The 212,530-nt window shown below is 47.7% G+C and overlaps 86 protein-coding genes across 92 annotated transcripts; 42 read left to right on the plus strand and 44 right to left on the minus strand.

Moving 5' to 3' along the window:
• Positions 1–7,963: 7,963 nt before the first annotated feature.
• Positions 7,964–10,559, plus strand: E1B28_005952 (uncharacterized protein; the record flags this gene model as incomplete). The annotated part of the gene is made up of 5 exons (XM_043150555.1): positions 7,964–8,037; positions 8,089–8,153; positions 8,204–8,402; positions 8,459–9,859; positions 9,912–10,559. The coding sequence occupies exons 1-5, from the start codon at positions 7,996–7,998 to the stop codon at positions 10,557–10,559; spliced, it is 2,355 nt and encodes a 784-aa protein (XP_043011643.1). The 5' UTR covers positions 7,964–7,995.
• A 361-nt stretch (positions 10,560–10,920) lies between these two features.
• Positions 10,921–13,954, minus strand: E1B28_005953 (uncharacterized protein; the record flags this gene model as incomplete). The annotated part of the gene is made up of 2 exons (XM_043150556.1): positions 10,921–13,380; positions 13,433–13,954. 2 exons carry the CDS (start codon positions 13,952–13,954, stop codon positions 10,921–10,923), a joined length of 2,982 nt encoding a protein of 993 aa, XP_043011644.1.
• A 364-nt stretch (positions 13,955–14,318) lies between these two features.
• Positions 14,319–15,336, plus strand: E1B28_005954 (uncharacterized protein). The gene is made up of 4 exons (XM_043150557.1): positions 14,319–14,598; positions 14,652–14,848; positions 14,908–15,102; positions 15,162–15,336. The coding sequence occupies exons 1-4, from the start codon at positions 14,333–14,335 to the stop codon at positions 15,227–15,229; spliced, it is 726 nt and encodes a 241-aa protein (XP_043011645.1). The 5' UTR covers positions 14,319–14,332; the 3' UTR covers positions 15,230–15,336.
• Positions 15,337–15,398: 62 nt separating this feature from the next.
• Positions 15,399–16,428, minus strand: E1B28_005955 (uncharacterized protein; the record flags this gene model as incomplete). The annotated part of the gene is made up of 4 exons (XM_043150558.1): positions 15,399–15,725; positions 15,835–15,980; positions 16,044–16,148; positions 16,203–16,428. The coding sequence occupies 4 exons, from the start codon at positions 16,426–16,428 to the stop codon at positions 15,399–15,401; spliced, it is 804 nt and encodes a 267-aa protein (XP_043011646.1).
• A 476-nt stretch (positions 16,429–16,904) lies between these two features.
• On the minus strand, positions 16,905–19,870 carry E1B28_005956 (uncharacterized protein; the record flags this gene model as incomplete). Its single annotated transcript, XM_043150559.1, has 5 exons — positions 16,905–17,881; positions 17,957–18,572; positions 18,626–19,593; positions 19,650–19,688; positions 19,753–19,870. The coding sequence occupies 5 exons, from the start codon at positions 19,868–19,870 to the stop codon at positions 16,905–16,907; spliced, it is 2,718 nt and encodes a 905-aa protein (XP_043011647.1).
• A 1,366-nt stretch (positions 19,871–21,236) lies between these two features.
• On the minus strand, positions 21,237–22,071 carry E1B28_005957 (uncharacterized protein; the record flags this gene model as incomplete). Its single annotated transcript, XM_043150560.1, has 6 exons — positions 21,237–21,270; positions 21,323–21,582; positions 21,640–21,724; positions 21,781–21,818; positions 21,875–21,942; positions 22,002–22,071. The coding sequence occupies 6 exons, from the start codon at positions 22,069–22,071 to the stop codon at positions 21,237–21,239; spliced, it is 555 nt and encodes a 184-aa protein (XP_043011648.1).
• A 468-nt stretch (positions 22,072–22,539) lies between these two features.
• E1B28_005958 (uncharacterized protein) lies at positions 22,540–25,473 on the minus strand (the record flags this gene model as incomplete). The annotated part of the gene is made up of 10 exons (XM_043150561.1): positions 22,540–22,758; positions 22,811–23,229; positions 23,281–23,705; positions 23,768–24,003; positions 24,053–24,607; positions 24,653–24,798; positions 24,847–24,940; positions 25,001–25,182; positions 25,241–25,334; positions 25,393–25,473. The coding sequence occupies 10 exons, from the start codon at positions 25,471–25,473 to the stop codon at positions 22,540–22,542; spliced, it is 2,451 nt and encodes an 816-aa protein (XP_043011649.1).
• A 75-nt stretch (positions 25,474–25,548) lies between these two features.
• E1B28_005959 (uncharacterized protein) lies at positions 25,549–27,670 on the plus strand. Its single transcript, XM_043150562.1, has 9 exons — positions 25,549–25,690; positions 25,758–25,965; positions 26,028–26,402; positions 26,460–26,483; positions 26,541–26,749; positions 26,806–26,958; positions 27,009–27,068; positions 27,119–27,257; positions 27,314–27,670. The coding sequence occupies exons 2-9, from the start codon at positions 25,786–25,788 to the stop codon at positions 27,470–27,472; spliced, it is 1,299 nt and encodes a 432-aa protein (XP_043011650.1). The 5' UTR covers positions 25,549–25,690; positions 25,758–25,785; the 3' UTR covers positions 27,473–27,670.
• A 2,060-nt stretch (positions 27,671–29,730) lies between these two features.
• Positions 29,731–30,881, minus strand: E1B28_005960 (uncharacterized protein; the record flags this gene model as incomplete). Its single annotated transcript, XM_043150563.1, has 2 exons — positions 29,731–30,718; positions 30,769–30,881. The coding sequence occupies 2 exons, from the start codon at positions 30,879–30,881 to the stop codon at positions 29,731–29,733; spliced, it is 1,101 nt and encodes a 366-aa protein (XP_043011651.1).
• A 249-nt stretch (positions 30,882–31,130) lies between these two features.
• E1B28_005961 (uncharacterized protein) lies at positions 31,131–32,018 on the minus strand (the record flags this gene model as incomplete). The annotated part of the gene is made up of 7 exons (XM_043150564.1): positions 31,131–31,285; positions 31,345–31,419; positions 31,465–31,530; positions 31,586–31,677; positions 31,732–31,792; positions 31,848–31,919; positions 31,976–32,018. 7 exons carry the CDS (start codon positions 32,016–32,018, stop codon positions 31,131–31,133), a joined length of 564 nt encoding a protein of 187 aa, XP_043011652.1.
• A 114-nt stretch (positions 32,019–32,132) lies between these two features.
• Positions 32,133–36,110, plus strand: E1B28_005962 (uncharacterized protein). Of its 2 annotated transcripts, XM_043150566.1 has the most exons (19): positions 32,133–32,244; positions 32,304–32,342; positions 32,405–32,744; positions 32,814–32,896; positions 32,953–33,058; positions 33,118–33,153; positions 33,208–33,343; positions 33,393–34,102; positions 34,150–34,235; positions 34,292–34,375; positions 34,492–34,546; positions 34,615–34,631; positions 34,691–34,768; positions 34,827–34,935; positions 34,988–35,083; positions 35,137–35,202; positions 35,260–35,555; positions 35,608–35,718; positions 35,774–36,110. In XM_043150566.1, the coding sequence occupies exons 3-19, from the start codon at positions 32,492–32,494 to the stop codon at positions 36,062–36,064; spliced, it is 2,613 nt and encodes an 870-aa protein (XP_043011654.1). In that variant the 5' UTR covers positions 32,133–32,244; positions 32,304–32,342; positions 32,405–32,491; the 3' UTR covers positions 36,065–36,110. The 2 variants fall into 2 exon arrangements, with proteins under 2 accessions (XP_043011654.1, XP_043011653.1); XM_043150565.1 differs by adding an exon at positions 34,423–34,428 and having other exon boundaries at positions 32,187–32,342; positions 34,292–34,369; positions 35,608–36,110.
• A 119-nt stretch (positions 36,111–36,229) lies between these two features.
• On the plus strand, positions 36,230–37,301 carry E1B28_005963 (uncharacterized protein; the record flags this gene model as incomplete). Its single annotated transcript, XM_043150567.1, has 5 exons — positions 36,230–36,539; positions 36,600–36,766; positions 36,822–37,000; positions 37,050–37,152; positions 37,206–37,301. 5 exons carry the CDS (start codon positions 36,230–36,232, stop codon positions 37,299–37,301), a joined length of 855 nt encoding a protein of 284 aa, XP_043011655.1.
• Positions 37,302–37,442: 141 nt separating this feature from the next.
• Positions 37,443–38,336, minus strand: E1B28_005964 (uncharacterized protein; the record flags this gene model as incomplete). Its single annotated transcript, XM_043150568.1, has 1 exon — positions 37,443–38,336. One exon carries the CDS (start codon positions 38,334–38,336, stop codon positions 37,443–37,445), a length of 894 nt encoding a protein of 297 aa, XP_043011656.1.
• A 70-nt stretch (positions 38,337–38,406) lies between these two features.
• On the plus strand, positions 38,407–42,757 carry E1B28_005965 (uncharacterized protein). 2 transcript variants are annotated; one of them, XM_043150569.1, is made up of 6 exons: positions 38,407–39,025; positions 39,080–39,404; positions 39,458–39,626; positions 39,692–40,987; positions 41,038–41,493; positions 41,550–42,757. In XM_043150569.1, the coding sequence occupies exons 3-6, from the start codon at positions 39,548–39,550 to the stop codon at positions 42,593–42,595; spliced, it is 2,877 nt and encodes a 958-aa protein (XP_043011657.1). In that variant the 5' UTR covers positions 38,407–39,025; positions 39,080–39,404; positions 39,458–39,547; the 3' UTR covers positions 42,596–42,757. The 2 variants fall into 2 exon arrangements, with proteins under 2 accessions (XP_043011657.1, XP_043011658.1); XM_043150570.1 differs by having other exon boundaries at positions 39,080–39,178; positions 39,234–39,404; positions 41,038–42,757.
• A 1,169-nt stretch (positions 42,758–43,926) lies between these two features.
• E1B28_005966 (uncharacterized protein) lies at positions 43,927–46,027 on the minus strand. The gene is made up of 8 exons (XM_043150571.1): positions 45,897–46,027; positions 45,663–45,841; positions 45,600–45,611; positions 45,134–45,543; positions 44,721–45,081; positions 44,497–44,672; positions 44,081–44,445; positions 43,927–44,007 (listed from the first exon to the last, which is right to left on the minus strand). Exons 2-7 carry the CDS (start codon positions 45,832–45,834, stop codon positions 44,290–44,292), a joined length of 1,287 nt encoding a protein of 428 aa, XP_043011659.1. The 5' UTR covers positions 45,835–45,841; positions 45,897–46,027; the 3' UTR covers positions 43,927–44,007; positions 44,081–44,289.
• Positions 46,028–47,210: 1,183 nt separating this feature from the next.
• Positions 47,211–50,038, minus strand: E1B28_005967 (uncharacterized protein). The gene is made up of 13 exons (XM_043160742.1): positions 49,544–50,038; positions 49,454–49,488; positions 49,370–49,393; positions 48,996–49,314; positions 48,805–48,941; positions 48,686–48,751; positions 48,293–48,632; positions 48,105–48,241; positions 47,945–48,044; positions 47,868–47,890; positions 47,735–47,811; positions 47,519–47,670; positions 47,211–47,459 (listed from the first exon to the last, which is right to left on the minus strand). The coding sequence occupies exons 1-13, from the start codon at positions 49,755–49,757 to the stop codon at positions 47,278–47,280; spliced, it is 1,806 nt and encodes a 601-aa protein (XP_043011660.1). The 5' UTR covers positions 49,758–50,038; the 3' UTR covers positions 47,211–47,277.
• Positions 50,039–50,091: 53 nt separating this feature from the next.
• Positions 50,092–52,133, plus strand: E1B28_005968 (uncharacterized protein; the record flags this gene model as incomplete). The annotated part of the gene is made up of 6 exons (XM_043150572.1): positions 50,092–50,586; positions 50,645–50,865; positions 50,914–50,983; positions 51,038–51,249; positions 51,302–51,366; positions 51,413–52,133. The coding sequence occupies exons 1-6, from the start codon at positions 50,130–50,132 to the stop codon at positions 52,131–52,133; spliced, it is 1,746 nt and encodes a 581-aa protein (XP_043011661.1). The 5' UTR covers positions 50,092–50,129.
• A 68-nt stretch (positions 52,134–52,201) lies between these two features.
• Positions 52,202–53,482, minus strand: E1B28_005969 (uncharacterized protein). The gene is made up of 5 exons (XM_043150573.1): positions 53,314–53,482; positions 52,987–53,261; positions 52,763–52,935; positions 52,607–52,708; positions 52,202–52,554 (listed from the first exon to the last, which is right to left on the minus strand). The coding sequence occupies exons 1-5, from the start codon at positions 53,371–53,373 to the stop codon at positions 52,328–52,330; spliced, it is 837 nt and encodes a 278-aa protein (XP_043011662.1). The 5' UTR covers positions 53,374–53,482; the 3' UTR covers positions 52,202–52,327.
• Positions 53,483–54,170: 688 nt separating this feature from the next.
• Positions 54,171–54,808, minus strand: E1B28_005970 (uncharacterized protein). The gene is made up of 3 exons (XM_043150574.1): positions 54,681–54,808; positions 54,524–54,630; positions 54,171–54,461 (listed from the first exon to the last, which is right to left on the minus strand). Exons 1-3 carry the CDS (start codon positions 54,764–54,766, stop codon positions 54,376–54,378), a joined length of 279 nt encoding a protein of 92 aa, XP_043011663.1. The 5' UTR covers positions 54,767–54,808; the 3' UTR covers positions 54,171–54,375.
• Positions 54,809–54,836: 28 nt separating this feature from the next.
• Positions 54,837–56,755, plus strand: E1B28_005971 (uncharacterized protein). The gene is made up of 3 exons (XM_043150575.1): positions 54,837–54,988; positions 55,047–55,917; positions 55,977–56,755. Exons 1-3 carry the CDS (start codon positions 54,870–54,872, stop codon positions 56,211–56,213), a joined length of 1,227 nt encoding a protein of 408 aa, XP_043011664.1. The 5' UTR covers positions 54,837–54,869; the 3' UTR covers positions 56,214–56,755.
• Positions 56,756–57,860: 1,105 nt separating this feature from the next.
• Positions 57,861–59,163, minus strand: E1B28_005972 (uncharacterized protein). Its single transcript, XM_043150576.1, has 5 exons — positions 59,113–59,163; positions 59,002–59,059; positions 58,929–58,950; positions 58,341–58,876; positions 57,861–58,283 (listed from the first exon to the last, which is right to left on the minus strand). Exons 1-5 carry the CDS (start codon positions 59,135–59,137, stop codon positions 57,965–57,967), a joined length of 960 nt encoding a protein of 319 aa, XP_043011665.1. The 5' UTR covers positions 59,138–59,163; the 3' UTR covers positions 57,861–57,964.
• An 18-nt stretch (positions 59,164–59,181) lies between these two features.
• On the plus strand, positions 59,182–61,107 carry E1B28_005973 (uncharacterized protein). 2 transcript variants are annotated; one of them, XM_043150577.1, is made up of 5 exons: positions 59,182–59,261; positions 59,319–59,399; positions 59,453–60,686; positions 60,751–60,807; positions 60,866–61,107. In XM_043150577.1, exons 2-5 carry the CDS (start codon positions 59,325–59,327, stop codon positions 60,922–60,924), a joined length of 1,425 nt encoding a protein of 474 aa, XP_043011666.1. In that variant the 5' UTR covers positions 59,182–59,261; positions 59,319–59,324; the 3' UTR covers positions 60,925–61,107. The 2 variants fall into 2 exon arrangements, with proteins under 2 accessions (XP_043011666.1, XP_043011667.1); XM_043150578.1 differs by having other exon boundaries at positions 59,453–60,807.
• Positions 61,108–61,112: 5 nt separating this feature from the next.
• Positions 61,113–62,685, minus strand: E1B28_005974 (uncharacterized protein; the record flags this gene model as incomplete). The annotated part of the gene is made up of 8 exons (XM_043150579.1): positions 61,113–61,199; positions 61,250–61,282; positions 61,342–61,697; positions 61,750–61,998; positions 62,055–62,176; positions 62,230–62,253; positions 62,317–62,346; positions 62,402–62,685. The coding sequence occupies 8 exons, from the start codon at positions 62,683–62,685 to the stop codon at positions 61,113–61,115; spliced, it is 1,185 nt and encodes a 394-aa protein (XP_043011668.1).
• A 179-nt stretch (positions 62,686–62,864) lies between these two features.
• E1B28_005975 (uncharacterized protein) lies at positions 62,865–64,496 on the minus strand (the record flags this gene model as incomplete). Its single annotated transcript, XM_043150580.1, has 7 exons — positions 62,865–62,954; positions 63,008–63,040; positions 63,098–63,453; positions 63,512–63,676; positions 63,727–63,810; positions 63,868–63,989; positions 64,198–64,496. The coding sequence occupies 7 exons, from the start codon at positions 64,494–64,496 to the stop codon at positions 62,865–62,867; spliced, it is 1,149 nt and encodes a 382-aa protein (XP_043011669.1).
• Positions 64,497–64,649: 153 nt separating this feature from the next.
• Positions 64,650–65,849, plus strand: CMD1 (calmodulin). Its single transcript, XM_043150581.1, has 9 exons — positions 64,650–64,686; positions 64,746–64,752; positions 64,818–64,829; positions 64,891–64,923; positions 64,976–65,248; positions 65,309–65,389; positions 65,448–65,458; positions 65,515–65,749; positions 65,832–65,849. The coding sequence occupies exons 1-8, from the start codon at positions 64,672–64,674 to the stop codon at positions 65,530–65,532; spliced, it is 450 nt and encodes a 149-aa protein (XP_043011670.1). The 5' UTR covers positions 64,650–64,671; the 3' UTR covers positions 65,533–65,749; positions 65,832–65,849.
• A 17-nt stretch (positions 65,850–65,866) lies between these two features.
• On the plus strand, positions 65,867–66,235 carry E1B28_005977 (uncharacterized protein; the record flags this gene model as incomplete). Its single annotated transcript, XM_043150582.1, has 3 exons — positions 65,867–65,959; positions 66,016–66,129; positions 66,185–66,235. The coding sequence occupies 3 exons, from the start codon at positions 65,867–65,869 to the stop codon at positions 66,233–66,235; spliced, it is 258 nt and encodes an 85-aa protein (XP_043011671.1).
• Positions 66,236–66,836: 601 nt separating this feature from the next.
• E1B28_005978 (uncharacterized protein) lies at positions 66,837–67,906 on the plus strand (the record flags this gene model as incomplete). The annotated part of the gene is made up of 6 exons (XM_043150583.1): positions 66,837–66,951; positions 67,006–67,235; positions 67,293–67,504; positions 67,569–67,677; positions 67,732–67,823; positions 67,879–67,906. 6 exons carry the CDS (start codon positions 66,837–66,839, stop codon positions 67,904–67,906), a joined length of 786 nt encoding a protein of 261 aa, XP_043011672.1.
• A 374-nt stretch (positions 67,907–68,280) lies between these two features.
• On the plus strand, positions 68,281–70,066 carry E1B28_005979 (uncharacterized protein). The gene is made up of 3 exons (XM_043150584.1): positions 68,281–68,626; positions 68,685–68,772; positions 68,822–70,066. The coding sequence occupies exons 1-3, from the start codon at positions 68,315–68,317 to the stop codon at positions 69,823–69,825; spliced, it is 1,404 nt and encodes a 467-aa protein (XP_043011673.1). The 5' UTR covers positions 68,281–68,314; the 3' UTR covers positions 69,826–70,066.
• A 152-nt stretch (positions 70,067–70,218) lies between these two features.
• On the minus strand, positions 70,219–72,668 carry E1B28_005980 (uncharacterized protein). Its single transcript, XM_043150585.1, has 10 exons — positions 72,412–72,668; positions 72,272–72,358; positions 71,919–72,216; positions 71,818–71,860; positions 71,603–71,757; positions 71,362–71,551; positions 71,160–71,298; positions 71,034–71,103; positions 70,730–70,966; positions 70,219–70,668 (listed from the first exon to the last, which is right to left on the minus strand). Exons 1-10 carry the CDS (start codon positions 72,654–72,656, stop codon positions 70,357–70,359), a joined length of 1,776 nt encoding a protein of 591 aa, XP_043011674.1. The 5' UTR covers positions 72,657–72,668; the 3' UTR covers positions 70,219–70,356.
• A 97-nt stretch (positions 72,669–72,765) lies between these two features.
• Positions 72,766–74,471, plus strand: E1B28_005981 (uncharacterized protein). 2 transcript variants are annotated; one of them, XM_043150586.1, is made up of 7 exons: positions 72,766–72,975; positions 73,027–73,122; positions 73,178–73,373; positions 73,443–74,009; positions 74,063–74,141; positions 74,196–74,286; positions 74,341–74,471. In XM_043150586.1, the coding sequence occupies exons 1-7, from the start codon at positions 72,863–72,865 to the stop codon at positions 74,456–74,458; spliced, it is 1,260 nt and encodes a 419-aa protein (XP_043011675.1). In that variant the 5' UTR covers positions 72,766–72,862; the 3' UTR covers positions 74,459–74,471. The 2 variants fall into 2 exon arrangements, with proteins under 2 accessions (XP_043011675.1, XP_043011676.1); XM_043150587.1 differs by having other exon boundaries at positions 73,027–73,067; positions 73,128–73,373.
• Positions 74,472–74,742: 271 nt separating this feature from the next.
• Positions 74,743–76,618, minus strand: E1B28_005982 (uncharacterized protein; the record flags this gene model as incomplete). The annotated part of the gene is made up of 4 exons (XM_043150588.1): positions 76,471–76,618; positions 76,103–76,418; positions 75,373–76,051; positions 74,743–75,318 (listed from the first exon to the last, which is right to left on the minus strand). The coding sequence occupies exons 1-4, from the start codon at positions 76,580–76,582 to the stop codon at positions 74,743–74,745; spliced, it is 1,683 nt and encodes a 560-aa protein (XP_043011677.1). The 5' UTR covers positions 76,583–76,618.
• A 1,666-nt stretch (positions 76,619–78,284) lies between these two features.
• Positions 78,285–79,248, minus strand: E1B28_005983 (uncharacterized protein). Its single transcript, XM_043150589.1, has 4 exons — positions 78,993–79,248; positions 78,749–78,930; positions 78,614–78,696; positions 78,285–78,553 (listed from the first exon to the last, which is right to left on the minus strand). Exons 1-4 carry the CDS (start codon positions 79,057–79,059, stop codon positions 78,463–78,465), a joined length of 423 nt encoding a protein of 140 aa, XP_043011678.1. The 5' UTR covers positions 79,060–79,248; the 3' UTR covers positions 78,285–78,462.
• Positions 79,249–79,320: 72 nt separating this feature from the next.
• On the plus strand, positions 79,321–80,122 carry E1B28_005984 (uncharacterized protein). Its single transcript, XM_043150590.1, has 5 exons — positions 79,321–79,404; positions 79,463–79,483; positions 79,552–79,795; positions 79,848–79,924; positions 79,976–80,122. Exons 1-5 carry the CDS (start codon positions 79,402–79,404, stop codon positions 80,006–80,008), a joined length of 378 nt encoding a protein of 125 aa, XP_043011679.1. The 5' UTR covers positions 79,321–79,401; the 3' UTR covers positions 80,009–80,122.
• Positions 80,123–80,401: 279 nt separating this feature from the next.
• E1B28_005985 (uncharacterized protein) lies at positions 80,402–80,882 on the minus strand (the record flags this gene model as incomplete). Its single annotated transcript, XM_043150591.1, has 3 exons — positions 80,402–80,467; positions 80,528–80,662; positions 80,712–80,882. The coding sequence occupies 3 exons, from the start codon at positions 80,880–80,882 to the stop codon at positions 80,402–80,404; spliced, it is 372 nt and encodes a 123-aa protein (XP_043011680.1).
• A 252-nt stretch (positions 80,883–81,134) lies between these two features.
• On the minus strand, positions 81,135–85,341 carry E1B28_005986 (uncharacterized protein; the record flags this gene model as incomplete). The annotated part of the gene is made up of 4 exons (XM_043150592.1): positions 81,135–84,412; positions 84,464–84,601; positions 84,652–85,140; positions 85,194–85,341. 4 exons carry the CDS (start codon positions 85,339–85,341, stop codon positions 81,135–81,137), a joined length of 4,053 nt encoding a protein of 1,350 aa, XP_043011681.1.
• Positions 85,342–85,512: 171 nt separating this feature from the next.
• On the plus strand, positions 85,513–87,080 carry E1B28_005987 (uncharacterized protein). Its single transcript, XM_043150593.1, has 6 exons — positions 85,513–86,041; positions 86,100–86,189; positions 86,243–86,310; positions 86,360–86,480; positions 86,526–86,777; positions 86,837–87,080. The coding sequence occupies exons 1-6, from the start codon at positions 85,562–85,564 to the stop codon at positions 86,984–86,986; spliced, it is 1,161 nt and encodes a 386-aa protein (XP_043011682.1). The 5' UTR covers positions 85,513–85,561; the 3' UTR covers positions 86,987–87,080.
• Positions 87,081–87,208: 128 nt separating this feature from the next.
• E1B28_005988 (uncharacterized protein) lies at positions 87,209–94,502 on the plus strand. The gene is made up of 9 exons (XM_043150594.1): positions 87,209–87,527; positions 87,589–87,714; positions 87,768–88,496; positions 88,551–88,867; positions 88,930–89,110; positions 89,164–89,349; positions 89,402–91,861; positions 91,911–94,322; positions 94,382–94,502. Exons 1-9 carry the CDS (start codon positions 87,264–87,266, stop codon positions 94,412–94,414), a joined length of 6,708 nt encoding a protein of 2,235 aa, XP_043011683.1. The 5' UTR covers positions 87,209–87,263; the 3' UTR covers positions 94,415–94,502.
• Positions 94,503–94,547: 45 nt separating this feature from the next.
• On the minus strand, positions 94,548–96,272 carry E1B28_005989 (uncharacterized protein; the record flags this gene model as incomplete). The annotated part of the gene is made up of 6 exons (XM_043150595.1): positions 96,142–96,272; positions 95,472–96,083; positions 95,329–95,418; positions 95,209–95,276; positions 95,021–95,141; positions 94,548–94,955 (listed from the first exon to the last, which is right to left on the minus strand). The coding sequence occupies exons 2-6, from the start codon at positions 95,955–95,957 to the stop codon at positions 94,548–94,550; spliced, it is 1,173 nt and encodes a 390-aa protein (XP_043011684.1). The 5' UTR covers positions 95,958–96,083; positions 96,142–96,272.
• A 911-nt stretch (positions 96,273–97,183) lies between these two features.
• On the plus strand, positions 97,184–97,918 carry E1B28_005990 (uncharacterized protein; the record flags this gene model as incomplete). The annotated part of the gene is made up of 1 exon (XM_043150596.1): positions 97,184–97,918. One exon carries the CDS (start codon positions 97,184–97,186, stop codon positions 97,916–97,918), a length of 735 nt encoding a protein of 244 aa, XP_043011685.1.
• A 46-nt stretch (positions 97,919–97,964) lies between these two features.
• E1B28_005991 (uncharacterized protein) lies at positions 97,965–98,546 on the plus strand (the record flags this gene model as incomplete). The annotated part of the gene is made up of 2 exons (XM_043150597.1): positions 97,965–98,469; positions 98,524–98,546. The coding sequence occupies 2 exons, from the start codon at positions 97,965–97,967 to the stop codon at positions 98,544–98,546; spliced, it is 528 nt and encodes a 175-aa protein (XP_043011686.1).
• Positions 98,547–99,035: 489 nt separating this feature from the next.
• On the plus strand, positions 99,036–101,752 carry E1B28_005992 (uncharacterized protein; the record flags this gene model as incomplete). Its single annotated transcript, XM_043150598.1, has 5 exons — positions 99,036–100,459; positions 100,526–100,622; positions 100,693–101,016; positions 101,076–101,241; positions 101,298–101,752. The coding sequence occupies 5 exons, from the start codon at positions 99,036–99,038 to the stop codon at positions 101,750–101,752; spliced, it is 2,466 nt and encodes an 821-aa protein (XP_043011687.1).
• An 854-nt stretch (positions 101,753–102,606) lies between these two features.
• E1B28_005993 (uncharacterized protein) lies at positions 102,607–104,073 on the plus strand (the record flags this gene model as incomplete). The annotated part of the gene is made up of 4 exons (XM_043150599.1): positions 102,607–102,679; positions 102,734–103,489; positions 103,555–103,582; positions 103,642–104,073. The coding sequence occupies exons 2-4, from the start codon at positions 102,768–102,770 to the stop codon at positions 104,071–104,073; spliced, it is 1,182 nt and encodes a 393-aa protein (XP_043011688.1). The 5' UTR covers positions 102,607–102,679; positions 102,734–102,767.
• Positions 104,074–104,142: 69 nt separating this feature from the next.
• Positions 104,143–106,017, minus strand: E1B28_005994 (uncharacterized protein). The gene is made up of 4 exons (XM_043150600.1): positions 105,728–106,017; positions 105,057–105,668; positions 104,511–105,006; positions 104,143–104,453 (listed from the first exon to the last, which is right to left on the minus strand). Exons 1-4 carry the CDS (start codon positions 105,935–105,937, stop codon positions 104,230–104,232), a joined length of 1,542 nt encoding a protein of 513 aa, XP_043011689.1. The 5' UTR covers positions 105,938–106,017; the 3' UTR covers positions 104,143–104,229.
• A 32-nt stretch (positions 106,018–106,049) lies between these two features.
• Positions 106,050–107,453, plus strand: E1B28_005995 (uncharacterized protein). Its single transcript, XM_043150601.1, has 4 exons — positions 106,050–106,306; positions 106,358–106,489; positions 106,539–106,842; positions 106,901–107,453. Exons 1-4 carry the CDS (start codon positions 106,091–106,093, stop codon positions 107,122–107,124), a joined length of 876 nt encoding a protein of 291 aa, XP_043011690.1. The 5' UTR covers positions 106,050–106,090; the 3' UTR covers positions 107,125–107,453.
• A 163-nt stretch (positions 107,454–107,616) lies between these two features.
• E1B28_005996 (uncharacterized protein) lies at positions 107,617–109,944 on the plus strand. Its single transcript, XM_043150602.1, has 2 exons — positions 107,617–108,562; positions 108,632–109,944. Exons 1-2 carry the CDS (start codon positions 107,869–107,871, stop codon positions 109,585–109,587), a joined length of 1,650 nt encoding a protein of 549 aa, XP_043011691.1. The 5' UTR covers positions 107,617–107,868; the 3' UTR covers positions 109,588–109,944.
• A 101-nt stretch (positions 109,945–110,045) lies between these two features.
• E1B28_005997 (uncharacterized protein) lies at positions 110,046–111,812 on the plus strand. The gene is made up of 7 exons (XM_043150603.1): positions 110,046–110,245; positions 110,297–110,357; positions 110,414–110,726; positions 110,784–110,916; positions 110,975–111,184; positions 111,233–111,338; positions 111,391–111,812. The coding sequence occupies exons 1-7, from the start codon at positions 110,135–110,137 to the stop codon at positions 111,444–111,446; spliced, it is 990 nt and encodes a 329-aa protein (XP_043011692.1). The 5' UTR covers positions 110,046–110,134; the 3' UTR covers positions 111,447–111,812.
• A 5-nt stretch (positions 111,813–111,817) lies between these two features.
• Positions 111,818–114,422, minus strand: E1B28_005998 (uncharacterized protein; the record flags this gene model as incomplete). The annotated part of the gene is made up of 8 exons (XM_043150604.1): positions 114,197–114,422; positions 114,099–114,138; positions 113,410–114,046; positions 113,325–113,361; positions 112,924–113,261; positions 112,569–112,875; positions 112,395–112,506; positions 111,818–112,335 (listed from the first exon to the last, which is right to left on the minus strand). The coding sequence occupies exons 5-8, from the start codon at positions 113,157–113,159 to the stop codon at positions 111,818–111,820; spliced, it is 1,173 nt and encodes a 390-aa protein (XP_043011693.1). The 5' UTR covers positions 113,160–113,261; positions 113,325–113,361; positions 113,410–114,046; positions 114,099–114,138; positions 114,197–114,422.
• Positions 114,423–115,014: 592 nt separating this feature from the next.
• E1B28_005999 (uncharacterized protein) lies at positions 115,015–116,247 on the minus strand (the record flags this gene model as incomplete). Its single annotated transcript, XM_043150605.1, has 6 exons — positions 115,015–115,617; positions 115,675–115,711; positions 115,765–115,829; positions 115,881–115,909; positions 115,961–116,030; positions 116,086–116,247. 6 exons carry the CDS (start codon positions 116,245–116,247, stop codon positions 115,015–115,017), a joined length of 966 nt encoding a protein of 321 aa, XP_043011694.1.
• A 600-nt stretch (positions 116,248–116,847) lies between these two features.
• On the minus strand, positions 116,848–117,739 carry E1B28_006000 (uncharacterized protein; the record flags this gene model as incomplete). Its single annotated transcript, XM_043150606.1, has 5 exons — positions 116,848–117,176; positions 117,232–117,350; positions 117,426–117,432; positions 117,488–117,566; positions 117,620–117,739. The coding sequence occupies 5 exons, from the start codon at positions 117,737–117,739 to the stop codon at positions 116,848–116,850; spliced, it is 654 nt and encodes a 217-aa protein (XP_043011695.1).
• Positions 117,740–117,888: 149 nt separating this feature from the next.
• E1B28_006001 (uncharacterized protein) lies at positions 117,889–118,579 on the minus strand (the record flags this gene model as incomplete). The annotated part of the gene is made up of 3 exons (XM_043150607.1): positions 117,889–118,188; positions 118,253–118,333; positions 118,388–118,579. 3 exons carry the CDS (start codon positions 118,577–118,579, stop codon positions 117,991–117,993), a joined length of 471 nt encoding a protein of 156 aa, XP_043011696.1. The 3' UTR covers positions 117,889–117,990.
• A 118-nt stretch (positions 118,580–118,697) lies between these two features.
• E1B28_006002 (uncharacterized protein) lies at positions 118,698–121,350 on the plus strand (the record flags this gene model as incomplete). Its single annotated transcript, XM_043150608.1, has 5 exons — positions 118,698–119,075; positions 119,132–119,338; positions 119,387–120,131; positions 120,186–120,430; positions 120,484–121,350. The coding sequence occupies 5 exons, from the start codon at positions 118,698–118,700 to the stop codon at positions 121,348–121,350; spliced, it is 2,442 nt and encodes an 813-aa protein (XP_043011697.1).
• A 259-nt stretch (positions 121,351–121,609) lies between these two features.
• Positions 121,610–122,739, plus strand: SYB1 (SNAP receptor, synaptobrevin). The gene is made up of 7 exons (XM_043150609.1): positions 121,610–121,658; positions 121,727–121,745; positions 121,824–122,011; positions 122,157–122,212; positions 122,264–122,271; positions 122,342–122,357; positions 122,412–122,739. Coding segments are annotated over exons 2-7 (354 nt in total). The 5' UTR covers positions 121,610–121,658; positions 121,727–121,743; the 3' UTR covers positions 122,496–122,739.
• On the minus strand, positions 122,740–127,723 carry E1B28_006004 (putative NRPS-like protein biosynthetic cluster). The gene is made up of 21 exons (XM_043150610.1): positions 127,351–127,723; positions 126,962–127,297; positions 126,840–126,908; positions 126,723–126,782; positions 126,631–126,662; positions 126,433–126,564; positions 126,328–126,381; positions 126,192–126,274; positions 126,099–126,133; positions 126,013–126,047; positions 125,894–125,959; positions 125,675–125,833; positions 125,598–125,616; positions 125,397–125,547; positions 125,021–125,344; positions 124,656–124,969; positions 124,333–124,599; positions 124,123–124,266; positions 123,994–124,064; positions 123,748–123,933; positions 122,740–123,691 (listed from the first exon to the last, which is right to left on the minus strand). Exons 1-21 carry the CDS (start codon positions 127,622–127,624, stop codon positions 123,041–123,043), a joined length of 3,462 nt encoding a protein of 1,153 aa, XP_043011699.1. The 5' UTR covers positions 127,625–127,723; the 3' UTR covers positions 122,740–123,040.
• Positions 127,724–127,808: 85 nt separating this feature from the next.
• On the minus strand, positions 127,809–128,747 carry E1B28_006005 (uncharacterized protein). Its single transcript, XM_043150611.1, has 4 exons — positions 128,510–128,747; positions 128,370–128,447; positions 128,027–128,320; positions 127,809–127,975 (listed from the first exon to the last, which is right to left on the minus strand). The coding sequence occupies exons 1-4, from the start codon at positions 128,510–128,512 to the stop codon at positions 127,898–127,900; spliced, it is 453 nt and encodes a 150-aa protein (XP_043011700.1). The 5' UTR covers positions 128,513–128,747; the 3' UTR covers positions 127,809–127,897.
• A 1,398-nt stretch (positions 128,748–130,145) lies between these two features.
• Positions 130,146–131,724, minus strand: E1B28_006006 (uncharacterized protein). The gene is made up of 4 exons (XM_043150612.1): positions 131,506–131,724; positions 131,082–131,451; positions 130,976–131,019; positions 130,146–130,919 (listed from the first exon to the last, which is right to left on the minus strand). The coding sequence occupies exons 1-4, from the start codon at positions 131,623–131,625 to the stop codon at positions 130,821–130,823; spliced, it is 633 nt and encodes a 210-aa protein (XP_043011701.1). The 5' UTR covers positions 131,626–131,724; the 3' UTR covers positions 130,146–130,820.
• Positions 131,725–132,590: 866 nt separating this feature from the next.
• Positions 132,591–134,942, plus strand: E1B28_006007 (uncharacterized protein). Of its 2 annotated transcripts, XM_043150613.1 has the most exons (13): positions 132,591–132,746; positions 132,796–132,828; positions 132,889–132,947; positions 133,005–133,074; positions 133,126–133,295; positions 133,352–133,409; positions 133,471–133,585; positions 133,638–133,899; positions 133,953–134,304; positions 134,357–134,380; positions 134,428–134,496; positions 134,552–134,698; positions 134,749–134,942. In XM_043150613.1, exons 1-13 carry the CDS (start codon positions 132,695–132,697, stop codon positions 134,823–134,825), a joined length of 1,488 nt encoding a protein of 495 aa, XP_043011702.1. In that variant the 5' UTR covers positions 132,591–132,694; the 3' UTR covers positions 134,826–134,942. The 2 variants fall into 2 exon arrangements, with proteins under 2 accessions (XP_043011702.1, XP_043011703.1); XM_043150614.1 differs by having other exon boundaries at positions 132,591–132,947; positions 133,005–133,019; positions 133,091–133,295; positions 134,552–134,942.
• Positions 134,943–135,305: 363 nt separating this feature from the next.
• Positions 135,306–136,698, plus strand: E1B28_006008 (uncharacterized protein; the record flags this gene model as incomplete). Its single annotated transcript, XM_043150615.1, has 5 exons — positions 135,306–135,469; positions 135,523–135,673; positions 135,728–135,889; positions 135,946–136,057; positions 136,109–136,698. The coding sequence occupies 5 exons, from the start codon at positions 135,306–135,308 to the stop codon at positions 136,696–136,698; spliced, it is 1,179 nt and encodes a 392-aa protein (XP_043011704.1).
• A 126-nt stretch (positions 136,699–136,824) lies between these two features.
• On the minus strand, positions 136,825–138,256 carry E1B28_006009 (uncharacterized protein; the record flags this gene model as incomplete). The annotated part of the gene is made up of 4 exons (XM_043150616.1): positions 137,942–138,256; positions 137,707–137,888; positions 137,433–137,655; positions 136,825–137,372 (listed from the first exon to the last, which is right to left on the minus strand). The coding sequence occupies exons 1-4, from the start codon at positions 138,228–138,230 to the stop codon at positions 136,825–136,827; spliced, it is 1,242 nt and encodes a 413-aa protein (XP_043011705.1). The 5' UTR covers positions 138,231–138,256.
• An 88-nt stretch (positions 138,257–138,344) lies between these two features.
• On the plus strand, positions 138,345–139,796 carry E1B28_006010 (uncharacterized protein; the record flags this gene model as incomplete). Its single annotated transcript, XM_043150617.1, has 6 exons — positions 138,345–138,541; positions 138,598–138,802; positions 138,855–138,943; positions 139,003–139,255; positions 139,313–139,698; positions 139,752–139,796. The coding sequence occupies exons 1-6, from the start codon at positions 138,419–138,421 to the stop codon at positions 139,794–139,796; spliced, it is 1,101 nt and encodes a 366-aa protein (XP_043011706.1). The 5' UTR covers positions 138,345–138,418.
• A 183-nt stretch (positions 139,797–139,979) lies between these two features.
• On the plus strand, positions 139,980–143,702 carry MTR4_2 (ATP-dependent RNA helicase mtr4; the record flags this gene model as incomplete). The annotated part of the gene is made up of 10 exons (XM_043150618.1): positions 139,980–140,288; positions 140,341–140,595; positions 140,652–140,765; positions 140,830–141,274; positions 141,324–142,025; positions 142,087–142,328; positions 142,396–142,779; positions 142,835–143,200; positions 143,258–143,458; positions 143,520–143,702. 10 exons carry the CDS (start codon positions 139,980–139,982, stop codon positions 143,700–143,702), a joined length of 3,201 nt encoding a protein of 1,066 aa, XP_043011707.1.
• A 282-nt stretch (positions 143,703–143,984) lies between these two features.
• E1B28_006012 (uncharacterized protein) lies at positions 143,985–145,151 on the minus strand (the record flags this gene model as incomplete). Its single annotated transcript, XM_043150619.1, has 2 exons — positions 143,985–144,821; positions 144,930–145,151. The coding sequence occupies 2 exons, from the start codon at positions 145,149–145,151 to the stop codon at positions 144,501–144,503; spliced, it is 543 nt and encodes a 180-aa protein (XP_043011708.1). The 3' UTR covers positions 143,985–144,500.
• Positions 145,152–145,244: 93 nt separating this feature from the next.
• On the minus strand, positions 145,245–146,427 carry E1B28_006013 (uncharacterized protein; the record flags this gene model as incomplete). The annotated part of the gene is made up of 2 exons (XM_043150620.1): positions 145,245–145,697; positions 145,754–146,427. The coding sequence occupies 2 exons, from the start codon at positions 146,425–146,427 to the stop codon at positions 145,523–145,525; spliced, it is 849 nt and encodes a 282-aa protein (XP_043011709.1). The 3' UTR covers positions 145,245–145,522.
• A 115-nt stretch (positions 146,428–146,542) lies between these two features.
• On the plus strand, positions 146,543–147,278 carry E1B28_006014 (uncharacterized protein; the record flags this gene model as incomplete). Its single annotated transcript, XM_043150621.1, has 2 exons — positions 146,543–147,050; positions 147,101–147,278. The coding sequence occupies 2 exons, from the start codon at positions 146,543–146,545 to the stop codon at positions 147,223–147,225; spliced, it is 633 nt and encodes a 210-aa protein (XP_043011710.1). The 3' UTR covers positions 147,226–147,278.
• Positions 147,279–152,219: 4,941 nt separating this feature from the next.
• E1B28_006015 (uncharacterized protein) lies at positions 152,220–153,800 on the plus strand (the record flags this gene model as incomplete). Its single annotated transcript, XM_043150622.1, has 5 exons — positions 152,220–152,304; positions 152,363–152,778; positions 152,829–152,992; positions 153,065–153,068; positions 153,150–153,800. 5 exons carry the CDS (start codon positions 152,220–152,222, stop codon positions 153,798–153,800), a joined length of 1,320 nt encoding a protein of 439 aa, XP_043011711.1.
• Positions 153,801–154,710: 910 nt separating this feature from the next.
• On the plus strand, positions 154,711–155,175 carry E1B28_006016 (uncharacterized protein; the record flags this gene model as incomplete). Its single annotated transcript, XM_043150623.1, has 3 exons — positions 154,711–154,776; positions 154,830–154,914; positions 154,997–155,175. 3 exons carry the CDS (start codon positions 154,711–154,713, stop codon positions 155,173–155,175), a joined length of 330 nt encoding a protein of 109 aa, XP_043011712.1.
• A 56-nt stretch (positions 155,176–155,231) lies between these two features.
• E1B28_006017 (uncharacterized protein) lies at positions 155,232–155,861 on the plus strand (the record flags this gene model as incomplete). Its single annotated transcript, XM_043150624.1, has 2 exons — positions 155,232–155,393; positions 155,457–155,861. The coding sequence occupies 2 exons, from the start codon at positions 155,232–155,234 to the stop codon at positions 155,859–155,861; spliced, it is 567 nt and encodes a 188-aa protein (XP_043011713.1).
• Positions 155,862–156,031: 170 nt separating this feature from the next.
• On the minus strand, positions 156,032–162,345 carry E1B28_006018 (uncharacterized protein). The gene is made up of 37 exons (XM_043150625.1): positions 162,139–162,345; positions 161,995–162,071; positions 161,646–161,936; positions 161,429–161,593; positions 161,363–161,376; positions 161,284–161,305; positions 161,196–161,230; positions 161,007–161,140; positions 160,923–160,944; positions 160,834–160,866; positions 160,753–160,782; positions 160,593–160,700; positions 160,431–160,537; positions 160,313–160,379; positions 160,184–160,252; positions 159,726–160,130; positions 159,512–159,666; positions 159,358–159,458; positions 159,298–159,308; positions 159,008–159,244; positions 158,689–158,959; positions 158,549–158,638; positions 158,443–158,488; positions 158,288–158,382; positions 158,157–158,227; positions 157,904–158,093; positions 157,803–157,846; positions 157,552–157,756; positions 157,486–157,500; positions 157,194–157,426; positions 157,107–157,134; positions 157,010–157,040; positions 156,819–156,956; positions 156,623–156,756; positions 156,487–156,566; positions 156,309–156,423; positions 156,032–156,233 (listed from the first exon to the last, which is right to left on the minus strand). The coding sequence occupies exons 1-37, from the start codon at positions 162,213–162,215 to the stop codon at positions 156,061–156,063; spliced, it is 4,119 nt and encodes a 1,372-aa protein (XP_043011714.1). The 5' UTR covers positions 162,216–162,345; the 3' UTR covers positions 156,032–156,060.
• A 99-nt stretch (positions 162,346–162,444) lies between these two features.
• Positions 162,445–163,644, plus strand: E1B28_006019 (uncharacterized protein). The gene is made up of 6 exons (XM_043150626.1): positions 162,445–162,618; positions 162,675–162,798; positions 162,850–162,893; positions 162,944–163,142; positions 163,195–163,382; positions 163,435–163,644. The coding sequence occupies exons 1-6, from the start codon at positions 162,507–162,509 to the stop codon at positions 163,521–163,523; spliced, it is 756 nt and encodes a 251-aa protein (XP_043011715.1). The 5' UTR covers positions 162,445–162,506; the 3' UTR covers positions 163,524–163,644.
• Positions 163,645–163,733: 89 nt separating this feature from the next.
• On the plus strand, positions 163,734–166,763 carry E1B28_006020 (uncharacterized protein). The gene is made up of 6 exons (XM_043150627.1): positions 163,734–163,913; positions 163,977–164,001; positions 164,063–164,148; positions 164,203–164,363; positions 164,419–164,600; positions 164,666–166,763. The coding sequence occupies exons 1-6, from the start codon at positions 163,823–163,825 to the stop codon at positions 166,452–166,454; spliced, it is 2,334 nt and encodes a 777-aa protein (XP_043011716.1). The 5' UTR covers positions 163,734–163,822; the 3' UTR covers positions 166,455–166,763.
• A 271-nt stretch (positions 166,764–167,034) lies between these two features.
• On the plus strand, positions 167,035–168,317 carry E1B28_006021 (uncharacterized protein). The gene is made up of 7 exons (XM_043150628.1): positions 167,035–167,077; positions 167,135–167,207; positions 167,271–167,310; positions 167,364–167,456; positions 167,514–167,553; positions 167,604–167,948; positions 168,009–168,317. Exons 1-7 carry the CDS (start codon positions 167,069–167,071, stop codon positions 168,075–168,077), a joined length of 669 nt encoding a protein of 222 aa, XP_043011717.1. The 5' UTR covers positions 167,035–167,068; the 3' UTR covers positions 168,078–168,317.
• Positions 168,318–168,589: 272 nt separating this feature from the next.
• E1B28_006022 (uncharacterized protein) lies at positions 168,590–171,867 on the minus strand. 2 transcript variants are annotated; one of them, XM_043150630.1, is made up of 8 exons: positions 171,668–171,867; positions 171,413–171,607; positions 171,127–171,348; positions 170,984–171,071; positions 170,691–170,925; positions 170,396–170,643; positions 170,331–170,334; positions 168,590–170,278 (listed from the first exon to the last, which is right to left on the minus strand). In XM_043150630.1, the coding sequence occupies exons 3-8, from the start codon at positions 171,164–171,166 to the stop codon at positions 168,902–168,904; spliced, it is 1,992 nt and encodes a 663-aa protein (XP_043011719.1). In that variant the 5' UTR covers positions 171,167–171,348; positions 171,413–171,607; positions 171,668–171,867; the 3' UTR covers positions 168,590–168,901. The 2 variants fall into 2 exon arrangements, with proteins under 2 accessions (XP_043011719.1, XP_043011718.1); XM_043150629.1 differs by having other exon boundaries at positions 170,984–171,607.
• Positions 171,868–171,920: 53 nt separating this feature from the next.
• On the plus strand, positions 171,921–172,626 carry E1B28_006023 (uncharacterized protein). Its single transcript, XM_043150631.1, has 4 exons — positions 171,921–171,978; positions 172,030–172,109; positions 172,169–172,285; positions 172,335–172,626. The coding sequence occupies exons 1-4, from the start codon at positions 171,976–171,978 to the stop codon at positions 172,429–172,431; spliced, it is 297 nt and encodes a 98-aa protein (XP_043011720.1). The 5' UTR covers positions 171,921–171,975; the 3' UTR covers positions 172,432–172,626.
• A 690-nt stretch (positions 172,627–173,316) lies between these two features.
• E1B28_006024 (uncharacterized protein) lies at positions 173,317–174,423 on the minus strand (the record flags this gene model as incomplete). Its single annotated transcript, XM_043150632.1, has 2 exons — positions 173,317–173,525; positions 173,586–174,423. The coding sequence occupies 2 exons, from the start codon at positions 174,421–174,423 to the stop codon at positions 173,317–173,319; spliced, it is 1,047 nt and encodes a 348-aa protein (XP_043011721.1).
• A 265-nt stretch (positions 174,424–174,688) lies between these two features.
• On the minus strand, positions 174,689–175,955 carry E1B28_006025 (uncharacterized protein; the record flags this gene model as incomplete). The annotated part of the gene is made up of 4 exons (XM_043150633.1): positions 174,689–175,226; positions 175,283–175,464; positions 175,519–175,786; positions 175,840–175,955. The coding sequence occupies 4 exons, from the start codon at positions 175,953–175,955 to the stop codon at positions 174,689–174,691; spliced, it is 1,104 nt and encodes a 367-aa protein (XP_043011722.1).
• Positions 175,956–178,285: 2,330 nt separating this feature from the next.
• On the minus strand, positions 178,286–179,541 carry E1B28_006026 (uncharacterized protein; the record flags this gene model as incomplete). Its single annotated transcript, XM_043150634.1, has 7 exons — positions 178,286–178,390; positions 178,448–178,705; positions 178,760–178,830; positions 178,886–179,159; positions 179,218–179,229; positions 179,284–179,376; positions 179,434–179,541. 7 exons carry the CDS (start codon positions 179,539–179,541, stop codon positions 178,286–178,288), a joined length of 921 nt encoding a protein of 306 aa, XP_043011723.1.
• Positions 179,542–181,138: 1,597 nt separating this feature from the next.
• On the minus strand, positions 181,139–181,635 carry E1B28_006027 (uncharacterized protein; the record flags this gene model as incomplete). Its single annotated transcript, XM_043150635.1, has 4 exons — positions 181,139–181,171; positions 181,231–181,304; positions 181,370–181,429; positions 181,491–181,635. The coding sequence occupies 4 exons, from the start codon at positions 181,633–181,635 to the stop codon at positions 181,139–181,141; spliced, it is 312 nt and encodes a 103-aa protein (XP_043011724.1).
• Positions 181,636–181,912: 277 nt separating this feature from the next.
• Positions 181,913–183,932, minus strand: LPD1 (dihydrolipoamide dehydrogenase precursor; the record flags this gene model as incomplete). The annotated part of the gene is made up of 7 exons (XM_043150636.1): positions 181,913–181,978; positions 182,036–182,245; positions 182,305–182,447; positions 182,505–182,703; positions 182,760–183,352; positions 183,521–183,848; positions 183,903–183,932. 7 exons carry the CDS (start codon positions 183,930–183,932, stop codon positions 181,913–181,915), a joined length of 1,569 nt encoding a protein of 522 aa, XP_043011725.1.
• A 264-nt stretch (positions 183,933–184,196) lies between these two features.
• On the plus strand, positions 184,197–188,565 carry E1B28_006029 (uncharacterized protein). The gene is made up of 13 exons (XM_043160743.1): positions 184,197–184,286; positions 184,339–185,322; positions 185,377–185,771; positions 185,823–185,842; positions 185,908–186,056; positions 186,107–186,503; positions 186,557–186,587; positions 186,643–186,926; positions 186,984–187,092; positions 187,146–187,176; positions 187,227–187,745; positions 187,807–188,105; positions 188,154–188,565. The coding sequence occupies exons 2-13, from the start codon at positions 184,417–184,419 to the stop codon at positions 188,272–188,274; spliced, it is 3,261 nt and encodes a 1,086-aa protein (XP_043011726.1). The 5' UTR covers positions 184,197–184,286; positions 184,339–184,416; the 3' UTR covers positions 188,275–188,565.
• A 34-nt stretch (positions 188,566–188,599) lies between these two features.
• E1B28_006030 (uncharacterized protein) lies at positions 188,600–191,891 on the minus strand (the record flags this gene model as incomplete). Its single annotated transcript, XM_043150637.1, has 3 exons — positions 188,600–189,511; positions 189,562–189,669; positions 189,723–191,891. 3 exons carry the CDS (start codon positions 191,889–191,891, stop codon positions 188,600–188,602), a joined length of 3,189 nt encoding a protein of 1,062 aa, XP_043011727.1.
• On the plus strand, positions 191,798–192,928 carry E1B28_006031 (uncharacterized protein). The gene is made up of 3 exons (XM_043150638.1): positions 191,798–192,066; positions 192,116–192,213; positions 192,269–192,928. The coding sequence occupies exons 1-3, from the start codon at positions 191,857–191,859 to the stop codon at positions 192,714–192,716; spliced, it is 756 nt and encodes a 251-aa protein (XP_043011728.1). The 5' UTR covers positions 191,798–191,856; the 3' UTR covers positions 192,717–192,928.
• Positions 192,929–194,537: 1,609 nt separating this feature from the next.
• On the minus strand, positions 194,538–196,554 carry E1B28_006032 (uncharacterized protein). The gene is made up of 4 exons (XM_043150639.1): positions 196,330–196,554; positions 196,234–196,275; positions 196,048–196,177; positions 194,538–195,996 (listed from the first exon to the last, which is right to left on the minus strand). The coding sequence occupies exons 1-4, from the start codon at positions 196,454–196,456 to the stop codon at positions 194,820–194,822; spliced, it is 1,476 nt and encodes a 491-aa protein (XP_043011729.1). The 5' UTR covers positions 196,457–196,554; the 3' UTR covers positions 194,538–194,819.
• Positions 196,555–197,061: 507 nt separating this feature from the next.
• On the plus strand, positions 197,062–200,306 carry E1B28_006033 (uncharacterized protein). The gene is made up of 5 exons (XM_043150640.1): positions 197,062–197,389; positions 197,441–198,226; positions 198,288–198,355; positions 198,403–198,506; positions 198,559–200,306. Exons 1-5 carry the CDS (start codon positions 197,141–197,143, stop codon positions 200,229–200,231), a joined length of 2,880 nt encoding a protein of 959 aa, XP_043011730.1. The 5' UTR covers positions 197,062–197,140; the 3' UTR covers positions 200,232–200,306.
• Positions 199,941–201,285, minus strand: E1B28_006034 (uncharacterized protein). Its single transcript, XM_043150641.1, has 2 exons — positions 200,846–201,285; positions 199,941–200,787 (listed from the first exon to the last, which is right to left on the minus strand). Exons 1-2 carry the CDS (start codon positions 201,126–201,128, stop codon positions 200,393–200,395), a joined length of 678 nt encoding a protein of 225 aa, XP_043011731.1. The 5' UTR covers positions 201,129–201,285; the 3' UTR covers positions 199,941–200,392.
• Positions 201,286–201,503: 218 nt separating this feature from the next.
• Positions 201,504–205,085, plus strand: E1B28_006035 (uncharacterized protein). The gene is made up of 14 exons (XM_043150642.1): positions 201,504–201,840; positions 201,912–202,332; positions 202,387–202,416; positions 202,470–202,556; positions 202,609–202,703; positions 202,756–203,012; positions 203,066–203,158; positions 203,217–203,353; positions 203,410–203,491; positions 203,553–203,818; positions 203,872–203,991; positions 204,045–204,154; positions 204,208–204,767; positions 204,836–205,085. The coding sequence occupies exons 1-14, from the start codon at positions 201,560–201,562 to the stop codon at positions 204,973–204,975; spliced, it is 2,679 nt and encodes an 892-aa protein (XP_043011732.1). The 5' UTR covers positions 201,504–201,559; the 3' UTR covers positions 204,976–205,085.
• Positions 205,086–205,475: 390 nt separating this feature from the next.
• E1B28_006036 (uncharacterized protein) lies at positions 205,476–209,486 on the minus strand. Its single transcript, XM_043150643.1, has 20 exons — positions 209,233–209,486; positions 209,004–209,169; positions 208,759–208,951; positions 208,578–208,707; positions 208,042–208,515; positions 207,940–207,982; positions 207,827–207,887; positions 207,576–207,769; positions 207,286–207,525; positions 207,188–207,223; positions 207,069–207,134; positions 206,983–207,012; positions 206,565–206,923; positions 206,462–206,512; positions 206,394–206,407; positions 206,263–206,326; positions 206,164–206,205; positions 205,937–206,111; positions 205,773–205,878; positions 205,476–205,722 (listed from the first exon to the last, which is right to left on the minus strand). The coding sequence occupies exons 3-20, from the start codon at positions 208,761–208,763 to the stop codon at positions 205,605–205,607; spliced, it is 2,208 nt and encodes a 735-aa protein (XP_043011733.1). The 5' UTR covers positions 208,764–208,951; positions 209,004–209,169; positions 209,233–209,486; the 3' UTR covers positions 205,476–205,604.
• A 247-nt stretch (positions 209,487–209,733) lies between these two features.
• Positions 209,734–212,218, minus strand: E1B28_006037 (uncharacterized protein). The gene is made up of 16 exons (XM_043150644.1): positions 212,068–212,218; positions 211,998–212,011; positions 211,747–211,947; positions 211,590–211,693; positions 211,471–211,521; positions 211,393–211,408; positions 211,323–211,334; positions 211,235–211,264; positions 211,150–211,181; positions 210,860–211,096; positions 210,788–210,807; positions 210,689–210,736; positions 210,465–210,633; positions 210,104–210,406; positions 209,952–210,046; positions 209,734–209,888 (listed from the first exon to the last, which is right to left on the minus strand). Exons 1-16 carry the CDS (start codon positions 212,184–212,186, stop codon positions 209,840–209,842), a joined length of 1,500 nt encoding a protein of 499 aa, XP_043011734.1. The 5' UTR covers positions 212,187–212,218; the 3' UTR covers positions 209,734–209,839.
• Positions 212,219–212,530: the final 312 nt, after the last annotated feature.

Consider the following 212,530-nt stretch of genomic DNA (forward strand, 5'->3'; position numbering starts at 1 on the left):
AAATATGTCCAGTTTTCAGATTTTTATTCGCCCCAAAGATGGATGGGAAGGAGCCTGTATTATTGGGTGAGCTTCAGTAAGGGCTCTGAAAGGACAGTGGCACTGCCACTGAGCATGCATGCAAGTACCCATGCCTTGTGGCATGGTGCTTAAATGTTGTGAATTACTACTTTGTCATGTTTTCAGAGTATTTTACACCTAGCATTTGCCTAGCATGCCCCAAAAAATTAATTTGAGCCACTCACTGCCATAAGAAAAGGCCTTGAGATTTTAGAAATGTCAGTCTCAGATTATTACAGATTATTGACCAGTAGAAGTTCCAAAATACAGCTTTAGCTTAATCAAGTTTGAGCCTGGATTTCATTACTGCACATCCTCTAACAATGCATATGTTTTTCAACTAACCAACAGTCCAGGGGGTATGCATTAAAGGAGGTTATCTGTACCACTGTGTAGAAGACAATGAATGAACTACATAGCAAAAAAAAAACAAGTTTAAAACAACTCACCCTCAGACATACAGGAACATATAGATGAAGGTATTGAAATATACAGTAAGGAAATAGGATCTGAAATACTGGAAAACAGGCTGATCCTGAATAGATGAGCTTGTTGAGGAACAGGTTTGATATGGCACACGCCGTACATCCATTCTCGATTGATCAATTGCTGCACCTTCTGTTTCTTTCTATGTCCCACATGGTACTTATCTCTATTTCATATTCCATTTATTCATTTATACTTTCACTATACGTTCGGTGCCCTCAGTCATTCATTCACGTCTGAGGTAGTGTTATTGTCAGCGTGTTTGGTTCGGTTTGGCGTGGTTTGTACCAGTTTGGGCTTTGATGGGTCGGCAGGAACCATTTAGGGACACGGTTCAGGCCGAAAACCTGACCCAAACCGGTTAAACTGCGGTTCCTGAGTAAATTGTCCCCAGAAAAATATATTAAACTTTTTGACGACTTTTTGTGATAGTGATAGCAAATGGCATCACTTTGATGTGACAGTGATGATGCTCTGATGTGACATTTCTTGTGACTAATAGGTACAAGTGACCCACTGGGTCGCATGGTTCGAAAACAGGGTTTCTCGGGCCGAAACCGTTCTATATTTGGGTTTTTTGGCAAACCGTTTATGGAACCATTTCGGCAATTCAGTTTGCAGTTTGGTTTCAAACCAGTGCTAGCCCAGACTGATGAGAACACGAGTATGAGGGAAGCCAGCCTTATGCACAGGCTTCCCACATTGTTCACATATGCGTGTAGAAGGGGGTGGGTCGAAGCCATAGCCAAATAAGACCCAAACAAAGCCCGCAAGTTGTGCCAGCTGTCTTTGGGGCTTAACAAAAAAATAAGGTTCATAAATTTCACAAATTACATCATCCATCAAAATTGTTCGGCAAATTCCCTTGAACACAAATATGTCCAGTTCTCAGATTTTTGTTCGCCCCAAAGACGGATGTATAGGAGGGAACGATATCGGAACCTAGCGAGACGATGCCAATACATGAGCTCCTCAATCAAACACTGATGAATGTGAAAGTGTCTATTCTATACCTAGCGAGACGATGCCAATATGTGAGCTAGGTAGTAAATCAATAGAAGGAACATAATGAGTAAAGAGAATTGTACCTCCTCAATCAAACACTGATGAACGTGAAAGAGTGAGGAGTGCGAGAAGCAAATGTGTGTATATAAGGATCAACAGAGTCACATGACATAAAGTACCACCAACACACCCCCATTGTATGAACAGAGTAAAGAACGATAAGGAAAATCAATGATATAAACAGTGAAAAAAAAAAAAAAAAAAATCAAGTCGGGACAAGGCCAAGAGCAGATTTGTGGTAGCCATGCAAAGTACGGGCGAGAGGCTTCCTAAAGATGTCGGCAATCTGTTTGGAAGTATGAATCCATGATAACAAAAAAGAACCAGACTGAATGTGTGAACGGATAAAGTGAAATTTGATATCGATGTGTTTAGACTGGCTAGATGTCGAAAAACCTTCTGCAATACGCATGGATGCCTGATTATCGGAACGTATAATAAATGGCAACAGCATTGGACATCCCACAAGATCGGTATATGACTTCATCCAGAGCAAATGGCGAATAGCATGGGTAAGTGCGATGTACTCCGCTTCAGTCGATGAAATTGATATTGATTTCTGTTTCGCGCTTGACCAGGAGACCAGTTCACCATCTAGAAATATAGTGTAGCCTGATATAGATCGTCAATCTCGCTCGTCGGAGGCCCAATCAGCATCCGTGTAAGCCACGTCCTGTAAGTCCAAAACCGATGGAGACGATACATCACTCACCCCCATATTGAAGTGCAAGATCACGGGTACCAGCGAGATAGCGTAGAACACCCTTTGCAGCCACCGCATGTTCCCTAGTCGGGTTAGAACAATATTGCAATAAGGCCATGACCGCATATGATATATCTGGTCTGGTCATGATAGCTAGCCATAGAAGAGAACCAACCAAGATAGTAGGCCTTCAACGCAACATCATCTTTTGGGACTTCGGCATTTGTGGGCACAACAGGAAGAGAGTGAAGCTTGTGGTGTAACAGCATGACGATAGGGTCAACCTCCGACATCCCGAATGAATCAAATAGTTCTGCGAGATAAACAGATTGTGACAGCCAGAGCAGGTGAGCAGAACGATCTCGGGTAATTCGGAGACTAACGAACATTGAAGCGGGTCCATTGTCAACAATGCGGTACTTTTCCCCGATCCGTGCGATCAACCAATCATAGATGCCCTGGGTGTTATGCGAATTTAGACCATCATCAACATGAAGAAGACATTTCAAATGATGTTCGGAATGGGGATGTTCGAGTGGGACACCAGGTAACTCCTCAGTAGACCAACGGCCAACAAACGAGCACAGATCCACAGGACAAGCCACCATACCCAGCGAGACAAGAAAACCTGACACCTCACGATACCATTCATAGGCGGATTGTTTCAGACCATACAACGCTTTCCGAAGTCAGAAGACATGGCCAGAATGACTCTGATCCTCCCAACCCGGGATCTGATGCACGTAAACTTCTTGTTCAAGCAGGGCATTTAGAAACGCGGTCTTGAAGTCAAAGGTTGAAAGGTGATAGTTCTCAACAGCAGCCTCAGCGCAAGTTATACGAATAGTATCGGTTTTCACAACAGGAGCTTCAGTACGTCCATAGTCTTCAGGTTTCTGATTGTAACCTTGAACCACCAGTCGTGCCTTTTCCAAGCTAACCGTGCCATCAGGATTATGCTTGAAGTCGAACACCCACTTGAGGCGAAGAGGAGTCCATCCATGTGGTGCACCCCCATCAACGTCTTCGAACACCCCCATGGAAACCAGACTGTTAATTTCCCGTAGCATAGCCTCCTTCCATCACTGCGAATCCGACCACTCCAGAGCCTCCCGTAATGTTGCAGGTGGTTTCAAGAGATCATAGTCCTTCTTCCAGATAGATTTCCAAGGAGGGAGAGAGGGTTCATCAGGTAAAAATAACGTGGCAAAAAATTCAGGTGCAACATCACCAATCAACTCAGTAGGAATATCATCAAGAATAGAATCCGCCATAGCTATCGCAGCCGCACCCATAGCCATGTCCTTAGAAGCTTCCCCCCTCCAATTTTGTAATGCTGAACGCCACTCTTCTCTCAGACACACCCCATCTTCCCATTCCTTTCCAGCCTCGGTCAAATTCCTCGCTCTGGAAGACCTCTGTAAATCTGGTTCAGGTCGGTCAACAGGGATATCCGATTGAGGATGTTGATCCGGAGGTAGAGCACAGTCATCATCAACAACCTCGATTGGAATTGATGGCGGAACGGTAATAGATGGATGATCGAGCAGGATAATATCAGCATCATCAGTGATAGCTGGTATCAGCAGTTAAACTGATTGTCGAGCCGTGCCCAAATGTCCAAATCGACCCTCGTTAAATTTTATATCCCTGCTGAACTGGTACTTGCCATTCTTATCACAGATACGCCAACCCACACTACCCTCACGATATCCAACAAATAGTTTGAACTTCCAGGGGAATCATGAACCAGCATTGGCACCCCCATGTTCGTAGACCCGATAGGTCCAGTTTCGTGCCAAACAGAGCCTTGTAGGGTGTGGTGTCAACAGGAAGGGTCTTTGTCGGTACTCGATTCAAAATGTATACTGCAGTAAGCACTGCATCCTCCCAGAACTGAAGCGGGAGGCCGGAGTCAGCAAGGAGAACTTGGACCATTTCTTCCACAGTACGAATATACCGTTCTGCTTTACTGTTCTGTTGATGGGCATATGGAGCAGTCACCTCATGTACAACACCTCAATCCGCTAGCCAGTCAGATAGTGAGCGTTCCAAGAATTCCTTTCCATTGTCATGTCTAATGGAAAGGACCTGCCAGTCGTGTTTTCGCGAACGATCGAGTGACTCTAGTCGAACAATGGTATCTTTGACATGTTGAGATGCAACATTCTTCCTATTCAGTGGAAGAAGTGAGCCCCAATTGGTGTAGTCATCTAGTATGATGTGAAAATAGCGAGCACCCAATGGAGAACGCACGGGGAAATCTCCACACATATCCATGTGAAGCAATTTTAGTGGTCTATCTGCTCGGTTCTGATTATGCTCGAAAGGATGATGGACACCTTTACCCTCAATACAAGGTGCACACATCCCCTTCATATGCTTCCCATTCCACTTAAGGCCCATAACATAGTTGCCTCCGAGTAGTAAGCAAACACGCCATTCGCCAATGTGGCCCAAACGGCGATGAACCATATCACTGTCATCTATAGTTTTTACGAACGTAAAACATGCGATATTCGAAAAACCATCGGAACATGGCAGTTGATGAAGGGAGGAACTATCAAGGAACCGTCCACGGAGGAAGAATAATCGATGTTTCCAATCAACTGACCATGAGGAGCGTTGGCCAGTTGAGGAAATAAAGGTAGGTGGTAGCATAATCCAGCTGATATCTTCATCTAGGACAATCGCCAGACCGCTCTTGATCAGTGCGCTGGCACAAAACAAATTGAATGGTGCACCCGGTGCATATAGACAATCATGTAGTCATATATGCACTACGGAATCCCCACCCTCAATCAGCACTTCAAAAACACAGATACCACTTCCCTGTGTGGTAACTGTTTCCCCACCCGCAGTGGTCAGTACGGTCTCCAAAGATTCATCGTACGAGACAAAGCAAGAACGGTCGTTTATAACATGACGCGTACATGCAGTGTCAAGTACCGCAGAAAACTGTTGAACCATTGATTCGTACTCCGAAGGGTTTGTATTCCGAAGCCTAATTAACAGATGAATATCATCGGTAGAACATCCAACAGGAACGGGTAAGTCCTTCTCATGTATCACACATGCCGCATAAGCCTGAATTTCTTTAATTTCAGAAGTGGCTACAGCAGCTACATGTGGGCGAACAGGCTTGGTATTATTAGGAACAGCAGAGGCATTGCGAGGTTGTAAATTTGATTGTGGAATCAATGCAGGAGTAACCGAAGTAGTATTCAGATGAGAGGGTGTGGACCTGGCCGCCGTCAAAATCCATAAACAGTGGCGACAATCTGCAAGTGTTCAACCAATACCACCGCACCCATCACAAACTGGGCAACCTTTCGTCAGCGGATGAGTCTGTTGAACTTTATTTTAGGTGGAGTCTGAGATTGTTGGAGTACGGAGGCGTTCATTTACAACCGTGGTCATCACCAATCGAGCCATCTGTTCAAACATAGTGTTTGAGCAGGCAACAGAATTGGCAGCAGTAAGGATATCTCAATGAACCTGCCCAAAAACGTGATTATTCGGTAAGCCGTTTGCAAAATGTCGAAGAACGTCTGGCCAGTCCACTATATTCGTCTGGCAGAGAACACCAGTCTGGGTCCTGTAGTGGGAGACATAGGACTCAACCTCCGAGATAGAAGAAGCCAATGTTCGAAAGAGTTTATCTTTCATGGCCATTGCTCCCAAAGCTGTCCCAACACCCCAATTCACGTGGATATGCTCATATAATTCACGGGCAGTCATAATTCTCCCTTTCGTGAGAGGACCAGGTAGGCACATTCGGATCTCTGTAGAGACGTGGCAAGTTAGGATTTGCCAAACTGCATGGTCGTTTTCTCTCCAGTTGTCATACTTGACATGTTCCAACTCCGAAGACATAGGACCTGGTACAGGTGGTGGATCCACGGGTGAATTATAAACGTTACATGGAACCCCATCAGGTGGAGGTTTACAGATATGTCCATTAAGTTGTAGGTGAGTAATCGGGGAAATGACCTGTTGGTCCCAGGTAAGCACATTTTTCGCCGTCAAGAGGTCCATCTTTTTAATCTCCACGATAGTGTTCGATACAGCTGATACCGAGACCTTCGCCAGGGTGTACAACGACCTGTGATGAACTGTAGGCAATTGCAGGTTCAGAGGCACAACCGTTATATGTGTAGGAGATTCGTCCAGAGGATATTGACAAGGAAACATCATGTTCATAGTCTCATTCATACCCGGGAGTCGTTCTGTAGGTAAAGGTGGTGGAAAACGTACACTAGTCAAATTATTAGAAGTACCAAGATCAGTCAAATGTTGTGTGCGCGGCATAAACAGATTAAAGCGAGAGACACGAAAAGGATTATAAGAACTAGTTTGTGGAATATATGCATGCAAAAAGGGATTATTAATACGAGCTGGTGTGGAAGAAGAGTGTGTAATGGGAACTTGTGAATCATTATTCTGAGGCAAAGGTACAGAATGAGAAGAAGAAAAATGCTGCGGCAGAAAAGTAGACTGAAATTCATTTAAACGAGCATGATATCTATCAAAATGAGAGACATTTGGATGATAAACAATGTGATCGTCATAAGCAGAGTGCAATGGGAGAGGATAACTATTAATGGAAGGAAAAGTGGAGGAATGAACGTCCGGGTATGAAGTTGAGCTAGCAAACTGGGCATTCCAACCGCCTCCTTGGGTGGATACAGATGGAAGAACATGAGGTTGAGTAATGGTATCATGTTGTTGTTGCACAGGTGCCAACTGTGGTGTGGGGAATGCCTGTGAATGAAATGCGTGGCGATGGGCTCAATTTGGGGAAATCGGTAAAGGAATGTCATTTGGAGGCTGATTGCTTTGATCAAAAAACTCCATTTGAAAAAAAAATCGAGGCATTATCTCCGTCGATCTGGTTGAATCAATGCAATCACTGATCCAGGTGATAATGAAAATAGTTCCACGACTCTAAGTGGATTTTAAAAAAAATGTTTGTGGATGTTCGTAAGATCTCGAAAACTGTTCTCCAAGGCTTAAAAGTGGCCCATAACCTATAGGAGGGAACGATATCGGAACCTAGCGAGATGATGCCAATATGTGAGCTCCTCAATCAAACACTGATGAACGTGAAAGAGTCTATTCTATACCTAGTGAGACGATGCCAATACGTGAGCTAGGTAGTAAATCAATAAAAGGAACATAATGAGTAAAGAGAATCGTACCTCCTCAATCAAACACTGATGAACGTGAAAGAGTGAGGAGTGCGAGAAGCAAATGTGTGTATATAAGGATCAACAGAGTCACATGACGTAAAGTACCACCAACAGGATGGGAAGGAGCCTGCCAATAATAATAATAATAGGTAGACCAGAATAGTAAATTTGGAAGTCTGGTTACAAAAATGTAGACAGAAATGGACGAAAAATAGCTACCCGATCCCGATGTCGACAGAAACGGTCCGGAGGTATGGACACAGATATGGGTATTTGGGGGGGTCGCCGGATCGGACCTATAACCGTATATGCCCCCTCCTGGCAGACCATAACTTGAGTGTAGAGAGAATCCTGTAGGGTGAGTTACGGTATGAGGATGAAGGCGATAGAATGCTCCAGAACGTCGGAGAAGGATCGATGAAAATTACACAGCCACATGTAAATCTTTGAAAAGTGTAACAATTCCATCGCTCCCTATACAACACAACCATGGCCGTCGTTGGAATAGATTTTGGTACTCTAGCAAGCAAAGTACGTGGTCTTCTACTTTTTTCAACACAAACACTGATCATCTTTCTTCAGATCGGTGTCGCAAGACATCGTGGAATCGATATCATCACTAACGAGGTTTCCAATCGTGCTACACCGTGCGTGGTCGTTTCGGTTTCCTTATTTCTCTACTAATGACCGGCTCTAGATCGCTTATTGGATTTGGTCCAAAACAGAGGGCCATCGGAGAAGCAGCAAAAACTCAAGAAACCTCCAACTTTAAAAACACCATCGGTTCTCTCAAGCGACTAGTAGGACGCACATTGAACGATCCTGACGTACAGGAAATAGAGAAGAAGTTTATCAACGCCGCCTTAATCGATTCAAACGGAACTGTTGGAGTGGAGGTGCGTTTTTTTCTTTCCTTCCCCCCTCATCTCAAATTTTTCAATGATTGTCCTAGGTCATGTTCCTTGGCGAGACGCAAAGATTTTCCGCCACCCAGCTAGTCGCTATGTATCTGAACAAACTACGCGACATCGCAGCCAAGGAACTCAAGACTGGAGTTTCCGACGTCGTCATCGCTGTCCCAGGATGGTTTACTGATATACAACGGAGGGCGATCTTGGATGCCGCATCCATCGCCGGGCTCAATGTTCTTCGCCTCATAAACGATACCACCGCTGCCGCTCTTGGTTACGGCATTACCAAATCCGATCTTCCCGAGCAAGAAAATCCCAGACACGTTGTCTTCGTCGATGTCGGCCAGTCTTCCATGTCTGTTTCCGTGGTCGCTTTCTCCAAAGGGCAGCTCGTTGTCAAGAGTACCGCCTATGACCGCCACCTGGGAGGTCGAGACATTGATTACGCTCTCTTGCGCCATTTTGCGGAAGAGTTCAAAGCCAAGTACAAGATCGATGTCAACTCCAGTCCCAAAGCTATCTTTCGTCTGGCTGCAAGCTGCGAGCGCCTCAAAAAGGTTCTCTCTGCTAATGCTGAAGCCTCACTCAATGTTGAATCCGTCATGAACGACGTTGATGCCTCTTCCAAACTCACCCGTGAACAGCTGGAGGGACTTATCGCTGAGACACTCTCTCGCATCACGGCACCAATAGAGCGGGCCATTGCTGATTCTGGGCTTTCCATCGACGAAATTGAAGCTGTCGAGCTTATCGGTGGTTCAACTCGCGTCCCTGCTGTGAAAGCACGTATTCAATCTGTTTTCCCCAATAAAACACTTTCCTTCACTCTCAACCAAGACGAAGCTGTCGCTCGTGGTGCAACATTCTCTTGCGCCATGCTTTCCCCCGTCTTCCGTGTGCGCGACTTTCATGTGAGCGACGTCACTCACTATCCTATAAAAGTTCATTGGACTCCAACCCCGACTGATCCGGAAGAAGATACTGAACTCATTGTTTTCGGTTCTGGAAATCCCATCCCATCGACCAAAATCCTTTCCTTCTACCGAAAGGAGCCGTTCGAGATTGAAGCCGCTTACGCAGAGCCATCTCAACTTCCCGGCGGTATAAATCCATGGGTAGGCAAATTTACCGCCAAGGACGTTCCGCTCGAAGCGAACGGCGATGCTACGTGCGTGAAGCTGAAGACACGGCTAAACGCTCATGGTATTATGTCGTTTGAGAATGCTTATATTGAGCACATTGAAGAGAAGGAGGACACCCAGGCGATGGATGTCGAGGGCCAGGACGGAGCTCCTGCTCCCCCAAAGAAAAAGAAGGTGGTGAAGAAAGTTGATATTAAGTTCGTCGCAAGTCACTCGTCCCTGGACAGGTCGGTCATCGAAACGCTGAAAGAACAAGAGAATCAGATGAGCGCGAATGATAAACTTGTCATGGACACTGAGGTATGTTTTCGTTAAACGCACGTGGTCTCTATTCCAATCATACATTTTTCAGGATCGTAAAAATGCTCTTGAGGAGTATATTTACGACACTCGATCAAAACTCGATGAACGTTACGCGCCATTCGTTGTACCGGACGAAAAATCCAAACTACTCACCGCCCTCCAAGAAAGTGAAGATTGGCTTTACTCCACGGAGGGTGAAGATGCTATCAAGTCTGCATACGTTTCTCGTCTCGATACTCTCAAAGCCCTTGGCGATCCTATCACTTTCCGCTGGCGAGAGAGCGAGGAACGTGCAAAAGCCATCAGCCAACTGCGGGAGACTCTTAATAGTTATATGGCTTCGGCGACCTCCAACGAAGAAAAGTTTAACCACATAGACGTGAAGGACAAGCAAGCCGTGGTCGAGAAGGTGGCCACTGTTCAGAAGTGGCTTGAAGATCAAATTGTGAGGCAAACGGAGAAACCGAAACACGTTGATCCGGTTCTGACCACTTCCGAGATTGGCAAGAAGAGAGATGAAGTGATTTACTTTGCCACACCCATCCTGACCAAGCCCAAACCCAAACCTCCCGTCGTGCCTACCTCTGGGACGAATACACCCAGGACTGATACTCCCAATCCCGAGCAGGCCAAACCTGAAGGTAAGGCTGCAGAAGGTCAAAAGGTCAACGGCCCTCCAGAAATGGATGTAGATTAGATTGTTATTGTACACGATGTTGGATATGATACATGCTACTTGTAGTGTAATGATGGATTTCGATGGAGCTGCACTACAAGTTGCCGCCCATGTATAGAGTTTTCTCTCTCGTACACATAAGTGAGCATGCCATCTGAGTAGGACGCTCTAGACGAGTACAAGCGAATCGACAAAGAAGGTGTAAATGGTTTTAGACGGGAACATGAAAATAACGAGAGATTGAGAGAAGATGGTGCTTAGATGTCAAATAAGGAGTGCACTCCCCACTAGTACTATTCACAAATGAACTGTGTGGACAAAGATGTTAGCCACCTTTGCGGGATAGCGACAAAGTTAAAACATACCCAAAGCACAAGGTCTTTTAACGCGGCTGAGGAGGGGGCACATACCTTCTATCGTCTCTAGGATCAGGACGGTAATTGCTTGTATAACCACCGACGCTCCTCGCTGGACTCCTTGGTCTGTCATAAGATCCTGGATATTCGGGGCGTCTATACTCCGCTCTTTCCCCTGACGGTATAGGCCTTGAGTCATAATCAGGTGGATATCTGCCTGACACCGACAACGAAGTACTTTCTCTTGGTCTAGAGTATATCCCTGGACCACTAGGATATGAGTCATCCCGGGGCCGCTTCAGAGGAGGCCTGTCATCCAAAGTAGGATTCGCCGATCTTTTGGGGCTTGGGCTTCTCTGTCGGATACGAGCGGATGCCGCCAAAGCAACAGCAGACTGAGGGTGGCCGTGTGGGTTGGGAGTTCCCAAGTCGTACCTCGGTCTGTCATAGTACGAGCGACTGTCATAGCTGGGACGAGGATCACGGGTGGGAGATCTTGCTGGAGGGTATATATTTAATTGCGCTGATCGCCTACTATCGTGCTCGTCGCGAGTTTCCCATCCGAGTGCACTGCGAGAGGGCGGAGGAAGTAATGACGATGACGACGGCTGGGGTTCTCGTTCATAGCGCTCTCTATCAAGTGGAGGGTAAGCGGGCCGTGACGACTTCCAGTATACATCTTCCTCAGCTGTGGACCAGTCTTTCCTCCGGTCTCCATCACGACTATATTCATAAGGGGGATTGGGAGGATAGTCCCTAGGAGCTGGAGGTGGAGGTGGCATGCGCCGGTCACGATCATCGTAGGGTGTAGGAGGCTGATTAGGTGGAGACGGATACGTTCTTCCAACTGCATTAGAGAGGGGTCTTGGACGGTCCCGAGGCGAGTAACGTCCGTTGTACCGGTCTGAATACCTTGAATCCAAATCCATCCTCTCCCGATCCCTATCTTGGTCCAGATAGGTCTTTTCGTCAGGCATGTAACCATTCGTTCCAGGTGGAGGAACAGTACCAGAGTGCCTCTCCCTTGAAGGTTCCCTCAGTGGTACAGGCCTGTAATTATCATGTCGTCCATTGCTACGACCTTGAACGCTGGTGGCGGGTGAACTACCCCTCGCCACGGCAGACACAGAGCTAGACTTCACGTGGGAATTAAGGGACCCATTTCCACTTTCCCTGACCACAGAATCAGTGCGAGATGGATATCTACTGGAAGTGTTCACAGGCGTATCTGGAGATGTAGGTGCGTTGCTGTTGAAGTCGCGACTGAGCGATCGTCCACGTTCGTCAGGCGTAGGAGGTGCTAGTCCTGCTGAATTGGATGCAGGCATCCGCGGTGGGCCAGCAGCTTGTTCGGGACCGCTAAGGGTTCTGTCCCGGAGGTCACGACAGGTGGGTCGTTTCAAAGCATCAGAGCCAGTGACATTGGTATTTACACCACCGGGGCCCTGAGAAATTCTTTGTTCGAGAGTGGGTTGACGCCCTGGGGCCGAAGCAACAGAATTGGCGGAATTGTGTAGACTGCCAGATTGTTGAGACTGGGCTGGCCCTCCTCTCATGGAAGGCTGGCTTAGGCGTTCTTTCAGGGTTGGTACGCGAGTACTCATCCGTTCTTCGAGAGTGGGTGCACGAAGTTCCTCTGCAGCAGCCTGCAGTTGCGGAGACGGTATCGAAGGAGGTCTAGCAGTTCGATCTTCAACACTATTTCTGTGAGCAGGTCCTGAAGATAACACGGTCGTAGAGGACGAAGATAATGGATGCATCTGAGATGGGCTGCTGGTCACACGGGCGTCGGTAAGGGGAACTCTTGTATCAAAGGAAGGTCCATGATGATGATCTACGTACTCCCTGCGATCGTGGTTGCGGTCATCTGGTCGCTGATGTGGATAAAAATCACGTTCTCTGTCCTCCAGCCTCGAAGAGAAACGAACACTTTCGTCCAGAGGGCGCGGGTTGAGCCTGTCTCGTTCGTCTCGATGCCGTTCTTCCTCGTTTGGGTCATACCTGCGAAGCGAGTATGAGTCCAGTTCGTGTCGTCGAGCATCAGATAGTCTCCGTTCATCTTTGCCATAGCGTAAGTCGGAGTTGGACCGGTCACGGTCCCAGACCTCTCGCTCCCTCACTCTATCGTGCTCTCTTGGATCATGATATCGACCACGGCTGCCAGTAGAAGGAGGAATGGAACCATTGGATGGTGGTAATGTCACTGAGTCTTGTTGCATTAACTCCGTGGCACAAAAGTCGTCGGGATATGGTCTTTCGGCACCAGACCTTGGTTCGAAGTTATCATCAGGACGAGATATTCGGGCGGATAATGGGGCGGTGTCGTCCACGCTCGACTCCTGAATAGGCTCGTCGCCTAGAGTTTCATGTGAGTTCAGAGGTTTGACTTCGGCAGGATAATTTGAAGCCTTGAAACCAGAGAAGGCCGAACCAGAACCGGCAGATGGGCGAGTCTGAGATGCTTGCTCGTCCAAGATCTGAGAAGCCTGTCAGGGACGTTAGCGAGTGGAACTTGTCCTGAAGGTCACAGTGGCATACGCTGCTATAAGCGGCAGTGCCTGAGACTGCCTTACGCATCGAATCCTTGCTTTGGAGACGAGGGGGCCGAGTTGCAGCGTCGTCAGTAGAACCTGAAACCAATTGCGGTATTTGCTGACCAGAATCGATATCACCTAAGTAAAGCTGTGCCAATGCGATAGGATTTGGGACGGTGGTGTAGAGTTCATGTTGACCATTTTTTATTATTTGCTTGAGATTTTCAAGTTTCTCGAGGTCGGTTTCCCCTGGAGGAAGAGTGACATGGCTCTGGGTCATGTACTGGGCTTGCTTAGGTATGTTAGCCGGGAGATTATTGAAAGCAAAACCTGCGGAGATTGCGGGATTGAACGTATGAGGCATTGTGGTAGGAGTGAGGTCTTCGTTTTTGCTGTGGTTTGTAGAGAAGACGGTATCTGAATCACCTGTGAGAGTAGTGACTGTGCGTTCGCGGTGTTGATGAGGATTCCGCCCCTTGCGCTGTTTCTTGTTTTGCCGTGCTGACATGGGCGCCTTGTTTGTCATAACTCAGCCAAGCAATAGACTATCCAGCCAAAATCCTTGTGCGCACCTGTCCCCCTGGGTATAAATTTCCTTCCTCAAGTCCTTCAAAGCAGCGACTTTCTCTCTGGGAATCGTTTCAGTTGGTCGACGGAGACGGGTTGCCTTTGCGGTGCGTGGGCTTCAATGATCACATAAGCCGTACCCAGCTTGTGCTGCATGCATGTCGGTCGTTGTCAGTATGGACGTAGCTTGTCGATTGCTCATGAAGAGCTCGTTCCTTATAAAAAGGCAGGATTTGAGCTTTTATGCACATATGCAAAATGATGTAAAGCAGCGCCGTATTGAGTACAAGTCGGAAATAATAAACAAGCCACGACTTTCACCAACTCAAACTTGACCATGTCGCTAGCAAAGCTAACGTCAGTGTCCACACAAACTCTTTCACTACTTTTAGAACGGCAAAGAGGGCCATTTATCCCGGTGTCGAATGAAGATACAAACGAGAGCCCCTTGCACCTACCCCAAATCACGCGAAACATGGAACAACTCCGCAAGGGAATCCTTGAAATGGAGGAGAAGGAGGGTCGGAGTGAAGCCTCAAAGCTACTTCGAAGTCAGTACGATAGAATGAGAAGCATGCTTCCTGGTGTGGATGGCATTGAAAGGCGCGATTCTGTTCCGTATCCCCCCACACACTGACTGCAACAGTCCTTCGCAGTTTGGAGGCACCCGAAACCAGGACTGCACTGACATCACTAACATCTCCATCTACTTCATCTCTGGCGCCTTTACCACCCACTCCACCCCCGAAGAATGATAGATCCGACAGTGGTTTCATGCCGTACACAGACGACCCAGAAGCAAGATACGAGGATCCCGCATCCGTATTACAGACTCAACGCCAGATGATGGATGGTTCGTCACGATTTAGCGTATTTTTACTCTTTGTCTTTGGTTTCTAATGATATTCAAAGAGCAAGACCTACACCTCGACCGTCTCTCCAGCTCAATTAGTCGCCAGCATCATCTCTCGTTGCAAATCAATGATGAGCTGGACGTTCATACCGGATTACTCGAGGAACTCGACACAGAACTCGATAGAACAGAGGGAAGTCTGAGCAGTGCGCGAAGGAGATTAGATAGGGTTGCGCAAGGCGCGCGCAACAACGGTGAGCTCTGCATAATAGATTTTTTGGTCTCTCTCCACTCAACTGATCATTCATTCAAGGCTCTACTGTGACAATTGCAGTCCTAATATTACTCCTACTCATTCTCATCATCGTCTTCAAGACGTGAATTGCAAACTCGTCCAAGCTGTCTATTGCATTCATGCGTCGTACTATTTTACTTTCACGCCGAATTATAATTGCAACTATTTGACAAACTACTTGTCAGCTTTCATCCCGCGAAGTAAGATAGGGAGTATCAGCGCTTCAGCCCCAGCGTCTATGTTAATTGCAAGCAACTACTCTCCAAGAATCCTCCACACGGTACGTACAACTATATGACCATCATTTCTCCAATCCTTTCTCCTAGTTACGTCGTCCCTCGTGGCATCATCTACCACGCCCATCGCATGCCTTGCCTTCAATATTTCCGTGACGATGGGCTCAGTGAACTCGGGGTGGCCTTGCACAGTTAAAATTTGGATTTGTGTGGTGTCATGAGACGTCGGCGATTCCGAATCGAAGAACCGTACCATTCCTTGATTCATTGTGGTATCTGTGGATGCAAGGAGATGGAATTGGGATGGGATACAGGGAACGTAATCTCTGTGCATTTGTTGGATATTCTGTATATGAGGGTCAAATTTACGTAAAGGAAACCGAGAAAGAAAAACCCCGCCCAACTAAAGCTTGGGCAAACAAAATCGCCTTAATGCGGAGTGATCTCTCACTTACCAGCTCGTCGTCTTCCACATCGAATACTTCTTTTCCCAGCTGAGTTAGCTTTATGGGGGTCGGTCCAATCTCCCATCTGGCACCCGGTGTACGCTCGCATGTTCCACCAAGAGCCATGGCAATAATTTGGTGACCAAAACATACACCTTATGTACATCAGTAGGCCCGCAGTGAGAACAGCACTCCCATGATCCAAGTGTCAAACGCACCGATCAGCTTCAGTTGAGGATTTGGATTCGTTGACAGATCACCAAAACGTGCGATGTAAGAGACCAGCTTGGTTATCCAAGGAACATCGGAGTATGCACTTGCAGCTGTCATATCAAGAATCGTAAATTGCGGGTTTTGACTCAGAGACAGATACTCACCAGATCCAGTGAGCATAATCGCATCGTATTCCTTCAGTTTTGAATCGGTGGGATATTCCATCTTGTTCACGACATCATAGGGATCCAGAAGATACTCAGAGTCGGCGGGTCGTGTCTGATGGAGAAGAGCTTGAAAGATCCTAGTATAATCTCCATGGGTGGACAGAACTGAGGGAATTGGGGTGTCGCAAAGGAAAAGCGCTATCCTGACGACCCTAGGAGTCATGATCCTATAGCCTGAACTTTAGTCAGCCACATACACTGACAGTCTCGCAAAGCAAAGCACTATGTAAGAGAAGAGATTATTTGCGTCCAGGTGTTATACGTAGTTACACGAGTATTTCATGGCATCAAGATGGTCTACGTTGTGTGTTCTTTGCGGGAGGGTTTGGGGAGGGCAAATGAAGACCGCGAGCCTGCAGACTGCACATCAAAATCAACGGTAGTAGGATACCCATTCACGTATCGTGATTGTGTTGCAACGTGAAATGGGAGCGAGTCGGTGAGAGATGTAACGAAAGCTGGAATGTTGTTCTACTGAGTTCGCATACTCGCAAACGGGGCGACAAAAGAAAACAAGAAGTAGGTTACAATGGTAGCTAGCAGGAGAGAAGCGAGTAGCCTCATCTAGTACCAATCCCAAATGTGTCAAATGATTGAACACAGGTTTAGCCTAAGGATAAGTAAGTGGTTGAAGCTTTGTCACGTTGCTGATCCAGATTGTCGAAGCTCAACAGGAGGTGTGGAAGGGGGCGAGGAGGGTGCTTTGTCGACCGAAACTTCATGTGTGCGTCGAGTGGTCTTCGCTGGTTGAACACTTCCCCAGTTCGATAACGATGGAAATGTAAATTCCAGGATGGAATCAGCGGGTAGATTTCCTGCTTCTTTGGCAACCTTCTCGCTCTCCTTCATCATCTCCACCCCAGCTTCATCCAATCGTTCACGCTCCGATCTTCCCTCCGATATACGACTCGCGGACCCCATTCTTATAGCCTCTGGACGCTTCAAAATTGCATCAGCGAGCATGCCATTCAACGGATCGCCTTCGTCATCGTATGAAGGCCCTTCGTCCCCGTTACTCAAACCGCTTCCATAGCACGTGTTCGGGAGCCCGTACATCCTGTGACCTGAGGATGGTATCAGACCGTCACCAACTTCCCGATCACCGTCACTGATGGCTGCCGTGTAATATTCTGAGAAACGAGATGGAGGCTGGGCTGATTGTACGAAAGAGCCTTTAGTCCTCCCTCTACTGCTGTCCCTGACTTGCTCCATGCTCAAACCCAACATCTCCAAAGGACTGTAATTCTGGGGTGTCATGGGAGGTAATGATTCGGATATAAGAGTTTTGGAAAGTTGGTCACTCCGTGGGGAGTGATGAGACCTAGACCTCGACGATGGAGTTGAAGGTAGTGATGAGGACGGCGAAGATGAACAGTCCGACGGGTCTCCCTTACACAGCGTCAAGGAGCTTACATCAAAAGTTGTGGGAGATGGGGCCCGGGAAGTGATAGATTGGAAAGTGTCAGATGACCTTGGAATTGATATTTCTCCGGTATTATTGAGGGTCGTGTTGTGCAATACTTCGCCTCCTTCGTCCTTGGTGGAAACCCGGTCCCTCTTGTCCTTGAGGTTTGCGCTACCCTTCGCTTTGCTCTGTGCCTTACTGATCCCACTTCCTGGCTCGAAAAACGGGGTCGCGTGAGCGGGAGCTAACGGCACTGTGGGACAGATAGACCCATGGAACAACGGACCTGGATTATATTCAACTGGATTGAAGTTCAAGAGACTGTTAGCTGTCGTAGCCGCATAGCCTAAGGGAGGAAACACAAAAGACGATTGTGGAGGTACAGGGGAATTAAGCGAGTTGGGTGCGGATGCAGGAGAAAGAGGTTGTACTTGTGGTAAACCTGAGCTGAAGGGAATGTTGATGGAAGACTGTCGAGCTGGACTCTCTTGGGTGAATACCGACCCCCCTGGTTCCATCGTATACGAGTTCGCGTATGCTTGGAGGTGCGTATGTGAACGGGAAGACGGAAGTGTAGAGACTGTCCCGGAAGGAGATGGTAAAGACGTTATAAGCGTGGTAGATACTGGAGTCGGGTGAGACTGATCGTTCGTGGGATTTCCTAAGCTGGGCGGCTGAGATGTTTCGGAATTAGTTGATAATGGATGCTGCTCAGTTGAACTAAGGCCTGAAATCGACATTGGAATTGAGGGGGTTGCAGCACTGGGGCTATGTATTGGATGTATCTGATTGGGATATGAACCTAGAGGCTGGTGTAGTTGTTGCCCAGGTGCTTGCATGGTGGCGACGAAAGAGGCGTAGGAATGGAGCTGATGAGAAAGGTAGTTCATATGAGCGTGATACTGGAATAGAGTATGAATGATCAATGTTGCATGTTAAATTACCCATGACTAACCTCGCTTTCCCTGCTCTTAGCAAGCTGAGCTTCCCATTTTAATCTTTCGATCTCCTGACGTGTTTTCTCTTCACGCAAACGTGCTGCTTCCAGAGCGCCACGAAGAGAAGCCAGTTGAGTTTGTGTAGATAGTGGTGGCAGTTGTGGCTGACCTAAATCAGCTGGGGTGGATGTAGCCCCATGGGTAGAGGAAGATGCTGCAGGTGCCTGAGAATCTCCGACCCAGTTGGTATTCCGAGCAAGCGACTTGTTTCTCTTTCGCCCACGTTTCAGGCTCGTCGGAGGAGGGTCGTTACCCCTCCTTGGGTCAGTTGCACCATCTTCCGTAGATTCGTTATCGTGGGCAGATTCTGCAACATGTGTCGATGCGGGTATTGAAGATGGACCTTCCCCTCTATCCATGCCATACCTAATAGATGGGAGAGGAAGAGAGCGTGAGGGTGACAATGAAGGTGGTGTCTTGATATGACGGGGCTGTGTTGAATGACTGTGTCTAGCTTTAATGATTGAATAATTCGGTTCCTCGTCGTGGTGCGTGTTTGTAGCGGAAAAACCGGAGAAATCTGTTAAGTTAGTGACGGACAATGTCGTGGGAGGAACCGGTGATTGAGAGAAATCGTTCATTTGAGGTGAGGACGAAGACATAATCCTACTCGGTGATGCATCTTCAAGTTCGTGCTCGTGTTCAGTCTCAACTCGAGACGAGATAGATTTGAAGGAAGATACAGAGGCATCTCGGTAGTCATGATCTGAGGAAGGATCGAAATCACGCGAAGGAGAATAAGAAGGGTGTCGCGGAGCAGGTGAGGTAGCATGGAGGGAGATTGATTCAATGAGCTTGTTTAGTTCTTTAGCTTTCTTTCCACCTTTCATCAGTTCCTTTATAGGATCCTTTCCTCGTCGACGACGTTCTTTTGTCCGGATAGGCTTCACGTTCCCAGCTTCATTCTCTGTAGCACCAGCGTTACCTGCAGGGAATGAATTCAGACTAGGTCATCAGCGGGTAAGAGGCTGTAATCCTGACAATTTTCATCGGACTTGAACGATTCTGCGCGTGTATAATCTGCAAGGAAGAAGTTACGCATCAGGACACATGAATACTGGCAACGAGGGGTAGCGCAACAGACCGTGCTTATGATGATTACGCCAAAGAACTGTTGAAGCAGCAAGAACGAGAGTGGCGACGGTGATGGCGACGATGACAGGGGGTTTCTGGGTTGCAGGATCGTCGCGACCGTGATTCATGGCAGTGAGTTCGTGGAGGACCCGTCAAGATGACGGTCTGAAGTTAATGGACACCAGGCACGCATCCTTTGCCTTTTTGAACATTCCACCACGCTTGGTAGGCACGTGGTCACTACCGTTTTGGGTAACTAATTTCAACAAGCTGATAACAAGCTGATATGTTCCATCCATTGCAATACTCCTGTAACTTGTTGTCGTCTCTTATGCCAGCAATGGACATAACTTCGGTTTCTAGTAGGCCTTGACTGGCAGAATCATTCCGAACATCATTGGGCTCTCCTCGGTGGCAGCTGGGCTTTCCTAGTGGTTTCTTGTTCCTCCTTTTTGACTAGATTTTTCCGGGTCAACAAATAATACGCGAGGTATGCCCCTAGTATACCACGCTTTTACTCCGCGCGAACCAGTTATAGACCTCCCAACTGATGATGATTTGGACCGCACGTACGAACCCGTCCCGGCTCTTCTCATGCACATGGGCGATCTGAAGTCGATGGGAAAGTGAGGCATTGTGTTTTTCACATCTAGATCTCGCAATGGTAGAGCGGTATGAAAGGGAGCATTCTAATACGAATCACAATCCATTTATTCCTACCACAAGGTTTCAAGAAAAACATTTGTCCTATAACACCACCTACCACCGTCCACGATTCTGATTAATTGCAATTGAGTGTACTCAATACAATACTGTAGGGGTGTTTATGGAGAGTTGAAGGAAGTTATTCTGATTGATTGCAGTCGAGTGTACTCAATACACTACTGTAGGGGTGTTTATGGAGAGTTGAAGGAATCTTCCTTCGGGACTAATATTTCAACGGCCCGAATGAAGGGCGTCACACTATACTCCTTGGTCCTCAATTTCTACATTCGTGCATGTATTACTTTGCATAAATTGGAAACCGCTATGCACTTATGATAGATAGCGACCAAGATTACGAATGGAGTAGATGCGGAAGGAGGTTGGCAAAGTATCGGGATTGGGCTGAGCACATCCTCCAAGGGATTCTAGACGTGAGCGAGCACTCAAATACTTTTACCTGACGGAATGACGGATTGCAGAGGATGACCGGAAGTATTGACCATGTAGTGCGGCGTCGGTATTGGGATCTTCATTGAAACAAGAGGATAGTTACGCCGTGTATTCAATTCGGCCTGCCACTAGTTCGTTCATCTTTTGTGTACAGATGGCACTCAATTACACGGGAACCTCCTCGATGGTGTTAAGTATAAGCATACTTGAGGAATCAAATCATTATCATACATCCTTAATATTGACATGTCCTTACAATGCATGAAAACTTCAAATAAGATGAATATGTTCAATTCCGTCAGGTGAGAACTGGACAAGTTGGGATGATCAGGAAAGTCCCTATGTTTCGTTCTTCTGGGCAGCCAGCATTCGCCTAGAATCTCCGTCAGTCCTTGGATAAGGGTGAGCAAGACGTATAAACTTACTGTCTTGCAGCTAATATCATTTTGGCCTTTCTTTCTTTCAAACTAGCCTCCCTCTTCTCTGGCGTATCCTCCCAAACCGACCGCCCACCAATCTCCGAATCCGGAATCGGCTCTGTGTTTGCGTCCACAAGATGTTGTAGGTCAAAGCGTTCAATGAGATTCTCCTTTGCTTTGAGAAGGACCGGGGCATTATTGGTGTTTGCGGGAGAACGAGGACGTGTGGGTTCTCGGGAATAAAGCTGGTAATACGATGGGGGTGGCTGCGTAGCCCTGTATCTTAGTTTGGGAGTTCATAGACTCGGGGGCGGGAAACGTACTGCATCCAAGTATCCCCGTTCCAGTATTCTGTTCGTCGTAAGTTCAACGCTGCCTGTTCGTAGAAGGTCGTAGCGAATGTTGTCTCTAATATGAAAAGAAATAATCAGAATCTCCCAATGAGCAGGAACGATACACCTTACAATGGGATATCTGGGAACATGTTTGAAATTGTATCTAGCTGGACAAGGTCGACATGTCGGTGAAAGGTCAAGACAAGCGGTAATTGTTGCCTACCATCTCTTGTGATACATTTTTCGGTCTGAAACCAAGGGTGTCTGCTGCAGTACGATCTGTGTTGCTCCCTGAGAGGTTTTTGTGATAAGTTCGTTTTGGACCAGAGATCGCATTATATACGACGTGCCCGAAGTTGCCCACCGAAATATGAATATGATGACAACAAAAGCAACTATGACGTTGATGATTTCCGCCATGTGTTTATGAAGCGATGATGAAGCTAGAGAGAAAGTCTTTGAGGCAAGAACACAGAACTCGGGAGGTAAGGTTAGCGTATTATATAAGCAACTATTTATTACGTTGGGCTACCGTCAGTCTGTATATCCGTATACCACAAGATATTACAAGGAACTGAACGTCCCCATTTCTCTGTAGATACCGTCGAATCATCTCTACTAGTAACACTTCCCAATGGTCTACCAGTGACGGTCACTGGCCCACGCCACACACAAGGGACCCTGCCGCCGATAGTCACTGGCCATGGTGCGCATTATGTATGATTCATGATTCATCACTGAAACTCTGGTAATAGAGCCCCCGCGTTCTTTTTCCTGCAATGAAATCAAGACGAGTTTTTCACGCTACTGAGGCGCACAACCAGCGGAAGAAGCGAGATATTCTCGCTGGAGGCGTAGTACTGCACGCAGTTTAGATAAACTCGAAACCTACAGAAAGTGTAAGTGAGACGTTTCTTCGCAAAGAGATATCCGTAGCCACCAGTGGTCGAAATTTGTCTCGAATTTGCTGAGGAAATCCCATCTCTTCTTCATATCAGGATCTTGGTCGGGGGCGCCTATGACCGCCAGAGCTGAGTTGGCCGATTTATTGAATGAAGATGTGTACAGCGCGAAGGTCGAACAAGTCACGATCAACTTTGAATATGCCTGTACATCGTGAGAAATCCAGTGAACAACAAATTACAGCTGACGACGTCACCTCAAGTAACTTCCGGCTCGTCAACATACACTCTTTCAAGCAAGTGTCCAAAAAGTCTACGTGATCCCTCAGTAACTGATCAACGGTTGTGACTTTGTCCAACTTTGCCTCCAAAGTCCTCCAGTTCGGTTCAAGGACTTCGGACGTCGCAAAGGAGAGTATTTGCTGCACAAACGACAGCATCTTCGCGCGGAGCAAAAACACCCTCAGTCGCCATTTGTTGAAATCTGTGTGAACATCAACTAACTTTCTCCAGGATCCAGCTTTCTGCTCAATCCACATAGTCGCAAGAGATTGCTCTACATGCTTGAGATGAAGAAGGAAGCGGAAAAGAAACTGGTAACGAAGGATTGTTTTTCGGGAAATGACTAGTGACAGTGGGAACTTCACATTATAGTCCAGTGTCAGAGAATCGATAGCTATGGAGAAGCTATCAAGATCGTACTAGACGTGAGATCGAGAACTCTCACCTAAAACCGGTTTTTTGTCATCCTTCCCTTTCTCTTTTTTCGGATCCTCTTGTATATGTACGGGATTCGTTTCATCGACATTCTCCATGCCTTTGACGTTTATTATCTTGAGCAGCCATTCGTAAAGGCCACTACTCGCCATGGTCACCTTCAGGTCGTCTCTAAACGTGATGTCTTCCCCGTGCGAGTCAGTGTTGAGAGTGAGGTCCAGTAGACTCTGGAGTTTTATAATCGATACAGACTTTGCGGACTTGCGCAATTCGCCATAGGAAAGGTCCAGGAAGTGCGTGAGGAAGAATGACTGGGAAAGGAAGAAATAACGCTTCAAAGATCGCAATCTTGGAATTAACTGCTGATCCTTGAGAAGAAGCTGCAGAAGTGTTTGATTTGCGTGCGTGTACGCATCTTGTAGAAATAAATAGAACCTTCGAAAAACAGGCTGGAGTCAGACGAGGACAGGGTCAGTAGGGATGCAAATAGTATTGACCTTTCGTCGTCCATGGAAGATTTGTCGTCGCCCACAGAACTCCTTTCTCGATTGATATCGATTCCGCACTCTCTTATGACATTCAGGTACTTCCCTGCCAGTAAGATTTTATGCTTCCAGGACTCTAGAAGAGGAGGTATACATGCACCACCTGGTAACCGACCTCCAACGGCTCTTCGCGGTGGAATGCCTGCCTGGTGCCTTTTAGAATTCGAGGAGGTAGAGCCGTCCCTTAGCTTTGAACTGCGATTCAGGAACCTGTAGAAAACGTTGACATGTACATACCGTGTAACGTCTTTCCCAGTACTCATCAGTGTAATCCAGCTCCAAAATCCCCCTATTAATGAACTTGCTCTCCTTCACCAACAGTTCTTCATAAGGATCCACCAATCTCCCGGTGGTAACCCAACCTTTAAGCATGTTAACATAAGGTGTTCCGGCATCTCTTAACAATTGCCCATAAAGCATATTTGCGGTGGGATCTCCAGACATGCTGAGCTTCCTCTCGTAAATGATCGCAAGGACTTCCCCGCCTTTCACTTTGATTCCACTATCCCCTGTCAGACGACCGTTCCTGTCCGCTAAGACAGCTTTGAGCTTGGATTTGCCGATGCCTAGCGCCTCATTCCTGGCTTCCTCCTCTGCATCGAAACTGCTCTCGCTCTCCGAGGACGAGTCCTCTTCGGGGGGATTATCTGCAGAACCAAGTTCGAGAACGAGGCTGTATATCAGTGATAGTGTGTGAACGGTAGGATGTACGTAAAACCAAAGTCTTTGCAGAGAGAACTGGGGGAAAGTGTTGAAAGCATGCTCGAGTTGGGACAGAAGAGTTTGATAATCCTGTGGAGGAATCAACAGCCGCATATTCAACAAAGTTGGGTTTACCTTGAGCATGCCACGTATCGATGCGCAGAGTGCGTGGTTCACAAGACCAAAGTCCAGGTGGCTGCGCTGTTCAATGAAAGATGATATAGCGGTGTAGTACGTTCCGAGAGGCAGCACTCTTTCAACCAGATCACACAGAGAAGGGTCTGTGAAGTGTAAGTGAGATGTTGTCGAGATAAAGGAAACGTGCATACCGAGATGCTGCGAAACCACAAATCGTACTCCACGCAACGGGTCAGTCTCCAACGAATAGTTTGGATGAAAAGTGATGTAGTTCCCCTCGATTCCCTACGATGGAGAGCAGTATTAATATGCTGGTGCAGGGGCCGGCAGTTTAGCCGCACACACCATGAGCACGTATAATAAATCTTCCAAGACCATCGCCTCTTGGATATCGAGCGGAACATGTTCAACAGATTCCTGTTTCGCCTTTCCCTTCGCTTTGGGCCTCGCAGTCCCAGAGATTACGCGTGAATTGAGAGGGGCTTTGACAAACGACGTTTCGGCTATAAAGGATGGTTCGTCTCTCGCTAAAAAAATAAAGAATGCAGATGTAGATCGCGATGCACTAGGATCCTGAAGACGTACTATCTCGATTCGAGCGCACAATATGGTCTTTTACATCCGAACCCTGATCATGTTCTGCACCTGGAGCTTTATGTTCCCAGGTAGCTCCCGGATTCTAGACGTTGCCCGATTGGTAATATTCTTGGTGGGGAAGAAAAAGATTGGACGCGTGCCTTAACTTGATGCTGTTGGCGATGGTTGGCCTTTGACCTTCTTGATGACGAGGCAACATGGCTGGGTGTATACGATTCCATGAATGATGCAGGCTGAGGTAGCACTGTCCTAAGGACTTGTCCAATCATGTGATGGGACGTCACGCCATGCTTCTGGCCATTCAAAGACTGAAGCGAGGACGAGAAGTACTAGTATTCCATACACCATATATATCTTGCCTACTACTCAAGGACGGTTCGTCGTCAACAGCAGCCGCTGGTTGGTCTGGCGCTGGGTAGTTGCGACTCGGAGTCATTTGTGCGTCTATTCATATGGTAGACGTAAAGTAACCTGCTGATGACAGCCCTTCTCCACATCCTCACAGTGGGAATCCGTCCCTCATTGCCTCATAAATGGAAGGCCGTTCTGTTGAAAAACAACCCTTAGAGAGCAAATCAGCGGAATCTGTCAACATGTTGAACCTACGATTGCTTACCGTTGCAGGCGTTATAGCATACTTTGGCGTTCGATACGTTCAAGGTCAAGTTCGAACAGACCTTGCACAGAGTTTGCAGATGATTCCCCAGGCTGTGGTGAGTCACCAATATCATGGCAAGAAGAAACTCTTTCTCAACGTCGTACAACGGAGCTCTAGTTCGTCGAACCTCGTTCCTTTGCTGTGATGGGAGAAAATGCCACCTTCCGAATGGATGCTTTCAATAACAATACCTTCTTCAACCCAACTTCCACACCGTCTCCGTTCTTCCAAGTTTTGGATCGATCTTTTCTCTCCGTTCTGGGAGAAAATGCCACCATACATGCAATTGCCAGGAATGACACGTTCGCCTTTGCCCATGAAGCCCCGATTTACAACCCTGCAACGGACGAGGTTTTCTTTGGTAGCAATGATGGCGGTGCATTGGGAATGAGTGATCTCAACCATAGCAATGTAGTCAGCAAAATCAGCATGGCCGCGGTGGAAAAAGCATTGGCAGAGAATGCATCTGATGTTAATATCCCTATCACTACTGTGGGTACTTCACGGCAACCCTCAGGATTCAAGCGGTTAACATTACCTGTTTTTCAGCTCGATCTGCCTGCGTCAATTCAAGTGCGTGTCTGTCTTACCCAGTCAGTTTATAGACGTAAAACTCATAGTGCCTGCCAGATGACAAACGGTGGCACCGGACCATTCAAGTCCTCCTTAGTTCTTATCACTTCCGGAAGAGGTCCCAGACCTCCGTCGATTGCTTTGGTCAATCCGCTCCCACCAAACAACGTCACCGTTCTCCTGGACAATTACTATGGTCGCCAATTCAATTCACTCAATGACATCAAAGTACATCCAAATGGAAAACTATTTTTCACTGACGTGACGTCCGTGTCATATTCGAATTGGGTGTGAATCTACTCATGCGTGAGGCCATATCTAGATACGGATTCCTCAATGAGTTTCGCCCTGCACCCCTGATGCCGAACCAGGTGTATCGGTTTGACCCCGATACCGGTGTGGTGCGTGTGGTTGCCGATGGATTTGACAAATGCAATGGCATCGCTTTCACCGCAGACGGAAATACTGCCTATATGTGGGTGATTATTCTTATAGTAGCTGCCTCACTCACTGGTCCTGACGTAGAACAGACACCGGATCGACTTCTGGCAAGTTTGGAAATAACCAAACCGCGCCCTCCACCATGTATGTCGCTGTCCATATTCTTCTGTGATCTTTACTTATCACGATTATAGTTACGCATTTGACGTCGACCCCAAAACCAACGCTTTCAAAAACCGCCGTGTCCTCGCTTACATCGACGCTGGTGTTCCTGATGGCATTCAAGTTGACACTGAGGGAAATGTCTACAGCGGAACCGGTGACGGGGTACAAGTAAGCCATGATGTAACTTAGACTAAGATCACTAATTTTATGGACAACATTCACAGGTGTGGAATCCCTCGGGTGACTTGTTAGGAAAGTTTTTCGTCGGTACAACGTCTGCTAACATGGTATTCGCTGGAGATGGTCGACTCGTCATACTCGCCGAAACAAAGATTTTCTTGGCCAAAATTGCCGCAAAGGGCTTTCCTTTAGGAGGTCATTGATACGACGAGAGTTCCGCAGTTCCTTTGTAGTTTCCCACCAGTTTTCACCTGCCGCTTTACTAGCCGGCCTATTCCTGATGTGCTCGCTTTGCTCCTCGTCAAACACTTATACAAATAATCACATCTCCCAGAAAAACCATCTCGCTGATGGAACTGCTTGATTATTATGCAACAGAATAAGGAATATCATTCAACATACCTTATAGGGATTATCCAGGAGCGAGAATTCTCGCAATGTGTGGAGACTACACCTTAGAAAACTTTATTGTAGCCACACACCCTCAGTTTTGGCGGACACGTGCTACTTTCACACACATCCCACCAGCGAAAAATGCTTAAGTCGTGCCGCTCAGTCATTATCAAGGGACTTGCGTGTATGTAGACACGAAGTATATATCAGAATTTGTGATTATTTCATTTTCATGACTTTAGACTGTATTAAAATGATACCGTCAGAGTAAAAACTTCAAATTTCCAGGTATATTCCCCACAAACACTCTCCAAACCACCCTCTGTCACCTAAGCCTCCTAATACATAGATATGTCAAAAGGTCTCACCCAAAACTTTGTTTTAATGGTATATGTCATATCCCACACAAAACTAAGAATTTAAAGAGGAGTTTCAACAAGATTTATCTATAAGTATACTACATGTCAGGAACACCAACCTGAGGGCTGACTCCCAAGTGCAGTGGTGAGGGATGACATATTCACCATAAAACAAAGTTTCAGGTGAGTCATTTGGGCATATCTATGTACTAGGAGACTTAAGTACCAGAGGGTGGTTTGGAGAGTGTTTGTGGGGACTATACCTGGAAATTTGAAGTTTTTACTCTGACGGTATCATTTTAATACAGTCTAAAGTCATGAAAATGAAAATAATCACAAATTCTGATATATACTTCGTGTCCACATACACGCAAGTCCCTTGGTAATGACTGAACGGCGCGACTTGTGCGTTTTTCGCTGGTGGGAGGCGTGTGAAAGTAGCACGTGTCCGCCAAAACTGAGCTCGAAATAATTTTTCGCTTTTCTGGTGTGTTTGTGGCTACAATAGGGTACGTCAAAGTGTTTAATTGAGATTTAATTCAACTTTGATTCGATTTTATCATCTCGAATTAAACCCGAATCAAGCGTGAATTTTTTTCGAATCAACTTTGACACCCCGCTGATTCAAGGTTGATTCAAGGCTTGATTCAGCACGTTCGATTCGGGCCGCCTGCCACTTGCCTGTCGGATCTTAAATTTTATCAGAGCATGTGATTACTCTTGGCGCCGATTGAACGCCGATACTGATCGATGTGTTGAATTGCGAAGTCCGAAAGGCAAGCGGCAGGCGGCCCGAATCGAACGTGCTGAATCAAGCCTTGAATCAACCTTGAATCAGCGGGGTGTCAAAGTTGATTCGAAAAAATTCACGCTTGATTCGAGTTTAATTCGAGATGATAAAATCGAATCAAAGTTGAATTAAATCTCAATTAAACACCAATTCTTCTACTTTGACGTACCCTAATGAAAACTTTCCACCCCGAGTCACCACCCGACCATTGTTCAGGACTCAGGAGGTGCAAAAAAATTCCCCGGAACGTAAAAGTCAACTGAGTTTATCTGCTTAGAACGTGCAACCTCCAGTGACCGCCGCCGCCAGTTTTTCGGTGCTTTCAGTTATATGCATAGTACTTCCTTATGCATGGATTCGTGTGCCGTGTGGCTTCAACGAGACTTGATTGAATTTCAAGCAAATGACACCACCATAGACTCTAACCAAATGATCTCGTCTGTACTGGTTGAAAAGCTGTGTTCGCGAGGATAGTAGGCTTTGGTAGCTTTATAGGAACCCGATGACTTATGAGCAACCACGAATGTCTCTTTTAGGCCCAAACTGTCATTACTGTTACATATAGGACGTACAATATTGTTGAGGCGTCGAAGAAATAACTCGAAACTGCCCAGCCAAAGGTATGATCCGTTGTCCAACTTGTTGGGATGAACTTCACATTGTACGCAAGAAAGTTCGGGATTTCCCCAGCAATCACTTCATGAATTCTCTTGGGGTGGCTTTCACGTCTAGCAGAGTCGATTTCCTTCTGATGTAGAGCTGGGGTACGTGACCTGGTCATTGTTGACAATGGACCTGGTAAGGTTTTGGAGGATATGTCAGTCGGTCGGAATCCGAATCTTGCAAAATGTTCACTGCAGGTGAAGAAGAAACCAAAAGGAAAACTTGGAAGTAATAGACTATACACTCATACGAAAGATCAGTAGCATGGCGCATCCTTGAGGGTCACCACAGCTTCCCGTAATGCTTCTATCGCCCATGCCCATTTCCCTTCTAATCCAACACAACCACCAATGCGTTCCTTCAAAACTACCAATGCCAAAAAGACGGTATACCACAGTCTCTTTGTTTTCTGTCGGGAAAACACGACGAGTTCGTGTCCACCCCCTGCCAGATAACCTTCTCTCAAGGCCTCAGTGGGCCCGGGAGGAAGAAAGAGCGATTCCAAGAGCGGGTCTCCCCAGAAAGCATGAGGAAGATTAGGCAGTATAGCGACAATGGTCGGAGGATCGGGCGACCCAATAGGAGGAAGAGTGACATAAACGTCGTCCTCGGATCCTGTGAACCAAACCAAGGAGGGTGCTTCGACGTCGTCGAAGAGATAAAACGCGATGGCTCTCGAAAGGTAACGTCGGATATCCTCGTATGGTAAATCAAGTGATTTGTATTCTGCATGAGATTGGATCTGGTGAAGAAGAGACTCGATTAATAAACTGAAAGTTTCCTGCCAGCTGTAGGAAGGATTGGTAGGCTCCAATGTAAGAGGAAGACCGAACCATTCATTCAATACTCCGGAATGAAGCTGGCCAAGCATTTGTCCCAAAGTTAGGTCAATGAGAGCGTTATGCTGTGGAGAAAGAATTTTCTTCTTCCTAGCGGATGAAAGAGAAATAATGGATAGTGACGTTATAGGACGGGGGGTTGTAAGCAGATAGGGATAAGGAATCGCGGACAAAGATGTATCCAGCGTTGGATAATCAAAAGGAAGAGACGTGAACTTCTTAACTAAAGAAATGAGCTTGGCGTAGATCTGGAGAGTGTTTGAATGGTATGTGGTTTCGGTGACATTGGGCTCGGTCGAAGCGAATGGTGCAGCAGATGCAGCTATGAGAAAAGCTGAATACGTGGTAGGCAATTCTTTCGAGAACGACAGATCAATAATATACGTGCGATGAGCCTGCGTGTAACTGGAGAATTTTCAAGTCACTGAGAAACAGGTTTAAGAGCAATACTTCACCTTAATGAGTCACTCGTCAACTCGGTGACCTTGATAGCATTCGAGTATGGTGCAGTGGGATAGGCTTTATTGAACGCTTTCTGCACTTGTTCCAGCGTGATTTCGATGGGCATGTACGGTAATCGAGATGAGGGGTTGCGTTGAGATCAATCAAGCGTGACGATATCAGTATTCTGGTATTCACACATGTTGATATTTTTTATTGAACAAGCTTCGAGCCTGATTAAGACCTGTACCGGAGAGAGGAGAGTACAAGAAATGGTCGGGTATACAAAGAACTAGTACAACTAGTACCGGAAACCCAGGGAAGAGAAGGAATCAGTTGCTGGGTAACTTCCGGAGTGGAATAAAGCATAAATCCACTAATACTTCTCCGTGGACCAATGTTGAGGATTGAAGCCGAAACCACTCTCCTCAGTAGGGTTGAAACGAGAAAGGGGCATCTTAAAAATATGTTTGTGGCCACGCGCATTCTGGAGTATCGTATAGCGAGCAATAATGGCAGTGATGAGCGAAACTAAGGTGGAGAACTTATATCAAAAACCGGAATCCAGGGCAAGTAAGGAGCGAACGTACAGGTCAACCACTCAACCCATACGAAAGCTTTCAACGCCTGCAAATCTTTGCACCATGTTCTGATGTCGGAATATTCTGTACAAGTTGAGAATGTGCATGGGTAGGGAACGGACGGATTACCTTGGGGGATGGCTCCGCATTGAAATGGTACATCACGCCAGCGAGAGGTAGAGAACGCGTTGAAAGCTGCAAGTCAATAGTTAAAATAGGTATCGTCAAAAGATTAAAGACAAAGTTATACCCAGCCAAAGGATGGACATGACTGCGAATATTCCGATTTCAATCTGCGCCCGTCCAATGTAGGAGTTTGATGAAGTCAGATCGAAAGCAAGCCTACAGGGATGACATCTTTTAGCACCAAGTTCGGATGTGAATATAGCTTCCTACATGGTGCAGAGAAGGACCAGGGTGACGATAGAGAGAGCAAAGGGAAACAAATCCGCAACAACTGGATACGGTTAATATGAGTGTTGATCTCGGCTGGAAAAGAGATTCAAACTCACAAAAGAACTCCTGAAATTGATTTATTCGAGAAGAAAGGGCCAGCACGAGTATGTTTATGAGAAGAAGAAACACTGCAAGACATATCGTCAGTTGTATTAGTTGTTCGCAAACCTATAATATGACATACCATGAGCTGCTATCTTTTTCTTGCCCACCGAAGAGAAGGCCATAATGAAGATAAGTTAGGAACGAGCGAATCCAGATGTTGTTGTTACAAAGAGAAAACGAAAGAAAGAGCGCAACTGTGATTTTCAACCATCCATCACCAAGCAGCAACCACCATCATGACACCCGCGAGCCTCCGGGCCGTGTATTCCCTACTTCGGAATCTCTTCGGGATTTGCTTTTGCCGTTCACAAATCCAGTAATGAATCTGGGAATATGTCAGTCTAATTGGTACGTTTCTTCCGTTATGGTGTACCTCTCCGCAAGTAGCGTAGTCAGAAACTTCAAAGACAGTGACCGCTCCAGAAGTGACTCGGTCTATGTACCAGGTCAGAACGTTCTCCTGACTGGTACAATGCGGTTCCCACTCAGATTTTTCCATGTGCAACAGGCTGGCGTGTGCATGCTACAAAATCTCAGGCCTCTCAGAGTTGTACCTTATCACCGGACATACTGGTTATAAACTTAGTTACTCAGGATGGCAGGGGGACTACCCTCCCTGCTCGACTCTTTCTCAAGTGCAAGGGATCTCTCGGCACTTGTTCATCTCTTCTGGTTCAAGACCATGCATTTTCTGCTGGAAGCAGCGGTCACGTTCGGAATACTCATGAGATCAACCTCCTGGGCGGCACCTCCTGGATTTCCACCATCCGGGAATGGACTGTGGTACAGAACACCATCAGCAAATTGGTCCAAGACGTATCTTCCTGTAGGTAACGGCTACCTGGCAGGTAAGCGGCGGTTTGCAATGTTTGCACCAAATTGGCAATTTACAGCTAACACGCCTCGTTTCTGCCTAGCCATGTCTTCGGGCGGTACGTCAGTGGAACTGACGCAATTAAACATCGAATCTCTATGGACCGGTGGACCCTTTTTTGATCCTGTATGTGTCTATCTCTTTACATCACTTGACAGTGGACCTCACGGAGCTGCGGATAGTCTTACAACGGAGGTAACAAACAACCCGGTGAAGCTCCCGAGACTGCAGATGCTCTGAAACGATACCAACATTCCATCTTTTCCAGCTCTATTGGAGAAACGAACGGCGAGTCCGTACTCTCTCCGGTTGGATTGACGAGCTCATCATTGGCCTTGGACGACCAGACGTATCTTCCTTGATGACAGACGCAGGAGCATATGGTATGTGACCATCAGTGGGGATATTCCCGTCTGAATCGTCTACATCTCGTTTAGGCTCATATGCTGGCGCTGGTTACCTAGTCTCTACCGTACAATCAACCGGAGAGCAAACCGATTTTTTCCGATGGCTAGATCTCGACGAAGGAGTCGCGCGCGCTACGTGGACGGAGTCTGGTACAACCTTCATACGGTATGCATGTCATAACACAGGTCGAGTTCTCCACTCAAGTGTTCTCTAGCGAAACATTCTGTTCACATCCCAAGCAAGCATGTGTGCAGCACATCGCAACTACTAGGCGTTCTACTTTACCGAATATCACTCATTCGTTCTCTTCTCGTCTCCAACCTGACCTTCCTACTTTTAATGTGACTTGCATGGATTCCGCCACTCTGATGGTTCGTGGTCGCATAGGAGGTTCGTTTGGAATGCAATATGAGCTACTTGGGCGGGTTCATTCCTCTGGCGGCTCCATCAATTGCTCCCCTTCTTCCTCCCTGGATAGCCCTTCGTTCCCGAATGCCACCATCATCATCTCTGGGGCTTCTGAGGCGTGGATAACTTGGGTCGGGGGAACGGAGTTTTCGCAAGATGCTGGCAACGTGGGGCATTCATTTTCCTTTCGTGGACCAGACCCACACGACGACCTCGTTGGTCTCCTACCGGTGGCCACTTTAATTTACGGACAGGTATTTTCTGAACACGTTCAAGATTTCAAAGCGGTTCTTTGGGATAAATTCTCCCTCTCTCTGGGCCAAACCCCTCAGTTGGAAATCCCCACAGACCAGATCAGGGCAGCATACACTTTAGATGAGGGAAATCCATATCTAGAGTGGCTAACTTTCAACTATGGGAGGTATATGCTCGCGAGTAGTGCTCGAGGCAAGTTGCCGACAAATTTGCAGGGGAAATGGGCCTCTGGAACAGGAAATCCATGGGGATCTGACTACCGTGAGGGTTTATGTCTACTTCCGGTTACATTGATTCGATATTCGCAGATTCCAACATCAATATTCAAATGAACTACTGGAGTGCGGAGATGAGCAATCTTGACGTTACCAAGTCGTTGTTTGACTATTTTGAGGTTACATCCCTGTTCATTCTCCAGTCCCTGTTTCTTGTTGACACAATTGTCTTCAGACAAATTGGGTTCCTAGAGGCTCAGAAACAGCACACCTGATATATAATATTTCCCGGGGATGGGTCGTGCATAATGAGGTGAAGGCGTTTCGTACACGAAAACTCCCTCAGGTCACTGACAGAACGCTCAGATGAATGTCAGTTTCAAACACTCGACAACTCGTCTGTTTCGCAATATTCCACCCCTGACATCTCCCTAGATTTTCGGGCACACTGGTATGAAGCTCGGCGATGCGATGTGGGCAAACTACCCCGGTGAGTTTGGACTTATGTCAGTTCTGTTTCCACGTTCCATCTCACCGGCCTCACTGCCTAAACACTAGAGGCCAACGTTTGGATGGTCAGTAATGGTTCGAAAACCTCACGAGATTGAAATGTCCTCATCCACACTAATTTGAGATGATGCATGTCTGGGACCACTTTGACTATACTAACGACGTGGCCTGGTGGAAAACACAGGGATGGCCTTTGATCAAAGTATAGCCAACAAATTACTTTCGTCCCAAGAGAAGCTCTGATCACAAAAATCTCCCAGGGCGCCGCAAGCTTCCATCTGGACCGATTGATTCCTGATTTGCATTTCAATGATTCCACTCTGGTCGTCAATCCCTGCAACTCCCCCGAACAACCTCCCATCACACTTGGTGAACTGTACTCCCACTACTGACGGTATCTTCCGTATTGACGTCTTTCAAGGATGCGCGCATGCTCAACAGTTGGTTTGGGAGATGTTGAATGCGGTTGAGAAAGGATTTGAAGCTTCGGGAGATCAGGATACTGCCTTTCTGAACGGTAAAATGTTTCGCTGCGGGAAGCAGAGCGTTTGTGTCTAATTCCAGCTTCAGAGGTGCGCTTCAAGCGGGCACGGATGGACAAGGGAATCCGGATCGGTTCATGGGGTCAGCTTCAAGGTGATATCGCTCTTTCTCGGTGTTTCTCTTGTCCATAATCTGAGGCGTTTTAAACAGAATGGAAAGTAGATAAAGACATGATGAACGATACCCACCGTCATATTTCCCATCTCATTGGCCTTTATCCCGGTTACGCCATCACCTCTTACGACGAAGCGGAACAGGGCGGTGTGAAGGTCAATCAAAACGACGTTACTTACACCAAGGAACAAGTGATCGATGCAGCTCGGACGAGTCTCATACATCGAGGAGACGGGAGAGGCCCAGATGCAGATTCGGGATGGGAGAAAACTCTCAGGGCTGCTGCTTGGGCACAACTACAAGATCCCGTTCGATTCTACCATGAATTGACTGTGAGTCCGGTCGCTGTTATCTCGTGCAGCTACAGTAACCATCCGTCAATAGTTTTCATTATCCGAGAATTTCGGTCCGAACTTGTTCAGCCTGTATAACCCATTCGACCCCGATCCCATCTTCCAGATCGATGCTAACCTAGGATTCCCAGGTGCTGTGTTGGTCTGTTTCTAGTCTTCTTTCATTTTGTTCTGTCTGATAACAGTGTTCCTCCTAGAATGGCATACTACAAGCCCCGGACGTGAGCTCCTTAGGCAAGGTCCTAAAGGTTTTCATCTTGCCTGCTCTCCCTAAGCAATGGGGTAAAGGAGAGCTCCGGGGTGCGCGTGTGCGTGGTGGGATCACCGTAAATATCTCTTGGTCAGACGGTAAACCAACCAAGGTGGATTTGGAAGTGAGCAAATCACCCATCTCCACCTCACGACCTGTCCAGATCGTGTACAATGGGAAAATAGTCGGCTCTTTTACCTCTACCCCTGGCTTCAAACTTACAGTTATTCGCTTTTAAATTACACATTTCAAGTCGAATGAGAAACATACTTTAAATTTGTTCATATCACTGTGCAGTGCGTGACGATTTGAGAACGGGCTGCATAAAACAATGACAAATACTAAACCTGTCGCGTCTGGTCTGACAGGGACTCTCGTACCCCTGAACCTATAGTCTACCTCCATGTTCGCATCCCTACGCCTCGGCCTGGCAGCCAGGCTAATTCGTTCCCCCTTATCTTTCGCGTTGTTGCGTGTGGGGCCCCTCGGCACCCCCATTACTCTCGCGCGTCGGACGTTCTTGACCTCTGTTCATGTCAACAATCTCGCCGGAAGTAAAGCAGCAGAGAAAACGGGAAAGAAAGACAAGAAACTAACTAAGAAACCAGCTCGCCAATCTGCAGTCGCGAAGAAGACGAAGAAATCCACGAAACGAGCAGTTGCAAAGAAGAAGCCTGTCAAAAGTAAACCCAAGCAAGAGGAGGGTCCAAAGAGTCTGTATTGGTCCATCTCCGACTACATACTACCTAATTTCCGATTTTTACCGCTTCTAGTTGACAAGAAACTGCTTAAACCCCCCAAACGGCCTGCCTCTGCCTACGTTAAGTGGCATGCGGAGCATGTGAGACACAATGTGAAGCCCAAGTCCTTGCACGAATTGGCTGCAGCTACCCGTGAAATTGCTGCCATATGGCATGAACTTCCTGGTGATGTCAAAGAGGTATGTCCGTTGCACACCTCTCACTATGCCGCTATAGCTCACAAATAACATTCAGGGGTATCAGCGGCGACGCAAAGAAGAATTCTCAGCATGGCAAAAGGAGTATGAGCGATGGTATAATGGTTTGACCCGTGAGCAGTTAAAGGCAGCGGAAAAACTCAACAAGAAGAAACGCACATTTAGTCTTCACAGACCAGCAGAGCAACCTAAACGCCCGCCAACCTCATACATTCAGTAAGGCTGTTGAACTTCCGGTACAATCAGTACTGAGACCTTGATTCAGATTCTATATGGATTTCATGAGAGACCATCCTGGACCTCTCAAATTTGAATTGAGTAAAGAGGCCGCAAAGGCATGGAAAGCCCTTCCCGAGCCTACTAGAGACGTCAGTACATATCTATTAACCCCGTCACCCTGACATCGATGTCCGATATCTAGGAATACAAACAACGCTATGCTAGAGCACTTGAACAACACCACAAGAACTTGGAGACTTATAAACGACAATTCCCATCGAACGCCGGTGCGGTCTGAAAGATTCCTTGTAATAAACAGAAAGATCATTTCCTCCTCGATATCCGTCATGATGAGGCATCCCTTCTTTATTAATAACCTGAAGCCCTTTCTCGTCCATGTGTATATACCGAATTACAATATCGTTAGACCAACCCCGCTTCATATACCACCACGTGCTACCGGCGGAGTTGGAGCAGAATCCTGACCATCTACGAGATGACCTTCTACTTCATCCTCGTCACTTCCGTCTTCCCCACTCGCGCTTTCAATATCCACATCACCATCTGTTTGTATCGGGTCACCAGCTGGAGCGGGATGAGCACTACCTGCAGTAAACCGGGGGTCCCAATCCAATTCCTCTGGCTCCTCCATTTCTACTGCAACTCTCGGCTTCCAGTCAAATTTGTCCCTCAAAAGGGCGACAGCACGTATGGCGCGTTCTGCGCGGCGATCGTGATCACCGCGAATTTCAGCACATTCACCCAAGACGTCCTCGTACTCCGGTTTCTTCTGTGTCTGTGGGTTACGACCGAATAGTGGTTGTGGTGGTATATTAGAACAACTAGACAAGACGCCGAGGGATCCCCTTGTCGTCATATGTTCCGAAAGTCTTTTAACGGTCGCGTTCTCCATATTTAACACGTCGATTGTCTGCTGATTCCTCAACAAGGGAATAATCTGGCTGTCCAACTGTGCATCTGACATGGGTAGATGAGGATGTAACGCGATCTTCTCGTAGGGACTTGAATCAAGAGCACTTGCGGTTTTCCCGGAGAAAGCGGCGGTTTGTGATTGCTGTTGTATGCCAGGAAGAGCAGAAGAGAGTGAAGTAGAGAGATTATGAGTCTGACTTAGCAGGACATTGTATTTTGAGAGTAAGTCTGGCCACGCGTGCATCATTGCCGGATGCACATCGATGGTACGCTGTAAAGATTGGATACTCTCAATGATTTGGTTTGCTTTGAATCTGAGCGACTCGAGTTGAGCAAGCGGGAGAGTAGTGGGGTCAAAAGGGAGAATAACTTGAGAATCTGGAGTTGAAGTGGCCTGCATTACAATTGATGTTGAGGTTGTAGCGAGCTCAAAGCGAGCTCATGAGTTGCGGTAAGCGCAAACTTCCCACGCCAAAACTAGCACTCACTCATGGACCGTACATGTCAAGCCCAGCTCCTCAGTCCTGAATCTCGAGGAATTGAGGATGAACCAGGTTTTGTTGGGATCCTTTACGATATCTTCTACGAAAAAACACGGTGGACTTGCGCCCGTCTCACATAACCTTCGATGTCCTTGACCGATGGGGACAATGTAATGACACACGCATACCTCAGGAAGGGACGGCCAACTGGAAGGACCCAGAATGGAATCAATTGGTCATATCGCCCAAATCCCGGTCATATAAAGCCCATTTTCCGCTCCAATATTTCTGCAGTGCTCTTTCTTTCCCTTTTCCATCCTCCTGGTCTGAGTTCACTCTCGAAATGAGGCTTTCAATAAGTCTCGTATCCACGTTCCTTGTCATTTTATCGTCCCTCGCTTTCCTGCCTACCACTGTATTCGGCATCCATCATCGATACGCGAAGAAATCACAAAACGCCATTGTTACTGCTCGTCAACATCATCTACAGCCAGTTACTCGCGACCTGATCGACCTTTGTATCAATCTTCGCGTCGTTTTTGACCAGCTTCCACTTGATCTCAAGAGTATCATTGCTGGTAATGTCGACGTTTGTTTGTGTCTCAAGGTGAGCGTGTCGTGGAACAGTCTCTCTACATTGCCTATAATAAGTGTCCCCAAGGACCTCGACGTCTTCCTGAACGCGAAAGTTGAAGATCTCGATGTTCTCGGCGTTCTCAGACTCAACATACCCGTTTTGAGAGTCTTTCTGGACAACTTGGTTGGACATGTTACTGTCTGTTATTTGCCCTCGTTATAACTACAGCTCCATATAGCTTCGCACATCGGGAAAGAAGTGTACTCTACCCCCTCACGCTCATTTCGTCTGTACCAACTCAGATCCTTGCCACGTCAAATGCGATCCTGGGTTCATTCGAGATGGAGATCAATGTGTCTGTTCCAAACCCAAAAAGTTGTGCAAAGGTCAATGTCTTGCCTCACCGAATGTGGGTAAACTCTTTTCCAACGCATATATGTGGTCCTTTGACACGATTCTCAGTCTTGTGACCCCTCCGCTACCCCTCGTCCTCTCCATTCACGTCGGAGTGAGATAGTCACCCTCGAGGAAGCTCAGCGATACTGCGGTAGCATGGAGGTTTGCGGTGTACCATCTGCAAAATCAGGGAATGCCTTTGAGTGTATTGACACAACGAGCAACACCGACAGTTGTGGGTTCTAATTTCTTATGTCATTCAAAATCGTCGTTGACCAGTGCTTTGATTCCTTTGTCTAGGTGGTGGTTGTGTCTACCCTAACCCTTGGGCAGTTACCTCCTCCGGCAAAGATTGTACATCGCCCAAGGCTCTCAAGGTTACCTGTAGGGCTAGTCGCTGTGTCGTCGATCTATGTCAAGAGGGCTTCGAGCCTAATGGTCCCCGGGAAGCTTGCGTTCCAACCAGTCTGAAAAGACACGCTTTTCGACGTGCGAGTGTTTCCGTACCCACAACGATTGACCTCGGGCACAATAACGGTGTCACTACCGATCTCGGCTCCAATTTCAACGGCAAGTTGAACGAGGTAGGAGAACGTCCCGCCACTTCCATGATGAATCCTATAGGTTCGATGTTGGCCGGTGACGGCTCTTTATCGTGCCTGTTTTCCCCACCACATATTCCTGATGATCCTCCAAGTACGCTTTCCGGTCTTCTTGTTCTCTTCGGTAATATTTCTGCGATTGCAAGAACCGTCGGCGACTTTGGTGAGCTTTTGGGCATTGAGTGTAACTGCCATAACCCGGCCGCATCACATCCTTCCGCACCACTGCTCAAATCCGTCGTCGATCTCGTCCTCAGGGTCAACATCAATCTCAACCTTCTCACAAACCCCGCTGATATTGATACCGTCGCGGATCTTCTCAACCAAATCCTAAAGGCCTCCCTCAGATGTTTAGAACTATCCCATCTAGAGTATGCCTTACGTGGCATACTCTCGCAGTTGGAGGGTCAGGTTTACCAATTGCTGAAAGGCATTAAACTCGTTCCAGAAGGCATCTCTAACTGTGACTGCGAGACGGACTTGGTTTCTAGTCTGAGGACTGGTTCGGGACTAAAGAAGAGATCAGCATTAAGGCGAGGCGTCGCATGTGCTGAGGCAGATGAAACCGCTTCATTTAGTCTCCTGAAAACAAAACGGTCCCTAATCAGTCTTGACCTCACACCCCTCGTCCCCGATGGAGACGGTATCCTTGACGCAGGTGCTATACTCGACCATCTCAACTATTTCTCGGAGCCTGGATTCGGAGACACCTCTGCACCGGTCGATATTGACCTCAACTGCTTGGGACTCAATGGTGTCAACGATGAGGTCATTGCTGACCTTGGAAATGGCATGAACAAACCTTTGAACGAGGTGTTGGCTGTACTCGCTCCGTTCGTTCACCCAGGAGAGCTTCATCCTTGCATCAAACCTAAACCCTGCAATGGATCTGCATCTGGCTCAGAATCTGACTCGGACTCTGGTTCTCACGGTCCACCTCCAAGCAAAACCTCGTCGGAACTAGGATCCTCAAAAGGAAATCCTGAATCATCTAGTGAGTGTTTGTTTTCGCTTCCTAAAGTGATACTAAAACGTTTATTGCAGGATTGTGTCCTCCGGGTTCGACTCTCAAAGGAGATTTCACAGCCCCCGTCGACGTAGATCTTTCCTGTCTTGGACTGAATGGTGTCAATGGAGAAGCCATTGTCAACTTAGGAACAGGACTCAACAAGCCACTGAATGAGGTGTTAGATATCTTGTCGCCAATGTTGCATCCGGCCAACGTCCATCCTTGCATTAAGCCTACACCTTGTTACGGTGGAGGCGGATCTGCATCCGAACCCAAAAGTTCTCCTGGAACTCCTTCCATCCCTGGAACGCCTTCAGGCGGTACTCTACCACCCCAGAGCGAAGGCGAACATAGGCCCGGATCTGGCTCTGGATGCAGCTCAGCCTCCCTGTTAACATCCGTACCGACCGCCTCTCCGCCTACCGGTGGTTCAGCGTCAGACAGTACTTCACCACCAACTGGTTCGTCTGGCAGCGATCCGGAATCAAGCGGTGAGTTATCCATACCCTGCTCTTTAACCACAACCAACATACTCGATAAATTACAGGATCATGTACTTCCGATGATGATCCAACCGCTGCAGTGGATATTGACCTTGATTGCCTGAGGATCAACGGTATCAATGGAGAGATCATTGCTAATCTAGGAAGCGGCCTGAACAGACCTCTGAATGAAGTGTTAGATGTCCTGTCACCAGTCGTCCATCCTTGCATCAAACCTGAGCCTTGCCATGGTAGAGGATCTGCATCCGCACCTATAACCTCCCCAGCCATTCCTTCCACCTCTGAAAGCTCTTCCGGTAAATCCACGGCCAGTACACAAGCGCCCCACAGCGGACGCGGACATGAGTCTTGGTCTGGCTCTCAACCCAGCTCTCCCTGCCTCTCGAGTTCTGTACCGGCTGCCTCTCGGCCTCCTTCCACGGTGCCGGTCACTACTCCTGCCCCTTCGAAAACTGGTTTCCCGAGCGGGAAAGGTGGCTCTACTTGTCAGAAGTGCTTGGGAAGTTCTACCTCGGGGGACTGGTCTCATGCTGTTGGCATTGACCTCAACTGCATTGGCATCAATACTGTCGTGACGGTTGACCTAGGGCCTCAGGTTAACAAGTTGCTAAACGGCCTTCTGGATGACACCCTGAATCCCATAGTCCACGCTGTTCCCTCTCTCAGATCCGAGTTCGTAAATGCTGAGGTCCTGAAGACCACACTAAACGAGTCTGTCGGGGTCGTTTCATCAATGACTGATGCAGCGAAGGTGTTCTACGAGACATGCGGCTGTAAGGACATACCCGGTTCGAAAGCACTTCTCACTATCGCGGTTACGGCTAAGCTCAAAACGTCGCTGGACAAATTGCAAGTCAATTCTACTGTTGAAAGCGCTAGCGCTGCGTTGAACGCTGCTCATGGTGTCTTGGCTGCCGCAAAGTCGTGTGAAACGCTACCGGGGCTGGAAGTGCACTTGGCAATGCTGATTGGGAATTGTCAGGAATTGATACCCAGATTGGAGAGGTTGTTGGACGGTCTGGCCACTTGCGACTGTGGGAAAGAGTTATCGGCTACCCCAAGACTGATAAAGAAGCGACGGGGTTATTGAAACACGGTGGGTTGAATTCGTGTTCATTTCGTTTGGTTTTACTCTCTTGGGTCGCGTTTGTCGATTCGCTTTCGGTAGTTTTCGGTTTATTCTGTACATACAGTATACTTTCATAATTTAGCTACGATGCACTTTCCATTGGCGCCATTGAACGACAGCTCCTTCCTTCCCTTTCTCTCTAGTCTCGACACCTCCGAAACATCTTCCTAGCCCGCGATGTGTTCCAGTTCCAGCTAGAGCGACTTGAAAACATTTGACAGTGTTAGAATGGAGTCGGCTCTTAGAGGGAACTGTACAATCTCAGTAGTCCTTCAAGCTTCAACCTCTCCGTTAACGCTGACAGTTTGATACGCTCAACTATGAAGATGTCGCATCGAAAAGACGTACATCCGGTGGCTATTTGAGAAAACAGCTTTCAGCAGTCTCCCATATATAAAGATTTCCGTGCTGTCATGTAGTAAGAAGATAGGCCATTCCAGTTATCATGAATGTTGCTTATTTCCGTGATATCCTAGCAACTTGCCCCCTTGAACGAATAACTCACCTACCTCCCTACTAGCAATACCTCCATCATTCACTCTCACCACGACCTGTCGGGATTATTTAAGGAAATTAAATGAGAATCAATCATTCCCAACCCAGCTCTCACAGTACTCACCGCCATCCCTTCGAAAGTTGTATCGCCACGAATTATGCCCTAAGCGACTGATACTCACCATAGCCCCAGCCAAAGACGGGCGTTCGTGAATGATTTCAGCAGTCCACTGGTCCGAGACCGTTCTCAGGCTCAGGGATGCTCTGGATGCGATACCGCACAGAGAATATGTCTTCAGGGCGGGATTCTGTTACTGCTATCATGGCTGGCCAAGTGAACCCTGAAGGTACACAAAAAATCAAAATCAAGTGTGCCTTAACAACACCGCCTGTGAGGGAACAATCCTGAGTAACACGGACGTCAAACGTTTTTGCCGGGATCAGACTGGACATAAGGCGCATAGCAGTGGCTCGTTTGATACCACTCAAGGCTCTGCAAAAAAACTTTCGAAATGGAAAGCTGGAGCCAGTAGTAGTAATGTCATCTGTGAGCAGAAGTTCGGAACAAAAAACGTATGATCAACTTACACTTGTATGATAAAATGCAACTGAGGAAGGACTCAAAGGGACTTGCCATGTGATCAGGTGAACACACGGCTTCTGCAACAAACATTGGGCATCGTTTTGATCCAAGAAGTACCCAATACATCCGAAATGACCTTGGTGAACGACAGAATGTGGAATATTACTAAAGGATCGCCGGGGTGGCGGAAACGCTCGAGTACGCAGGGAAATGCGAGGCTTGAAGGAAAACTGGGTATTCGGCGAGAATATTTGGAACACGGTAACACACAAGCTCATATGAGCACGGTCATTCCCTGTAAGAACATTCTATCATGATTCTGAAACCATCACGGGTATGGGACAAGGCTGCACCGACTACCAACATACTTCTTTGTTGTGTCGTTATCATTTCCGCTCCGTGGTGACCATGTCCAGGATTTGCGCTGGAGAATTTGAATGTGAATGGTCGTCGGAATCCGAAAGGTGACATTATAATGGCATAGTGGGCACGTCGTAAGTGCGTACATTGCGTCCCCGTAAATAATATCTATCTATCTATGAAGATAGGGAAGGTAACTTGTGATTAAGGGCATGGATTACACGTACTTCGTAACTACTTTGGATGCAATCTCCGACTCCAAAGAGGAAACACGCCGCTCGGTAATGTACAAACGTTGTGACTCCGGGGTGGCGTGTTCGGCGACGCTCTCTACACCACCGGCGAGCACACCGACCCGCATCATCGAAAGGCGCTGAAAGAGAAGGTAAGAAAGATCGAGTCAAAGTGCACAGAAGCAACATACGTTATGCGCTGCATTTGAATGAGAATAGTAGCCTCCGAAAAACGAGGCCGTCATATCTAAGCCCGAATTCTTGGTAAGAAGCCGAGGGCCCCCGGGGTGCTCCTCGACAAATGATGAGACATCATGAATGAAACCAGACACGAGGATCAGCGTGCGAGATGTAGATTCTTCCTGGACTTTACCGCCTGTCAGCGCATTCGTTATGATTTGTTACGAGGACTTACAGGTCTCCCAAGTCACTACTGGTAGCTTTTCCGGGGGTGTAGGCCATTGGACCAAATCCTGCACCTGCTTCAAAGTTTTGAGCTTCATTGCTAGGGCACCCTTAACTATCTCATTGCTCGGAAACACGCGGAGGTTATTAGCGAGACCCAAGAAGGAGCATATCGCGATGAACCACTTCGTAGGGTCATATTGGTACCACAAAAAGGCATTCCGATAATCCATGGGGAATTGGTGGTGAAAATTGTGGTATCCCTCACCCATCGTTAGAATTGCGGAAAGGAAATGGTCGCGGGGGGAGTGTCTATCATCATACGGAGAATCTCCGAGATAGTGAGCTATGGAGTTGATGCAAAACGAGCTCTAATCACGACGGGTTCGATAAATTTTGAGCGCATGAAACTAGAACACCTACGTGATGAGCCACAGTCAGACGCATGACAGCTGCGAAATAGAATCCACCGGACCAATCTCTCCATAGCAAACCGGGTATTATGGAAGGAACCACAAATCCAAAGAGAAGGGCGAGTGGAAAATACCATCTGTGCTGGAATTGTATGAGGGAATCCCTACGGAGGTCTGAGATATCTGCCGACCCTTTACGCAAAGTTGTTTTGAAGATGATCCATCCGAAATGAGTCCATAGAAGACCGCGACTAGAGTTATAGGGATCGCGATCTGTGTCCGTGTGGCGATGGTGCGAACGGTGCGCGTGAGACCACCAGTAGCAAGAACCTTGGACTGCACTTGTCCCGCCTGCCATTAGCAGCAATTGAAGGGGAAGAGACGCGTTGTACGCCCGATGTGACCAAAGTCTATGATAGCCTGAATCAAAACATCAGGACTGCGTTAGGTCCGCACTTGGGTAAGACGGATCGCACCGGCTGTGATACCTGAGTAACGGTTCAGTATTCGTGAGCTGATATATAGGAGTTGCTACGCACCCAACATAGTGAAAGCATAGTAAAAGATCGCAAACCAAACGGTTTGACGACGTGCTGGTTGCAGGAGTAGCCCTACAAGCGATATACACGGTGTGGTCGCCAATACCGCGACATTGAACCACCTCACCCCAAGAATTTCAGGAAAATTCTTGGGGAATCTCAGAGAAGGCATTACGAGTCTGAATGAAGAGCAGGTGAGTATTTCATTCGCGAGAAAGAGTGGGGGGATGCTACACGGTGGAGGCCTGGAGCAGCTTGGAAATGGTTCGACCAAGGCGTGATGTTGCGCGAGAGAAAAAGGAGATGGTACCGAGAACAAGCCCTGGGTCTGCATATAAATAAGCAAATCTGCGAGAAGAAACAAATGAAACAAATTACCAAATTACCATGATGTTTTGGAATGTACACTAAGTAAAGCATGTCGCCGCCTGATCCGATGGATGGCCCCTGCCGATCGTCTGTTGTTGGAGGAGACAGATGTGTACGTAAGATTCTGAAAGAGATTCTCGTAGCACATTCACGGTACTATATGAATCTACGATATATAAGAGATAAGCGTGCGTGGGACCTTCTGCATTATCGCGGATATGGTTCTATTGTACTGTCGGGGCGGCGTCGATCGCGGTATCTTCTCGCTGGCTGACAATGGTACCAGGTCTAATCTAATCTGTTAATCTAATCTAATGATCTGTCCCTCGGGTGGCCTACAAGATCCGAGACGTGGTCTATGACAGAAATATGTAAAACAGATGTGCGGCTGAAACAGATGGCCTTTGTCTACTCAGTTTACAATTGTACTCTTTATTGCACATGATCGTCGATCGAAATGCAAGACGAAGGACATGAACGTTAAATCTTTTGTTGTGGTCTCCAAGGGGGGCCTAAGTACCGAAGCAACGAAGGTATTGTCAATTTTTTCAACTCACGCAATGAAGTGGTGCCAAGTCCAATTCGTCCAACAGTGGGTCTCTACTAGTACTCTTCGTTTCCAGGCGTTGGGCCAGAAGGACGACTTGGCTAATTGCTGCTTCATTCCCGTCATCGTATGGCTCTCGTTTCTCGAGAGCTTCCAGCAAGAATCGCTGCAAATTTCTTTTCTGGCGTTCAACGTTCAACCTCCAAATCAAACCGGCGATTTCTGTCTCTATCGATGTTTTTGTGAGTTAACGTAGGCCGAAGCGTAAGCTTGCACACCTGAGGCGTACCAGTATCGCGGACACGACCCCAATAAAGGTGTACCCGTTTGCCTGTCTTGTTCAGTAGTCGTCCAAGAGCCTTTCCTTCATTTCGTTCTTTCATACAAGCTATGTAACTGGATCCACGCTGCGCCAATGATCGATTGATGCCCCATCGCGAGGCGCTCTACAAGTAATCTGACCGTTAAGACAAAGCGTAGATCACGATTGTCTAGCAGAAATTTTTCAGAGGCTTGACGGTGAAATCGAAGTTCTGCGATAGCGGTCGACCAGTAGATCGAGTGCCGGTAGGCTCGCAACTCGCTTGTGCAAGTAAATTAACGCAGAACCGAGAGGGTACTCTGCTACTTATGTGCTTAAGGTGCAACTGATATTGATAGACATATTACATTTCGGTCGTTATAAATCTGAAAATTGGTTTATGCCTTTTCTGAATGCTTCTGTGGGTCTTCTGCTGCCAAATGCCCCTCAGCCAAGTTGTTTAACTCGTCTTCCGCCTTGTCAAGCTTTCTGGTGGAGATGAAGAACCCGATCGCTGCGACGAAGGAAAGGCAAGCAACAACCGTGTAATTCCAGATCAGCCGTGGGTCTTCCACAAGGGCTAAAATCGAGGTCGTGATTAGAGGCGACATCCCGCCAGAGAAGGAATAAAACTCGTACGAATAAATGCCTCCGAGAGGGCGGACCCTATTGCGTTAGTAAAGAGATAAATAGCCATGACGAGGGAACGCATATTCTTCGGAGCCTTGGTGAAAGCGTACTCCAAACCCGTGATATTCGCAAAAATCTCACTGAGAGAGATGAGCACGTATCTGGGAGAAGACGTATCGTGAGAAGACGTATAAAGCAGCTTCCCAGATTTCAACAGTAACATACGATCCAGTTTGGCTCCAGACATTAAGCGGTGAAGGATTATCTTTGCAGCTATTCGCAAAATAACCACATGGGTTGGTCTATGAGAAAACCATGGTCAACGATCGAGCAGCGGTCAAGCAAAATATGTGTAAACCTGGTAGATATAATATTGAAGAACTGTAATGACATAAATCTTAGTTGTTTGCTACTTCTCAACGGCTGAGAGCTCACCTGCAGCCCAAATCATGGCTGATGTACCGCAAAGAAAACCGCAAGTAATTCGCCTCAAGGCGGAGAACTTGATGCCCGCTTTGCGCATAGCAGGATATACCTGGACAATGCAGAGTAATCATGAGCAAAGAAATATCCGGTTTCCTAAGAGGTAACGCACTAAGAGATCCAATATCGGAATGATTATGATGAGTGCAAAAGGATTCAAGTTCGACAAAACATCATTGGGTACGCCATGAGTAGACATTGTAGCTGCCTGAGATGTCAGATTGTTGTTGATTTGTCCGTAAGTGAGCCCTAGTAAGTTGTAAGTCACTTCACTGCACGATACCAGCGCTAAGCACTCACAGTAAAGAGGGTACCAGACGAAGACACCACATGCTTTCACCCCGCGTCGGACTTCTTCGACCCAAATGTCATCGAAGGTCATCCAAGCAGGTTTTTGACCGACCTGCTTGCTTGGCTTTGCTTGCTCCCAAAAGTCGGGAGCTTTGAAGTTCTTGTACAAGCGAATCGGATTGAGACTCCAGCGTCCCTTTGCGGCCAAACCGAACAGACGAAGGGCAGTTGCTAGAACGGATCCGGTAGGAGGAGAGCGAACATAATGTTTTCTCCTCACAAATAACACCAAAGGACACATGAGGAAGACACAGGTGGGAAGTGTGAATGCGAGCCAAAAACCGACAAACTGAACAGGAATGGACGTTGGTGTGCCAACATCCGGATACTGCATAAACTCACCTTCTCGGCATAAGTCATGGCAATTTGGCCGATAAGAGATCCAATATTTGTGAACAAGTAGAAGTACTGAAGACTTGGTGAGTTCCTTGCAAAGACGGGGTTCACATGTTACTCCTTACCATGTATACTCGAGTTATGGTATGCGCTGGATCGACGATAACACGCTCGCCAGTGTCGAGAGTGACCACGAATAGTTTGGTTCGCTTATACTGCTCAGCGATGAGGGGGGAGACATTGGATTTGAAGAGACCAGTCCCTGAAATACCTGTGTGAGATTCACTTGATCTGCTTCGACACTCTTTTCGCTTACCGAGTCCAGTAACAACCATTCCAACTGCGAAACACCCGATTGCACCACTTTTCTCGACAACCCCAGGAACCGATGAGATAATGATAATGATATGGCCGAGCATGGCAATTGCGAGGCCTAAATATATCGTATTGAAACGACCAAGATGTGTGTCCGCAATATAGCCTCCCAATAATGGGGTAACATAAGCCCAGAACGAATAAAAAGTCGTGAGGCCGGTGGAAGCTTGTTGACCTTTTCCAAGAGCACCTGATTGGCCATTTAGACCACCAGCACCTGTGCGTGAGCCATCGGGTAGAGGCCACTGAATAAAGTTGGTCTGCAATGAAATCGTCGTAAAAATAACGCTGAGGCAGACCGAATGCAGGACGCACAAAGACAACAGAGGTGCCATAGTACTGTCAAAACATCTAGTCAGGTTTACTGATCGACAAAGCCAGATATGTAGATAAGCTTACCGAAAATCGTTCCGCCATTTCAACAAGGGCAATGACTAAAGATTCAACGTCTGACGGTTACGAAGCACAATTAGGTGTAGAAGAACTCACGGTACGAATTCCATGGTACACTGTCGGCAACCCGTCTCAAGGTAAGTCTCTCCTCATCCGTAGGAAATTCGAGGCCGTCGTGAATACCGTCGAGCTCCGGTTCATCCGCAGACGAGGACGATAACGGGGAGTTGGAATTATCCTTCTTTATCTCTGCTTCATCATGAAGGGATGCCTCATGTACAGCAGCAAACTCAGTCCGATCTGTAGCCATTTTCCAGCAGGACCAAGTAATCGGGACCAAAAGCTTGGAAGAGACTTGGAGGGCTTGGGTACAGTCAAGGCCTAGTCAAGAGAGAGTCAAGAGCGGGGGTCAAGACTTGAGTTACGTTGGGTGGAGCTAAACGGCTTTTCATACTCAGGTTCTCTCCTTTTCTGGACCGCACCGTATGGAGGACTTAGACCGATAAATTGAATACTCGTTTCCCGTTTCCATGTGATGCCAATATCGCAAGTTGAACTGATAGTACAAGCTCCACGGGAAGTCGCGTGGACGGCGGGAGTAGGTAAGTACTAGTGTAAGTTTCATCAGCGCGGGCGGTTAATAATAGTGACCACGCCGGCACGTGACAATTCGTTTCGTTGCATGTCCAGTCGATTTCCAACTATACGACTCTGTAGACCTCTGTTTCTCACCGCTCGACATATTCAAACTTTTCGTCACCCAGTTTATGGCCGCGGTCCTTTTCACTGGCTCCCAATGACTCCCCCAAGCCCAAAAATAGGTCAAGTTCGGCCTCCACCTGAAAGCGACCAGGAATCTTTGTACCCTGGAAAACGACCGAGAACAGAGAAAGAGAAAACATCATCTAAATCCTCTCAAAAGACTCACAAGCTTGTCAAGAAGAGTGAGAAGAGATTGAAAAAGCAACGTGAACATCAACCGGAACTGTGTTCGCCTGAACACGTTCAGTGGCTAGATATCGTCAATCTACTTGGGGAAGATGTCGTCAACGACGCGATCGAAGAGGGCAAAGAGTTTCAGTCGCCGTTTGCTTTTCACGAGGTGGTGGAGTTGGAGGTGAAAGCAATATGTTCCAACGGTACGCCCCTGTTGATTATTAAATACAACGACAGGGAATCATATTCTGTCTTGGGTAGGCGATGGATTGGCACAATCAGACACCGTTCACGCACCACCATGGGTTGTCGTTGTCCCTTTTTCTCTCCCGGGAGAACGCGTTCGCGTGAAGATCTTCAAGAACAACCGAATGCATTCTGTCGCCGACTTCATTGAAATCCTTCGGCCCAATACTGAATTGCGAGACGATAGCAGAGTGCAGTGCCGTTATTTCTCCAAATGCGGTGGCTGTCAGTATCAAGTAGATACATTTACTTCAACGACCTACAACCTGCTAAAGGGGAACTAGATGCTATCGTACGAAAGGCAACTCGAGTTCAAACGTAATGTGGTGGCGAAGGCGTATAAGAACTACTCTAGTTTGTTATCCCTTCGTGATTTATTTGATCATTACTCATACCACTTATTGACAGCCCTTATAGAATGCCAAATCCCACCGATACAGCCCACCATACCTTCACCTTTGCAATATGGGTATCGGACAAAGATTACTCCCCATTTCCAAGCTCCTCCCTCCAGACTCGACCGCGAAGTTTTGAAGAAAGAAGTAGTTGACGGAAGAGTACCGGACTGGTTGAAAATCGGTTTCAATCTCCAAGGTCAAAACAAGGTTCTCGATATTGAGGTTCGCCATGGAAACACCGATTATCTACTCTTCTTGCTTAATGTTCTTGTAGGAGTGTCCCATCGCTACGCCTGTTTTGAATGAGGCCCTCCCAAGCGTCAGGCAAAATATCTACGAGTAAGCATAATCTGTTTCTCACTCACTTCTTCCTGACAAATCCCAGGACAATACATACATACAAGAAGGGCGCTACCCTTCTTCTCAGAGAGTCGCTTGATGCAACTGGAAAGACTGACCACAAAAAGTGCATCACTTCAAATCACGCCTCTGTCAGGGAAACAGTCGGAGATTTCACATTTGAATACCTTGCCAGCTCCTTTTTTCAAAACAACAACAGCGTTCTGTCCTCTCTGACGACTTACGTCCGTGATACCGTATTCTCCCTCTATCCTCCCGACGATTCCTCACGTCCGACACACCTAATTGATACATATTGCGGGTCGGGCTTGTTTGCTATCACGCTCTCTCCTTATTTTTCCTCAATCGCAGGCATCGAAATCTCGGGGGACTCCATTCTCTACGCGAATCATAATGCACGGATAAATAATATTCCTCCCGAGAAGATATCCTTCAGGAAAGGCGATGCGTCGGATATTTTTCAGACCGTCTCCGATTTCCCTCCGGAGAAGACGGTCATGGTCATCGACCCACCGCGAAAAGGATGTGACGATGCATTCATTCAGCAGCTTCTGAACTTCCGGTGCCAACTTGTTGCATATGTTAGCTGTAATGTTCATACTCAAGCTCGGGACGTGGGCAAAATTCTCAAGGCTACGCAGGGTGAAGGAACGGGGAGGAGATATGTGTTGGAATCTTTGAGCGGGTTTGACCTGTTCCCTCAGACGGCCCATGTTGAGTCGGTGGCTATCATGAGGCTCGTCTAAAGTCTTTTCACCTCTACAGTCTCTATACATCTACAATAAGTACTGCATAAACCTATCTCTAATAGTGTACGTGCAATGCTACTAATCACTTCTTAATGACCATGGTTCGATTGTTGAAGACAGGGCTATACCACGCAGCGACACTCTCCCCTCGAGGTGCAACATGCATGAGATGCACCAGAACTCGCGAATTGTCACGCCAACTCGATGGTCTCCTTATGCTTGAACTTACGACCTGCACGATCTGCTGACCGAAACCTAAACTGGTTGCCATACAACTCAAATTCCATGTGCGGGACATCCGACACGGAAGTGTCAGTTATAGTCGGCACAGGGAAGGCATTATTGGGTTTATGTGTGGGAGGTAAAGTTGAGTATACTGGCACTGCAAAAACAAAAATGGAGTTCTGTTTCGGTATCACTGCAGAAGTCATGTTAGGGTGAGATATTGGAATCCACGGATTACACTCAACGCTTTACTTCATCACGACGAGTGACAACTCGTATGGCATTCTCCGATTCGTGGATGACAATACCGGAGATTCCGATGAGTGAAGGACATTTACTTTGGCGAACTATTGAGCTACATATAAGTACTCAGGGATGAAAGAGCGAAGGATCGGTTTTACCTGTCATGAGTGAACCATGGAAGTCGGCCTTTACCAGTTTTGCGTGCATGCCCGCCGTACTAGGGACGTCCTTGATGTTGGGTGGCCGGTTTGAGGGACCTTCTTGTGGCAGTCCCAGTAGCTCAGACATGTATCCCATCCACAACTGGTGTAGTGGAAGAAACAACTTGAATCTAGTGGTCCTGAAGTCAAAGACCCCGCCAATGTTACAGTTGTAAACTTACTTGGCCTGACTGTCATCCAGTTTCCACACACCTTTCTTCTTTGCCTCCCTTCGACCCATGATCCCCACCTTCTTCTGCTTGTAAGCCGTCCTCCGTTGACGCTTTTTTTCCCGATCCTTTCTGATGTGACTTCCTCGCACAGGGTTTTCGAGTAGTATCCTCCGCTCATGAACCCGGCTTGCGTATATTTCACTCGGGTCGGAGGCTTGAGTCACTGATGACTGCACGAAGGTTGGTACGAATGGTTGCGCGGTGGTAAGTTTGAGACGTTGACCCTGGTTGAAGTCTTTGAGTAATCTAACGACCTGCTGTGAGCAAACACCGTACCGTCATGTCAAAGCAGCTTTTATATATCGCAAGGGTGACATTGGACGAGCTAGATGCCATGATGATTGATAAGATGAAGGTGTAAAGATGTTTATAAATCCCTTCTCAAACGATTTGGCTAGTGCACCCGCGATTAGGTCCCACGAGTTTTTAGCAAAGCATATTAGCATGAGACGTGTCGAACCTTTTTAGCGTAGCATATTAGCATTGCTAATTAGCCACTAATTAGCAAAAAAAATTGAGGGAGAAATTTTCATCAAATTAGGCCTTTTTTGGCTCTACGCCCGTCGCCGACTCTATGCTGCTATAATCTATGGTACAAATGACATCCAATGGGAATAGCATCCTCCATGGTGATTTATTGTCCCATCCTTCCCATTCATCACCGATAGACCAGGAAAAGAGAAGAGGATGGAGGGTCTCCATTTCCGAGTATAATGGGAGGGCATTTGGTAGGTTACTCATTAGAACTTTAGCCGGTGGAGGTCTTTTGCCTTCTCGACTTCCATTTGTTGAGCTTGAACACAAGAAAGTACCAGCAAAGGCCGAGAGACGCGTTCTGAACGCGACAGGATTTAACACTGCCACTCACACGTGACACTTTCACGCCACATGGAATTGAAAGTGTGAGCAAATTTTCTCAAAACTGCTTAAAGAATGTTTGTACATCTAAAGGAGCGCTGTGAACCCTAATTAGCAATAAGTAACCTAATTAGCGTCAAATATTTGAGGGTTCTAGGGATACTGCTAATTAGCATTGCTAATAACTTTGACCTAATCGCGGGTGCACTAGATTTGGCACCTTTTGGCACACGGTCCGAGACGAGCCGACCCCTCTTCAAAAGAGTACACAAGCATCTCGCAAGCATCCTTAATTCTACGATACGATTGTTCATTCAAACATCATTCAATCGTAATTTCCCAACCCACGCTCATTGGTCGTTCCAATTCCTGCCAAGTTCTAATACTAAGACACGAAGACGGAGATGTAATCCGTGCAATCCGTCAACGTTTCAACTGTCGTTCGAGTGGAAGAGAAATTTGTGATTTTCCAAAAGAAGGCTATGCCCCTAGTAATTGTAGGACCTTGGACTCCACCTCAGTCGACGTGAGGTTGTCTAGCTCGACGTACTTCTCAACTCCGCGTTCTGGAGGGGACGGAATGTGTCAGGGCTTGAAGTGAACCCGAAGTTTACAAAACTTCGCGTACCAAACCGAGCGAAGACTCGCGCAGGGGTCCCATTTGCCTCTCGAATAAGAATAGGGAGATCTGCGTTGTGGTCTTTAATAGTTGGGTATCTGTTCAGAATGAATTGCCTAAATTTCCGGTCAGCCCATTGCTATTAGGAAAAGAAAGTGAAGTAGACCTTGTTCCGGCAGATGCTTGCCCCGTCTGAGAACAGAGTATTCTAATCTCTCGCAACGCTGGAGAAAAGGCTCTAGCGAAGGACATGATGAGATGAAACCGAGATGAAGGCAGGAGGATGGCGTGACTTGATATATTACATAATCCGTTCCCTTCTGTTCGTTGAACCCAGACTTTTCCCCTCACCGCCATGGACGACGAGCAGCGACAGAACGATGACTGGGCCAACAACCGAAACAACCGACTTCCCTCCTTCACTGAAGTTCTGTCCAGGAAAACCCGGCCACCGGTCGATCTTTTCATGTTTTAGTGGGTGTCTGAAACGCTCCTCGCCTATGTGATTGACTAACCAAGTTATTCTGTATAGTCTGTTTCTACAGAGAGAAGGCGCTGAGGATATCCTTGACTTCTGGCTAGATGTACAGCAGCATGAAAATCTCTGCCGTGCGTATTTTAAGGACGTTAGAAAATCCGGTCGCACCATCAAGGAGGATTGGCCCCAATATTGGGATTACGCTCGTCGCCGTGGCTCAATCTATGGTACTGTCGTCGGTCTACATCCTCAAGATGCCCTTGCAACGAAGAGAAGCACCGCGAGTACAGGAGACATGCTCAGCGAACAGGATAAGCGAAACCTTGCATCTCCAGAGGAGAAAGGTCGCTCAACTTCGCCACGGCCTGTGATGTCCGAGCAAACTCACATTGACTCGACCTCACCGATCAATGACCCGTTTGCGCGTTCTACGACACCTTTCTCGTTGTCAGGACGCACTCCAACCCTTTTCAATAAACGCGCATCACGCGCACCAACAGTCATCCCACGATCTTCAGCAATCACGCGTCTAGATTTAATTGCTTCTGCAGAACGAATCTACTACCGCTACCTCTCTCCTGCAGGTCAAGCGGTCAATTCTGAGGAAAATCACGAAATATACCTCCCTCCCTCTCTTCGTATACATTCTTTTCCTTTGAGCTCTTCGTCGGAACCCAAGACCCAAACCGAGCACGCGATTATGGCCCAGATCCCTGACATGTTCCATGCTCAGAAGGAGTATTGTTTCCGTGCCATGGAGCAGGATGCCTTCCCTCGCTTCTTACGAGCCAAGGCCTTTGGGAATCTCACCCCAGTTTCATCTCTTGTGAGACTCATACTGGGATTGATAGTACTCTGGATTGGGCTTGCCGTAGCCTTTTCACTGGTATTCCTCGACGTTCAACCTAAATCTAAACGATTTTTTGTAAGCGAGTTTTTTTTATTCATCAGGTCTAGAAGCTTATCTACAATTACGTTCAAAAGCTTTTCCTTCCGTTCACTGTCGCCATCCTATTCCTTATTTCACACCAGTACGAACTCGACCCCATCTTAGTCTTTCTCAGACAGTCCGAGACAACACCGTTCCGGACGCTCACTATCCGAGAGCCATATGTCAAGAAGCTCTTACTTGGTCGTGCAATATGGGTATCAGTACTGGTAGCAGCCTTTGTGACAGCATTGACTATGTTGTTCTGGGCCGTGCCTGGGCATAGACTATAACAAATTTCACTTGGGTCTTTCCATAACGATTCTACATGACCTCTTTCTTATCGTCACTATATTAGTTATTTCCGAAGTTTTCTCCTTGGTTCCTGTATTGATTATCTCTTACCGTGTTATCGTGTTGCATGGTCCATTATTGATCCGCTCCTCGTTCCTCCTCCACTTTTAGGATACCCTCAGTCTACTACTATGAACCACCCCTAACTTGACACTCTTTTATCCCTCTCGCCTATTATTCTTGATTTCTTCATGCTGACGTTGGCATTGTAGTTCTTCTATCTCTGCAACCAATCAGCTCGTCTCCGGTGCCGGAAACAACAGCCTCGGGTGTGGTCTGTCAGATTGGTGACTTTGGTGGCAAGGTACGCCCGTGCCCATCTGGACTTTCGGGCGTTCTACTATGTGTATTCTTCCCGGGGAATCGAGTACAATACAACGCTTAGATCAACTATTTATTACACCAATGCTCTGGTTCGCGACGGGGTGTGGTAGAGTAACGATTCAATAAATTCTTGCCTTCGGTAATGTCCATATTCTGATTCGAGTGGACCTATCTGGCCGTACGTCCTCGTCTTCAGAGAATATTTTGCACCAAAGGTCGCCAGATTTTTGAATAATCCAATTGATGAAGGTTGGGATTCTGCCCACGCAAACACAATGACCACCTCATTAACTTCTTACGACACTGGCAAAGAAAAACGTGAATTTGGACCACGCATTGCTGGACCAGGAGCTACAGGACGATAAGGACGAGCACCACCCCCGCCGTGGAAGGTCTTCCACACGCTATCAGACGAAGAACGGCGAGTCGACGTTTCTAGTGTTTCCGGGGATGCTTCAGAGAAGAAAATCAGTCAAAGAAAGAACCTCTTTGACTTGAATGATAATGAAAGCGCTACGGTACCTGCGAATCCGACATATCCTCCCAATACTCTTGTACCGCAATAGAGGATAATACAAACGACCGGCTACAAGGGAATGAATATAAGGGTGCAGACTCCAGAGACACCAACCAAAGAGACAAGGACAGGTGTACCAGCTATGGCGGTTGTATATAGATTAGTACTAGGGAAAATGAGGATAACGGCGGGGAGGGTTGGATAGCACGGGGTTCCTCTTCGATAACTGAATCGTCCACCACTGATCGAGTTATCGGAGCAAAGGGATTGTCGATTGTAGAAGAACGTATTAGCAGTCACCATGACTCGGACGAGCATGACAGCAAGGTAGTCCACTCGTTTCAGAACTCGAGGATGTGCCATAGAATAATGTTTCTAGCTGAGGCGAACATTCCAAGTGACAGCCCAGTCAAAACGTAACGCTTAAATTATTCACCCACAACAAAATGAAGAATGCCCGTATGAAGAGTGGGGCAAAAGCGTGCAAGTTCGGTGGGGGTATTCTCGCCCTTCCAATTAAGCGGTATTCCTGACATACTGCAGCTGGGGCCTACTGTCCTGGGAAGATACATCTTTCCTTGAAGGATGCTGCATATACCGGAAATGGTACAGCAGCCATCAACAAGCAGGTGCGCAGTGTGCGCCATTAACGGAATACCAACGAATGGTATCATTGTCAGTCACCTCTACATTTTCGATACTCGCCAATACAGCCAATCGAAGTAGTAGAGAAAGATGATGGATGGCTGACCAATGTTAATGAGGTCTCGGGGCTTGAGGAGATGTACTAAAATCGACCGATTTGACGCATCACTTGATTGTTGTGACAGACAGGGTGAATAAGTACATTCACATCTCAACGTCCAAGAAGTACTCGGGCAGTATGTATGCGAGCTTCTTTCTATCATCTGGGTTTTGCTTTGAGGAAGGCGGCATGGAGAGCTTCATTGTCCCGACCTCCTCCAAAAGTATATTAGAGTTCCTTCCGTCGCCACCAGTGCTGCCTTTATCGCTCAGGGCCTGATGAAGATCCTCCAAGATCGTAGCGGCGACATGGCGAGACGTGTCTGCATTTGCGTTCAAGGTCTTAAACACCTCGGTGGCGGTCACTGCTTCCGAACCAGGACGCCAAGAATCATAATCTGTAGCGGTTGCAATGAGAGCATAGCTTGACGAGAAGAATCAATACGAAGCGAGAAAAAGAGCTTTTGTCGAATCTGCATACCTTAGTTCAGCCTCTCTTGCCAATTTTGCTTCAGGTAGTACGCTCATATTGATGATGTCGGCTCCCCATTGACGGTACATCAAGCTTTCGGCACGGGTGGAAAACTGAGGACCTTCCATGCAAACAACGCACTTTTCTGTGAACAGCTTGACGCCGCGACCCTCACTGTCCAGCGCTTTCCGGATTTTATCCTCCAGCCACTTCACTAATCTGTTGCTGAAAGGGTCACCAAATGCAGCATGGGCAACGATGGTTGTCTCTTCAAAGAAAGAAACGGGGCGAACACCCTTTGTGCGATCAATGATTTGATCGGGTAAGACGAATGATCCTGGAGCAATCTCTTCTCGTAGGGAACCGACCGCAGAGAATGCAAGGATTGCACGAACACCAACCGATTTAAGTGCGGCGATGTTAGCACGAGCAGGAATATTGGATGGGTGCAAAGTGTGGTTGTGTCCGTGTCTGGCTAGAAATGCGATCTTCGTCCCAGATGGAAGGGAAAAGATGGTTAACGGGGAGCTTGGAAGGCCCCATGGCTGTTAATACGAATGTAAAAAGAAGTTGAGCTATTAGAGAGGCAGCTTGTACCGTTTCGGGATTAACGGTCTTTCTGATCGATGTTAACAAACAAGCTGCATCCCGTTCAGTAGAGCGTTCTTACACGAAAGTAAGATTGTCTAAGTGGTATAATCCACTTCCACCAATCACACCAACTGATACTGAAAGAGAGTTAATATAATCCGGAGACAAATGAAAGGAATTGAATCTTTACCGTTATCATGATCACCTCCAGACATAGTTGACGAGTTGACGAGAAGGTTTGTAAGGCGTGGGAACGGCTGATGGACTCTGCATGATGGACCGCCTGCAGTACGACAATCGGACTCTGTGCACCTTGTATATCAAGGACCATTGACCAAAGTAGGTCCTCGCAGTTGCTCTTCACTTACATCTCTAAAAACATGTCGTTTTCTCTAGGGTCCTATGGCTCTTACTCCCCATGCGTCAGACTTGGAAGATGACTTGAAACGGATGATTACGATCGTGTTCTGGTACAGTGTCAGTGAACAATCACCCTATATTGCTAAAACTAATCGAACTTTGATATGCAGCCCGACACCGAGCCACTTCGCCTTCAACAAATAGCTCCTCAATTTCCTCTCTTTCAGCTTTCACGATTGACGTCTCTGGTAGCAGACTTGGGGTTAACTGAAAATTCATATCTTGACACCTACAATCATCAGTTCGGAAGTTGGGAGCAGCACACTATTTCGACAATCCGAATCGTCGAGAGGAATCAGAGGCTGTTGTATCGTATACGGAGAAACTTATTGAATGGCCTTCGTGAAGATGAATGTCTAACTTTGGACGAAGAAATTGAAATGCAACCTGCACCAACTTCTCCTTCCAGCAAACGCCCAGCCTCAGACGGTGAACAAGTATCTCCACCTTCAAAAAAACGGCCCACACCTGGTGCTCAGTTCTTGGGAACGAGTGCATCTCATCCCTCTCATTCTTCATCCGGCACGCTTGTCAAGGACGGGAGTGCTGTATTACCATTATCTCCCGCACCTTTGTCGATTTTTCCCAAGTCATCAGAGAACGGGGAAGGATACGTCCCTTCGACATATCAACACCAAAGCTTTTTCAGTGCCCCAGAGACACCTGAGACAGTCACACTCCCTATGCATCTCCTCAACCCTCCCTCTGAACCGGCTCCTATTCCTTATCATCCACATCCACCGCTCAGGCGTTGGCCAAATGACTACACCGTTGCCCAACTTTCTCAAGGATTCCTTGCGCTGGAGGCACTCTCTTCACATTCGCACGTGACGGTAATCACCTCTGACGGCGAAAGGGTTAGCGTCGCTACCCCGAACATGTCTCAAAAAGCTGCCTTTGAACGGGTATTCCGGACACGTTATGTAAAGTCAACAGTATGTCGCCATCGTAGTGTCTGGAAAAGAGCTCCCCGTGAGATACGCGATGAGTTTGAGAGCTATGGAGATGACGAGCGTGGTTCATGGGGAGAATTTGTACGACGGGTGGAGGGTAAACCTCCGGGAAAATCTGCTCTTTCCCAGCAGCAGCAGCAAATTCAGTTTCCTCATCCCCACGCCCAAGTTGGTTCTCAGATCATCCATCCAAGTATAGCACACACTGGGCAAACGTTGAATCTGCCACCAGGACCACCGGTCCCTCCAATGACGATTCCTAACCAGGAGAATTTAATCTTCCACTCTCCGGACATCAATATGATGGGCACCTTAACCCAGCAGGCGCAGCAGGCACCACCCAGAGAAAATAGTGGTGCAGATGGAGATCTTCGTAAGGATAACAGCCAAGGTCTGATTTTCTGTGAACGAGTTGATTTCGCCGTTTTCTGAAGACATCTTGCCATTTACGCCAGGCAGTATGAGCCCAGACCACAATACGCCTTCCCATCAATCCCCGAGGGGGCCATCTGGTTTGTGTCTTTCATAATCCTTCAAATAAGGATGTGGATAATTGACCTCCAAACATAGCTCCGATGATCTTTGGACAGCCTCTCTCAGTATCTCGCTCTTCCGGTGGTGTACGATGATTTGTCAATGTCAATAACTCCCTGTATGTTACGAAGGACGCGACGCGAGTCTTAGGGGATTGTCTCCTCACATTACCATCATCTTCATTTCGAGCATCTGCCTCGTTGTACTTCATTTTATATCGTATTATTTCCCTGTGAAGCTGATATCAAAATATGAACTGTCAATTCGCTACACAAATACTTCCTTATAACCTCTCTATCTCAAGGCTCGCAAGTAGAAACGCAGCTAGTCCCTTTAGGTCGTTCACGTCCACTGCCTGGCTGACATAGTACTGCAACGCAATCATGAACAGATAATCCTTTCTCTCTTGATCTAACTCACGTTGAAATCCCCCGCCTGATCCAAACTTCCGACCTGTCGCCACAAATGTTCAGTATTCCCTTTTATTGAAGAATGAAAGAAAGAAAACTCACAACAACAGTATTCTGCCAATCAAACGTTCCATCGCTTGTGGGTTTGACCCAATTTGCGGTAACATAATCGTATGCCTTCCTCGCAGCACTCACAATCGAACCATCAGAGTCATTAACGTACCCAAGCCTAACCGCTTTCAGCAGGGAATAGATAAACATGGATGTTCCGCTGCTTTCGAAATAGTTTCGCGCGCGGCCTGGCTGAGTAATGACGAGCCACCAAACACCAGTCGTCGGGTGTGCTGCATCCCGGACACGGGGAGCAAGTGTTTTGAGAATATTCAAAATCGTTGCATGTCCTGGATCAGATGTTGGGATGATCTCAAGTACGTCCACGAGTGCCATCATGTACCAGCCTACGAGTGGGAGTAGGATTAAATTATTTCAGCGCGGGATGCACCGTCTCACCAAGAGCTCGATCCCATACTTCAGGACTATGTCCCCGATCCGGGGAAGCCCACACCGTCGTATGTGAAAAGTCATAGCCATGATACAACAGTCCAAAGCTGTTCGGTGCCGTCTCATTTTGTAGAGTATTCTTGAACATGAGCTGGAATTGTCGTGTGATATCAGACCATGCTGTGGCGTTGTTGGATTGAAAGTCGGTAGTGTATTGAGCATAGAATATTTCTCCCATGTAAATGCCGTCGAGCCAACCTGATGAACCTCATCAGTTGGATTTATTGAGCAGAGGTCATAGAGCGTGTAATAACCCTGGTTGAAATATCTCAGCTTATGCCAGAATTGCCCCTCAGCCGTTCGGGGGTGGGAATTGAGCTGACTTCGGAAGACATCTGCTGCTGCTTTGTACTTTGTTTGCTTCGTCTGTTTGTACCTATGATTGTGTTGTTAATTTAAGGTTTCGCGCTGTAGTGAGACTGAACCTACAAGTAAAGGAACGTCGGCCCAACGCTATTGGATATTCAAGAAATATTGCTGAGCTAGACCTCGGTGTATGCAAGCATGAGACGTTACCGCAATGGATCCAAAACATAATCAGTCAACCTAAGGTCCCGAAAATCGTCGACGTTTTTGAGGAACCATGAAGAAGCAAACGCACGTGTAACTCCCATGGGGTGTCCCATCAGCGGTTACAACGTTGTCGACCCCACTTTGGATATAGTCAAAGTACGTGCGGTTCCCAGTTCGTTCGAAAAGTAACCTGAGTCCCCATTGCAATTCACCATGTTCGTACGAGATAATCGCAGCCCCTTGAGCTGTCAGACCATTGCCTTGCTTCCGAGCAATCGCAGAATCTGCTGCCCAGACAGCATAGGACTGAGGCCGTGCAGTTACGAATCCTATTTGGATGGCAAATAAGATGATAAGCAGGGGCCTGAGCATGGTTGGATGCCAGAACTAGGTGTGCGACATGCTTTTTATATGGTCCAAGAAGCTATTTTCAGACCACGGCCCGCTCAGAAACTGCAAGTGACTAGGAACCGAACGGTCCGTCGTAGAACTTTCCAAATTCTCACCGAAAATGGGTGACCATACGATACGAATTCAACATGTGCAGAACGTTACTTCAATAATTCGTATTCGAGACTTGCAAGGACGAAGGCCGCGATTCCCTTGAGATCATTCACCTTCTTGTTGACACTAATGTAATACTGTGGGAGGATCAACAAGACAGCAGCGGAACCGAGGCCAGGACGAGACGAACCTCAAAAGTGCCGTTTCCGCTCAAGCTGCCGACCTGTAGATGTTTGGAATGGTCAGGCAAGGATTAATTTTCTCACTTCCCGATACACACCTCAACCGTGTTCAGCCAATCCATAGTACCGTCACTTTTCTCGGAGACCCAATGCGATGTCATGTATTCGTACGCTTTCATTGCCGTAGTAACAATGGTCCCATCGGAATCCTTGATATATCCCAACCGAACACCCTTCAGCAGTGAATAGACAAACATGGCAGATCCACTGCTTTCAAAGTAGTTTCCACTCCTGCCAGGTTGCGTCATGACAAGCCACCAGACACCAGACTCGGAATCTGCTGCGTCTCGAAATCGAGGGGCTAGAGTCCCGAGAATCTTCAGGATGGTGGCATACGTTTCACTGGAAGCTGGGATGAATTCGAGGACGTCAACCAATGACATCATATACCATCCTGTTCGATTGCTTAAGAATCGCAATAATCATCAAAGCGATGAAAAGGGAAAATTGACCTAGAGCCCTATCCCAAACTTCCGGGGAGTGTCCACGATCTGGTGAGGCCCACACAGCAGTGTGTGAATAGTCGTAGCCGTGATAAAGCAAACCGAGGTAGTGCTCGGAGCCTGCGGTCTGCAAGGTATTGTCGTAGATGAGCTTAAACTGCTTTTCAATATCGACTAGACTAAACACATTATATCAGGAAAAAGAAGGACGCGGAGTTGCTCACCCCAAGCACTAGAATTAGAGGATTGGAATGCCTTCGTGTACTGAGCATAGAAGACGTCGCCCATGTAAATCCCATCGAGCCAACCTTGAAAACGCTTCAGTAATATTAAAAGAAATAAGGGAAACGCGGTGATCAGCTAACCTTGGTTGACATAAACCTGCTTGTGCCAGAATTGGCCTTGCCCGGTGCGCGGTTGTAGGTCCAATTGACGACGAAACATGTCTGCGGCGGTTTTCCATTTGACTTGGTTGGTTCGCTCGTACCTTGAGGTAGCTTAAGCCGGGAACAAGGCAGCAGTAGTAAGATTGACTGACAGGTATAAAAAGGTTGATCCAACTCTAGAAAAATCATTTAGGTACAAGGAATGTCGAGGTGAAAACCATAGACTTGCCTTAATGGATCGAGCTGGAAGTCGGAAAACCTTGTTTCCAGTCATTAGAGATAGCGAATACACGGAAAGGAAAGACAAACTTGTAACTCGATGGAAGCGAGCCGTTAGCTGATACAATGGTGTTCGAGGCCTTCAAGAGATGGTTGTAATATTTCTGATTGCCTGTTTTCTCAAAAAGTTGATGTAGGCCTAGTTGAAATTCGCCATCATCATAAATGACTTTGGGGTTTCCACCAGAGTCAAGACCTGTGCTCTGTCCACGAGCAATGGCAGAATCTGCAGCCCATTGGGCGTAAGATGCTGGCCTAGCGGCACTGACTTGGCCACGAATATCGAGGAGTTGAGCCAGCAAGTAGAGCTGGAAGAGTCGTGCAAGCATTTGAGCGATTAGGTCCTGGCGTTTGGTGACCAGTTTACCAGAAGTAATGCCGCAGCAAAGATTTGCCCCGGGCCGCTAAGGCGTTGTGGTCTCGGCGATTGCCGACCGACGAGATGATCACAGGTGACCACTTCCCAGGTACTGTTTCTTCCACCCACAACTCTATATACACAAAATGGCCGACCAACTTGTGAGTCATTATCTTCTGTGCTTGTCAACTCGCTAACTTTCATGATCTCTGCTCATCAGTCTGAAGGTCTGTGTGTAAAGTCTCAGTCGACTTTCAAAGCAGCTCACGCCCGTTGACTATTCGTTGTATAGAGCAAATTTCTGGTAGGATCATTCGTATGACACTGGACTGTTTTCTCAACACCTATCTGTCCTCGAAATCCAGAATTCAAAGAGGCTTTCTCCTTATTCGACAAGGGTACTCACCAGTCCGTTTCCACGCTTGCACACTCGCTCACACTCTTCCTCAGATGGCGATGGTACGATAACAACCAGGGAGCTTGGAACTGTCATGCGGTCGCTGGGCCAAAATCCCACGGAAGCTGAGCTTCAAGATATGATCAACGAAGTGGACGCCGATGGCAATGGCACGATCGATTTCCCCGAGTTTCTTACCATGATGGCTCGCAAGATGCGAGACACTGACAGCGAGGAAGAGATAAAGGAGGCGTTCAAGGTGTTCGATAAGGACGGGAATGGCTACATTTCTGCTGCTGAATTGAGACACGTCATGACCAATCTCGGTGAGTTCCTCATCATATAGCCCCCGGTTGTTGCACCATTGACTGGCTGTTTATTCTCAGGAGAAAAGCTGTCTGATACGGAGGTCGACGAAATGATTCGGGAAGCTGATGTCGATGGTGACGGTCAAATCAATTATGAAGGTACGTCTATTCGCTCCATTCCTCCGCATAATCGACCCATTTATCATTTATTCTGCAGAGTTCGTCAAGGTACATTCCAACATGCACTGTTTTCCTGATCTTTGACCTGAACATGAATCTTCCAGATGATGCTGTCGAAGTAAGCTAGAATGCATCCTTCACCCGTTCCGATGGTCTAAGCTTGGACTGTCGTTGAAAGATAATGTAATCAGTACTATAACATGTTCGCTTCGCCATCATACTTGTGCCGTGTTGGATCAGACCGCCGATGTGCAAAGTCATTGTCCCGCAAGTCAAGTCCTTATCGTGATGGCCATTGAGCGATCCCGATCCATTGCCGGGCCCGGCTGAATGAAGTTGGTGAGTCTTCGCCTTGTTCACGGCTTTCGGCTCGCATGACATCATACTCACGTCACATACACCGCAATACTTGTATTTAAAGACTGTCAATGGAACTGCTTGTCTTCACTACCCATCATGTCCAACATCCTCAACAAGGTCAAAGACAAGGTCTCTCACTCTGACAACAACAATTCAGAACCTACTTATTCCATCCAACCTCACCCGAATGTCTGTCGTCCATTTATTCTTTCAGCTGCTGTCAACTAATCTTTATCTTTCGACAGCCCAACGATTCAGCCAATCACACCTTCACTGGAAATGATCCCATCGCCGCACACCACGCGAAGGGCCCCCATATTCCTAGTAAAGAAATACGTGATAATTTGGAGAAGCCCTTGGTGAATCTCATTCTTGTTCTGCCATGCACGACCAACTCATCAATTTCACCCTTAGAATCGCGAAGAACTCCGAGCTCGACAGGAAGAGCTCAACCGCGGTAACTGAAGGACGTTACTCTCGATGGCGCCATCGACTTCTTGCTTCAAATGGTTTTACGATACTCGTGAATGTAATAGCTCATCCTAATCTGTTCATGGAATCTGTACTATTATGTTGCGCCCTGAATTCGATGTAATGTCTTACTGTGCTTACTAGCCCATCATACAAATCTCAATTGACTAATAACTTGAGCTTGATCCATCAAATCCCCGAGAAGAGTAAACCTCATGCTCCGGGGAGTTTGGATCAACTCAAAAGTCGTACTCCATCTTATTCCACGTGCATCTGGTGACACCCTCGTTAGTGAACTCATAGGACTGCTGACCATCGCTCAGTCGATCTTTTCTGGAAGCGGACCGCCGGTGAAAACAGGGAATTTTCTTGGAATCCTCTAGCATTTTTTGCACCGCAAAATGGCATATCCTTGGCCTCGGTTTCTGCTGAATATTGAGTTCACACAATCTATCAACGAACGCATGAGCAACCATAATTTCAAACTTGGGCCTAAATTTCGGAAACACTTCGATTATAACTTCGACCACGTACACTTTATAAGGTGAATGGAAGTCCTGGGTCTTCTGTACTAGCTCTGCTCTTGTTCACGAGAATGCTCTTGCTCTTCAAATCTGTCGCTCTTATCACTCTACTTCCTTTTATCTATGCTGCACCGGTGACTGAGAATGGCCTTGTAAAGAGACAAATCGATACCTCCCAACACTGCGGTATGCCGAGAACTCCTTGCTTGTTCGAAATTATTGATTCTCCTGCAATTGTAGGCCAATGGGACACTGTCGTCGCCGGTCAATATACCCTCTACCTCGACCAATGGGGCATGGGGAACGCTCAGTCCGGGCAAAGTTGCGCCAACTTAATTTCCCTGAGCGGAACGACCATTTCTTGGAAGAACACCTGGAACTGGGTTGGAGGAAATGGTGTCAAAAGCTACACTAACGTCAACTTGAACAACGGTCTCAACAAGCAGCTGAGCGCCATCAAGAGCATCCCTGTGATTATCGTCGAGATTCCAATGACTGTGAACGCGCAATGACGTCCTTCCTTTCAGGCTTCATGGAAGTGGTCGCAGAGCACTTCGGGAACCATAGTTGCCAACGTCGCTTTCGACCTGTTCACCTCTTCGTCGTCAGGAGGATCGAACCAGAATGAAATCATGATTTGGCTTGCCAATTATAACGCTGGTCCCATCTCCTATAATTACAATGCTGATGGAACGCCCAAGGCCGTGGCGACAAATATCAGCCTAGCCGGTCAAACTTGGTAATGCATCGATATTTTTTTTTTGAATGATGGTTAGGTGCTAAAGAAAATCTTTCTCTGAAAGGAACCTCTACATCGGCTCCAACGGCGCTCAAACCGTTTACTCCTTCCTCCCGGCCAGCAGTGGCACAAGGATTACCAGCTTTAGCGGTGACCTCAACCTTTTCCTCAAGGTTTGGAGATTTGATTCATTTGCGACATTGAGTTTTTGACGAAAAAATTTCCAGTACTCTTCTTCACAAGGCTTGAGTGCATCGCAGTACATCACCACTGTTCAGTCTGGCACTGAGGCGACCTCGGGATCTGCAGTGTTAACATCGTGAGTAGACTCGTGAATCTTTTTACTATACGGTCTTACTGACCTCTCTGTCCAGTTCTGCCTACAGCGTTGTCATCAATTGAGAAATTGGTAGATAAATTACGGAGAATGCAAGATGGCCAATGAGAATTTAAAAAATTGATGGAATCTTGTGCTCGACCCTCGATGAAGTCAGGTATCGTATTGAACTGCAGTATCGCGGATAAGTAGCGCGGTCTGCGTGGCACCATTTCGGAACACTTCTGCGCGAACCGTCCGCATTGCCAACAAATGGCCCTCTACGACCGCTTGAAAGCTGCTATGAGGGTACATGTATGAGCTTGTCCGGTTTAATGACAGTTAGCATTATTTCGCCAATTCGTGAAGCGCCATGCAACAACAGTTTTATCGCGGGAGTTTGGGGAGCAGAGTTCAGTCAGCCGGTTCGGCACCACTGCCGGCGTCGCGATCGCAGTCACTCCAGCCTTCGACCAATACCAGTACGAACTAGCATGCCATCTCAATCAACTCTAAGTCCCGAAGACAAAACCAAGGTCAAGTCGGCGATTCCTGTCTCTCCTACAACAAACAAAATATTCTCTGCTTCTCTCGCTCGAATCTATTACGCACATCCGAAACCCGATGAGTGGTCATACGCTGGGCTACAGGGGGCCCTGGCATTCGTCAGGGATAACAAGAATGGATGCTGCGCCTTCAAACTGGTCGATTTGAGTGGTACAAGAGGTGTTATATGGGAACATGAACTATACAAAGACATGGAATATAACGCAGATAGGGCATATTTTCACTCGTTTGCTGGGGATGTGGGTTCTATTCTCAAACTATTGATATCCTTAATCTGAATACATAGAATCTATACAGGAATGTATGATCGGCTTTGTGTTTGCTGATGAAGGGGAAGCTAAAGCATTTTGGAAGAAGGTCCTTGCAAAGAAAGACGCGAAAGCGGGTGAGTCACCTCCGTTAACCTCCATTCAAGTTTTCCAATCCTCCAACAGGGAAGACTACGGAGAAAAAGAAGAAGAAAACTGCAAGCAAAGGTGGAAAAATTGACAAATCGATGATCTCTGGACCCACTACTGGATCCTTTATCCATGTCGCACACATGGGCTATGACGCCGAATCAGGCTTCACATCCAAAGGTGTCGATCCTTCATGGACCGCATTACTCGGTCAACTGGAGAACTCCGGAATAGACAAGGAACTTATTGCGCAAGAGATGGACTTCATTAAAGACTTCGTGCGGACGCAACAGTCAGCCCCACCAGTCAAAGAAAAGAAAGTTAAACCACCCCCACCACCGTCCAGAAAGACGCATAATATGAGCAATAGTATCTCATCTTCAACTCCTGCTTCGCCTCCACCACCGCCATCCCGCAATTCACGTCCACCCCAACCGCCACCACAACCACCACAACCACCGTCACGAACAGTCCCTTCGACTCCTCCCCCTCCCGAGATTCCGTCCCGTCCACCAGCCAAAGCAATCCCAATCCCTCCTCCGCCACCTTCACGACCTGGCAATGCTCCCCCTCCCAGGCCCGAAACATCTACACCTGTTCCGCCCCCGCCCCCTCCATCTCAGTCAGGAGCGGCCCCCCCTCCACCTCCACCACCTCCACCACCACCACCACCGCTACATTCTCCAGCCTCTGGGGATGGGATTCCACCACCACCACCACCACCAGCCCCTCCTGGATCCACCGGAGGTCATTCTACGAGTTTGCCAGCGCCGCAGGCTGGCAGGACTGATCTCCTTGCCTCTATTCAAGGAAAGGGGATCCATTCTCTCAAGAAAACAGATCCCAGCAGTCCATCGCCTGGCGGTAATGGTACCGGCACTGTTGCTGCCGCCGCTGCCGTTGGAGGTGCAGCCGTTGGAGCAGGAGCAGCGGCCGGAGGGAGTGATTTGGCGAGTGCACTCGCAGATGCGTTGCTCGCAAGAAATAAGAATATGGGAGACGATAGCGATGACGATGATGATGACGACGATTGGGATTGAGATTTGTTCGCCCCTACCTCCTCTCACTTCCCGGTTTTCATTCTAGATTATACCTATTCTAGCGGAATCCATCGTGCGGCCACTGGGTCCATATATATATCTATATATATATCTACAATCATTACGCGCTTGACACAGCGGGCAGATACCTTACCTGCACTGGGTGAAGAATAGCGTAACGCAGGTGTTTTATGTCGTTAACATTTTGACAAATTTCATTATAATTTTAACGTAATCTCCAAATTTTGCATAAAGTTTGCATAAATGTTTTTGAAATAACTCCCGCATGTTACGCTATTTCGCACCTTGTGTGGGCTTGTATTCACATCCAGTGTCTTTTAAACGGGTTTTCAGAATGCCGTATCTCACTTTGCATCGATTCACATGAGACGTGCAGTTCAAAAAGATCAACAAAATCAGATTCCACGAGAGTACGTAGACGATTTAAGGTTAGAGCCGGGAGATCGTCTCGGACGTAGAAATACAAACGAAAGATCCCGCTGATATCGCGATTGATATTAAAAACCGTCATCAGAAGGATGCCTGTGCAGCTGCTCTTTCTGCAAAGGAACCCCTGGGCTCCCAAGCTTGAGTATGTGGGACAGCGGCAGGCATTCCACCGTCCGGTAATCCCCAGCCACCTCCACCTGGCGTTTCCACCAGAAGCCTGTCTCCCTTTCCCATCCAAACTGTAGCTTTGCCCCCAATGTTTATTTCTCGTACGGGACCAGTAGACTCATCTTCCAGGTCCCCGTCTTCTTCTCGAAGGCGTTTCATCCAAGTATTACGGCCAAAACCACCAGGTCCGCCTCCATTCATGCCGTATGGCTGCCTGGTTCGACGCTGTAAATGCGCCAGAATATTAGCGGGGCCATGCGGCGTCGAGAAGTAAAGAAAGACTTGCCTCAGATAATATCGATACTTGCATTGGTTCGAGAAACTCGATTTCACGCCTGACACCTTCACCTCCGTTCCATTTACCGACACCTGCTGAATTGGAACGAAGGCCAAATTGATGCAGAATCACAGGGTAACGACGCTCAAGGATTTCCACGTCACCGATACGAGTATTTGTGATATGCGTGTGGACGCCATCAGTGCCGTGCCAATTTGGGCCTGCGCCAGAACCGCCTGCAATAGTCTATTGTGTAGGAAGACCGTCCGAAGTCGACAATCGCGTCATGCAGGAGAGAGAAGTGGGTCCATACCTCATAATAGCCCCATCCAGCCGCCACTCTCCCATCCTTATCCTTGCCACCTGCGCCAAAAGTAAGATTGCTTAAATAGACACATGTCAGTGATTTGTCAGGCAGAAGTGGAAGATTGATATTCACTTGGTACACCCTTGACTGGCAGCACAGGCTTGGAAAGCTTTCAGCACGACGTCCACAATACGTTGCGACGTTAGTACATTGCCTCCACAGACGGCAGCTCTCCGAGACGGTGACAGGAAGGACTTCTTAGGAATTCTAACTGAACGATTGGTCAAATGTGTCAACGCGGCAAGAAGTCACCAAAAAATGAAATGGTACCAACTATCTAAGGGAACCAGACATCCAGCATTTAAAGGAATATCCATGTCCAACATGGACCTCATGCAATAAATGACTGCCGAATGTACCACGGAGATAGGCGCATTCAGATTTCCACGAACTTCATATCCAGTTCCTTCGAAGTCCATGACCGCCGATCCTTTGTCTTCATCGATTTCGACTTTGAGTTGTATCTGGTACGCCGGTTTGAGAACATTCGGTTCACAGCAGTTTGATCGACTCACGGGAGATCCGTCGTCCAGATAATCAATAGCAGAGAGTACATTTGTGCCGGCTCGTTTGGCAACATCCCGTAGAAGGTTCCGTACGCACATCTCTGCGTTAGCTCGGATGTGATACATGTACTCTTGAACAGTTTCCAGGCCATAATCATCCACGACTGATCGCTCGAAACTTAGTCCTCTGGTTCAATGGGATAGATCGGCCGAATTTCACGTACTCGCGTGTATGAGCTGGATCCCCTTGTGGTTTGCGGCAATTTGCTGATTTGGAATCTCACGTCAGAACTGTCTGTGGGTAATATGTTCAACGAATAGATACCGCTTTCAAATCACTCTCCACATCTCTGAAATTCCGACAACCAGAGCTTCCAGGATATTGACTGGGTTTGTCGATCATATATTCTATCAGGCCGTCTCGATCAAAGACACCTTCGTTGACGATCTTGAAACTGATTATCTCCGCGCCTTCCTCGAAGAGAGTGACGGATGTTGGGGGCATTGAACCGGGAAGAATCCCGCCGATATCAGCATGGTGACCGCGGGATGCAGTAAAGAAGATGATTTGTTTGGTATTAGAGTCGAAAACGGGAGAAATTATTGTGATGTCTGGAAGGTGACTTTGAAAAGGTAGGTTGATATTATGGTCGGTAGAAATAAAACCATACAGCTCACGAGCCACCAGCGTGCGGAGAGTTCGTCATCAAAACATCTCCTTCTTTCAGGTCCTTTCCGTATAGCTTCATTTGATACTTGACAGCACTAAAAAAGTACACTTATTAACACATAACAAAGGCAAGGAACTTGAGTCATACAAACTCATCGATCCCAGATGTATTGGGATGAAAGGTGCATTGGCGACCAGATCTCCGTCCGGAGCAAAAAGAGCACAAGAGAAGTCGAGTCTCTCCTTGATGTTCGTACTGATTGAGGTCTGCTGTAAGGATCTACCCATCGCTTCAGCGACGCTCATGAAACGATTGGCAAATAACGTAAGAAGGATGGGATCGGGTCCCTTTCCGGAGGGAGTTGACGATGTCCCATGCTGTACTGCAGCCATGATAGAAGGAAGTTAAGTTTCGATGACGCCAAATTAAACAGAGTCAGAGCCTCAGCGGGCCGGGATGATACTCCGTGCCGGCAACCGGAAGAGACCTCAAGAAAAAGCTGTTGAAGCTCTACCATGTTCTTCTCTACATCTTGACCACTGGAACGCAAATTACAAACCTCGTAGCTCTGAATATAGTACCAGCGACTCATTAAATCATGTCTGAATCACTCGCAGATTATCTAGTGTCTCAACAACACCTCCTACAAGAAGCTTCTGAAGCCCTCCCTCACCAGTTTTCCAAGTGTACTTATTCACTTGGTCATATCAGGTTCGCTCAAAAGTTCTCCACACGATGCGAGCCATCCTTATCTCTTTTCAGGCAAGCGGTTTATCTCTGCGAAACCTGTCCAGAGTCCCGAGGTATTTGCTCTGCTTGTTCAATTGCCTGTCATACGGATCATGAACAAACTGAATTGTAAGTGATAAGTACTCGCAATAACACAATTCTTGGGAATACTACAGAACACTAGATTTCCCAAACGGAACTTTCGTTGCGATTGCCCGACCGAGGGGACCACTCACCCATGTTCTTTACACAACAACTTGGAACCTGTGAACACGGAGAATCTCTACGGACAGAACTTTCAGGCGCTCTTCTGTCGGTGTCAAAGGCCATACGATGCCCAAACCGAACGAGAAACTATGATACAGTGCCTTGCGTGCGAAGTGAGGGGATTCTTTACTCATTGATACATTTTATTATTTTTACAATATTTGAACTGATATATCGATCAGGATTGGTTTCATGAATCCTGCTGTAATCTCAGGGATCGACCCGCTCCTCGCGAGCAAACCCCAGAAGAAAATGACCAATATCAGGTCAATGAGAACGAGAACGAAACCCGCTCGGAAGCATCGTCCTCAGGGCTACCGCCACCTCTCCTTGAGGCCTCCGACTATGATGCATTTATATGTGGCTCATGTGTCTCGAAAAACTCTGTCTTGCAGCGTTATGCAGGGTCTGCGGGTTGCCTAATCGTTACACGAGACAGTTCATCAAGTCCTTGGAAATTGTATCCGGAGAAGGATGCGGTCGACAACCTTTCTCGGTCGGAAAATACCAATTGTTCTCAGAAAAGGCGGAGTTCTCCAACTGGTTTCAGTGAGCGTAATGCAAAACGACAGCGTGTATCCCCGTCCTCGTCCTCGTCCTCGTCGGAACCATGTCTTGCCCCCTCCTCTTCTCACCAGAGCGATAAGATCTACACGGGAATAAGGGATAGTGAGCACTTGGCTACCTTGGGCACTGGGGACATCTTCTTAACCGAGGGTTTTCGAGATCGTTGGTGTCAGTGTTCTACGGTGAGAAAATCCAGTGTGTACTTGATCCTCGGACTAGAACACCACGTTCTCAGTGTCTTCCATTGCTCAAAGCCAACCGATACCTACTGGAAGAGGAGGATACGTATGAACCCCCCTCAGACCCTGACTCGGGTAAACAATATCTCTTCATCTTGCTCAGGAAGATTACTGACCATGTGAGTAAAGGCTTGTCGTTGGAGGAGTTGGGAATGAGAGCGCTCTCTCGCCTTCCCAGAGACCGTGCAATCGACGGTATTCATGCATTCAACGCAATGCGGTGTGTTTCATGTTGGTGCCAAATTTGGCGTTCTCATGATCATATCATTTCCAGGGAGGATCTCGTCCAGTTTTTACGTCCGTTTGCGCAAGATGGAAAAGTTGTCAGCGACTCTGACGTCAAGACTTTCTTCGAAACGCTCATGGAAAGGCACAGAGGTCAGAATACATAGTTGGTTGAAGGTTAAACTCGGACGAATGAGTGGTTCTAGGCCTCCTGGCAAATCATCATATTCCACTCGATGCAAGGTCCATCGATCGATTCCTTGTAGACCTCCCGAGAGTTACCATGAATGAATGGAATACGGTAACATAAACATACAGTTACATAGATCTTTACGACGACTATTTGAACTGATTCTAGGGGTATATTTCGATACATGTTAAGTTCTGGTTTCTCGCAACGTCCAGCAAATTGACAACTGGTAGGGACTCAGTCAAAAGCGGTACCGTAACATTACAGCCTTGCTTGGTAGTGGGTCGGGGAGGAAGTCTGCGCATTCCCCGTATAGGTTGGCAGGGAGGAGGCGTACGTTTTCCATGTTGTATCGGATATGATAGGAGCGGAGACATAATCCTCAATCTGCAGGTCCTGCAAATAAGAGTCCAGGCGCGGTAACGCACGCGATACGGCGGCATCCTCGCGCCGTCTTTGGTCCATACGCGTTAACCCTGCTTGTTCAGAATACCAGGCGGGGTCTTGGCGAATGACAGAACATTCGTAAATATCGAGGATGGTCTGAGGTAATTTCTCCTCAACTCCGGCGGCGTAAGCCATCGCATGACCAATGGATTCAATAACTTGCTGCGATTGGGGAAGGATAAGACAATTGAAAGAATCACTTCGATGGTCGTCCAGCGAACAAAGGAGTTGCTTATTCTCGTTCAGCAGCGACCAAGCATGCCGAGCTAGGAGGGAGCTATCCGAATGAGGTAGAGGTACCGCATACCTCTCGAGCAACAATTCTGAGAAAAGTCGGATGCAGAGCGTCAAAATGTCTCCTTCTGCGATAATCACGCCTTTCCCGTCATTCTGGAGGGGATGCACACGTCAATATCGGTCAGCTTGAGATACCAACCAGCTTACCTCAATTCGTGCCATGTAATTGTGTTCAAAGGTCCCCTGTGCACCGCATCGCTCGGCAACCTCTGGTACCGACCGTTGGAAGTGGCGACAGACGGTAGCTTTCACGATGACTGACATGGCATGCCTGACACGGTGGTCGGTGGTCCCGTCCATGGCATAACGTATCGCACGGGGATACCATTTGTCCATAATCATGGAAACAGCCGTGGCGTTGAGTATTGGCCACTGTTGAGTGCGGAAAGCGATGATTGCGGTGGGCTGATTCTTCGTTCCAATTATAGACCGATGCATGGAGTACTTGCCGCCAATAAACGCAGCTGCCTTCATAGCAGAGATCCACGGACCTGGTACTGCTAAAGTGCCTAGCTGTATTCTCCATATCTCGGCCCACCATGCTTCGAGAGGTCGTTCAGGAACGGTGAGAACGCTGATATCCGATGCTACGAGTGCCGTGGGAGGGAGATGGACTTGATGAAAGCGCGTCAAGGAAAAGTCCAAAGGGTTCGTTCCGCTCCGCGTGGGCAGGCGACTGGAAATGACTCCACGGTACATCTCACGTTCGTTGCAAATGGGTACGATGAAAAACCTAGAACCATGATCCCGGCCGTTTACTATCATTCGCGCCATGACCAATGCGACCTTGGGAATGCCAAAGGCTGGGGTTGATGCGGGCATAAACCTGTAAAGATGATTAGGCACGGCTGGTTGGATTGGTAAGAGATGAACTGACTTTGTTGCTTCCTCACGAGGGGTATTCAAAATGAAACCGTTGTCAGTCTTCACGGCTGTCGTCTCGATGTTGAAAGCATCGAGACCGTGGCCACGTTCCGTAAGTAGGTAGATCCCGACGGTGTCAAATCTCAGCAAGCTGTCAATCAATGGGCGTAGATCGGGGCGCTTGTGTAGGTGACGGGACAATGTCCCGATAGTAAGACCGACGTGGGCAGCGAGTATGGTGAACATTGCGATATCGAGACAGCAAATGGGATCGGTCATCATGGCCCAAAACCTTGGGGAGCACAACTCGACGTCGGAGGGGGTCAGTGCTGCAAAAGGGATGTGAGTTTGTTGGAGATTAGTGATTGAGGAAGAACCGACCATAGCTGCGCAAGACGAGACGGGCGCGACGATAGGAGAGCGCGACGCTTTCATCCTTGGAGAGAAACTCGTTTCGTATCTGAAAGAGAGGGTGTTTGGGAAGCGCCTGCATCGTGCTGGATTGCAGGGTTTCCTGGGCATGGCTTTTAAACTGTGCAGAGAGGTCTTGTGTCGATGCTGAGCATTACGCAATGCTGAAAACTGTTTCCAGAAGTACGCAGTGAAAATGGCTGCTTGCCGCCTCACTCGGACCACGTGCCGTCCAGCACATGGAGTTGAATTGTGCCGCGGAGTTCTAATCTGATCAAGATCAACACCAACCCGGAAATTACGGCTTCGATGACCAGGAGCTGGGAGGAGCATTGTTGTCGGTGTATCCTGGGCCTCTCAGCTTATTCAAGTCGTGGGCGACTCTGTGTGGCGCTTTGCAACAACCCGTCGCATCCCTGAGAAAACGGAGAGTGGGAGTGCAAGGGAGTGCCTAGCCAATAGAGTAAAAGGTCCGATATCGACCGGTGTCTTTCCCAGTGGGCTTTGAATGGGCCAGGAGGTTCTCGAGTCCTGTCATTCGCTCGTCGGAAGTAGAGAACCTGGAGGAAACGTGAGACAGACGAAAAATACGGAGACACGCGTTTTCGTACATCGTCCACAAGGTCCTGTGTGTCCCAACAGCTCGTTCTCGTACGTATCATTGGCAGGAGTCATCTGAATGGTCAGCACAATCATTGTAGCAAGCATCTGAGATACTACTCCAGTATGATGACAGACAAAATGATCTGTGCTATATTCTGACTGCCGGGCCGCGCCATAACGTGAGCTTGTTCGGTGTCCGAAATTTCCCCCTGCATTAGTGTCGTTTTTCCCAGAGCCAAAAAAAGCTTCAACTCACAGTGGGTCTGTGATGGCCGGATATTTGCCAACTCCTTTCCTATCCAATGGTTTTCTCTATATTTGCAGTGTCCGCCGAACTCGGTGGAGCAACCTAATGGGTCTCCACGTACATCTCATGGCCAACTAGCTTCAGGGCTCAGCACATTTTCCTAGGCCTGTAGGTACCCTACAGGAAGTACCTGGGGCACGTAAACTGTGGGCTCTGAATAGGGCTGCTCAATTCTCAAATTGACCGTCGCTAAATTGACCGTTCACGACCATCTTGGCTACGATTTCAAGCTCAGACAGGGCGGACGGTCAATTTTAGAATTGAGTAGCCCTAATGGACATTGTCAATGAACCAACCATTTTCATCCTGGGCCGATTATCACCCACCCTACATGAATAGATGGTGTAGGAGCATCTTCATATGCTGTCGCGTGGGAAAGGTTCACAACTGGGAATCAATCCACGAAATTGATATACAGATGAATCTCCTATAATGCATACCCCTTGGTTGGGTCCAAAACGTATGCATTTTTAGAGAGTATGCATTTCTAGAATATTTTTTATATCACTTTTAGGGTCACTGTAATGGGTTCAAAAGAGCTTAAACTGTATTGTAGACCTTCTATTAGTAGAAAAAGACTATTTTCGAACAAAATAATGTGTGGTCTCTGTGCAGTCTGAGATTGGAAAGCCTCCAGACGTGTTTTATGGCCAAAAGATGAAAGTAATCCAAAACTCTGATTTTTGGGGGCATGTTGGGTGTAAATGGTACTGTAGAGACAAATTTACGAATGATTTACTCTATGGTAACTATACACACTAAGGGGGGTATGCATTTTTGGAGGTGAATTTAGCCCATAAGGATCGGTTTTTGAGCCAAAAATGTATGCATTATGCGAAATCAGAAAGGTATGCAATTTCACCCGCAAACCGAGTCGGTGAAGCCGAAAATCAATGCATTTTTGGAAAGTATGCATTATCGGACATATGCATTATAGGGGATTCATCTGTATCACACTCTTTTTTCCGGTTCTGATTACGATAATTCGAAACGGTCCGTCGACATGATTCCGTGCTACAGTATCGGTGTTTCCAGGCATTGGGCCCAAGAAATCAGAGTACCAACGCAGCAACACCGGCACCGATTAAGCCAGCGATGATGTTGACTGCTGAAGCCGAAGCCCCATTAGCAGATTTTTGGGACCTATGGTGATGTTCTTTTTTTTGAGTTCCCGCAATTGGAAAAACGTAGGGTGATACATACGTGGGGGTGGGAGATGCACTCGAGTTAGATACATTAGAGGTCCCAGTCGCGGCCGAACTTGCAGGAAGGGAAACAGAAACACCCTAGATTCTCATCAGTCGCATCTTTTACGGGTTTGAATGTGGGAAAATGTACCGCTCCGGCACAAAGCATTTGGGCAGCAGAGAGAGCAGTCGAGACGTCGCTGCTGGGACACTTCGCCTGAACACATTGGAAGGTGGAATTGACGAAGGTTGGATCCTTGCACAAGCACGCAGTGTCAGTTGTACCGCCGCATCCACTAGTATCGGCGGATGTGATGCATTGCAAAGCACAAGCTGATCAGGAGGAAAAAGTCAGCCAAAGTTGTGAGGACAGTCAGAAGTATTGCGCCACGAACAAGGTAAGCTTTGAGCCGAGGTAAAAGAGACCACAGTGAGCAGAGAAAGAACGACGGAGAAGTACATGTTCGTAGTCAAGGAGAGTTGTCAGTCGCGGTTTACGCGTACTTACAGAGTTTGTTTCTGTTTGCAAGCACAGATAGCCTATTAATATCCAGTCTATCTCAGTAAGAGATATGTAAAAGAGGCTCCAGAAAGTTTGAGGAAATCTATGGCCTGAGACTTTAGGCCATCTTACTCAGGGCGCATGCGCAGTAATTCAAGTTGCACATGTACAGTGTGTTGGTGTCAACAAGCTTCATTAGCAATATCGGAGTTCTAATTCTCAGACTCCGCAGAGCTACCCAGAACCTTATTTTTGTTTACACGACAGAACTAGAGTTATCGACATCGACATCCTCAAGACCCATGGTACGTGCACAAATCATTAACTGTCTTGCAGCCCCTTCAACTTGTATTTCTCTACCAGGCTCCCGTGCAGAAAAAGAAGGTCTGCTTTATCTTCCTCAATCAACCTTTGAAAGAAAAACTGAAGTGGTCGTTATTCCTTTTGAAAAGACTGGCGGTAAAACTCGTTCCGCCCTTAAGGACGTTGTCACTAGGGAATACACAATACACCTGCACAAAAGAGTGCATGGTCGTTCGTTCAAGAAGAGAGCTCCTTGGGCCGTAAAATCCGTTGTTCAGTTCGCTCAGAAAACCATGGGTACATCAGATGTCAGAATCGACCCGAAGCTGAACCAGGCACTTTGGGCTCGAGGTGTGAAGTCTGTTCCACACCGGCTAAGGATCAAGCTTGAGAGTGCGTCTCATTCTATTATAGATTGACAGTTCATATCTTACTGACGACTCAGGAAAACGGAATGACGATGAGGGTGCGAAGGAAAAACTTTACACGTATGCTTCACACTTAGAGGTATCTTCCTTCAAGGTGCGTACTCTCTTACATCCTGTACAACTGTGTTGACTTGGTACTGTTCAGGGGTTGCAAACTGTGGTCGCAGACGCCGAGTAATATTCCTGTTCCGCCTCTTCGCATGTCAGTCATATGCAAAATCTTGTCTCTTGCTGTTTCCTCTACATGTATATGAATATGACCACCACCCTGCAATCTACGAAAAGCGTGGTAGATGTTGATCTTACGGCGGACTCAGAGGTGTACTGTCAGTATAGAGTCGCATTCAAGCCTAGGCAACACACTCCGCGGTTGCACCCTTCCACAACCATGGGGTAGGGGCTGTCAAGGCTCCTCAACGATTCGAACCATTTCCCGCCGCTGAGGCCTCACGGCTTGGAATTATCAGATGTGGGGTGGCTTAATTTTGAACTGCATCTCAAAAGCTCCAGACTTGCCCACGATGTGCGGTGATTGGAGTCTGAATGACATTCATGTACGCAAGACGCCCGTTTACACAGTCGCTGCCTGCTCCTTATCTTTCTTTTCGTCCTCGCCCGGTGTTGCAAAAGGATCAACCTTCGTTTGAAAAAGACATCAACCAAAGGAACGACGGTTGAAGGAGTGGCAGTGACTCACACCGTCGTCTTCGTCTCGCTCTCTTCGCTTCAATTCACCCGTTCTTCTATCATGACCTTGCTGGACGAGGTCCGGATGGCGAGTGACTTTTCCCTTGATCTCCTCCTTGACTCCAGTCACTTTGTCGGTGAAAGTCTATTGAGGAGAGTTAGCAAGTATCAACCTGGAGTGGGAGTAAGCTTACAGGTCCCTGGCGATAGTTTGGACCATAACCGACTGCCCCAGCATGGAGTTGCGGGGGATAGGAGGTATCATCGGGGGTTGAGGCCGAGGGACTCTGGTCGTTGGACTCTGTGTTTACTTGTGTGTTCTCGCCGATGGCAGAGGGGTGGACAGGATCTTCTGAGGGTGACATTGCTAGTTGGTATTGACACTTGGATTAACCGCTTTTTATACGCGAGCTGTTAGTAGTGACATCATACCAGACTCCAACAGACTCCAACAGACTAATAATAAAACTATACTACACTATGGAGCTTAAAAAGAGAAACAGCAACGAAACCGGGTACACAACAGTCGACTGCTTTAATTAACATCAGAAAGGAACGTTAATGGTAGCTATGTTTGTTATAGATGCAGAAAGAGTCCATCTTCATTTCTATATTTCTTATTCTTCCTCTTCATCTTCGTCTTCCTCCTGAATAGGATGCTTGAATGCAGGGCCCGAACGTCCCGCCGGAAGCTGCCTTCTTCCTCCCCTTGTTTCTAGTTCATAAGGTTCTGTGGCTCCCTGCGAAATACGTTCAACCGGGCTGTGTCCGCTTTTCTTCGTTTCTGACCGCTTGCTTCCTCCACCACTTCCAGTTCGCCTGCTAACAGGTGGATTGATGATTGGTATAGACTCGAGCGGCTTCGACACCTTGCTATTCTTCGTCGATGAAGCTGACAGTGTCAGATTCAACTGCCCTAAGCCGCCTGCGTAAGGAATGTCATCATCCTCATCAACCCAATCACTCTCATCCCCCAAATTCAAGCTCTGCCTCCCCGAAAACACATCTCTGATCGAGCTTCCCTCCACAGGCGATACCGCCAACACCTCCACCGGTAGATGTGCTGTCCGTGTTTGCCATCCCGGTGGCTCCAATCCCCAGGACTTCTTCCAGCTCGATTTCCCAAGCGAGCTGTACCCAGTCAACGGACTTGAGAAAGGTGCTCCACGCTTGTGAGCAACAAACGTGCTTGTCGCATCTCTGTTGTGTTTTCTAGGTGTGCTCATTTCGTCCGAGGACCTTCTCGATTTATACGGAGATGCTGTCCGCTGGCCCTCATAGTCCGAATTCTCAATGAACGAAGTAGGTCTTGAGGATGCCGGTGAGTGATGTACCGAAGACGTAGTGGAGTTGGATCGACCGTGCTGTATCGCCTTCGGACCTTGCCTAACCACTCTTGTCGAAGAGCCTGAGCCCCCCCGCCTATGATACCTGATTGGTGACGCTGCCCGATTGAGTGATTGCGACCGCGAGAGAGATCCTGTAGAGCTCGCGGACGGGCTCTTCCGATGCCTAGGCTGCATGGACAAGCTCCTGATACTTGACGGCCTTGACGAGTATTCTCCTCTCTCAGAATTAGGCGTATAACTTCCCATCGACCTCCTAGGTACTTGCGGCGAGTCCGTAAGAACTACCATTTGCGCTGATGCGACTGAAGATCGTCGCGAATTAACACTACTAGATCTTCTCGACGAAATCGACGGTCGGTGCCGTCTTCTGCCGCCACGAATACCTCCAGAAGACCTTGAGCCACTCATTCGCCTATTTGGTGGAGCAACGTTCTCGGACCCATTCCCGGTCGTTCGGTTCACATTGTTGCCACTGACCCGGGATGCCTTTCCAAACGACAGGGAAGGTATGTGATTGCCCTCCTTTCTCTTTCCTTTCCGATCCTCCTGGAACCATAATCTAAAGGTAGACAACAGATTGGCGCGATTTCTACCCGAGTTAGAGCCGGTCGAACCCTTGCCACCATCGCCGGAACCTTCGGTGAGATTGGGCTGAGAAACAGAAGTGAAAATATCACCGCTGCTTTCAATAGCAGGTGAATTGGAGGGCGTAAGAGCTGTCCGCTTTACGTAGTGTGGTTGAGGCTGTGTTTGCGATTGTGTACTATGGCCGCCCAACGACTCGCTGGATTCAGCCAAGACCCACGGTGACCCCATGACGGGAGGTTGAGGGTCTATGAGGGGTGGAGGAGTCGAAGGCCCTCTAGACGCCCTCAAAGGAGGAGATTTGGTGAGTTTATGTCCACCAGAGGAAGAACTTCCATGAGAAGAACGTGGCGGGGGTGGTAAATCATCCCCACCGGCCTTGCGCTCTCGCTCGCGATCAATTTCTTTGGACCTCTCCCTTTCTTTCTCCTTTTCCTCCTTAACCGCCTCGCTCGATTTCTTCCTAACCAAACCTGCAGCTTCGAGCGCAGTTGTAGCTCGTTGCATGATGCTTACACTTCCTGACCTGTTCTTCCTGCCTTTGCCGCCGACGCCTGTTGCCGTAAATCCACTGCCGGTCGCAGTCGGGGTGCTGGGATGCGAACGGGCGGCGGATGAATCACTACTCAACACCGCTGCTGATGACGATGGTGTGAGCATGGGAGAGCCGGCTTGATTCGTTGGAGGCGTGGTTGCTCGAGGAGGGGGGAAAGTAGGCGTCGCAGGAACGACAGCTAATGACGGAGCGGCACTTCCATCCTTCTGGAAATTCAATGGTGCAGGAGTGGAAGAAAACGATTTTTCAGGAACAGGTGGGGGAGGTGGCAAAGTTGGAGTGATCGGGAGGTCCGCTTGAACGGCCGCATTCTGAGTATATTTCTTGTGATGTCGGTGTTTATGATGGTGAGGGTGCGTATCTTTCTCCTTCCCCTTTGTCTTACCATCATGTGATGTCTCGAGGATAGAAGGAGAAGGGGGAGACTTTTGAATGAACGCATCGGCCTTCCTTTCTCCCTTAGAAAGGACATCCTCCCCACTCAGCATCTTCTTCTCAGTCTTCCTCTTTAACATCCACCATACCGCACCAGAAGAATCACAAGCATTATTGAGAACTGAGTAAACGATCTGTCCCAAGTCGAAACCCAGTGCGTTCATGATATTCAATAACTCCCTCTCTAAAGGGGTCGAAAATATGATGGGGGAAGGGGTGTTGAGTAGAGACACAAAATCCATGTCCCTGTCACGTTGATTGGACGCCGGAAGATTAGAGTGAGCGATTTTGCTATTATGGGCATTACTATTGATAACGGGGGTGGTAGATTTGGTAAGGTCTCCTGGAAGAATTGGCGGAGAGTCATAATCGGGGTCGGGGTCTGACATAGTCGATGACACTGAGCGGCGTTTCGTACGTGCGGGAGTGCGGAGGGTGTGTACAGGCGGTGCTAGGCTTCGAGAGTCTGAAGAATTCGTGCGGCGGCGACGGAGCGATAAAGCGCTAGCATCGTCTTCTGTCTCTCCCGTCTCTTCCTCTTCGGCTATTTCTGAACGGATGATTTTGTTCAATTCGGTTGTCGGTAATTTATTGTCGAGGCCTCTGGGCTCTTTTCGAAGGGTCGTTTCGCTGGGGTTCGGGTGCATAGTGGGCGCAGCTTCCATGCCGGGTTTATCTGGGATTTCAAATGGATCATTGGAAGACATGGCGGGGGTAGTTGGGGCGGAAGAACCCAATCTACTGGATTCAAGGGAAGATAGCTCTGAGCTTGCCGCAGATGGATTAGAAACATTTGAAGGGGATGATCCACGGTCATGGGGTGATGTAGGTAGCGATGACTTGCGTGGGGGTCTATCGATGATGTTTGCTGCCTTCCGTGCGCTGAACCAAGGATGTGCTAGAATTTGGGAGATGGATAGTCTCCTCGACGGGCTTTTCACGAGGATCCCCTTGATTAGGTCACGCACATCTATATCTCATGTTAGAATGGACAAAAAGGGGATGTGCGTAGCCCTCGCACCATTTGAAAGCCAGACTGGGTCTTCGAATTCGCCTCCTATGACCTTCTCCCGCATGACCGCTTCGTCATCGTCGTCAAATGGCAACATCCCCGTCAACAGACAGTACAAGATAACACCCAATGACCAGACATCCACCTCTGAGACATTATGAGTATCAACAGATTACAGAACCTAATTCCATGCTCACCAGGACCCAGATATCGTTCACATTGCAACATTTCTGGAGCGGCGTACCCTGTAGTCCCGCAAAATGTTTCCATCAATGTGCCACGTTCATATTCTCTGGTGAATCCAAAATCTCCGAGTTTGACCCGACAACGTTCATCCAACAGGACATTCTCCAACTTGAGATCGCGATGGACGATTCCCTTCTCGTGAAGATAAGCAACAGCCAGACAAAGTTGCCCAAACAAGAAGCGAGTTTCGTCCTCGGTGAGACGGCCTTTTTCTGCAAGATAATCAAAAAGCTCTCCACCGGAACAAAGCTCGGTGACGATCCATATTGACTTTTCCGTAGCTATTACTTCATACATTTGAGTGATGTGAGGATGGTGCAGTTGACGATGATGGTGAATTTCACGAGTGAGGGATGCTGATAATTCTTTCGGAATTTGTTTGATAGCCACACGGGTTGAAGTGAGACGATGAGTGCCCATTCGCACTGTTCCGTATGCACCTAAGTTAAGGTGATATTTGGATCTACATCCAGAACTAAGGTACGACGCTTACCTTCTCCAATTACCCTACCAAGTGTATAATTACCGATGACTCTTAACTTGCTAGAAGAGAGTTCTTTGCCGAGTTCATTATAAGCGTTGGCGAGTTGAGCTTTCTGGTTCTGAGATATGGAGCTTGAGTGTTTGTGGGCGTTAGACATGGGGCATATAATCAAAGAAGTAGAATAGAAAAAAGGAAGGGACAGAGGCTGGGCCGCAAAAGGGATGAGAGTAGTAGACACAAGAATTAAGCAAGAAGAGACCGTCGTTGCCAGACTCCCGAAATCGGATACAATTAATCAAACACAAACCAGGTGGCGTGCGAATTTGACGCTTTACGGACCGTATACTTCAATACTCAGAGCAGTTCCTGCCAAACATATGGTCTTCTCATTACCGAAACGGCTATTTTCATGTTCTTCACTTCTGCGAAACCGAGCTATTATATATACCTCTAATGGGCCGGTAACTCAAGCTCTCAGTATCATCACGTATCAACCACTCCCACCACCACCACCGAACACGATCAACATCAAGTTCATTCTTGCGCCCATTAATCCTGCAGACCTCAATACTATTGAAGGAGTCTACCCCTCCAAGCCCTCGTTATCCTCAAACTTGTCTTCTTCTGGAAAAGGTAGTAAGGATGAGCCCGTGTTCGTTGCAGGTAATGAAGGTTTGGCCGAGGTGGTCGATGTTGGGGAGGGGGTCAGCGGATTAGAGAAAGGGACATGGGTGGTGATGGATAAACCGCAAGTGGGAACTTGGGCAACGTCTAGGAATGTTGGGGTGAAAGATGTCATTAGACTACCATTTGGAAAGCTCAACGGACTGAGCGAAGCTCATGGTGCAACAATGACGGTAATGCTCTTGCGATTGACTATGCCCTTAAGCTTTTCTTACTCTTTTAAATCTTTAGGTAAACCCCACAACCGCTTATAACATGCTAGACAGCTTTATACAACTTTCCGAGGGCGATTGGATCATCCAAAACGGTGCGAATAGCGCGGTTTGTCCTTTTAACGCCTTCTCGAAAACCCTTCGCTAATTCGCGAGTTCTAGGTTGGCAAACTTGTCATACAGATAGCAAAAATAAGAGGCCTCAAAACCATCAACTTCGTACGTTCACGGTCAGTATTTACCCTTCGTACCACGGCTATACTCAAGGAGGTGTTATAGTGACAATCTCTCTGAACTTGTGAAAGAGCTCGAAAAGCTGGGCGCCACCAAGGTCTTGACCTACGACGACTTGTACGATAAATCTATACGTGGAAAGGTCAAGGAATGGACGGGCGGAAAGGTACCTCCCCGACTTTCATCATTGCTCCTCTCTAACTCCGTATAGGACATCCGCCTTGCCCTCAATTGCGTAGGTGGAGAACCTGCCGCAGCCATAGCAAAGCTCTTAGGATCTAATGCACACCTCGTCTCGTATGGAGCGATGTCCAAAAAGCCATTGTCACTCCCGACGTCATTATTCATTTTTAAGAACTTGACATCTCACGGTTTCTGGCAAACGAGATGGAGCAAAGAAAATTCAAGGCATAAGAAAGCGGCCCTAATCGGAACACTGGCTGAGTGGATGACACAGGGGAAGGTGAGTGTTTCGTCTAACTCCAGAAATGGTCTATTTCTGAAGCGATTCTCAAATCACAGCTGAAGGCTCCAGATCACGAAAATTTGACCATCTTCAGGCATGATTCGGATGAGGAAGCTACGCAGAAAGTAAGAGAGACCTTGAGACGAGTTGCAGAGGGGAAGGTTGGCAAGAAGGTACTGTTTAAACTAGAGGATGTTAATGCCTAAATTACTGAGTCGCCATGACCATGTCCTTTCTTGAGCTTGCTGAGACTGGAAAAGTTCCAGTTTACCCGAATTCAGGTTATCTCATTCGATTTGTACAATGTTATTATTCTTAGGGTTCAAATCCTTCTATGGACTCCGTAGGATACCGAAAGCCCCGACGTACTGTTGAAGACGTGGATTTGAGCATGGTCGAGCCTGGTCATGTGAAGCGTGACAGTACGCGACTTCTCACTCTTCTTATACTCAACCTAGACCCTTATCCTGAGCTTCTCATGCTATGGCTCGAGGACGTGGTTCATTCGGATTATCGGCGGTTCGTGGAGGAAACACAAGGTTTCGCGGTGGATTTCGTGGACGCGGTGGTCGTGGACGAGGAGGATTCTCCAAAAGAAGTGATGGGCTCAGACGCGAAGAGGATGGGACACATCTCGCTGAAAGATTTGAGAGGGTCAAACTGAATGACGAAATTGACGAAAAACTTGGCTTTCCAGGCGTGCAAGAAGGCGTGGTACGAGAAGGGTGGTTGGTTAATATGCACCCGGTGAGTCTCAGCGAATTTGTCGCTGCCATGATTCTCAAATATCTTGCGACACGTTTCACAGACAACAATAAAAGACCCAGACTGGCCTGGGGGTAAATCAGCAGTAGAATACTATTTTATTCAAGATGACGGTTCCATGTTCAAGTCTGCCTTCGTGTATGAGCCGTACTTCCAGATCGCGTGCAAAGTATGCTTCCGGATCTTTCTCAATCCCTAAAACAACTGATTTATCTCTTGCAGCCAGGCATGGAGAACATCATTGAAGAGTGGCTGAATAAAAAGTATGAAAGTCTCATCGTCCGCATTTCTCGGGAAAGGAAGGAAGACCTCAAACTACCTAACCATCTCATGGGCCATCGCCGTCTCTATCTTCAACTATGCTTCCGGAATATCACCGATCTGCTCACGGTGCGTCGCGATATAATGCCTCTCGCACTTGCGAACAGTGCCAAGCGGAATGCAGTGGACGCCTATGCAGAAGTAGTGAACGCAACGAGCGGTGCGGCGAGTATGGATATATCTATTGACGATGAATCATTATGGTCGGGAATGAGGACGGCAGTTTCAGCTCATACAGTAGCCTCACGCGAGGACCCTCGCGAAGGAATCGTCGACATCCGGGAGTACGATGTCCCGTATTATCTACGAGTCGCTATCGACAACGACATTCGGGTGGGGCTCTGGTATGCAGTGACTTTCACTGCTGGGCAACCAACGTTCAGGCACCTTCCAGATCGTGTTAAGCGTGCTGACCCCGTTGTGATGGCGTTCGACATTGAAACCACCAAGGCTCCTCTCAAATTTCCTGATCAATCCATTGACCAGGTTATGATGATCTCGTACATGGTTGACGGACAAGGCTACCTCGTTACCAATCGGGAGATAGTTAGCGAGGATATAGAGGACTTCGAATATACACCAAAGGAGGGTTACGAAGGCCCATTTATGATCTTCAATGAACCTGATGAGGTTTGTTCGTTCCTAACCTTCTTTTCTGCACATTCCTGAACGAATCTCTCCAAGGCCGCAACCATAAAACGATTCTTCACCCATATCCAAGAGGTCAAACCGACCGTTATTGCGACGTTCAACGGAGATTTCTTTGATTTCCCTTTCCTGGACGCACGCGCGAAGGTCAATGGGATCGATATGTTTTTTGAGACAGGATTCTCGATAGATTCTGAAGATGAATACAAATCCCGAACATGCGTTCATATGGACTGCTTCCGCTGGGTGAAGCGAGATTCGTATCTTCCTCAAGGGAGTCAAGGTTTGAAGGCGGTCACTACCGCGAAGCTAGGATATAACCCCATCGAACTTGATCCTGAGCTCATGACACCGTGAGTACAGGTTATATATATCATTGGCTTCCTCTTGATACTGACCCTTGTGAATTGTGCAGGTATGCGATGGAGCAACCTCAAGTTCTTGCACAGTATTCCGTTTCCGATGCTGTTGCTACGTACTATCTCTACATGAAATATGTCCACCCGTTCATATTTTCCCTCTGCAACATCATCCCTCTCAATCCCGATGAGGTTCTCCGGAAGGGAAGTGGAACGCTTTGCGAGACGTTGTTAATGGTGAGACTTCCTTGCCTTATTATGATAGGTTTGAATGGACGTAGAGTCTCCAGGTGGAAGCCTACAAAGGTCATATCATCATGCCCAATAAGCATGAGGAAGAGCATGGCAATTTCTATGATGGCCATCTCTTGGCCTCGGAAACCTACGTGGGAGGACATGTTGAGGCCCTGGAAGCTGGTGTCTTCAGGAGTGATATTCCTACGGACTTCAAGATAACTCCATCAGCGGTTGAGAAGGTGAGAATTCCGGTCTTTATATTTGTATCTCGAACTAACTATTTGCAAAAAGTTGATCGGTGACTTGGATGCCGCATTAACCTTCTGTATCGTCGAAGAGTCCAAAGCGTCTTTGGACGATGTCACCAACTACGACCAAGTCAAGTCGGATATCCGGGCTGCTCTTGAGACACTACGCGACAACCCGAAACGAACCGACAACCCGCTTATTTATCATCTCGATGTCGCTGCTATGTATCCCAACATCATGTTATCGAATCGTCTGCAGCCTGACTCGATGGTCGACGAGTCTGTCTGTGCAGTCTGTGACTACAATCGCCCAGGTAAAACTTGCGATCGACGATTGGAATGGGCCTGGAGAGGAGAATTCTTCCCAGCTCATCGTGACGAGTATAATATGATTCGACACGCTTTGAATCAAGAGTCTTTCCCGCCGAAACGGCCTGGCGGTCCAGAACGACGATATACCGACCTCACACCTGCTGAACAGACGGCGTTGATGCACAAACGACTGGGTGACTATTCTCGGAAGGTTTACAAAAAGACGAAAGACACGAAAGTGGAGAGAAGGGAGTCGATTGTATGCCAACGGGAGAATCCCTTCTATGTCGATACTGTGCGCCGTTTTCGTGACCGCAGATACGAGTACAAGGGCCTACTCAAGACTTGGAAGAAAAACTTGGATAACGTGGTCAGCGAAGGTCGCTCAATAGCGGAAATTGACGAAGCCAAGAAGATGGTTGTCATCTACGACTCGCTTCAGCTTGCACACAAATGTATTCTCAACTCCTTTTATGGATACGTGATGCGAAAGGGCGCTCGCTGGCATTCGATGGAGATGGCAGGGATCACCTGTCTGACTGGTGCTACTATCATCCAGATGGCACGGGCACTCGTTGAGCAAATCGGCCGTCCCCTTGAGTTGGACACAGATGGCATATGGTGCATGCTCCCTGGAATATTTCCGGAGAACTACAAGTTCGAGCTTAGGAATGGCAAGGCTATTGGATTTTCCTACCCTTGCACAATGCTCAATCACCTCGTCCACGACCAGTTCACCAATCATCAATACCATGATCTTGATCCTGAAACACGCCTTTACGAAGTCCACAGTGAGAATTCAATTTTCTTCGAGCTCGATGGCCCATACAAAGCCATGATTCTGCCTTCATCAAAAGAGGAAGACAAACTGTTGAAGAAACGTTATGCCGTCTTCAATGATGACGGTTCTCTAGCCGAATTGAAAGGTTTTGAGGTGAAGCGTCGGGGCGAGCTGCAGCTCATCAAGATCTTTCAGTCGCAACTATTCGAGAAGTTCCTTCTCGGAACCACGACAGAGGAGTGTTATGCTGCTGTTGCAGAAGTGGCTGATCAGTGGCTCGATGTACTGTTTAGTAAAGCCATTGACCTTTCGGATGAGGAGCTTGTCGATCTCATCGCTGAAAATCGAAGCATGTCAAAAACATTGGCGGAATATGGAGGACAGAAATCGACATCGATAAGCACGGCTCGGCGTCTGGCTGAGTTTCTCGGAAACCAAATGGTCAAGGACAAAGGTCTCGCATGCAAATTCATTATTTCAGCGCGACCGATTGGTGCTCCTGTTACTGAGCGCGCAGTTCCTGTTGCGATATTTTCTGCTGAAGAGAGCATCAAGCGAAGCTATCTCCGGAAATGGCTGAAGGACAACAGTCTTGTTGACTTTGATCTCCGGTCTATCTTGGATTGGCAGTACTACATAGAGCGTCTTGGCTCAGTCATCCAAAAACTGATTACCATCCCCGCTGCGATGCAGAAGGTTGCGAACCCTGTACCTCGAATCCACCATCCCGACTGGTTACACAGGCGTGTTGCCAACGCCGTGGACAAATTCAAGCAAAACAAACTAACAGACTTTTTCAAACCCGCTGGCATGCTAGATGGCTCTGAAGACCATATCCATGATATCGAAGATGACACTGGTACTTCCCATTTGCCTAGAGTTCGACTCGCACCGCTTGAGCGAAAGTTTATTCGCCAATCAACGCCAGAACCAGAAGAGGATGAGGCCCTTACGAAACCTCCCCCGGATCCATACATCAATTACTCTGCATGGATCAAAGCCATGAGACCGCGATGGAGATTAAGGCAGCAGGGCGAACGCACGTCAGCGGTTGTACCTGCTATGTTTAACAATGTGAAAGTCCGCACCAATAAGAGGTGGGATATCGTCCAGCTTCGCCCTAGCAGCACTCCAGGTCGCTATATCCTATGGTTATCCGTGGATTCCGAATTGATACCTGTTCCCTTACGTATCCCAAGGGAGTTCTACATCCACATGCGTCAACCAAAGGAAAGCATGTTTCGACCGGAATTCTATTCCTTTGAGCAAGTTTCCCGCAGTCTGCCTCGGGAGCTACCTTGCTTAAACTTGTACAAAATTACGGTTCGCGAAGACATCTATCAAGAGATGCGAGAACATTTCATTGACCTCGCTAGCGATCCAAATGTTGACGGAGTGTTCGAATTACAGGTGCGCGTCGACTTCCCACTTTATCTGTCAGATCCTCATCGTTCTCCAGATACCACTGGTTGTTCGGGCGCTTATGAAACTCGGGCGCACTTGTGAAACTCGGGATATCACGATGTCTCTAAATCGGGCGCAGAACGTCGGTTTTGATTTACGACAACTTGATAGCCCAATGACATCCGCAACCCCACGCCAGTATCTCAGTGGTGGCAAGGGCGGGCACTACGTTTTCTTGTATCATGCGTTTTCGGCGGCCTCACCGCTCCACGTGTTTGCCCTTTTTTTCCCAACTGGGGCAGTCAAGCTTCACATCGTTGATCCCAACACTCGAAGGCAACCTATACCTCGCCTCTCGGAGACTTACATTGATTTGCGAAATCACCAACAGCAGAGTTACGGAAAAAGTCGAAGTATTAACTACCCCGAATCGCGAGAATTCAATACCACATATCACTCTACGGAAACGACAGCTTTGAAGGCTGTATCTCGAGAACTGGGTTTACACGAAAACAAATCCTGTACCGTTGTCCTTTCTTCTAGCAAAGACGACTCCTATTTCGATATCCATCTACCCAAGCTTGCCAATTTCCCTGTCCTCTCATTGTCGAAAGCAAAATCAGCCCATACCTTAGATGTTTTTCCGTGGCAGTCACACGTAGCACGAAAAATGCTTGCCCGCTATCTCTCGCTTGGGTCATGGCTGGATAGGTTGCATGCGCTAGCCGAATACTTCGATATCCCCATTGGACATATAGAAGGCGACCAACCTCTGTTGACATCTGATATCACATTTGCCCGCCGACTTGTCCAACAGGATATGGTATTATGGTGGTCCCCCAGCGATCGCCCCGATTTAGGTGGACTCGAGGATGACAGGCGTCACATGGAAGATCTCCCTAACACTGAATTTGTGGTACCCGGGGTGTATCCCAACGTCTGCCTTGAAATAACGATTCGAAATCTAGCCGTTAATTCCGTGATTCATTCAGTGGTAGTGAATGAGTTGGAAGGAAGTGGCGGAACTACGGCATTTGACTCCGTCTCAAAGACAATCAATGAGTATGCAGACGGAGGGGGACAACGTGATCTCACACTTGGAGAATCAAACGTTTCCTCGCATACATTCAGTATCCTGAAGAACATGGTCAAGACATGGCTTCTGGACCGGATTCAGAGTAATGAACAAAGTCCGGCCACCCTGTCGATTGATCACTTCTGGCGTTGGGTTAGTTCGAGTACCTCTAACATGTACGACACCAGCATCCACCGGTTTGTCCATGCCCTCATGCGCAAAACGTTTATTCAACTGCTTGCCGAGTTCAAACGCTTAGGATCTCAAGTCATTTATGGGGACTTGAGCAAGATATTGCTCGCTACGTCCAAACCGCCAGGCACTGCACATGCTTATGCGACCTACATCAACACCGCTGTCACCTCACACGAATTGTTCCAGCATGTGTATCTACGCACAGAGCGATTCTATGATTACTTGGTCTTTATGGACCAAGCGAATATGGGCGGAATTTTATGTGAGGATCCGCTTGCACTCGAGCCGCCTAATGAACTGTCTGTTGAAATGCATTGGAACATTTCCGAGTTCCTTCCTCCAGCAACCCAGAAATACTTCCATTCCGTGGTGCAATACTTCATCGTCGAACTTTTCCTCCTCCGTCAAAAAGCCAACGAGACTGTGAGGTTACCTCTACGAGCGCTTGGAAACGTGGGTCTCCCTGAAGCTACACAGCAGGATCTACATCAAAAGAGCGAAATGGACACTATAAGAGAGTTTATCTCGCGTAAGCTTACACGCAAGATGCTCAAGACTGTCGGAAACATTGTTGACCGCCATCGGGAAGCTACGATGATGAACGACTCGGAAGATTTACATGGCGAATTCGAGTTCCCTGTGCTTCCAGGTTCACACCTTCACTTAACAAGCCCTCCTTTGGAGTTTGTGAAGTTTACCTGCGCTGTTTTCCACTTGGCCACCGAGTATCAGGTTGAGGTTGGTCTCCTTAAGCGGAATGCTTTGGACTTCGTCGGAGTCCGAGAATTTGCAGACGCGGCCAAGTTCCGTAACCCATGTGAGCCACTGAAACTAGCCAATGTCCCCTGCAAGAATTGCGACGCTCTCAAGGACTTTGATTTTTGTCGTGATTCGGACCTTTTCCCTGTGAGCTCTCTGGATGGCCACAGGGCCAGATGGACTTGTTCGAGCTGCTCAGGAGAGTACGACCGCGTCGCTATCGAGATGACTTTGATAGGGATGGTGTATAATCTGGAGCGGACATTTGCACAACAGGACCTGCGATGTGCCAAATGTAAGCAAGTGAGGTCGGATAACGTGTCGAGATGGTGCCATTGCTCAGGAGCGTATCAGTTGACTTTGAGTAAGGCAGATGTTAAGAGAAGGCTTAAAACAATTGTCAATGTGGCTATCGTACATGGATTAGGGCGATTGAAGGTGTGCACTCTCTTTGCTAACCTACTTCCCGTTTCACTGATTGCTGCTACCATTGTTAGGATTGCGCCCAGGCCATGCTGGCAGACTGGTAACAACTCATTCGCATCAGATACCCTGTTTTACGTTAGCAACTACTATTTGGAGTTGAAGGAACTTGTAAATCGTATATCAAGAATTCAATAGCAACTTGCATAAAACAATCGGAGTAATCTACATTGTAACTCGCTATTGGCTCCACTTGAGTAGAATCTTGGACACTTTTCCTTCTATTACTTTTTTAAACAGATCCTTGATTTTCTTTGTAGCTGCCTCGTCTGATTCATCGTCTGCTATACGGACAATCTCGTGCATTGGTTCCTTGAGATTTGAATTATTGGAACCAGGCAGGTCGAGCATCATCTTGGCTAACTCTCCTACCAGTGCTTCGAGATCCGCTTTAGGATGAGTGCCGTTCCATCTGGCTTGTGAGAACCCGTGCGCTGTGAGGTTGTTGAACACGAGAAGAGATGTCGGAAGGAGAAGAGGTTGCTTCGACATGGCACCGTACGAGACGAGGTGAGCATTCGGACCCAGTAGCCTTGTCATAGAAGCTGTGGTTGGTCCGCTGACGCAGTTGAGAGCCAAGCGGATGTCCTAGAATACGCGGAGGAGTATAAACAACACAAACATTACTCGCGAACAAGCGGTGGGAGAAATACCTTCCCTCGGGTCCACTCTTGGACTCGATTGCGAAGAGATGTTTCTTGCAGATCATCATAGGTCAGAACTTTAGTTGCACCCAGTTTTTGGAGTCGCTGTGAAAGAGCTTCGAGGTCATCCCTGCAATTGCAAAATGTAAGTGAGTCGTGAAGGCACAATCGACGAAAAGCAAAGCAAAGATCAGCACCTTTGCCTCACAAAGTTGATGGTATTCAGTTTCCTGTATTTAGCGACTTGTATGACCATTTGGCCCACCTATATCACTACATCGTTCGAAAGCGAGTCGAACACAGAACGAGAGACAGACTGCACTGTTTGCCCCATTCTGAATGACCCAATGACCCTCTTGAAGATCGGCATATTCTTTCAGGATATTATATGCTGTCGGCGGATTTATCTACTACCAAACAAGAATGAAGTAAATGTTCTAAAGGCAGACGCACAACACACCGTTATCATAGCACCATTCACTTCGCTCAGTCCATCCTTCGCTGTCAAGGGTAGTTTGATGAGATCGGTAGCCAGAACGTTCCTCCTCTTGATCCACGTAGGAACTCGATGATCATACATGACCACCCAGTCACCTTCCATAAATCCAGAGACACCCTCTCCCACGGCAACCACCTTTGCTAAACCCTCTTTTCCACCCACAAATATGGGGCCGTGGCTAGAGAGAAGAGCCGGTTCTGACTTTGGGCTAACTGGATACGAGCCCTCTATGGTATTGAGGTCAACTGGGTTGATCGGAGCAAGCATAAATTCGATGGTCAAGGTATTTGGGGCTGGGAGAGATGGTGGGTCGCGAAACGTGAGGACTCGAAGAACATCGTGCGGAGATCCATGCTGCGAATAGATTATAGCTCGATTTAATGCCTCTGGGACAACGGTTGTATGAAAAAGGCGGCTTGAAGAAATTCTGCAGGTATTCGCCCACATTCTGACGATGCAGTTGAACCTTTAGATGAATTCCGGATAGTGCGGCCGCTGCATCACACAGCTGTCAGCAATCCGCTGCCACTTTCAGCTGTGTTCGTATTCAACTTTCGATTCCAAGGTTCCTTACTTCCAGAAATCTAGTACTTTGTAAAATGGCCTATGTAAATGTTGCAAGTGTATGTACCTTGTAACAAACGACCGTTGGGAAGTTCAACCCTCACGGACTCGCGAGAACTTATGAGAGACCCTATCTGGACGACGGCACTACGAGCCGCAGCGGCTGAAAGTGTTTTCGGATATCTAGGCGGAAACGATAACGTGAAAATAGAAAAAGGAGTCGCGTGAACTGCAGTACTCCGGATTCCTCAAATCATGTTATCGTTGAGAAGCGGCCATCGAGAACGGGCATTAACCAAACCAATGAAATATAGTCCTCACATCGACGGGAGCAAACCACAATGCATCGGAATCGAAACTCACGTCACTAGTCACACATTTTCACTTTCTCACCGCAACGTCCACCATGCAACCACGCACCAGGATCTAACCTGCAGGAACGCTCACAACCCTTGCCAACTGCATCTGATTCATGCTCACAGATATTTCCCTTTGGTTTTCGGCGGTGCAAACGCGTACTCGATGCCCGGGAACACGTAGCACTCAACGCCGCAATACCTTGGCAAATTCTGCAGCATGAGTCGTCTGCTTCTAGGTGCCCATGCGCCTGACGTTTGAAATTGACAATTTCTTCACAAACAAGATGTCGATCCGTTCGTTTATTGTCACCTACAACAAGTTATCGTTGAAGTTAGTTCGGGAGGGAGACCAGCCCCTGGATGAAACCTTAGCCCCTCTCTGAACCTGGCTCAGTTACAGCCTACGCGACAAAACACTACGCGAAATCGGGAAGCAGCCTGGAGCCCTGCGATGTGGATACGCGTTCGCGTCAACTGGCACCCTGGAATGAAGTCGAAACTACACATCGTGCAAGATTGCTCTGTAGGTGACTTGCAGATCTCAAAAAAAGATTTCTTTTTCTAAGCAACGAAAGCCAGATGCTACGACAGTGTTACATACGGCTGAAAACGTCACCACCGTCAGGAGACTTTCTCCCATTCGTTCATTACACGCTGTATAAAGTTGTGGGCTGAAAGTAAGTCTTGGTCGCAATTATTTTGTGTCCACCGCTTACTTTGTCTCTCGGTCCAGTCCTTTCACTTCTTTCCATGACTGGAACCATCAACGTCGATATTTCGACCGTCCATCTAGTTTTCCGCCGTGAAGATTGGGTTGGAAAAAATCTGAAATGGAATGATGAGATACCTCTTTGTGTTCGTGAGGCTCGAGACTGCGACCGCCGACCACCTCGAGGTTTTATGGAGGACCTTGTTCCTCCCCGGTCCTCGACAGTTTCGCAGATCCTTATTCGCGGAACTACCTATGCAGCCAGCTACCCCCTCTTTCAGGATTCGGAAACACGTTCAAGTTACCGTAATCTTCAACCCACCCTTCCCAAAATAATGGACGCTCCCGACTACCTCCTTCAACGGTTTCTCCTTGCATGTCAGCCGCATAGCATGCAGCTGACATCCTCATTCAACGACGCCTGGTTATCGGGGTGTCGCAGTATCTGTCTCTCAGGAGACCCAACATACCGTGTGCCTATTTGGTGCGAGACGGTGGTTCGAGAATTGACGGCATTTACAAAAGTGTATGGGCAATGGAACGACGCCATGGATTGGCTTTTCAACGTGCCGAACACTTTTGGCTCGGAATCCCTCATCGACGACTCACGCCTTGTCTCGACTTGGCTCCCTTCCAATTCTCGGTTGCTGGGTTTTAGCAAATCTATCCACCTGACCAGCCTTGACCTTACCCTTCTTCTCTCTGATGAATGGCTTAATGATGAGTTGATCAACGCCGGGTTCAGAATACATTTTGCATCAGCTGGGAGGCCATAATCGTTGTCGGATCGCCAACTGTCTTCACATACCTTCTCTTAGAAACATGAAGCTTAGAGATGCCAAATACTGTGTGCGAAATGCTTCTGTTCTGGATGCTCTGGTCGCAAACGAAGAGCTTGATAACCTTTATCTCCCCTTGCACATCAATGGAAATCATTGGACGCTGTTAGAGCTAAACCTGTCAGACCACACCATTAGCTATGCCGACTCCTTGACCCCCTCGACAGCTCGCCCACCCAATGACGTTGTCAAAATTCTTTGTTGGTGGCTAGATGGCTTGGGCATTCGGAAACCCCAACCTGCCGTGGTAGCACCTGCATTTTCCGTCGCTAGACAGCAGGATAGTTTCTCCTGCGGCGTTATAGTGTTGAGCACCTTGGCTCAAATTCTTCTTGGTCGTGCCGCCTGGGCCCCAGATTATGCCTCTGACCATCGCATGGAATGGTTTACATGCCTCGCAGAACACGGTCATCGGTTGCAGACCCTTGAGATGGATGAGGATGAAGAAGACATGGAGAACCCTGCAGGATGTGGAAGCTGGGTCTTGTGTAAGCGATAACTCTCTGAGTATAACAAGCTCTAGACAGTTGATTTGTGTCAAGCCTTTCCCAGATATTGCTGTTGATAAACAGTTTGTCAACGTCAACGGCAGTAATAACAATGTGGTGGACATGGACATTGATCAGATCGACTCGGTGTTGCTTTATCCACCGGAAACTGTATTTCAAGGTATACCTCCAAGTCCTTTCAACCCCCAAATGCCCCAGTCGTTTGATGGCCCGTCAACCACCTCCACCGTATTTCCCTCCAAAAAGCGGAAACGATATACAGTCAACAATGATTCTGACTGTTCAGATACCGAGGACTGGTATGAGAGGTTTTCTGATACTGAGAGTCCTCGTCCGCCTCGGAAGAAGGGATCTGCTACATCTGATTGTCGTGGATATGAGTATCAAAAGGTACTCTGTAGGCGTGCTGAACAGGATCCCGAGTTCAAAGCAAATCAGATACGTCTAACGGGTTTCCAAAGATCAAGGCAATTGATTCATTTGCCGAGTTCAATCCTAGGAAACTTTTGGAGGTTCGGTGCTCGACGTGCGGCACAACGGTGGTGATGAAGTCTCTTTATAGTGTGTCCTCCTTCGCATCCCACCGGCGCGGAAGGAAATGCACCGCCAAACGTTCAAATGGAGAACGTTCCTTGTCACTTTTCGAGGTGTGGTTCAAACGGGCGGAGAAGTCTACAAAACAAATTTCAGCTGATCATGTATCTGTCTCCATCCCTTGTCCCGGTCTTGACCGACAGCTCAATCCCCGAATTGATCGATACCTATACCGTTCTTCTGCGACGGGTGGTGGAGCAGCCTCTCGACAAACGCTTGCCTTTAGTCTGTTCCCAGAGCAGTTTCCACCTGGTGCCGAATTTCGATGGGAGATGCTAGCTCAGCGTCAACGGCGAGCAGTTCTTAGGCAAGAGGAAGTGCAGCATGTATGGAAGAATAGTCGTGCCGTTGGTGCTGTCTATGCAGTCAGATGTACGAACACGGTGTTGTGCGTTGCTGGTGCAGATCTGGAACCCTGTCAACCGTGTCAAGACCTTTTCCACAATCATTTATTCCAAACACAGCTCAATTCTCGCAGCCCCATATTCAAACGTGATGTTGACAACGCAGACAATCAGGATGACCATGCAGCAGCACGACTGTTTTCAGCGCAAGCCCTTGACTTTCAGATGGTACACTATCCAGACCATAAAGGATGTTCAATCTATCTATTTGTCTGCGGGGATATGATTGACGCCTGGCAAAATCGTAACATCACCCATCTTGAACGTGCCCAAATGGCTCTCCGAGCTCGCTTTTTCTTTATGGCATGGCGAACTCACATCGCCAGCCACCCCGATCACTCAACCAATGTCCACTTCATTTCTAGGCAGTCCTATAACATTTTCCTAACGCTCTGTGACTCATTATTGAAGCTTATTGTCGTGTATCGCCGATGGTACCCAACCTATCCACTGCTCCCATGGCTTCATTCAACAGAACCATGTGAGCACGTATTTGGTATTCTGCGGCAGCTGAAAAAAGATTTCACATATGTCGACCTTCTTTACCTCCAGCCCAAGCTTCACGTTCTTCTTCTCGGTGATTTTAGCAACCTCACAGCCGAGGAGAAAGCAAAGCAAACATCAGCTGGCTATCACCATACGTACTTCCGAGCCGATGACCTCGACCTCTTGAATCTTCTCGAGTATCCAGACGACACAGCATCATCAAAAGCATCTGAAGCCGCCTTTGAAGAGGCGAAAGTGCTTCTTAATGCAACTGGCATTGATGCTACAACAATGCTTGCAGACTACAAGCCGCCGCCACCACCCTTGTCCAAACCCAAGGTGAAGCCTTCACCTCGACCGGAAACCCTCCATACAATTATGGCAATGTTCCAGGCTGCAACCTTTTCTACGTCAAAGGAGGAGGAAAACATTGGTGCCTTTGAGATGGCACTAGCAGCAGAGAGTGTTGACAAGTCTCTTATCACGTACGTCGTAAATTTAGTAATTTTTTGTCCACTCTGGAACTAACCTCATTCGGCCTTTCCCAATAGTCAAGATCTCCCGGAGATGACTGATGCTGACTTCAAAATCATCTGCGAGTACATCAAAGAAAGTGAACATCCCCAGTTTGTTTCTAGCAGGTCCAGCGTAAGTTTTATGCTTTGTACTAAGTACTCGCTTCGAGTTTTTGTCAGAACTAACCTGTTTTAATTCTTAGCCGTCGTACAAACCCAATCCAGTTCCTTATGCAGAGAACAAGGTTCTCAACCGGGAGGCAATGGTTGAACACCGTATCCAACACCAAACCAGGGAGGCCGAAGAAGGCCTTCGTCAACTTGGACGAGAGTGGTTGGCACCACCTCAGGAGGAAACACTATCGGTTAACCTCCGGCGTCGCTTGAAACTACTCGCATCAGACAAACTCTCTCGTGCTACTGCGGGGATCGGAAGACAAGTTCGTCATACAGGAACCTTTACAACTGCGTCAGAGGCACCTGCAGCGCAATCTAATAAAGAGGTCTCTCGTGAGGTTGCTGCACAGGTAAGAAGTGATACATAACTCAAATCTTACTGTTTTGTTGACTGTGCATTGCTTTGCAGAAATTTCTTCAACACCGTCGAGAAATATTTGCTTGTGTTCTCAAGATTCACGAAGGCATTCAAGATGTGGATATCACTGAGATACAACCCCTTCGTAATGGCCATTTTATCCTGGCCTTGAAGAATCAGACACAGAAGGAGCAACCTCAACTTGTTCTGGGTGAAGGTATGTCATCACCGTTGATTCTGGTGCTGCACAACTTATTGAGCAGACTTTACTAGTCATCGCGATGTACTCAAAAGGGAACTACAAAGGTGCTCGCCATGAAGATGTGTCTGAAGTTAAAAATGTCGGGGTGCTATCTTACATTTACGTTCGCACATATACGCTCCTTGGCCACAATACGTTTACCACCATGTCCTGTCCTCAGCTGAACTCAGAAACATTCCTTCAGATCCCCAGGACGCATCTCCTCCTTTCACTGGCATCATTTTCGATCAACAAACAACCACTTGCAACTAGCGAATTCAGTATAATCATACTCGACTCTGCGGCGACTGCTCTGCACACTCAGCACTCTCGCTCAATCATTGGAATCGGTCAAGCCGTTCAACACCTTGTCCGTGCCGGACGCAGCAGAGGAAGCGGAGTAGCCTTAGCGTCAGCTACACGTTCTGTGCTAGTTGAAGCAGATGGGCAGGCTGGTGCCGAGGACTCGGACGCCTCGCAAGAGTAACATACCTTACGAGTTTGGCTCTGAAGACAGAGGGCGAGTCAGATTACTATTCTGGGTAGGGATATGCAACACGTCTGAGATCCATTTACACACACCACATACCGTCTTAAAAATTTGACCAGGACAGTGTATTAGTGCTCAAATTGTTGACCTGAATTTAGCTGAATTTTAGGAGACTTGTACGAAGTCTCGGAGAGTGTCCGAGGGTGGAACGAGAAGTGCAAAACTTTTTGTCACGTATCGTCACGTCCGGCAAGACATTCTGCACAGCCAAGCCTCGCCGTCGCCTACCGGTCGATTGGGACTTTTGGGACTCGTTTTGCTTATTTTACACTACCTTTCACTCCCCCGTCTCTACAAACTTGTATTTAGCCTTATCAGTGTTGTTTACATCTTGCTATGTCTTGATATTTCTACTCTACAACAAGAATTACACTGTTCCTGGCTTGTCACGCCATGATCACCACAGACACTTCACTGTATTTTAATTGTCTTATTGGATCCTGTGTATTCCGGTGGCCACAACTGTACATACAAGCTCGTATGTACTCTAAGAAGCTTGTAAAAAAATTGTTGAGCCCACAAAACGACGGGAACACTCTGTTTTATGAAATGTTACATATCCCGGTGCTTTACACATCGAAACCCAAAATGGTAGCTCGTTTGTTTCAAATTTTCTACAATATCGTACCCTTAAGATACGAGGTTGTATCGGTTATGTACATAAAATGGACCAAAAATCACCTACCCGATCCAAATGTACCAAATACCTGCCTAAATCGACCCAAAAGTATGTACCAAAAATGGCCCAAAATGGGGGTCAACGGATCGGACATACTACCCAATGTGCCCCCCTCCTCACTTACTGAGGTTGTTGTTCGGACCCAGGTTTCATTCGAGCGTTCCAATTCCAAGCTCTCAAATCAAGTATGTAATACAAACTCCGCCAATTGACAACCTTCGAATTCTAGAACTGAAAAGCCAGCTATTCCCTCAGTTCAATGTGACACGCAGAATGGACCCACCTCTCCCTCTGCTACTATCATACTTTGTGTTCTTTTCTGTCTACTGGCTCTCTCTCACTCAACCAAAACGCTCGCTGTCCCGCCAATTATCTTTTCTTCTCCAAGTCTGCACCGCTTATCCAATTTTCTGCTCTAACTTGACCACTGGAAATTCGGTTATCGATTACACGCTTGGTTCTTTCGTATTTAGCTTTCTGCTAAACGCTTTCGCATGGTCCTTCTTGACCGACGTGCCAGTACCAAAGCGGACCTCCATAAATCCAAACACCACCGAGTCGGAAACCCGTACTTATGAACTTTCCCTTGAACAAGCTGCACGACTGGTAATTTCACCACGTGGGATTGGTTGGTCTCATGAACCTACCCTAGCCCTTCCACCTCGTCCGAACGCCTTAGTATCACGTTCCCATTTCATATTGAGGCAATTGGGAATGGCATTAATGAACCTACTCATTCTCGACCTGGTCTACGCCTGCATGTGGAACGTGCCCTGTTTCCACATAGGTGGCCCAACGATCGGGGATGCCTCCTATGGATTATTGGGAAGATGTCGAAACATCCTGCTTTTTGCCATATCTGCCATCGCCTCAATGACTACCGCGTATCATTTCATATCAGCATTTTGCCTCGCTATACAAATTTCCGAACCACAAAATTGTCCTTCATTCTACGGAGATTTCACCAAGGCGTACACGCTCCGTGGGTTTTGGGGGTAAGCAACGCTGAATGAACCTTGTTTTACTTTTACCACATTCATATTCATCGTCCTTTTAACAGCCGCTCTTGGCACCAACTACTGCGTCCTGTGAGGAACACCGATCTTACTTCTGCCCTTCTCGACCATTGACCTCTTCCCTTCCGCAGATTATCATGCCATACATACGTTTTCTAGCCGCCGATATATTTCATTTCCCGAGAGGTACAAAGTGTTACGAAGTGACCATGCTCTATGCCGGATTTCTTCTGACCGGGGTCATGCACCAAGTCGGAGACTTGATGATGCATCGCAATATCTCCGCTGGAGGAAGCATCGTCTTCTTTCCGTTGCAGGCCTTTGGGATCACTCTTGAATCAATTGTGATTGGTTGTCTACCGAAGGCGACTCCTGGTTGGGTGAGAACGGCAGTCGGATATGTATGGGTGCTCTCTTGGTTCACTTGGTGTGCACCGATATATGTGGATCCACTCCTCCAGGGTGGTCTACTGGATAATGGACCTCGTTTCAGTTTGACCTCGGGACTACTGAAGGGCGAGTGGGTGCCTCAACCCGCGACCTATTCGACTAAAATCTTTTAATCTCAAAAGGGAAGGGTTCCCGAGTTGCATTTTTCCTGTTGAAAAGCAGAAGGACGAAGGAATTCCTAAACACGTAGAAACATTTCACTTGTTATTCATAGAATATAGTACTAGTACATTTGGATTTCTGTCCGTTTGTGATACCTCACCTTCGTATCAAAACTGCTGTAAGAACTGCTGAACGACTCTCCACCAGTCTTCCGTTTTATCGACCATCGGAAGATGTCCAGCGCCTTCAATTAACTCGAGTTCAACTCGACCTCCCTTCTGTTTCCAAGTGTTCTGAAGGTTAGCCATTCCCTCCGCGACCTTTCCATTTCCGTCCAGCGATCCCGCAACTAACAGCGTAGGGACGGTACTAGCAAGTATAGGACTGGGGCCTATCAAACAGCAAATAAAACATTAACAAAAGTAAAAGCCAGACTCGCAAATCGTACCTTCAAATAAATCAAACTCCATCAATGCATTCGCCCCCAGCTTAAATCCGTCCAAAGTCGTTTTCATCATCATTTGCTCCATAATAACCTCGCTCCGCGTCCTTCGATGTCCGATACCTTCTTCCTTTCTTCCAGGAGCACAAGGACTTGGATCAGGAAACCACCTCCCAACAGTAGCCCACCCCAACTCCCGCATATTCTTTCCAATACCTTCATCATCGACACCACCCCGCGAAGCTAGCTCAATTCGTTCGGTCCAAGCTTGTTTGTTTCCTGTAGGTGTCCGTGCGGATGTATCACATGCAACCACTGACCGAGCTAGGTTGGGATGGGAAGCACCAAAAGCAAGGGCCGTAGCTCCACCTTGAGAAACTCCAATAACACTATGGATAGGAGTAGGAATCTTAAGATAGTCAAGTACGTGTGAGATGTCACTCGCGAGTATGGGGATCGTGCTTGGGGCGGAGGTGCTAGCCGTTGAAGAACCGTGTCCACGCTATTTTCGAAGGAGGTTAGGAATTAATCATCTTCAAAGATATCACGAACCTGATCGTGTAAGAGAATATTAAACGTCCTATACCTTCCCAGAAGTAACTTGTTTCCTTCCCCTTCCTGAGGTTGCAATAAGTATGGAAGTGCCCAATCCCACATGCCAACATTAGTGAGTAATGAATTGCAACAGACGATCCATGGCGCATCGGGATGCGTAATGTATGTTACGACGTATGTGTGCCCGTCCCCACTAGCGAGAGGAACCTTGTATTCACTACGATCTGCGGGCCATGGCACGGCATTATCTGACATTGCCGCTACGTCAAGAGAGACCAAAAAGCGGGAAACCATGTTATAAGTGGCCGTAATAGCAGCTGCCTCTACCAGAAGATCTTGGACATCATCTTCGGAAGTAGCGCTTGCACGAAGGGCATCCTTCAATGCCTGTGTAACGCTCGGAGGGACTTGCACCGATTGCGTGCTATGATGAGCGAAAGCTAGAGCGGCAGATTGTAGTGGTGACAGAGTGGTGTTCAAGCTGGGAGGCAAGTACAAGGTATCCCGAATGACGTATAACTGTGAAGTGGTCAGGCCGTGATCACGACCGACATGCTCGTGGTGAATCCATTCAAATGCTGCTCCGTTGATTGCTGCTACTCGAAGTATCTGTACGTGAGCGGATATTGAATCGAAAAGAATAAAACTCTAGGCTACAGAGGACATACCATGAGCTCCCTAACATCATCTGAAAGCTTTCCCTGCGTTCTGATTGCTCCCAGAAGAGAATTCCATCCATCTGCAACTGGGGGAACATGCAAAAGTGCTCCGTCGAGAGGTGTGAGCCCACGAGCACCGCGACGTTCGCGTATACGATCTGCAATAGGTGATGTGTTTGGAGCGGGGAAACGACCTGGGATGAGGCGGGAGGATGGCATATCCGTAGCTGTTTCCCAACTTCCACTCTGATCATGAGAGTGGAATTCCCGGCAACGATCAGCCGACTAGTGCACTTTCTGACAAACGGAATTTTGGCGCCTGTACAGTCTGCACCGTACGTGTCAACCGCGTCCGCTCCGTTCTCAACAGTCATGACAGCCACAGCTCTCGCAATCGCGTTGCGTCCAGTAGCAGATCAGTTTACGTTCCTAACCACCACCAAGGTTCATTCAACGCTGTTTCCGTACCCATGGGCATCAACATTACACGCAGCGAGGATTTCGCTCATGTATCAAGGTAATATGAAAAAAGCTGGTCAGGAAAAGGCTATCGGATGGAAAGCATACCTCGTAGGATATCTAGTCATGGTTAGTTCGACATTTGCATCTATCTGATAACAAGTTCACATTCACTTCTAGTCCTGGGGTGGAATGCTAATTTCCCATTTTTTGCTTAATCTCCCGCCTCCTCCTTTATACTCCATACATCCCTACATAAATTACTTGGGTGTACATCTTCTCCTTACACTCGCTGTTTCCTCCTATCCAACGGTAAGCCTCTGAATGGTCGCCAATCGGCTGTTACTCACTGATTGACCAGATCCTTTCCCCACAAAACCTCCCAATCTACGACCTTGTTCTGTTCCCTCTTGACGCCGTTCTCCGTGTTAACGCCATTACATCTTCCCTTACTGTACTATCCTCAAACGTGTCTGTAAATCCGGTGCTTGTTAACTCTCCGCTCTTCCATCTCATCATTGGTGCTGTCGCATCCGCCGGAGGCGGTGTATCAGCAGGAACCTTCTCTCTGTGGACATCTCAATGGGCTTTCTCTACTCCAGTATTTCTAAGATCTACTGCAGGATGGATAGCTACACTGGATTTGTGGGGGGGAAGTGTCGTCGGTACGTTGTGTTACTTGCTAACTGTTGTATAGGGACTGCACTTAAATTCTGCCCTTAGCTCTCGTATATGGCCTATCAACCTCACATCCCGCTTTTGAGAGTTTGCGTCTATCTTTTACCGTTATTCCTCCACTTTCACCACTTGGAGCCAAGGCCTTGTGTACGATCGTACTTGGGGGTTTGTTTGGGTACCGGGTGGTGACTGCCATACCCGCTTCTGCACCCCAAAAGGTCGAAGGATTAAAGGAAGATCGGGACAAAGGTAAGGCGAAGACACAGTGATATGGTGATTCTTCCGGTATCGTTCACTCGCGAGTCCAAAGAGTGTGTAATCACGAATTACTTACCTGGAACTCTGACGACTTTCCGGTCACATCGCGTTCCGCATCATTAGTTGAGAATGGCAAATGGCAGCGGCGTCTGTGCGCGACTCCTGATCATGAGACTGCGCCCAGGGCGTAGGAACCTTGAGCTTGTGCCTGATTTCACGACATGTGCTGCAATTTTCCGGCTGCTGACTGATTATATTTTCCGAAAACCGAAGAATCCGAGGCTTAAGAACGTTTTGAAAAGTTGGGGCAGGGCAAAAGCAGTGAAGACAGGTCATAAAAAGGTGTTGAGTGTTGAATTGTATTATATTCAATTTAACAGCCTTGGTGGCACGGACCATTCGGCTCCTTGGGCGCTGAGCGCTTCTTGCCGAATCTGAGTCAGAAAGTTGCACAGCCTCATTCGCGATATGAGTCAAATCTAGGCCGCGACGCTTTGCTGTCTCTTGTTCTTTTTCCCCCAACCACCACCCTTCGAGGTTCCTTCGACGACCGCCACAGAGTTGTCGGATCCTTCGAAGAGAGTCGTATCAGCCTTTGTGAGTTCATTTTCTGCTTTCAATAACCTATCTACGTCTACCGGTCGATTTGAGTCGTCGGTCTTTTGCTTTTGTTTTTGTTTTTTCGTTGTTCCTACCTACGTCTTGCGAGTGTAGAGCCGCGAATTCTGCCATATACTTGCAAAGAACAAGTAATCATGACTCGAACGAGTTCGTCGTCCTCTGAATCCGCAACCGAGATCGAGTCATCTTATCTTCCTGGATCGGCCCATGGCAGCCCGTATCTCTCGCCGCTTTCACCCTCGTCGTCTAGTGCATCACCGCTAACTTCCTATTCAAACAATGACAGAGAGCACAGTCATCACCGGCTGCACACGTTGCCGCCCCTAGAAACTTCACAAAGTCGACTTTCAGTCCCCGCCATTTTTAACCAACAGTATTACAACAACAACACCCACCATAGCCAAGATGTTCCCCGACCGCACGTGAATAGCTCGGCTATTTCTCATTCGTCTACGGCAACTCGTCATGGACCTTCGTCGAACAACCCGCTTGATAACTCAAGCTCTTCTTCCAGCAATGTATCTTTGACCCACCCGAACTCTGTTGCTCTTCAGCAACTTGCTAACCATTATGGGATCCCTTCTGTCTTACCCAAGCCCCCTCTATCGAAATCAGCAACAAAAACTCAACAATCTCAGTCAACCCGGTCGACGCCGCCGCTCCCGGACTTCCAATATCAGTTATCCAACTATTTATCAATGTTAGCACAAAAACCTGAATCTGATCCCACCAACACTACCCCTATGTCCAACAATATCGCCGAGGACGCTTCATCAATGGATAACGACGCGGACGACGCGATGCAGAGCGTCGTACAAACTTTGATGGGTATGGACGGTTTCCTACTTTGCTCCCTGTCAGCGATGGCTCACGTGTCATCCTCCAATCTCTTTGTAGCCTCTCCGGAGTTCAACATACAGGCGATTATGGACTCTCCTGCTATTAGTTCTCCAAATTCTTTCCTCACCTCACCTTTCGACACCCCCAATCATCAATTTGATGCCTCACCCCTCATAGACTTCGCGGATACGTTCGGCGACACTTCTCCGATGGACACTCCACTGTTCGACGAGTTCAATACCTCCCCTATCGACGACAGTCCCTTCCTAGATGCTCTTAGCACACCAGTGATGGACGCCGTCGATGGAATGGAGATGTTTGCGAACGGAAGCCCCTTGTTTGATGACGGCGGCGTTGGAATGTATCAAGATCTTGAGACGAGTCTCAAGCCATCTGCCGCCCCTGAGGTGGAATGGGACAAGCTTCTGAAAATGTCTCCTCAGACCCCGAGCTTGGATCCCAGTCTCGTCTATCCTAGCCCCAGCTTACAGTCCGAGCAATCGTTCCCTGTTCCCTCGTCTAAGTCCGCTACTTCCGGTGCCACCGTTGCTCCAACTAATCGACGCAAGCAACCCACCGCCACCGGCACCCGTCGCAATATCACCCCACAGTCCCTAGTCCCTCATGATGCTCCCACACAGCCAAGGCGGTACGTTACTCCTTCCGTAACTTCGAAAAAGGAGGTCCCTGCCACATTCGCTCGTAAGAAGCGGAAAGCAGTTAGTGGTGCTGTTGCCGTCGGGGAAGATGAGTTGGATTGTGATGCGGATCTGCCCCCGCTCAAACCAGATGCGACCGAGATGGAGCAGATTGAATACAAGCGTCGCCAAAATACGCTTGCGGCAAGGAAGTCGCGGAAGCGTAAGCTCGAATATCAACAAGGAATTGAGGACGAGAACGAACAACTGAAGAACCAGGTCGAAGCCTGGAAGACTCGCTGTGAAGTTCTGAGCGGCATGTTGAAAGGTGCTGGAATTCATGTCGACCTTCAAGACCTTGGTAATACCAAGTAGGAGAGGTTCACCCCCCATATATTCCCTACCCTTTGTTATCGTGATTTACTGAAATGTCTCCTTCTCCATTTTCTGTGTATATGCTCTGTATACTTATTCCCTAAGTTTCACGGTCGTTTGTTACCATGCTCGTTTCCACTATGTTCATTTTCCAGACACAAAACCCCTTCCATCTGATTCACCTTCCACTTCCTCTTGATCACTATCCTTCTCTTCTGTTTCGATTACCTACTTTCCCTCCCCGGATCAAAATGAAACCTACCATATCTCCATATCTTTTACCAGATAACCATTCCTAAATATCGTGTCTGTAGTACGTTGTAATGTGATTGACATTTGCGATAACTGTTGCCTTCAGTCAGCTTAGGAGCGATCATACTGTAGTGGCCGCTAGCCGGTAACAACTGAGTCGGGCCGAGCAAAATCGCACGATATTTCCAGTCATTCTCGGTCACGACGACTTCCCCATCTTCATTCTTCTGCCCTTCTGCCTTGATTCTTCACTTCAGCTCTCGTCTTCCCCTTCTCATCATCCAACCTGTCTGGCATGAACTTCTTCAAGACTAAGCAACGAACCCCTCCTGATCTTGTACGAGGACTGCGTGACGCTATACCAAAGTTGGAATCGGGCGCGCCTGGCGGGGAAACGAGAAGAAAGGTGTTTATCTTCTTTCGAATGTTCAGCAGTCATCCTGAACATCTTCTATAGGCAAACGAGGAAATATCGAAGAATCTACAACAAATCAAAGGTTTGCTGTATGGCGACGGAGGTCTGCTTTCTTGCTCTTAGCGGTCGGCACGTTTGACTACATTTCTTTTTGGCTAGATCCACTCCCCGAAGTCATAGCCCAGCTGGCTCAGGAAACGTACAACACCGATCTACTTCACTTCCTTGTGCAGAACATCGCTCGTTTCGAGTTTGAAACACGGAAAGATGTCGTTCAGATATTCAACAATCTCTTGAGAAGACAGATTGGATCTCGATGGCCGACTGTTGATTACCTGGCGGGTAAACCTGAAATCATCTTTTCGACATTGGCCGGTTATGAGAATGAGGAGATCGCTCTCAATACTGGGATGATACTCAAGGAGATGTTGAGGCATGAGGCATTGTGCAAGATATTGCTCTATTCTGACAAGTACGTCCTTCTCTCTTACCAAATGCCCCCCGTGCACAACTCATCCCCCCAATTCAGATTCTACAACTTCCCACACTATATCGAGACTACAACATTCGGAATATCGTGCGATGCCTTTGCAAACTTGAAAGAAACATTGACAAGACATAAACCCATGGTTGCAGAGTACCTTGACAAGAACTACGATCGGGTACGTCATTTGAATGGCTATCTAGTTCGACTTTTTTGACTTTCTCCAAACACAACAGTTCTTCTCGTCGTACACTACCCTGATCCTCTCCGATAATTACGTGACGAAACGCCAGTCGCTGAAACTGCTCGGAGAAATATTATTGGATAGGGCGAACTTCAACGTCATGACCCGCTATATCGGAAACGAAGCCAACCTCAAAATGATGATGAACCTTCTACGCGATAAGAGCAAGAATATCCAATTCGAGGCCTTCCATGTATTCAAAGTATATTCATATCCATCATTCCCGTCTTAATGCTCACCCAATTCCCAGGTGTTTGTCGCAAACCCCAAGAAGCCACCCCAGATAGAGAGTATACTTCGAAGAAATCAAGAGAAGCTTCTCATATTCTTGAAGAACTTCCACAACGACAAAGAGGGTACGTTGCATCATTGCTCGCAAGTCACCATACATATGAAAGATCTTTGTAGATGAACAATTCAGTGACGAGAAACAATTCTTAATCGTTCAAATTCAAGGACTGTAATGAATAGTCGCCAACTGGTCTTCCAATCCTTCTAGCTTTATTCTTCATATTTATTTTTCGTTTCTTGCTTCTGTGTAATCTCTGTCTCCTGTACCATCTTCTGCAATATCTCATCGGCATTCAGCAATTTTCTTCTCCACTTGGCTTTATTCTAATCTCTCATTTAATCACATTCTTTTGTCCTATCATTGTACTGCATTGGACGGGCAGTTGATACATTTGTTTCTGTGATTCCCTCCTTTGACATACGTCTTTAATGTGTTCATATTCATTCATTGCCCACTGCTACTCGTTGAATCGTTAGTTCTGTACAACTGTTGTCGTCGCCGTCCCATGAATTGTATTAACGTGAATCTCAAGAAGGAAAGAACTTAAATCCAGATGAAAGAGGTTCTGGTGGGTATATCCTTGTTCCTTGCTACCTCTTTCAAATCCGCTCCCCCGTCGATTCGTTCAAAAACGACCGTACCACCAGTGCCAGCGACGCCAGAAGCAACCAGGTATTTGTCACCTCCGTTAGTCTGTCGGCCTATCTCCATGCCCCGGACCTGGCTTAATCCGGTAAAGATTTGTTTGATCAGCCTCAAGCCCTCGTTCTTGGTCCCTACGTTGACGTGTTCAAAGATTGCAATCGTGTCTCCCCTGGGATCGAGGGCAGAGGGATCGGTAGCGATGTTACGGTTTGACACATAGATATACGAGTTAGGGAACTTGTCTGTCCGATCTGGAATAAGAATCTCTGCAGCACCCCATTGCGATCCCGCTGGTGGGTGTGAGGGGATAATGGATGCATTTGCGATGAGAGGGGCTGTACCGTTCAGAGAGAGAGTGGGGAACTTTTGAATGGTGAGCGTAGATGCGAGTTCGTGTAAGGTGAATAAACGATCGTCTAATGTCACATTTCGTGAGTACAGTAAAACAAAGAAAGGGTGGAAGAAAAAGACTTGCCCCTGATCGCGACATGTCGTGGTCCACTGCCGGGGGGTTGGAGAATGTTTCCTGCAATTTTCCAATTGCCGGGTCCACCGTTTTCTGTCAGTCTCCAAACTTTGTCACCACCCTTATGACGATATTTATTGGTACCTGTCAAACGATCCTGAGAAAGAATAGGTAACAACCCACCAGGTCGGGTATGAGAATCTCTTGACCATGTGCTACAGCCTGGTGTGGATGCGACACTCCACCTGCTGGAGGAGGGAATGTGATCACAGGAGCGGAATCGTTGACAAATTTCAAGGGTGATGATGTCGGTATGATACGCCCGTTTCCACCATTATAATTCATTATGGCTACCTCTCCAGTGCCCAGTGCAACGGCAAATGCTGGACTTCCTCCACCAGAGGGTACTGTGTCGAACGGACCGGTAACAACACCATTCGACGTGGTGGTGTAGGATTGGAGGGCGCCATCATCTAGTTCATTTACAGCACTACCAAGTAATCAGTAAACAGTCCTGACCATCGATGAATAAGCGTACTAAAACACACTACGGTTAGTCGGGTGCGCAGTGATCCAGGAGGGGTTGACTCCAGTGGGGAAGCGCCCAGTTACTGTCAGCGACGCGTTAGTGGAGTTGAAAAGATACGAGGCAACGAATGTATCGTATCCCCCTGCAAGGATTGTGAACGAGACCATGGGTGATGGGAAGGTAGAATGTGCAATTGAATTCTTGATCTTCATCCTGTCGGATTTGTATTTATACTTTGACCCCATGTGGCTAACATTATACGGTGACGCCGTGGAAAAAAGCACGACAACATTCAAACCGGTTGGAGGCTGTCAGGCCAATTGACTTGCACACAGGAAAACGATATGCTATAAAGCGGGGTCAATCAAGTATCAGGGGTGGTGAAGCTGAAGAAGTGCCCGAAACTATACCAAGATTCCACCGAACTTGATGGAAGGAAGAAATCTCCTATAACTGTGGTGAATTTGAAAACAGCCATCCAAGCATCGTACTCACCCATGATGCAGCCTAAATCTCGGATGTAGACTACACCGGACTCCTTGATTTGTCCACGAAAAAGAAGTGGCGCTACTCAAAGATCCTGCTGGCGAACTTTCCAAGTCATGATTCTTCTTCTGAACTATCCATTTACATCTGGATACAAGCCGATCATGCATTTGTAGCATTCTCCGGACCATAAAATCTCGTTGGCTTGAGACCCGGTGCCTGAAGTGGTCGCACCCCACTGAAGGAGAGTTACAAGTGCGACAGCGTGGCGAAACTGGCACATAATTCCGGATATCATATACCATGACCGACCGACATCTGCAGAAGAAAGCCCGACTCATTGGAAGGCCTATCCCAGCGATATACGTCAAAGTCGTGGGGAAGGTGTCTTGGAAGCTGGGTAGACAGAAGAGGCCACACCGAGACACGTTCTTCAAACGGAGGACTTGGCCCATCGACTAGAAAAGACTGTTTAGCAGGCAGTCGAGACGCTGGGGCAAACGTAATTTCCTATGTGGTGGATGAGCGCGCCCCAGAAGGTCGGATTATCACACCTCCGTCGAGAACTTGCAATTGAAGATCGCTCGGGCGTTGACAGAAAGCCGCCGGAATCATTAAATTCAAGGTTGGTTCAAGCGCATCGCCACTGATGGCAAAACGTGACTGAAGAGTACAGACGGGGATTAAGTAGTACATACCTTTCGTTCTCTTTCAATCCGATGACTGAAACAACGTATCCTTGTAAATATGGCATGGCTGAGCCAGGACAGGGAATTTATTGCTCCAGACGACTCACCAACCCTGTGAATCAACTCGGACGATGCATCCGTCTAGTACTACGCCACTTCCAGGAGGTTCGTACTGCTAGACTGCACTGAAGCAGAAAAGTCCCAGGCCTTCAAAGGCGATCGTGTGTCTTGAAGTCGAAGTGAGAGTGTTTGGGGCAGTGTTGACATTGTTTGAAAGGTTCAATCGAAGTTCGTCTACCCCCTTGTGGTGGCGAGGCATGGGCGGTAGCGAGCAAGTACAGCCTGCCCAGTTTGGGCAGGATTGGCAAAGACCGTGATGCGGGGACGCATAGTTCCCTTAGTCGAGAGCGCCGAGCTCTCGGGGAGGTTTTACTACCATCAACGTTCGGTGACTGCGACTGTGGCTGAGTGTTCTCGAGACAGCTCAGCGGCGCATTTGTAGGTGAAACAACACCGTATGAATATCCCGCTTATTCGGCAAAAAAAATATACTAATACATTGGGTGACTCAGTCCGATTCTGACAGGGAGTAATAAATATAATTTAATGTATCATTAACCCGTTATTCTTCGAGGCAGTGGACAAAGCAGATCACAAGAGTGCAACAACGGACGACTGAACCTTGGATGGCGACTCAAAGTAGATCCGCGGAACTGTCAAGGGATCCAAGAGCATACGACGATTAACCGATGGCGTCCTCTTCCCTCTCTTGTTCGCAACCGTCGGCTCGGTGCAGAAGAGGCCGATGCGAAGAGAGCCGAATGAAGAAGTTCGCAAGAAAATTGAGCGACGTTTTGGAATCCTCAAACTATAGCCAGGAATATCCAGCCGAATCAGCTCTGTCGCTCATGCAGCGAGATGGTTCCTAACCCATGAAGGGACGTGGCATACTTCCTGAAAAGGGGGACACATGGTTATCATAAAACCATGCCTTGTTGAGAGAAGGCTGTTCCGCTGTCTGCGGAATCGAATTACAGGCCCCTCCGCATAGGTGTCTGTTGAGGCCACCGCAGCAGGATTGGTGTTGCATATGGTGCGCCGCAAACGAGGGTTCGAAGGGGGGAAATCCCTGGGGAAGATGATAGCTCTCGAAATGCTCGAACCGTTGACTGGCCGAATATTGAGTGCCAGGATAACCTGGCTGATAGACCTCTTGGTCGGCGTCGTGCCACGAGCGTTCAATTTGTTCGAACACGCCGTCCAGCGACGAAGAGCAGTCGGTAGGGCCTTGTTCACCGCTGGTGAAGGATCCCGAACCGGTCGAGAGTGTGGACGCGGGTGAAGCACGAAGGCAGTCTGTGTCGCCTGTGTTCGGTGCTGTCGTCGTGGAATCCCGATTAGAGTTTGTGGTAAACTTCTTCATTCGAGAGACCTCTGGGTCGTTGACAAAGACGCAAACTTTCCCTCTGGATATGCATTTCGAGCAAGGATAGACGAGGTCGCATTTGATCTTAGAGTCAGCGCAGGCCTTGGGAAAAATCAGAACTCGAACAAAAAACTGTATCAATGGGCAAAGCAATTTTACCTGACAGGATTTCTGTCTCGACCGTTGAATGTGTTGCCTACAAGGGTAAGGTGAGGGCTTGAATGGAAAAGCTGATACAGTTGTACTCACGAGTTCCCACAGGTTTTCTTGTGCCGAGATAGGAGGTCACTACGAGTGAATTCAGAACCGCATATCTAGCGTCCATCAGGGGAGAGTTCAAGAAGCATTAAGAAACACACACATACATCGCAACGATAATGACGCTGGTTGATATCTTTAGTCCTCCGTCAGCAATCGATATGCGACAGGCCAGACAGAAACTCACGGGATCGAACGTGTCTATTCAGGTGAGTCGTTCGAGTAAACTTCGCGGGACAGAACGAGCAGAATTTCGTCTACGAAAATCGGTTCAGCAGCCTAGAACGGCTATTATAGACAGGCTGATCGTACCTGCGGGAGTTTGGGTATATTGCCCCTATGTGAGCGAGTGCGGACGGGTTGCGTGAAGGTCGTCATCAATTGCAAGAGGTTACAGTGGGGGTGGGGAATATAAGCAATGATGAGAGCTGGGGTTTGAGATCTTTTTAAACAGAGTTTAGATGCTCGTGCCATGCCAAAACGGTGTTGTGATACAAACGGGCAATGTATCAAATGAATACAGTCTGATTTTTAGGTAATGGATCTACCTCCGATTTGGTTGTGGGTATTCCGGTCAAAAGCAAGCGTCCCGGCGCACGTAGTACGGCAGTCTGGTTCAAGTCTGGACTGGAGAGGACAACTTGAAGGGGATAATATGGGGCACCAAGCGCAGCAAAAGGCGACGCCATAGTTTAAAGACCGTTCACCGCCAATACTGCGGCTGATGCCAGAAAGATCGTCGAAAGTCGGTTGAGGCTTTTGCGAGGGCCAGCCTTGGCTCTAGATCGTGGTGACAGACGAGCTTGGGGTACCAGGGGATTGGAGTCGATCCTCGGATATCGGCGTCCAATGGCGTTGCAGGATGATTGACCTCGGGCAAAATGTTGACCGTCGAAAGAGCAATCAGGAACATGCTCGACACGAAGCAAGCAGACGGCGAAGGTACTGGTAATCGGGTCAACACTGGATCCATTTCACGATCAATGATAGATGACACGCTTTACTCTAGATGCGACGACTCCGGAAGGCTGATGGATTCACACAAGTGCCGAAACACCAAGGACGCGTCGCGCTTCATGTCTCTGGTTCTCCCTTTTCTCTATCTGAAATTGCGGCATTGTTGCCCTCGACTTCTTCATCGTCAATGACATCCGCCTCCTCCTCCTCCTCTCCCCCGCCCTCCATATCGACATCGCCGTCCTCGCCATCTGCAACTATCATCTTGCCTGGAGTCGCGGATATAGATTCGCCTTCCGCTGCTGCGAGCGGAATAGACGTATAAGGTGCAGATATAGATGGCATGGCCTTCTCTTTGCCCTTGGTTTTAGATGTTGTCGAACTGCTCCTGCCAGGCTTAGCACTACCACTCTTCTTCTTGTCTGTCTTGGATAAATCTCGATATGCTTTTCGGCGCATTACCTCAGACCGAGGAAGTCATTCAGTATACGGGAAACTTACCCTGAAGTTCTGCTTGTAAAGGCTCCACAAGGTCACCCAACTCTATCAATTCCAAAGCTTTGAGGACATCAGACGCAGATATGCTCTTGTGTTGTTTAGATTGTGCCACGTCGTGCGCCCTGTGTATATCGATGTATCAGGTCAAGACGCGTCAGTGAAGACAATATCAATGTGCATTCCAGAGAAATACTTGCGTGGCAGCTGACAAAATTATCATTCAACTACGCGAATGTACTATTTAGACGCGAGATCGCACCCAAGTAGTTGATGAAAACCGTCGAACCTTTCACCAAGGATAGTATCGCCTCTTTTTGGAGTTTCGTGTTCTCGGGAACCTAGAGACGGTCATACATACACTGAACGGGCGAAAATTTACGAGGCCGCGTACAGCTGATTTCGCAATTTTCGTGACTATACTCTTTGGCAATTCAAAATTGTCTAAGCCCTCTGATACCAATTCTTGCTGAGCCTGAGCTGATATTGGACCTGGGTTGTCTTTCCGTGGCATGTCGAAGTTGTATGTATGTAGAGGTCCAGCGTGGAGAAGGGGATTAAGGAGTTTTATTACCTAATGGCCACCTGCATCTCATAGACCACTCGATACTTATTATAATCGAATAACAATGGTTTGTAGTTCATCTTTGACATCGGGAAAGGTTCATACGAGCTTCGACAACTTTTATTTCATGGGCGGGAATCGACTGGCGATGGTGGTGTCAAGCCCGGCCCCTTATAAATTCGAAAGACATAAATTCGTGATCACATATCTGAGGGGCCCTCCTCAAATTCCTCAGAATCCGCTTCCTCCATTTCGTTGTCTTCAGAAACCTCGCCCTCTTCATCCATATCTTCCATTTCAGCGTCAAGATCTTGTGTTGTATCAGCATCGTCCCCAGAAGGAGGTCCTCCATTTCCAGATTCTCCTGTTTCCGAGGCCCCTTCTGACTCCTCGTCTGCCTGTAGTAGGGAAAGGAAACAATTTAAGAGTAGGCTAGATCTACACGAGGAAAATGTTACACACATCGTTCTTCTCCTCTTGTATAGTGAGTGTTCTTCCAATCGGAATCATGTAAGTATATCCACGGTTACGAATGCTAATGTTCTATTCAGCAGAAAGGTCAGTCTTTAGATCGGACATAGGGTACATGCAACTCACGAGGTCTTCCAGTTCTTTTTCTTCGTCGCTCAATTCGTTCATTTCGCGTTGCAAGTCGCGTCGCGCTTTGAGGTTTCCATAGTTGCCTTTACCACAAGCTGGTAGTGGAACAGGATGCGGCTGAGGGGGGTCTACAAGTAGCCTAGGAAACACTTGTGGCCTAGGAAGTACAGTTGGGGTGGCTACGGACATGGGTTCACACACGTGATAACGGGATCATGTGATGTTGAAATGGATAACGCGAAGCGCGTAAGTTTGGCGTTGTTTACATGCGACAACTTTGACCGGCGACCAGACGTCTGTCGCCATTATGGCACCTCTCTCCACACCTTCGTCCCTCTTGACATCTCTCCTTGATTCTCTACATTCTCATCTACAGACTCAAACGCAACTATTACCTACCCTGCATGCACAACTCGGTCTACCTGCGACTGCACTCGAGGATGAGCTAAGGGTGCTTAGAACCAAACTTATGAATGGCGTTGAATCGCAGATTGATCTCAGAAAGAAAGAAGTGGAAGGTTGGATGCACAAATGTGATGTAGTCGAGACGGAATGTTTACGGTATTCCAAAGCTTTGGGTGGAAACATCAAGGCCACGGGGAGCAGTGTTGGGGAGCTGAGGAAGGAGATCGTTTTACCGAAGCGGTACGAGATAGGACTGGAATATCAGGAGAAGCTAAGACAGGTAAACTTGTACTCATTGAGATGTCTATGGTGTTCGGAATCTAATCGACCTTTCAGTTATACCACACCAAACTCGAGCAACTCATGAATCTGACAAACCGTCTCAATGCCTTGGCAAAGACCCTGGATTCGGATTTCTTCAGTCTGGATATTTTAGAACCGACACTAGTGAAGGGCGACAGCGCTGATAATCCGCATAAAGATGTCACCCCAGAGCGGTTCTCGAAGCTAGAAAAAGAGCTCGTGCGGGGTAAAAGCGAGACTGTAAGGCATTTCCTTTCCTTTCTGACATCGTTTCTCAACCTGTCGTAGAGCAAACGTTTACACCATCTGGCGGAAACATTTGAGGAAATATATATCCTTTACATGGAATTGGGGATGGTCCCTCCTACCTTAGAAGATCTAGAATCTGCTCCTTCCCCTGCGCCCCATTCCTCCTCTTCATCAGCTGTATACCTTCAACCCCCACATTACCCCTCCGACCCCTTCACACTGTCTGTATCGACTCCAACCCCACCCTCGCGTTCATCCTCAAGGTCCGAGTCATTATTGCTTGCACAGGATGATTGTACTGTATCTGATGTCGGTCATCAACGTACTTTCGCGACTTTCGTTGCAACTATCGAAGAGGCCGAGTCTGAAGGAGGTATAAACACTGCTAGGTTGACGGCATCTTCGTCCCATCACGTCCCTCTAGGCCTTCATAACGTCGAGCCTTCACCATCGTTGTTGAGCTGGGCTCACACGCTACAATCGTCGCTTGACGATATGAAACGTCGACGAGAAGCACATATTCAAGCCATGTTCGATCAATTGGACGGGTTATGGCGAAGGCTTGGCGTTGCGGAGGAGGATATGGAGGCATTTGTGGAAGTGAATAAAGGTACAACTGAGGAATGCATAGCTGGGTACGAAGAAGAGCTGGAGAGAATGCTGGAGCTGAAGAGAGAGAGAATGGGTGTCTTTGTCGCTAATGCCAGGGATGAGATACAGAGATTATGGGATGACCTGATGACCGGGGAGGAGGAAAGAGGGGCGTTCGGGGCATTCGCTGACGGTAATCGCCTCTCTTTCTCGCGGCCGGAACAAGGCTAATTGATCGCTTTGGTAGATGAACACACGGAGGAGCTCTTGCTCATACACGAGGAAGAGATACGAAAGCTGAAGGAGGAAAAGAGAATAAAGGCGCCATTACTCGCAGGCATCCGAAAGTATTTCGATATCTGCGAGGAGGAAAAAGAGCTCGCCGCCGCCGCCAACGACCAGACAAGATTAATGGGTCGAGGGGCGCGAGATCCAGGTCGGCTTCTTAGGGAAGAGAAGATGAGGAAGAGAGTGATGAAAGAAAAGCCAAGAGTGGGTACTTTTCTCTTTGTACGCAATAGGACTTTGATTAATCGATCGTTCAGCTGGAGCAAGATCTCTTAACGGCTGTCCCCGCCTGGGAAGAAGAAACTGGACGCCCTTTCCTCGTACAGGGGGAGAGCATTTTGCGCATCCTGATGGAGACCATAAGTGCAGCGGATAAAGAGAACTCAAGCAAGCGTACAAGCCGCCCAGGCGGGCCACCCCCCTTGAGGGCTGGTTCCGTACCTCCGAGGGCGACCACGCCCGTAAGCCGGATGGGCGGTGGTAAAGGAGTGGTGACACCCGCTGTCAGGCCTGCGCCAGGTGGAGCAAGCTCAATGCCCAATAAACGAATGAAGATGAATGACAGTGGCGATGAGGCTTACGGAAGGAATGGGGGAAGAGCACCTTTGGGTACCTCTCGAGGCAACAATCAGAGTACGACTTCGCTTGGTGTCAGTCAGCGACGAGATGTGTCACCCTCAAAGATTCCCGGTAGTGGACGAGCGTCTCAGAACACAGGTGCCACTTCCTCATTACCCCGTCCAGTGTCGGTAGCGATGCCAGTCCCGAAACCTGGGACCCAGCATCACGCTCTCGGCCATGGTAGGTTACCTACAGGTGGCGTGTTCTCTTTTGCTTCGTCCTCAGCTGCATCCTCGTATAGTTCAGGAGGGTTTCCGGCTGGAATACGGACTGCGTCCAGTTACGGTGGTGGGAGCTCTATGAACCGTGGATACGTCTCGGGAGCAACAAGGCACCCTAGTGAAGGAATGAAATCCTCTTACATAGAAAGAAATTCTAAGGCCGCAAGAGTGAGAAGGGAGAGCTTCAAACCCCGACCAAGTATGGAAGGGCACGAAGTGGCAGGTACAAGATGGACGCGCGGATTTATCGGAGTGAAGGAGGAAGAGGAGGATAGTTGTTAGCAGGTTATTTATTAGGGCGATGACATCCTTCTATTCTTATGTATATGACTCCATCTCCTTGCCCGTTTTCTGCTGATACCGTTTATACCTTGCTCGAATATTTGTGTACGTTAGTAAACAGCATGGTACTTACTTCTCTGTATAGATGTAGCCCTTTCTTTTCTGCCCGCAAGGCATGGTCACTCCGAGTGCTGTGCTGCACGGCTCTTTGATCAACTGCGCCCGAGGCTCAGGTAATGCGGAGCGTGAGAAGTTCCACACACGCAACCCTTCCCAAACGTCAACCACTCTCAATATCGTTTGACACGGTGAGCAGCGACAGAGTCTCTTCATTGTCGTTTTTTCCAAATATCAACGTACATTTTCTTTTTCCTAGACTCTAACACCCACATAATGTCAGTTGCCTTCCACCCATCCTATGACAGCATCCTCGCTCAAAGTCATTCCAACCTACCATTCTGATTTATTTCTAGGTCTACTGAACCTTACGACCCCTACGTTCCTCGCAATGGCCCTTCCTCAAACCCAGGCTCCAGCCAAGGCACCGCAAAGACAGCTGCAATTCAACAACAAATTGACGACACAGTGGGCATAATGAGGGAAAACATAACCAAAGTTGCTGAGAGAGGAGAAAGGTTGGATTCGCTGCAGGATAAGACAGGTTTGTCTTATTTCCACATTTCTGTATCGTCATTTTCCACGCGGGGTGTTCGCAATGAGGCTCAGTTGTGGCATCAGGCTGCCACGAATACAACCCTTCGCTCCCGTTTTAGACAATTTCCTTTAACTCACTTTTTTCTGTTCAGACAACCTCGCAGTGTCAGCTCAAGGTTTCCGCCGTGGAGCCAACAGAGTCAGGAAGGTCGGTCGTTTCACATTCTGCCAACAAACTTTAATTAACTTTTTCCCTTAGAATATGTGGTATGTAGAATTCATCGGTCTTGAGGATTCCGAATCATTAACGACACTCCTTTTTGGTCCGAATATCTAGGTGGAAGGACATGAAGGCAAGTTGACTTGCTACCGTCTCTATCCCATATCTTACCAATTTCCACTCACAGATGCGCATCATCATCGGAGTCGCAATTGCTGTGATAATTGTCATCATAGTGGTCTCCATCGTCAAAGCAACGCAAAACAAGTAATTGCCTAGCTAACCACTGCGTTATAGTAGACCTTTGCCAATTTACGTTCGCGACCTAATTCTCTTCCTTGATTCCGTCGTTTGTGTGTCTTTATATACTTATTTTTGCGGAGCTTCTTTACCTTCAACCACGACTTCGTGACCAGTTGAAATCAACCCACCCCATGGACTTCACTATACTTCTTTCTGCTGTTGTAGTACCTTATGCATCATGGTCTTCATCATGATGATTTCTGTTGCCCGTTATACAGCTTCTTTATTCAGAAATGGATTGACTGGAGAAGCTTCGCTCTAGCGAAAAATTACGCACGGTCGTTCGATGACGGTGCTTTACATAATAGGATGAAGAGAGTGAAATTCTTGTGAACAAAAAAGTAAGGAGAAAACGAAGGAGGTTACTACTCATACATAATGACCGCGTATATCGTAAATCGGAAACGGAGGTAATACAGGTTGTCCAAGTCCATACACACAGGAAACGAAAGAAGAAGTGGGCAAAAACAGAAGATAATGAATACACTGACAGTTTTGAGTCTAGCGCAACGATCACGATCTCAACAGCCCTACCCTACTCCAATACCCTACCCACTTATCAACGTCTTCCTTCCCTATCTGCTCGAGGGTATCGAGCCAAGGGACTGTCTCCACGGCGTTATTTGTTTTCATCGGAGTGAAACCAAATGCTTCAGAGTCTGCTGCACTCGGTAACCTCGCGCTTCGATAGAAATGTAACAATGATATGGCTGGGTTGGATAAGGAGGATGAAGATGGACCGGGAATAGATGAAGAGGTAGTTGCAGACGCCTCTAGTGCATTCAGCCACTCTGAATATCGGACCAGAGGAAGGCTAAGAAGTTCTCCTAGTCTCTCCATCATTGGAGAGGCAGGAACTGGATGTGGATGAACGAGATGGATGAACTTGACGTTGTCCGTGGGTGAAATCTCTGGGGGAAAAGAAATTGGTGGCGACATGTCTTGTGTCGATGGTGATGGTTGTCCGTGGCTCCCATCGGAATCTGTAAATTCTAGAGAGGACACAGAGGAGTCGGACGAGGCACCAGGCGAGTAGGGGATATCGTCTGTCGAGTCAACATCCATATCATCGATATCTTCAAAATCGCTTCGACTGCACGTCAGGCTTCTGCGTATATCATTCAAAGCATTCGCAGCATGGTGTGCTGGTATCCATGAAATATACTGGAGAATGAATGGTGAGTTTACCGAATAAAAGTCATGAATAACCATGAACGTACTCCTTGCGCCTGTGGTAAGCACCTCAAGACTGGTCCAGATGCAACCAGTGTTGGGAACCACTCAGCGGCAGACCAGCTGCCATCGAGTCCACCACATATCTGTCCTATCCGGACGATGCATGGCCTCAGTGTAGTCTGCTCCGCCGCCTTCACAAGGATCTTTTCCGCAACCCACTTTGATTCGGCCTGTACGAAGGGGGGCACAGAGGTTATTCTTGGGCAACAATAACTCAATTGAGGACTTACATAACCAGAACCAATTGCTGTAGCAGGACGTGAATTGAAGGCTTCAGGTGCTATGGTCCCTCCAGTCCAATCTGATTTGATGAACTGTCATTATAGGTGCTTCCTCCGCGCCGACAAAATGTAACCTACTGTTGAACACATTGACACTGCTGACAAAAAGTAGCCGAGGAGGTGTTTGATGTGGTGAGCTCAGCGCCAGATCTGCCAAGCGCCTAGTGCCCGCAATCAAGGGCTCCATTGTGCTTAGAGCAACATTGAAGTTGACGTTCCAGGCTACCCATCAATTAATCATGTCAGCACCGATCCGAAGGAACGTAGAGTGCAGTTCAAAGAACGTACCTGCGTGTATAATGCAAGTTATACTGGAGCGGACCTCTTCGAAAATGGCGTTTTGCAAACCAAGGTTGTCTAATGCAGCATCTCCTTCCAAAAGGACGAGCTTATTGGAATTGAGAATGTTGAAATCCAGACCACGCTCGCTCAAGCGCGCAGACTGGCGCAGATAGACTGATCGAGCGCCCCTTACATCCTGACGGTTCAGTGCATATACTTTTGACACTGCTGGATCTTTGATGAGGCTTTCAAGAATGTATGTTCCAAAGGAGCCTGTAATACAACCATCAATCAACAAGCAACGAGAGATAGAAGACAGCAGCGGGTACCTGTACTCCCGGTCAAAAGCACGACATCCCCGGGTGGTGGTGATGACGACGAGGAAGCAGTGGGCGAAGGCTGGTGTGTTGGGAACGAAGAGCCATACTTCAGGGCTAATCCCTCCATCTCCGATATCTTCCCCGATAGCATCGCCAAAGCAACGGACGAATGTCCATAGTGAACGATCTGGGCAATGTATGTGCCCAGACGCCTGATAGTAGGATTGAAATACACAAAATTGTGTGGTATCTGGCGTGTGGATACTTTCATCGCTCGACGGAGACTCTGGAATAACGCCATTCGAACTTGTGTCGCTTGCACGCTGAGATCATTCATCAGTATCATGGGATAGCTGTTGGAAGGCCGTATTCACCTGTCACAACCGGCTTGGAAGATATCCATATCGTCCCCTAATGGTTGCATCAAAACGGTATGTACTGCCATCCTCGCTACGTTCGTGCATTCCTCAACACCCCAGGCCTCTGGCGTTGTGATCTCCGGAAGTCCTTGATTCGAAACTTCGCTTAGTCCATATGATTTTTCAATCTCGGGTGCATAGTGGGCGAGAATGTCTTTCCTCTTCGGGGTTTGTTTCATCGTGTATATGAAGGGTTTACTGGGCTTGGTAACCAGAATCATCTCCTTGAAAATTCGAGAATATATTGGCGACATCTCATTGGCTTCCTGCACGGCAGGCCTAAGTTGCAGGTTAGTGAATCATTTGTTGTCAGGGAACTTGAACCCCATACCATATTTCATTACGATATTTTTCCAGGTCGGCTTCATTGTCCGGGTCAAAAACACGAGTGGGCGCTGGCTCCACAAGGATACCAATGTGGTTGCGACCCTGGCCGAACACGAGACACGAGCGGACCAACGGGTGCCGAGATATTGCGGATTCTGTCAAAAAAAGATTGAGCTTGAGAAACACGAGGATCACTCAGTCGTACCGATGGGAAGTGTGTTAGTCTATTATAAAAAGATTACGCTCAGAGCGCCCAATTATCGATATCTGCGGGACACACACCTTGGTTCCAGTTGAGAGGATAATCTGTTCATCAGCCCTCCCGCATACCCGCCAGAGATCGGGGACGGTGGGATGCTTTGTGATGAGATCATTGGTGTTGTACCCACGTTCACCGTCGTACTCGACATTGATTACATCCAGGGTACAGCACGGACTTTGCTGAAGTTGTGGCGTGTCAGTGAGCAGATGCTCCACGAACCAACCAATGGGGGAGCTTACCATCATAATCAACTGATACACGTCCTCAGAGTGGGGGACCAACTTGGGTTTTACATGAGGAGAAAACTGTGCAGTATTAGCCGTCTAATCAAAACACGGGGGTGTAAATCGTAAATTACCTTGAAGTATTCCCATTCTTTGGGCGCTGGACCCTCTGAAAACCTCGGGGTTAGCGTCTGCGCCGTGATCACGTAAAGTCACTCACTGGGAACAAAGACTGAAGCACATCCGATTTCCGTACTGGTCATTCAATGTTTAATGAACAGGGGGGAAAGGAGATCGGGAGATAGATACTGACGCTCCATAGAAGGAATTAATTTGAATACCATAAGAAATAGCGAGGTCACCAGACTCCTTACGAAGAGGAGCGCCCGCAAAGAACTGTTCCTCTTTGAGTCACAAGAAAGGGTAAAAGTGATGAACGTATTGCGTACTATGTGACTGAAGCCTCTGAGTTCGGCCGCTTGCTCGGGGTCTTTAACCCAAGCCTGGTCAAGTAGTTAGACCTCGGGAATAAAAGACTGGTTTGGAAAGCTTACCTCGATAAACGCGGGAACGCACAGAATTATTGAGGAAGAGGTAGCCAAAGCACCACCTAAAACACGCTCCGGAGTTGGGACCGGAGCGTCGACGGTGGGAGGAAATGTTGCTACGGTAATGCCGGAGATAGGCTTATGTTGAAAGAAAAAACGTCCATCAGAAACTCTGACGGCGTTAAGAGGGTGTTCAGTACTCACTGCCCAGGTTATGCAAGTTGCACCAAGGGCGTCTAACGTTGAACGTCAAGATCAGTATCAAGTCGCAATGGTTATAACAACCCCTCGCTCACATGGCAATGTCAGAGAGTGATAGGATATGATTGTACCGCATAGATCTGTCTCCCCAAAATCTAACAAGACACGATTATTGAGAGACATAACAGCTGCTGTGGAGAACATTCACTCACAAGGAATCATTCCCCATTGCAAAAGGGTCTGTTGTGAAAAGTAAACGGGTTTAGGGAATGAAGTGGTCCCTGGATAATCATCATCAGTCGATCCTGACTGAATACAAAGTTTTGTGACGTACCCGATGAATGGAGAATGAGGCCACCATGTTTAGGGTGTGGATGAGGCATAGGAGGGAGCGGGACGAAGGGCGCGTCCGGTGGCAAAAAGAGGGCATCGAACATGGGCATCGTATGGACACTCATATAAGATCCCACTGGACCGTCGATGGAAGGTTGAGCGCAGGTTGCTGCAGCCAGACGTTGATTTGTAGAAGTCTCTCCAACAAACATGTACTTGACTCTGGTTGTTCTGACGAGATGGGCGATACCGACAGCAGAGTTTCTGGTTGATATTGGAAATGCTTGATAGCCAGCGCGCATGATGCCGGCGACAAGAACGAAGTTAGTGATGAAATCTTGGGTAGCTGGTGAGCAACGCTGGGTTGTACGATTGAAACATGTAACGCACCACAAGTGGAGAGAATTGCGACGACTGTAGAATTCTTCTTCTTATCCCCCGGACGAATATGACCTTCAACTAGTCTTGCGGCAGTATGTATTGCACGAGCGAGGAGAGACCAAGTAATTGTGCGAAGAGTAGAGTTTTCATCGTAAACGAAGACGGGATGATTTGGGCTGTTCTGACCAAGATAATCGTAGATTTCTGGAAGAAAGAGAGAGCCGTCGACGGGCGGTGGGGAGAAGGTAGAGCTATGAGAGCCTTGAGGAGTAGGGAAGGCCATGGTGGTTGGGAAGAAGGAAATCGAAGGTGAGATGGCGGAAGAGTGATTTATACATAACTTTGACTGAGGGGCCTGATGGCGAATGGGCGTTGTGTGATGGGCGCCTTGTGAGCGAACACTACCGGCGCGCCCGGAACATGAGGTCTGACGTTCAATTGTTGGCCTGCTCACCGCCCAAAACCGATTAAGAGTCATGCCAGCGCGCACAGAATCTGCAATAACCATTACACACGGATCAACATGCTGGCATGTAGTAAGTACTACTAAGTATCCTCATCGACCTCCCTTGCCTCCCTTCATCTGTTGTTTCGATACCTTGGGGGCAGTCGTCGTTGTCGCAGGGCGAGATCCCTGATCGTGTATTTCAGTACAAAAAAACAGCAGAAAAAAAACAAAACAAACCTTGGCTTTCTTGCTCTCCTTCTCCTTCTTCTCAGTCTTTGCCTTGGTAATCGCAGCTAGCCTTTGTTGAGAACGCACAGCGGCAGTTTGGTTACGCTTAGCAGCGATAGCAGCAAGATCTGCACCAACGATGCCCCGTTGGTGTTTCACTGTCCGCCGGGACCGCTTCTTGGCGACCTCTTCCGTGATGCCCTTCTTGTGCATCCGACGGTAAACCTGCGTCCAAGCATGCTTACGTGGGTTCTGTTTCTGTAAAAACAGAGATGCGTTTTTTGAGCTGGCAAACCGGAAAACCTGCACTGAATGTCAGTCAATTTCAACCCATAAGCTAAAGTTCACGAACTTTGCTGTCGCCGCGGACGAAGAGTTTCCCCTTGCTGGGGTAGATACGGTAGCCGGAGAACGAGTCAATTTCGACCTTCTGTACTCATCGCAATGCGAAATTAGGTCTGAATTCATGTGTGAGTATCGCAAGGCACGCACCATCTACAAGTGCAGAAGTAAGCACCAGGATAATCAGCGTGTCGTTCCAGTAACAAGAGTTGAACGTTATCCAATCTCTCCCAACATAATCCATCACCAAATCTGTACGATTTTGATCACAGAGATTGGTAGAGCTTGGATAACGGATTCCCTAATGCTCGAACGGCATAGATTTAAACTTACCTCGATAAATTTTCTTGCTGGTCGTTGTGTTGTGCGTTACCCACCGAAATCACTGCTCAACCAGTGTTTGGTCATGTTTGGCTTCGGACTTTACGGGGTGCCAAATCTGGAGATTCTGGTGACGTTACAAATCCTATATATAGTGGGACAAAGAGACCTGATTATCAGCGATTATCAGCGATTATCTCCAAAAAATGATCTATGCGACAGGACCAGGGTAAATTAAAGCGGAGATCGAAATTTCCTGCGTGCACGACAATGTCCCCTCCCTTTGAGCTACAGTAACGTAGTATTTTTCATGTTCCTGTTTATTTATTCCTACTGTTATCTGACATGCATCTATACTTCAACTGTTATGAGATGTAACTTTTATATTCCCACACACTTTTTTGGTAATAATTTGTCATCTCTCACTGTCTCCTCTCCCCTTCTCTAACTGTACTGTTTTTCCACAGGTTACAGGTTTTTCTGTGCATGGGACAGGGAGGGAATGGGGTAGGCCACCCTGTACAAAGTTCTGTACACAGTACAAGTCCTCCACCTGCTATTTATGTCACCCACTATACAACATGTACTGATTTGGCACAGAATACTTTCCCCATGGGTTTGTACCTGTAAAATGGGATAGAGCATGGCCATACCTGCAGATAGGGAAGTTGGAACAGCACGGGTTGGTGGGTTTTCCTGTGCATGGGATGGGGCTGGAATGGATTAGTCACCCTGTACAAGTCCCATACCCACCATACTTTTTTCCATGGGTAACGGGTAGGACAGGTGTAATTACGCCTCTGACACAGGATGTTCACAGAACAGGTCATGTGATATGAATACAGTGGGCCAAGGGACACAAACTTTCCCCCCATGGGTGATTCATGCTGTTCACTACCTGCAGAACTCCTACAGAGCACAAGTAAGCAGGTGTATAAACATGCAAAAAAACTCGGCACAAAGGGCCGGGTCATAAGCTTGTATTCTCTCATGCTACAGTATCCCTTCGTCGGGTACCAAGCCATCCCTCTCCCAACGATTGGAAACGGCTGTCAACAGCGTGATGAACGATTATACACCGTAATTCTCTCTGGACTCCCGCTTCTGAATGTGCACCACGTCAATGTGTGAGTAAATGTTTCTGAGAATCCTGTCATGGAAATATTCCCTGGTGCCTATCCTACTCACCTCTCCATTACATGCTATGTGGCGCCTATCATCGCGGGATACAGCAGTCACAGATCGCTCTGGTATCTCAGCACGGGCAAGGGCAGGGGGATGAATGATATCTTACCCATGTCATACTCTGCAACCCTTAATCTCTTATTGAATCTGACACGAAAACTAGCATGCTACTCAACGTTATCACTTGAATGGAGCCAACCAGCTGCTACTGAAAACATAAATAGCACGCCCAACGAAGCGGTCCGACTATGCAGGTGATCCAGCGCTCAACTCATCCAATCTCACCGCGTTCAGCGCCTTAAAATTCTCAACACATTCTCGATGTCCGAGATCGATCCTGTATCATCTCGCTCCCGGCTGACTCACAACGCCCAAGCTGCAAGAGTTGCTCCACTCCCGAGCGTCCCTTGCGCATTATCCGTCGAGGTCGCGACATCGATCACTTTACACTCACATCATCAACGTGTTTCGTGACCATCGCTCGGGGACAGATCGCGGAAGATGTCTTCGTAACGCTCCCGGGGCTCTGATCACGCACCCGAATGCTGATGTGATTTCACCAATCGCCTCCTTTACTTGCCGCTTTCTCAGCACTCTCCTTATTCGCATGTAACCTCGCCGCCACAGCAATCATGACGCAACTAGAGCTGTATTCACGCTCTCGTCTCAACCTGACGCTTTCCTCAACGCTCGGTTGCATTCGTAACCCCGCGATGCGTAAAAGTGCTGTGCTACAGCAGTATCTGAGGAGACTATTCAATAAAGTTGATAGAATACTCCAAACAATAAACTATTTCCGTCTGCTTTATTGACGAGATATTTGGCGGCCATGCCAACAAAGAAATCTACTTATCTATACAACGAGTTCAATCAACTAATTACAACGTCCATGAACGAGAGTATACAGGTAAACATATTATGCTTCAGTCCATGACGGCTGCAGAGTTCGCTCCGTTCAGAGACGTGCCGGGGAGGATGCGCGGCTGGGGAGAGGTGTGAGGGTCATGACGCCAGGAAGCGGCGTTTGTGGGCGTTGATCAGGAGCATACTTGGCCTATAGAGATAGGGTAAGCATGATGGTTATCCGATAAAAGTAACCTGTCACCGTACCATCTCGTTCTCCTTCTTGATAAAGCCACATTTCTCGTAAAAGGCTAGGAGTATCGCAAAGGGATTCGTTAACGAAGCGAAAAACAGTAAGCGAAGGTGAACATACGAATATTGGCATCGCTGCAGTTCAGGATGGTCTTGTAGCAGCCAGCCTGCTCACTGATATGAGTGAGCACTTGGATTATCCTGAGACCAAGTTTCTTTCCTTGTTGGCCCTTATCAACCGCGATGTCTTCGATGTGACCGACAATACCAAGTCCTCGCAAAAACTTGCGCTCCATGAAAACACAGCCGACTCCAACGACCTTATCCGAAGCTTTGTCTACAATGACGATGGGGTAGTATGTTCCAGATGTAGCACGCATAGTCCTGAACTGCTCCACCCATGCGTCTTCTCCCGGATCTGTAACGACGGTCAAAACTGAGAGCACTGCAAGATGACCGCGATGGTAGTCTGAAGATGCTAGCGGTCGTATCTATTGAACATAGGTGAGAAGGACGACCAACTGCTTCAGGATCTAAAGCCGTACGTGAAGGTCGCCTGGAAGTTGCTTTTTCACCTGATCCGGAATGAGTTCAGGCGAGAAGAAAAGGTCGAGACCGTCGTCTGGGGTAAAAGATGAGGGTCCATAGGGAGAAAGAAAAGACATCTAAGCTATAATGAAGTGGTGGGATGAAGGAATGAAATGGTTGAAGACAACGGAGGCTCGAACCTGTAGGTATAAATATTATGCTCGCTTACTTACTCGCGTAACGGGGTACGGTGACATCAACATAGCCTGCGGCAACAACTTATTCTCGACCGAAGCGACCGCCTCTGGCATCAAGAAAAGGGAAAATAAATAAACCAAACACTTACAACCCTTGCTCGCTCGCGACCACCTAAAATGACCTAGAATACGAATGGAGGAAGGCCTCCCTCAAGCTCTGCGAATTGCAAGCCACGACCTCAGATAATGCGGCTGTGGGCTTAGCTCTGTTATTATTGGATTCTGGCATTCGGGGTGCGCAAACTCTTGCGTCCAAAATTCTGCTTAATTTTTCAACAAACGTCCTGTTCTCGTCGTTGGTTATCAACTTGGCGCTAGCGCTCAGAATTTGGCACGACCTCGCCAGAGTGAAACCACTTCAGACACGATTTGTACTCTTCCGTCTTCACCAGCCTGTGCCACCCATATTCTCAACCCTCATCTCTGAAGAAATTCTTAGCCACGACTTACAGTCCATCGATCAACCTAAGCTTCAAACTCTTGCCAGTCAATTTGAGCTACGTTGAAAGTGTACTTTGTTCTTGAGCACCTGAATCGGAACTACGCAACTCTTAAGAAATGGATACTCCTCGAGCTCGCCGCCTTGACAAGAACTGCTCGACTGCAATCCTGAACAGCCTGGCTGGGTTATCGAGTATGAGATTAACGTACGATGGACACGAATGTAAATGTTGGTAAAATGGACCGACTTAGGGACTCTTCAAACTCCGATGATTTCCCGTATGCTAACGGGCCAGTAGTAGTAGTAATCGAAACTTTCAAGTGCACCTGGAAAGAAACGAGGTGATCAGATGCGTAGCTTGAATAGAGGTATCGCATATCGATCCGTATTGGAGGATCCTTTTTTAAATCTTGTTTAATCTATCGATTGAGTACAAGATCCGGAAGATCACATAGCTTGTGGCTCGGGAGTCCCGTCCTCTTGAGATCCTATATCCGGAACTTGGGCATGTCTAGTCAGGCTCTTCACAGGAAACTGGTTCGAAAGATTGACATAATCTGTAGGCAAACCCCTTTTCATGTCCATACATCTATAATCTTTCTGAGCAGTTCTGCCAATCCTGACCATCTCCTATGGTCTTCGTGCGTATCTTTTGGAAGGTAAAAAATCGAAATGACCAAGGAAATTCCATTTGCTGTCAGAACTGTATGATAAATTGGTATTGGGGTCTGCCTCCGTGTTTGGGATCATTGAGGACTTGGTGCATGAGAACTATTTCATACCTGAATGGCCTTCATCCTGACGAATTTCTGAACAGAAACTTTCCACCATCGTAAATGGGGTGCTTTCGACCGAACGCTATTCGACAGCTAACGCTGCATTTTATTGTGTGTTTGATACCAGGTCTGGACTCATTGCTGTCAACTCAAATTTCCCAGATGGATACATTGTCGCTGTGCTTCCCATAGCGGTGTTATTGCAACAATGGCCGCTGATCAAAACACTCTCTGCCATGATCTGTATTTGGGGCGTCGTTTGTATCTTGACAGTGGTAGTCACCTCATATCGCGGCTTGGTGGTCCAGAGGGTTTTCCTCGGTATCGTAGAAGTGGGTCTCCCTTCTTCATGATAATTTTGCAAGAAATCATACTCATTGATAACCAGTCCTCCGTATCTCCAGGATTCGTTCTGATAACCTCATTATGGTACACAAAAGAAGAGCGTGAGCGCCTCATTGTCCAACTGTTCAGAAGTGAAATCGATAACAATGATGGACCTTTTAGAGACCACACGACTTGGGATATGGTATTCGTCGACAGGCATCTTCAGCATGTTTTCTGGAATAGTCAATTATGGCATCGGACACGCTGGGGGGAAATTGGCCGCCTGGAAATACATGTATTTTCCGAGTCCTCTTGATGATTGCGGCACTAATCAGATTCATAACAAGGTATATCTTCACAGGAGCCTGGACTATTATTTGGGGTTTTGTAGTGTTTTGTGCCATTCCAGAATCACCCAACAGCCCTGGACGACGTTTTTCCGAGGAAGAAAAGATACTATTGAAAAAACGTTTGGTATTAAACATGACCGGAAAGGATCGAACACGATGGAAGCCGAGACAAGCTGTCGAGGCGATCAAGGATGTGAAGTTATGGATAATGATGCTCTGCGCTGCAGCGATATACGTTTCCAATGGTGGCGTTACTGCGGTAAGCCTACCTCAAGCATAAGTGAAGTTCTCAGAGTTTATCGACTTTTCCAGTTCGGAGCCCGTATCATTCAGTCGTTTGGATATAGTTCTCTGGACGCGATCCTTTTGCAAATACCCGGGGGGGCCATGACTTGCCTCGCCATATACCTTGTCGGCTATCTTGCAGGAAGGTTCAAGGACTCTCGGACCTACATCCTTCCCCTTTCTTGCTTGCCGGTCATCGTTGGTTCCGTGATGATATGGAAGGGTTCCTGGGTTCACAAAGCTCTGCCGCTATGGGGTTACTATCTATTACCGACATTCGGTGCCCCTTACGTTGTTGTCCTCTCCATTGCAGCGTCGAACGTAGCCGGGGGTACGAAGAAAGCAATTTGTAATGGGATGATCTTCATAGGGTACAACGGTTCGTCGACTTTGAGTCCTCTTTGTATCTTCCTGATTCACTCTTTCTACAGTCGGGAACATCGTTGGAGGTTACAGTAAGTCTCGGTGTCGTAATGATGCCCTAAAAGTGACCGTTAGGCAGTCGTTTTTGCGGATGAAACCGCGATGCACTATCGTTCTACGTGGATCGCTATCATCGTCTGTATGTGCTGTATGTCTCAGCGCCTCATCCCAAGCTTTTAGAATCTCACCTTTACGTCTGTCAGTTGTTGTTGGTTCTTCTTTTGTACTTCGGTTCGTCATGTCGCGAGAGAATGCGAGACGCAACGCGGCCGCTCGTCAGCGAACAGTGGGTAATTCCGATAAGGAGGAAACCGAATTTCAGTCGGTTACCAACGATAATAATCTCGAAGGTGAGGATCGGACTGACTGGGAGCAAGAAGACTTTCGATATGTCCTTTAGGCTTTCAGGTGGCTAATACTACTAGTGCTCATACATATGCGCGGTTATTCTTGTCACGTTCGCAAAAACCTAACTAAGTATCATGCACATGGAACATTGGAATGTGTTGGGCGCGCCTCTGTTGATTCAACGATTCATAGCCACGATGGATAGACAGCTCTTTCTCAAAAATAGATCGTTCGAACTTCTCGCCGTTGCAGGGTTAATGGATCTTGCAGGACCAATTTTGTGATTTAATTTGTAGTAAACCTCATAAGGTAGGCTGCACGTGCGGCGATGGTCGTTTTTTAGTTCTGTTACTTCCAACACAGCCCCTCACAGCCCTCATGAACAAAAGCACTGCCCGGGTACCCACCTTCACCCTTTCACTTCCCCGTCCACCTCCCAGTCCCCGACCATCCCCCAGTCCCCACACATTCCCCAGCCAACGAGCAGAGCTCGCATAGCCTTTTTCTAGTACATAACCAGGACACTGTTTGACAAGTTTGACACACCTCTACCATCCTTTCTCTTCCTTTCTCTTTTAATCAGTCTTACGAGTGCTTAGTATCTCAACCATGGTCAATCTTACAATCCTCGCTGGCGGGTTCTCGATTCCGGGTTTCATTGCCACTTACAACTTCACCTCCGATGCCAATACTCTGACTCTCGTGGGCCAGAGTCCATCCGGAAATAGTCCCTCATGGATTGCTTCACATCCTAACGATTCCACGATCATCTAGTGCGTCGTTTGTCCTTGATTCTGTCAATGCCACGTTAACTGTATTCATTCAGTGCTGTCAACGAGATCTCCCCTGTTGGCAATCTGCAATCATTCACGGTAGATTCCAATGGAGCAGTGTCCCTTGTAGACACGGTGTCGACCGGTGGAAACGGACCTACCTTCACAAACATGCTCTCGACCGGAGAGGTCTCTGCAATGAACGTACGTTTGACTTAACACTGTCCCATCATTATCTCGTCTAATCAATAAACCAAGTTCGGATCCCCGAATTGTTCATTCGTTCCCACCTTGCCTAATGATCCCACCCGTTTTGACAAGGATTCTCCGTCCGTGTTGTCGTTCCCTGTCGCAGATGGTGGACTCTCAAACCCGCACATGTCCCTCGAACACAATGGCGAAATACTCGTTCCAGATCTCGTACGTTGTGGCGGCCGTTTCTTCATTCACTCTTGACCTGATGCTGTTCTTTTCAGGGTGGCGACAGAATTTGGCGTGTGGTCCGCGATGATGCACCAGGCAAGTTTAAAGTCCAGGGTCAGATCAACATTGATGCAGGAGCTGGTCCACGACACATCGCTATTCAGGGTAAGTATGGGTTTGTTGTTTCCAGCGTAGCGACCTAAACGTTGCATCCAGATGACGTCCTGCTCACACTCCATGAAAAGACCTCGACGTTGACGGCTCAACTCATCCCACCCGCGCCCAACGGAACCACTTTCCCGCTCATCGCCAACGTATCCATCATCCCACCGAACCCTTTGAATGGTACCAAATTTGCCGCTGCCGAGATCCTCGTCTCTTCAGCCTCCTCAAAGTTTCCTAACCCACTCATCTATGTCAGCAACCGTAACATCGGTGAAACTATCGACCCAGAAGGGGACACCATCGCGATTTTTGAGTTCAATGCGAATGCGGCCCGCAACTCCACGGCGACGAATCTCGGCAGACGTATAATCAAGAGGAGCAAATGGTCACGACAGGAAGATGAAAGTCCCAGTTCCAGTGACGGCCCTCTCACTCTGCTGGCTCAAGTACCCACCGGCCTGCAGCAAATCCGTTCCATGAGCTTGGGAAAAGTTGAGAATGGTGGAGATGAGTATATTATTGCTGGCGCCAACACGGAAGGTGGTGTCGCTATGTTCCAGAGAGTTGATGGAGGAAGGAACCTGACACTCGTGGCGAGGAACGAGGACATTGCTAACAGAACCAGCTTTGTGTTCTTGTAATCTCGACCGTCGAGATGATCGATACGAATGCATTCACGAATTATGGATGATATTTATTATGACAGTATAATTGGTTTTGATACTGTGCTACAATCTTTTGCATATATATTTAATACTACGGAGTTCTCAATCCAACCACAAGGCATGACTTCCTCCTTCCATTCTTTCCTTTACATGCTGTGCAGAAGGCGTCGGCCAGTTAGCGACCTCCTTTACGCCCCCAGTACTCCATCCGTCCCATTCCAAAACCCTCACACCCCCACCTCCTTCCAGAGAAGCAGCAGTGTCCGAGTCATCCGTGAGCAGGATCCACACGGCTCCATCTTTACTCTGACCACCAGTTTCTCTCACAAGGGCCTTGGGATACAGATCGATAGCATGAGCTTTCCCCCCGGATGTGAGGGTTTCATACCGTTCAGTCTCGTCAGCGGAGACAAGTCTGCCCTCAACGTTCAGCTTGAAGACGCTGACCCAACCTTTGTCCGAGTGCTTCGAGCCTCGGGTGGTAGCCCAAATGGAGTTGGGAGTCGGATTTGAAGGGGTCGGAGGAGAGAGAAGAAGAGTATCTCCCCTAAAGCGTGATTGTTCGGATAGTAAGGAATCAGGTATGATCGGTTGGGAAGAGAGATATACAAGGGATGTCGGAGTGATAAGGTAGGAGTCTAGAAAGTTTGCTAACGGCAATCGGTATCAGTTTTCATGATCCTTCGGATGCGTAACGGAAGAAAACACACTGTGTTCGGTAACACAATACAGTATTTTGCCATTTGGATGTATTTTGACATGCCTTGGCCCATCGTGAGCGTTGGGGCCGCGGGGAGATAATGATGAATATATGTGGGTCAGCAATCCCGTCGACCTATCCCACTTGTACGCTTCTATGGAATCAGTACCGAGAACGGGGATGAAAGCCAAACCTAGTGCAATCGAAAACTCTACTCCGTGTGAGCCGTAACGCTAGTCAACTGATGAAATAGAGACGGACAGAGATAAATGCCTTGTACTAACGAGAGCAACGCGGGTTTTATCTGCTTGTTCAAGCTCGTTCTCGGAAACGAAGAGCAATTGCTGAAGTTTTGCACCAAAGCCGCCATGGGATGAGTCGACGGTATGGACTTCACCTGTTGGACCGCCGGCCGAGTAAATATGAGTATAGGGCGGAGGTAGAATGATGTATGAGGATGTAGCAGCTGCAGGAATTTAGATCCGAATAAAAGGGCCCCGGAATGATTATTTGACGTACTGATCGGAACAGTATTGAGATGATAGACTGCCCAAGCGTTCTCGTTGTCTTCATTGCGGTCTATCTCCCAACTAGAGAGTGCAGGGGGTAGCGCCCAACTAGTAGCATAGACTCTGTCCTTTCTAGCGTTAGTGGCCAGGTATTGATGGGGACCAAAGGCGTCAATAGTTTGGATCAAAGAGAGGGAACGATGTATGGGAGAAAAAGCAAGTAGAAACAAGGACAGAGAGCGAAAGGAACCCGAGAGAATGTGTAAAGTGGTTGAGGAGACTGAAGCGTTATACTGCATGGTGGTCGTCACTGGAAATATGGACGGCGGCCGGTTGCCGCTGGAAGCCGGTACCCGGGTTTCCGTTCGCTCGCATTTCGTCATGGCCAGACAAGCTCGACACACTGACTAACTACCGGATCTAATTATGGGACAGCCTGTTATTTAAGAGCCATAACTGGCGATAAACTGATTCTCATTCCCTCACCATGCCTCGTCTACGCCCCTTTCTGCATGCTCTACTCGCCCTAACCCTCGTTCTGGCCCATCAAGAACCCAAGACTGAGAGAGAAATTCAAGTACAAAAGGCTTTGCAGGCTGCTGCTTATCATGTTTGTTTTCTTACCTTCTCTTGTATCAGAGAATGAATCTTACAGAAACTTCACAGTGTGCTCCTGCAGTTGCCGAGTTCACAGCTGCTCGTCAGCGTTCCTGGGCCCAACAAGTTCTCGGTGGCAATCCTCACCTACCCGCATACGATGATCTGTTTGCGGAAGGAACATATCAAGAGCGAATAGCCGCCAAGGACTCCACCTATCTTGAGTGTTCGCCTGTAGAAGAAACGAGAATCGAGAATAACACTTGTGTTTTAAGTACGCGATTCCAGGATGAATCTCCTTGTTCCTCGTTAATAGTCTTTGGCAGCACCCGTTGTTACCGAGGGACCATATTATCACACAGCTGGTCATCCTATAAGACGCAATATTGCAGAGTATCAAATTGGATTGCTCACAGTATGTTTAATCGGCCTCGTACTTGATCTATTGCTCAACTTCTTACAACTTCTTAATAGCTGCTTGACATTGGGGTAATTGACGTCAATACTTGCAAACCTCTTCCCAACGTTCTCGTCGATATATGGCATGCGAACGCTACTGGTCATTACGCCGGTCACCCGTTCCCCAAGCCCGAGCTCGTCAACGAAAAGCCACAAGTTGGTGGGAAGAGAAGCGGTCTCCTTTCAGCGTTCCCGAGGACGGTATACGAGGAATCTTGGCTTCGGGGTGCATGGCCCACAGATAGGAATGGGGTCGCTCAGTTTACCAGTTCGTAGCCGTTCCTTCCTGACACGTTCTGCTATCTGCATTAAGCTCTTCCACCAGCTATTTTCCCTGGGTATTACACTGGCCGTGCAACCCATGTCCATACCAAAGTGTTCACCTCTTGGGAGCCACTGCCCAACGGTACCTTTGATGCAGGCAATCTTGCACATGTCGGCCAATTCTTTTTCGAGGACAACGTGAACCTACAAGTCGATAAGGCCTGTACTTTTTTTCTCTCTCCGCTTCCCGTTCTAACGAGCCGAAATCAGATGCACCCATACACCGACAATCCCATCCGCCACACGTACGGCCGAACACGAAATTGGCGTGACTCGTTGAACATATTTGAGGACTCGCTAGGCCCTGAAGGTCAATACTATCCCGTTTTCAAGACACACTTACTCGGTGGTATTCTGAATCAAGGCGTTATCGCGTATATAACGATGGTAAGTCGGTCATGTCACTACGAGTTCGTTCCTGAGTGAGAATCTCAATCCAGGGTATTAACGCGAGTGCCTCTTATGACAACTGGTGGAAAGGCTAATGAATAAGATACCTAAGACTTTGAATCCCTGTACTGACGGATATTACTCGTATGTAGATTGACATATTACATCCAGACAAATTAAACATTTGGATTTCTGTGCGTCCTTTATGTACGAGGACTTGAGCGTGGGATCATTCTGCCGAATTTCTATTTTTCCTGTTCACTTTGCTCTCCGACATCATGGACGACCTTTTCTCTTTCCTCGATGGCGTTCCCACAGAACAAGAAGTAGAGGAAGAGGAGAACTTGGACGCTCTAGGCTCAGAACTGCTCACAAAGAAAAGAAAAGCGGAGGCAGAATTAGTGGATTCATTACAATCAAACGAACGATCTCCCCCACCCTCGAAGAAACAGAGAAAAGAGTCAACTCCTCCTCCGAACCCAGTGATCACCGATGAATTTGAGACTGAAGCAAAACGCGAGGTTGCCGCAAGCGCTGGATTACAGGGAGGGGTTGAAGCCGGTTCAAGGTTGGAACTTAGGCATCAGGTAAGTACGAACTACCTCGCTTTTCGTTCTGATTTACGAATTGGCTGGATAGGTTCGACACCAAGTTGCCGTTCCTCCTGGATACAATTACATTCCAATATCAAGTCATGTACCTCCCGCGAAACCACACAGAGAATACAAGTTTGAATTGGATCCCTTTCAGAAGGTATCACTATATGCCATCCAAAGAAATGAAAGTGTACTGGTATCTGCTCATACAAGTGCTGGAAAAACGGTTGTTGCGGAGTACGCCATCGCTCAGTGTCTTGCTAGGAAACAAAGGGTTATCTACACGAGTCCAATCAAGGTGCGCGAGAGTGTCCATGTCGATCATGACGGCCTTTTTGACACTCTGAATTTCAGGCTCTCAGTAACCAGAAATATCGAGAAATGTTAGCGGAGTTTGGAGACGTTGGGCTCATGACCGGAGACGTAACCATAAACCCTTCTGCGACTTGCTTAGTGATGACGACCGAAGTGAGCCTGCCAACTTAACTTTTACAACGAGAAGGACAAGAATGCTAATGTGAGACCGAAAAAGATTCTTCGCTCCATGTTATATCGAGGCTCTGAAATCATGCGCGAAGTCGCGTGGGTCATCTTCGATGAAATCCATTATATGCGGGACAAAGAGCGTGGTGTCGTATGGGAAGAGACCATTATTCTCCTTCCTCACTCTGTCCGATACGTTTTTCTCTCAGCCACGATTCCCAATGCTATGCAGTTCGCAGAGTGGATATGCAAGTCGCATGAGCAACCTTGTCACGTCGTGTACACGAATTATCGGCCTACTCCTCTCCAACACTATCTCTTCCCCAAAGGAGGAGAGGGGATATACCTCGTCGTCAATGAGAAGGGTGAATTTAGAGAGGACAACTTCAGCAAGGCTATGGGAGAGCTGCAGGAGCGAGCCGGTGAGGACCCAGCAGATCCTCGAAGTGGGAAAGGCAAAAAGGGAAAGTCGAGGAAGGGTGGCGAGAAGAAAGGCAAGTAATACTCTAGAATAAGGAGGTTTAATTTTGATTTGCACCCAAGGCGCATCTGATATCTCAAGAATCATCAAAATGATCATGGTCAAAAATTTTAATCCCGTCATCGTTTTCTCATTCAGCAAACGCGAGTGCGAAGCCAACGCTCTTGCAATGTCAAAATTCGAGTTCAACTCTACAGACGAACAAGATCTTGTCTCCAATATCTTCAACAACGCCATTGAGAATCTCTCTCCCGACGACAGACAACTTCCCCAAATCGTTAACTTACTGCCTTTACTGAAGCGTGGTATCGGGATACATCATAGTGGATTATTACCCATCCTGAAAGAGGTTATCGAGATCTTATTCCAAGAAGGCCTGATCAAAGTCCTCTTCGCTACAGAGACGTTCTCAATAGGCTTAAACATGCCCGCAAAAACCGTCGTATTCACGGACACACGCAAGTTTGACGGACGAGAACAACGAAACCTTTCTTCGGGAGAATACATCCAGATGTCTGGGCGTGCTGGGCGTCGAGGCTTGGATGATAGAGGTGTGGTTATTATGATGTGTGATGAGAAACTGGACCCTACATCCGCTAAAGAGGTGATCAAGGGAGAAGCAGATCGGTTGGATTCGGCGTTTCATATAGGGTACAATATGGTGATGAACTTGATGAAAGTGGAAGGGATCAGTCCGGAATATATGCTGGAGAGGTGTTTCCATCAATTTCAGAGTAATGCAGGAATACCCAAGTTGGAGGAAGGTCGGTAACGCGTTCATTTCTACTTCCTTCCTATTTCTCAACCTGACTTGCATCGTTATAGAATTGAAAGCGGAAGAGCAATCCAAGAGTTTATTATCGATACCGGATGAAGCCCAGGTAGCCGAATATTACGAGTACCGCCAGCAACTTGACCAGATGGCCTCCGATTTTAGACTGGTCATCACACACCCGTCTTACTCGTTACCTTTCTTACAACCAGGACGCCTAATTAAAGTGAAACATGAAAAACTGGACTTTGGTTGGGGAGTGGTGGTAAACTTCACGAAACGATTACCTCCAAAAGTGAGTTCTTAGCTTCTCTTTGTTTCTTAATATCGCTCAATCTTTCCCTTTCTTATTCTTATTCTAGAACAGGCCAGTTCCTAAACCAGACTCCGACCTACCCCCACATGAACAATACATCATCGACGTTCTCTTGAATGTCTCTACCTCTGACTCAACCATCACAAACAACAAAGACCGCTCAAATATCACTCCGACGCCTGGGAACATCCGACCGTGCGCACTCAATCAAAAGGGCACACCTCTAATCGTCCCAGTACTTCTTTCAATTGTAGAAAGCATTAGCCACATTCGTGTGCACCTCCCTAAGGATCTGCGACAGGAACAAGCCAGAGAGACGGTTTGGAAGAGTGTATTGGAAGTGCATAGGAGATATCCCGGGGCTGTTATGTTGCTAGATCCTGTTAAGAATATGGGGATCAAGGATGATAAATTTTTGGGTCTTGTGAAGGTATGTCGCCTTCTTTTCTGTCAGTCTTTCTGATGTTTAAGGACTTCCTGGGCAGAAAATCGAAGCCATGGAAAGCCGCATGTTTTCTTCCCCCTTACACTCGTCCCCACAACTCCCGGAATTACTCTCCCTCTACTCTGAAAAGCGCGAGTCACAAGGCCGGATTCGCTCACTGAAGAAACGAATCCAAGCTACTCAGGACGTTTTGCAGCTGGAAGAACTCAAATGTCGGAAACGCGTCCTCCGACGCTTTGGGTTCACAACATCGGACGACATCGTGGATACCAAGGGGAGGGTAGCATGTGAAATAAGTACGGGGGATGAGATTCTTCTGACCGAGATGATCTTCAGTGGAGTGTTCAATACGCTGGAGCCTGAACAGTGTGCGGCAGTGTTGAGTTGTTTTGTGTTTGATGAGCAGGTGAGCATCCTGCAGGTCGTCATTCGAAATTGTTGTTTTCATCCTTTTTCATCATAGAGCAAACATCCAACAAAACTGAAAGAAGAACTCGCCGCCCCGTTACGAGTCATGCAAGAAATTGCCAGACGGATAGCCAAAGTATCGAAAGAGTCTAAGCTACCCATTGATGAAGATCAATACGTAGCTTCGTTCAAGGTGGAATTAATGGACGCTGTCCTGCAGTGGTGCAAGGGGGCGTCGTTTTCTGACATATGCAAGGTAAGGCCGCGGATGGCTCGTAACGTTCTAATTGCTTATTATTAATCCAAACGTCTCATAGCTCACGGACCAATTTGAAGGATCTCTTATCCGGGTGTTTCGTCGTTTAGGGGAACTCCTCCGTCAGATGGCCATGGCTGCGAAAGTGATCGGAAACACGGAGCTGCAAGAAAAGTTTGAGAAGACGTCGGAGATGCTGGAACGCCCGAACTCGGTCATTTTCTGTTCATCCTTGTACCTGTAGGTCTATTGCGTGTAACAGTCATAACAAAGCAACCGTCCGATGGAGGATCGTGATGAATCGTGTAGTGCTAGTGTGGCAGACCCGAGACATGGACTTGTCAAGCGGGCAGTACAACCAACTGTAAAAATATGAACTCGACTGCCCATTTGGCCCTCAACAACCCATCACTATGGATAAAATCTTGAAAGGAGCGCTCGACCTGCTCTCGAGAATGAAGTTCTCTTCAAGTCACGAATATACGACGAAGTCGTCTTCGTTATCAAACTCAACAAACTCAATTCGTGCATATCGAGCAGCTCTAGCTCGGATACGGATTCATGGATGTACTGGACTACAGTTTCTTCCCATTCTATACCGAGGTAGCCGATTGCATGGTCAGATCATGATTGGTTCTTGTCGACGTCTACAAAGGGAAAATGATGTATCAAGTCATGAATAAAAAACGACCTATCGTCTCAGAGTCACTACCCGTCTCGTTTGATCATCTTTCAACCCCGAATCCCGATCCTTCTGAGGACCTTACAGTAAGTGGAAACCCTCCATCATTGAAGAGAGGCTGTGGCATTATGCATGCTCGTCCATATGTGTGGCAGCGTCATCTCTTCCTTCATTTCAGCACGGTCCAAGGGGTCCCTTTGCCTCGTCTCATGCCATCATCCAACACCTTGCCGCAATCCAAGACTACAATATCAAGGTACGGCGTAGCGAATCGAATCCGACCTTTACGTGGTGCACCGGGCTCTCGTCTCGCCGTTCTGTTCTATTCGCCATCCAAAAAGGCCTGCAATGCCCTTCTCCTCACACCAGACTCGACGTTTTCCCAATCCCAACAATCGGCATAGGCCGTTTCGAAAAGACGATCTTACGTCTGATAAGTGCGATACCGTGCCATTCTGTTGGGGCTTGGGGGGTGAGCGAAGTGGCCATCACCATATTCATATTCTCGAGTTCCTCTTCCTGATCCAAATTCACAGTGTTTTCGTCATAATTCGTTTCGTCCGGGAAGTTTTGTTGAGGTTGAGGTTTTGGTCTTTGTTTTCGAAGCACAGCAAGGGGCTTCGCCAACGTGACGAGTTTTCCTTCAAGTTGGTTGTGGCCTATTCGGAGGGCAGGGCGGGTCTATGGGTTGTGTAAGGTCGTGTAAAATCGATAGAATCGATAGAAGACATGGATCGACAACGACAGCGTGATGGGAATTGGAACTAAGAACGAAGGCTCAGTACTCACTAGCCCCTCATCGATAGTAAGTGTTCCTACTAGTTGACCACTTTTCACATCTCCTTCCTCGGAATCGACATGAATCTCCCCTTGGAATTCGAGCAGGAGGAGTTCAGAGTCGGATATACGTGCTAGTGGGCCTGAAAGGGAGGGTTCGGACAGCGTAGAGGGAGAGAAGATTATTGGGATGACCATCTGTGAGACGTGTTGTTTATGTTTGACGCGACCCATTGCAAATCTTTTCTTACGAAAGACTAAGTTCTGCCACTGCATTCCGAAGGCCAGGACATAAGTCCGAGCTGCACGCCCTCGAAAATGTACTCATCCGATACTAGCGGTGCAGATGATGTATTCAGGAATACTCTAGATCCCAGCAGAATATATAGTCACGACCAGAGTCGAATACAAAAATCATATCGTAAAAAAAGAAGTCCAAAAACAAGTAAAACGGGTATTGTAGAGTAAGGAGTACGCGATTCCAAGTAAAGAAAAGAAAAACGAAAAAGTGTGGTGAGTCCAGGGAACGGAGCCGCTTACACGATAACATGTAACGTCGTGAGGCGATGCGTAATGTGATGCACAGCCCGTTTTCGGGGATGGGCTCATGGATGAGCATTGGACCACCTTCTCTGGAGGACTCGAGTATTGTGGGGATGGGCAGATTGGGGTGAGGGCGGCTGTTGCTTTTTGGTTGAAGGTCGTGGGCATGACGTCGTGATAAGTGAAGGAGGGAAGGCGGTCTGAGGTAAAGTTTGTGCACGATGTCGGATGATGGGACTGTTTGGAGAGTTAGACTTAAGAGATAGAGGGAAAAGAAGCACAGAGAAACTGACGTTCCGGCCCTTATGAGTTCCATCAGCCTAGGATGCTTGACAGCGGTATTCATAAACAAACCAGTTGGGACGATGCCTTGTCCCAAAGTAATGCGTCGTAGAGAAAGATTAGAAGAGACGAGTAATAAGACCTCACTCCAAACGCTCGGAAGGAGGGTGATGAAGGTGTGTAGATTGGGAAGAGACGCAAGTGAGCGAGCGAGATGGGTTACGGGGGAGGCCGAATCAAGAGTAGGATCGGAAAGTTTAAAGGCGACGTGGACAGTGGTGAGGGTTGGAGGCAACTGCTGGGCTAGACGATAGATGAAACGTCTGGTGTTGTCAGAGCTGAGGTAGGCTGCTGTCGGCGGTTTCCTGATGGTGAGATGAGTCAAGCTGGGGGGGAGGTCGATGTCGACGTCGACGTCGAGGAGTTCAATATCGAGGGATTGCAAGTCTGAGGTAAGTAGTTCTGGAGTGAAGGCATCTACGGTTACGACAAGACTTTTGAGGAGATGGGAGTGACTGGACTGAAGAAAGAGCGTGGACTGGCGTTTGGTGGAAAGAACGACGTGGTTGTAGAGATGAGGAAGAGCGATTCTGTGGAACTGAGAACAAGTTTTGAGGATATCTGGATGGACAGCAAACTGGAAGATTCTGTCGGTCAGTTCTTCTGGTAGAGAGGGAAGGGACATTAGGTGAGGTGGCCAGGCCGAAACAGGCAGCTTATTTAAAGTGAGACCCCGACACGGGGTTACACTTAGTTTTCCCATATATGGACATACGATTACCTCATAGTGTTCCCACGCTATGTCTGCCTTTTTCCTGGTGTTTAGCGAGCCTGGCGGTCGAGTGTCGTTGGATGAGTTCCAGGATTGGTACAACAACGAACACATTCCCCTTCGTCTCAACCATCTCCCTCAGTTTCTGTCTGGTGCTCGCTACCAGTCCACTGACCCTGGCGACGACACCTGGCTCTCCATATACCAAGTCACCCATCCCGATATCTTCTCTCATCCGTCTTACACAACCCTCAGAGAGAATCGGAGCCCACGTGAGGCAGATCTCGTCAAACGTCTTGCACTTCTAGACAGGAGATGTTACCACATCGTCAATGTCGCTTCCTCTGGCGTTCCCTGTGGTTTCGAACTGGGAGAGCACACTACTCAGGCTCTCCTCACCTATGCATCTACGACCGATAAGCCACCTTCCATCCCCTCCTCACTCAGGACACACGTCTTGAGCTTATTTGATCACAGCACCATGAAACATGGTGCCACTGTATCCACCGATTATCCGGAGTATCATGTCGTTCATGGTCAGTCCTCCCTTCCTCTATCTCCTTTCTCTCACCCTCCCAAATAACAGAGTTCGCCAACGTAGCCGATGCGACCACTGCTGCATCTCTCATCGATGATCCCCAGCTCACCCAAGTCAAAACTTTCAAGTTATACAGAGCTTATCCCTGCGTTGCACAGGGCAATTTACCATAGGCCCGTAATTTACGGCTGAGAATAAATTTAACGTCGTCCAGTTATTACCACGGGCATTGTGCCTTCAGTGAGAAACTTCCCTATTTGCAACCGCGCAGCTCACCGCCTTTGCACTGGCTCCAGTGGTTGTCGAAACCACTGATTACGAGTCGACTCCTTCACACACTCCTCGACAGGCTGTTAATCAGGACTGATCCATATCCAGAAAACTACTTACCAGTTGCGTCGTCAAGGGACATACAAACCAATCATTCATAATTACCTTGCCCACAGCAACATTCATGCTGGGCGCTGTCAAATCCAAGTACCATCTCCGAAACGGTACACGCTATGATGGATTCCCTCTGTCCATTTTGACAAACGTTTGACATTCCAATTACTTTTCCATGATCCGTTCCTCCGCCTAACTCCTTTTTCTACCAGCAGGTAGCCTGTTTCCGGTCAGGCCTACGGGGTCCTCTACATCCAAAGGGCTACCCCAACCCCCCCCCCCCCCCTTTGGACCTTGGGGGTCTTGTTCGGTTACGTCTCTGTATGCGTTCTACTTACCCATCTTTAGCTTTACAGAGCGGGCGCGGATTTGAGGTAGCGGCGCCTATGTACAGGTTTCAGGGAGTTGCCAACGGTGGGCCTCTCCCTTCCCGCTTTCCCACCCCATTCACTGGCTATAATCCTCTGTTCAAGCTGTCCGGTGCGGCGAGTACAGTCTTAATACTGGCGGCAACTCCGAGTCAATACATCACTGTCACCACAGACCTGTAGATTCAGCGGTTATACCATCGTCATATATCACCCTCTTCCAGGTCCATAGATTTGTGGACTCTTCGGTATGTGTATAAATCATTCGCACCACAATACCATAACCTCACTCAAGACCATTCGCCTTAGCCCGGCGGCGTTTTTTTTTTGTTTTGTTTTGAAGACACTGCCCCCTGCCCGTTTCACCACGGGATCTCGTACTCGAAACATAGAATAGAATGGGCAGGGGACACCGATAAAAACTAACTCTGGCCATGGCGCGCAATTGAAGTCGTTCTCGTTGTTATCTTGCTCTTGATCTTGTAAATCCCGAAGCTATTTCCTCAGTATCGTTGCGAAACCCGAACAGGTGCTGTAATCAGGCTTTGGTTATGCGAGGATCGGCCCCTTTGAAACGCAAATCAGATCTACCGCACTAATTCAGTAAGAAGGCGATGACATCTCCGACGGTGGCTACAGGTATGTCGCGGTACTAGTGTGTGCTGTTTGTTTGTTCTCTAGGACAGTCTCGTCTACATTCAATTCCAACCCCGAATGAGACGAGTGAGTCTTTTACGAGATCGGTTGCGGCCAAGTTCGTGAAATGCTCCGAGACGGAGAATAGGGGGACCGAAGAAAACTGAAGAAAGGGAAGATTTACTGGTCACCACGAACTCACCACACCATTTAACTGTGATTCCACCCCAGTTTTATCTATCTCTCCCCGGTTTGTATGGCGTTAGGTTTCCGCCCACGTCTCGTTATAAGTCTTTTTTGGTGGTATATTTTTGTGCAGCAAGGACAAGTGCGGTTCCAATGTTGTTGTGTGGGAAGCATGTTGGCAAAAACTAAGCCGCTCGTTCACTCCACTGATCGTCGATGGTTAGAGAGATGGTTTTGGCATGATTTACAGTACAGTAGCCTCCATCTGTCTACCGGACGAAGATTCGGTGGTAAGACGGTGTCCCAACGAAGATTTGATGAGAACAGAGCGGAGTGTCAAAGGACAACATTGTGGGCCGATCATTGGATAGCCTAAGCGCCGTTTACACGTTAAAACAGAAGACAGCTGTAGTTGGTAAACGAGCTCAAAGGCTTTGAACGAGATATGAACGCAGGGGCAGAAAGGGGAAAAAGAACACCGTGATGGTGAGCCACGAGGATCTCTGTGATAAGCATACCTGGCTTGATTTCCCCAGTTGTAGAGAAGTAGTGAAAGAGTCGACAGCCTAGGAATGAATGTCAATGAACGGTTTGAACGCGGAAGCAGAGACACCGAGAAGCAGGTGACCGCGTCTTCAACTATCTTATCAGTTATCAACAGAACGACTAGCCGATCTTTTTCGCAACATGGTTGGAAAAATCTAGCGGAACAAATCCAACTATGTACATTCATTCACCTCATGGTCGCATCATTGGGATAACCAATCCAGCCATTCCTTCGCATTGTCTTCGCGGGTTCTTCACATGCCAACGAATTGAATCGTGCAAAGGCCGACCCCTACTACTCGTTGAAGATAAGTGAGGCCCTGAAGGACGCACAAAGCAAGGTGTGGGCTTGTGAGGCCTTGAGGGCTTACTACCATTCGTTCGAGCGAGACGTTTCCTGATGAGTATGTACAAGTTTCTGTTCTGTTATGCTTTTGACGGCGCCCAACAGTTGCCTATTACCCCGCCCCAAAACCGCCCACCCTCATTTTGCAGATCAGACAGCCGTTAGCTGAACATCAAAACGTACATACTTACGCCCAGCGAGTCCCTTGAGTCGTAAGCGATTCCCTCCCAATCGCCCCATGGGACATTACTTATGCCTAAAAGTGACTTCGGACCGTTTGTTCAAAAACCATCGTAGATTACCTCAATACATAGTACACTCACACCGACTCTCTTTACTCTATCTAGTATCTATATCTCACGCGATCAACATTTTGTTGTTCATTATACGATACGAAATGAAATTCCCTCAACCTTCGTGAACGACTTAACCGCAGTTGACTTACGATTAACTAAAGTATTTCCCCTTCGCGTGTGATTAGAGAGCGGCTTTGCAATATACCTAGAGTTGAAAATCCATCAGTGGCCGTAAGTCTGTAAGGAAAGACATGTACTAATTACACCGTACGTACATACTGTCGCCGGACATGTGCATGAAGTAGGAATAAATATTTCCCCTGACAGTTGCATGCATAAACACCCATGAGACACGGGAAGTACGAAGACTTTATCAATTGAATACGTTATGTACATGTACCATTTAAATAACTGGTTCTTTGAACGACGGGTTCAATCGTGCAAGTTACCTCCTTGAAAGAAGATATGAATGAACAAGCTGATTATCATCGTAACACAAGTTACTCACGGCCGTGGCACAATCGCTCAACTCCCGTATCGTTAACTCTGCGAGACTTTCTGAATAAATCCCTTGGATTGTCAGTTACTATCGCGGATGAAGTCCTTAGTCCGGGTTTCCTTACTTGTTCGAGGGAGGAACAAAACAGAGACTCACAAGACTGGAAGCCATCATCAGGTCACCCCGTTCAAACGTTCAAGCCTCGAGGCAATCTCGCGAAGACCAAAGGTGGTGCAGGTCTTCTTTTTGAATTTTCTATTTCTATTCTTCTCCGTGGCCTACATTCAGGATGGAGATTAGGTATATAAACCGACGACTCCTTCAGCCCAGGTTCACCTGAGGCGATTTGTTTTCTCATCGTTTTGAGGAAAGTTCAACGGAAACGACCATGAGTTCGACACACCAGCTAAGTCTAATTTCTTCATTCTCCCCAAATTTCCGTACTTCAACCGCTTCAACGGCGCCAAGTTAAACGAAGGTAAGGAGACCATTGAGACGGTAGCCGCGTGTGTAACGTATGTCGTATGGTGTGAATAGATATGAAGGTGAGGTTATTATCGATTTATACCTGGCCCTGTTCTCACTTGCTAGTTTCGAATCTCGATTATGAAAATCTCCGCCTCACCGATAAAGGAAAGGACAAAAGAAGCAAGTTCGATCAGGCGTTGAGGGCATCGTGTCTAGAGGATCGGACTAACACATTTTTAGATGGCGAGTACTCCAATTTTGAGAGCCGAGAACCGAACTTGCGGAGGAGTGGAGGCTAGGGGGGAGGGGTAGAAGGGTAGAGGGTGTGGAAGATAACAAAGTAAGTGAACCGTCGAGCTGAAATGTAATGCAAATGCAAATATGGTACTCAACTTATCGTGCCCTCGTCCCCTCCCATTCCTGTATTTATTCATCTTGACTCGGCGTCATTTTTGCTCGTGTATTCTTCTTTCTGTGGCGTCGAATAAGAAGAAAGGGGACGTGACTAACCCTTTCACACCAGATCACATCAAACGGGGACTCCGGGTTGTTACTTTGCATCGATCATCAAGGACGATTGCAGAACAACCGAGAACTTTACTTGCCTCGGGGAGGACCATCGTTATCATCATGAAACGTTCAGAAGGGTCTCATCCGATTGTAGAACGTGCCCTCCCCCATAGGGCGGCTAGCGAAGCAGATGGAGAATTGAAAGAGGACATGGAATTGCGGATACGTCTATGACGAACTCATCATGACGGAAGGGCAGCGACTGTCACATGAAACGGGAAAGCCGAGTGATTGATTTCAGTCGTTCTGTTCCGTCGTCGCGAGGTAAATTAACGGAAACAGAGCGCAGCGGACATGCCTCTCCCCCTCCATGAGTCGGTTCGTCACTGGTTCTCCAATGAGAGTAAGGAAAGAGACAGCCCGAGTGATCAGTCAAAACGATGCAGAGGATGACACATACCGGTACAGAAATTTATCTATTTATTTTCCATTCAGGAACTGCGCGCCCGGTGAGTAAAAATGAACTCATGCCAGGTGGGTATCACCGAAACCCTGCGGCGCGGCAGTGTCGAGAGTATACCCTTGACCCTAAGGACCTCAGATCCATGAAAGAAGCTTCCTCGGGATATTGAGAATCCATCTCGAACGTAAATGAAAGAGAAAGCAACGAAAGCAGGACAAACGGGAGTGAATGAATGATGAGGCTCACATTCGGAGAACCGCATGGGCGAGAGGAAACAAAAGGCTTAATAAGCACCCACAATCAGTCAGATTTTCCTTTTCAGGAAAGAAGGTTACATAGCCGATGTTATATATCCATCAAAGCGACAGATTTTTTATGCCCTAGACCCTACTCAGTTTTTTTCTCTACTCTTTACTCTATCCCACTCACTCTCCCCCTCCGGAGGTGCTTTTCATGCTACGATAAATGTTGACTCTACTTACAGGCTCGTACTGCGACGTTTGCGCAGAGGAATTTGGCTCTCAACTTCCTCCTCACTGTATTCCGTGCGGTAAGTTATTCAAGGCCACAGGACACAAAGAAATTTTTCTCTGACACTTGTTTTGCAGGCCACGTTTTATGTGCAAACTGTTGTAATGCCATAGTCGAAAAGACTTCAGAACGACAACAACCCGCCTGTCCTTTTTGTCGAGAGCATTTTTCTACCGATGATGTTCGTTTGATCCGTACAGACTTCTCATCTAGTGCATGGAGCACCTCTCGTCGTCTTCCTGCACCTCTGGAGACGTCCAACTATAACAAAAACCACAAAAATTTTAATGATGCCGCAGCTGCACACTGGGCAAAGCGGGAAGAGAGACTTCCCCTCCCGGAAGGTGGATGCTCGCGCGTTCGTGAGGAAGCAAGGCGTCTCGAAGACAAGGTGGCCAAGGTCGCCGCAAAAAAATGTTCGGTGGAAGAGGTCAGCACTCTCCACCGAGAACTGGAGGATTGGCTAAATTCGGCTGTTAAGGATCCTGATCAGGTTAATTTCTATCTCTTCTTCTTCTTTTGATAACTCATTTCTTTGCGCAGACACCCTCGCTCTCACTTAGTGCTGCTCTGTTACGTGCCATTCTGATGAACCATGTGGTACATTCAGAAGCTACCAAGCACGCTAAAACGTTGGAGGCCACTCTCAGAGGTCGAATCGACGACATGGAGATATCCAACAGCAAGCTCGAGGCCGAACTTCGTCGGTACGTACTTCTCTGTATGTCGATCATATCGCGACCGTTGATTGACTTTTCTATCCCCTTTTTTATATACAGACAAGTAAGTTTTTTTTTTGTCCAGCCCCGTGGGAATGTGTTTTAGGTTTCGGCGTTGACGTAACTCTTTCTTTCCCATCCCTAGCGCTCACAATTCAGTCAAAAAGTTCAAGAGTGTCAGACTCTTCGGACAGAGCTGAACCGGCTTAAGCTGCTGGCTACAACCGTTGGTCCATCTACTCCTCCCAATGACCAGAGGTCCATGTCACCACCCCCGACAACCTCAGCCACTCCTTCCCCACCCTCACCTTTTAACAGTGCTTCTTCTACGACTTCTGCCACGTCTTCACCGTCACGATATCACACGAGAACAACGTCTTTACATGTCTCTTCACGACCCTCTACGCCTTCCTCCCACGCCCACCCTGTACGATCTCACACACCATCGTTACGATCCCATACACCTGCGCCCATGCGGGTGTCTACGCCCGCTCCACCCCTTCCACTAAGGTCACATACACCAGCGCCACCTCCTGACATCCCGCCAAAGCCTCGTAGGCTTTCGCAACCCCCACTTCCCACACCACCACCCCCAAAAGTCGTCCGATCCCTGTCTGATGAGAAGGCATCGATCCATCATGAACGATGGATCCCTCCCCGTTCGCCATCCTACACAACGTCTTCACCAGCAGAATACGGACGACCCCCGAGCAGATTGTCGAAATTAATTCCGACGCGTTCGGCCTCAGTTGTATCGAGGATAAGACCCAGTGTACGTTCCCCGTCCCCCAACTGAGATAATTATTCCGTCTGGAACGTCTTGATTTTTTTTTTTTTTACTCGTTTCCGTCTATCTTGTCTCGTGGATCCTGTTTTCTGTTCTTCGTCATCGTCTCTGCATGGAACGTATCGTATATATCACCTTAATCCTCCTGTGTCTCCACCTCTTTTTCTCATTTCCTTTCGTCTCTCCTCTTTCTATTCGTTGTACCCGTTCCCCCATGGACGATCGATATCGGCGTGGTTCTGCAAACCTATCTACATAGATGATGCATTATCTTTATTGCTCATTTCCATATCTTCGCTTTATCAAGTACGCCCCACACATTTCTCTGGCGTGTCTTGATACCTCCAAAGTTGCTGTTATTGTCTTTCCCTGACGTTCCTGCTTCGTTTTGTTCTTAATCGTTATTGACGGTGCCTACTAGTGGGTTACCGTCTTTCATCTTTCGGTGTCACTCTTCACTTTTGTTCTGTTATATTCTTTTTTCCTCGTCACTGGGCAGAACCAAATGGTCGGAACGCGCACTCTTCATGTAGCGAATATTTTCTTCTCTTCTTTTGTGGATCTTTACATACATAGTATTAGCTCTTTTATTACCAGTTATCCTCACTATAGACATATACTTTCTACTTCGCTTGGTTTGAGCTTCTGATTTGTTGATAAGATAAATGTTGAGTCACGCCACTTCATGAACATCGCACCAGGTCCTCAAGGCCTCATATCATCCCACAATGCACAGCTGACCTTGTACCTCGACCGTTCACCACTTGTACCAACAACCACGACCTTCTCATCTTCTACCATCTCTTGGGTAACCTCTCCAGTCTCAAATTCCCTTTTCACCCAGTCTGAAGTCAAAAATTAACGACATCTATCGATTTGAAGTTGGGGGAGGGTGAAAGAAAGAGAACGAGATACTCAGATGGCCCCACGTGAATGTCCCATACTGGTGTGGATGCTATATCTTAATCGTGAATACTCGAAAGCCGTGAGTTCTGCCACTTCAACTTACCTGCAATCCACACCTCAATCACGCCATAGGAATACGATGCGTGTTTTACCTGTTTGCAATCCTGTGTTCCAGGATTCAACATACCGTACGCTCCCCGAGAAGCAGATTCTTTTCGTGCGTAGGCCCTCCCCCGTGTCACCACAGCTCGTGAAAGCCTTTCAAAAAGGTTAACCTCGTCATTTGGTTCTTCTTTTAGGATACTGCATAACACAGCTTCTTCCACTTCTCATGATGAGACATCGACGGATACCAAGAGCGAAATGGAGGGATAATGTTACTTCGAACGGAAAACACTGGATAGAACAGGTGTGTGATACGAAAGGGTCTGCGCCTCACTTTTTGAGAATTATTTCCACTCGGATCACCTCCACTTGAAACATCACACTATTTAGCTTTCCGATGACATGGGGCCCGAACGGTACCTTCATTCGATGATAGGTTATCACCTTGGGTGGACACACTCGTTATGCGGAATGGCGATGACACAGGGACTACAGAAGAAAGTTGTGAATATTGGAATGGGAATTCGACCACATACAGTGGAACCGAAGGGAATCACCACCTCTCAGTACGTCGAGTCTCTACAACATAAGGTGAGCTGCGTGGAAACCATGCTTGTTTTACGCCTACCCTTATGTCGTTCCCTCGGTATCTAGTTGACAGAACTCGAAATTAAATCAATATCGGAGGAAGGTCTAACCGATGAACGCCGTCTTCGCCGCCTGTGTATCATTCTCACTCTCAAGGAAGCCTACATCAAAGCTATTGGCCAACCAATCGGGTTCGACTATACTCGATTGGAATTCTGCGTTGGTGAAAAATGGGCCAAAGGTGACGGACACCCACTTCAAGGATGGGAGTTTCGGATATTTGTCGTGGACATTGGGGTGGCACGTAAAGACCAGCTTGTCCAGGAGAAGTATCAGTGTGCTACTGCGTTTTTCAGAGGATCGATGCAGAGCCAGTTTGTGTTCTATGAAAGTAAGGAGGAGTTGGAATCCTGGGTGCAGTTTATTACGATTGACCAGATGTTGAGAGTTGTGCCCAAGTTGAATGCTTGAGGGACTGTAATCCTATCTATTGTGCTGTTTCTCCTTACTTCACCACCTCACTCCCTCTCATAGTGTTTCTTATGCCGGGAACTTATTCTATCGTTCTGCATTTTACATCATGTTTACTTCACAGATATTGTATGAAAATACACTGCTACTGTATTATCGCAATCTTAGTACCCTGTGAGAGATGGTGGCATCCGCCACATCATGACATCTTCGTCTGATGGCTAGTACGAATGCGAACAATGTCAGAGCGCTGGAGATTGGCTTCGTTGCAAAGAGACCTGAAAATAGAATCCTCTCGGTCGAACAGATTCAAAACCGTGTCAAATTCTGCGACTTCGCCGGAATCCATGACCAGAATGCGGTCATAATACGCTTTGTATCAGAAAGCAGGAACGGGCCCAGATAACGGTCAACTTGAATGCAATGCGCGATATCGTGTGTACTTACCGATGGTGTTGAGTCGATGTGCAATGCAAATCAGCGTGGATGTCGCAAACTCTACTTGGATCGTTTTCTGGATCTTGGAGTCGGTCTCGACATCAACATTGCTTGTGGCCTCGTCCTGTAACAATGAGAGATCGCTCGTTGATTTTACTCGAGGATTGAGAGCCAACTTCCCACTAACCAAGATAATGATACGGCTGCCCTTAACCAAGGCTCGACATAAGGCTAGCAACTGCTTCTCTCCAGCACTAAAATTGGCACCTCAATACCGAAGGCGATGAGAACGGAAATTCGTAAAGAGAAGACCGTATTCCTACCTTCATCACCAACGGCAGAATCGAGACTGAACTTAGCTTCAACAGTGGGATCCACGGGTCCTTCCTTTGGCAGAAGCCATGATCTTTGCAGAGCGGAGATCAGCTCAGCGTCTGTCCGCGTACCCAAAGGATCACTAGTAAGCGAACATCAGAGCAGGGACAGCATAAAATCGGTTTGACCATGAGGCTGACGAACAGATTTTCTCGAAGCGTTCCCAAAAACAAGGTGCTTTCTTGTGGTACAAGGGCGAGACGACCTCGGAGACATGCCAAATCTACCTGACGCGTGTCATAACCATCGATTTCAACTGTCCCACCTTGAACCTCGACCAATCTGAGTAACGAGACATCAGTTCAGGTTTTCGACGTTTAGAGGTGATCAAAAACCTCAGGAGAGCTTGCAACAGGGAGCTTTTGCCTGATAACGATGCATATTAATGTCAGGTACTTATATTTGAACCAAGGTTGAGATAATCACGCCCACCTGCTCCTGTTCGCCCAACAACTCCGATCTGTGAAGAAGGCGTTACTAAGTAGCGAATGCCCAAGATTCAAGTTCTTATGGACTAGCCTTTTCCCCCGCTCTTATAGAGAAGCTGACATTTTTCAAGACAAGCGGTAGATCTTCTCGATATGACAGATCAACACTGCTAAATTTGATTTCTCCCTTGTCGGGCCATGAAGATGGAGGTTGTTCACTGGGGTTCGTTTCACCACCCTCAGCAGGAAGTTCGGTGTAGACAAGTACTCGTTCAACAGCATTCATGCTCTGTTCTTGTTGCGCAAACTGTGTGACCATCGTTGCTGCCCAATGCCACACCGATTTAGCTGGTCGCCATGATCATAATGAGCGGAGTACTAACAAAATATCTGTGTTACTGAGGGAAAGTAAGAGTCGAAGAAACTAAAAGTACAGGAACGGCGCTCACTGCTCATGGTGTATGATAAGACCACTCCTATCTTAGCTGGATCAACAGCCTTTCGAAAGCCAGAGGCAAACAAAACAATGCCGAAAACAAGGACATTCCCGAGTAAATCCAGTCTCACGCCTAACCATCGCTGTATAGTGATAGTCATATAGTAGGCTCGGTTCTCCAGGTCCAGTCCTTGTTCAGCATCCTTGACTGCCCGATCCTGTTATGCGATGAGATCGATCGAGATTTTGCAGCGGCAACCCTACCTGTTCGCCGTATGCACGAATTGTTGCAAGCCCTGTCAGCGTCTCTGCGAGCTTTCTGTCAGAGAACGTAAGGACAGAGCAGAAATCAGTGGTAACCATACCCGTATATGAGCTGTACAACGCAGATCGCATGAGGGAATCAAGGCGTTTAGTTTCCACAGATGTCCGTCTGTAGTACAGCGAAGCCAGGTAGTACAGAGCTATCATCGGGATGAATATGATCCCCAGGTAGGGAAGAACGTAGAGCACAAGCGCCATGGTTCCCAGCACAGAACTGAAAGTCAACATAAACTAGATATAATGTAAATGTCGATTTCTTGAAAAACCTCGTTTGGACGATAAAAGAACCTATACCTGAGAGAGATTTGCGGTGAGTTCCTGGTCGAGAGTATCCTGGTCCTTTGATAAGCGGGACAGAACTCTACCTGTAAAGAGCTACTTATTAGAAATTCTTTAAAAGCTTTAGATACCAGCAGAACACGGACCTATGGGGGTTGTATCGAAAAACGAAACGGGCGATTGGAGTACTGCACGTAGCGCTGTTCGGAATAAGCTCAGGCTAGCAAATAATCCAGCAACCCTGCGAGGGTGCGCGTATATCAGTTTCATGCAGTTGGCAGGTAGGAAACGGTGAACGTACGCAAATATGAAGCTCGTCAAGAACTGGAGAGCAGCGGAAGCCGCGCCTGAGAAATACATGCGAGAATCGTTAGTTAGTCCCTCAAGTATGAAGATACCCTACCTACCTAGACCGGCATAAACAGCAATATATTGGCCTTGCTGAAAGCCTGGTATGCTGTTTGACGTCCAAAAGCCGAGGAACAGATTGTTCCCCACTAGCACTCTCTAAACATGACCGAAAAATGATGGCGTCACTGAGGCTCACCTTGAGCGCCTTGCGCGAGCGAAATCAAGAGGATAATCGTCGGAGCCCAAACGAAACCGCCGGCAAATCGAAGATATCTCTTGTAAGTCGCCGCGGATACCGCACCCGTATTTCGCTCCTCGTCCTGCATCAACTGCTTTGTGGCGTTGGGAAGAGAACGTATTTTAGGTTCCTGGTTTTCCCGCTTGTCGCTCTGCTTGATTTCCTGTTCTTCGAGGTTACCATACTCTTCCATGAGGTGAGAAAATAGCACGCTCTCTTTTCTCAGGGACTGGAACCGATTGAGAGCCTGAAATACTATAGACCGAACGATACTGACCTCGTACGTTCCCTGTTCTCGAATTTTCCCTTTGTCTACCACAAAGATATGATCCGTCTTGTCCAAAACATGGAGCGCATGAGTGACCAATATTCTGGTCCGGTCAGCCATGATACCATTCAGGATACAATTATTCAGTATCTCTTTCCCCACATATGAATCGACAGCAGACAGGGGATCATCCATTAGTACAATATCGGAAAGTGAATATGCGGCGCGCGCTAGTGAAACACGGGCCTGCGACGCGCGCTCAGAATGGAGTATTTTATTGAAGGTGATATTTGATTTACCTTCTGACCGCCTATAATGAAGAGTAAGTCTCGATTGGAACGAATGACGAGATACAACACCGCTAAGATTAATTCCCTTTTCCCCAATCTCGGTTTCCTCGCCCTCAGGTAGTACCCCCAAATCGTGTCCAAGACTGCAGGCAGTGATAGTCTCCTGAAACCTGCGAGCGTTTGAGAACGTATCCTCGTGGTTTGAAACGTAAAGTGGATTCACCTTTGTTCGTCTTCTTTCTGACCAAACAGAATATTCTCCTTCAGTGTAGTGTTCCTGATCCAAGGTGTCTGTGGGACGTAGGCGACCGTTCCTCCAAAGGTGACGCAGCCTTGCACTCGTCTCATTTCCCCGACCAGTGCTTGCAGGATCGAGCTCTATCGTGATGAAAACTCAGCCCCTTCGACTTTCAAGTTCGACCAATATTCAAACATGCCTTTCCAGACCCAACCCTTCCCACGATGGCAACAAATGATCCTCTCGGTACCGAAAATTTTAGGCTCTTCAATGTAAATGGTCGCCCTTCATCTTTCTCGTCCCTTGGCGTCGCCTGAACTTGACGTACGTCACGCCGGGCGGCTGATTTTTCGCGGCTGATAGGCACATCGGGATTTTCCTTCCCTTTGGCGTGTTTTTGGACCTTGGGTCCATCCAATTTACCCACCGTCTCCCAGGAAAAGTCGCCATTGACCTCAATAGCAAAGTCTCCTTTCGGGTCTACTTGATAGGGTTCATCAAGTTCCTCGGCAGTGAGAAATGAGCCAATGCGGCGTAGTGCTACTAGAGCGTCTGACAGTGCTGTCAGAACAATCGGAAAGAATGTGAGAGGGACACGGATTATCTGTAATGGAGATGAATACTCTCAACTGAGAGACGATTCGCAAGAACGCTTACATTGAATAGCTGTAGCGAGCTGAAAACAACGGCAACGTTGAGATCGTGACTAGTAAGGGCGTATGTGATCTAAAGGCGTCCCATCGTGAAAGATTGAGACGAACGAGGAAACGAGGGGATGAGACTCACGAATGAAAGTACCGAAGCCAACACTGGAAGGAAGGTCACAAAGGCAAGTAAGCACGACCGGGCTATACTGAACGTGAGGCTGAGTATAGGTTCTTCTCAGTAGGTACAGATCGCATACGCTGATTTACGGATCGTCTTGATCTCCTTTTTCCGTAAATTTCCAATAATTGTCGTGTAAAAATCCTCCCACGCGTAGGCTTTGATCAACCGAACACCTTGAAGAACCTATCCAATTGGCTCGGTGGTGAATATAAGTATGTAGTCCTTTGGAACCATTCACCTCATTCGTAAGACGAACCCTCGAGTCGGTAATTTTGACTCCTTTCTTTCTCTGGTTGAATATTATTCTCACGAGGAGAAATTGCACTGGGAGCCCAATGATGAGGACCTGAGCAAGATTACATCGATCGGAAAATCGGTGTGCAAAGAAGTCGACGTACCCCCAGACCGACAAGGGCCGAATATCCAAGCTGGGAGGAAATCAATTCGGACGCTTAGAGCAAACCATTTCATCCGCATACGTTACCGATGAGAAGCCCAACGCCTATCGCAAACTGAATACAAACAACAGTCAGACATGACGGTTAAAGGTGGGTAAAATCAAGTTAACCTGTATTGGAGAAACCCAGAGGCTATATACGATCGCTTCGATCAGCCTTCACGAAGAGTGGTAAGAGATGACCAAACAGATTACATGTGTCCAAAGGCACTGAACCTATCCAGCCTTGAAGCATCGGTAGAAATCATCGTCGTGATCTTTCCGACGCTATGTTCAGTCCTTGCTCTTCCTGACAGGCGGAGAGATTTCCGGAATATGTTTCCAATAAGCTGCGAATATCGAGAGTTCATCAGTATTGCCATCCGAGCTCAGCTGGACACATACTCCGCTTCTAATGGAAAGTCCATTGGCCATGGTTTCTATATAGTGATGTCTAGTCATTCTGTCGAAAATTCGGGTGGGCAAAACTGACTTTGCATAAAATGATTTGACAACTTCGAATTTTGATTCTGTGAGTGGAAGTACCACATTGGGTTGAGAAGTGCACTTACCAGACTAGCAGTTTCTGGCGAAGAGAGTTAATTGCATGATTAATAGTGATTGAGTGGATAAGTCACCTTGCATCGCAAAAATTGCAATGGCGAGTCCAATTCCGTATCCAATACCACGTGGCGCGGGGATCACGGCCCTTTCTGCCTCGTTGGCACGATAGTATATATAAGACTGCTCAAGCCAAGCAAGCAGCACCTTGTTCACCAAGGGAGTTGTTGTGTTCAGGGTATCTTCAACAATGATTAGAAAGATTCGACGACCGTAAAATGTGTATCCCGATACCTGATAAGAGCTTAAAAATGCCGGATATCACTATACTTTCGCGGAAGGTACGAAGGATAGCCTTCGCCAAAGAGGAATCGTAATGAGAATTCCTCGAGCCCGCAAGTGAAGGAGGCGTTTCACTTGGCAACGAGTTTTTGGTTTCAAAGGCTTTCTGGAAAGCCGTGGAGAATTCAGATTCCTTGACAAGAAAAGAAGGGCGATTTTCAGGTGGACATCGAGAGAAGAAATTGGTTTCCAATTCATTCGTAACATTGTGGGTAAGGCGTTCCGAAGGGAGGTCCCAGAGATCTGTATCCACATAAAGTTCACATTCGATGGAGCCCATTCAAACAAGTTGGAAACGCACCGTCTTTCTCGAGTGGCCGAGAAAAACCAACCGCAAGGAAAGGAGATAACCAATGAAATACAAGTTGTGAGAAAAACCTGATTAGAGATAGGTATTGAAGTCTGGATGAGTTCTTTCCGAACCCAGTAAGAACTCGCCGCTTACGATGCTTGCCCTTGAGGGAGAATCTTTCCTCTCCCAAAATTCGGAGCAGCTGGAGGAGGACGGAATGGGTTGAACATTGGAGTCTTCGTCTGTGCAGGTCGTGGAACTTGATAGAGATAGAGACCAGCTGCAGATTTTGTAGCCGCGTCATTGTCGAAAGAATGTGCCGATGTACACGCGTACGCATGGCATGGCACTCAGACCGGGATTGATTAATATTGAAGGAGAGCTATGTTTGGATCATAAGTATCATGTCATGTACCTAGGATCTAATCTAATCTTCCCGGGCTTTACCGCCTAATAGGTATCGATCGTAGCTGATTCTCTTCATCTTCCAAAGACAACCGTGACCTTCACCTCAACATACAATGGCTCGTCAGTTTTTCGTCGGAGGAAATTTCAAAATGAATCCTGCTACAAGAGAGGCGAAGAAGGCTTTGATCAAGGTCCTCAACGACGCTGACATCGATCCATCTACCGGTACTCCATGTTAGCTCTCGTTGGATGTGTGTAAAATTTAGCTTTTACACCTCTAGAGGTAGTCATTGCTCCGCCTCATCTCTATCTTTTCGCGATTCTCGAAAGCATTCGCAAAGATATTAAAGTTTCCGCACAAAACTGCTATTGCAAGGACGCTGGTGCTTTCACAGGCGAAGTCAGGTAGATAATGACCGCTTTCGAATGCTTAACGCTAACCATTGAATTCCGCAGCCCTAGGCAACTCGCTGATGCTGAAATACCCTATGTCATCCTGGGTATGGGGGCATGAAGCACGATGTACAGCGCTGACAACTGTTGATATTAGGGCACTCGGAACGTAGGACACTTTTACACGAGTCCTCAGAGTTTGTAGCCCAGAAAACTCGTGCTGCGCTTGACTCAGGTCTCAGTGTCATTCTTTGCATTGGTGAAACGCTCCAAGAACGCGAAGCAGGGGAAACTGCCAAAGTTTGTGAGGCTCAGCTCAAACCAGTAGTTAAGGCGCTAAAGGAGGGTGATTGGAGGTATATCTTAATTGATACAGACAATATCTCCTTCACAACTGACGAACTTCAGTAAAATTGTCGTGGCCTACGAGCCTGTATGGGCAATCGGAACAGGAAAAGTTGCCACTCCACAGCAAGCACAAGACACTCACGCCGATATACGAACGTTCCTTTCTACAGCTGTATCCCCTGTGGTTGCATCTTCCACCAGATTAATCTATGGCGGCAGTGTCTCCGCTGCTAATTGCAAAGAGCTATGTTCGTCCCATTATTTTATTTACTGTCCAGAAGAGCTAATGGTTTTCTACAGCCGATCTTCCTGATGTAGACGGATTCCTCGTTGGAGGAGCCTCCCTCAAGCCGGAGTTTGTCGACATCATCAACTCAAAGAGAAACTAGTCGATAGACGTCAAGAAAGCATAAATTTGGATAAATTTGGAGAAATGTTGTTTGTACTGAACATCTTGATCATAACGATATGGCCATGCATGGCTAGAATGAAATAGATGAAGTCCCAGCCTGTACGATTACAGTCTTACCTTGAGATTACTGTACTGTTAGAAGTCAGCTCGCACTTATTCGTGCTCGGGACATGGTAGGTGGCGCCGCCTCGTGTTTTGTTACCTACATCTTGTTCTCAACGGTTATTATGCTCGTTCACTGGCTTTCTTCCACTTTCCTCTAATTATGCTTTCGACATGTTCATATACCATTTCTCAAGTGCTTGTGATGTGTGTCTGCAAGCCTACACTGAAGATGCACCTGTGGCCAAGCAACCCCACGTAATTCGTACGTGAATTCCTCCTTCTGTTACTGTTCGCTACGTGTTAGCACTCACCAAGGACGGAACAGCTTGCTGTCATATCTTCTGTAAAGGGTAAGCTAAGCGAATCTTCAAACTTGCAGACATGTAATGGTGATCGAAATTGGATTCATAGATGCCTAGAAACAATACTGGACACAACAACCGATAGTCAAAGCCGAGGACGCTGCCCTCTGTGCAGACATTTCTTTGCTCCTGCTGGTAAATCCCTGCTCTTGGAAATATGACTTAATGTTTGATCTGTCCACGTTGCAGGTATCAAGAAACTCCATGTTGACGCTCCAACCCTCACTCATGAACAGGAAGATCAAGCACTGTTAAGGCTCGTTTTAGACAAATGGGATTCGGAAGGAGAGGATCTGGCAAGTTTGATTACCCAGGTAGATAGTTGGTTGGTTGGGAAGGATGAAAACTTGGTGTGTTTTGATATTACTTCCAATCGCGACCCATCTTGCTAAGAGGAATCAACAGTATCAGGGCTTGCGAAAAGCTCGAAAAGCTCTGGCGCAACGAGAAGAGATGCAATCTCAAATCTTGGAGAACAGACACACCATCCGTTCGTATAAGAGGCTACTCAAGAGCGCCCAGAATTCTGCACTAGAGGAGCAAGAGGTGTCTATGGCTAAAGAAGTGTCAGCCCAGGAATTACAGAAGTGCGTCGAGATTATCCCCAAAGTATCATAACAAAAACAATCGACTTATTTCTTCATCATACTAGTCGACTTGATCGTTCACGAGTAGAAATCCAAGAGCTTCGCGATTACATAGCCCTTTTGGAGGGTGGCCGGTCTCATCATCGTGATAAAGGGAAGGGAAGGGCAATGCCGTTATTGGATCCGACTTTCCAAACGAGCAGAGCACGAAACCCTCTACCGGCTCCCCCACAACACATAGCATCCAATAACTATTACCTGAACACTCCTCCTATCATCGAAGATAACGACCTAGAGTTGGCGACCGCCATAGAAGAATCCCTGCGATACCAACAACCTCAGTACGTTCAGCAATCAGGCTCCACTGCTGGTCCTTCCCGTATCCCAGCGATCGGCACATCCTATACTGTAGCTAACGACCCCGCCGTCGCTCCCTACCCTGTTGCGGTGCATTTTGCAGATGGTAGCACTACTGGTCATCATTCTGAAGTACATCCCCAGCGCAACTCATATTCCAGGGGTTCTCGCTCTGATTATCCGAGATATCAGTCTACGTCTACTCCTTCACCTCCAAGACGAACCATGATGCCTTCCGGCCCGCCTGAGACGGATAGAGTTGCCCCAGATGCCTATTACGGTCCCTCTAATCCTCCCATCTCAGAACAGGATCTCTTAGCGCTGCGCAAATCTGTCGAAGACATGAACCTTCGCCAGGCTGAGTCGTCGAATCGTACTTCACAGGCGGACCCGCGGCGCCATCGACGCAAGGATGACCGTACACGTAATGACTGGGCTCGCGAGGCTACAAGACAAGACCAAATTCGTGGTGTCACTGGCCTGGGCTTGATCAATGAGAACGTTGACGAAGCTTGGCCCCAGATTCAGCAACCGCATCTAAATGTTGCACCCCAACCTCTTTTTCAACAGGAAGTAATTGAACACAGTTTCGAATTTCCTAGTGCAAGAGCAGTGTCTGCTACCGCCCCAGCTACATCGAGGGCCAGAATCACGCAGACCCATGATTCCGCTGCATCTCTCGATACCCAGATGCGCCAGGTGTTTGTGCAGTTGAATCCCCCCCGACATCAGGCATTGGCGAGAGATTCTGATGGTCAATCTCTATTGTCGAACGACACCACTGGAACTTGGCACTCTGATCAAGTTGGGGAAAGGATTCAGCGACGGTCTATGAATAGTGATATCCTGAACAGCCTAACAACATTTCCCTCACCATCCGACAGAAGGAGTAGTATCTCCAGTATTGTATCCTTGCAAAATTCTTTTCTACCTCCAATTCCACCGCAGCCAAGCAGAGGTAGTAATGTTTCATTGATACATTCACGAGCTGGCGATACAAATACATCGTTATCGAGTGCGAGTGGCGCGCCCGCGGGATCCGCAACTACGACCCTCGGCTTCTTCACGCCCGAGACTCCAAGGCCTGGTAATGCTTCGACGACGACTGGTCACACGCACTTTACACAGCCAGCTAGAGAGAGTGGAGGAGGACGACCACGACCGTCGAGACATTTAACCCAACCTATACCCGTCCGAACTGATATTCACATGCTGAGAGGTTCTGGGACGATACCTATTGCGACTATAGCTCATGGTCAATCCTCCCGTGCCGTTCAGCCGCCTACTACATACACCCCAATCCCTTCAGACGTGTCAGATGGGAATGACCGTCAACCTATGCCTACCGAGTTTGGGAATGCACTTGGACTGGATTTGAGTCGTGATCTAGGGTCGGTCGCACAACAAGGAACGGCACTGGCTAATCCACAACTATTGGCCCCAACTCCTCGCGCCCCGCACCACCAATTTCTGAGGTCATTTAGTGATGGCCTATAGATGGGCTCTAACTTCGAGAGCTTATATTTAGATATTTTCAATGTTTGCACTCTACCCTTATGATCAGGTGTATGTATTCTTCATTGCTGTTTTTGCTCTCGTCGCATCGCATTCTCAAGCTATACGTGTTGATCTAATTCATATCGTGTATGACTTACCTATCACGCTTTACTTGCAACAGTCATCCGCCCTGGTTAACTCTGGTTTCTACCTAGACCTCTTCCATTCGAACAGTCGCATTCGTTTGAAATTTGTAGGAGTACTGGATGGTTATTTAAACGAGAGGAACTTGTGCGCGAAGTCGCCGGGACTGGTTCGGCAGTTCAAGTACTTGACAGGCAGCTGATGACGAAAATGACGCTCGTGAACGAGGCTCATTCGGATAGATAGATAGATAGATAGATTACACAGCGTGGTCCCGCAAGGGAACTGCCGGAACTACCGATACTACCCTAGAGCGAGCTCATAAGCACCACTAATTTTTAATTTTGACGGGGAATTTTCGGTGTGACACGCAAAGCGTGGGAATTTCAATTATTGAGACGTCATGGTCACTGCCCGCAGTAGCAAACCTCTTTCACTTTCTCCACCCACCGTCTACGGTCCCTTACCGAATGTCTTTGGCAAGTATATACATATACACTTGGTTGCAAACATTCAATCTAATTCTAGTCGTTCAGATACATGCTCTAGTTTCTCGTGGCTCTACGATCCTCGCTGAACATAAAGCCGGCAGCCGTGATTTTACTCAAGGTGCGTATGATAATATATCATACATGCGTTACCAATAAACTCACTTACGGAATGAAATCGAAGCTACTCAGATTATTCTGTCCAAGATACCTCCCAATAACAGGCATGTTCTCCAATTCGATCTGACTTGGCTTGTGCTGACCCCCTGCTTACCAGCAAGCTCACATATGTCTGGGAACAGTATCTATTCCATTATGTCTCCGACGGAGGCTTCATATACCTTGTGATGGCGGAGGACTCTGCTGGAAGGTCTTGATTGCCCTGTATTTGTATTATTTTGCATTTGACGATTATCGTTCTACTCAGGAAGATGCCCTTCGCCTTTCTTGCTGAACTTCAGCGGAAGGTACGTCGGTCATACGTCTTCATGTTAGTAACACTAAAACCTTTCCCCAGTTCTTAGAAGCACCATCCTCTTCAGCAGCAGATCCTGAACTTCCTGCATACGGCTTACAGGGAACATTCGCTCCTACGATTGCAAATTTGATGCACACTTACAACACCACTCCTCCTGCCGATGAAGTACAGAAAGCTCAGAGGCAACTCAACCAAGTGAAGGATATCATGGTTCAGAATGTGGAACAAATCTTAAGCCGTGGTGAGAGGATCGAGCTATTGGTGGACAAGACAGACGTCATGGCAGGGCAAGCTACTGCATTTCGAAGAGGTGCGCGAGGCGTCAGACGTCAGATGTGGTGGCGGAATCAGAAGATACTGGGGTTGAGTGTTCTTGTCGGATTGGTGCGTAGCCACATGATTTCAAGTAACACTACGCCGATGCATCGTTCTTGTCCTTCTCAGGTCTTACTCTGGATCATTGTCGCCCAGTTCTGCGGCGCGGGCCTTAACCAGTGCGGATCGAAATCGTGAATTTACCATCATACTCGAAGTCTGGCGTTGGACGCCGACACCAGACCCTTCTCATTAATCTATCGAATATTCCCAGATATTTTACTTTTTATCGCTATCTTCCTTATCATTCGGTGCCAAGTTTACTTTGCAAAAGTGTTCGTCATGATCCGGCCTATGTACCACCTCACATTGGGCAACCAGTTGTTGATCTTCACTCTTTGATCTGGTGAAAGTCAAACGAGGACTTTGACGGCCAACTAAATGGAAACAACCTGACAATCGAAGCTTCTCGTTAAGCTCAGTAACGCAAGGAACAGTTCTAGTCTCGAATGGCTAGGGGTTCAGACGATTCAGCAGGGCTTTAAGCGAATTATAAGGCATCTGAGTCCCAAGTGCGCTTATAGGGATTGATGATCCGTTGGTACTGCGGATCTTAAAAATGTGATATCTACATGTGGTTTGCTACCCACTAGTACCATCGATGGAACGCAAGGACGCTTCACGATGGTAGGCGGATGCTCACATGAACAGAAGAATGAGGAATTTTTGAGTTCCCGTCACCAAAGGACATTAGATTTCGAGTGTAAATAGTTATGCAGTTATACAAGTACAAGGATCCAGAAACCATGCGGTAATAATATACAAAATTGAGCGACAGGACAACACATAGTACAGGGTTAAAGAATGGAAATGGATGAAATGGGATGGACGGAATAGATTTATGTGTAGGAATGTGCACGCCCACGCATGGGAACAAAGCGTAAAAAGAAATGTCTTAACTTCTATGTTCATGCTCCTAATTAAGGAGTGGTCTGTCGATGTGCTGCAATGGGTAAAATGACTTACGCGACGCTTAGGCTCGTCTGGTTGGATAGCATCGCACTAGCTGCCATTTTACCCTTGCTAGTCCCCAATGAAGACGGTGTATAGGGAGATGGTTTGTAAGTGGTGGGGGGTTCTCGAGGAGCAGTGGAGCCGATAGTAGCCGAACTCTTCAAATGTTGTGAAGTTGAAGGGTTCAACTTCGATGAGGATGTGGGTCTTGTGCTACTAGACCATCCCTCATATGTCTTGCTGTGAGGAGGGTCCTGTTGACCATGCGAACCGAATGGAGAAGGGGTGGAGGCTGACGACGATTGTTGATGGCTGGGGAATAGAGACGGTCCAAAGGACTGGGGACCTGACAAAGACTGCTTGCGAGAAGGACGGTGGGAGTTTTCAATGTAGCGGTCCACGTCGTTATTGTCGTTACCAGGTTTGGATTCCAAAGCCTTTTCTCGTTGAGGAGGCGATCCGGCGTGAGCTTTACAAGTATCCTGACCCTCCCTTGAAATCTCGCTATCTTTCCTCCGACGTTCGCCTTCTTTAACTTTCTTTTGCCTTCTGGCATCTTCCATTGCAGCAGCAGCAAGACTTGCTTGGGAGTAAGAGCTACTAGGGGTGACGGTAGCTATAGGCTTCACTGGCGGGAGAGGAATAAGGTGAGGGGAAGATGATTGCCCGAAGGATGAGGAATCAAGTGAGCGAGAAGTGGAGGGTTTAGAAGTGGGAGGTGTCACAGAGGAATGAGGTAGGATGGGTTTCTCCTTGAGTGTTGGCGGGCTTTTGAGGAAGTGTTCGTCGGTCAAGTTAGGCATGGATGAAGAAATAGTCGGCGAGCAGTCGTGCATGATTGCAATGAAACGCGAACGTAAGTGATCGGTTCCAGTAGGGCGATAGAGGACTTGCTCTTGGACATCGAGTGCTGACATGTCGCCAGGCTGTGAAGGAGCTGGTGCTGTGATAGGATCTGAAGCATGGCGAATCGGAGAAGGAGAAGAATTTGACGTCGGCGGAATTGGGACTTGGTGGTAGGCGGGTCGCGTATTCTCAGGGGCTGTCATCGAAAGCAAACTTGGACTGCGCGTAGAGGACGGTGGGGTAGGTAGAGGTGGACGTTTAGCAGCGAGCATGGGAGGCTCTGATAACGGGACGATGGCCAGGTTACCTTCCGACGACAAAGGTTCAGATTCCATATTTGGAGATAAGAAAAGTTTTCCTGGCTCAAAATCGGGCAATGGAGATAGAAAATATCCGTCGTCCATGAGGCCGAATCCTTTGAGCTTAATATCCTCGGTAGCAGGTGAATCGTTCGAAGCGACGCCAGAAAGACCGACTGGCTTGGAAACGTCGTTTCGGGCCGCCGTATGGAGCTTCAACTGTTCCTGCAAAGAATCGTTCTGTAACAATTAAAGTTATTCTAAAGCACACACCGATAACATCATTACTCACGACTCTGTGTGTTTTCAGAACGTTAGTCGTCCACGTCGTAATGAATAACAAAAACAAAAACTTACTTTCGAACACTGATGTAATCGGCCCTAACAGCGGCTACTTCTCTCAAGAGACCGAGTTCGACGCCCTTGAGCGTTTCAATCTCAGCTAACATGGCTTCTTGTTGGTGCTGGAACTCCCCCTGCATCCTCGCAATTTCTTCCTGCATTCTCGAGGCATCTTCTCGAGCTTTACGCTTCTGTTGCCTGAGGTTCGTCTTCGTCGTATGAAGGTAGTTGATCATCCGGACTGTGACCCTAAGATCCTCGAACTTCCGGGAAATCAGCGAAGGTTGACAAAAGGAGAACGAAATCGCACCTCCTGTGTACGGGGTTTCTCCTTGAGAAATGCTAAACAATCATCTATGAGGTTCTTTACTGTGACCTCATCGGAACCCTCATTTGCAGCCTTTGCGATTCGATCAAAGAAAGGTCGGGATTCATTGACTCGCTGTGTTGAGGGGTCAATATCTATGTGAATCTTTATCGAACGGCGGGGATCGTAAGGCGTACGACAAAGGGGACAACAAGCGCGGGTAATGTGCTCGAGGCAGCTATGAAATGACAGTGCGAATGGTGAGCGAAGCTACCGGTAACGGACGCACGACGTACTCGACGCAAAAAACGTGACCGCATTCGATTACTGAGGGGGCCTTGAGCTCGCCACCAAAGGGGTCAAGGCAAACGTCGCAAGCTGCGCCTGTGGAAAGGCAGAGCATTAATCAGGATGGAAAGATGTCTGCGGTAGGGATTACCGGCAGAAGTGCAAACCACCTGAAGATGAAAGGAGTGCATATATGAGGTACAGGCCGTCTGCACGTGTCTTCTAAATAAGGGATGAGGGATCCGGAAAAAGGTTGTTTGTTCTTCCCAAGAAGACGGATGTGGGCACGAGGCAAAAAGAAACGAACCATGTCAGCCGATCTATGTTGTTCGTGACAGATGTCTGCACAAAAAGACTATAGAGCTCTCCAACGCTAAGATGGCGAAAGATAGTGATTTGTGACATTTAATCCAAAGCACAACCAGATTAAAACATACCGAAGACTTCTTCCTCCGAGATGTACTGAGCTCCTCGTGGCACCAGCAACTCTGCGCCTCCTCCTCGTCGAATGGCGCGACCCTGCAACTTCGTGCTCGAAGACCACGAACGCCATTCGCCAAAAACCCGGGCCCAAGGCTGGGTGCAGCCTCCGAGGTCGGAGCCTGAGACGCCCAGATACAGCGAGAGTGTCTCTATGTATGTCACCTAGAAGTAATCAGAGATATGACAAACCCACGAGAGAATTCGCTTGCCATTGTAAGAAGCAGAGACGCCAGTATTGTAGGCGATGGCACTCTTCTTTGGAACGTCTGATGGGGATGAATGGGAAATGAAGAATCAATCAGTCAGTGGCCTTTCAGCAGTTTGGAATTGGGATGCGAATCAACGTATGTAGTCCTCAGAAAATGAGACAGGTAGCGTTCGGAAAACAGATAATCGGCAGCACCGTGACTGTGGTACTTTACGCGTCGTGTGAAAAATACGTGGCGTTGTATCACGTGGCTTATAATCCCCTCTAATCTGCCAACCACACTTATTTCCTCCCTCTTTTCTCGCCATAATGGTATCTTTTCTTCCTCACATTAGTTGTCCAATCTACTGACGCAACTCCTAGTCTGACTCGGACTCACCTCGAGGTAGCCCTCGGCCCAATTCATCGAGCGGCGTAGCTAAACCACCTGGTGCGCAAGTTCGGTGCGTCAACACGACTCGGAAAACCTGGATTCTTGATACTCATGCTACTCGCTTTGTAGACGACGTGCTACAGGCTCGCAGGTAACCAAACCAAATTCAACACGGGCAGCGGGTGCCGGAGGGTCATCGAATACGATGCTCAAACTTTACACCGATGATTCACCGGGCCTCCGAGTGTGAGTAACGATTCCCTTCTGGCTTAATTTGCTCTGATAAAGTCACTAGAGATCCATTTATTGTCATCGTTCTTTCCGTTTGCTTCATTGGTTCCATTTTTTTCCTCCACATTTCCGCCAAGATTATTCGTTCCTTCTCCAAGTAATTCCGTTCAGCAATGCAGAGAGATTCGCGTTCACGGTGCCACTTCAAAAGACGCACTGCTTATCATCTGTTGCTCATGTTGTAACAAAAGACTGCTCAAACTGGGCGTCATCTATCATATGACACTTGAACACCTGGAATTGACTAGGAATCGAGCTCATGTTGCGGCTGGTGTGAATGAAACGCATATTCTCGCTACTCCAGACTCGGGATGCTTTGTTTGATTCCACTTGTAAGGATACCAGGTTGAGAGAACTCCGGACAATGCTGCACTGGTTCAAATTCACCCGATCTACATAAACACTTGGTTCGTTCGCGTTTGGCGGTATTCACAGGAAGGGACCTCTACCACGTTTTACTTGTACCGTCGTCTTCCCAAACAATGTAAGACCAAAAAAGTGAGACTGATACAATTACAGGTTCTCGTAATCAGTCCAGTCTCTTTCATGGTCTCCTACACCGTCTCGGGAACACGTGTTGTCGTGCAAACCAGGTCGTATTCGCCGAACACGCCTTTGCTGCGTGTTCAACGCTTTCGATTGTTCTTCTGCGCCCTGAATATCCTCTTTCCATGAGTAACGGTAGGTTAAATGTTTGCTCATCATGTCGCAAACATACATGAGGATTGCATGGGGTTCGATATGACCTTTCCCTCCCTGTGGCTGGGGCACACACGGAGATGATTCCCACCCTATCTCCTACTTACATGGGTCTGCAGCGGAAGTGGGCGATAAGCCCTCGCCATCAGCATGCATTTCATAATCAAGTTCAACGATGTCAATGAGTATACAATCATCAAATGTAATTTTGTAAACGAATCGAATATGAGCATGGAGTTGAAATTCAACATCCTGTTCAAACAACCAGTTCATTCTCTGAAATCATGTTACATTGCCAGACTCTCTAGCTCCCATTCGCATCTTTGGCACGCGCAGTCAAAGTACCAGTCCTTTGAAAGATTGTCTCGTCGGTCTTTCACACCATCATTAATATCGATATAATTCGTACAGAGTTCTTCGCCGGGTTGGACGTCCCGTGTGGTGAAGAATCGCATCTCGCGACCAGCGCGCTCTTTTCGAACATTCGGTGAACAGCCTGTGAGAGATAATCTTTCACGTTCCATGATCAAACTAGAAATGTAGAGAAAAGCCTCACTGTGGTTGAAATATGACCCTGAAATATAAATTGCGTATCCAAACATTTCGTTGTCATCGAGTACTTCATACAGCCCGAATGAATTCCCTTGGTCGCGGCCAAGGAGTTGACGAATCATGTCCGTGGTTTCGACATAAGGCCTAAGGATCGGAATGACAGCACTTCGCATGAAAGCATAGACTCGCAAATGAGAGGCAAGGATATGAGGCTTCGAACGAACGTAATCAAGTTCATTATTCTGCAGTTTCATTAAACCGGTCCAATTTCCGGAGAGAGCGTGGTAGTCTTGCGGCGACGGTTGATATACATCCTCGACGTAACGATTGATCATTGCCGTAGTGAGAAAGCGGACCATATCGAGCTCCAGGTCGCTTAATTGTTCGAGAAGTGTGTGTCGTTCTGCGGCTCGCCACGCAAGATCAAGAGACTCTTGGGTCATATTGCAGGAACCCAGATTGATCGATGGATTGGGAGAAGACGTCGTTCGCGCTCCTTTGGTCTTTTTGAGAGTTTTGTCTAGTTTATTGACTGAAGCTTGCATCTGTCCCGCCAGATTGACACCGGCCCATACATGTCTTCTCACCCAAACAGATCTACAGTCTTCACCACAGAACCAAAACCCAGCTAGTCTTTCAACTTTCACGCTCCAGGTACTCCGCTTGCTGTCAAACGCATATGCAAAACACTGGGCGCAAACTTCCTTGCGATACTCGCGATATATGACTGAGGCGTAGGGTCCATGACTGGTATGAAGGAGTGTCCCTTTGGAGATTGGATGAGTGGCGAAAACGCCTCGCCCACCACAAAGTGTTGGTTTTATCACGTATAAGCCGCACATGAGTTCCCCTTCTCTGGCTTATATGGAGAGGTAGGAACGAGAGGTGAAGTTCATGACTGGGGAAAGAAAGAGAATCAGGTTACATAATCAAATCGCCAAGTACCAAGTGCCTCAATATCATATCAATATAATATATAATGTATGAGTAGAAACTAACAAATCGAGTGCTTGCTGAATATGAATAGCGAGCAGGATTACACGAAGCTCGAATAGAAATTACTGAAAAAAGGGTATAGCGATGGTCGACCCGCGCCACTGATCCCGTTCATACTCTATGGCGTTTACTTCTCCCCTTTTTCGTGTGCTCTACGATCGGCCCTCTGTACCGACCATCTCCTGGACTCCTAGGCTCTGGCAGCAGATGTGTTGTTGTCGGGCAGGTCCAGTAAGTGGCATCATCTACCACCTGGCCTGGACCCAAGTCCGGTACACAGACTTGTGGTTGATTGTGTCCCTGGTATTTTTCAACACTTGCAGTAGCACCGCCATACGCAGGATTATTGAAAGTCAAGAGACCGAAGCTATGAACAATGCCAGGAGGACAGGCGTGTGAATCTGGGTATCGGGGTGTGGGCGCGTGAATATCGCGGACAGGGTAAGAGGTATCGACGCCAACTGAAGCAGGGGTGGCTGCACGGTCCAGGAGCAGTTGGTGGGCCAATAACGTGGACGCGCCAACAAGTCGAGGAGGAGCTGGAAGTGGGTTGGATTGCTTCTTCTTGCCCTTCAGATCCAACAAGGAACCCTGTATCTTGATCTTCTCTCGTAGCCTTTCGATTTCCTTCTGATTTTCGTCAATAAGACTGTTATGACGATAAGTTGAATTGGGACACTAGGGCGTGGACGTGACGTGACTGACCGTCGAAGGTCATCTTTGCGACGGACCTCTTCTTCCAAGCGGGCAGCGCATTCCTCTGCTTTTCTCCTCGAATCTTGGACAGCAGACCGAAGGTTTCTAATTGTTTCTTTATCTTGAGTTTTTCTCTGTTTCAAGTCTTGATAGTTTTGAATCATGGCTCGTGCTTTACGAACAGGGCAATTCTACCAAAACCTCATTTTCAGTCCCGGAACGTGGCAATATAAGCGACAGCTCACCTCAAGAAATTCTCTTCCCTGAAGCCAAGTATCCGTCGAGGAGAGTAATTCATCGTCTACTGAATCGTACGAAATAACTAATTTCTTCATTAAATCATTGACAATTTCGTCGGGGTCGTCAAAAGATTGAGGCCCATTTATTTGCACGTCGCTGCGCTGAGGGTAAATATGACCGGGATGAGGATCAACATTGAGTCTCTGGATATCGCTTGCGGTGAATAACTCTCGACAAAGGGGGCATTTTTTCGGTTGGACATGTTCCAAACACCTTTCGAAAAGTCAGCAAAGGTACAAGTCACTACGGTAGAATAGCGAACGCACGTCCCACAGAATACATGGCCGCAATTGATAAAATGAGGTTTTCGAACATTGTCATCCCAATCGTAAGGTTCGAGACAGACATCACAGGTGGAAGACGCGTGAACTGTGAGGACCATGGCCAACTCTGAAGAGGGGCGACAGCAAGAAGGGTCATTCAGCAAAAGACACACGTGTTTCTTTACGAAGACATCTGAAAGCCTTGAGGCCAATCCTGCGGAGAACGACCACCTTAAGGCTAGTCGCGATGGGGTGAAGCAAGGCTGAATTCCAAAAAAAGTCGCGAGCACATGACTGACCGAAAACTGGTCCTCACGGTACGACGTACATACTGTAAATGTGTGCCAGACGTGTGCGTGTGCTATTCATGTATCTGCAAAAGAAAGGGCGAACGGACATCGTCCCGGTGCATGATCATGAATCGCAAAAAGGCCGGTTCGATTCGGAACGTGAGTCCTGTCGCCCGCCAAGTTCACTGTTTCACCCCATTCCAATAGGAAGTATGTGTGACGTGAGTGTTCAAGTTGAAAGTGAACATACGGTTATCGGATTAATTTTGTGGTATGCTCTTCTTGACATGTCCAGCGACAGTTGGAATTTAAAGCTGATATTCGAAGTTCTTGAGATGCTATAGAAGTTCCCTTTCAAAAAGCATGTGCACGTTGGTGGCCACCGAGGGCCACAAACTCTGCAAAGAAATGTTGTCAAACAGTAATATGTCGAAACCCGCCATGCGGTTGGACGAGGAAGGTGGCAGCTTGTCATCCATGCATGCCAAAACATATTGCAGCGAAGCCGGTCGACAACGAGTCGTGCTACTAGTGCTATCATGCCCTACCGGTACCGGAAGACGTAAAGTCATGATAGGTATTCCTGTTTGAACCACATTTGTGGACCCTTACAGTATTTGTTCGTTTCTGAGCTATCGGACTTCTCCGAACAATCCCATGTACCGCGTCTTTCTCACTTTCGCTCGTCTTTCGCTAAAGATTCTCGGAGACGCCCTGTGAGAGCCCTTATTTTGGCGGTTACGAATTATCTGTGATTATTCTAAGCGGTTGTACTTTCTCCAGCTTTGGCGCATCGGCACTCAAGCGGCCGAAAGGGAAAGCGCCGAGCGGACCTCAATTAAAGTTCATCAGTGGCGAGCTAGAACAGACTTCGACGGTCGAGTCCAAAATACACCAAGTCCAACGGTTGCCGCTGGCGCTGAGCCTCCGACTTCTGAATGTCACTAGGTTTTCTTGAACAGGAAGACCGCACCGTTTCAGTAATATGAGCTTCAGTGCTCCAAGCCTTCAATCAGTGACCGTGCCGTCTTCAATTTGCAATGCCATAATGAAGTACCCCATGCTCAAAATTGCATTCCGACTCAGTTTTGACTTTTGATAAAGTCATACCTGAATTTGCAGCTTTGTGTAGGGCCCTCAGAATTCGACTTCGGACGACGGCCTTGGGGAGATGCAAGCCCGTGGTGGTGGAGGTGACGGATGTACTGTAGAACGTGGTCCTCTCCCAATTCGCTCGAGAACGAATGTCCCTGCACTTCGTTACCTATCTATATGATCCTATCCCCCGGCGCATACAGCCCTGCCTGAGTACCACCTGCTCCCTTCTAAGTGTCCTCGGAAGCGAGCCCTTAAAGGCGACCAATGTGAACAGTGTTTAGCGAGCACTTACTCTCGCTGAAAGATTGCAGCATCATGCCTATGGGGACCGCTACTATACTAGCCTATGACCATGATCCTGCGCTGGAAGTGTTTCGACTTTCTTCAGGTGTTTTACTGTGCGTGCGTACGGGAAGTCCGTGTCATTACAGGGATTTGATTAATTCCGTGAACATGCGGACTCTGGTGCGCCGGTCGGCTAAGCAAGCGCCCTCGGGTAATGGGCGGTTGTACATGGCATATCATGATTGAGATTGAAACTCCGACTCTGTTCCGAAGTAAATCCGCCGTTATTGATAGGACGTGTGAAATCCATCTTTCCCTCGTCACATAGGAGTCTCGAACCTTGTCCAGCCTCCAGAGCCTGTTTCAGAGGAGTTGATGGAGTGGTACACAATTTATATAGTATTCGAGTTGGTAGGAGACTAAGTACAGTGTATTTGAGGATGCAAGATACTTGAACTTAAGTTTATTCGCCTGTATAGCGACTATCAGCGGAGTTTTAATATCGCTGAACATTCCGACTCTGCCGAGCGTGAAACGCAGAGTTCGCGTGTTCACGGAATTAATCAAATCCCTGTAGTTATCATGGGCTGGTGTACTCTGTACCTCAGGTCCCTGGCAGGGTCGGAAGCTCAATGATTGCGGCTGGAGTCGAGAAAAGGCAAATATTCGGCGAATGAACCAGAAGGATCCGGTGGCGCGAGTCTATTATGATTATCTATATCTGTAAGGTACCCGATATTGAAAGGACCAAACTCAGGTGTTTCAGGACGTGAAATTCACGCTAGATTTAAATGGCTGAATAGAAATGTTCCTGGAAGTTCAACCTCTCCGTCCGCTATGCGTCTAAAAAGGGGCAAGAGGTGAGCACAAATCAACCACAGCTGTCAAGATTTCGATTAGAATAACAATAAGAGAGCAATGGATCGCATCGAACTCACCTCATACCAGTGGAAGTTTACGCGATCAGCCTCTTCTGAATGGGTCGCCACCAGGGTCACGACAGTAACGAGAAAGAGGGCCGTGAACACGATAGTAACAAAAAAGGGCGGAGACCATAATACGATTAACCCGTACGTGAACGTGGCAATAATGAATAGTAGAGACCAACGGGCTACGCCCTGAGGAAGAATGATAGGGATGGTTCTACGGCCCATAAGAGCATCGCCAGAACGGTCCCTGAAGTCCTGCATGTGTCCCTTTGGAAAGAGTCAGTTTTTTTACAGACTCCGGAACGTGATGCCAGGTCTCACAGTAAGGGAGAATATCAATCCGCTCATCATAATTGCGTAGAGAGAATTAGCACTCAATGGCTGATGGTGGCCTTGGCATCAACCGTCAGCTATACCTACGAAGATAATGGATTGTAACAGACGTACCAATTATGAAGGTCGCACCCCAACTGTAGCAAATATAGGCAATCCCGCCCATCGGAGTTTTTAAGAAGGGATTTGCTGCCAGTCCCAATTCGTTATACAGCGTTGTCCCGCAGGAGTAAATGACACTGAGGAGGACCAGGTCATGGCAGAAACTCCAAGCGATTGAGGCGGCGACGACAGCGAGATAAAGTAATCGTCCTTGTTGTACAGTTATTCTCCCTGAAGGAAACGGTCTATAAGGTTTGCATAGGCGGTCTTCCTCCACCCCGACCAGCTGAAAACGGATTCTGTTTTGACTTTGCTGTAACACGTGAAGACATCATATAACCAACCTGGTTTTGAATCTAGTGAATTTGTCAGTTTGAGGATGTTCATGAGCATGCAGAACTTAGGCGCACATTAAACGCCAATAGATGAAGGTTTAGCCAGACGCATGCTGCTACAAACGACCTCAGATCTGTGGGGCCGGCAAGCACCATTCCGGTCAAGATCTATGTATAGCAGGATGAGTACGCGTGTTCTGGATAACATTAGAAGGGACTCCGGACATTTGGTGCGAACACAAGAGGGTAGTCGTTCTTCGTGAAAAGAAACACTGTGTGGAGAAGGTGGGTGACTTGGGCACAAGTAGTTCGTTCGATAATACTTTTGGCCATTTCAGGGTGCACGGGTAGGCCGGGAGGCAAAGACCCCCCGGGGTTTATATACCTATCCTTTGACATCAACTTGGGAAAATTTATACCACAACAAAGAAAAAAAAACGAACTTGCCAAGATGGTTCGGGTATCCGATCACCTGAATGAGAAACGGAGCCTTCGATAAATAAACACGAAGAATTTAACATTTTTTAACATGTGGCGTTCAACGACCGTTGCCGATACTCCTTCGGGCTCTGAGTCGCTCCTTCCTGACCGCCAACCCTTGCACTTCCAGTATGCCAGGGTATCGTCGGGTATCTAGACATGAGAGATGGGAAAGCGAGGCCATTATTTAGAATCAAGAGGTTTTTCTACCTGTATTCATGAACATATGTCATTCCATGTGAGTGTTTCAACAGGTCTTAACAACGAGAATAACCGAATGATTCATCTTTGAAGGGATGGCACTTTCCTCTCCTTCCCGAGAGCATCCTATGTGTTGCACCTAGATCTCACCAAGGCTGTCCAGGTTGAATGGGTTTGCAATGGCTGTCAGCATTAGCGTCCGATTCATTCGATAAAAAAAGCATACCGCTTTACATAGGAATACACGCTTCACTTGATGACCCTCGGTCAGATTCAAAGGGGCAATTTTGGAGTGAAACAAAAAGAACAAAAGTGAAACCCTCCCGAATCATCATTGAGATCAAAAGTAACACCGCTTCACAGGGAAGCGAGGCGTCATCCACAGCAACTTTTTCCGATTCCCTAGGCCCCACTTTTCGCATCAGTAGTACATAGAGCAATTTGCAAAGTAGAGGAACTCCCAGGATACGTTAGAACTTCCGCCATAATTGACACCGAAGTGGGTCTGTTGCGCTACTCCAGGAATTGAATTAGATCAGTTTGTGCACGAAGTTCGAACTGTACTCACCAGTGGGAATATCTACCACGAAGAACTGCCGCAATACCAAGTGCCATTGTTTAGTCGTCAATACGACAATGAACTGTACACTACGATTCGATCAGAACCAAGGAATGGACCTCTGATATTAAGTGCAATTCGCTCCTGCATTTAGAGTCCCAGACGGCCAGCAAGGTTCTAGGGTCTGGTGCAAGGTCTAATAGAATAAGAGTAACAGGGACACTGAGGAAAACAAGGAAAAAACTGGCCAGGGCCGCATTGTGTGTGAATCTCGATTGTTGTCTGTCATCCGGCATTGTATCGGCGAACGGTCTGTGACGTAGCTAAATATGGACTGGCTCGACCTAAAGGGGTTTACATCGGCCCGAAAGAATCAGTAGTCATCCCGAGAAGCAATACCATTGGGCGTTATGGTACTGCGCCTGTCAAAGTGGAACCTCTGGATCTATGCATCAAGGATATGCAATGTAGGGTTTGTGGTCTGCTTGTAATTGCAAGGGATATATGAGTCAGGTCGCGAGGTCCGTGATATCGATATTGTTTCCAATTCGCGATGATTTCGTGCTTGTAGCGAGGTGGTGAATGTCTCGACCGTTTCGTCGCAACACTTGTAGAGGGGACATCACAGAATTGGAGTATTTACACATCTTTGAGTACAACAGTCGGAATTTATTGATACAGAGCGTAGTCTTAGACAGTCTTGTGAGCACTATCGTTGGGGGCCTACAGAAAGGAAGAGTCAATCGAACGTCAAATGGTCTATAACCAGGGGGATACACCACCTGATCCGTGATACCCAGAACCTTAGCAAGGGCATTGAATTCTTCCTGGGTCGGCTTGACTTTGCCAGTGCAAACTGTAAAGGCGGGAGGTGGAACGATCGGTGGACATGGTGAATGCGTAAATCGAACGTTGCCTCACCATCTGTTACATGTTGCTCGGTCTGTCCAATGCTCTCCGCGATCTGGGCGTACGATAGTCCTAAACGGCGAGAGAAGAGATCATTTGAAGATCCTCTTGTGTGGAGGCAGTGAGCGCTCACCTTTCTTGGTTTTCGCATTATTTAAAGCAGCGCACTGAGGATTGGGAGCCATTATGGTCGTTTGGAGCGGATGGATGAAGATAGTTTGATGTGTGGCACCGACGTATTTGTACTGCACTGCGTGCACTGATCGATGCGATATCATTGGTTTGGCGGGAAGGTCATGAGGCACCCCATGGTAGCGCCCCCCTTGTGCGTATAAAAGATTTTTTTCAGATCATCAAACTCACCGGATGATTCTTCTAGGTAGGGTGAAGCTAAAGTCGGTGACGAACCCTGCCCATACGCTACCACGTTAGCAGTCGGTAGTATCGAAAACAACGCTGTGAGCTCTTCGAACGGGGGACACATAAGTGTGAATCTAAGTTAAGTAACATATGGTACGATAAAAGACTTCAAATGTTCAGTAACACCTCCAACGTCTACTGGTGTATGGGCTTGGAGAAGGCGGCCATACATGCCTCTTTGAAGGCTTCGCTTAACGTGGGCTGTGTAAAGAAAAAAAAATTGACAACAGATCAAGAGCACGAAACGTCGAAACGTACATGAGCATGAGTTGTCCTCGCCACATCTTCGGCGCTAGCACCGTACTCCATAGCCAATACTCCTTCAGCAATCATCTCGCCAGCGTTGGGACCGATGATATGGACACCGAGAATACGATCAGTCTCCTTCTCGGCAAGGATTTTCACAAAGCCATCCGTGTCAAGATTGGTTTTGGCACGAGAGTTGGCTGTGAAGCTGAATTTGCCAACCTACACGAGTGCGATCAAGTTCGTAAGAAGGCGACAACAAAAGGTAATTCAACACATACATTGTACTGGACACCGTCCTTCTTGAGTTCTTGTTCAGTCTTCCCTACCCATGAGACCTCTGGATGTGTGTAAACGACCGAAGGGATAGCGTTGTAGTTGACGTGACCGTGGCCAGTCTTGATATATTCAATAGCGGCGATACCTGTTGGATGTGAACGAATAAGTCTCTTGCCAGCATAACAGGACAAGTTGTGCATACCCTCTTCTTCCGCTTTGTGCGCCAACATGGGGCCGAAGGTAACATCTCCGATGCACTTGATGCCTTTAACGCTGGTGTTGAATTGATCGTCAATGATGATGCGGCCCTTGGGGTCGACCTCGACGCCAATAGCTTCTAGATTGAGGCCTTCAGTGTATGGTCGTCGGCCGATAGCAACGAGAACAACATCGGCGTCAATCTAGATATATAATCAGGCGCAATTTCAACGAAAATGCCAAAGCAGCTGTGACTGACCTCTTCCTCTTTGCCACCCTTAGCGGCTTCGACCTTGACCACAACACCATCCCCATTAGCGCTCTGCACTCTCTGACCAGCGACTACTTTGGTGTTCAACTTGAACTTCAAGCCCTGCTTCTGCAATAACCTCTGGAATTGCTTCGCTACCTCCTCGTCGATACCCGCGCCACCGATACTTCCGAGGAACTCTACAACCGTAACCTCTGCCCCCAATCGACTCCATACCGATCCCAACTCCAATCCAATAACGCCTCCGCCGATAACAACCATTTTTTCCGGAACTCTCTCCAAAGAGAGAGCACCGGTGGAAGAAACTACAACCTTTTCATCAATAGCTGGGACAGCACCACCTGGGAAAGGTGTGACCTCAGAACCAGTGGCAATGATGGTGTTTTTAGCAGTAAGTGTAGTCGTTGAGTTATCCTCGTTGAGGACAACAGAGATCTCGGTAGGTGATTGGAAGGAAGCAGTGCCCTTGACATATGTGACCCCGTTTTGTTTGAAGAGGAATTCGACCCCTTTGGTGAGGCCGGTGACTGATGCGTCCTTGGCGGAAAGCATAGTCGGGAGATTGAGGGAGACTTCGGAAACTGCAAGAAACATCGGAGGTTAGCTGCTCGTTCGGGTCTTTTGTCGTGACGAATATGAACAAAGAAGTAGCATCATAAACAGAATGAAAAACTCAAGCCCAGACAGTGGAATCGTAACATTGAATTGGATATAAAGCACATCTTCGTTCGGAGCAATAGGTCACGTACCATCAATCCCTCTCCTCTTGAAGTCATGTTGAGCTTGGTGGTATAGGTGGGAGTTGTTCAACATGGCCTTTGATGGGATGCATCCCACATTCAAGCAAGTCCCTCCGAGCGATCCCCGCTTTTCGACGCAAGCGGTTCGGAGACCGAGTTGTGCTGCCTTAATGGCTGCCACGTATCCACCGGGTCCCCCCCCTATAACTACCACGTCGTAGGGCTCATTTGAAGTGGATGCATAACCACGTTGAAACTGAGAGAATGTAGGAAACTGAGATGCCCTCGAGCTTGAAACGGAAGTAGGGAATCTGGATTGACGGAGACGAGAAACACTCTGGAGAGACACCCAAGTTGAGAAATTTTTAGATGAATGAAGTAAAGGACTCACCCGTTGGGCTGTTCTGTGAAGCTGCAACATTGAACGCGATGAAGAGGAGGTAAGTATTAAAGTAATAAAACAAAGAGGCCTGCCGAGGTCCGGTATGCTCCGGAACAAGCCGACGACTCGGATGATATGCCGTACAAGGACCATCCCTTACTCAAAAGTCATGTACAATGATATCTAACGTGCAAGTACTTATTATAAGGCGAGCTCATGTAGCAGTACAATATTCCAAGTCACGGTTTATACACTGATAGTGAGGTACTTGTAAGCGAACGCACTCAATTCACACGCGTTGTCACTCTACTGTCGGCATCGACAACCATACATAGCTCATCGGGCCATAGCTGTACATACGCGTTTGGACGCGTTCTTGGGAATATTTTCATAGTGAGTGCTTGAATGAATGTCATCCATTCTCGTTATTCAAGTATTCCCATAGCCATCTCAAGCTCAAGCTCAAGCTACACCCCGACCCTGAGCAACTACAAACGTGCAGTGCGAGCCCCACTCTACTATCATGTCGACCGTGGGCGGTCCCAAGACCACGGGGAAGGACTCGAAGAGGATGACTATGAGCTCTATTCCATCGATATCGTCCAAGATTTCCACGCCAGGCAATCGTCGTCTTTCCACCCCGGTAACAAGCTCGAAAACAACGCCGTTGTCTCCGTTGTCCCCATCTCCGTTGGGCATGAGCATCAGTAATGGTAGTCTGACCAGGCCAAAGGCGACCCCTTCGGTTGCAAGTAGACGGTCTGTGGTGCGACCTACGCCGTTGTATGCCAGCAAGGCGCCACCTCACGACAATGAACATTCAACCTCGACGACAACTCCCACTCGACCCAGAATCACCTCGATGCTCTCCACTCCCCCTCGAACACGTGTTTTATCCTCTGCTGTCAAACTTAGCCCACGGGTGCCCTCCGAATCGATCCAGTCTCCGTCAATCAGCGTCAGCCAACATAATCCAGGGGTTGGACTAGGTTTGCCTGACAGCACCAACCTCACACCTAAATCCTCTCCACAGCGTTCCCTGAGTGCACACGTTATCACTTCTCCGACGAAGGGTACACCACCCGCACGTTCCTTATCTGAATTCACTCTGCCGACCGCCAAGTCCCAGTCGACACCTCCGTCTAAACAAACGACACCTAAATCTCGTCGAACAACTAGTATAGTTTCTCCACATGTTCGCGAAGCAGAGAAGCCAAAGCTTCTCTCTGAATCTCCTGCGATCTTCGGAAAATTGAACGGCGGCAATAATAACTCAGGAGAGATAGATGTGGGAGTGAGCAGCCCGGAGAACCACTTTTTTTCTGTGTCTGCGCCTTCTGGGATTCCCTCTGTATGGGGTGGAGATGACGATATCTCATTGGATATGATTACAGAGGATGCGGGCGAGCTGGGTGAAGCAGATGAAGATGTGAGTACCGATTGTCCCTAGTTCCCGAACAGATTGAGACTGAAGTTCCTGCAGCTGCTTCCCCTTTTGACTCAAATATCGACCCTTCACTCCCAGAAGATCACGTCGTACAAGAGGCTTCTCGAACGTGCTCAGTTATCGTCCGCCGCTCAACTTCATGCGCTACAAGCCGAGATACACATGCTTCGTCAACAACTGCAATCACGCGGGCAACAACCACAGAATACTCTGGAGATTGATGTGTTGTGCTCGAATTGCAGTGCTACCAACAGGGGTTATTGGGGTGGCTTGCGTCAGGATTTAGACGAGGTTGGAGGGGAGGTGGACGGTACCGATGAACTCCTGAAAGCATTGAATGGGCAAAAGGGACCCAACGGAAAGTGGGGTTTCGATGAGAAAGCCGTAAGGAGGGTTGTGAAGAGAATGGGAAGAGAGGCGAGAGGTCGGCTGTAAGTACCTTACCCTCCCTGCTCATTTGGTATCTCAACGCTCCGCATCAGCATTTCGATCATTGTAGATGGTTTGTACATTTCCCGTTTCAGCATCATCTTGTCTGACAATACTCCCAAACTCCCCAACGGCTAGCTTCCCATCCAGGCGATATTCCTCTCCAAATTTTGCTACTCCAGAAATATCTCAAATCCACTTATGACATCCTCGGAAACCTTGCAACCAATTTAGCTTTACGGGTCCTCAAAGAGTTCACCGTAAGTGAGGTCGTCAAGTTAGCTAGAGTACGTACTTTATCCTATATTCCATTGGCCCTCTTACCCTTGCATTTCAGGTCAGTAAGACTTGGTACGAAGTCGTTCATCATCCTTCTCTGTGGCGATATTACTCTATCTGCCTCACCTCTACCGACCCAGTACCACTGCAGCCACCGCCAACGCCCCAGGGCTGGTTCCCGTTATACAAATCCTTGCATCACCTCCAATCCAATTTGGCGCATGCGTTACCGCAAAGGATTGCCTTCCTCAATGGTCATACCAATTTTGTCACTGTTCTGATGTTGAGAGGGAGACGACTCGTTAGTGGAAGTTACGACGAGAGTATCCGATTCTGGGAATTACCTGAAAGACAAGAAGTTGGTGTTGGACTGGGTAAGAATGGTATGGCGGAGTGCAAGAAGGTTTTAAAGGTCGGTAAAGTAGTCAGTTGTTTGGATTGGTTGATTGATGAAGGTGAGTGTTTACGGGATCCTGATATGGAATCTAGCGCTCATCGTTCTTCAAAGAAGTGTTTGTTGTCGGTTTTCACGATGTTGGGTGAGTTTTACTGGTCTGAGTGTCCGACGTAAGCTGCATCTGAACGCTTTCTTAGTCGAGTACACCTTTACTCTTCCCTCACGTATACTCTCCTCCAGCAGCTATCAGGTCATCTGAACGGCATCAGGGCCGTCGCTCTCAGCTCAAAGAACTTGGTCTCTGCGGGTGCGGATAAAGCGCTGGTATGCTGGGATTGGCGCGCCGGACAGAAGATAGTCCGGTTCGGTCAGCAAACCACGATCAACATTGGTGTGCAGATAATTGCAGGTGCTACGAGGGAAGAAGGCGAACGAGTGGTCAGTGTTACGATTGATGGAGTGGTCAGAGTGTTTAGTATCGGTAAGTTTCAATGGTTTCATGTATTCCACTTCCTCAGAACATGCACCATCTTTTTAGAGCGTCGCGAAATGATTTCTCAGTTTAAATTGTCGGAACTCGGAGGTAGCGACCCAATTCTGAATTCCAGATTACTCAATGTTGGCACAGCCCCGAACAATATGCTTCAGTACGTATAGTAAATTTCGATACCGACCTTATCCTTATCAACGTCCTTCGCAGATGGTTTGCCGCCAAAGGAACTCAAATGACGGTAACTGCTTGGCCTATGGGATGACACGCCGTTGACATGTTCTCTCACAGTGTGCCACTAAATCTGTCATCCTTCATCTGCAATGGCAAGAGGAAACATCCTCTGAACAAGCTAGCAATGGAACCAAGTCTAACTCTGGCGCAAACACGCCGATCACTTCAACTCGTCCACCCATCCGTCCTCGTACTTCCTCTTCTCTCGCCAAATCAACCTCTTCAATTCCAAGTGCACCTTCCAGACGTTCCTCTTTATTTGCTTCTCCCGGGGCAAATAGTGGAAGTGGCTCTAGCCCTAGTGTGGCCAGTAAAGGTCGCGTCAGTCGCGCCAAAACACCCACCACGCCCATTAGCCCGAGTTCGACATTATCACCTACATTAACAAGTTCATCCATCGCTGCACCCTCACCGTTGTTTCCAATCCATTTTGGTCGTGCAGCAATCTTGACTGCGCCACCTAAGCTGATAGCGATAGTGGAGACACCTGATGTTGCTATCGGTGCGGTCGACCCACAGAAAAAGAGAGTTGTAACCGCAACGAGGTTCAGTTCCAGAGCGGGTGCGGACAGAAGAGTAGGATTCGTCTTACATAACTCGATCACGCGTCGCTTAATGGATAACCTGTGTTTTTTAGATTCTGATGTCCATCCATGAAGAGAAGCTCAAACCCCTCCGAGACTCGGACGCAGACCCAAAAGACGAGGATTTAGAGGAAATGCTTACTCCTTCCGTTGACATCGACACGAATGTGACTACTGTAACAGGTGCATGGGCAGCACTTGCCGATCATGCTAGCAGTGAGACGGGGGTGAAAGGCCTGATTGGTCGTTTACCTCCCAAATTTCAGGGTTTAGCTACACCCGAAAAGAACCCAATGTCAATGCAATTAAGTCATGAGGAGGTCGTGGTAGGCTGCGCAGATGGAACTATTTAGTAAGTTTACGAATCGCAATTTCACGTAGCGATGCTTACTGTTGTCAGTGTCATGAACTTTGTAGGCTATGAATATCTACGGGCGTTGTCGAAAAAACTTGAAGATGAAGAAATACAGGAGGACGAGGAGGGAGACGGAATACTAGACGATGAAGACGCAGAATATTAGTCAGATCTCTATGCTATCGTGTTTTCGGAATCATACCCGTGCATTCTGCAATCACTATGGGTTGTGTTTAATGGGAGGGGAGAGCGAATTCGCGCTCGGAAATACCAACACGTCTTCTGAATGCCAATCGACCCTTCAAGAGGCCAATTTAACGGTACCACTAGCTTTTAATGGGCAAATAATACAATACAACATACTTATTGATATCATGTTAGATACAGAGCGAGGAAAACGCAACACACATAACTTAGCTTGAGCCAAGGTGCCCATAATAGATATGATCTTCGATTCCCTATCAAAAAAGGATAAGTAATGACTCGGGTCGTCAATGGATACGAACTTCACGTGTGTCAGAATAATAGTGGCACAGTCCCTGTCCCTTGTTGTCCATCAGCATGCATCGAAAGACTTGCTTCTCAGGATCATCATGATTCTGTCCTGCGCGGTCCCTCTCTGTTTTCAACATGTTGAGGTCTTTTGTTAAGCGAACCACTTCGGCTTTCCAGGTTCCCAAGTGCTTTTCTTTCTCAGCAGTAGTTGACTGAAGACTGGCCTCGAGGGCTTCGATCTGTAAATCCCTGCTCTCCAACTCCCCTTCCAGGGATTCAACCTGTTTACGCAATTCGGGTTCCTGGGCTGCTCGTCTTCGAATTTCATCATTCGTTCGCTTGTCCTTCTCCATGATAAAACTAGCAAGGTTATAGGCCTGCTTGGCATTGTCTTCCAAAAACTTGATTCGTTCTTGAAAGGTGGCCTTGACCATCGCCACACCCTCTTTGGCTTGACTTTCGGCGATTTGAACTCGCTGCTCGAGTTCTATATTTTCCTTTCGAACCTCTGTGACAAACCCGGACGCCTTGGACCACTCCTCTCTGAAAAAATCCCTATCTTTCTCGAGGCTAGTTTTGTCAGATTGGGCCTTGTTCAAAGCAGCCTTGAGTTCCTCGGCGAATCCGGTGGTAACTAGCACATCCGGAGTTGGATCGGAAGAGACAACAGCGGCCAAACGAGCAACTGCGAGAGTCTCCTCAAGTGTTTCTATCTTCGCGAGAAGCACCTGTTTCTCCTCCTTTTCGAGCCTGACGTTTGTTTCCAAACGACAAATCTGTTCGTTCTTTTCGCGTAAAGTTTCCGGAAGCTCTCGCTGCAAATACCTCTCGGACCGCTCTTTAGCAAGGGCATTTTCTAGAACTGTGAGCTTGTTCAGCGCATTTTTCAGCTCCTCCGTGAGCGGATGCTAGAGGAAAAACAATGAATCTAGGTCAAAAAGGTGAACTAAGCACTTACTTTCCCCTCGTAATTACTCGCAACCTTAGAGGTGTTAGTCCTCTTCAAACTGACCGGGGAGCTCGCGCCTGTTTCTAAACTTGGATTTTGTGAATCTAAAATAGCCGGCTGTAATATTGAAAGTGAAAATTGGAACGAATAACAACAAAGAATTCACGAACCCGATCGTTATAATGAAAATCGACATTGTCAGGTCCCTCCGAAATAAGATGGTCGTCTATCGGATCGTCCATGCCAATGTCAAGTGCAACATCATCCCCTTCAGCACACGAGTGAGCCGACCTAGCAACTTGGCTCAGCGTTCTCTTCTTTGGTGGTCCACCGCCATTCTGGGTCCACACCCTCGCTTTTCTCGCTTTTTCAGACATTGCGAGGCCTTCTTCCCGTACCCTCGCAGAATCCTGGCGATCTTTTCGCGTTTGTGCTTCTTTCCTGGACCTCGGTGAAAGTGCCCTGGTCGTGGTGCCCTTCTCAGGTGAGCTGAACTGTTCAATGGTATCGTCCACATCTTCCACATCTTCCCTTTCAGGCCGAACGGTTTGTAGGTACGGCACAAAGTGGGAAGGAGAGACAACAGGTACAGGTTTGAGGGATTTATCCTGAGCCGATCCATTACGCTTTTCTCGTTCGTTGGATGATGATACTGACTGCTTTGGTGATGACAGAATGCTTGCCTTGCTGGGGGACGACCGAGGTCTCATTTTAGAAACTAGTGTCACTCGTTCAGGAGGACGTTGAGTATTGGTAGATGATTGCGTCTCTGTTTCGGGAACAATCTCAGATGCGTCAACCGCAATCTTTAGATGCATCTCCGCTGTCCGCGATTGAGGTGATTCCTGATCGGGAGAGGATGGCTTGAATGAAGTGGGGAGGGGAAGAGTGCCATTCTTTTCGAAACCGGAGTGCAAAACTCCGCCATGCCCGGTCTGAGGTGACCGTTGACATGCAGGAGATCCCTTGACAGTTTCTTCGGCCCTCATTCTCTGTTCCTCTTCATCGACTTCGCGGCAAAAGTCATCGTATTCCTTAAGGCGAGCTACAGCACCTGGTGATAACAACGGAGAAACAGGGCGAGTTACTGCGACTTGCGCATTCAAATTATGGATGGCATTGGCACCCGATATTGGACCAGACTCGTTCTGCAGCAATACAGGTTGAATGAGTCCCAAATCTTGCCGTAGATGACAGTCTTCTTGTGATGTCCGGGTATTGGAACGGGTTGGCGATGGCTTCTCCATAACTTCAGCAACTGGAGGAGTATCATCGGAGGAATCTACTGAGTTGTCGACATCGGAGGTACCGGTATATACGCGCAAACCATGCGTCAATTTAGTCGTAGCAGGGCGTTGACGAGGTGACGGTGGAGAATTGGAGATAGGCTGGCCGCCGCCAGTCACCTTCTCTTTTCCCCTGACCGGCGTAGGACCACCAGGTCCTTGCTTAGATCCGCTTTCCTCTCCTTTAACTTTTCCACGGCCAGGAGATCTCCTGTTCGGTTTCTCATCAATGTCGGAAAGGTGTACTTCAGCTGCTGAACCATCCTCTGAGGCGTAGACCTCTCTGATTTTCCTTCTTTTGTTTTCACGGGAAGGCTGAGGGTTGCCTGCTGTCTTGCGTTTCTTGACTGAAGGACCAGCGGTGGGGGGATCGTCCCAGACAGGATTTGCTTGTAAAGTTGTTCGCTTTCCACGGGAACGTTGCGCTTTCGTGGAGGGACTTTGCGTTGTAGATTTGTAATGCAAAGCTTTGGAAATTTCTGAGATCGGCGTGTTCGAAGCTGGAAAGTCAATAAGTCGATTAGGAGAAATATTATGATGGGGATGGCGCGCACCCGAGGCTCTCATCCTCGCCTTCTTCTTCTTCCATTCATGAACCAAGTCATTCGTACAATCATGTTTTGGCACCCAACTTTGTGGCCAAGGTCTCTTCGTTTTTGGGTCCTTTCCTGCCCATTTGACTTTGTACCCTTTAGAGTTCTCATCTGTTATCTCAATGACACGGAATAGCTGTTGGTCGTCGTCCTCCCTCGGTACGAACTGAGTATCTGGCTCGGATATCTCGAGAGACGTTTCGTTTTCTTCGGATCCCATACAACGTAGAATGAGTGGCAATTTCAGTTCGCCGGTATGTCGAGTGAAAGTTGAGGAAATGGGACCGCCGGAAGTGACAGTAATTACGTACATCACATGATCGCAATTCTGATCATCTGCATTTCGACTCAGCCTCTTTTCCACTACCTTCATCCCTCCAGTTAGACTGTGAGTTTCAACTCTTCCTCTTAGGCTCAAGTTTGCTATGGCGTGTTCCTTCTTCACTCGCATTTTGGGCATGATATTGTTCATCATTCCGATGACGCTCGCAGGCGTCTACATCACTGAACCTTGGGCTGATAGCAAGTGGACTGCTTGCCAATGTCAGACGCTCAGTTGGAAAGATGACGCTCATCCCCCACATTTATTCCATATGACTGGACCCGCGGTCGCCGACCTTTATACCGAAGCCGGTGTGAGTAGGCGTCGTTCAGGTGCATTACTTTTTCGCTAAATTTCTCTAGCATTATACCGCTAGCGTGCAAATCGATGATATCAAAAGCGGTAGTGTGACGGTTTGCCTGCCTGATCCATGCACGATTGAATACCGAAGCTCACAGTAGTAAGATGTCCCGTGCATCCTCGCCGCCTTTCTGCTAAGAATTTCTCGTATTTAGCGAAGTTCGTATCAACGCTGACGATAAAATCTATTGGTCCCACTCTTTCAACATTACGAACATACGCTGTTCCCCAAACGCTTGTAACCCACAGAAACACCCACAAGCTTTCGTTGCAGCTGAATCCGACACCATCCTTTCTGATGCCCGTACGAAATCTTCCGCTTCAAGCGAAATTCTCCATCAAACTACTGTTCCTCTTGCTGTTACCTCAAGCCCAGTCATCGGTGTACCTCAAAACAAGCCATCCGTTTCAACAGCTTCGACCGTTCCTGCAGCTTCTTCGGACACTCCCCTCCAGCCTGCAAGCTTTGGGCTCCAGAGTCATCGTAACGGCGCTTCAACTCGTTTTACTAAAAGTGGACATTGGCTAGACTCTGAGAAGATGAAGTTCCGTTTAGTGTTCATCGTTTGGCCAGCTCTGGTCGGAATCTCGATGGCACTTTGATTTGACCTCCCCAATCTACCTTCTCCGTCCATTGATGACCTGCTCCCCTTCTTTGGTTGTACTCGATCATCGATTTGTATTGGAACTTTCCTTTTGATATCCTCTGTACTATCGTACTTGTCCTACTTTGATTTACTGTATTCTCGCATCACTATACCAGCGTCCCCTTGTATCCTGTAATATCCCTTCTCATTCACAACCACAGATGACCATTGAACTATTGATCGATTGGAGTTTAGGCCTTAGGATCCGGTACTTTTCAAGAATTCAAAATTTACACGGTCTCGGGCTCTTCTTCTGACAGTCTCTCATTCTCCCTGATGTTTGAATTTACTCGTTTCAAGACCATTCAACGACCATTCAGTTGACTTTCACTCATCGGAAAACGTTTTTTACAACCACGTCATTACCTCCCTGCGGAGGATTGAAAGTTCGAGCTATGCCTTTACCACTGTTGCTGCGCACTTTGAATAACATCCTCTTGGCTCCCGTGCTTTTCGTTCGACTTTGGACGCGACTAGGCTCCGTAGCACATCAACAGCTTTCATATAAACCGGAAGCTGAAGTGGGAACAAACGCGCGACGGAGCTTCAAGGGTGAAGGCTGCGGGAAGGCGATGAGGTACCAAACGACACTTAACAGACATCTCTCTTCCTAATTTGCATTCCACTCATCCTTGAACTATGCCCGCTTTCAGTGGTATTCCAGGACTGTACCTCTGCCTCGCGGCGACTATTCTGCTTGTCTTCGTGAGTCTTCTGCGTTAATTCCTGTTAAGGAACCATAATTCATCCCTATCTTCAATACCGTAATAGGTGTCCGCCTCGTCTCCGACATGGGAGTCTATATACTTCCTGCAGGCGGAGACGGAACTTTGAGAGTACGATTTGGTGTTTTAACTTTTCGGTTTTACTAACTCAGCCGCACACATCGGATACCAAGATATCAACCTGAGACGGCTGGGATTAAAGTGAGCCATTACCATTGCAAGGTCCAAGCCACGTTTTCATACCGTTTCGGCATTCAAGTCCTCCTGATCGGCACCACTCGCCTCGAAAACCTATCGACTGCACTAATTCTTCATCCCATAGGTCAGCACAACGTTACTTCATTCACCTTAGGATCAGAGACTGACGATCAGTGTAGCCGCAGGTTTTGGAGGGATTGCTACTCTTTTCGGCCTCTGTGGAGCTAACTATCATCGTTCCGCCACGGTTTCGATGATGATGTTTGCAGGTGAACTTCTACTTTCCCGACCCAATAATAAATGACTCTAGCGAATACACCACAATTTAGGCTTGGCTACGTTGACTGCTCTCGCCGCCTGGATCATCGATATGGTCCTGTTTACGGTGCTCCGAGGTCAATTTCGCCAGCAGGATATCCCAGCTGACTTTGGGAACGCTACGTAGATGGCGTTAGTAGCATTCGTTGGGTTTGGTCTCGCTTTCGCTTTCATGCAGGGTCTGCGGAAGCTATAAGTAGGAGGAGTAAATCCCAGACCTCCAGTGCCTAATAATGTACCTAACCTTCAAGGACAGTGATTATGGACACTTTTCGGATGTTACTTTTCTTTTTCGTGATCGTGACCTGAAAGACTCTAGTTTCTACCTGCTGTATACTTACTAAACTGACGCCAGGTACTTCCCTGTAATAGATGCCTTGAGACCTCGATGTAAGCATTCGGCTCTTTACGCCATATATGTATAGCGCCTCTGGTCGCTGACTGCCGCATTATTTGGCCTGTGCTGGCTGCAGATAGCCCCATTCTTTATAGATTTGAAACACGGGAAGACTCGAAACATTTCACCCATGCGTAAAGTTGGACATCACCATACCCAAGTAGATTGAGTGTGGCGATTCAAGCTTTTCTTGTTACTATATTTATGTAAACCCGATCGGCGAACAACAAGGTATAAAACATTAGAAGTAAAGGTAGGTGTAACCACATACAAGTTGCAAGCGTAGGAAGCAAGAAAACGATATAAAGAGAACAATAATACGTACATACCATATGTGATCATAACTTTAAACCTGCTCATATTCACAAATAACCATCGAAACCTGAGCCGAAAGGACAAAAAAAAACAAGAGAAAAACAAATCAAGCACGTCCTATCACCCCAGCGGACCCGATCCCCCCGACAGCCTCCAATCTCTCTTCCAAACCTCTCCCAAGCCCCTCGCGTTCCCATTCCCCTCCAACCAACCCGAGATCATCCAACATCTCTCGTTCCTTGACACTTGTCACCACACCAGGGGATCCCTTGATGCTTGGAGCATTGCTGCCCGCATGAGTAGAGGGATGATCCGAAGAAACAGGATAACCAGCAACAGGCGGAATGTGGGGTGGAGGTTCAACGGAGGTCGTCAAAGATGACAAGGGAACCGTAGATAGCGGCGTGGATGTAAGCAGGTCGTTGTACGACATGAAAGAAAGCCGTTTGGCAACTTTTTGAGAGTGTGAAGTCGGAGATGAAGAGGAAAGCGTTTGGTTAGCCTGACGTGGTGAAGAGGGGATGGACTGAGACGGGGAAGATGAAGGGGCGGTCGTTACAGAACGTGGAGGAGATGTTGAAGCATTGAAAGTGAACGAAGAGGGAGAGAAAGACGAGCCATAGCCAGCTTCAACCGCACTCGGTGGTGGCGCGTTTGGGATGACGGGTGAAATCAGTATATCTCGGTCAGGTGAATCAGGGAGCTCAGGCGCCTTTTCACGAGTTGTGGTCTTTGGTGAATTCTCTACGGAGCCAGAACCAACTGAGGAAGTAGTGGAGTAGTACGTGGAAGTGGGTGTTGCGGCTGATATCGATCCTGGCGTTTGGCTAGCTGGTAGTGCATCTTGCTTTCCAACATTAGTGGAAATGGTAGGACGTGGTGAAGTGGCTGATGTCGTTTGGTGTGGATGGGGAGGCGAGCTGGAAACGGGAATACTCAATAACAGACTCCCCGCCCCTTGGCCAGAGGCTAAACCGGGAGAAGGACTTCGGCTCCTTAAGCTCATCGGACTCCTGCCGCCAGCACCTCCATCCGTAAGCATAGTAACTGTCGGCGCTTCAACAGCGACTTGCATCTGATCACCCTCGTCTTGTAGTCCAGCAAGAATTTCTGCTGCCGAATCCAAAACGGATGGTACAGATTGCTCTTCTAATTTGACACGTGGAATTCTATGAGGGTTGTGAGGATGAGAAGCTGCTGAGGCTGTGTGGAGAAGCTGAGATGGCGAGGGCGAAATAATGGGTTCAATATCACGCTCAAATATTGCGCTCGAAGACGAGTGGCTACAAGAGTGTATGAGCGAATGGTACCAGAGAATATGAGCATCAACATACACAGATGTGGGACTGCTCGGGATCGAGGCAGGCGATCTACTTCCAACTCTCTGAGAAACCCTTCGCGACGAGGCGGAAGGGGCATGGAGTGCACCCGCTGAGGTCATATGTCGCAAATCCATTACCATTTCTGCTTTGTAAAAGAGGATTAGATTGCAACAGAAATCAAGTTCAGTTCACACCCACCAGGTCGACCGTGGCTTTGCAGACCGTGAAGTTGACCGTTCTCTATGGGGGGAAAAAGAATCAGTACCTCCTGTATGTCCAGATTAGAGTATATACCCGAACGAGAAGGACCTGAGGCCTGGATGGGATTAGACTCGTGCATGTTGGGAGAAACAGCCAGGGCAGAGTTTGTAGGTTGATTAGAATGGGAAACTGGATAGAAAGGTGCGGGTGATGAAGCCATGCTTCAGAGTGCAGGATGTCGTTAGAATAAGACCTTTCTCTTATCAGAGTTAAAGACTTGGACCAGCGAATGGTGGTGGTGGTGTCTGGTAAAGCTGCAAGGGACACCTCAGATTACCTCACGTGGTAATAACACAATTAGTCAGCTGACCTCTGGACCGTCATTACCAGTATTATATCGATGATTAGGCCTGTGACTGACCTATCACTGACGGCGTTGGCAAACTGGGTCCTCACTACTCAGTTTGCCAACGCGTCAGTGACGGGGACTGTGACAGGACTAATCGATAATGGACTTCCGGTCTTTAGTCGCTGAGTCGCTGATACAGGGCGCCTTGAATGACTACGATGTAGATCGGAAAGCTGGACAGCGACAGCGACTTCGACGTGAGGACTCCGGATCACACACCGACGGTACTTTTTTCAAGTGAAGAAGCTGACTCTGATGGACTTTGCTCCGGGGTGAGTTCGTTCTAGGGTCACTGCCGTATATAGTGTTCTTTCTTTCAATACACTATAAGTGAACCACAACGATCAGGTAGTCTTCTGTCCTTAGTAGCTATATATATACGTCTCCAGACGAGGAACACTCAAGTACTGGCACGTGTTCTGGGTTGTTACTCGAGCCCTGGCAAGGCCTTTTCCATATCCACCTCGCCAGGGTACCACCCAGCGACTTCAATGCATGTCTCAAAAATGGAACCAACGGAAAGATCGCTTGCGACAGCTTCTACATTCTTATTCTCAGCACGAGCAAGTCTTACTCAAAGACGAGTTCGAACAAGAAGACGCAGACGGACTTGCACTTGATCGCCTCTTGCACGGCCAGACTGTCATTGGACCGACCCCTCGTACGAAAGAGATTGACTATCTGAGATTTGGAGACGCAGACTTGAAGGTTTTGGGCACCTTAGAGAGAGGCCAATATGGTGTTGTAAGTCTAGTATTCGTGCAAGTGTGCGGAATTTTTTGCTGAACTAAATAGATCGACGTTGTTTCATACAGACATAGCTGCGATAAAGCAAAACTTTACATTCGCAAAACCGTGTCCAAACCTTTTTCTCTCCGCACACGACATCAGAACTCTCCAACTACTGAACGCCTTCTTCTCCTACTTGCACATCGCACCAACACACCTTGGGCACCCCACCTCATAGCCGCATTCCACACTTCCACACATCTATCCCTAATCATACCTTATGCTCCCCTCGGCAGTCTTTGGGACCTTCTATCTTCATCCCCATTATCACCAGTGCGGATTAGGGAAGAAGAGCTGAAGTGGTGGGTACCGCAGGTGATCTGCGCAATCGCATGGTGCCATGATCAAGGATATGCACATCGCGACGTGAAACCCCATAATTTTGTTATCACAGAGGAGAAAAAGATTCTTATCCTCGATTTTGGTTCGGCAGCACCTGCGCACGGTTTAGATGAGGAAGGGCATAGAATCCTAAGTAAAGAACACTGTCAAATGCCCGTCGGAACATGCGACTACGTCAGCCCGGAAATACTGAAAGCTCATGAGGTAGCTTTGGTGCAATTAGAGCTGGAGGAGGACGCAGAAGTCACTAGCAGGTCAACACTCAGCAATGGAGGCGCTATAGGAAGGACTTTTTCATCGGGACCTTTAACTCGCAAGGAGGACGAGGTGTATGGTCTCGAGACAGACTGGTGGAGCATGGGGGCGATGGTGTACGAATTGGCGTTTGGTATTGCGCCATTTTTCGCTGAAGACATCGGGAAGACGTATCTTAGGATCATGGACTTCAAGGTGCGTCAAATCAAATCAAGGTCTCTTACTACGCTTAACACAGCGGTTCCCAATTGAACAGCGCAGTTTACGGTTCGATACCGCCTTCGATGAAGTCATTTCAGATGAGCTAAAGAATTTATTGAAAGGGTATTGCTTATTTAGTATTATGGAACTCGTGCTGATGATTATAACAGGGTTCTTACTGACGCCGAATTTCGCATTGGGAGGGAGAGAGGTCTAGAAGAATTTAGGGAACATCCGTGGTTCGACGGAGTGAAGTGGGACACTTTGCATCAAGGTGGGCGCCTACCGTTTCTTTCCACCGAACCCCGTTAACTCCTATTTCATAGAACGTCCTCTTGAAGCCTTACATCTACCGCAATTCGTATACGCCGACCCAAACCTCAACCCCACCCCGAACCAGGATGACATGTCCAAGCCACACCTATCACACTCAGAAGGCTTCGCCTTTTCCGCTTTCTTCCAATCTTCATATACCACCATACCTACGAACAATTCCATTTTAGGGCCGCAGCAAGCTGTCGACGGGAACGACCAGGGTCCTGTATTATGTGGGGACGATCCAGCTCTAGTGACACCTTCGCAAGCGCAAGACAGAAAACAAACAATGAATTGGTCGACGCCTGGGTTGTCAATTCTACATTCGCATTCCTGCTCTGCGAACGATAACTCCGCTGCAGCATGGATCGGTTTTTCATGGGGGCCTAAGAGAGACGCTTTTACCCCTGAGACCGAGGCAGAGACCGAGATCAAGCACCCCGCTCTGAAGCCACGGAGAAGTCACAGGATATCTTTATCACCAATTCCGATATCCACGCCTCAACTCACAAATGAGAAACATGGTACACCTTTCCGTACGCCTATGCCCATACCAACCTCGGGTGCTTTCAGGACACCCTTCCGAACACCTTATCAGACACAGACCTTACCTATCTATGGCTACAGCGGTGGGGCTGGGAGGCTTTATACGTCCAATCCTCGTATGGGCACCCCTGGTCCAAGGATTGGGGTGACTTCGTTAACTGGAACGTGCAAGAGGCGACCTATATCGGATAGACAGGCGATGGCCAAGCTAGTCGATTGCATAGGGATGAGCGCGAGGAAACGGGTTGAGGAGAGCGGAAGGAAGTGTAGGATATTGAACATTGGCTTCACTCCGGCTGATGCAGGGGACGGGGGAGGGGGCGGGGCTACAAGTAACGGAGCGAGAGGCTTTGATTTGAAGAGGTTTGCGAGTGGCCTTGATTTCGCTCCATCGACTGGCGAAGCTGGCACCAGAGCCACTCGCGGGAAAAGTGAAGGAAGCGAAAAGAAACTGAGGTTTGCGCTGAAAGATGACATAGGCGGAGATAATGAAAAGTCAGGTTATGCCGAATATTCGTCGCTGGCCTTCAGCGATGTCAATACCGTTGATTGTGCACGCCGCCCCGACCTGAACAATGGAAACGAGTCTGAGGGTGAACTATTCTTCCAGTCCTCTCTTTCACAATCTCGATCGCAAATAAGTCACCAATCACGTTCACGGTCCCTATCTCATTCATTTTCCCTTGAACAAGCGGAGGGGGAAACAGAGACGGAAGAGACAGACCTTGAATCAACCACGACCACGTCAGTTCCACCTAGTCCATCTCCCTCACCTCGCCCTGGATCGGCTACATCCGGCACCTTGCTTAGTGGTTTGGGAGGTTTGAGTGGGGGTGGATGGGGGAGTTATGGAAGGAGTGGAACTCCAACACTAACGATGACATTCTTTGGGAAGAATGGCAGGGAGAAATTTCTTCGCAGTACATCAGCTACAGGCCAACGGATCAAGAATAATCCCCGAACAAATGAGTCGACAACGACGTCTGAGCGACTACACCAGTCGTCGTCTTCCTCAGCAGCTAGCTATACCTCAGTGTTAGACGCCCCACTCGACGGGATGGGAGAAAAGTATGTAAAGTTGATGAGAGATATAGATATTCTCGGGAGCAGGTTGAGGAGTGTTATGAATGCGCCCTAAGTTCGTGCTATCAGGTCGGCTGGACCACGAGCGAACTGCGTATTTCCATGTAGCGTTTAGACCACTATCCGAACGTATTGTTTGAATAGATTTTTATATAAAATCAGTGAATGATTCACTGAGCAGGGTATACCATACAATAATGACACCAATTGGCAGGATTACTTCGTCACGTTGTGCAGTGCGGTTTCCATCCACAACTTCGCATATTGTTGGTGCAACCACTGTAATGGCCCAGACATCGGTGGTGTATCTGCCTTGCCTTGCCCTTGCCACAACACCGTGCGCATATGGAATTCCGCGACGCCTTCCTCGGGTTTCATCTCCACTGCTAACTCAAATACGCCATCTCTTTCACGTAGCTCTCGCTTGCGAGGTGTATCTCCACATCGAACAATGATACTCGTTGGAGTGTGTTCGAGGACTTCAAAATGGTCTGTGATTTGGGTTCCGACCTCGTACGACGACTCTTGAAATTCTTTCGGGGACCACAATTGGCCTTTCGTTTCATTGTCGTATAACATGCGCTGGAGAATCAGTCTCTGGGGCGTATATCCTAATGCCCCTCTAAGCCACTAAACTGTCTAGAACGAGGACGATGCCTGAATGCTGACCTGGACCACTCCAAACCCCGGCACAGAATGCCTTCACCAAGTCCCCCTCCTTTCGCAAGAGTTCTGGTTTTATCTGATCCAAAGGAACCTTTCTCATGCAATCATCGTGCGATGTGACGTTCTTGTTTGGATTCAACAGCTGGGCATGTCTGATATGCAAGATGGGAGACGTATTTGGGTCCATTGGCACGAAGGTGCTCTTTCGAGTTAGAAAAAAGAAGGCTCCTAGGCCACCAGCACCACCGAAGGCTGCTGCCTTCGCAGTTCTGAGGAAGATGCCCATGAGTGATTTAGTCGAAGTAGTCGTTATGCGATTTGTTGATCATCTCTGGGGCGTCCGGGGATCCCCTTCCATGTTTCAATTTCCCACAGCCGGTGGCTTGAGAAGATGAGGAAGACTCCAGGCTTTGTAACTCGACCCGTTCTTGTGGGGAGGCTGAGTGCATTGTTGGTTCGATCGGGTACAGTTGATGATACAGTAAGTAATGTTGGAGAAATTGAAATTTCTACATGAATTATGGCCAGGACATTTTGTCTTCGTTGGTGCATACAAAAAAAGTGTGTCGGTTCAGATACCTTTTTGGAAGATATCATCAGTTTTCGCTGTCAAAGCGCTTACTGTAATTACATACTGCATGCCTGCCGACCGCGGAAGCTTATACATCGCACTCTCAGGATGGTCAGAGTTATCCACCGCTCTCTTGATCCCGAACTATGTTATCCGCAAAGGAGAAGGAGATCCCGGTAAAGAAGGATGGCTTCATTCCCGTCCCAACAACGACCAGGCAAAGCTCATCTTCCCTCCCGAAGAAACGTGGGGGGCTCCGTTTACTCGCCAAACTATCTTTGGTTACCGTTTTGGGGTTCTATGTCGTATACTACTGGTATCCGTTTTTCAAAGGAAGGGTATTAGGTATTGGGAACGCTGATGAGGGTCTTCACCTTCATCACAAGCATCGATACCTCCCTCCGAAGTTGGTTGAGGAGAAATTCTTGTAAGTGTGTTGTATATCTTTGCTTCCAACTTATTCTTACTCCCTACTCTATCCCATTTTCACCCATGCAGACGAGTCCCCGACCCCAAATCTGCTCTGGGAGCTGCTCGTCACTACGCTGGTAGAGCCCACCTTGCAGGCTCGGAAGCCGATTTCGAGCAAGCTAAAGACTTCCTCTCCTTCCTACAACATACTCTCGGCATTGATCCTCCTCATGCACAGCCAATCTTCTCCTCTGGGTCTCCACAATCTCGCCACGCCACTTTGTCGATTCCCAAGCTCGATAAAGCACAAGCTTGGATTGATGTATATTACCCGGTGCTGAACACACCACTCGAACACACATTGCAGGCGTTAAATGGAAACGGCGAGGTGATATGGGAAGCCGAACTAGAGGAAAATCCCGATAAGACAGATCCTGATGCGCACCGCTACGCCAATGCTGTGCCCACTTTCCATGGACTTAGCAGGACTGGAGATGTGAAAGGAGAGGTCAGAATACGATGTTCTATTCTAGGCGTACCTGTTCTGACGATTCCCATGAAGCTGATCTACGCAAATTATGGCTTGAAAGAAGTCAGTGCATTCCTCTCAGATAGGCTCACCCAAAACTCATTCTCACTCTGAAGGACTATGATGCCCTCGTCGAATCAGGAGTAGACTTTACCGGAAAGATCGTTCTAGCTCGATACGGTGGCAATTTCAGAGGCCTCAAGGCATTACCCCCTTCTAATTTGCACTCACGCAAGAACTTACACACGACAACAGATCAAAGCTGCTGAAGAGCTCGGCGCGGCTGGCGTACTTGTTTTCAGCGATCCGAAGGACGATGGAACGGTCACTGTGGAAAACGGCTACAAGCCGTAAGTATTGTACCGCAGCCTAATAACGCCTAGATGACAAGGGAAATGGTAGATATCCACACGGACCCGCACGAAACCCCGACTCTGTTCAACGTGGAAGCGTCCAATATCTTTCGTTGTACCCTGGAGATCCAACAACACCCGGTTACCCTTCATACGAGAACAGCACTCGCACCGAGGGAGAAAATATACCTAAGATCCCTAGTTTGCCTATTTCATGGGCTAATGCTAGGAAGCTTTTCGATCTGCTAAATGGCAAGGATGCTGGTGTTAATGGTTGGGGTGGAATTGTTAGACTCAATAATCAGGGTAAAAGAGCACCGCCGTTTCCTCTTGAGACGCTAATTGAATGTGTATCGCAGTGGATACCAAAGTTACGCCAATTTGGAATACAATTGGTGTTATACCAGGTCGGATAAAGGATGAGATTGTTGTTCTGGGGAATCACCGAGATGGTAGTGAAGACTGGTGCTACTTCTGATTCAAAAACTTACGCTCGTACTTTGTCTTCAGCATGGGTTTTGGGAGCCGCTGACCCCACTAGCGGGACTGCAACCATTCATGAAACCATCCGTGGCTTTGGCGAACTACTCAAGACGGGATGGAAACCATTGAGGACCGTCGTATTCGCGAGCTGGGATGCTGAAGAGGTTTGCTTCCTTGTCTTTTTTTTGCGTTGTCCTTGAATGACAATATGGTCCAACAGTATGGTTTGGTTGGAAGCACGGAGTGGGGTGAAGATTTCAGTGAATTCATTTCCCGCCATGCCGTCGCTTACCTCAACGTTGGTATGTATCAGTAATGGTAGCGACATACGCTCCTTCAAACCTCCAACTGACACGGTATCAGATGTCGGGGCTTCCGGTTCGACTTTCCATGCCGAAGCATCTCCGTTACTGGCTCACGTTATCAGGCGTGCTGCTGATGATCTCCCTCATCCTACAAGAAAGAATGCCACACTTTGGGATGCAACAAAAGACCAGGGTGACCTGTTTGGTGAACACCTCAACGGATCTGTCTCTATCCGCGCCCTTCAAACCAATGTCCTGGACGCCCTCGGAATAGGTGCGTTGGGATCGGGAAGCGACTACACCGTGTTCTTGCAAAGGTTGGGCGTGCGTAATCAGATTCTTCGGAACCGTTTGAGGATCTAACTTGGAGTATGCAGGTTCCGAGTATGAACCACGGCTTTTCAGCTGCTCTCCATGATCCTGTCTACCATTATCACTCTATTTATGACACACAGCGCTTCCAAGAGATGTACGCAGATCCTGGTTCTCACCGACAAGTTTGTTTTCTTCGCCTATCCAAGGATCCATCTCACTGACTTTACGATTGAAGGTAGCCGCAGCGAAACATCTCGGCCTTGTCGCACTTCGCATTGCTTCGTCGCCCATCTTGCCATTCAACACGACGCACTACGCACAAGAACTTGATAAATACCTCGACGAGTATGTATAATCTGCCTCCCTTTCAACATTCAGCATTGACGCATCGTGAGTAGGGTCGAGACCACTGCGGCTGACAATAACATCGAGGTGGACCTTTCTCCTCTTCGGACATCCATCCACGCCCTTCAAGGCGCTTCACTTGCACTTGATCACGAGAAATCCGCTGCTGCGTGTGAATTACACCGAGTCATCAGGCAGATAAAGAAACGGGGTAAAAAGATTCACAAGTGGAAGAGAAAACTAAGGAGGGCTTACTGCAAATGGTTGAAAAGGGTATTTGGAAAGGAATGCAAGAAGTATCATCATGGGGATGAGAAGATATTCAAAGATGTCGACGCACTGGAATGGGATGGCAAAGACCATGAGATGGATTTTGCCTTGGCCATCGCGGTTATCTCCAACCACGAGCAGGGAGTAGATTTGGGACACGGTTGCGGCCATCGACATCCACACTGGCCTGGATGGCTCATTCGCCGACTAATCCATGCAGTAAAACGTGTGCGAGCTGTCAACCAGAAGCTGATCGCATTTGAAAGAGGATTTATCTCCGAAGAAGGTCTACCGGGAAGGGCTTGGTATAAGCACTTGGGCGTTGCTCCTGGTTTGTGGTTGGGTTCGTGTTTCCTTCCACTTTGATTCTTTTTGCCTCCCTCGAATTGACAATTTGCCGCACTCTCCTAGGCTATGGTGCTACCACTTTTCCAGCGCTCACTGAATCCATCACTTTTGAGAAGAATGCTACACACGCCGCACTCGAAGCTCAAAGACTCAAGGCCGTCATGGACGGTTTAATCAAGACCATCACGGTGAACAAAGCATGAGTCGCCAGAATCGTGTAAAAATATATATATCTTCCCATTCGTACTAACACATTACTTCATGTATGGACACTCGTTCGATGAATATCATACTTTTTACTAGCATTTCACGGGCGACTACACTATGACTCCCAAATTGAAGGGTGTCCCTCTTTGTAAGTCCATGGAAGTGTTTTCCTCCCTGCGCAAGGGATTATACAATAATGCATCGAATATGGACTGGAACTCGAGTAGAATAGAAGACGATTTTGTCAGTCGAGACTCCGAAGTGGAAAATTGGAAATAATTTTTTAGGTACAATTTAAACCTTGGTGGCAGGAAACCAGTAAGACAATAACGATGAGTCGCCGTCATGGCCATTGAATATTGAATACCACCGTCATCCCTTCCCGTCTCGCCAAGTGCTCAGAAACCGGTATAGACTCAGCGGCCAGGTATGACCTGACAAAAATCAACTTGAAAGTGTTTGCTTCCTCTTATAAAATAAGCGCGCGGTTTTAGACAAATCTTATCTTCAGAAAAGCGTCCCTTTGGGTTAATCACAAAAGCAGCACGAGAATGAAATACAAATACATCCTGATATTTCTTCCGTCCTAGTATTTTTAATAGACTTTCTTCTTCGACGGTCCAATTCAAATGGCCCCGGAAAAGATGTCATCCTTAGAGCCCAAGTAGAACACTGGGATGGCGTCCAGTGGTGCATTGACATTGACAAATTTGCCTCCCGCCCCAAAGTCTTCGTCAGTCCACCTGGGTAATAATCAGCTTTGATCTCATCGAAAAAGTTTAAATCAAAATACCAATGTTTCCAACTCGTTCCTGGATGTCTACTATCCAAAGCGGGCAGATATACTTCCTTAGTTTGAACTCCCAGTTCGCCGACCGGTGCGACTAAGAGGCGTTGTCCTTAACGAAGACAGCATTCAGCATTCAATTGTCAAGAACTGCGAGGGCAAACTCGTACCAAACATGAATTGGTGAACAATCGAAGGATCGTTGAACCTTGTAGCATTCGCTACGAAAGGGTCTGACAAGGAAAAATCATAGTACAATGGTCGCATTATTGTTTTGCCCGTAGCTTGGAGCTGTTCAAAGAGCCTTTTGACATATGGTACAAGTTGGTATCGAAGTGCAATGTACTGCAAAGCGAATTCGTTGGACAACCCGGGACAAGAGACACGATTAACGTACCTTTTTGGTGACGACGAAGTTGTCGTCTCCATATGACCAAGGCTAATGGGGAGTTGGTCCTCTTTCAGTGGGCGGCTAAAGGAAAGTGGGTAAGAGTACCTCATTGGGACAAGGATTGGCCTCAGGTAGATTGCTGTCCTTTGGAAGGTTACACGACCGAGTACTGTCAAACATCCAGCCACATTCATTGAGCGTGGAGGACTATATAGCACGATTGTCACCCCACGTACCCATGTACTCGCATCTACGAAGACTTCAATTAGTACTATCGAGCGAAACCCGTTGCAGATACACTGACAAAGGGTAAGAAGGTCCCCATCCCAAACCAACGAACGAATAACTCCTTCCCCTTAACAAAAACAGTCAGCATCTCAAGGCCACCAAGATACAGGAATCCATGCCTCGTCCGTGTCAATATTCAAGCCCGCGAATCCACCTATATCCAATGTCCATGCTGAAATCCCGGACGCTGCAATGGAGACACCTGCTGTGATTTGTTGCAACAAGACTTCAAAGGTGGAAATAGTATCTCCACTCCATAAATATGAGCAGAATCGCTGTCCGCCGACGAAAGTTGAACGGGTCAATGACAAGAAGTTACAAGTATTGGGTGCAGCATTCGTGAGGTTTTTAAAGCCTTCATCGATAGCCTGTTGATGGAACCATGGATAGAGTTTACCGGCGGCTTCTTGAGTGCCAATAAAGTATTGGGTGAAGGCTCGAGAGTAAGGAATACCCTCAATGAAGCCAGGCTGCCCATCTGATCGTGGTTCGCATGGTTAAAGGCTTTTTACAAGGGTCAAAGCATTGGTTTCTCACTGTTCTCAAAGGGTTCACCAAGAGTTCCTCCTGAAAAGGGTTCCCCCGTAAATGAGTGAACAAAAAAAGTCCAAAACCAGACCCACCGTCCGCTTGATCAATCCAGAAATTCTGAATCCCTTTCGAAAAGTAACTATCGTTCAGACGCCTCCCTAAAAGAATAGAATGAGGAAACTTGGGTAGACAGGACGCCTTGAGAGCTCACATAAGAACTCTCGTGCCTCTGGATTCGTGGAATCGACTAACAAGCATTGAAGCTTAGAACAAGTCTGGTATTGAACGAGAGGGGGAAAAGAAGCGTACTGAGACGGGTGTATACGCCTTCAAAGGAGTCCTGGATCCCAGTGCCATCCCGTGTAGTAGCAAGGAGCCCTTGCTGTTGCAAAGTGATATACAGCTCCGATTTGTCCTCAACCGATGGCCACAAAGAAACCATCAGTTCGGCTCCAGTCAATTCCTTGACTCGTTGAGCCATCCGTTCGGGGTCAGGCCAAGCCGAGGCGTCGAAGGACCAATCTCCTTGGAATTTCCAATTGAAAAAATCTACCAGGATCCGATTCAGAAACCGATACAAAAAATGAACTAGGACAGACCTATTACAATGAGTGACACATTCACTTTTTCGTCATGAAACCTCTGAGCGAGATTTTCGATTTGCGTCTGATTATAATAACGCAGCTTGGACTGCTGGTATCCAAATGACCAATCTGGCGGTAGAGGTTGGCGACCTGTGACGGCGGTGAACTGTTCTTGCAAGGTATCATAATCGCCCGGGGTCGCAGTGGTACTGGGTGCAAGCGATTATCCATTAGAAAACTTGACAGAAAGAATCATGAAACTGTACATGTAGTAATCAACAACGGTAGCTTCGCTGGCTACAAATCGCGTACGCTGGCTTCCGAGTTCTGGAGAGGAACTGTATTCAGCCAACATTATGAAGATAGTCATAACGCTTACCGATACGCCCTTGACCAGGCATGTTAAAAAACTGAAGGTAACCCTATGTACATGTAGCTTAGCTCTGCATTTTCTTCATCAGACCATATGATAACTACACACCTTATTTGACATATACACCGGAAGCCTTACGTGTGAATTCCAGTTCATCAGATCCGCGACCCGCCCCTTTTTGTTCACTGAGTTGTCGATACAACACTCTTGCTGGCCCAATCCATAGAACTGTTCGTCCTCGTCCGTGCTGAACGAGAAATATGCCTCGAAACTACTACTCCTAAAGTCTTGAAAGTAAAACCTCGGAAGAAGGGTCTTCGTCTCCACGAATTCGCTTGTCAGAAGCGACGTAGACCCGTCGAGTTCTACTCGGCGGAAGGATATGACTCCATCGGTGACTTGGGCGGCAAGATTTCCATTTCGGATGGTAGCCGAGGAGTGGGGGGGTAATTTTATATCATGAGAGAGACCTTTGTTGCCTCCAGGTCCTTCCAATGGTGGGTCGAGCAGGGCGGACCACTCATTCCCTGTGGGATCTCGCATAATAGATGCACGAACGCGGAAGGCATGATTACCAAATGGCTTAACGGGCAGTCACGATATCGGTTAGTCGGACGTGGTCTGAGGGCAAATTAAACATTCACCTGGATGTACACGCGTTCGAATCCATTCTGGAGTTTTATGCCTGTTGAATTAGGCTGGAAATAATCTCCCAATTGAGCTGCATTCGCGCCAAATAGAGAAGTTGATACACAAGTCCAATACCAATACCGCCTGAGAAAAGTCGAATTGAAACAGAGAGCGGTAAGAAATAGCACCACAAACTTCATGGCGGGGGAGGAGACAAAAACACGGATGTCTTCTACTGGCACCTGCTCTTTTACGAGGTCAAAGTGAACCCGTGACAATGGAACTTGTCCCTGAGCTTCCCAGGACGAACTCAATGAATCGTCAGACGGACTTCGAATTCGAATTCGAGGTCACTAGGTGTTGGAGTTAGTATAAGCGAGAGCGTTCCCTAAAAAATCCGATTATTTGTAGAATATGCAGGCATATTAACCATTTCGAACCTTCCATCTTCGTTGGTACGACATAGCGTTGGTGTTTGTTGGGGGTGAAACGAACCGGGAAAGTCCGAGGGTCATATCTTTCTCAAGTGCCATACCTCAAAGATAATAAAAATTTTGGGAACTGGCCGAAACAGTATGGAAAACGGCTGGAAACGAATGGAAACCACTAAAGATAGGCCAAATTGAATTCAGGATGATAAGGGAAAGGGATTATAAATTGGTAACTCACAAATCCTGTTATCAGAATCTGCCCTCCTGATCTGGAAAATAAGGAACCAAAGAACAATAGCAGACGAAGAATCGCCGTCGGAAACTGAAGGTCGTGAATAGATGGACATCCGCATCGATAACTCATGGTCAATAGAACAAAATTGGAAAGATCCGTACCAGAATACGTCGTGAAAAACACACGGCAAGGGATAACGACCGAGGTTTGAGAAGATCTCCGTACGGTGAATACGTTGTAGTGGGTATGGGGTAACATCGAAGACGCGCCGCTTTGCGTGCCGGGACATGGCAGATGCCGAGGCCCGACTCACGGCGTTTCTCCAGGTGGTCCTAAATCTTAGCAAGGTTTCAACTCCCTGCATCCCAGTGAGGGGAAAGACCAACTTCGGTCGGCCCATAGGCGTCTGCTCGCCCTTGTCAATTGACAACGCTAAGCGTTCCGCGATGTAAGGCCCGAGAGCCAAGCCCTACGGGTACCGTGCGTTTTAGGATATCGCTCAACTTCGGCAAAACTCTTATGTGTTGGCGCTAAGCCGGCTACAGAATAACATACGTGTACATGGTTCTTTTGCATTTTGTCGAGAGTCCAAAAAAAATAATTATATAGCTCACATCTTAATGCCGAGGTTGACGTGTACGGCCTTGACGGCGGTGTAGCTAAGGTTCAGTGGAACGTGATCAGAACAAGTCCAACAGACGACAAATAAATCGACGGCTTACTTCTGCAAAGCGTACTCGCCAAGCTCACGGCCGATACCAGACTGCTTGAAGCCGCCGAAAGGTACATTTGAATCAAGAACGTTGGCACAGTTCACCTGTTTTCCAAGGATCAGTTTCAACCCAAGGTTTCAGCACAGAATTTCAGCACGCACCCAGGCAGTTCCAGCCTTGAGTCGGTGAGCAGTGTTCAATGCACGGGTGATATCCTGCGAGAAAACGGCAGCAGCAAGACCATACACGGTGTCATTTGCTTGACGAATAACGTCTTCTTCGTCCTCGAACTTGATCAAAACACCGACGGGGCCGAAAATTTCCTCCTGAACGATCTTCATGTCCGGCCGTGTGTTCGTGAAGATGGTTGGGTTGATGAAGTAACCCTCCTTGCCATGACGGTCACCGCCTAGATGTACCGTGGCTCCTTGCTCTTTGCCAGATTTGATATAATTCATAATGCGCTAGGAAAAACGACCTTTTAGACAAAAAGCGAGTTGTGCAGCTCGCTATGTAACTCACGTCATATTGAATCTGGGAGATCTGGGGTCCTTGATCGACTTCTTGGTCGAATGGGTCGCCGAGCCTGATAGATTTCGATTTCTCAGTAAACCGCTTGAGGAACTCGTCATAGATGCCAGATTGGACGAAAACGCGAGTGCCTGCACAACAAGTCTGACCATGGTTCCAGCTAGGGGGGAGCATATTGTAGAGACGTTCGCGCATGAGAGAGGATAATGACATACAACACTCCATGTGCGGCCCAGTTGACGGCCTGGTCAAGATCAGCATCGCTAACACAAAATGGTAAGCTAAGGTTCAACACAACCAAGAAATCCACATACTTGAAGATGATATTGGGAGACTTAGGGGGAGAGATTAGAACGCGTGCTTTGGAACCGCACAGTGAACCCGACCTTTCCACCCAGCTCAAGAGTTACATTCTTCAAGTTGGACTTGGCAGCGGCCTCCATGATCTTGCGTCCGACAAGAGTACTTCCGGTGAAAGCGACTTTCTCAATCTTCATGTGCGTCGAAATGGCATTGCCGACGGTGTTACCGTAACCAGGGACGACGTTGACAACACCGGGAGGGAATATCTCTTGAATAATTGAGGCCATCCTGATAGCGGTCAAGGGGGTAAATTCCGAGGGCTGTCACTCAGTATGTAAGCGGAGTTATCGGATTCGGACGTCATTGAATTCACCTTGATAACGATGGTGTTTCCAGTGGCCAGTGCTACAGAAGTCAGTGAATACAATAAGTCCGAGACGACACTTGCATCAGCTGACCTGGACCAATCTTCCAAGCAAACATCAACACTAATTCAAAAAAAAAAAGATCAATGATAAGTGGAGAGTTGCAGGTTGATGGCCTCACATGGGAAATTCCCTGTAATCGTTGGTCGTAAATTTAGTGTAACGATAGAACATATGATTGTGTAACGAACATGGGATGATTTGACCCTATGTGAGATGAAAGTACGTTAGGACATGAATACTGATTATCAACTTGACGTGACACGCACGACAACGCCAATCGGTTCGTGGCGGGAGTAAGTCAATTTCGCTTCGGTAGTCTGTCAAGAGGTTTTCGATGTCAACTTGTGTTGTGCGTTACCGGATACTGAGTAGTAGAATAAGCCACCTCTTGAACTTGTCCGAGAATTTTGTCTGCCCAGCCAGCGTAGTACCGAATAGTCTCGATCGCAGCTGCTGTGTCCCCGTTCAGAGCCCAACTGAAGGTCTTGCCTACAAGGGCTTTGAGAAATCGTCGCTGTGAATCCGGGCTTTGCAGAGCATACCGTTATCAAGAACCTCAAGTGCGGCCAACTCTTTCTGGTGGACCTCCATTTGTTGCCACAGTTTGGTCAACAGTCTGGAACGAGTGGAACCGGAGGCTTTCAGGCCCCATACGGTATCAAACGCCTTCTGTGCAGCTTCAACAGCACTGTCGACATCATTTGGAGTACCCTCAGCTATCTTGGTGATCACCTGGCCGGTAGCTGGAAAGAAGAGCTCAATAAGAAATGAATAGATTAAAGCAACGAGTTACTTGGGTTGACGACGCTAGCGATTCAAGCGTGGATCAGACACATCAACGATCGATACGGAAGGGAACGAACTCAATGGTGGTGTTGTTGGAGCCATCGACGAATTTCCCATTGATGAATAGGCCAGTTGGAAAGTTGACTTTACCCTTGAACGAGGGGGTGTTGAATTCGTGGGTGAAGGAGGTAGACATTGTGAGACGGGGAATCACAGGACAAGCTTGTATTTATAAAACCAGGCGGAATCCCGTGCCGTCCAACTGACGCTGGTCATTTGATCATTATAATTTCCATTAATTTGAACTTCAGATATTATCGAACTTGATGAGATTCACGTTGGAGATCGCGCGGACATGGGAATGGGCATATGTGATTTGTCAAATCCAGATACATGAGTCAGCTCTTGTCCAGTGAATTCGTTTGTTTTTCATCTTGTCAAGAACATTATTTGGAGCGAATTTTTCGGAAGAGCGAGCTTTGAGCCAGGACAATTTGACAAATGGGAAGAGCTCGGCTATCCCAAACCTCCAAGAAGTAG

The sequence above is a fragment of the Marasmius oreades genome, chromosome 3 (genome assembly GCF_018924745.1).
Source record: "Marasmius oreades isolate 03SP1 chromosome 3, whole genome shotgun sequence".
NCBI classification, from domain to species: Eukaryota; Fungi; Basidiomycota; class Agaricomycetes; order Agaricales; family Marasmiaceae; genus Marasmius; species Marasmius oreades.

Bases quoted from the DNA above. Each gene is read 5' to 3' on its own strand.
- E1B28_005959 (XM_043150562.1), top strand. From the start codon at position 25,786: ATGGAAGGCCGTTCTGTTGAAAAACAACCCTTAGAGAGCAAATCAGCG. The intron at 26,959-27,008 runs GTGGGTGATTAT...GTCCTGACGTAG, and splicing joins GACGGAAATACTGCCTATAT to AACAGACACCGGATCGACTT. The intron at 27,258-27,313 runs GTAAGCCATGAT...CAACATTCACAG, and splicing joins GAACCGGTGACGGGGTACAA to GTGTGGAATCCCTCGGGTGA.
- E1B28_006018 (XM_043150625.1), bottom strand. From the start codon at position 162,215: ATGTTCAACCCATTCCGTCCTCCTCCAGCTGCTCCGAATTTTGGGAGA. The intron at 161,141-161,195 runs GTATGTGTCCAG...CGATATTCGCAG, and splicing joins GACTTTCCATTAGAAGCGGA to CTTATTGGAAACATATTCCG. The intron at 158,094-158,156 runs GTATAGGTTCTT...CATTATATCTAG, and splicing joins TCACCGCAAATCTCTCTCAG to TTTATGTTGACTTTCAGTTC.
- E1B28_005969 (XM_043150573.1), bottom strand. From the start codon at position 53,373: ATGGCATCTAGCTCGTCCAATGTCACCCTTGCGATATATAAAAGCTGC. The intron at 52,936-52,986 runs GTAAGTTTACAA...CAGGACCACTAG, and splicing joins CTGGATGACAGTCAGGCCAA to ATTCAAGTTGTTTCTTCCAC. The intron at 52,555-52,606 runs GTTGAGTGTAAT...TGACTTCTGCAG, and splicing joins TCGTCGTGATGAAGTAAAGC to TGATACCGAAACAGAACTCC.
- E1B28_005988 (XM_043150594.1), top strand. From the start codon at position 87,264: ATGGCTCGAGGACGTGGTTCATTCGGATTATCGGCGGTTCGTGGAGGA. The intron at 89,111-89,163 runs GTGAGACTTCCT...TAGAGTCTCCAG, and splicing joins TTTGCGAGACGTTGTTAATG to GTGGAAGCCTACAAAGGTCA. The intron at 89,350-89,401 runs GTGAGAATTCCG...ATTTGCAAAAAG, and splicing joins CTCCATCAGCGGTTGAGAAG to TTGATCGGTGACTTGGATGC.
- E1B28_006023 (XM_043150631.1), top strand. The intron at 172,110-172,168 runs GTGCGTCAACAC...CTCGCTTTGTAG, and splicing joins CCACCTGGTGCGCAAGTTCG to ACGACGTGCTACAGGCTCGC. The intron at 172,286-172,334 runs GTGAGTAACGAT...TAAAGTCACTAG, and splicing joins GATTCACCGGGCCTCCGAGT to AGATCCATTTATTGTCATCG.
- E1B28_005995 (XM_043150601.1), top strand. From the start codon at position 106,091: ATGACAGCCACAGCTCTCGCAATCGCGTTGCGTCCAGTAGCAGATCAG. The intron at 106,307-106,357 runs GTTAGTTCGACA...ATTCACTTCTAG, and splicing joins TCGTAGGATATCTAGTCATG to TCCTGGGGTGGAATGCTAAT. The intron at 106,490-106,538 runs GTAAGCCTCTGA...CTGATTGACCAG, and splicing joins CTGTTTCCTCCTATCCAACG to ATCCTTTCCCCACAAAACCT.
- E1B28_005994 (XM_043150600.1), bottom strand. From the start codon at position 105,937: ATGCCATCCTCCCGCCTCATCCCAGGTCGTTTCCCCGCTCCAAACACA. The intron at 105,669-105,727 runs GTATGTCCTCTG...GCTCACGTACAG, and splicing joins ATGATGTTAGGGAGCTCATG to ATACTTCGAGTAGCAGCAAT. The intron at 105,007-105,056 runs GTTCGTGATATC...CTTCGAAAATAG, and splicing joins ATATTCTCTTACACGATCAG to CGTGGACACGGTTCTTCAAC.
- E1B28_006034 (XM_043150641.1), bottom strand. From the start codon at position 201,128: ATGGGCATCTTCCTCAGAACTGCGAAGGCAGCAGCCTTCGGTGGTGCT. The intron at 200,788-200,845 runs GTCAGCATTCAG...GAGGGGCATTAG, and splicing joins CGGGGTTTGGAGTGGTCCAG to GATATACGCCCCAGAGACTG.
- E1B28_006021 (XM_043150628.1), top strand. The intron at 167,457-167,513 runs GTCTTGATTGCC...CGTTCTACTCAG, and splicing joins GCGGAGGACTCTGCTGGAAG to GAAGATGCCCTTCGCCTTTC. The intron at 167,949-168,008 runs GTGCGTAGCCAC...TGTCCTTCTCAG, and splicing joins TGAGTGTTCTTGTCGGATTG to GTCTTACTCTGGATCATTGT.
- E1B28_005965 (XM_043150569.1), top strand. From the start codon at position 39,548: ATGGAGGTTTGCGGTGTACCATCTGCAAAATCAGGGAATGCCTTTGAG. The intron at 39,627-39,691 runs GTGGGTTCTAAT...TCCTTTGTCTAG, and splicing joins AACGAGCAACACCGACAGTT to GTGGTGGTTGTGTCTACCCT. The intron at 40,988-41,037 runs GTGAGTGTTTGT...CGTTTATTGCAG, and splicing joins AGGAAATCCTGAATCATCTA to GATTGTGTCCTCCGGGTTCG.
- E1B28_006035 (XM_043150642.1), top strand. From the start codon at position 201,560: ATGTTATCCGCAAAGGAGAAGGAGATCCCGGTAAAGAAGGATGGCTTC. The intron at 202,704-202,755 runs GTAAGTATTGTA...GGGAAATGGTAG, and splicing joins GTGGAAAACGGCTACAAGCC to ATATCCACACGGACCCGCAC. The intron at 203,819-203,871 runs GTGCGTAATCAG...TGGAGTATGCAG, and splicing joins TGTTCTTGCAAAGGTTGGGC to GTTCCGAGTATGAACCACGG.
- E1B28_005962 (XM_043150566.1), top strand. From the start codon at position 32,492: ATGGCAGGGGGACTACCCTCCCTGCTCGACTCTTTCTCAAGTGCAAGG. The intron at 33,059-33,117 runs GCGAGTCCGTAC...TTGGACGACCAG, and splicing joins CTCTATTGGAGAAACGAACG to ACGTATCTTCCTTGATGACA. The intron at 35,084-35,136 runs GTAAAATGTTTC...TTCCAGCTTCAG, and splicing joins GGATACTGCCTTTCTGAACG to AGGTGCGCTTCAAGCGGGCA.
- E1B28_005971 (XM_043150575.1), top strand. From the start codon at position 54,870: ATGGACGACGAGCAGCGACAGAACGATGACTGGGCCAACAACCGAAAC. The intron at 54,989-55,046 runs GTGGGTGTCTGA...TATTCTGTATAG, and splicing joins GTCGATCTTTTCATGTTTTA to TCTGTTTCTACAGAGAGAAG. The intron at 55,918-55,976 runs GTAAGCGAGTTT...TACGTTCAAAAG, and splicing joins CTAAATCTAAACGATTTTTT to CTTTTCCTTCCGTTCACTGT.
- E1B28_006031 (XM_043150638.1), top strand. From the start codon at position 191,857: ATGGCGTGTTCCTTCTTCACTCGCATTTTGGGCATGATATTGTTCATC. The intron at 192,067-192,115 runs GTGAGTAGGCGT...AAATTTCTCTAG, and splicing joins ACCTTTATACCGAAGCCGGT to CATTATACCGCTAGCGTGCA. The intron at 192,214-192,268 runs GTAAGATGTCCC...TCTCGTATTTAG, and splicing joins GAATACCGAAGCTCACAGTA to CGAAGTTCGTATCAACGCTG.
- E1B28_006019 (XM_043150626.1), top strand. From the start codon at position 162,507: ATGGCTCGTCAGTTTTTCGTCGGAGGAAATTTCAAAATGAATCCTGCT. The intron at 162,799-162,849 runs GTAGATAATGAC...TGAATTCCGCAG, and splicing joins GCTTTCACAGGCGAAGTCAG to CCCTAGGCAACTCGCTGATG. The intron at 163,143-163,194 runs GTATATCTTAAT...GACGAACTTCAG, and splicing joins CTAAAGGAGGGTGATTGGAG to TAAAATTGTCGTGGCCTACG.
- E1B28_006004 (XM_043150610.1), bottom strand. From the start codon at position 127,624: ATGGCCTTCCCTACTCCTCAAGGCTCTCATAGCTCTACCTTCTCCCCA. The intron at 126,783-126,839 runs GTGAGTGAATGT...GTGTCTTGTTAG, and splicing joins GCAATGGGGAATGATTCCTT to ATTTTGGGGAGACAGATCTA. The intron at 124,970-125,020 runs GTGAATACGGCC...GAATGATCTCAG, and splicing joins TTCCAAGCCGGTTGTGACAG to CGTGCAAGCGACACAAGTTC.
- E1B28_005972 (XM_043150576.1), bottom strand. From the start codon at position 59,137: ATGTCTGGAGGTGATCATGATAACG. The intron at 58,951-59,001 runs GTAAGAACGCTC...AACATCGATCAG, and splicing joins TTAGACAATCTTACTTTCGT to AAAGACCGTTAATCCCGAAA. The intron at 58,284-58,340 runs GTATGCAGATTC...CTTCTCGTCAAG, and splicing joins GCAAGAGAGGCTGAACTAAG to CTATGCTCTCATTGCAACCG.
- E1B28_006007 (XM_043150613.1), top strand. From the start codon at position 132,695: ATGTCTAGTCAGGCTCTTCACAGGAAACTGGTTCGAAAGATTGACATA. The intron at 133,075-133,125 runs GTGTGTTTGATA...CAAATTTCCCAG, and splicing joins AGCTAACGCTGCATTTTATT to ATGGATACATTGTCGCTGTG. The intron at 133,296-133,351 runs GTGGGTCTCCCT...ATTGATAACCAG, and splicing joins TTTTCCTCGGTATCGTAGAA to TCCTCCGTATCTCCAGGATT.
- E1B28_005970 (XM_043150574.1), bottom strand. From the start codon at position 54,766: ATGTCCTTCGCTAGAGCCTTTTCTCCAGCGTTGCGAGAGATTAGAATA. The intron at 54,631-54,680 runs GTCTACTTCACT...CCGGAAATTTAG, and splicing joins CAAGCATCTGCCGGAACAAG to GCAATTCATTCTGAACAGAT. The intron at 54,462-54,523 runs GTACGCGAAGTT...CGTCCCCTCCAG, and splicing joins GCGAGTCTTCGCTCGGTTTG to AACGCGGAGTTGAGAAGTAC.
- E1B28_005979 (XM_043150584.1), top strand. From the start codon at position 68,315: ATGCCATCTCAATCAACTCTAAGTCCCGAAGACAAAACCAAGGTCAAG. The intron at 68,627-68,684 runs GTGGGTTCTATT...GAATCTATACAG, and splicing joins TTCACTCGTTTGCTGGGGAT to GAATGTATGATCGGCTTTGT. The intron at 68,773-68,821 runs GTGAGTCACCTC...ATCCTCCAACAG, and splicing joins AAAGAAAGACGCGAAAGCGG to GGAAGACTACGGAGAAAAAG.
- E1B28_006006 (XM_043150612.1), bottom strand. From the start codon at position 131,625: ATGTCTTTTCTTTCTCCCTATGGACCCTCATCTTTTACCCCAGACGAC. The intron at 131,452-131,505 runs GTACGGCTTTAG...TATGTTCAATAG, and splicing joins AACTTCCAGGCGACCTTCAC to ATACGACCGCTAGCATCTTC. The intron at 130,920-130,975 runs GTACGGTGACAG...CTATCTCTATAG, and splicing joins TCAAGAAGGAGAACGAGATG to GCCAAGTATGCTCCTGATCA.
- CMD1 (XM_043150581.1), top strand. The intron at 64,924-64,975 runs GTACTCACCAGT...ACTCTTCCTCAG, and splicing joins TTTCTCCTTATTCGACAAGG to ATGGCGATGGTACGATAACA. The intron at 65,249-65,308 runs GTGAGTTCCTCA...GTTTATTCTCAG, and splicing joins ACACGTCATGACCAATCTCG to GAGAAAAGCTGTCTGATACG.
- E1B28_006029 (XM_043160743.1), top strand. From the start codon at position 184,417: ATGTCGACCGTGGGCGGTCCCAAGACCACGGGGAAGGACTCGAAGAGG. The intron at 185,843-185,907 runs GTTTGTACATTT...CCCAACGGCTAG, and splicing joins CATTTCGATCATTGTAGATG to CTTCCCATCCAGGCGATATT. The intron at 186,588-186,642 runs GTGAGTTTTACT...ACGCTTTCTTAG, and splicing joins GTCGGTTTTCACGATGTTGG to TCGAGTACACCTTTACTCTT.
- E1B28_005954 (XM_043150557.1), top strand. From the start codon at position 14,333: ATGTCGCTAGCAAAGCTAACGTCAGTGTCCACACAAACTCTTTCACTA. The intron at 14,599-14,651 runs GCGCGATTCTGT...AGTCCTTCGCAG, and splicing joins GGTGTGGATGGCATTGAAAG to TTTGGAGGCACCCGAAACCA. The intron at 14,849-14,907 runs GTTCGTCACGAT...TGATATTCAAAG, and splicing joins TCAACGCCAGATGATGGATG to AGCAAGACCTACACCTCGAC.
- E1B28_006032 (XM_043150639.1), bottom strand. From the start codon at position 196,456: ATGGCTTCATCACCCGCACCTTTCTATCCAGTTTCCCATTCTAATCAA. The intron at 196,276-196,329 runs GTATATACTCTA...TTCCCCCCATAG, and splicing joins CTCAGGTCCTTCTCGTTCGG to AGAACGGTCAACTTCACGGT. The intron at 196,178-196,233 runs GTGGGTGTGAAC...TTTACAAAGCAG, and splicing joins GCAAAGCCACGGTCGACCTG to AAATGGTAATGGATTTGCGA.
- E1B28_005987 (XM_043150593.1), top strand. From the start codon at position 85,562: ATGGTCTTCTCATTACCGAAACGGCTATTTTCATGTTCTTCACTTCTG. The intron at 86,311-86,359 runs GTCAGTATTTAC...GAGGTGTTATAG, and splicing joins ATCAACTTCGTACGTTCACG to TGACAATCTCTCTGAACTTG. The intron at 86,778-86,836 runs GTGAGTGTTTCG...CTCAAATCACAG, and splicing joins AGTGGATGACACAGGGGAAG to CTGAAGGCTCCAGATCACGA.
- E1B28_006005 (XM_043150611.1), bottom strand. The intron at 128,321-128,369 runs GTTCGTGAACTT...CATTCAGTGCAG, and splicing joins TCGTCCGCGGCGACAGCAAA to GTTTTCCGGTTTGCCAGCTC. The intron at 127,976-128,026 runs GTTTGTTTTGTT...ATACACGATCAG, and splicing joins AGGAGAGCAAGAAAGCCAAG to GGATCTCGCCCTGCGACAAC.
- E1B28_006022 (XM_043150630.1), bottom strand. From the start codon at position 171,166: ATGCACTCCTTTCATCTTCAGGTGGTTTGCACTTCTGCCG. The intron at 170,926-170,983 runs GTACGTCGTGCG...GTCATTTCATAG, and splicing joins GGTCACGTTTTTTGCGTCGA to CTGCCTCGAGCACATTACCC. The intron at 170,644-170,690 runs GTGCGATTTCGT...ATTTCCCGGAAG, and splicing joins AGAAACCCCGTACACAGGAG to TTCGAGGATCTTAGGGTCAC.
- E1B28_005966 (XM_043150571.1), bottom strand. From the start codon at position 45,834: ATGCCTTCTCTGAGATTCCCCAAGAATTTTCCTGAAATTCTTGGGGTG. The intron at 45,082-45,133 runs GTAGGTGTTCTA...CGTCGTGATTAG, and splicing joins GTCTGACTGTGGCTCATCAC to AGCTCGTTTTGCATCAACTC. The intron at 44,673-44,720 runs GTAAGTCCTCGT...CAGGCGGTAAAG, and splicing joins AGTAGTGACTTGGGAGACCT to TCCAGGAAGAATCTACATCT.
- E1B28_005997 (XM_043150603.1), top strand. From the start codon at position 110,135: ATGAACTTCTTCAAGACTAAGCAACGAACCCCTCCTGATCTTGTACGA. The intron at 110,917-110,974 runs GTACGTCATTTG...CAAACACAACAG, and splicing joins TTGACAAGAACTACGATCGG to TTCTTCTCGTCGTACACTAC. The intron at 111,339-111,390 runs GTACGTTGCATC...AGATCTTTGTAG, and splicing joins CTTCCACAACGACAAAGAGG to ATGAACAATTCAGTGACGAG.
- E1B28_006033 (XM_043150640.1), top strand. From the start codon at position 197,141: ATGTCTCAAAAATGGAACCAACGGAAAGATCGCTTGCGACAGCTTCTA. The intron at 197,390-197,440 runs GTAAGTCTAGTA...TGAACTAAATAG, and splicing joins AGAGAGGCCAATATGGTGTT to ATCGACGTTGTTTCATACAG. The intron at 198,507-198,558 runs GTGGGCGCCTAC...CCTATTTCATAG, and splicing joins GTGGGACACTTTGCATCAAG to AACGTCCTCTTGAAGCCTTA.
- E1B28_005984 (XM_043150590.1), top strand. The intron at 79,484-79,551 runs GTCTGCTTTATC...CCTTTTGAAAAG, and splicing joins CTCCCGTGCAGAAAAAGAAG to ACTGGCGGTAAAACTCGTTC. The intron at 79,925-79,975 runs GTGCGTACTCTC...GGTACTGTTCAG, and splicing joins TAGAGGTATCTTCCTTCAAG to GGGTTGCAAACTGTGGTCGC.
- E1B28_006036 (XM_043150643.1), bottom strand. The intron at 207,983-208,041 runs GTGTGTAGTTAT...ACATGTACATAG, and splicing joins CGGTGTATATGTCAAATAAG to GGTTACCTTCAGTTTTTTAA. The intron at 207,770-207,826 runs GTACAGTTTCAT...GCTTGCACCCAG, and splicing joins ACCGTTGTTGATTACTACAT to TACCACTGCGACCCCGGGCG.
- E1B28_006020 (XM_043150627.1), top strand. From the start codon at position 163,823: ATGTTCATATACCATTTCTCAAGTGCTTGTGATGTGTGTCTGCAAGCC. The intron at 164,002-164,062 runs GTAAGCTAAGCG...TTGGATTCATAG, and splicing joins TGTCATATCTTCTGTAAAGG to ATGCCTAGAAACAATACTGG. The intron at 164,149-164,202 runs GTAAATCCCTGC...TCCACGTTGCAG, and splicing joins ACATTTCTTTGCTCCTGCTG to GTATCAAGAAACTCCATGTT.
- E1B28_005973 (XM_043150577.1), top strand. From the start codon at position 59,325: ATGGCTCTTACTCCCCATGCGTCAGACTTGGAAGATGACTTGAAACGG. The intron at 59,400-59,452 runs GTCAGTGAACAA...TTTGATATGCAG, and splicing joins CGATCGTGTTCTGGTACAGT to CCCGACACCGAGCCACTTCG. The intron at 60,687-60,750 runs GTCTGATTTTCT...CATTTACGCCAG, and splicing joins TCGTAAGGATAACAGCCAAG to GCAGTATGAGCCCAGACCAC.
- E1B28_005996 (XM_043150602.1), top strand. From the start codon at position 107,869: ATGACTCGAACGAGTTCGTCGTCCTCTGAATCCGCAACCGAGATCGAG. The intron at 108,563-108,631 runs GTATGGACGGTT...ATCTCTTTGTAG, and splicing joins CGTCGTACAAACTTTGATGG to CCTCTCCGGAGTTCAACATA.
- E1B28_005967 (XM_043160742.1), bottom strand. From the start codon at position 49,757: ATGGCTACAGATCGGACTGAGTTTGCTGCTGTACATGAGGCATCCCTT. The intron at 48,942-48,995 runs GTAAGCGAAAAG...CAGGTATTTCAG, and splicing joins AATGGTTGTTACTGGACTCG to GGACTGGTCTCTTCAAATCC. The intron at 48,045-48,104 runs GTGCGTTACCTC...TGCATTGTCCAG, and splicing joins TTCCGATATTGGATCTCTTA to GTATATCCTGCTATGCGCAA.
- E1B28_006037 (XM_043150644.1), bottom strand. From the start codon at position 212,186: ATGTCTACCTCCTTCACCCACGAATTCAACACCCCCTCGTTCAAGGGT. The intron at 211,694-211,746 runs GTATGCTCTGCA...AAGCCCTTGTAG, and splicing joins ACTTGAGGTTCTTGATAACG to GCAAGACCTTCAGTTGGGCT. The intron at 211,097-211,149 runs GTGAATTCAATG...ACTGAGTGACAG, and splicing joins GAAACACCATCGTTATCAAG to CCCTCGGAATTTACCCCCTT.
- E1B28_005981 (XM_043150586.1), top strand. From the start codon at position 72,863: ATGTCTGAATCACTCGCAGATTATCTAGTGTCTCAACAACACCTCCTA. The intron at 72,976-73,026 runs GTTCGCTCAAAA...ATCTCTTTTCAG, and splicing joins TATTCACTTGGTCATATCAG to GCAAGCGGTTTATCTCTGCG. The intron at 73,374-73,442 runs GTGAGGGGATTC...TATATCGATCAG, and splicing joins TACAGTGCCTTGCGTGCGAA to GATTGGTTTCATGAATCCTG.
- SYB1 (XM_043150609.1), top strand. The intron at 122,012-122,156 runs GTTTGTCTTATT...TTTTCTGTTCAG, and splicing joins TTCGCTGCAGGATAAGACAG to ACAACCTCGCAGTGTCAGCT.
- E1B28_005983 (XM_043150589.1), bottom strand. From the start codon at position 79,059: ATGTACTTCTCCGTCGTTCTTTCTCTGCTCACTGTGGTCTCTTTTACC. The intron at 78,931-78,992 runs GTTCGTGGCGCA...CCTCCTGATCAG, and splicing joins CTCGGCTCAAAGCTTACCTT to CTTGTGCTTTGCAATGCATC. The intron at 78,554-78,613 runs GTATGTATCACC...ACATCACCATAG, and splicing joins AGTGCATCTCCCACCCCCAC to GTCCCAAAAATCTGCTAATG.
- E1B28_005980 (XM_043150585.1), bottom strand. From the start codon at position 72,656: ATGGCTGCAGTACAGCATGGGACATCGTCAACTCCCTCCGGAAAGGGA. The intron at 72,217-72,271 runs GTGAGCTGTATG...ACCTTTTCAAAG, and splicing joins TCTCCGCACGCTGGTGGCTC to TCACCTTCCAGACATCACAA. The intron at 71,758-71,817 runs GTACGTGAAATT...TCGAGCGATCAG, and splicing joins GATCCAGCTCATACACGCGA to TCGTGGATGATTATGGCCTG.